The sequence below is a fragment of the Leopardus geoffroyi genome, chromosome C1, assembly GCF_018350155.1.
Source record: "Leopardus geoffroyi isolate Oge1 chromosome C1, O.geoffroyi_Oge1_pat1.0, whole genome shotgun sequence".
NCBI classification, from domain to species: domain Eukaryota; kingdom Metazoa; phylum Chordata; class Mammalia; order Carnivora; family Felidae; genus Leopardus; species Leopardus geoffroyi.
In genome coordinates this window covers 163,333,454-163,617,374 of record NC_059328.1, presented here as the reverse complement: position 1 = coordinate 163,617,374, position 283,921 = coordinate 163,333,454, and the positions used below count along the sequence as shown (strand labels likewise).

The following is a 283,921-nucleotide window of genomic DNA, read 5'->3' as shown; positions in this document are numbered from 1 at the left end:
CTAATACAAATGCTAAAAGTGGTCAGTGCTAAGTGAAGAAATTAAAGATGGAGAGCATGTGAATTGATATTTTGGTCTTGTTCAGATTGAGCCAATCTGAAGAGATGCAAAAAAAAATCACATGGCTATTTTTTAAGGTACACGTTCTAATGAAGGTACTTAATCTGGATTACATATTAGATAAAAGATTTCATGAAGACAAGCTGCTGATACCTAACAAAATTTGACGAAAATATTAAAAGGTCAAACTCATTGTTTGCATTGATTTGTTTCAGAGGACAGGAAAGATGATCTTGTCTCTGGCGTGTACTTACTGTTAAATGTAGTTTTATTCTACATCTCAGACTGTAGCGTTTAACACTTGACAGTAAGAATTCACTTGTGAGAATATAACTATAGGAGAAATGTGTTTACTTGTAGGCCTTCATTTGTATAAATATACACTTGCACAGACACAGGGGAAAAAATGCCTAGAGAACACAGTTATCCAAAAATTTAGTTCTAAAAGACATTTAGAAGAAAACATTTTCTAGGGGCACCTGGGGCGCTCAGCCGATCAAGCGTCCAACTTCGGCTCAGGTCATGATCTCACAGTTAATGAGTTCAAGTCCCACGTTGGGCTCTGGGCCGACAGCTCAGAGCCTGGAGCCTACCTGGGATTCTGTGTCTTCCTCTCTCTGCCCCTCCCCCACTTATGTGCTCTCTCTCAAAAATAAACATTTAAAAAGTTAAAAAAAATTTTTAATCTGACATTTTCTAGATCATCTTGACCACAGGATAATGGTTACTTTTTAAGGCAATTCATACCCTTTTGTATCTCATGTAGTTATGAGAAATTGTTTCTTTAAACTATTAATAAATACAAATTTGTTTCTGTAATTCTCTCCCACAGTTAAAAAAAATACAGGTCTTTCCAAGACTAACAACAGACTTCTACATGGGTGCTCATTGAAGCTAAGTATCATGATCCTAAAGAGCTAGCATCTTTCTGTGTAGAGAAAAACCCACACAAAATTTAGAATGAGGACCTTTCTGGAAAAAGCAATCTACCATTTAAGTAAGTGGTGAGTTGCCAATTCCATGTATTGCCATAGAAAAAGCACAGTCAGTGAAAATGTTTCAAAATTAAAGGATTTATTCTGAAATAACAAAGGCCACGTGACATTGAAACCTACAATAAAAAGTATATGCATAGTTTTATTCTATTGTAGCAGTCTAAAGTACAGAATCAAATGTTAATAGTAAAATAAATTATCAAATGTGTCACAGCACTCTAGAAGGGTTTTGTTATTCAATAATGGGACAGTGAGTTGCATCTTTTATCATCAAATGCACATGCAAATTTTTCCAGTGGCTTTCTGAGAAGAGGAAGTCATTAGTATATGGTCATGATCACAATGCCTTCCTTTGCCTCTTTATTTTGCATTAAATTTTAAATGTAAAGCAATTCCTTCAGCTAGAATGTGTTTAACAAAATGGTTGCCATGGTTTTATCATTACCTCAATTATTTGGGAAGCATTTTTAACTATGTCCGTTATGTCGAATAAAGGTTGGTTTGCTTTATTCACTTACATTAGGTTTTGCATCCCCCACCAAAAGAATGCTCTCCCAAGGAGGAGTTAAGGTGACGGAGCAGCATGGAGACCCTGAGCTTGTCTGGTCCCTGAAACACAGTTAGATTAGTGCCAAACAATTTTGAACCCTAGGAAATTGATCTGAGGATTCACACAACAATCTGCATAACTTAAGCCATAGAATTTGGTAGGTACAAGGTACAGAGAGGTGAACTGGGGGAGAGGAAAGCTGCAGAGGGAAGGGAGGTGTTTTTGGCGTCGAGAGGACAGAGCAAGGGGGAGAGTGTAGTGTATCGTGATTGTGTGACAAAAGCATTCCCCAAAGCTACCTGGAGAGAGACACAGAGAGAGTGAAAACACAGGCAAGACTGAACAAGAAATCTGTTCCCAAAACCATTGATGGGGAGAAAGGAGAGGGTTTCAACACCACCAGGATTCTATAAACAGGGGAGTGCAGAGCCTGAAGTTCCAGACCTCAGTGCTGGGCAGTGCTGTGGTGAGGAAGCAGGGTGGATGCCCAGGAGCAGGCAGAGCAACCTGAGGGGGTATGTGTGCCACACAGAAACAGTTCCTCTACTTGGAGTGCATTTGGTAGAGGCCATACAGCCTCCCCATAGGCAAAGGTCCCAGTGAACCCTGAAGAGCAGCCATGTTTGCTGGTATTGGGATAAAAACACCAGAGTGCAGTGAAACCCGGCAACAGCTGTGTGTTGTAATTTGCCATAATCTCTGAACCCCTGCCGTTGCACAATCACCCAAACGCTTCTGGGGCAAGCCAGCACCTGGCCATTGCTTTAGCAAGACCCTCCACCAGAGAGTCGGTGTAGATGGGTCTAAGCCACAGGGGTCTCCGAAGTGTAGGGTTTTGAAACACAACTCTGTCTGAGATAAAACACTGGAAGAAGGTGCTGCCTGGCAAGTGGACAGCTTGGACAGGGACAGGGTAGAGGCGGGGAGTGGACAGAGGCCTGAGACAAAGGAGGGGTGCTTGATCACAGGTCGGTGAGGGCAAAGAGTTCCTGTGCCAGAGACTAGGGACCTGGGTGGAGCCATTTCCACCTCTCTCGTGCTCGCACACGTGCATACCAGCATGCGCACCACACTGATCCACCCCAGTAAGCTAAGCGGTGCCACTTAGTTGAGAATGGAGCCATTACACCAAGCCCAGCTGCGCCCTCCAACCACATCCCCCAGAAGACCAGCACAAGATACTCCACCTGCTTAGTGTACAGACTATAGAGTGCTCCACAGTTTCAGTTGTAGGGGAAACTGGATATAACTTCATTTGGGTTTCATTCTGTTTGCTGGCTCATTTATTTGTTTGTTTTCTTTGCTTCTGTTTTTGCTTAAATTGTTTTTTTTTTTTTCTCTTTTCTTTCTCTTTCTTGGATACAGAAAGATAAAATACTTTTTTTAATTTTTTATTTTTTCTAAATTTTTATTCTATTTCATTTTCTTTATTTTATTTTATAATTCTATTATATAGTTTATTTTATTTTATTTTTTTTTTTATTATTTTTTTTTTATTTTTTTTTTCAACGTTTATTTATTTTTGGGACAGAGAGAGACAGAGCATGAACGGGGGAGGGGCAGAGAGAGAGGGAGACACAGAATCGGAAACAGGCTCCAGGCTCCGAGCCATCAGCCCAGAGCCTGATGCGGGGCTCAAACTCACGGACCGCGAGATCGTGACCTGGCTGAAGTCGGACGCTTAACCAACTGCGCCACCCAGGCGCCCCTATATAGTTTTTTTTAATTCTTAAATTATTTTCTCACTTTTTTCTTCCCTTTCCCTTTTTTCCTCTATTCTATCAAGCTACTTTCAAAAGCAGACCAAAACACACCTAGGATCTAGCTTCCTTTATTTGATTTTTGTTTTGTTTTTAATTTTTTAATTTTAACTTTATATCTTATTAATTTTTTTCTTCCTCCAAATGACAAAACAAAGGAATTCACCCCAGAAGAAAGAACAGGAAGAAATGACAGCCAGGGGCTTAATCAACACAGATATAAACAAAATGTCTGAACCAGAATTTAGAACCACGATAATAAGAATACTCACTGGGGTTTAAAAAAGCATAGAAGACACCAGAGAATCCCTCTCTGCAGAGATAAAATAAATAAAATCTAGTCAGGCTAGAATTAAAAATGCTATAGCTGAGATGCAATCTTGAATGGATGCCACAATGGCAAGGATGGACAAAGCAGAGCAGCGAATTGGGGGTATATATGATAAAATTATGGAGAATAATGAAACAGAGAAAAAAGAAGGAAACAAAGGCAAAAGATCATAATACAAGACTTAGAGAACTCAGTGACTTATTAAAAAGGAATAACATCTGAATCACAGGAGTCCCAGAAGATGAAGAGAGAAAACAAGGGGCAGAAGGTTTATGTGAGCAAATTATAGCAGAAAACTTTCCTAATCTGGGGAAGGACACAGACATCAAAATCCAAGAAGCACAGAGAACTCCCATTAGATTCAACAAAACCCGACCATCACCAAGGCATATCATAGTCAAGTTCACAAAATATACAGACAAGGATAGAATCATGAAAGCAGCCAGGGAATAAAAGTCCTTAACCTATAAGGGAAGAGAGATCAGGTTCACAGCATACCTATCCACAGAAACTTGGCAGGCCAGAAAGGAGTGGTAGGAAATATTCAACATGCTGAATTGAAAAATTATGCAGCCAAGAGTTCTTTATCCAGCAAGACTGTCGTTCAAAATAAAAGGAGAGAGAGAATTTCTCAGACAAAAACTAAAGGAGTTCATAACCACTAAACCAGCCCTGCAAGAAATGTTAAAGGGAACTCTTTGAGTGGAGAAAAGACAAAATAAAACAAAAAAGACCAAAAGCAATAAAGACTAGAAAGGACCAGAGAACATCACCAGAAACCCCAACTCTACAGGAAACACAGTGGCACTAAAATCATGTCTTTCAGGACTCCCTCTAAATGTCAATGGACTAAATGCTCCAATCAATATACATAGGTATCAGAATGGATAAGAAAACAAGACCCATCTATATGCTGCTTACAAGAGACGCATTTTAGACCTAAAGACATCTGCAAATTGAAAGTAAGGGGATGAAGAACCATCTATCATGTTAATGGTCATCAAAAAAAAAAAGCTGGAGTAGCCATTCTGATATCAGACAAACTAGGTTTTAAAATAAAGATATAACAAGAGGGGCGCCTGGGTGGCGCAGTCGGTTAAGCGTCCGACTTCAGCCAGGTCACGATCTCGCGGTCCGTGAGTTTGAGCCCCGCATCAGGCTCTGGGCTGATGGCTCGGAGCCTGGAGCCTGTTTCCGATTCTGTGTCTCCCTCTCTCTCTGCCCCTCCCCCGTTCATGCTCTGTCTCTCTCTGTCCCCCAAAAAATAAATAAACGTTGAAAAAAAAAATTAAAAAAAAAAAAAAAAGATATAACAAGAGATGAAAAAGGGCATTCTATCATTAAGGGGACTATCCACCAAGAAGATCTAACAATTGTAAATATTTATGCCCCCAACGTGGAGCACCCAAATATATAAATCAATTAATCATAAGCCTAAAGAAACACATTGATACTAATACTATAATAAAAGGGGACTTCAACACCCAACTTACAACAATGGACTAATCATCTAAGCAGAAAATCAACAAGGAAACAATGGCACACTGGACAAGATGGACTTAACAAATATATCCAGAACATTTCATCCTAAAGCAGCAGAATACACATTCTTCTCAAGTGCACATGGAACATTCTCCAGAATAGATCACATGCTAGGTCACAAATCAGACCTCAACAAATACAAAAAGATCAAGATCAGACCTTGCATATTTTCAGACCACAATGCTATGAAACTCAAAATCAACCACAAGAAAAAATTTGGAAAGAACATGAATACTTGGAGATTAAAGAACATCCTAATAAAGAATGAGTGGGTTATCCAAGAAATTAAAGAGGAAATTAAAAAGTACATGGAAGCCTATGAAAATGAGAATACAACAGTCCAAAACCTCTGGGATGCAGCAAAGACAGTCATAAGAGGGAAGTATATAGCAATCCAGGCCTTCCTAAAGAAGGAAGAAAGTTCTCAAATACACACCTAACCTTACACCTAAAAGACCCGGAACAAGAACAGCAAATAAAGCCCAAAACCAGGAGAAGAAGGGAAATAATATCAGAGCAGAAATCCATGATACTAAAAAATGAATCAATGAAATTTAAAGGACAACAACAACAACAACAACAAAAAACAACAACAGTAGAACAGATAATGAAACCAGGAGCTGGTTCTTTGAAAGAATTAACAAAATTGATAAATTCCTAGCCAGATGGATCAAAAAGAAAAAGGAAAGGACCCAAATAAATAAAATCACAATTGAAAGACGAGATATCATAACCAATACAGCAGAAATACAAACAATAATAAGAGAATATAATGTGAAGTTATAGGCCAACATATTTGTCAATCTGGAAGAAATGGACAAATTCCCAGAAACATATAAACTACCAAAACTGAAACAGGAAGAAATAGAAAATTTGAACAGACCCATAACCAGTAAAAAAAAAAATTGAATCAGTAATCAAACATCTCCCAACAAACAAGAGTCCAGGGCTGGATGGCTTTCCAGGGGAATTCTACCAAACATTTAAAGAAGCGTTAACGCCTATTCTTTTGAAGCTGTTCCAAAAAATAGAAATGGAAGGAAAACTTCCAAACTCATTCTACGAGGCCAGCATTACCTTGATTTCTAAACCGGACAAAGACCCCACTAAAAAGGAGAACTACTGGCACTTTCCCTAATGAATATGGATGCAAAAATTCTCAGCAAGATACTAGTAAACTGGATCCAACAATACATTAAAAGAATTATTCACCACAATCAAGCGGGATTTATTCCTGGGATGCAGGGCTGGTTCAATATTCACAAAATCAATGTGATAGGTCACATCAATAAAAGAAAGGATAAGAACCACATGATCCTCCCAATAGATGCAGTAAAAGCATTTGACAGAATACAGCATCCTTTCTTGATAAAAACCCTCAAGAAAGTAGGAGCGGAAGGGTCATACCTCAAGATCATAAAGACCCTATATGAAAGACCCAGCTGATATCATCCTCAATGGGGAACAATTAAGAGCTTTACCCCTGAGGTCAGGGACACAACATGGATGTCCATTCTCCCCACTGTTATTCAGCATAGCCTTGGGAGTCATAGCCTCAGCAATCAGGCAGCATAAAGAAATAAAAGGCATTCAAATCAGCAAGGAGGAGTTCAAACTTTCACTCTTCGCAGAGAACATGATAGTCTGTGGAAAACCCAAAAGACTCCACCAAAACACCGCTAGTACTGATACATGAATTCAGCAAAGTCGCAAGGATATAAAATCAATGTATAGAAATTGATTGCAATTGTATACATCAATAATGAAACAACAGAAACAGAAATCAAGGAATCAATCCCATTTACAACTACAGCAAAACCATAAAATACCTAGGAATAAACTCAACCAAAGAGATGAAAAATCTATACACTGAAAACTATAGAAAGCTTATGAAAGACATTGAAGATGACACCAAAAAAAATGGAAAACATTCCATGCTCATGGATTGGAAAAACAAATATTGTTAAAATGTCGATACTACCCAAAGCAATCTACATTTTCAATGCAATCCCTATCAAAATAATACCAGCATTCTTCACTGAGCTAGAACAAACAATTCTAAAATTTGTATGGAATCACAAAAGACCCCGAATAGAAAAGCAATCCTGAAAAAGAAAAGTAAACCTGGAGGCATCACAATTCCGGACTGCAAGCTGTGTTACAAAGCTGTAATCATCAAGACAATATGGTACTGACAACAAAAAGAGACACAGATTAATGGAACAGAATGGAGAACTCAAAAATGGACGCACAAACGTATGGCCAACTGATGTGACAAAGCTGGAAAGAATATCCAATGGAAAAAAGACAGTCCCTTCAGTAAATGGTGTTGGGAAAAACCAGACAGCAAAATGCAGAAGAATGAACCTGGACCACTTTCTTACACCATACACAAAAATAAACTCAGAATGGATGAAAGACCTAAATGTAAGACAGGAAGCCAGCAAAATCCTAGAGGAGAAAACAGGCAACAACCTCTTTGACCTTGGCCACAGTAATTCCTTACTTGACATGTGTCTAGAGGCAAGGAAAACAAAAGCAAAAATGAACTATTGGGACCTCATTAAGATAAAAGGCTTTTTGCACAGAGAAGGAAACAATCAGCAAAACTAAAAGGAATGAGAGAAGGTATTTGCAAATGACATATCTGATAAAGAGTTAGTATCCAAAATCTATAAAGAACTTATCAAACTTAATACCCAGAAAACAAATAATCCAGTGAAGAAATGGGCAAAAGACATGAATAGACACTTCTCCAAAGAAGACATCCAGATAGCTGAAAGACACATGAAAAAAATGCTCAACATCAGTTATCATCAGGGAAATACAAATCAAAACCACAGTGAGATACCACCTCATACCTGCCAAAATTGCTAAAATTAACAACTCAGGAAACAACAGATTTTGGTGAGGATGTGAAGAAAGAGGAACACTTTTGCACTCCTGGTGGGAATGAAAACTGGTGCGGCCACTCTGGAATACAGTATGGAGGTTCCTCAAAAAATTAAAAATAGAACTACCGTATGTATGACCCAGCAATTGTACTACTAGGTGTTTGTCCAAAAGACGTAGGAGTGCTGATTCGAAGGGCCATATGTACCCCAATGTTTATAGCAGCTCTATTGACAATAGCCAACGTATGGAAAGAGCCCAAACGTCCATCAACAGATGAACTGATAAAGATGTGGTATATATATACAGTGGAATATTGGTCAGCAATGACTAAATGGAATCTTGTCATTTGCAACAACATGGATGGAACTTGAATGTATTATGCTAAGCGAAATAAGTCAAAGAAAGACAAATATCACATGATTTCACTCTTATGTGGAATTTAAGAAAACAGATGAACATAGGGGAAGGGAAGGACAAAGAAGATAAAAACAGAGAGAGAGACAATGAGAGACTCTTAAATACAGGGAACAAACTGAGGGTTGCTGGAGGGGTGGTTGGGTGGGGGGATAGGCTAAAAGGGTGAGGGCCATTAAGAAGGACACTTGTTGAGATGAGCACTGGGTGTTGTTATATGTAAGTGACGAATCACTAAATTCTATTCCTGAAATCATTATTATACTGTAAGTTAACTTGGAATTAAATTTTAAATCAATTTTTAAAGAAAGGAAGGCTCTCTCAAAGGAGGACCTTTTAAAATTATTTTTGCTAATTTTCTAAAAGCATGTAAATTAGGAAGAAATTCTGTTTTCTATAGCTTGACAAAAAAAATTAAGCAATAATTATTTAATGGGGTTTACTTAGCAGAATGTGAGATGAGAGTGTTGTCTATTATAAGTTTCTCAGAATTGGGAACAAATGCATTAGGTTTAGGAGGAAATAAAATTTGTTAATACATTATCTTCAAAAGTAAACCTTTTTGCATTATCTATTATTACTGCATTATTTATCTTGTTTGATTTTTTTCTACCAATAATTTTTTAATTTAAACACGTAGCTAAGTTTCTCTGTCCAAAATTGTCCTAGGGTCTAGTTAAATAACATCAGTGAAAAATAAAATGAGGTAATACAACTATTCTAGCATTAATTAATTTGGACATTCAAAAAACCACTCAGATTATTATTGACCTTCCCCAACTGCTAAATTTTTAGGAAAGTACTTCTTTTGCATCTTAGTTTATTCAGCTCAGCTAATAGTTTCTGAAGTGACTTCTGGCACCATGAGGCCATCTGCAAAAGCATAAACAGTCTTGTCAATAAGCTCAACGTATTGAAAGCAAAACTCTTCAGACCTTTCCCATGATATTAGAGGCAAAATAAAGTTATTTTTTATGGACTAGGGTGTATTTGTGACACGGTAACATTAGGTGACAATTTTGAAAATAAGATATCTTTCCACTATCATTTTCATTAATAAGTGTCCTACTTACCTGCAGATGCCACAGGAGTACCTCAAAAGTAGTGAGCTATTGTTGAAGAGGACATTGCTCCATAAGTTGAGAACTTGCATGAGAGACATCTGTAGGCCTGCCATAACTAGTAGTGCAGAGGCATATATAAAATCATAGATAATTCTAAAATATATTTTTTTAATATTTATTTCATTTCTGGGAGAGCAGAAGCCGGGGGGGGGGGGACAGAAAGAGGAGGACAGGGGATCTGAAGCAGACCCTGCACTGACAGGCTGACAGCAGTGAGCCCGATGTGGAGCTCGAACTCACGAAACTGAGATCATGACCTGAGCGGAAGCCAGACGCTCAACCGACGGAGCCATCCACGGGCCCCAGTTTTAAAATATTGTAACCTCTTGCTTAAAATTCTCCCCCCGCCACAATCTCTTACCAAAATTTCGAATATAAATTTAACTTAGGCTTCTGTTATTTCTCTTGCTGGTGAAGGTACTTATCAGTATTGGCCCACTAAATGACAGGCCATGGAAGAGAAGAATTTGGCTAGTAAGTACCAGTGAACTGCCACTTTGTGCTGAGGTGTTGGACTATAGGGCCCACAGTAGAAATAAAGACCAGGATCCTACCTTCAAGTAGAATCCATTTGGAAAAAGAGCATACTTGTGACACCTATGACAGGAAATAATCCCAGTCTATAATTTAGGAAACAGGCTTTATAAGTTCAGAAAAGGAGACAGACTAACATTAAATTTGAGCTTCACCTTAAATTGTGAATGAGATTGGGGTAGAAAGAAAACAAAGGTGAAGACACAAGGTTAGATAAGTATGTTCATAGGACAATGGAGAAATAGGAAAAAGATTAGGAATAACAAATGATGTTGCATAGCTACAATTATAGAGGGCCTTCAAAGTTCATTAAGACTACAAAACCTAGGAAACCATTGACTTTCCAAAAAGGGACATGAGGAAAGTAGTTTAAGAAATAGACAATAGGAAGGCTGGCCCACATGGAAACCAGCTGCAAATTGCAGGAATTCAGCCATGAGTTGTGATAAGGACTAGGAAAGAAGGGCCAATAAGTAGCTAAGGGAATGGGTGTAAGGAATATTTTGCAAGAAATGCCTATAGAATTTATAGACTAAAAGAGAGATGATGGAAAAAAAAAGTCAGAAGACTCCATTTTTCAGGCTTGAAAGATGGGAATGGTGGTGTCACTTATAAAAATAAGTTGGGAAAGGGAGACAGTTTGGGAAGGACAGGTGAATAGTATTGTGGAGACTAAATGTAAATGTCTATACTCCATCAAAAAAAAAAAAAACTACTAGAAGCAATGACTGAATTCAATAAGGTCACAGGATACAAAATCCATATACAGAAGTCTGTTGCATTTCTATACACTAAGAATGAAGTAGCAGAAAGAGAAATTAAGAAAATATTCCATTTATAATTACACCAAAAAGAATGAAGTACCTAGGAATAAACTCAACCAAGGAGGTGAAAGACCTGTACTCTGGAAACTATAAAATATCAGTGAAAGTAACTGAAGATGACACAAACAAATGGAAAGATACCTCATGTTTATGGATTGGGAGAACAAATATTCTTAAAATGGCCATACTACCCAAAGCATTGTTGACACTGGAATAATACTAAAATTTGCATGGAACCACAAAAGACCCTGAATAGGAAAGCAATCTTGAAAAAGAACAAAACTGAAGGTATCACAATCCCAGATTTCAAGATATACTACAAAGCTATAGTAATCAAAACAGCATGGTATTGGCACAAATATAGACACATACATCAACAGAACAGAATAGAGAGCCCAGAAATGACCCCACAATTATATGGTCAGTTAATATACAATAAATGAGGTAAGACTATACAGTGGGGGACAAGACAGTCATTTCTCCATATGGTGTTCAAAAACTTAGGTAGCAACATGCAAAAGTATAAAACTGGACCACTTTCTTACACCATACACAAAAATAAATTCAAATTGCATTAAATACCTAAATGTGATACCTGAAACTGTAAATATTGTAGGAGAGAGCATAGGCAAATTTTCTCTGACATTGGCCATAACATTTTTCTCAATGTGTCTTCTAAGACAAGGGAAACTATTCTAAAGCAAAAGTAAACTATTGGAACTACATGAAAGTAAAATGCTTCTGTACAGCAAAGGAAACAATCAACAAAACAAAAAGACAACTGACTGAGTAGGAGAATATATTTGCAAATGATATTTTGAATTTTATCTCCTTATCAGATATATATGGAGAACTTGTAGAACTCAACACCCAAAAAACAAATAATCTATTTATCAAATGGACAGAAGACATGAACAGACATTTCTCCAAAGAAGACATCCAGATGGCCAACAGATACAGGAAAAGATGCTCACCATCACTGATCAGGGAAATGCAAATCAAAACCACAATGAGATACCACCTCACACCTGTCAGAATCAAAACTCAAAAACACAAGAATTAAAATAAATGTTGGCGAGGATGTAGAGAAAGGAATCCTCATGCACTGTTGATGGGAATGCAAACTGGTGCAGTCACTAAGGAAAACAGCATGGAAGTTCCTCAAAAAGTTAAAAATAGAAATACCATATGACCCAGTAATGCCACTACTGAGTACCCAGAGAAAGCAAAAATACTAATTTGAAAGGATATATGCACCACTATATTTATTGCAGCATTATTTACAATAGCCTTATTTACAAATTATTTAAAACAGCATTATTTACAAATCACACACACACACACACACACACACACACACGCACACGCACACACAATGGAATACTGCTAGGCCATAAAAAGAATGAAATCTTGCCACTTGCAACCATGGATGGATGGATCTAGAGGGTATAATGTTAAGTGAAATAAGTCAGTCAGAAAAAGACAAATACCTTATGATTTCACTCATGTGGAATTTAAGAAAACAAATGAATAAAAAAAAAAAGAGAGAAAAAAAACAGACTCTTAAATATAGAGAACTGGTGGTTACCAGAGGAGAAGGGGGTGTGAAATGGGTGAAGAGGATTAAAAGTACACTTGCCACGGTGCGCCTTGAGTGACTCAGTCAGTTAAGCATCCAACTCTTGATTTTGGCTCAGGTCATGATCTCATGGTTCATGCATTCAAGCCCCACATCGGGCTCTGCACTGACAGTACAGAGTCTGCTTGGGATTCTCTCTCTCTGCCCCTCCTCCACTCATACACACAAATGCTCCCTTCCCCCTCTCTCTCTTTAAATAAACTTTTTTTTTAAAAAAAGTGTACATGCTCATTCATGATGAGCATTGAATAATGGATAGAATTGTTGAATCACTGTATTGTACAACAGAAACTTATGTAACACTCTGTGTTAATTAACTAGAATTTTTAAAAATATAAATGTCCAGGGGGCACCTGGGTGCCTCAGTCGGTTATGTGTCCAAATTTTGATCTCAGCTCAGGTCTTGAGCTCAAGGTCATGAGTTCAAGCCCCAAGTTGGGCTATGTGCTGGCTGTGACACCTACTTCAAAAATCTATCTATCTACCTATCTACCTACCTATCTACCTACCTATCTACCTACCTACCTATCTACCTACCTATCTATCTATCTACCTATCTATCTACCTACCTATCTATCTACCTATCTATCTACCTATCTATCTATCTACCTATCTATCTATCTATCTATCTACCTATCTCCAGGAAGCACATAAAAATGTAATAATAGCCTCTATTGAGTATATTGTTTACTAGAGTACCTGCATTTATCTCATTCAATCATCATCACAGCCCTCTGATTGTTTTAGTAAGAAAAAAATTGAAAACAGATTTAGAAGTTGATTTTTAAAGTCCTGAGACTGAATTAATTATCTTGAATTATTTGAAAGACAAGTTGTAATGGGAGACAGGCAGAAGATCAAGTCTTGAATATCACCAAATGATTATAATAAGAGAAAAAAGGGAGAGTGGTCAGAAGAGAACCAAAATAGTGTAATAACATTTCTATCATGCTCTACAATATATTAAGTACTTTTATAGGTACTAACTTACTAGAACCTCTGAATCCTACGAAGATGGCATTATCCTCATTTTAAATAAGAAATCAACCTCAAAAGTTGAGTTATTTAACCAATGTTACACACCCAACAAGTGGCAGGATTAATACACACACCCATGTCCTAATCCCACATAAAAGTGTTCTTTCCACCACAGACAAGAAGAGCAAAATTTAAAGCAAGTGGTTTATATGCAACAAAAAAGTCAAGGGTTGTGTAGATTTAAATTTCCACTTAGTTTAGCAACAAGAACGTCTTTTCTGACCTGTGGGACCATAGTCAGTACAATGATTTGAACAAGTGACAATAAGCTCATTGGCACTTGGATTTTCTCTTCCATCAGGGGATGGCAGAGAAGTCTTGGGCTCTCTAATTTTTGAAACTACATCCTCACATTAAAGGGGTATCTTAGGATCACACCCACAAAGAAACACGAAAGAAACCTTGTTTGTTAGTACCTAAGTTCCAAGTTTAAAAAGTCTCTCCTGAAAAATGGAACACCCTTGCCCTGTGCAGTTGTGTTTCAATGTTTCAGCATGCTCCATCCACATGATCTAGAAAGCCACGCTAAGAAATTAACAGGATACATTTTGGGTACAAATGCAAAATCTCTCCAAGAGAACATTCCTGCAATCTGGATCATACTCAAGTGTCACAGGGAAAAAGAAAATGGCCCCGTTGAAAATGAATATATATTAAAAACAAAAAACCAAACAAAACCTGCCACAAAATGCAGGAAAAGCATTTGACAAAATTCGACATCCATTTATAATAAAATCTCTCAACAAAGTAAATCTCGAGGAAAAGTACCTTCACATGATAAAGGTCATATATAGCAAGCCCACAGCTAACATCATATTCAGTGGTGAAAAGGTAAAAGTTTTTCCTATAAAATAAGGAAGTCCCAGCCAGAGCAATTAAGCAGGACAAAGAAATAAAAGACATCCAAATTGCAAAAGAAGAAGTGAAATTGTCACTATTTGCAGACGACAGGTATTAGAATAGTTGAAATCAGTAAAGTTGCAGGATACAAAACGAATACACAAAGTTCTGTTGCATTTCTATACATTAGTAATAAAGAAAGAGAAATTAAGAAAACCGTCCCATTTATAGTTGCTCAAAAAGTATAAAATGCTTGGGGTGCTTGGGTGGCTCAGTGAGTTAAGCGACTGACTTTGGCTCATTATGATCTCACAGTTCATGAGTACAAGCCCCATGTTGGGCTCTGGGCTGGCAGTGTGGGGCTTACTTGGGATTCTCTCTCCCTCTCTTTGCTCTCTGCCCCTCCCCCACTTGTGTTTGCTTTCCCTCTCTTTCTCAAAATAAATAAACTGAAAAAAAAGAAAAGCATAAAATGCCTAGGAATACACTTAACTAAGGAAGCAAAGGACCTATGCACTGAAAATGATACAATGTTGATGAAAGAAATTGAAGAAGGCACAAATAAATGGAAAGATATTCCATGCTCACAGACTGGAAGAATGGAAAGCAATCAAGAGATTCAATGCAGTCCCTATCAAAATACCAATGGCATATTTCACAGAATAGAAAAAGCAATTCTAAAATTTGTATGGAACCACAAAAGACACCAAATAGCTAAGGCAATCTGGAGAAAGAAGAGCAAAACTGAGGCATCATTCTCCTTGATTTCAAACTATATTACAAAGCTATAGTAATCAAAACAGTAGGACATGGCATAAAAACAGACACAGATCCATGGAACAGAATTCAGAGCCCAGAAATACACTCACAGATATAAGGTCGATTAATTTACAACAAAGAAGCCAAGAACGTACAATGGGGAAAAGACAGTCTCTTCAAGAGACTGGGAAAACTGGAGAGTCACATGCAAAAGAATGAGACTGGACCACTATTTAAGCATACACTAAAATTAACTCATAAAACTCCTCTAAGAAAACAGACAGTAAGGTCTTTGACATCAGTCTTGGTGATGAGCTTTTGGGTGTCAAATCTTGGTGAGTTGACATAGAAAGCAAAATAAATAAGCAGGCTACGTCAAAGTGAAAGGCTTCTGCGTGGCAAAGGAAGTCAACAAAATGAAAAGGCAATCTGTGGGCTGGAAAAAAGATTTGCCAATCACATATCTGATAAAGAGAAACAACCAAAATGTATCAAGAGCTCATACAAAGCAAATATAAGCAAGAACGCATATTTAATAGCAAAAGCCCAAAATCTGTTCTAAAAATGGGCAGAGGAACCAAATAGACACTGTTTCAAAGAAGACATACAGATGGCCAACATCACAAATCATCAGGGAAATGCCAATTAAAACCACAATGAGATACCATTTTAGAATGGCTATCATCAAAAAAGATAAGAAATAACAAGTGTTGGTGAGAATGTGCAGAAAAGGGAACCCCTGTGCACTGTTGGGAATGTACATTGGTATGGCTGTGGTGGAGAACAGTACAGGGGTTCCTCAAAAAAAGTAAATTAAAAATAGAAATACCATGTGATCCACAATTCCACTTATGGTATTTATCCAAAGAAAATTAACACACTGACTTGAAAAAATATTTGCACCTTCATGTTCATTATAGCATTACTTATAGTAGCCAATATATGGAAACAAGTGTTCATAGATGGATGCCCGTGTCTATCCAGTGTGTATATATACAGCCCATGGAGTACCGTTCAGCCATACAAAAGAAGAAAACCTTACCATTTGTGACACAGTGGATAAACTTTGAGGGCATTATGCTAAATGGAATAAATCAGATAGACAAATACTGTATGATCTCACATCTATGTGGAACCTTAAAAAATAAAATAAAACCAAAGCGAAAACCCTGAGCTCAGAGATACAGAAAACACATTGATGGCTTACAGGGGTAGGGGTGTGGGGAGATGGGCAAAATGGGTGCAAGAGGTCAAAAGGTACAAACTTCCAATCCAGTGACGATATAATGTACAGCATGGTGACTATAGTTAATATTGTACTGTATATTTGAAAGTTGCTAAGAGAGTAAATCTTAAGAGTTCTTATAAGAAAAAAAATGTTATAACTATGTATGTTAACTAGACTTGCTGTGATCATTTTGCGATATGTACAAATATTCAAGCATTATGTTGTACACCTGAAACGAGTATCATGGTAAATGTCAATGATAACTCAACAAAACAAAAATCACTGGGTAAAAGTTGTATTCATTTTCTATTTGTACAACAAGCTACCACAAGCCTATCGGCTTACAACAATACCTATTTATTATCTGTTTTTTTTTTTAGGCCAGAATTCTGGGCATAACAAAACTGGTTTCTCTGCTTGAGTCTCACAGGCTGAAGTCAAGGCGTCGGCTGGGCCTGTAATCTCATTTGAGGCTTTATATCCTCTTCTGAACTCACTGCTTATTGACAGAACTCAGCTTCCTAGAGATGTAGGACTGAGGTCACTGCCCTCTTGCTGGCTGTCCACTAAAGACTGTCAACATGGTCCTCTCTACAATATGGCAGTTCGCTCCTTCAAGGCCAATTTGAGAATCTCACTTATTTTGAATCTGTCTGGCCTCATTTAAGGGGTCATCTAATTAGGTCAGGCTTACTCAGAATAATCTTAGTTTTGACTAATTTCAAGTCAAGTGATTAGGGGCCATAATTACATATATGAAATCCCTTCTCTCAGGTAGGTAACAGAACTACAGGAGTGATATCCCATTATATTCACATCTCCCACTCACATTCAAGAGGAGGGTATTATATAGGCTCTGTAAGGAAGTGAAAAAGAATGAGGAAAAAAATAGATACAAGCCTCCAAGAGCTGTGGGATAATATTACATGGAGAATTTGACAGAAGTATTATCTGAAGAGATAAGGACGAAGAATTTTTCCAAAAATAATCATTAAACCATGAAACCCAAGCAGATAAATACCAAGAACACCCCACAAAAATTACACCTAGACACATCACATGCAAACTGTTGAAAATTAAATATAAATCTTACAGGAACCAGAAAAAAATTACACACAGAGGAAAATGATAAGAATTATAGCAGATTCCTTAGTCCCAAACTAAGCAAGCCTCTTTAGTGGCTCCTTTTAATGTGCTAGGGAGAAAACTGAGAAACACATATTTCTATATCCAATAAAAATATCTTTCAAAGCTGAAGGAAAAAGATGTTTTTAGATAAGCCAGTACTGTAAGAATTTATTACTAGCAGAGTCTCACTTAAGAAATGGTAAAGAATGTCCTTCCAGAAGATGCAATAAAACAGATGGAAACTTGACTTAACAAAAAGAAATGAAATTTTCTAGAAATAGTTAAAATGAATGTCAATCTAAAAGACATTTTTTTCTTATGTCTAATCACTCTAAAAGATTTAGACTGTCTAAAGCAAAAATAATAGCAATGTTTAGTAGGTTTATAACACGTGCAAAAATAATATATGACCACAATAGCTCAAAAGATGAGAATTTGGGATAATACTATTTGCAAGGTTTTTTGTTTTTTTTTTAATTTTTTTTCAATGTTTATTTATTTTTGGGACAGAGAGAGACAGAGCATGAACAGGGGAGGGGCAGAGAGAGAGGGAGACACAGAATCGGAAACAGGCTCCAGGCTCTGAGCCATCAGCCCAGAGCCCGACGCGGGGCTCGAACTCACGGACCGCGAGATCGTGACCTGGCTGAAGTCGGACGCTTAACCGACTGCGCCACCCAGGCGCCCCTGCAAGGTTTTTATACTGCATGTGAAGTAGTAGGATATCATTTAAAGATAGGCTGATTAGAAAGGATGAATATTGTAAAACCTAGGGCAACCGTGGGGTGGGGGTGGGGGGGAGAAAGAGGTATAAATAATATCTTTTTTAATGAACTCCAATGGGTTGCAGTAGTCCCCTGTGCAGAACACCCCAGGACCCCCGACTTGCACCCATTTCAGCTATCCTGCCAAGGTGTCCTTTGCGTGGAGAGCCCTGGGACATCAGCTTGCACCCACTTCAGTTTCAGCTGTCCTCCCAGGGAGACCTCTGCACATAGAGCCCCAGGAACCCCTATTTTCACCCACTTCAGTTCAGCTGTCCTGACAGGGAACCCTCTGCATGGATAGTTCGGGAACAACCCCATCCCATATCCCCTTTAAGTGCCTCTGCACAGAGAACCCCAGGACCCCCTGGTTTGCACCCACTTCAACTTCAGCTGTCTTGTCAGGCCTCCTTCTGCACAGAGAGCCCTGGGACTGCACCACCTCATGCCCACTTCAGCTCCAGCCATCTCATCAGGGAGCCCCAGCATGAAGTATCGGGGGACCCCCTAGCCCACACTAGCCACAGCTCTAGCCAGCCACAGTTACCAGGCACACACACAGTCTACACAGGGATGGCTATACACGAGACCATTCCCTCAAGTTTAGGGGAAGTAGCTATTCCACTTAATTCATAGAAACAATTATAGAAAGTTAAGCAAAATGAGGAGACAGAGGAACATGCTCCAAATGAAAGAACAAGACAAAATATCAGAAAAAGCTAAAGGAAACAGAGATAAGTAATACACCTGATAAAGAGTTTAAGTAACTGGAGAGAAGAGTAAAAGAACTCAGTGAGAGCTCCAAAAAAAGATAGAAAATATTTAAAACAACCAGAGTTGAAGAATATAATAACTAAAATTAAAAATACACTACAGAGGATCACCAATAGGGCAGTAGAGGCAGAACAAATCAGCAATCTGAAAGCATAATAGAAAGCACCCAAGCTGAACAGTAGAAAAAAAAATAATAATTTTAAAAATGAGGATAGGTTAGGGGAACCTGGGTGGCTCAGTCAGTTAAGTGTCTGACTCTTTATTTTGGCTCAGGTCATGATGTCACAGTTGGGAGATGGAGCCGCACATCAGTTCCATGCTGACACTGCACAGCCTGCTTGATATTCTCTCTCTTTCCCTCTCTCTCTTCCCCTACCCCACTCTCCAAAAAAACCCTAAAAAATTAAAGATAGGTTAAGACATCTCTTGGACAATATCAAGCAAATACACATTGGCAGTACAGGGATTGTAGAAAGAGAAGAGAGAGAGAAAGGGGAAATTTGAAGAAATAATAGCTGAAAACTTCCTTAACCTAGATAATGAAACAGACATCCAGATTTTGGGAATCTTAGAGGGTTGCAAACAAGAGGAGCTCAAGGAGGTCCACACCATGACACATAATAATTAAAGTGTCAAAGATTAAAGGTAAAGAGAGAATTTTAAAAGCAACAAAAGAGAAGCAAAAAGTCACACACAAGGGAAACCCCATAAAGCTATTAGTTGATTTTTCAGAAGCTTTTCAGGCTAGAAGAGAGTGGAATTCAAAGAACCGAAAGAAAAAAAACCTACAACCAAGAATACTCTACCCAGCAAGGTTATCATTCAGAATGGAAGGAGACAGAAAGAATTCCCCAGACAAAAATTAAAAGAAGTTCATCACCACTAAACTGACTGTATAAGAAATTTTAAAAGGACTTCTTTAAGTGGGGGGGGGGGGGGAGCCATTTTAGAAGAAAATTATGAATAAGATGTAAAATAGGACAATATATACATAAAATCTGGAGGGGGCAGGGAGTAAAAACATAGTCCTTTTATAATGTGTTGAAATTTAAGTTACCATCAACTCAATATAGACTGCTATATACTTAGGATGTTATATAGGAACCTCATGGCAATCACAAACCCAAAACTTATGATACACACACACACACACACACACACACACACACACACACACGGGGGGAGGGGGGGGGGAGAGAGAGAGAGAGAGAAAGTCAAATGTAAAACTACAAAAAGTCAATCACAAATAAAGAGAGCAAGAAAAGAAAAAAACAGACCTACAAAAAGCAGCCAGAAAACAATCAACAAAATGACAGTAAGTACATATCTATTAATAATTAAATGCAAATGGCCTACATGCTCCAATCAAAAGGCATAGGATTTTTAAGACCCATTCAGGGGCACCTAGCTGGCTCAGTCAGAACATGCGACTCTTCATCGTGGGGTCGTGAGTTTGAGCCCCATGGTGAGTGTATAGATTAAAAAATCTTTAGGGGTGCCTGGGCGGTCGGTCAGCTGGGTGTCCAACTTTGGCTCAGGTCATGATCTCACAGTTTGTGGGTTTGAGCCCCACACCCAGCTCTGTGCTGACAGCTCAGAGCCTGGAGCCTGCTTCAAATTCTGTGTCTCCCCCTCTCTCTGCACTCCCATGCTCCTGATTTCTCTCTCTCTCTCTCTCTCTCTCAATAATAAACATTAAAAAATTTAAAAATCTTTAAATAAAAATGTAAACAATTAAAATTAAAAAAATTAAAAAGATCCATACATATACTGCCTTCAAGAGACTCATTTCAGACCTAAACACCCATACAGACTGAAAGTAAAAGGATGAAAAAAGATGATCCATGCCAATGGAAGTGGGGGTGGTGGTGGAAGGAAGCCAGGTAGCAAGACCTGTATCAGACAAAATAGACTTTAAAACGAAAGACTGGGAGTGGAACACGGAAGATGGTGGCATAGGAGGAGGCTGGGCTCACCTCGTCCTGCTGATTACTTAGATTCCACCCAGATCTGCCTAAATAACCCAGAAAACTGCCAGAAGACTAGCAGAACGGACTTTCCGGAGCCAAGCATAGACAAGAGGCCCATGGGAGAGGGTAGGAAGGGCGGAGAGGTGGTGCACACTACACGGACTGGTGGGAGGGAGCCGGGGTGGTAGAGGGGCATCCCGCCCGGCAAGGCAGAGCCCCTGAAGTCTGGCTTGCAAAAGCAGAGGGGCCGGACTCCATGAGTTCTGACAGCCAGCAGGACTTAACATCTGGAATGTTATAAGTCAACAGCTCTGCTTGGAGAGCGGAAGGGTGAGAGGACACTGGGAGAGAGAGGTGTTGAGCCCTGGAAGACAGAGCTCAGCTCAGCGGGGAACAAAGGCGCTGGCAAGTGCCATCTCCCTCTCCCATCCCCCAGCCGAAATCCTAAAGGGAACCAGTTCCCATCACTGAACTTGCTTGCACTGCACAAACACCCAACACTGTGCTTCTGTGGATCCCTCCCTCCAACAGGTCAGCCTCCCTCCTGGAGCTACAGGGCCCCTCCCGCAGGACACCACCTACGGCAAAGCAAGCTAAGCCTGTACCTTCTGCCCCTGTACACCTTGCGGATCCACCCTGGCTAATATGCCAGATCCCATCAAAGCAGCACCACAAGGCTGGCAGTGTGCAAGTAGCTCAGACAGGGGCCACACCACTCCACCGTGATTCCTGCCCCTGGGAGAGGGGAAGATAAGGTACACACCAGTCTGAGTGGGGCCCCAGTGGTGGGCTGGGGACAGACATTGGGTCTGAATGTGGCCCGCCCACCAACACAACTTACTCCAGACAGCACAGGGGAAGTGCCCTGCAGTTTGGAGCCACCCCAGGGACTACCCAAAATGACGAAACGGAAGAACTCTCCTCAAAAGAGACTCCAGGAAGTAGCGACAGCTAACGAATTGATCAAAAACGATTTAAGCAATATAATGGAACAAGAATTTAGAACAATAGTCATAAAATTAATCGCTGGGCTTGAAAAAAAACATAAAGGACAGCAGAGAATCTATTGCTACAGAGATCAAGGGACAAAGAAATAGTCATGAAGAGCTAAAAATGCTATAAATGAGGTGCAAAATAAAATGGAGGTGGCCATAGTGCAGATTGAAGAGGCAGAGGAGAGAATAGGTGAATTAGAAGATAAAATTATAGAAAAAGAGGAAACTGTGAAAAAGAGAGATAAAAAAATCCAGGAGTATGAGGGGAGAATTAGAGAACTAAGTGATGCAATCAAATGGAACAATATCTGTATAATAGGAATTCCAGAAGAGGAAGAGAGAGAGAAAGGGGCTGAAGATGTACTTGAACAAATCATAGCTGAGAACTTCCCTGATCTGGGGAAGGAAAAAGGCATGGAAATCCAAGAGGCACAGAGAACTCCCTTCAGACATAACTTGAATCCATCTTCTGCACGACATATCATAGTGAAACTGGCAAAATACTAGGATAAAGAGAAAATTCTGAAAGCAACCAGGGCTAAACAGACTCTAACTTATAAAGGAAGACCCATAAGACTAGTGGCAGACCTATCTACTGAAACTTAGCAGGCCAGAAAGGAATGGCAGGAAATCTTCAATGTGATGAACAGAAGAAATATGCAGCCGAGAATCCTTTATCCAGCAAGTCTGTCATTCAGAATAGAAGGAGAGATAAAGGTCTTCCCAAACAAACAAAAACTGAAGGAATTCATCACCACTAAACCAGCCCTACAAGAGATCCTAAGGGGGATTCTGTGAGTGAAATGTTGCAAGGACCACAAAGTACCAGAGACATCACTACAAACATGAAACCTACAGACATCACAATGACTCTAAACCCATATCTTTCTATAATAACACTGAATGTAAATGGACGAAATGCTCCAACCAAAAGACATAGGGTATCAAAATGGATTAAAAAAAACAAGACCGGGGCGCCTGGGTGGCGCAGTCGGTTGAGCGTCCGACTTCAACCAGGTCACGATCTCGCGGTCCGTGAGTTCGAGCCCCGCGTCGGGCTCTGGGCTGATGGCTCAGAGCCTGGAGCCTGTTTCCGATTCTGTGTCTCCCTCTCTCTCTGCCCCTCCCCCGTTCATGCTCTGTCTCTCTCTGTCCCAAAAATAAATAAACGTTGAAAAAAAAAATTTAAAAAAAAAAAAAAAAAAAAAAAAAACAAGACCGGTCTATTTGCTGTCTATAAGAGACTCATTTTAGACCTGAGGACACCGTCAGATTGAAAGTGAGGGGATGGAGATCTATCATTCTACTGGAAGTTAGAAGAAAGCTGGAGTAGCCATACTTATACCAGACAAACTAGACTTTAAATTAAAGGCTATAACAAGAGATGAAGAAGGGCATTATATAATAATTACAGGTTATATCCATCAGGAAGAGCTAACAATTATAAATGTCTATGCGCCGATTACGGGAGCCCCCAAATATATAAAACAATTAATCACAAACATAAGCAACCTTATTGATAAGAATGTGGTAATTGCAGGAAACTTTAATGCTCCACTTACAACAATGGATAGATCATCTAGACACAGGATCAATAAAGAAACAAGGGCCCTGAATGATACATTGGATCAGATGGACTTGACAGATATATTTAGAACTCTGCATCCCAAAGCAACAGAATATACTTTCTTCTCGAGTGCACATGGAACATTCTCCAAGACAGATTACATACTGGGTCACAAAACAGCCCTTCATAGGTATAAAAGAATTGAGATCATACCATGCACACTTTCAGACCACAATGCTATGAAACTTGAAATCAGCCACAGGAAAAAGTTCTGAAAACCTCCAAAAGCATGGAGGTTAAAGAACACTCTACTAAAGAATGAATGGGTCAACCAGGCAATTAGAGAAGAAATTAAAAAATATATGGAAACAAATGAAAATGAAAATACAACAATCCAAATGCTTTGGGGTGCAGCAAAGGCAGTCCTGAGAGGAAAATACATTGCAATCCAGGCCTATCTCAAGAAACAAGAAAAATCCCAAATACAAAATCTAACAGCACACCTAAAGGAAATAGAAGAAGAACAGCAAAGACACCCCAAACCCAGCAGAAGAAGAGAAATAATAAAGATCAGAGCAGAAATAAACAATATAGAATCTAAAAAAAAACTGTACAGCAGATCAGTGAAACCAAGAGTTGGTTTTTTGAAAAAATAAATAAAATTGATAAACCAGGCTTCTAGCCAGGCTTCTCAAAAAGAAACGGGAGATGACCCAAATAGATAAAATCATGAATGAAAGTGGAATTATTACAACCAATCCCTCAGAGATACAAGCAATTATCAGGGAATACTATGAAAAATTATATGCCAATAAACTGGACAACCTGGAAGAAATGGACAAATTCCTAAATACCCACACACTTCCAAAACTCAAACAGGAAGAAATAGAAAACTTGAACAGACCCATAACCAGTGAAGAAATTGAATCAGTTATCAAAAATCTCCCAACAAATAAGAGTCCAGGAACAGATGGCTTCCCTAGGGAATTCTACCAGACATTTAAAACAGAGATAAGGGGTGCCTTGGTGGCTCAGTCGGTTAAGCCTCCGACTTCAGCTCAGGTCACGATCTCACAGTCCGTGAGTTCGAGCCCCGCATCGGGCTCTGGGCTGATGGCTCAGAGCCTGGAGCCTGCTTCCGATTCTGTGTCTCCCTCTCTCTCTGCCCCTCCCCCGTTCATGCTCTGTCTCTCTCTGTCTCAAAAATAAATAAACGTTAAAAAATAAATAAATAAATAAATAAATAAATAAATAAATAAAGCAGAGATAATACTTATCCTTCTCAAGCTTTTCCAAAAAGTTGAAAGGGAAGGGAAACTTCCATACTCATTCTATGAAGCCAGCATTACTTTGATTCCTAAACCAGACAGAGACCCAGCAAAAAAAGAGAACTACAGGCGGATATCCATGATGAATATGGATGCAAAAATTCTCAATAAGATACTAGCAAATCGAATTCAACAGCATATAAAAAGAATTATTCACCATGATCAAGTGGGATTCATTCCTGGGCTGCAGGGCTGGTTCAACATTCACAAATCAATCAACGTGATCCATCACATTAATAAAAGAAAAAAAAAGAACCGTATGATCCTGTCAATCGATGCAGAAAAAGCATTTGACAAAATTCAGCATCCTTTCTTAATAAAAACCCTCAAGAAAGTCGGGATAGAAGGAACATACTTAAACATCATAAAAGCCATTTATGAAAAGCCCACAGCTAATATCATCCTCAATGGGGAAAAACTGAGCTTTCCCCCTGAGATCAGGAACATGACAGGGATGTCCACTCTCACTGCTGTTGTTTAACATAGTGTTGGAAGTGCTAGCATCAGCAATCAGACAACAAAAGGAAATCAAAGGCATCAAAATTGGCAAAGATGAAGTCAAGCTTTCACTTTTTGCAGATGACATGATACTATACATGGAAAACCCGATAGACTCCACCAAAAGTCTGCTAGAACTGATATATGAATTCAGCAAAGTGGCAGGATACAAAATCAATGTACAGAAATCAGTTGCATTCTTATACACTAATGATGAAGCAACAGAAAGACAAATAAAGAAACTGATCCCATTCACAATTGCACCAAGAATCATAAAATACCTAGGAATAAAACTAACCAAAGATGTAAAAGATATGTATGCTGAAAACTATAGAAAACTTATGAAGGAAATTGAAGAAGATATAAAGAAATGGAAAAACATTCTGTGCTCCTGGATTGGAAGAAGAAATATTGTTAAAATCTCAATACTACCCAAAGCTATCTACACATTCAATGCAATCCCAATCACAATTGCACCAGCATTCTTCTCGAAGCTAGAACAAGCAATCCTAAAATTTGTATGGAACAACAAAAGGCCCTGAATAGCCAAAGTAATTTTGAAGAAGACCAAAGCAGGAGGCATCACAATCCCAGACTTTAGCCTCTACTACAAAGCTGTAACCATCAAGACAGCATGGTATTTGCACAAAAACAGACACATAGACCAATGGTATAGAGTAGAAACCCCAGAACTAGACCCACAAACGTATGGCCAACTAATCTTTGACAAAGCAGGAAAGAATATCCAATGGAAAAAAGACAGTCTCTTTAACAAATGGTGCTGGGAGAACTGGACAGCAACATGCAGAAGGATGAAACTAGACCACTTTCTTACACCATTCACAAAAACAAACTCAAAATGGATGAAGGACCTGAATGTGAGACAGGAAACCATTAAAACCCTAGAGGAGAAAGCAGGAAAAAACCTCTCTGACCTCAGCCGCAACAATTTCTTACTTGACACATCCCCAAAGGCAAGGAAATTAAAAGCAAAAATGGCCTATTGGGACCTCATGAAGATAAAAAGCTTCTGCACTGCAAAGGAATCAATCAACAAAACTAAAAGGCAACCCATGGAATGGGAAAAGATATTTGCAAATGACCTATCAGACAGAGGGCTAGTATCCAAAATCTACAAAGAACTCACTAAACTCCACACCTGAAAAACAAATAATCCTGTGAAGAAATGGGCAGAAGACATGAATAGACACTTCTCCAAAGAAGACATCCAGATGGCCACCAGGCACATGAAAAGATGCTCAACGTCACTCCTCATCAGGGAAATACAAATCAAAACCACACTCAGATACCACCTCACGCTGGTCAGAGTGGCTAAAATGAACAAATCAGGAGACCATAGATGCTAGAGAGGATGTGGAGAAATGGGAACCTTCTTGCACTGTTGGCGGGAATGCAAACTGGTGCAGCCGCTCTGGAAAACAGTATGGACGTTCCTCAAAAAATTGAAAATAGGTCTACCTTACGACCCAGCAATAGCACTGCTAGGAATTTACCCAAGGGATACAGGAGTGCTGATGCATAGGGGCACTTGTACCCCAATGTTTATAGCAGTACTTTCAACAATAGCCAAATTATGGAAAGAGCCTAAATGTCCATCAACTGATGAATGGATAAAGAAATTGTGGTTTATATACACAATGGAATACTACTTGGCAATGAGAAGGAATGAAATATGGCCTTTTGTAGCAACATGGATGGAACTGGAGAGTGTTATGCTAAGCGAAATAAGTCATACAGAGAAAGAAAGATACTATATGTTTTCACTCCTATGTGCATCCTGAGAAAGTTAACAGAAGACCATGGGGGAGGGGAAGGAAAAAAAAAAGGTTAGAGAGGGAGGGAGCCAAAGCATAAGAGACTCTTAAAAACTGAGAACAAACTGAGGGTTGATGGGGGGGTGGGAGGGAGAGGGGGGTGGGTAATGGATACTGAGGAGGGCACCTGTTGGTATGAGCACTGTGTAATGTATGGAAACCAATTTGATAATAAATTTAAAAATAAATAAATAAATAAATAAATAAATTAGACAAAAGACTGTAATGAGAGTACCTGGGTGGCTCAGTCGATTAAGCATCCAACTCTTAATTTTGGCACAGGTCCTGATCTCACAGTTCGTGAGTTCGAGTCCCTTAACAGGCTCCATGCTGACATTGCAGAGCCTGCTTGGGGTTCTCTCTCTCCCTCCCTCTCTATATGTCCCTCCCCTGCTCATGCTCATGTGCATGCGCTGTCTCTCAGAAATAAAATAAATAAACTTGAAAAAATAAATAAAACCAAGACTGTAACAAGACAAGAAGGGCATCACATAATGGTAAAAGGATCAATCCAACAAGAGGATATAACAACTGTAAACATCCATGCACCCAACATTGAAGCATTATTATACAGTAATACCAGGGGACTTTAATATCCCACTTATACCAATGAATAGATCATTCAGGAAACAATAAGGAAACAGTATCTTTGCACAACACAAAAGATCAGATGGACTTACCAGATATATATAGAACATTACATCCCAAAACAATAGACTACACATTTTTTTTAAGATCATATTTTTTAAGTCACTTCTATACTCAACATGGAGCTTGAACTCACAACCCTAAGATCAAGAGTCACATGTTCTTCCAACTGAGCAAGCCAGGCACCCCTAGGATACACATTCTTTAAGTGCATACATGGAACACTCTCCAGGACAGATCATGTTACGCCACAAAACAAGTTTCAATAAATGTAAGAAGATTTAAATTATATCATGCATCTTTTCCAACCATGATGGTATGAAAGTAGAAATCAATCAAGAAGAAAATTGGAAAACACACAAATACATGGAGGCTACACAACTTGCTACTATGGGTAAATGGGTCAAAAAAGAGATAAAAAAAATACATAGAGACAAATTAAAGTGAAAGCACAATGGTCCAGAATCTGTGGAACAAAGTAAAAGCAGTTCTACGAAGGAAATTTATAGCAATACAAGTCTACCTCAAGAAGAAAAATAAAAAATAACTTAAGCTTACACCTAAAGGAACTAAAAAAGGAAGAACAAACAAAGCCCCAGGTTAGGCGAAGGAAGGAAATAATAAATATCAGAGCAGATATAAATGGAGACTAAAAAAACAGTAAAGCTGAAACCAAAAGTTAGTTCTTCGAAATGATAAACAAAATTGATAAGCCTTTAGCCAGACTCATCAAGAATAAAAGTGAGAAGCCCAAATAAAATCAGAAATGAAGAGCGGTGCCTGGGTGGCTCAGTTGGTTGAAAATCTGACTTTGGCTCAGGTCATGATCTCACGGTTTGTGAGTTTGAGCCCCACGATGGGCTCACTGCTGTTAGCGCAGAGCCTGCTTCAGATCCTCTGTCCCTCTCTCTCTCTCTCTCTCTCCTCCCTTTCCTCTGCACCTCCCCCGCTCATGCCTCTGTCTCAAAAATAAACATTACAAAAACTTTTTTAAAGAAATGAAGAAGCAACAACCAACACCATAGAAATACAAAGGATTATAAAAGAATTGCAAAAAAAATTATATGTCAAAAATTGGACAACTTGCAAGAAATAAATTCCTACAAACATACAATCTTCCCAAACTGAATCGAGAAGAAATAGAAAAATCTGAACAGACCAACTACTAGTAACAAAACTGAATCAGTAATCAAAAAACTCCCCACAAACTAATGTCCAGGATCAGATGGATTCACAGGTAAGTTCTACCAAACATTTAAAGAAAATTTGATACCTCTTCTTCTGAAACTATACCAAAAAATAGATGAAAAAAGCTTCCAAATACACTCTGCAAAGCCAGTATTACCATCACACCAAAACCAAAGATATTACAAAAATAAAAAAATAAATAAAACTACAGGCCCATATCCCTGATGATCATAGACAAAAGAATCCTCAACAAAATAGAAGCCAATGGCATTCAACAATACATTAAAAGGTCATTCACCACAATCAAGTCGGATTTATTCTGAGGATGCAAGGACGGTTCAGTATTTACAAATCAACCAATGTGACCTACCACATCAACAAAATGAAGGATAAAAATCATATGATCATCTGAATAGTTGCAGTAAAAGCACATGATAAATTTCAACATCCGTTTACGATAAAAACTCTTAAGGTGGACACAGAGGGAACATACCTGACCATAATAAAGGCTATATATGAAAAATCCATAGTTAACATCTCTCTCAATGGTGAAAAACTGACAGATTTTCCTCTAAGATCATGAACAAGCCACAGCCATCCACCCTCACCACTTTTATTCAGCATGGTACTGGAAGTCCTATCCACAGCAATCAGATAAGAAAAATATATAAAAGGCATACAAATTGGTAAGGAAGAAGTTCAACTGTCACTATTTGCAGAGGACATGATACTATACATAGAAAACCTTAAATACTAACAACAACGACAACAACAACAACAACAAAACATTAGAAGTAGTAAATGAATTCAGTAAAGTTGCAGGAGACAAAATTAATTTACAGAAATTGGTTGTCTCTATACACTTACAATAAAGTAGTAGAAAGAGAAAGTAAGGAAACAATTCCATTTGTAATTGCACCAAAAATAAAATACCTAGAAATAAACTTAACCAAGGAGGTGAAAGACCTATACTTTGAAAACTATGAAACATCAATAAAAGCAGTTGAAAGTGACACAAACAAATGGAAAGATAGTCTTTGCTCATGCATTGGAAGAACAAATATTGTTAAAATGGACATACTACCCAAAGCAATCTACAGATTTAATGCAATTCCTATCAAAATACCAACAGTATTGTTCACAGAACCAGAAAACATACTACTAAAATTTGTATGGAACCACAAATGATCTGCAATATCCAAAGCAATCTTGAGGGGAAAAAACAAGGCTGGAGGTATCACAATCTCAGATTTCAAGATATACTACAAAGCTAGATAGCAGTCAGTAGAGCATGTGATTCTTGATCTTGGGGTTGTAAGTTTGAGCCCCACCTTGGGTGTAGAAATCACTTAAAATCTTAGGGCGACTGGGTGGCTCAGTTGGTTAAGCATCCAACTCTTAATTTTGGTTCAGGTCATGAGTCAGGTCATGGTTCACGAGTTCAAGCCTCCCTTCGGCCTCTGCTGACAGTGTGGAACCTGCTTGGGATTCTCTCTCTCCCTCTCTCTCTGCCCCTCCCCTGTTTGCTCACTCACACTCCCTCTCTCTCTCTCTCTCTCTCTCAACATAAATAAGTAAAAGTAAACATTTTTGAAAAAGAAAATAAGATAAAATATTTTTTAAAAAGTTATACTACAAAGCTACAGTACCATACTGTTTTTGTTACTGGCACAAAAATAGACACATAGATCAATGAAAAAGAATAGAGCGCCCAGAAATAAACCCACAACTACGTGGTCAGTTAATCTACAACAAAGGAGCTAAGAATATACAGTGGAGAAAAGACAGTTCCTTCAATAAATGGTGTCGGGAAAACCAGACAGCTCTGTGCAAAAGGATGAAACTGGACCACTTTCCTACACCATACTCATAAGTAAACTCAAAATGTATTAAAGAACTAAATATGAGACCTGAAACCATAAACTCCTAGAAGAAGACATAGGCAGTAATTTCTCTGACACCAGCCTTAACATTTTTCTAGATATGTCTCTGTAGGCAAGGGAAACAAAAGCAAAAATTAACTATTGTGATGACACCAAAATAAAAAGCTTTTGCACAGCAAAGGAAACCAGAAACAAAACAAAAAGGCCTCCTGAACGGGAGAAGGTATTTTCATTTTGTTTTTGTTTTTGTTTTTCAATATCTGAAGTTTATTGTCAAATTGGTTTCCATACAACACCCAGTGCTCATCCCAAAAGGTGCCCTCCTCAATACCCATCACCCACCCTCCCCTCCCTCCCACCCCCCATCAACCCTCAGTTTGTTCTCAGTTTTTAAGAGTCTCTTATGCTTTGGCTCGGGAGAAGGTATTTTCAAATGATATATGTGGTAAGGGAATAATATTCAAAATATATCAAGAACTTATGCAACTCGCACACGCAAAACAAATAATCCAATTAAAAATATGGGCAGAAGACCCGAATAGACATCTTTTTAAAAAGGACAGAAAAGATGTTCAGAATCACTAATCGGAAAAGTGCAAATCAAAACCACAATGAGATATTACCTTCACCTTTCAGGTTGGTGGTAGCAAAAAGACAAGAAACAAGTGTTGGCAAGGATGTGGAGGAAAAAAGAATACCCACGCTCCGTTGGTGAAGATGTCAACCGGTGCAGCCACTGTGGAAAACAGTATGCATTTCCTCAAAGAATTAAAAATATAATTGCTACATGATCCAGTAATTCCACTGGTGGTATTTGCCCAAAGAAAATAAAAACACTAATTTGAACAGATACATGCACCCTTATGTTTACTTCAGCATTATTTACAATCACCAAGATATGGAAGCAGCCCGAGTGTCCATTCAATAACAGATGGATGGATAAAGGAGTGGCATAAATATTTACTCAGCCATAAAAAAGAATGAGATCTTGCCATTTTGGAACAACCCAGATAAACCTAGAGGTATTGTGCCAAATTAAATAAGTCAGAGAAAGAAAAAAAAGCCATATGATTTCACTTAAATGTGGAATCTAAAAAACATATGAACAAACAAGCAAAAAACAAAAAACAAAAAACACCAGACTCCTGGATACATAGAACATTCTGGTAGTTGCCAGGTGGGTGAAAAAAAAAAAAGAAAAGAAAAGAAAGAAAATGTTCTGCAACACTAGATAAAGTCGTGTTTTTACTAAAACTACAATGAATTCTTTTTAGTAGCTCATTGCCAGTTTTTCTCATAATAACCTAATTTTTGAAACACCATGACCAAATTCCTGTCTCTTTATGTTACTTCTCATGAGGCTATTTGCAATCTTAAATATTTGCAGATCTTTACAGCAAGAGCGGATTTAGTTGACTAGTTTTTGAAATAAGTGGCCAGCGATTTGGTCCTGCAAAATACCATTATGGACCAGTTTTTCTCATATTCAGCATGTGCTTCTAAGGTCCATTCTTTCATTTGAGCGAAATACAAATGCTCCTTTGGACAGAGGAAAGATATTGATCTAGGACCACATACTCCTTCAAGACAAACCAAAATAGACCCAATTTAAGCAACTCATCTCAAAATATAGAACTTCTTCCTAAAACTTGGAAGAATAAATGTTGTATCTACCCAAATGGAAAGTCTATTAGAAAAATTATATTTAGAAGGAATGCCATAGTTAGGAACTTTAAAAAATAATTTTAAGTCCTTAAGATCTATCTAACTATAAATTAGATTATATTTATGTTCTACTTGTTGAGTAACAAGCAGAAGCCACTAAGAAATTCACTACAAAGCATTGCATGGGAACCCAATGAATATTTTTTTAATTGTTTTAATTTTTTTTATTTTTTTAAATGTTTATTCTATTTTTGAGACAGAGAGAGACAGAGCATGAGCGGGGGAGTGGCAGAGAGAGAGGGAGACACAGAATCCGAAGCAGGCTCCAGGCTCCGAGCTGTCAGCACAGAGCCCAACGCGGGGCTCGAACTCACAAACTGTGAGATCATGACCTGAGCCGAAGTCAGACGCTCAACCGACTGAGCCACCCAGACGCCCCAAGGGAACCCAATGAATATTAAATAAGCATTAAAATCATGATTTAACCTCTAATTATAATCATGTAAAAAGATGCATAGGATAAGATGCAATAAGTATATTTTAATAAAACAAAAGCTTCCGTTTTCACAATAATTTAACTTTTGTAAGTAGTTTTTTGGAATTTTGGAATTCTCATTTTGGATGTTTGCTCTTGTTGGGGAGAACTTCAGGATGGCAGATAGGGCTAATGTGGAATGCTACCCTATCTCTTCCCCATACATAAAAATAGATTATATAATATTTGAAATATTTCAACACATAGCTGAGCTATAAAGCAAGAAGAGTGCCGTAAATAAAAACAATTCTCACAGCAGACAGCTGGATTCAGTTAGATGTCCTTTGGAGCTCACCTGAGCTCACTTATACAGCACAATTTTAATATACCTTACAGTCAGATGGGCAGAGGAGTCATGGCTGCAAGCGAAAGGCTGTTACTGGGCTCCCACCATTTTTAAAAAAATTTTTTTTTACATTTATTTATTTTTGAGAGACAGAGAGAGAGCATAAGCAGGGAAGGGGCAGAGAGAGAGGGAGACACAGAATCTGAAACAAGCTCCAGGCTCCGAGCTGTCAGCACAGAGCCTGATGCGGGGCTTGAACTCACAAACCGCAAGATCACGACCTGAGCTGAAGTCGGATTCTTAACCAACTGAGCCACCCAGGAGCCTACTGGGTTCCCATTATAAAGCCAGAGCCAGGAAAGTGTGATCCCAGTAAAACTCCACTCACTGGCAGGGGAACTGACTGTGCATCTTTCCAGCAGTATCTCTACACTATAGAGATAGAGCACAATTTTCAGTGGAAGGTGGCCATCTCTGCAACAGTCCACCCCTTTGGCCACCAACCATTGGACACACTCCTCTTCCCACACTGAACATCTCACTTCCTAAAAGAAGAAAACCCAAAGTCCCATCCAGTTATTGCATCCAGTACACAGTCCATGGCTGATGGGGGAAATCGAAGCACAGACCCCCCCTATCAGATAAGAATGTAGCTTTTTGTGACCTAGCAATACATGAACTAATGGACATGTTCTTTTCTTTCAAACCCCCAACACTTGCACTATTCCACTGCAAATCAAGGATGAAATAATTATAATAGAAACTTCTCACCAGAAAAAGGACTGGTGAAGGGCACACAGCAATCATTAGCCTATAGCAATTTTCAAATCTGATGGGAGAGGCATTCTGAGGGCCCCCTTTTCTGCCATTTGGGGAACTTCCTTTTTAGACCTGATCCCGCCCATTCGTGGAATTCTTCTATCCTTTGTGGCCCCTAGGTCACCTTTCTGGAGGTATCTTACCCCTTCATTATCCTCTTTGGCCACATCTTTGGTGGGTGTAGGAGATTATGTTCTCCTTGGGAGACTCAAGATTTCACAGCCTACCTCCTGCCTATATAAGTTTGGCAGCCAGGGACTGTTTCACCTCTTAAAGCCTTTTTAGTCTAGGCTCATGGATTCTTCTGCAATGTAACTTTCTCAAAATCTCAACTGACTTATGATCTATTTGCTTCAAGTCAGTCTCATGAGCCAGCGGACACACCCAACATTTGTTCCTAGACATCTTTCCAAACATCTCAATGTCTCTTTCCTGGGCCCCTTTGTCTCTCTAATCACTGACAAGTTGAAATCATCAGACTTAAGTGAGAAGACACATTTCTTTGTTGCTGGGTTCAGTCTTGACTGGCTTTTCACATTCCAACTTTTTTTTTTCCTTTGGAGTTTAAGAGTAGGTGGCTTCTTCAACTGTGCCACTCTAGTCCCCTCACACCTGGACGAAAGGGGGTCCAGGCAGCAGCCCACACTTTCGAGATCCAATACTCAGTCCTGGCACAGCTTGACCCATAACCTTAAAACAGCTGCTCTCATAACTTATACCATTCAGCCTCCAGAAACACACTTCTCTGCATCTCTTTCATATGTCATTAAAACAAAAGTAACTGTCATGAAGTTTTGTGGACTGTGTCACTGCTGGTGTCAGGGATGAACACTAGTTTGTAATTCAAGGGAGATTTGAGTATTAAAAGCATTTAGCTACGAAAAAGACACTAATTTGTCAAATCCTTTCTCTCCACATGAATGCAATAGATTCGTGTTGTGCAAAAGGTATTATTTCCCAGTGATGTCAAATGCCCATTTTCTTGTTCCAATCTGTAGTATTGTCAGAAGATGTACATGGTGTCTGAGAAACATTTTGCAATGTTAATAATGTATGTTACTTTTAAATTTACAAATATCAGGTCCAGCTGCATGCATGAGGTGATACCATTTCCCTTTATATTGGCAACTAGTGAACATTCGACACTGGAATTGCAATAAAAAATATAAAATACCCATAAAATTTAACTAAAATTTCAATTTTGATTAATTTTGCTTAATTTTGATTTATGTTTGGTATTTACTAATTATAACTTTATTTGACCTTTTCAAAGATAATTTTACTCTTTGGGGAGAAAATAATGTTTTTTGAAAACAATTTTTAAATTTTATTTATCGAAAATAATTAAATAATATCAAATGCATTTACATATTTTCCATTTTGATAAAATTATATTTAAATTGGGTACACTTCGAATTACCTTCTTTAAAAAAGATTTTTTTAATGTTTATTTATTTTTGACACAGAGCATGAGCAGGGGAGGGGCAGGGAGAGGGAGACACAGAATCTGACGCAGGCTCCAGGCTCTGAGCTGTCAGCACAGAGCCCCATGTGGGGCTCAAACCCACGATCCATGAGATCATGACCTGAGCCGAAGTCGGACGCTTAACTGCCTGAGGCCACCCAGGCACCGCTGAATTACTTTTCTTTTAACCCTACTGTCAAAAAGAATAGAAATTATATGAAAATCTTATAGCAACCTATTAGTGATTTTATTAAAATTAAGGCAAGAATAAATACAATAAATGTTATAGGGGCGCCTGAGTGGTTCAGTCGGTTAAGCATCCGACGTCGGCTTGGGTCATGATCTCCCGGCTGGTGAGTTCAAGCCCTGCAACCGGCTCTGCGCTGACAGCTCGGAGCCTGGAGCCTGCTTCAGATCCTGTCTCCCTCTCTCTCTGCCCCTCCCCCACTCACACTCTGTCTCTCTCAAAAATAAAATAAAAACGTTTAAAAAAATAAATAAATGTCATAAATTTTGTGTCTTAACTTTCTTACTCATGTAATTATAATTGGCCCAAAGAACACGCCAGATATGTGCAATCATTATTATATTCAGAGATCTTTCATATTTTGCTCTCAGTCATAAAAAGTAGCATTAGCTGCTTTTTTTCATTATGGAAATAGATTTATCAAGGTGGATAGACCAAGGAAGGTAGAAGAGCATATTTTATGATACGTAATAGTTTGTGATCTTGGCTTGTAACCTGCAAATATCTAAACAACGGGTCTATATACTTCCTTTTGTACTTGGGTCTTAGACCCGGCCAATTCTTATCATCTTGAATATCGCCTGTTGCCGTGCCAAAGTGGGAGGAAATAGGGAGAGAAATCTTGAGGGTCTCAAATCGGCAGTACTAATCAATCACAAACATCATTTCTATTCACAACCAACAACTAGTCTCATAGCTTGACCTAAATACAAGGGAACCAGTAGAGAACTGAAAAGATACGGCAACCCAGTTGGCATATTACTTTCCTAGTTTACAGACAAGCCAATAGAAGCTTAAGGAACCAAGTTCACACGGTTACACAAGCAACAGAGTCGGAATTAGAACACGAGCAGTCTGGCTCTTGAGCCCGCGCCCTTAACCACTATGCTACACAAATCCCCTGGGAATTTGAAGAGCTCTTGAAGCGCTCTGGACATACACAGGATGGGACACCAAAGTTCAAGTTGATCTCGTACGGTTCTCAAAGACACAAGAAATTCCGGCTAACATCTACGGGTAATCTTTACAGTGTTCTGACCCTAGAACCCTACGTCCAAATTATCTTTTATATGGTCGCACAAACGTTACTGAGGAGATAAACATCCTTCTCCTACCTTCCACTTTCCTTCTACTGTCTCTTCTTGGCAGAACTTATCACGAAGTCAGCTGAGAAACGTAGTTTGCAGAGTTTGAATCCCAGCATCAAAAACCAGAGTTTGAAAGGGTAGAGGATGGGTCTGAGAGACAAGTGAGTCACTACCACAACTGCTCTTCCCAGGCTCCCTTGCTACCGGTGATAAAGTTCCGGCCCGTTGAATGAATGGAAATCATGTGTGCAATTTCCTGAGTCACGCCCTTCCTCTTTTCCCTGTCCTCAGCTGCAGTGTCCACGTGGAGGTGAACTGTGGCCACCAGGTAGATGAGCTTAACATCTTACAGATGGTGAAGCAATGGAATTATCAGAAGGGCCTGGGCCCGTGAAATCACAGAGTCATTACACATTGACGAAGAAACAGAGACTTAAATCGGCTTGTTGGAACGCTTAGGCAATTTCGATGGTGTGGGAAAAGGAAAAAACATTTATACAGGGGAAATCATGAAATTGGGTGAAAGGGGAGGAAAGTAACAATAGAACATAATAAATACGTAGTCGGGTGAAAATCCAAACTTCCAATTCTATTATCTGTACAAGAGAAAAATACAAACAAAAAGAAAGGTTAAAAATAAAAAGATACAAAGGGATATGGCAGGGAAATGCAAACTAATAAAATGGGAGGTTGAGTGGCGCCTGGGTGGCTCAGTCGGTTGAGTGTCCGACTTTGGCTCAGGTCGTGATCTCCCGGTTCATGAGTTCGAGCCCCGCATCAGGCTCTCTGCTGTCAGCGAGGAACCCACTTCAGATCCTCTGTCCCCCTCTCTCTCTGCACCTCCTCCCCTCACGCTCTGTCTCTCAAAAATACATTTCAAAACATGAAAAAAATCAAATTGGAGGTTGAGAAATGTTAACATCAGGAAAACTAGCATTCGAAGTCTAAGGTACTACTTGAAATGAAAATATTCCATTAAAAGTGGTAAAGGGCTATCAAAAATGTTAACAAGCCCTCTCATTCTGAAGAACACATCACCAAAATATGTAGTAACAAAGCGAAGCCTGGATAAGCTAGATCACAAGAATGTTTAGTTTTTGAAGAGAAACTGAAAATAGATTGGACTTAGCTTTACACAACTCAGTTTCAGTTTGGTATTCTAAGCATACTCGTATACAGGAGACTAGCCCAGAATTTGAGAAATGCATTTGTGATCATTGGGTGATTATCCATTCCCATTTGAGTCTCTGAAGCGTTTGTGAGGAGACTGGGTTTTCCCTGAAAGGATGAATATCCCCCCTGTCCGTCATCCCGGGAACAGCTCAGCCCGGGGCAGAGACAAGGCTTTGGGCTAGAGGGTGAAGTGTCCCAGGAAACCAGAGGCTGGGATCCGGGCATGTAGTTGCCTGGGTGGGCTATTCCTGGCTCAGGTGAGCTGAGAGTGGGGAAGGGGACTCAGATCTGGGGCCCTGGGAAGGCCTGGGCCTGCGTAGAAGGAAGGTTTTTGCTGTTGCTACGGGGTCACTTTGTGCGTTTTGGGTTCTTCCGAATAGTGCTTTTTCTATTATCGCCGGACCTTCAAGAAAGTCTCCTTAAGTCTTTTAAAATGTTCCTGCCTGGTCTCAGCCTTCACTATGGGCGACTGGGGCAAAGCTGGTATAGGGGGAGGGCAGCAGCCGGACAGCACAGCCCGGCATTAGCAGGCTGAGGTGGCCAGTGACCATCAGAGAGTCCTTGTGGCTTCTTAGCTTTCCTGTCATCTTGAGTCCTCTTTGGACTCTGTTACCAGATTCCATTGCCATAGGCGGTTGGCTGGGCCTGGTGCTCTGGGTCTGTGGTCACCTGCCATCACCCTGGGCCAAAGAGGCTCCGGGCCCAGGACCTCGTCACCAGCCTGCGTCTTGCTCCAAGACGAAAAGGCCCCTGGGCAGAGTGCCCACAGCTCTGGGCCGAGGCTTCTCCTATAGCCAGATTTTGTTCTTTGCTCACTTGGGGAGGGGGCTGAAGAGGTATTTAATCGTGGATTTAGAAGAGCTCTTTAAACTGTGTAAAAGTGGCATTTGGGTACATAGGTGGTAAAGCCCCGAGTCCACCACACTGGCATTTGGGGTAAAGTCCTGGGGGTAAACGTATGGGTCTCAAAGCCCTTTGGTTTCTTGCCAACTGCTCCCAAACTGTGCACCCCTCCAGCGTCTGCTGTGGAATAGGATGGGCATCACTGTTAACGAGATTAGGTAAGAAGTTAGCATAAATGTGGAGTACGTTGTATGATTTCAGGACTTTGCTAAGCCTGTTTTCCCCAAGGGTAAAGAGATCAGATGATTTTGTTTCCTGGAATTCCAGACGGGACTGAGGAAAGCAGACTGAGCGGTCATGGGTATTCCAATCTGAGAAAGAGTGGGAGCTGGGGAGCGAGTGAGTTGGATGACATGAGATGATAGATAACGGGGGCTCCCTGGGGGAGGGAAACAGGCTTTGGGATGCAGTAAAGATGGCTGGAGTTGATGGGAAGCTATGGCGTCCCCGCCCATGTCACCCCCACTCCTCAGCAAAGTCACAGAGCATCACAGGATGTGGAAGGTGTTGGCAGTTCTTAGGACGATGGAGAAGGGAGGGAGCCTCGCCTGTGGGTCTGATCCCCACCTGAACCAAACAGAAGGGGGAACACAAACAAGGTATCCTACAAAGCTCCTGTATGTAATGTAATTTTCAAGCAGAACCCAATTAATGAAAAATTGATACTTAATATCTCCTATTTACCAAGCATTCTACTACATACCAAAAGCTTCACAATATTAAAAAAAAAAATCTGCCCACCATACTAATCCTGGGAGACAAATATTGGTATTACAGGCTGGAGAGCCTCGGTTTAGACAGGAAGAGGCTTGTCCAAGGTCATGGAGCGGGTAAGTAGCAGAATTAGGGTTCCATCCCAGGTGGGACACAGAGGGAAAGGAAGTCTTTGGGTTGATACATAAAATCCTATTTTACCACTTCTAATGAGAGAAAAAGGCATGTATTTTACTTAAATAGTTATTCTAGCCGGGAGCACTTTCATAAGAGCCATAATTTCAGTTTCTAACAAAGTTGTTTTTAATGAAGTAATGAATTTGCAGAAGACTTAGCTAAGTATGTCTAGCACTAGGGGTGGTCGACACTATTAAATAAGGGGATGAAAAAGCTAGTCAATATTTTTCATTTAAAAGGGACTTTGAGTTTTTAATACACAAGTTTTATTTTATTTTATTTTATTTTATTTTATTTTATTTTATTTTATTTTATTTTATTTTTAAGTTTATTTGAGAGAGAGAAAGTACCCGTGCGTGTGTATGCGCGAGCCGGGGAGAGGCAGAGAGAGAATCCCAAGTGGACTCTGCACCGACCGATGAGGTGCTCGACCTCACCAACCGTGAGATCGTGACCTGAGCCGAAACCCAGAGTACCCAGGTGCCCTACAAAACTTTTATTAAAAAATTTTTTTTCCAACGTTTATTTATTTTTGGGACAGAGAGAGACAGAGCATGAACGGGGGAGGGGCAGAGAGAGAGGGAGACGCAGAATCGGAAACAGGCTCCAGGCTCTGAGCCATCAGCCCAGAGCCTGACGCGGGGCTCGAACTCCCGGACCGCGAGATCGTGACCTGGCTGAAGTCGGACGCTTAACCGACTGCGCCACCCAGGCGCCCCCAAAACTTTTATTTTAAAAGAAAGCACAAGAACTATAAACACAAAGTGATCCCTCAGGCGCTATTCACATCGGGCTTCTCTTCCACACAGGGCTTGCCTCCTGCATCATCTCATTCCGGGGTCCTTTCAAGGGAATGGGATGAAATTTCCATTTCATCGAGAGACAAATACAACAGTGTGTGACACTTGAGGAAAGCACAGTTTGCATTTATACCACAGCTAGTCTAGAAAACTGGAGCTAGTTGGAAAGTAAATATTAGGACTGGAATCCAGCTGGTAGCATGTTTGCTTTTCAGTACACTTTCCTTCTGAAATAGGAATCCAATGAAAACTTTACTTTTCAACGAATTGAACAAAGCGCCACCTAGTGGTAAAGGAACAGATTTTGAAAGTGAAGAGAGCAGAAGTTTCTTGTAGAAAATTTGGAATCCATTCACTATCAGTTTATTTTACCAGGTAACCTTCGCTTAATATTAGAATATTAACGAGCTTATGGGGCACCTGGGTGGCTGAGTCAGTTCAGTGTCTGACTTCAGCTCAGGTCATGATCTCACGGTTTGTGGGTTTGAGTCCTGCATTGGGCTCCGTGCTGACAGTGTGGAGCCTGCTTGGGATTCTCTGTCCCCCCCTCTCTCTGCACCTCCCCCACTCGCACTCTGTCTCCCTCTCAAAGATGCATAAACGTTTAAAAAACTAAAATATTCATTTGCAGCAACGTGGATGGAACCGGAGGGCATTATGCTAAGTGAAACAAGTCAGTCAGAGAAAGATTTCCTGTGTATGTCCAGAGCGCTTCAAGAGCTCTTCAAATTCCCAGGGGATTTGTGTAGCATAGTGGTTAAGGGCGCGGGCTCAAGAGCCAGACTGCTCGTGTTCTAATTCCGACTCTGTTGCTTGTGTAACCGTGTGAACTTGGTTCCTTAAGCTTCTATTGGCTTGTCTGTAAACTAGGAAAGTAATATGCCAACTGGGTTGCCGTATCTTTTCAGTTCTCTACTGGTTCCCTTGTATTTAGGTCAAGCTATGACACTAGTTGTTGGTTGTGAATAGAAATGATGTTTGTGATTGATTAGTACTGCCGATTTGAGACCCTCAAGATTTCTCTCCCTATTTCCTCCCACTTTGGCACGGCAACAAGCCATTCCCTTGAAAGGACCCCGGAATGAGATGATGCAGGAGGCAAGCCCTGTGTGGAAGAGAAGCCCGATGTGAGGGAGTGATGATGACCGGCAAAGAGGTGCAGAGAAACTCAAAGCAGATGGGTTCGTTTCCTGCTTTCTAGGACATGGCAAAGTTGTAAGCCTCCTAGAGATGCCCGTGATTGGGATGGTGCCGGAACAACTCGATCGTAGGAAGTGGATTAGCAGTGGGTGAGAGGACTGTTTGCATGGATGTGCTGATGCCCCTCTACTTCCCCTGCCCCAGGAAAGCTTCACAGAGGCCCAGACCCTCCAGAACAGGACAAGGAATGCAGCTAGGGGGTCTGGGACTGCAAAGGAGGGACACAGAAGTGCTGAGAGGCTTGAAAGCCTAGAAAAGTGGTAGGGTCGGGACAATGGGAGGCAAGACTCACTAATGTCAGCAGCAGAAGTCCGTGTACAGTGGCCAAAGGCCAGGTGACCCCCGCCCAAAAGAGAGACAAGACCTCAGGGGACAGCAACAAAGACAGGATGACAGCTTAGGGACTGGGCCATCCTTCATCATCACCATTATGAAATTTAAGGTTCCTCCTGAGCCAAAAAGTCACTTGGGAATAGCAAGACGGAAGAGGGAAAATCCCCTGCAAGTTGGAACACTCCAGCTTTTGGAACATGCCAAGGAAAGCTAGAAACTTAGCAGAGACTGGTGCTCAGGAGAGAGGAATTTAGGCAAGAGTGAGATAAAAATTCTAGGCATGGACCTGTGGGATCAAGGAAAAGTCCCCCATATCACCTGTCCTCTGGAGCTGTCTTTGTTTTCCTGCTCTGTCCCTTGCAGTGACCACCACAGGAAGGCTCGTGGACACCTGACCTGGACATAGGCGGAGTGAGACTTTCACCACTGCGGTTCATATTAAATTTGGTTTTTACTCATTTTATGCTTTGTTTGGAAGATTGGGTGTCAAAACGCTTTTTGGGTATTACAAAATAAAGTTTAAAAGCTATTTTGAAACGTGGGTTGTGAAAGTTTGTTGACTATTTCTGGATGTAATCAAACAGCTCAGGTTAAAGTACAAGGAACTGGCTTCACCTCTCAGTGTCCATTGAGTTCTTCCCTAACACGCTGAGTCTCTCTCCTAGCTTATGTTCAGGAGTATCCTTACTCAAGGTTTCATCGGTGTAAAGAAGCTGTGTGTGTTTATTCCTCGAGACCCAAAGGTACACGGATGCTTCACACAATGCCAAAACCAGCATGCTGAGCAAGTCATAAGGCGTAGACCCTCAGGTAACGCAGCGGACACCATGGCTGTCTACCCACTAGCCTTCCCACCCCTCTTCTTTGTCCATTGAGTCCTGACTTTGTTCAGGAATCAGGCATATGTGTGCTTCAGGGAACTCTGCCCCCTAGCCAGAGCAATCACTGTAATCCCAGGCCCTTGGGCAGTGGTTACTTCAGTGATGGCCTAACTTCTGTTCGATAATACATAAAGCAATGGCCGTTGGGGAGGTCCTGAGAGAGTTTGGGGGTGGCATCGGTATTCGCCTGGTAGGGCTGCTGTAGCAAATGACCACAAACTGGATGACTTAACCAACAAAATTTGTTGCCCCATCGTTCTGGAGGCTAATGGTCCAAAGTCAAGATGTTGGGCAGGGCTAGTGCCTTCTGAAGGATATGAGGAAGGATCTGTTCCAGGCTTCTCTCCTTGGCCCATAGATGGCCATCTTCATGTCCATATGGCATTCTCCCCATGCCTTCACATTATCTTCCCTCTGTGTGTTTCTCCCTGTCCAATTTTCCCCCTTTCTATAAGGACACGAGTCATATTGAATTAGATCTCATCCTCATGACCTCATTGTAACCCAATTACTTCTGTTGAGACAAAACTTGCAAATAAGGTCATTTTCTGAGGTACTGGGAGTGACTTCTACATGTGAACTTGGGAGGGACACAATTCAACCCATAACGATATCTCTTCCAGTCTTTGGATATTATCAAGTCTCTCTACACCAAGCTGCCTTATCTTATTACTATGTTTCTTGGCAAGACATGAAGATTCTGTCTTTCTAACCCAAAAGTGTAGGCTGGTAACTGGGGGACTTACCTTCATCCTGAGATCTCAGCTTACCCTTCCATGGTCCCATTGTGGGCCATCCTCAACCCACATTGCCCCACTTTGGAACTCTTCTGCTCAAACACCCTTCTTTCTGGCTTTAACCTCCTATTCCCTCCACACTTCACTTTAATTGCTCCAACCACACTTGGTCCCCTTACGTATTTCTGATCAGCCCCTCCTCCTGTTCCTACACCGTCTCTTCTAAGATGCTGCGCCTGTCATTTCAACCACACTCTTTCCAAGATTCTAAACTCATGTTCTTAAATTCCATTGCCCGGCCTGGCAGAACTCCAAGCCTGCATTCCAATGGCCGCCCATCTCCACATGCTGACATCCGGCCTAGGGAGCACGACCAGAAGCTCCAACACACAGAGAAGGCTGGTTCCTGTGACTTCACGAACACAGCGTTAGCTGACCACCATTATTATTTAAATAATTCCACTTCTCTCTCTTTTTGTGAACAAAAGCCTTCTCTTAGTGTTCTGATCTACTAGCACCCTGTTACTTCTCCCCTTCTTAATCAGACAATTTTAACGTGATCTGCTTTTACTATCTTCCATTGTCCTTCCTTTATATCCATGAGCCCGCTCCAGTCTGGCCTTTACTGATGCCCTTCCACTGATCCTATTATTGCCAAGATTTCCAACTGCTTTCATGTTGCCAAATCTAATGAATAGTTCCCACTCTTAATACACTTGGCATATTGGAAGTGTGCCATATCACTGGCCATCCCTTCTTTTTAAGATCATTTCTTCTGACTTCTAGACCACTGTATTCTCCTCGTTTTTCCTCTACCTCTCTCAGTATCCTTGATAGACTTTTCTTCTTATATTCCCAAAGTCTCTTTGTTTTTCTTCTGCTCTCAACTTTTCTCCTACTCTCCCTGGAGGATCATTTCCACTTCTAATGGTTCCAATTGCTTCTATACACTGATGATTCCTCTGTCTGTATCTGTATCTCGATCTCTCTCCTAAGCTCTCGACCCAATTTGCAACCCCACTTGGGCATGACCCAGGCACCTTAAACTTACACGCTTATCAACTGAACCCACTGTCATCCTTCATAAAATCAGTTCTTCTCATTTCCCCTATCTCAATAAATGGCACCCATTTGTCACAATGGCTCTGAAAGCAGATTCATCAGGTTTGTAGCACATCTCTACTACCTTCTGGCTGATAACCTTGGGCAAGTTACTTAACTTCTTCGTGTCTTGGTTCTCTAATCTCTAAAATGTGAATGATTATACTTCCTATATGTGAAGATTGTGGTGAGTTTAAATGGTAGAATACACATAAAACACCAGGAATAGTTCCTGGCATATATTGCATTCTCAGGAAGTTTTAGCCATTGATATAATTGCCTGAGTAAGAGTCCTGGGACTCAACCTTGATTTGCACATCTAATGAGTCATAAAATTACTTTGATTTTATCTCCTTAATACCTCTTGAATGTATTCATGAGAAGTGACAGGAAAGGAGTGAGTTATCAATAAAAGTAAAAATGAATGCATTTCCACCTCCCCTGCCTTCATTCAAGCAGGAATCACCAGGCAATCTAGCCCCTACACAACCGGGCTCGGCAACCCACCAGGGTTGCACTACTGGGTTACAGAGCCTGCGATGGCAACGCTATTTGGTGTCCATGGGATCTGGGGATTCCAAGCCCAAGTCTCACAGAAGCAGGGAGTGAACAGCAAACACTAAAGTGGCCCAAAGAGACCAAGGACAGAAACTAACCTTGACTAGTTACCTGACAAGGTCACACGTCAGCACAATGCTCTGTTGTCCCAGTGAATAATTTCTCAGTGGTCCCTTCCTCTTCGCATTATTGCTCAAGAGTTAAAGTCGCCGGTGGCAGCATCTGATTGGCTGAGCTCAGGTCCCCAGCTGCCCAGGTTAAATCCCAGGGGATGGAGACAGGGGTGACCTGTCCACCTCTGTGGTTCTGTAGTGGGAGGGAAGCCTTTTCCCCACCAACACTTAAGACAACGAAAGAGTCACCCAACACAGAAGTAAAGTTTGGAAGCTGGGTGGCCAAAGGAACAAATGAGCATTCGCCATTTGTTTACTTGAAAGTAGTGCAATCGAAGTATCAGAAACAAAACTGAAAAGGAGCTGGAAAGTGACCTGCCTCGGCTACCTGCTTCCCAGCCTGAAATGGTCTGGGAAATGGAAACTTCGCTGATTTAGATAGGAATGGCTTTAAATTTGTTTCTATTTCAACTGGGTAAGGCTGGACTAAATATCTATATCATAGTACTTGAATGAAAAACGTCACATTTGACACAATTCAAGAGGCTCAGAGACAGATCAGGGATGTAGAAGCAACTGGGAGGACCCGGGCTAGCTGGGAGAGCCGCAGGTGCCCGCGCATGAGCACAACATAGTTTGGACTCTGGGTCCACCTGCTGGTGCAGTTTTCCTTCTGCTTTTCTTTTTAGTGAGCATTCGCTGCCGCCAGGCTTACTCGCATTTCCCAGCAGTGTGGGGATCAGCAGGAGTGGGTCCAGATGCAAAGTGTAGCAAGGATTCCCCAAATAAGAATGGGAGAGGGGTGGTTAATCAAGAAGGCAGTTCCTGATGGGTCAGGGAGACTGGAAGCTGTTTTTGTTTTTGTTTTTGTTTTTGTTTCCATTTCAGGACACAAAAGGAACCCAGGGCTGGGGCAGAGGATTTCTGTGGTTCTGAGATTCGGTGCAGAATTGACATCATGGCTCTCCAGGGTCCGTGCCTCACTTTTACAAGCAGAAAAGAGGACAGTCGCCTGCTAGAAGCTGTGGCCTTGCAGGACACTTCTTGGCCAGTGCTTCCCTCCGCCCCCTATCTCAGCTTCTTGAGGACTCTGCCAGCAGGAGAGGACTGAGGACTGTGCCTCAGCAGGTCTGTTCTTCTTGCTTATGTGACTCATGGCCATGGCTTCTCTGTTGCCCAAGACTTGTATGTACAGCCCCGATCAGCTGGGTTTTATCACTGCTTCCTGGATTCCTCTTATTTTTCTTGTGCTGCTTGAAGGACCAGTGCTTCCGCCTATCTGCTGCCAGGATCACATTAGGGCTTCCTGTGTCTGCGGCTCACGTCTTGTCTTGGGGACATACCTGTGATGATACTGAACAAGTTGAGGCCATCGCCTGGGGACTAACTCACTGCTAAATGACGTCAATAAACCCCTTTGAGGTTGCTGCAGACAGGCCTCCTTGGCTGTCAGCACCAGGGAATGGCTCACCATGGCAAGTTAGAGAACAGTGCTACTCTAGCCAAGGTCCCTGGGTCTGATGACCTTCATTTACAGGGACAAGCCCAGCCCCAACCAGCTTTCTAGAAGTACAGTTTGACTGTGATTTTTTTTTTTTTTTTTAAATCGAGGTTTGATTAAATCAAGGAAAATTTATAGATCTTAAGTGTAGAGCTTGGGGAGTTTTTATGGAGTTATGTGCCTGTGTAACCACCACCCGGATCCAGATACGCATGTGACTGGAGTTGAGTGTGTGAGTCAATTAGAGCAAATTCCTCATGATTTGGGGGGGGAGGGAGGTACCTAAGGCAGTGGTTCTCAAACGTTAGCTGTACGTCACAATCACCCGGAAGGTTTGTTAAAACACAGATCACTGGGCTTCACCCCAGAGTTTCTGACTCGGTAGGTCTGGGGTGGGTTGAGATTTTGCACTTCTTTTTTTTTTTTTTTAATTTTTTATTTATTTTTGAGAGAGAGAGAGAGAGAGAGCGCGCAAGCATGAGTGGAGAAGGGGCAGAGAGAGAGAGGGGGAGACAGAATATGAAACAGGGTCCAGGCTCTGAGCTATCAGCACAGAGCCCAACGCAGGGCTTGAACTCAGGAACAACGAGATCATGAACTAGGTTGAAATCAGAAACTCAACCAACTGAGCCACCCAGGTGCCACGAGAATTTGCATTGCTTTTTTTTTTTTAATAATTTTTTTAATGTTTATTTATTTTTGAGAGAGACGAGACAGAATGCGAGTAGGTTGGGGCAGAGAGAGGGAGGCACACAATCCGAAGCAGGCTCCAGGCTCCGAGCTGTCAGCACAGAGCCTGATGCGGGGCTCGAACTCACGAGCTGTGAGATCGTGACCAGAGCCAAGAGCCACCCAGGCATCCTGAGAATTTGCATTTCTAACAAGTTCTCAGGCAATGCTGATGCTGCCCTTCAGGGCCACACTTAGTGAACCCCTGGAGTCAGGAATTGCCAGTAAATGTTAGTTAAGCTGCCTGGTATTTATCACCATACAAAGGAGGAAAGCCCATTAACAGAACAATTTTAATTAAAATGTGTCAACCAGGTATTTGGCTGCTGGTCTTTAGATTCCGGCCTTGGTTGTCTGACCCAGAACTCTTTGATAATCCAGTCTGTTTCTAGCCAAGAGGCCAACAAAGTTATAAGCATAGATTAGATCAGTACAAACCCAAAGAGCTCAAAAGAATCAGTATGCTTTTAAAAACTAGCAGACCCATTTTACCTTTTTATAGTCAGAGAAGTGGTATTTGTACATTGTTTTGAAATCCTCAGAAGACGAACCAGTCAGCACCTATTGTTGGGGCATTTAAACATTTTTTATTTTTTTAAAGAAAGGTTTTTTAAAACATTTTATTTTTGGGGCGCCTGGGTGGCGCAGTCGGCTAAGCGTCCGACTTCAGCCAGGTCACGATCTTGCGGTCCGTGAGTTCGAGCCCCGCGTCGGGCTCTGGGCTGATGGCTCAGAGCCTGGAGCCTGTTTCTGATTCTGTGTCTCCCTCTCTCTCTGCCCCTCCCCCGTTCATGCTCTGTCTCTCTCTGTCCCCAAAATAAATAAACGTTGGGAAAAAAAAAAATTAAAAAAAAAAAAAAAACATTTTATTTTTGAGAGAGACAGAGAGACAGAGAGCAAGCAGGGGAGGGGCAAAGAGAGAGGGAGGCACAGAATCTGAAACAGGCTCCAGGTTTTGAGCTGTCAGCACAGAGCCTGAGCTGGGACTCCAACTAAGAGACCGTGAGATTCCTCGGGGTCCTGAGCCGAAGTTGGACGCTGGACGCTTAACCAACTGAGCCACCCGGGTACCCCTAAACATTTTTAAAAGAAGCACTGTGACTTAATTAAAAACATATATTTGGTTTTGTCTCCAGCTCCTGACACACAGCTCCTAAAACCATTGGAATCTCTGGAGTGTGCTAAGTGTCTTTTGTACGCTCATGAGATGACTGGTACCTAGGGAGGGGGGCACCTCGATAGCTTCAGGATGGGTGCTGGGTTGGCCAAGACATAATTAGAGGTTGGAATTTTTACCTCCACCAGTCCCACCCCCCACCTCTGACCTCTGAGAAGGGGGGGTGGCTGGAGATTGAGTTCAATCACCAATGGCCAATGATTTCAACAATCATGCCTACATAATGAAACCTCCATAAAAACCCTTAAACCATGGGGTTCAGAGGGCCTCCAGGTTGGTGGACACATCAAGACACTGGGAGGGTGGCCCTCCCAGGGAGGGCATGGAAACCCCTTCCCACATATCTTTCCCTATGCATCTCTTCTATTTAGCTACTCTTGAGTTGTATCCTTTATAATAAACCATGAACAGTAAGTGAAGTGATTTTCTGAGTTCTGTGAGCCACTCTATCAAATTATCGAACCTGAGGAAGGAATCATGGGACCCCCCAATTTGTAGCTGGTTGTTTGGTCAGAAGTACTGGTGACTATCTCAGACTTTTGACTGGGCAGTCCTATAAGTTCTGTGCTGACTCCTGGTAGTTAGCGTCAGAATTGAATTGTGGAACAAGCAAATGATGTCTAGAGAGTTGGAGGATCAATTGATGTGGAAAAAAACCCAACACATTTGGTGTCAGAAGTGTTATGAGTAAAAACAGCTCAAGCACATCCAATAAATGTAAAACTAACAGCCTAAAGTGTGCATTTTTAACTTTTATATGTAATTTCTGAATCTAGAAAGGTTTTCATAATTTTTTTCCAAATTTTCCAAAATCGTTTACAATCACTATATGTTACTTTAATCAGAAACATCAGAAAAAAAGCGAGCGCCAAAACAAAAACAAAATTTTCAGGAAAAGCAACAATAGAGGTCCAAGAAATTTAAATTGTTGCCTCGCTTTGGATACACAGCCATACTTAATTAAGAATTTCTGTACTGTGGGGCCTCTGGGCAACTCTTGATCTCAGGGTTGTGAGTTCAAGCCCCACATTGGGCATGGAGCCTCCTTAAAAAAAAAAAAAAATTGTACAAAGTAAGAAATCTGAAAACGTTTGAGGTGCCTGAGTGGCTCAGTCAGTTGAGTGTCTGGCTCTTGATTTCAGCTCAGGTCATGATCCCAGGGTTATGAGATCAAGGCCTGTGTCAGGCTCTGCATGGAGTGTGGAGTCTGCTTAAGATTCTCTCTCTCTCTCTCTCACCCCCCGCCCCCCGCACTGCCCTCTCCTCTGCTCAAGTACACACACTCTCTCTCTTCTCAAATAAATAAATAACAAAAACCTCAAAAAATAGACTCATGTCTATTTTTAGAGTGTGAAATGAAACAGAGCAGTCCTGTATGATCCATCCCTCCCACAATGCTTTGCAAATGTGTCCCCAAACTCACGTTCACCCAGCTTGCATGCAACTTTGCAAGGCAGCCCTCTCCATCAGCAGACAGGCACTCCCCAGGGAAAGAGCATGTCCTCCTGCTGAGCTGGAGTCTGCCCCCGCCCGGGGCGATCCACCCTGGGCTTCTGGAGCATGTCAGATGAAGTCCTGCACAGGACACTTCAAGTATCCGAAGACTGTTATGTCCTCTTCTCGGAGTCTCCTGGTATTCAGAGCAAGCCGTTTGAGGGCTCTCAACTATTCTTCAAATTGCACGTTTGCCACCTCGCTCCTTTTCCTCTCCCTCTCTATCAGAGGCTCTCCAGCCTGACCAAGTGCTAAGTACGCACTCTTCATTGGATGAGAGCTGAGCGAAGGACCCAAGGGTTATAATCTTCTTTAATGGACACTGCTGCTAGTAACTCAGTCTAATCTCGGGGAGTTAGTTTTATGATAGCCTTGCCATTCTCCTAGCTCCAAATGAACCTGTAGTCAGCTAACCCGTGCCACTCCCCAAATTCAAGGTCTTTACTACATGAACTGCTGCTAAACCACCTTACGGTCAGTTATTTGAGTCAGATTGTGGGTCTTTACATGTGCCTGGTTAAACAGAAAAACATGACTCTTAGGGAAAGTAGGCATTTCACCTAAGATCCCATCACTGGTAACTAATAGCACATCAAAGTCTTTTTCAATATTGACGCCTTCATCCAAAAGAGTATCAGCATCACAAAAAAAACAGACTTTAAAAAAAACCTTGTATGTATCAAGCATTATTTAAATGGTTTTTGTAAATCAACTAATTGAATCTTCATTACTTTACGAGGTAGGTCCTATTATCATCCACATCTCAGCGTTCAAGAAGCCGAGGCACAGAGAAATAATCAATTCCCAAGGTCACAGAGTTGCTAAATGGCAGAGCTAGGATTCACTCCCAGGTAGTCTGGCTGCAGCGGTCTACTTAACCATTCAGCCTCTCAAAGCAACCTTTCCCGTTTCTTATTACAGCTTTATAAAAACGTCTCTGATTTATTTTTTTTTTAATTTTTTTTTTAACGTTTATTTATTTTTGAGACAGAGAGAGACACAGCATGAATGGGGGAGGGGCAGAGAGAGAGGGAGACACAGAATCGGAAGCAGGCTCCAGGCTCTGAGCCATCAGCCCAGAGCCCCACGCGGGGCTCGAACTTACGGACCGCGAGATCGTGACCTGAGCTGAAGTCGGACGCTTAACCGACTGAGCCACCCAGGCGCCCCAAAACGTCTCTGATTTTTAAGAATGCGGTAGTTTACTGATTCGCTCAGCACTTGTTGACTTCCAGGCCGTATGCTTAGCTCCGCGTATACACGTACAGGACAGACAAGACGAAGGCTGGGCACGGGGTGATTTCCGTCAATTGTCAGTGACAGAAACCTGACTCAAACTAGATGAGGCTGAAAAAGGGAGATTTGTTGGCTCATAAATCCAGAAGTGTAAGAGGAATAGATCTTGGGTTAGAGGCAATAGGATCTAGAGATGAAGATGCCAGGGGCGTCTGGGTGGCTCAGTCAGTTGGCCATCTGACTTCGGCTCAGGTCATGATCTCACGGTTTGTGAGTTCAAGCCATGCGTCGGGCTCTGTGCTGACAGCTCAGAGCCTGGAGCCTGTTTCGGATTCTCTGTCTCCCTCTCTCTCTGCCCCTCCCCCACTCATGCACGTGCACGTGCTCTCTCTCTCTCTCTCTCAAAAATAAATAAACATTGGAGGTGAAGATGCTGTCGTTAGGGCATGGGTGGGGCTTGTTGCCAGAAAGTGGTGAGGGAAAGCCTGCCAGGGGGACGTAAACCAAAGCCACCGATGGCAGAGGGAGGTCTTTGGTTCCAAGCAACAGAGGCCTATTCTCGTACCTTGAAGATAAAAGAAATGTATTAGAAGGTATAGCGTGGCTTTTGGAATCATCAAATCAGCTGGAGAACCAGGATCAGCAGGAGCAATAACTGAGGCAGCTTGAGGGAATTCGAGGAGCATGGCATTAACCGGCAGGCATCTTTCCTGAAATGCGTCGGCACCAGTCTTTTTTTCTCCCCCCTCGTGTCTCTTCACTCGAGATTAGTAAGATACCTCTGCACACGTATGAGAATGGCTAAAATGAAAAAGACTGATCATGCCAAGCGTTGACGAGCATGTGGAGAAATATGAGCCCTCGTACATGCTGGGTGGTAACTTGTGCAAAACCACACAAACCCTGGCCAACAGGGGCGCCTGGGTGGCGCAGTGGGTTAAGCGTTCGACTTCAGCCAGGTCACGATCTCGCGGTCCGTGAGTTCGAGCCCCACGTCGGGCTCTGGGCTGATGGCTCAGAGCCTGGAGCCTGTTTCCGATTCTGTGTCTCCCTCTCTCTCTGCCCCTCCCCCGTTCATGCTCTGTCTCTCTCTGTCCCAAAAATAAATAAACGTTGAAAAAAAATTAAAAAAAAAAATCCTGGCCAACACAGTCTCGTTATTTCTCAAAAAGTTAAACATGCATTTATCATCTGACCCACGCATTCTACTTGTAGGTATTTCCCAAAGAGAAATGGAAGCATGAGTATGTACTAAGACGGGTACACGAATGTTCATGGCCCTTTGTTCACAATAGCCCCCAAGGGGAAACAACCCAAATATCCACCAAAAGGTGAACAGATAAGCAAACTGGTATCTGTCTGCCCAGCAATAAAAAGGAAGGAATTATTACTGCCCACAGCGACATGGATGAATCTAAAATAATTATGCTGAATGACAGAAGCCAGTCAAAAAGGTTGCATAGCATATGATTCCATGTATATACAATTCTTAAAAGAGGAAACTGATTGCTGGATAGTGACAGAAAAGAGATCAGTAGTTTTCTGGGGAGAGCACTTAGAAGAAGAAATTAGCAAGGAGAACAAGAAAACTTTTTGTGTTGATCGACATGTTTATTATCTTGACTGTGGTGATGGTTTCATGGGTATATACATATGTTTAATTGTATCAGGGCATATAAATATGTACAGTTTGTCATATGTCAATTATACTTCAAAAAAGCTGTTCAAAATGTTCTCGACAAAGTCTCCACTACAGATTTAAAGAAAGAGATGATCATTTTCCTTTCGCAATCATCACTATTGGAAAAAATTATTAAAAGCATACTAATTTCTTTTTTAAAAAACAGTGAATCTGATATTCAGTATCATCATTTTGTTTATTTATTTTTGAGGTAGAGCATGACTGGGGGAGGGGCAGAAAAAGAGGGAGGGAGAGAATCCCAAGCAGGCTCCATGCTGTCAGCACAGAGCCTGATGCGGGGCTTGAACTCACGAACCGTGAGATCATGACCTGAGCTGAAATCAAGAGTCAGATGTTTAACCAACTGAGTACCCAGACGCCCAAATGTATGCTGATTTTTTAATATCTTTGGTAAGTTGGTCTTTGGAGCGTTGGCACTAGTGAGTATGAAATGCCTTGGGGGAAGACATCATTTAGTTTAATGGTTTCCTACGGCCCACACATTTCTACATAAGAAACTAGTAAATCAGTCAATTAGAATGTTTATGTTTGTAGAAACATTAGAAAACATCCAGTTCAACTGTGACATTTTGTAAGTGAAAAAAACTGAGAATCAAAGCAATAATTCGCCTACAGTTATTTGGCTAGTGAAAAAATCATGGTATAATTACTTAATTAAAAAATTACCTTACTGGGCAAATGGCAAGCCCCTTCGAAATAATTGCTAACAGCAACCTTGACAGATTTCTATCTTGACAGGTTTTTGGTGTTGTTGTTTGCCTGATTTCTGCCCCTTCAACGATCTCTGGTATATATCCCGTCTAGAGACACTCCTTTCCCACAGGAGGAATGGCTGGGAAGGACGCGGAAGTCCCTCGACTGATACTGCCTTTCTGAATTCAGCTGTTTTTCCACAAAGGTGTGGTCAAGGATTCCTCAAACATGGTGGCCTAATGGTAGCTCCCATCTTCCTTGTGCCAATGAACCATTAGGTAGAGTAGTCATGTTTGTCTAATTCTATCCTTTGGCCTTAAAAAAAAATTTTTTTTTAATAAGATTATAGTTGGTACACAATGTTACATTAGTTTCAGGTGTGCAAACAGCGATTCAACTTCTCTGTATGTTATGCTATGCTCCCTAAAAGTGTAGCCACTCTCTGTCACCGTACAACGCTATTACAATATCACTATTACACTATTACACTATCACTATACTATTACAATATCATCTATTACACTATTACAATATTACACTATTACAATATCATCGGCTATAATCCCTATGCTCTCCCTTTTATTCCCATGATGTATTTATTCCCGAACTAGAAGCCTGTATCTCCCACTGCCCTTCACTCATTTTGCCCGTCCCCCGCCCCTTTCCCTTTGGCAATCATGAATTTGTTCTCTGTATTTCCAGGTCTGATTCTGCTTTTTGTTTGCTTATTCGTCTGTCCTTTAGATTCCACATTTAAGTGGAATCATATGGTGTTTGCCTTTCTGAGTCTGGCTTACGTCACTGAGCACAATACCCTCTAGGTCCATCCAGATTGTCACAAATGGCAAGATCCTACACTTTTTATGGCTGAGTAATATTCCATTGTGTGTATGAATATATACATATATATCTCACGTCTTCTTTATCTGTTCATCTGTTGATGGACGCTAGTTTGCTTCCACATCTGGACCTTTGTAAATAATGCTGCAATAAACACAAGGATGCCTGTATCTTTTCAAAATAGTGTTTTCATTTTCTTTGATGCCTAGGAGTTTACATTTTCTTTGATAACCTAGGGGTTTGATAACTCCTAGGAGTAAACACCTACAAGTAAAATTACTGGGTCATATGATAACTCTATTTTTAATTTTCTTAAGAACCTCCATGCCATTTTCCATAGTAGCTGCACCAGTTTGCATTCCCACCAATAGTGCACGAGAGTTCCTTTTTCTCCACCTCCTTGCCAACACCTATTTCTTATCTTGTTTTAATGTTAGCCATTCTGATGGGTGGAAGGTAATATCTCAAGGTGCTTTTGATTTGCATTTCCCTAACGATCAGTGATAGTGAACATCTTTTCCTATGTCTGTTTGCCATCTGCGTGTCTTCTTTAGAAAAATGTCTATTCAGGTCCTCTACCCATTTAAAAAAAATTTTTTAATGTTTATTTATATTTGAGAGAGAGAGAGAGAGAGCATGTGCACATGAGCAGGGGAGGGGCAGAGAGACAGAGAGGGAGACACAGAATCCGAAGCAGACTCCAGGCTCTGAGCTGTCAGCACAGAACCCAGCTTGGGGCTCAAATCCACCAAGCATGAGATCATGACCTGAGTGTGAGCTTATGACCTGAGCAGAAGTCAGAGGCTTAACCGACTGAGCGACCCAGGCGCCCCCCTGCCCATTTTTAAATCAGGTTGTGTGTTTTTTTCATATGCTTTTAGCATGCTTTTTAATTGGTAAAGAACAACAATAACAACAAAACATATAACCAAGAGTTTGCAACGATTAGATAAACATTATTTAAATAGCAATAGTCATCAAAATACTTTAAGCATTATAAGACATCTGGTTCATTTCAATAGCAAATTTTTTCTATTCAACTTTTTTTCTATTAAATTTTGGGGATACACTCATCCCCAAAATATAATAGAGAAAAATTAACCCTTTGCAAAATAAAATAAAAAGGATTCTTCTTTTAAAAAAAAAATTTTAATGTTTATTTATTTTTGAGACAGAGAGAGACAGAGCATGAATCGGGGAGGATCAGAGAGAGAGGGAGACACAGAATCCAAAGCAGGCTCCAGGCTCTGATCTGTCAGCACAGAGCCCGACATGGGGCTCGAACTCATGGACCTTGAGATCATGACCTGAGCCGAAGTCGGATGCTCAACCGACTGAGCCACCCAGGCGCCCCAATAAAAGGATTCTTCTAAAGCATATCTTATACAAAAATTGATTTCAGAAGTATGGAAAATTTAAAGCCATAAAGATAGTAGAATAAAATATAGATGAATATTGGTTACACTTCTTTTATGGTATGTGCACAACGCACGTTCGCTATTCCCTTTGAGAACTGCCCTTTTTCCACATGATGCCCCTCAAGACAAGCTCTTTATAGTGTGTGACTCCAACACTCGCTGGACATAGCTTGTATTTTTGGATCGGAAAGAGGGAAGCAAAGTAGGTCAATCTACTGGGTAGACTGTATGAATTAGCTTCTCTTTCCCATGAGTTAAAATTGAGGCACAGAGATGCTAGTGCATTTTTCCGTGGTGCCAAAACTAGGGTGTCCACAGCATGGATGAACAGCGTATCAGAGAAGAAGAGGGAAGAAGAAAGCAGCTGCTCACAGAGAAGCAGAGAAGGGAAGTGAGTGGAACAGGTAGCTCAGAGAAATGCGAAAGATGTTTTGGTTCCAGGTAAGGTGTTAATTCCTAGCTCCTGACTCTCATGTGGCCTGCTTCAATCTCCTACCCCCAGATTCCATTTTAGATCCCAAGTATTAAAATGAGTTTTCCTTTAATGAAACCAGCTTCTATGGCTTGCAGATAAAAACAGCCTAAACTGGGGCGCCTGGGTGGCGCAGTCGGTTAAGCGTCCGACTTCAGCCAGGTCACGATCTCGCGGTCCGGGAGTTCGAGCCCCGCATCGGGCTCTGGGCTGATGGCTCGGAGCCTGGAGCCTGTTTCCGATTCTGTGTCTCCCTCTCTCTCTGCCCCTCCCCCGTTCATGCTCTGTCTCTCTCTGTCCCAAAAATAAATAAACATTGAAAAAAAAAAAAAATTTAAAAAAAAAAAAAAAAAAAAAAAAAAAAACAGCCTAAACTAAAGCAATAGTCTTGTCAACATGCCTTCTAAGTAAGACACCATAATCAGAATCCCTAACAGAAACCTCCTCTTAAGGGGCGCCTGGGTGGCGCAGTCGGTTAAGCGTCCGACTTCAGCCAGGTCACGATCTCGCGGTCCGTGAGTTCGAGCCCCGCGTCGGGCTCTGGGCTGATGGCTCAGAGCCTGGAGCCTGTTTCCGATTCTGTGTCTCCCTCTCTCTCTGCCCCTCCCCCGTTCATGCTCTGTCTCTCTCTGTCCCAAAAATAAATAAACGTTGAAAAAAAAAATTTAAAAAAAAAAAAATTTTCCCTTGTGGGGCGCCTGGGTGGCTCAGTCGGTGGAGCGTCTGACTTCGGCTCAGGTCAAGATCTCACGGCTGGTGGGTTCGAGCCCCATGTCGGGCTCTGTGCTGACAGCTCGGGACCTAGAGCCTGCTTGGAATTCTGTGTCTCCCTCTCTCTCTCTGCCCCTCCCCTGCTTGCACTCTGCCTCTCTCTCTCTCTCACTCTCTCTTGCTCTCTCTCAAAAATAAATAAGCATAAAAAATGTTTTCTAATTTGCCCTCGTGAAAATGAAAAATTTTTTGTATCAAAAAAAAAATCAGAAACATGATTAAATTAGGAGAAAGCTGGGGTCAGAGAACTACATATATGACAGACTAAGAGTTACATTCTTAACATCGTTAGAAATCCATAACAGAAGGGAAATATGCTAATAGCAACATCAGCAAAGATCTCAAAATAGGTCCCTATTTCCTATAGAAGAAATACAAACTATCGACTTATATAAAAAATGTTCAAGTGCAAAAATCTACAGCAACAATGACACTATTTTTTCGTCCAGCAGGCCTCCTGCTTCCATTTCATCACTGTAGTTTTTCTAAACACGGCAGCCAGAGGGCGCCTCTTGAATCATGAGTCAGAACAAGTCACATTTCTATTCCAATCCCACGTCTGGTTCCTGTCTTTGTAAAATTATTATTCTAAAGTTTATTTCTTTCTTTTGAGAGGGGAGGGCAGACAGAGAGGGAGAACGAGAGTCCCAAGCAAGCTCCGCGCTGACGTGGGGCTCCGTCCCACCAACGGTGGGATCGTGACCTTGAGCCCAGTCAGATGCTCAACCGACTGAGCCACCCAGGCTCCCCTCGTTCCCCTTTTGTCTAGAGAAATCCATACCCCCCACGACCATGTAGCATCCCCCATTACCTCACTAACACATCTCCCACTCTCGCCCTCGCTCCCTCCACGTCAGCCTCCCGCCAGGTTGTTGTTTGAACACACGAGGTGTGATTCAGCCTCTAGAACCTGCTGTCCCCTCTGCCCAAAATGCTCTTCCCCCAGACATCCCCATGCCACAAAAAGTCTCTGGCTCCGTGAGGGCTCCCCTGACCCCCATACTTACGGTGGACCCCCTTCACCACTTGTAGCCCCTGCCTCCCTCCCGTGTTTCACATGTCCCTGTAACACCACCTTCTGGTACACAAGATTTTCATTAATTTCATTAATGAAATTAATTTCATTAATTGCCTTTCTCTTCACACCTAGACTACAAGCTCCAGGAGGGCAGGGATTTACCCCTAGCCGTTAGCACACAGCCATGCACGTAGCAAGCACTCAATCCATATTTGCTGAGTGAATCAACCAATTAAAAAGGATAATATCAGTGTTGTGCCAAGTCTGGGAAGTGGTTACTTTCACACCCTATCGATGAGAATGTAAATTGGTGCGATGTTTCGAAGGATGGTGTGGCAACAGGGGTCAAAAGCCTTACAGATGTGTATCTCTTGTATAACATTAATTTTACTTCTGGAAATTTATCATAAGGAAATAACGTATTAGTTAGAACCTATTTGGCGACAAAACACGAGAAGCCCTCAGGCTAGCTTGAGTAATAATGGTAGAGTGATTTATTACAAAAGTACATTATATGCCATGTTACAAAGGAAGAAAGGGAGAATGCATGATGTGGGTCATTTAGACATCTCTGTCACACCCACTGTCTTAAGGCTCTCCAGGAAACCGTTGGAGACAGAGCTTTTCACGCAGAAAGTGCTCTTTGTATCAATACCTGTGAGAGCATGAGGAACGAGGACTGGGCAGAGGGCAAAGTTGAACTGTGATACAGTTGCGATCGATGCCACCGTCAATGGCATGGGGAGCTCTGGAGTTGTCCCAGATTGAGGCAAGGAACCCAGGCTTTTATACCCACAAACAATCATTGGATGGAGGCTGCCCCTATGGGGGAGGGGGGTGTGACCTTCATCCAAGCAACTGCTTCAGTCCAAGGGCAAGGCCTGAGAAGTGACTCAGCTGTGAGCCATCAGCAACAGACATTCCTGGCATCAGGGAGAACCGATACCTCAGTCCTGGTGGGAGGATCTGGACAGGACACCACAGCATGGACTCTACCTATAGAACTTCAAGTTTACATTTCTTCTTCCAAGCCTTAGAATAACTGGAACCAGACACTGGGGTACCGTCCGGGCTCTCTCCCTCATCTTTACTGTTTTCAGTGCAGCTCTTCCACTCTGGGCTGTTTTCTGTTTCTTACTCTACATGGTCAAAGATCGTTTCCAGCAGCCCCTAATTTAAACTTCACAGCTTCATCCTCAGAAAGAGGGTAACTCAGAATGGCGCAGGTTGGGTCAGTGTCCATCCGCCGACCTGCCCAACGACGATGGTAGAGGGGAACAGCACGTGGCATAAAAAGGTCGTAACCGTACGGGTTCGAGGAGGCAGGAAAAGGGACCAATCCATGCTGGCATGTGTCACATCCATAAAGCCAGACAAAAATGTCAAAGAATATAAACTAAGATGTTAACGACGGCTTCTTCATCCTCTAGTGTGCGACCACACCATAAGCACAAACTGTAAACAAAACTTTCTATTTGCTTTTGGAAAAATATAGGCTGGAGCAGGGCAACGTGAACCTTTGATGGGAATATTATCAATATCCTGCATGCTGCCCCCTAGGAAGTCCAGCACCCAGAAAGCCTATTGGGGATCCCTATATCAGCTTTTTTTTTTTTTTTAATAATTTTTTTTTCAACGTTTATTTATTTTTGGGACAGAGAGAGACAGAGCATGAACGGGGGAGAGGCAGAGAGAGAGGGAGACACAGAATCGGAAACAGGCTCCAGGCTCTGAGCCATCAGCCCAGAGCCCGACGCGGGGCTCGAACTCACAGACCGCAAGACCGTGACCTGGCTGAAGTCGGACGCTTAACCGACTGCGCCACCCAGGCGCCCCAACAGAACCTTACTCTTAATGAGCTAAGGACCCGGTAGGTAGAAAGGTAGAATGCATGCATGTGTATGTATCATTCATGAATATATATTGACAAATATATGTTGTATATTTGGGTGTATATGTGTATTCAAATAATTAATACAAAAATGTAAAATGTATTTAGACCCATACCTGGACTTGAAACACAGTTCTCTCGGAATTAGAAGGATTGGTTACTTCTGGGTGGGTGGCTTCACGGAGAATTTCAATTTAAATGATTGTTTTGGGATCTCAGCTGAACAATATCATTATATATTTGTTTGTTTGGATGGTTTTGTTTGTTTTAACCAAGCATCCGTATTAGCATATCACTATACCGCCACGGTCTCTGCACAGGCTTGGAAACTAAAAGGAGAGCCCTAAAGAAGAAGTGACATTAAATATTTTCAGTTGAATAAAACTCTAACGCCAGCTTTGGGGGAGGGAAAAGTAGGGTGGGGTTTTAAGGCCCCGTGGGTCTGGGAGAGTGGACAGGACTGTAGAATATGGACGCTCTCCAGCTTGACTTTCTGACTCTGAGAGATGCCTGGATCTATCTGACCCTGATTACTGCAAGACAAGCAAACACCAGTTCTTCCCTGAAGGAGATCTTACTGGAAAAAAAAAAAAGAAAGAAAGCAAGAAAGAAAAAGCTGGAGAAATGAATTAGCTGTTTCATTCCATTAAGTAATGGGATAAAAATGCATGTTGAATGGTAGAAAGCTTAATGTTTCCCATCATAGTTGGGGAAGGGGGGCGGGGGGAGGCTTTTAGGATTAAAGGGAGACTTTGCTTCAATTTGCAGGGACAAACTAAATGAGCTAATGCCTGAGGATGAAAGGGGTGGAGAGCACAGAGCTGATGAAGAGCAGAGAGGAGAGCTGTTTTGCATTCTGGATGTTTTCTTCCTTTTGTTGGGACCAGTGCTTTATTTCACCCTGTCTCTAGAGGTTATCTTTCTCCAGTGTGCATTGTTCTTCACAAGAAACACAGGAAACACAGGAAGACATACCCTAAGACGGCTGGTTTCCCTTCCCAGCTCCAGAGGTAATAGGCACTTACATTTTTTAAGCCTGGGAATCAGACTAACCCAGAAAATGAGGAGCAATTAATGACGCCACTCATGAATGCAATAAACGCTCAACAGGAGATTGTTCGTTCCACCTCAGATTAAAATTGTAAAATCTTGTGAGCGAAATAAATTTCATCCTGACCCTCATCTGCTAAAGAATCTTAACTTTCCTTTTAAAAACTGTTACGTTTTTAAGTTTTTAAAAGTGACCCCTTGTAACCGGGCGAGCAATGTCTGGGTGTTCTGGTGGCATTGATAGTCCAACGCCAGGCAGGTTTTTTTTAATGTTTATTTATTTATTTTGAGAGAGAGAGAGAGAGAGAGAGAGAGAGAGAGAGAGAATCCCAAGCAGGCTCTGTGCCGTGAGCACAGAGTGCGATTCAGGGCTCAAACTCACGAACCAGGAGAGACCTGAGCCGGAAGCCAGAATCGGGCTTTTACCTTTTACAAGAGTCGGTTGCTTAACCCACTGAACCACCCAGGCACCCCACCAGGCAGGTTGTAAGGACCCCTTTTCCTTCTACCTCTTCTTTCTACTGCTTAGCCAGCTGCCCCCCTACCGGTCACCGTCCCCCAGAAAGATTTCAGGGCAGGCTAACCCTCTCCCGGCATTTAAAAAATGTAGCTCCCCATCAATTATATAATGTTTCTTTCATTTGATCTGCCCCAAACATATAAAACTTCCTGTCAAAGCATTTTGCAAAGTATTGAGTTCACAATAGGTGTTTGGGATATACACGTTGCTTGCTTTATTAATTGGACTCCGTCTCCTTGTGTATCTGAGCTCCTGGTACATTATCATCATGACTAAATGTTTTGCCAAATGAAAACATATTTAAATTCTAAACTGGATTAAAATTGGAGCACCAATTCTAAACTCAATTTTTTAAAGAGCAAAATATTTGTTTAGGGTATCAGGCTAACTTTTATCATAAAGGGTCCTCAGCATGCAAACTAAGCAAGTGTATGTGAGTATGCTAACGATAAAAATCTGTAGCTAGACCTTTCTATAGAGAATGGTGGTGTGCTTTAGTTAACCAAGCGTTGGAGCCCCGAGGAGGAATCCCGGACCCGAAGTTCCACCTTACCCCACAAGGTTGCTGGGAGTTTCGAATGAGAAAATGTTCGCGAAGCAGTTCACACAGTTGCCTGCCAGTTGCCTGCCATTGTAAGCCAGGGCAAAATTTATCAGAATTTTGTCTTGGCCAGTCTCACTTTCTAATGAGAAGTCTGGATTTCTCAGCCTTTTTGTGTGTGGTTTAGAATCAAGGTTAGTGGCTAGAGAAAGACTAGAATTGAGAGGCAGGAGGACAGGGAGGGAGATTCTTGCTTGCTGGGCCAGTTCCTGGGTCTTCTGAATAGTGAAGAATTTAGATACCAGGTGAAGGTTAAGGAGAGTAAACAGAAACAGAGGGACCAGTCTGCGCAGTGGGAAATAGCGACGGAGGCAAGTGCAGGAAGCCCACATAGTAAGGGGTGGGAGGGGATTTCAGAGGTTCAAGAGTGCTCTGCTCCACAACGGTTGTGGGAGATGACAAAAAAAGGGGAAAAGGGATTTCAAGAAGTGTTCCTGGGAGGAACATCCCTGGGAGGGATGTGGTGGCTACCCTATAAGATTTTTCATGAGATGCAAGTAAAGACTATCGTTCCTTTTTAATCACTTTGGCCGGACGGACTCTTGCTCAGAATGCCAGTCTATGCAGAGACTAGGTCATTGGGATCCTGGAAGAGATGCATCCTATGATTAGCCCTGCCATTTTAAGCCATTTATTAACATAAATGAACACTTACACACCCCTGAATAGTGTTTATATAAATGTAAAGCCTACTGGTTCACCGCATAGGACCAGACTTGGAATCCCATTTGAGGCTCAGCTGGAGATCCTAAAACATCCAGAAAAGACTTTCCCTAATGTTGAATCAATTGTATATATATATATATTTTTTTTTTTTCAACGTTTATTTATTTTTGGGACAGAGAGAGACAGAGCATGAACGGGGGAGGGGCAGAGAGAGAGGGAGACACAGAATCGGAAGCAGGCTCCAGGCTCTGAGCCATCAGCCCAGAGCCCGACGCGGGGCTCAAACTCGTGGACCGCAAGATCGTGACCTGGCTGAAGTCGGACGCTTAACCGACTGCGCCACCCAGGCGCCCCGAATCAATTGTATATTTTGCAAGAGATTTAAATTATTTTGAAACTGGAAACTATGATGACAAAACAAGGGTCCGATTTAATGAGAAAAAAAATCCGATAGTTTTGTTGGCATTGCATAATAGACAAGCACATTTTGCACAATAAGCAACTACAATTTTAGCTCCCTGCAGGTCGTGTCAGTGATGTAAATCATCTGGGAAGCAAATATATAGGAGGTTAAAGCATTGGACATTGTTTTTATATGTGGGAAGAGATGGCTTAGTGAGGAGAGGACTTGTTAGCACAAGACTTGGGTGCTTACTTTCAGAGAAAATTGGACTTTTACTGAATATTGAGTAATTCAATATTGGAGGATTGAGGATCCTCCTCAATATGGAGGATTGAGGAAGATAATCCTCAGAGAGAGCCAGAAAAGCCATTATTTGTTACATGTCCAACCTGTGCTTTATTTAATCCCCAGAGTGACCCTAAAAGGCAGACGTGTGAGTTGCTTGCCCAGCCCCTTCTCTGTCCTCCAAGCTATGTAGTGGGTTTTCTTTAAGGAATTCATCTCAGCCATGAAATTTGGAAGGGTTAATCCACTCGAGTAAGGGGTAACTTGTGATTGGCCTATACTCACCCCCTTCTCCCTGGCCACAGCAATGATTCATGGATGGGCATATATCCCAACTCACGCCAACGAGAGTGAGATGTTCCAGGACTCTCTCTTCCCTTAGATGGAGAGGTGGGACTATGTGATGTCTAGAACCTCGGAAGCCATTTTGCTACCACAAGGGGAGAGTCAGGGAGATGCTGTGAAAGGGGAAGGATTCTGTGTTAGATAAAGACAGCGACTGGAGAAATAGAGAAATGAGGTCCTTGGGGACATTTTTTGCACTGCTCGATCAGCCTTCCCAGAAACTCACCCTGACTCTGGGTTTGTCCATGAGTAAATCTCCTCTGTTCAAGCCAGGTTGAATTCCGTTTTCTGTCAATTGCAACCAAAAGGTTGCAAACCAAGTGATACAGAGAGTGCCTCAATTTTGCAGAAGAGGAAACTGAAATCCTACAAGATTTAAATCTGCCTCAAGTCACATAGATAGCGAGAGGTGAAGCCAACATTTGAAGCCAGATCTTTCTCACCAGTGTTTTTCAGGACGTAGTGTGGCGCTGGTGAAGTGCTATGGGGCAGATAACAACTCCCCACTCTCAACCGCAGAGTCGTTGACATTCAGTTTTAGAAGCTGTTTTATAGGCTATGCTTCCACTCAGTATTAAGAGGAAACAGAACATTCAGAGAACTTCTTTCATCATGCTTGGTTTCTAAGTTGTAGAATGGTCCACTCTGGTACTAGCCCTTTCTTCTCTCTATGGCGAGTAGTTTTTGTTCCTCACTCTCTAAACGTTAGCCTCATTTTCCAAGGATAGCAGAGGTGCTGGGTGACGTCCCCTGGAGCTCCTTAAAGGCTAGGCTCTCTCAAAGTTCACGCCAGAATTCTTAGAACTTGAGAACAATTGCAGTAATAGGTAGGTAGGGCTTGAAGCAGGAGCCCTGTAATTCAGTTCCTCTCCCTTCAACCTATTCTACGCACAGATAACAGGTTCATCTTGCTGAGAGTCAGCCTTGACCACACCACTTCACAAATATTTGCCCTGGTTTCCTAATGTCCATATCAGCAACCTCCAAAGTGGAGTGTGCTTACCCCAAGATTTCCATTGTCTTATGGAAAGAAAAAGAAGAACTTCCAGGTATAGTTATTAGCTATTGTCACAAGGGAGGAGAAAATTCAGCTTTATTAGTATTTTATATACAGGTCAACACAGACTCCCTTACTCAATTTGTATGTTGGAAAGTCCCACATCATGTGCAAGTTACCCTGGGGGCCGAAAGGGTGGCGCGGACAGCACAGGTGACCCATCTTTTCCCATTTAGCTCATTGCCAACTCACTGTCATTTACACGGCCAAGTTAATTGTTGGGGTTTTCTTTATTTACTTATTTTTGAGAAAGAGAGAGACAGAGACAGAGAGTGAGTGAGGAAGGGGGAGAGAGAGAGGGAGCCACGGAATCCAAAGCAGGCTCCAGGCTCCGGGCTGTCAGCACAGAGCCTGACGTGGGGCTCAAATTCACGAATCGTGAGATCATGACCTGAGCTGAAGTCGGATGCTTAACCGACTGAGCCACCCAGGCGCCCCTCAAATTAATTGGTTTTATGGGTTATATTATAGGCTTCTGATCAAAACTAAAACCTACCAAATGAACAGATGTCTTTAAAAGGTCCTTTCAAAGAAATCAGGCATTGACAGGCATACTAATAATATAAACACAAGTAAATGTAAGAGAAATGACAGAACTGACATGCCTCCTACCCTTGCCTACTTGGTGCAGGCTCTTCATTAGCCAGGTTGTGAAGCAAAATAATGATCATATAATAAGAACAGGCTAGGATTTGACTAAAAATTTAGAAAATATCAGGGAGACTTTGAAACGTGGATTTATATCATTAATGACAGATGGCACCTTAAGGGTATATTGTGCCTTGAGTTATTAGCTTATAACAATAGCACGTTTGTGTGTGTGTGCGTACGGATCATTCATGTATTGGTGGTCAGTCAAAAACTTGTTACTGGAAAATAGGGCATAAAAAACTTTGAGACCAGACTTTCGCATAATGAATACAAATTCCCAGTTGCCTCAAGAATGTGTAGAAAGCCCACAGGGTTCAGATAATGTAGTAAGTATCAAGGCACCGGGTTAGCCTTCTATATACGTCCCTGACCTACATGTCTAGCCTCTCCTCCCACAAGTCCTTGTTACAGCCAAGTTGTCCTGCCTGCAATTCTCCTCTCATGATTTTCCACCTCTTTCCCCAAGATGTTCGTCATGTTCTTTTCTCTTACCTAAACCCTGCTTTTCCCTTTTCTCTGTTCCCTTTGCCCAATTTCTGTCCATACCTCGAAGCACAGCTTCATTCTTTATGAAGCCTTCATTCATTTTATCAGCTGGAAGTAATTTTTCTCTGCTCTGAACGTCCACAATATTTAATCGGTACCCCCTTTATGGCTCTTGTCATTGTCCATTTATAAGGATTATCCCAAAGGACTGCACATTTTTAAAGATCTGAATACACGTTTGGTTCATCTTTGACTCCTTTGCTAGGATCTAGCACAATGCCTGATATAGCACAGGTCTTCAGTAAATATTTGTAGACTGAATGAAGGATGATTGGATGAATTCCAATTGGTGCATTGTCCTAAATGTCTGATATACGTTCTATCTTACAACAGTACACAAAGGAGCTTTATGAAAAATCCCTCACAGGAGTAGACACGATTTGAGCTCAAATTGTGATTTTAATCATGGAAATACACTTCTCTCTTTTTCAGCTCTGTTATTTAATTAGAGATTGTGTAATTCTCACCCAGAGTTCATAGCTATTTAGCTGATTTATAACTCACAATGTAATCAACTTGAATAAGTCATCTTATTTCGGACACCCACATTAACCAGAAGAACCATGGCCATATTAGGGAGATTTGATTTGCAGCCAAATCTCCTTCTACCCTCTTGAAAACAAAATCTGGCAGAACTCCAACTGCTCAAGTCAAATAGACATTTAGCTTACACTGTGCATTAGATATGCCCGGTGACCTCAGAAAAATACACACAAATGGAAATGCTGGCTTAAAGTACTATAATATGATTATAGTTCAGACAAAAACTTTTACTTGAGGGCAGTCATAATTGCTGTATTTCTAGCTAATGTGTGCTTGAAAATGTATTTGCTTTTAAGCCTATAAAAAATTCCAAAAGATCTGCTACAGTATTTACCAGGAAATAAGTATTCTCTTAAACAGGTATTAAAAACAGACTTCTTTTTACCCTTTCGTTTTCCTTGGCCACTCCAAACCAGTGGTCATTTTGACATTTCAAAATAAATTCTATAACAAAGTTAAAAAAAAAAAAAAAAGAAGGACCTGTGGCATTTAGAAGATTCTAACCCTGTAATACCTGTAGTCCTATCACCTACTACACTAAAATTTCTTTGAAAAAATTATTTTTAAATGTTTGTATTTATTTTTGAGACAGAGAGAGACAGAGCATAAGCAGGGGAGGGGCAGAGAGAGAGGGAGACACAGAATTTGAAGCAGGCTCCAGGCTCTGAGCTGTCAGCACAGAGCCTGACGCGGGGTTCGAACTCACGGACCGTGAGATCATGACCTGAGCCGAAGTCAGTCGCCCAACCGACTGAGCCACCCAGGTGCCCCTAAACTAAAATTTCTTCTTCAGACTCAGCAATTAACAAGAAATCCATTATCTTGGGTCAGGGATAGAAGAACTTTTGAATTCCAATTTCCCTTCCCTTCTTACATGTGCACGTGCGCGCACACACACACACACACACACACCTTCTACAAACACTTTCATCTCACTTTGGAAGTGATAAAATAAGGATTGAACAAACACTGCTCAGTAATATGCAATTTCAAATCTGTGCCTAACCTGTCACAAGGCACCTCCCCTTTTAGCATAATTTTGGTGGGATTATTTTCTGCTACTCCATAAGAAACGCTATGTAGGGGAGCTGAGAAAGTTTTCAATTCTTAAGGATTCTTATGTGTTTTTCAAATTTTACTTCATTTCTAAGATCCAAGATTGCTCCTATGGATATAATTCAGGCACCCTCTGGTGGTCAGTAAAACACAACTAACTCTCCAAAACATTAATTTGAATTATTTAAGCTTAACGGCCAAATTTACAGTTTATGCAAATAAGCCTGCATACCTTTTTTTCATCAACAGTCTAAATCTGTCTAAATTTTTGCACTCAAAGCAAATACTGCTTCCATTACTTGTATGAATATGCCTTTGCTGTATGAAAGTGTCATTTATAAGTCATGAAATTCCATGTAACTAGCAGGTATGTTATTAATTCAGAAAGATAAAGATTAATTTATCTTCAGAAATATAAAAGCAGGGGACCCATCTGGATTAGGGGAAACATTACTAAAACATTAAAAACCTTAAGGAAAACATTACTAGGAAAACATTAAAAGCAGACCAAACCCACTCTAAACAAATTCACTGTGGAAACAAATACTCTAACTGGTAACATAAATACTGGATGGAGAGAATGTCACACATGGCGATTATTTTAAATAAATAATTTAAACCCTAATTAGTATAACTGAGGCATAAAAAATGTTTCTATCACATTAGCAGAAATATGCTATGTAAGTTTTTCTTCAACAGTAAACTTCTGCACTATTTTGGGAACAGTGCTAACAGCACTGGTATTCCTAGTGTTTAAAGCTGTGTTGACATGATAAAGTGCTATAATTTCAACTTGTTATCGCGAGGCAGAAACCGCCTCATTAATTTCTGCTTCATTCAAAACTAAGGAACAAATCAATGTTTTCCAGTGGGAACAAAGCTAAATGAGCAACAAAAAGAAAACCCCAAACACTTGCAATATGTCATTAGTTTAAAATGTAGAAAAAAATTTAAGACCGTTTCCTAAACTCTGTTTAATCCACAAAATCTACATAAAAATGAGAAACTGTTTGGGGTGCCCGGGTGGCTCAGTCAGTTGAGCATCCAGCTTTGGCTCAGGTCATGAACTGATGGTTTGTGAGTTTGAGCCCGGCATGGGCTCACTGCTGTCAGTGCGGAGCCCGCTTGAGATCTCCTGCACCACCCGCCCTGCCCTTCCCCTGCTTGCACTCTCTCTCTCAAAAATAAATATTAAAAAAAATGAGAAACTGTTTTAGTAAATTTGGCCTGGATTGTTCAGTGCGTACTTTTAATTTTAATCCTATTAAACCTGAAAAGGGGTTTGCTCTGTGTACAATAAATACAATATTGGAGTAACATACTGAGGATGACATCACAGTATTGATATTTTAATAAAATATGACTTCTTTACTGTACTAGGTCTTTATGAAAATGTAACATATGACTCAGACTTACCAGATATATCAGGACTTTAAATGTATTGAATGCATACATAAATAAGTGACATACTGAATATTCAAATAAAAATATCTTCTGTTTTATTTTATCCATAATCCAGTTAATTTAAATATTTTAAAATATCACAGGATGACAGCTAACTAAAAAGGACATTAGAGATAATTTAGCCCCAGCCCTTCATTTTACAAATGAGGAAGAACCAGAAAGAATAAAACATTGGTTTGAAAATCTAACAACTAAGTAACAGCAAACAAATCTGGTCATTCTAGGTGCTTATGTGTTCAGCACAAAATTAAATCTTCCAATGAAAACATAAATGTTTTAAAAGTCATCTCATTCTTCACCCTTTTAAATAAACAATCCAAGGTACCGCCCATAATAATCACCCCCAAGGGGTCAACGCCCTTCCTTACATTGAATCTGTGGCCAAAAGGCTATTGCTTTATTTCTCACCAAAAGGTGAGAAAAGCAACACTCCATTCCTCATTAGATAATACAATAGTATAAAAATGAATATTATTTTTCAAGACCTAGCACTTTGATCAAATATAGGAAACATTTTGTTATTAGGAAGTCAATCAAAAGGAATCACTTGTGAAAAACTAGAAACATTAGTAACATTTAGCTGTATTCTTTCAAATAGTATCCTAAAAACCTCTCTTGGGAGGGTGTGTGTGTGTGTGTGTGTGTGTGTGTGTGTGTGTGTGTGTTTTGGATATGGGCCTAGACTTGTATAGATAGAGGAAGGGGAGGGTACAATGTCCCCACCTGAGCCTGAGCTCAGTCTATCACTAAGATTCAGCTGTGTTCAGCCGCAACTAGTGGGTGCAAAGCTGATCCAGCAGCTCAAGCTTGGCTGTATATTGGGAGTGTGAGTCTGAACACAGGATTGCTAATTTCCCTGGGATGCATCCCTCCCAGGATAAACCCCCAGGGGACAGAGGGACTTACCAGCGAACACTGATGCTCTGGTACCTCCCTAAGAGAGTTTAACAAATAGAAGAGAAAAGCACTTTTCCTCTCAACCTGATTGGACACATAGTTCTGAGTTGAAAAGCATGTGAATAAAGGCCGTTTGAGACAAAATTCAACTTCCCAAACTATAAGAGACCCAACAATCAAAATGAGGACAAAATACCCCCCTTGCCACTCTGCTTCTAATACTAAACAGATTTTTCTTTTTAAATTCAAACCATGTACCGTCTAAATTGGTGGGGGATGGAGAGTGGGGGAGGTGGTCAGGGAGAACACCAGATGCCTCATATTTTCCTATTAGTTCTGCCCCTAAAAGGTATATACACACTTGCGAAAATCTTTTGATTGCCCTCTCTCTAAGTCAGGGGAGTTGGGTATCTTCCTGTTTAAAATTCCATGCTTCTATGTGAGAAGTAAAACATTTTAGTTACAAAGTATAACTTTCTGAGATTACAAAGGGTATCTGGGGGTTAACCTAGAGTCCCGGAATAGGCCACAATCCCCCTGAAATTGTGTGAAACAATTTTGGTGAGTCTGTGTGCATACATAAGCATTTTCCAGGAAGAGGGATGTATTTTCATCAGAGCCTTAAAGGGAAATTAAGTCCCCCAGAAGGTTGAAGATCACTGGTTGAGGCAGCAAATGGTGTCTTTAGTTTCTGATTTATCTGATTGCAGAGCAGATCAGCAATCTTTACATGGTTATAAAATCTGTCCCACAAAGCCTTCTTGAGTAGCTCATTTATCTTCATGAGCTGTGTTTGTAATTTTTCATGAGCAGGAAGGCTGCTCAAAATCAAGTCCTTTTCATTAAAGATTTAAAATTGTGGGGATTTCAAGATTTATTTTGATATTCGTGGCTAGAGGAGAACGATTTTACTCCCTCAGAAAATTGCAAGCATACAGCATCTTACACATTTGCCTCTTCATGTTGAATTATTTTACTATTTCTTTTTTCTTGAGTTAACTGACATGAAACAAAGGCTTGGCTCCTCCTTCAACCGGCTTTTCTTTTTCTCCTGATGCTAGAATCTGCTGTGAAATGATGATGAATTAACTGTGGTTCTATTTGTAGTAGCAATTTTCATTTTTTGTAACGATTTGATCCTCAAGATACATTAAATAGAAGGTATTTATATAATGTTCTTAAAAGAATTAGTTGAGATTTGAGAGAAGCAGAAAATGACATTAGGGAATCTGAGGAACTGAAAGAGGAAAGATGCACGTAGGAAGAAATGAGAGCCAAAGAGAAAATCTACATGATTAGATACTGAAACAGTATCAGATCTGTAAGAGAAACAAGGAAAGGAGGGGCATTTTTCTACACAGGGAACAAACATAGCAAGTAGAGAACGCTGAATTTTTGAATACGTTAAATGAAAACGGCACCAAAACACCACTACCGAGCTTTTCAAGAACATCTTCTGGCTGGTAATCTCAAGGCGTTACACGGCTTTTTGTTAATTAAGGCAAAGACAGAGGCGAGCAGAGAACATCACAGAAAGATGTTGCCAGTGATTATCAGATAAATGCAAAAAGCTCAGGGGAACACTCTTTTGTGGTAAAGAAGAGGTGCCAATCGGTGACAAATGTTGATTTTTCCCGAGGCAATATCAAAGAGGTGTAAAGTAAAAGGAAGAAAATTAGGTTTAAGCATTGGCCTTGTAACAGATTATTTTAGGCAATTCCAGATGCTTTTGAAACGACCCCTGTTTCCTCAGTTACGACAACCTGAGCAGTAGCCCCAGTGGCTCTAAATCCAAGGGGAGAGGAAGGCAACAGCCAGGGTCTCCACTGGACTCCAGGCTCCCTTCCCGAATCCTATAGCTTCAGGTCACGGGCTCCAGACTCTCCGTTAACCCCGCGGGCGCCGGGCGGGAGATTTATCCTCAAACGAACCCGATCCCCGGATGCCCCTGGCTGGGGACGTGTATTCAGGGAGCATCCTCCTGCCACTCTTCCTCTTTCGAGTAACAGCTCAGGGTTTCTCCCCTCCGCGCCTCCGCAAATCCCATTCAAGAAAAATGCCTGGGATTTCGCCTAAAACGCCCCCGCCCCCGCCGGGCTCCGGGAGGCCGCCTCCCGCGCGACCCGGGGCGGCTCCTCCGGGCCCGGGCCAGGAGGGGCGCGCGCCCCCGGCCCCCGCGCGCGCCCGTTGCCATGGGAACGCAGCGGGTTCGGCCGCCCGAGGGGCAGACACGAGGAGGCGCAGGGGCAGATCCGGTGGGAGACGCTATCGCAAGATGGCGTCTGCGAGGCCGCGGGATGCGGAGTGAGCGCGCCCCGCCGGGGGCCCCGCGAGGCTGCTCGTCTCCCCGCCGCCGCCGCCGCCGCCACTGCGGCGCCGCCTCTCCGCCTGCCATTGCGCCGCGGCCGAGCCTCCCGCCTCGCAGGTATCGCCGTCCGCGCGCGCGCTCCGCGCAGTGCACAGATGGCAGCGACAAGTGCCGGCTCGCCTGGGGCTAGCGGGTCTGCCCCTGTGCGGGTGCGCCTGACAATAACGCGTAAATAACTTTTTCTTGCAGCGGCCCCCAGCGCCCCGGCCTGCAGCCTCCCCGCGCGCCCGCGCCCCACCACGCCCCTCCGACTCCCCGCTCCCTCCGAGGTGTGACCGCTTCGGGCCGATGCGGTGATCTCCGGCCGGCCTGGGCGGAGCGCGTGGACTGGCGGGCGGCGGCGAGCACTTGGCGAGCGCCTTTACAATGGCCCTGACCCTGTTTGGTAAGTGCAGCCCTCGGACCGCGCCCCTGCAGGTGGGCCGCGCCCGGGGTGGGGGGGCGGGGGCCCGGGGCGCCCGGGGAGGGGATGCCGCGCGCGGAGTCGGGCGCGGGCCGGGGCGGCGGAGTTGGGGCGCCTGGGGCGGCGGGCTTGCTCCCTCGCGCCTCTCCCATTGTTTCCTCTCCAGGCAGGGCCGATGGGCGTGTGCTCCCCTGGCCAATTCTGGGCTGGGAGTCTCTGAGGTCCTGGGTGTTTTGTCAACGGAGGATTCTTTAAGATGCCAACTTGGGAGAGAAGTTAGCTGGTTGTTTCCAAACCTACGTTTATCAAGTCAGTAAATAAACATCCTGCAAAGTTTATTTATTTTGAACAAGATGTCTGTGCATCCCAACCTCCCCGGAATTGCCAAATGCACGTATTGAGTCTTATTGGATTTGGGGGGTGATTTTTGGAGTCGGCATATTTCGTTGGAAAGAAGAATAAGTGATGAACTGAGTAGTTATTAAAATGGAAAATGTTTGTTCTAACAAATACGGAAGCAGACAGAAGAAAGTTGGTTTCTGGAAGATAAGTGATCTCGGGAGAATAACTTTGAGTATTTTAGGAAAGATGTTATTTCTATGATGTAATTACTGCAACACTATTGTTTCAGTGGTTAAGATTTCAAGGTTTTTTGTTGTCTTTTGTTTGTTTGTTTGTTTTGTTTTTTTACCCTGGAGTATGTAATGACAATGGGCTGGGAAGAAGGGCTGAAAAGATACATTGTTTCCTATTACAGAAACAGTCTGGTACACATGTACCTCCCCTTAAGAAAACTCAGTATGTGAAAATTTAGATGTTCAAAGTAGTATGATATGTACTGATATATAGTACTATGAAGCTGATAGCTACGAGGATGGTCTTAGTAAGTTACTCATAATATCAAGTTGCCAGTTACGTTTTAATTGCGTCATTTGATCAAGCACATTGTAGGCATAATATACCACAAATGCTTTTTCCTGTAGATAGACTGAACTAATCTGCTGGAATCAAAACGTTACATTTATTTAATCATCTTATTTTATAAATTAAATTAGATGCAGGGAGATTATTTTCGAAGGTCACATGGCCCTTTTTTGGGGCAAAACTGAGCCCAGAACACAGTTTGCCAGTCTACACTATGTTTACTTTGCCAAAATACCCACAGTACTAGAAATGACTTTTCTTATTTGGTGTTAGTTCTCTTTAGATGCTTTAAAAAATGTTTCTTCTTTTTCTGAAAGAAAAATCTCACTATTGTTTTCCAATACCTTGTGTCTAATCTGCATCGTTTAGAAGAAGCATTTTTTCTTAAGTAGGGACTCTTTGTACAAAATTTAAAAATGGTGGAAGGCTTAAGTCATAATTGATATTTTCTGTCGAAGAAGCATTTCTCTTACACTGTTGTAGCTAATACATAGCAGTAATATTTCCAGAAGTAAATATCCCCTTAAACTGTGTTTTTTTTTTTTTTTTTACTAAATTCATTTTCCTTCCTAAAGAGTCTGCATTTTCGTTGTTTTCAAAGGTAAGGTTTACAAATCAACCACTTTTGAATGCTTGACGTTCTCAGTGAATAAAACAGATAAATTGGGGATAAGCACAGTGAGTGATAAGGTTCTTTTAAAAGGCTTCCTAAGTTATTAAATCTTTACTGAAGTAGAGATGAGGAAAAGAAGGGCACGGATTTGAGTTCTAGAAGCAGATAAACCACTCTCACCCCTCAGAATCCATAAAGTGTCTTTAAAATTTTAAAGTCAACTTGTGCAAAAATAGAACTCAATTTACAAAATCTAATTTGGTGACAATTTTTAAGCATATTTTCCTGTTACAAAGCAAAGTGCACCTGTGTGCGGAGGCTGTTTTCCTGTAATGATAGAGTGGTAGATGTTCTCAAAGGTTCATTGCACACGACTCCTCAGTCATCTCCTCTCTTAAAAATGTAGATTCCTTCGGCCACAGAGCCACAGAATCTGCATTTCTAGAAGGGGATTTTAAAAGGATTCCCCTGCGGGGCACCTGGGTGGCTCAGGTCATGATCTCACAGTCCGTGAGTTCGAGTCCCGCATCGGGCTCTGTGCTGACATCTCAGAGCCTGGAGCCTGTTTTGGATTCTGTGTCTCCCTCTCTCTCTGCCCCTCCCCCGCTCATGCTCTGTCTCTCTCTCTCTCTCTGTCAAAAATAAATGTTAAAAAAAAAAAAAGGGATTCCCTTTTCTGCCGCTCTCAAGTTTGAGAGCTATTGTATTAAAGACAAATATGAGATTTTCTCAAATTTGCCCAATTCAAAATAGCCTTGGTATATATTAAAAGCAGTCCCCAGGGGCGCCTGGGTGGCGCAATCGGTTAAGCGTCCGACTTCAGCCAGGTCACGATCTCGCGGTCCGTGAGTTCGAGCCCCGCGTCAGGCTCTGGGCTGATGGCTCAGAGCCTGGAGCCTGTTTCCGATTCTGTGTCTCCCTCTCTCTCTGCCCCTCCCCCATTCATGCTCTGTCTCTCTCTGTCCCAAAAATAAATAAACATTGAAAAAAAATAAAAAAATAAAAATAAAAAAAATAAAAGCAGTCCCCAACAGTTAGAAGAAATGGGTTTTTATTAAAAAATTTTTTTTAAAAAATTTTTAATGTTCATTTATTTTTGAGTGAGAGAGAGAGCGAGAGAGAGCATGAGAGGCGGAGGGGCAGAGAGAGAAGGAGACACAGAATGCAAAGCAGGCTCCAGTCTCCGAGCTGTCAGCACAGAGCCTGATGCAGGGCTCAAACCCACAGAGTGCAAGATCGTGACCTGAGCTGACGTCAGAGGCCCAACTGACTGAGCCACCCAGGTGCCCCTAAAAAAATTTTTTTTAATGTTTATTTATTTTTGAGAGAGAGAGAGAGAGAGAGAGCAAGCCAGGGAGGGGCAGAGAGAGAGGGAGACACAGAATCTGAAACTGGCTCCAGGCTTTGAGCTGTCAGCATGGAGCTGACACGGGTCTCAAACCCACAAACCTCGAGATCATGACCTGAGCCAAAGTTGGACACTTAACCAATTGAGTCACCCAGGTGCCCCAAAATGGATTTTATTTCGGAAGTTACAGTTGACCCTTGAACAACATGACCCTTGAACAACAACATTAGGGGTGCTGATTCCCCACATAGTCCAAGATCCAAGTGTTAACCTTTCATTCCCCCAAAATGCAACTACTAATAGTCTGTTGTTGAACAGAAGCCTTACTGATAACAGAAGCAGTTGATTAACATGTATTTTCTATGTTACGTGTATTATATACACTACACTCTTACAATAAAGTAAGCAAACGTTATTAAGACAGTCATAAGGAAGAGAAAATACATTTATAAGTACAGTACTAGTTTTATTGAGAAAAATCCTTATATAAGTGAACCCATACAGTTCATATCTATTGTTCAAGAGTCACCTGTACTACTTTTTAACTAGGTTAGTCAGAAGTACCTCCTGTCCCTTTATATTTACTCTTAATAACCAACTTACAGCAGAGGAGCAATGAGGTATTAAAGTTCTGTGAGACGATAGTGAGGAGAAGATAGGAACAAGAAACTGCACGAACGTAACTAAACAGTCATCAAAGTCAGAGCTCAGTAGGTTTCTACGAAAGCCCTAACCACTGCCAGGATCCCATCTTGTGCATCTTGGGTGTGTTAGTTGGTAAGGTGAGTGTCTTATGTCAGCTTGGGCTCCTGGAGAGAAATACCATAAACTGTGTGGCTTACACCCCAGACATTTATTTCCTGAAGTTTTGGAGGCTGGGAATTCTAAGACCAGCATGTCTGTAGGAAAGGTCTCTGGTCTTTTCTGCGGGCACTAAACTCCTCTGGAGAACTGCATCCTCATGGCATCATCTAACGTAATAACTCCCCAGAGGCCTTGTTTCCACAAATACTGTCACCTCGGGGGTTAGGGCTTCAACGTAGGAATTTATTGGAAGACACAGTTCAGTGCTTAGCAGCCAGCAATAGAGTCTCGTTTTTTTTTTTTTTTTTTCTGTTTTGCTTTATGTTTTACATTTCCATTCAGGTTTTTTTTTTTAATCATTGTAAAGAATATTCTTTTTATGGGACATTAGTTAGCTTCATTTTAAAAAATGAGAGCCACTAAAATGACCCAATACAGTTTTCCATTTATATACGTTTAGCATATAGTATGTTGTAGCAACTCAGAATACCTGTCAAATTAGGCTGAAGTGTAAAAACTGTCGTATCTCTTATAGTCACTATTAATCACCTTTGCTGTTTGAAAGGATATTTTGGTGCAAATTTCTGTTTTATCTGTGACAAAAGAACCAGACCCCAATCCTTCCTGATTTTGTGGCTCATTTGGGAGTTGAAAATGTGCATTTTTGGGAGTTCAGGAATTTGTTAGCATTTTTCTCCCCTTGTAGATGACTAGACCTCTCAATCATCAGCACCAATACAAATAAGTTTTAAATCCTCAAATCCTAAAAATAATCCAAATATAATTCATGCTTTGCTCACTCACCTTGCTCATTTGTCCAACATACCTCTATAGCACGATCAAGAGACATGGCCCTGTCTCATTAGAGCTTACGTTCCAGAACTGTAGTGTAAGCTACGGACTACTTATCTCCAGTAGGATTCGTTAGAACGTCCCTGACTGGGAAGCACATGTTCTCCAATTATTGCTGGGCCAAGAGGAAATTCTCAGATCATCTAATTTAGGACTTTCTAGCTGGTCTACCTCACAGAACTCCCTGACTGGCCACACCAGTAAAACCCTATTTGACAGAGCTGGGTGAAAAAGCATCCTGCCAGGTTATCCTTTGGCGGGAATGTCTGTCATTTATAGCTAAATGGGGCTGTGGTTTACAGCTCAAATGCTAGGAACTCAGTGACAGTCCAGCTGGGCTGGCTAAACCCTGAATAACTCTCTTCCCTGTCTGTGTAGAATTAGCTTTGGCATTGCTCCCCTCCCCTTTCTTTTTTCTTTCTTCTTTCATTACCTGTCACTGTCATCACTGCTGTAGATCACTCCTAATACTTAGGATTTCACTGTAATTTCTGACCTTTCCACAGACTTTTATACCGTCATAGAAACCTTTTTATTATGCTGCCGGACACATCTGCCTTTGGGCCTCTTTGTAGAGATCCTTCGGAGCAGTTAAATGGTAATGGTGTATTCTTTGTGATGCAGTTAGGAAAATTTTGATTTTCTGTGACTGCCCTGACATTAAAATTGGTTGTTTTTTTTTTTTAATTTTTTTTTGATGTTTTAATTTATTTTTGAGACAGAGAGAGACAGAGCATGAGCAGGGGAGGGGCAGAGAGAGAGGGAGACACAGAATCTGAAGCAGGCTCCAGGCTCTGAGTTGTTGGCACAGAGCCCGACGTGGGGTTCGAACTCACGAGGTGTGAAATCATGACCTGAGCTGAAGTCTGACGCCCAACCGACTGAGCCACCCATGTGCCCCTAAAATTGGTTTTTAAAAAGACAAATCCAGGGGCGCCTGGGTGGCTCAGTCGGTTAAGCGTCTGACTTCAGCTCAGGTCACGATCTCGCGGTTCGTGAGTTCGAGCGCTGCGTCGGGCTCTGGGCTGATGGCTCAGAGCCTGGAGCCTACTTCCGATTCTGTGTCTCCCTCTCTGCCCCTCCCCCGTTCATGCTCTGTCTCTCTCTGTCTCAGAAATAAATAAACGTTAAAAAAAAAAAAAAAGGACAAATCCACTATGCATCTTCAGTATGATTTATTTGACCAAAAGCCAATTTTGTAGGCATCTCCACTTGAATACACTCTCTGCTAAACATTTTTATTTTTCGGACATTGCTCATCAAAGAATATGAGAGGGAGTTACCTAAGCAGCAGTGGTGAGATCAGGTCATGATCTCACGGTCATGAGATCGAGACCCCTCTCGGGCTCTGTGCTGATGGTGGAGACTGCTTAAGATTCTCTTTCTCTCACTCTCTCACTCCCATTCTCATTCTCCTTCCTCTTCTCCCTCTCCCTCTGCCACTCTCCCTGCTCATGCTCACTCTCTCTCTCTAAAGAAAAATCGCCATCCTTATTTAAATGCTTGTGCATATTCTCTTCCTGATATCAAAAACTTAATATTTCACCTTTAAAATTTTTCTCTTGATGTGTGGTGACTTGGTATAATGCAAGAGAGATAAAAGAATTATAGTTGCTATAACTCTGATAGTTACCATCTGTGTACAGTGTAAAAAGATTATTGGTAATGCTGTCTTTTGAGTGACATTTGTCCCTGCAAGTAACAGTCCTATAAGCAGCCTGATCTTTGAAGATAGAGTGATATGTATAATTATAAAACTTTGACGTATTTGTCAAGAAGAGTTGCAATTTCTTTTAGATCAGTATTTGTCCACTTTTTTAAAAAAAAATCACCCTTCATAAGAAGTTTTAGGCATTTTTTTCTTAATTGTTTTCTTCGTGAAACTTTAAAAGCAGAGGTACACTGTTTCTTTACACAGTGTATGTGTATCTGCCTTACGCACAAAAAGAGTGAGGTTTTTGATCCCCAAAAGCTAATTTTTTCTCCCTTGAAAACAAAGGTTACCTTCAATGAGAATACATGTTTTAGACTAATCTAAAGCAATCATAAGAGAAATAGGCAGACAAATACTGTTTGGTCATGCTTTGTGTGGCATATAATAATAGTTCTGAAGGAATGATGTTAGTAAAAGAAGTTATACATTTTTCATTGGATTGGGTTCACCCTAAGAATTAAGTAAACTTCATTTACTGTCATCTGGAGAGCAGCCATAAAAAAGGTTTAGGGAAATCTTTATTAGGGAAACCCCAGGCTGGGTTTTGTGTAGCTTTTGTCCAAGTCCCTCTAGTAATAATATCCTTTGATAGAGATATTTGGTGTTTTCTCAGTCTTATATAAAATATCAGTAACAGCACCTTTAAAAAACTTCATTTTTTGTCCACCATATATAAATGAAGTCACTGAACTTTCCTTGCAAACCCAACTCAAGACAGGTCCCTGAGCCTGGCCTTATGACCGAATTACCAGCCATAAGTCATTCTTACATAGAAAATGATTCTTAAAAGCTTTGATTTTTATTTATGAATATAGTCTTACTATCCTTAAAAAAACAAAATAGGGAGAAATTAAGAAACAATGGTGTGACTGTGTTTTACACTGAAAAGTCATATAGAATTAAAAAAAAAAAACCTGTCTAATAAAATAGAGTTATAAATATACTTTCTTAATTTGGCTCCTTATTTCTAAAAACCATAATGAATGCTTTGTGAATATACTAAAAACCACTGCCTTGGGTATGTTAAAGGGTGAATTTTATGGTATGTGAATTCTATCTCAGTGAAGCTGTTATTAATTTAAAAATTACCTGGAGTAAGGAGGCCAGATTGAATAGAAGAAAGGTTTACATACGCTAAAAAACAGAAATTACTATTTTTAAAATAATGGTTTTATATCCAGGAATGTTTTAGAAGTGTTCATGTTTTTAGACAGTTTTTTTTTTCTTTTATTCTCCAAGAATCAAAAAACAAAGTCAAAAATTGATAGCTTAAAAATGCCCGTGCCTGTTTTGAATAGTTGTTTTAAATTTAGAAAAGTAAGCACTTCTTGGAAAGGATGCCAGCAGTTGGGGGACCTGTGGGAGAAGGGAAGGTCAGTCAGGCCCCTGTGTGGCCAGCTGCCCTGGCAGGGGGCCACCTCTTTGTGTTTCCTCTGGCCACACTAAAGGTTGTCCTCTCCACTCTGATTTTTACCTTTGAATTTCTTTGGACCGTGTATACTTCATGGTGTAAAACAAGTAGGAGAGAAGATGTAGTCCGAGAAACATCTCCCTGCACGAATAGATTTTCGTGACCACAAACATTTCAAAAACTGAGCAACCGTTCCTCTTCTTTAAACTGCTAATCACATCTAATTTCCCATTTGTGCCGTTAGCACTTGTCTTCAGCCCTTACGGTATATTCTTTCTTTTAAATAGATCTCTGTATGTATATATGTATTTACGTATGTACGTATGTGAGTGTGTATGTAGGCAGATTCCATGCCCGATGTGAGGCTTGAACTCACGACCCTGAGATTAAGAGTTGTATGTTCTACTGACTGAGCCAGGCAGGTGCCCCTCTATCTTTACCTTTTATATAGAACTTTGTTATCATTTTTTAGCTCCTTAATGCCGTGAAATGACTTCATGAGAAGTGATTTCAGGATTTGAAGTAGCTTGTGCTAGGTAGGACAGACAGTGGGTAAGTGGTGTAGGCGTTCATTTAAGGGATATGTAAATATCTGCCTGACTGAAATGTTTCCCCTGCAGTCCTTCCTTGGTGAATGAATTTTACACCATTAGACTTCAATTGAAGCATGGATTCTTAGCTTGTTACTTATGAGGAAAAACATGCTGGATATAGATACGTGTCTTCATATAGCATGAGAAATGATTTTAATTTATGAACTAAAGATCTTGGGGCGCCTGGGTGGCGCAGTCGGTTAAGCGTCCGACTTCAGCCAGGTCACGATCTCGCGGTCCGTGAGTTCGAGCCCCGCGTCAGGCTCTGGGCTGATGGCTCAGAGCCTGGAGCCTGTTTCCGATTCTGTGTCTCCCTCTCTCTCTGCCCCTCCCCCGTTCATGCTGTGTCTCTCTCTGTCCCAAAAATAAATAAACGTTGGGAAAAAAAAAAATTTAAAAAATTAAAAAAAAAAAAAGATCTTAAAGTACTCAGGGCAAGCATTTTGACTGAGGGAGCTGTGCTGTCAGAGAAAGGAAAGTGGTGGCCTTTATGTAGAGGGTGAGGCATGACTAAGAAGGGGGAAGTGTAATAAACAGAACAGTGTAAAAGCCTAGGGCATTTGGGATTAGGGGCAAGAAAGGATAGGACCGTAGAGTGAGAGAAGGGAGTAGGAACAAGAGCTGTACTATTTCAGAATTTTTCTGAGGGTAGTTCTGAGGCTTGGGATGTGTTTTCTTATTTTGTGATTTGTTTACTCATCTGTTCAGTGAATTGAGGGCCTAAAATGTGCCAGGTATGTATTTAGTTCCTAGTCTCAGGAAGCTTCGGCTCGCAGTGGAGGCGGACGGATGATAAAAAAATGGATGGTGTGCCCGGTGCCTAGTGCTGTGGAGAAGTACAGAGCAGGGTGAGGAGATGGGGCTGGCTGTCCAGCAACATGTCCGGGAAAGCCTCACGACCAAGGTGGACTTTGAGCAGAGACTCGAGGACCGCAAGGGGATGAGTCGTGTGAAGTGGGGGCATCACCTCGTGAAACAGGCTTTGAGGCAGGGGTGTGCTCGCTTGACGATTTTGAGGAACAGAACGAAGGGCAACGTGGCTGGAGTGGAGTAAGCTAAGGGAAAGCAGTGGGAGATGAGACAGAGCTGTCCTTGGGGAGTGGAGGAGCTTTGGGCTCTCAGATTATGCAGGGCCTTACAAGCCGTGATAAAGATCAGGTTTTGCTCTATGAGATGGGTACTTCCATAGTGCGTGGAGTACAGGAAATGCTCAGATTTGGGTGGAAAAGAGTTGTGGTTAATACAGTGTCAGCTGTACGTTCTGGTCTCATTTTCCTTATATATAAGCAGGCGAGTAATTCCCTCCTTCCGTTTGTGCGGAAATAAATGAGATCGTGTGTGTGAGGTTCTTCACACGGTGGTGAAGATAGACAGTAGCTGATGCCAGTATCACTGTTATTGTTGATGTTAACAAAGATCCACAAGAGAAAGATCCACTTGAGAAAGTGGCCCTACAATATTTCCGTTTATGGGTGTTGCTAAATGTGCCATTTTGTACTTTGAGGATGCTCCGGTGGAGACCCAGTTCGGGGATATACGTTGAACAACCAGATGGACTTCTAATAGTGCTGGATGCTTGATACTTCCTCTTGTACTCTGAAACTGTGAAAAGTACACTCACCAGTGCTGCTGCTTCGGGGAGTAATCCAGACTATAGTCAGATCTAGCCCCTGCCCTTTTAGCGCTTAAAATATATCAGGGATTGTAAGCTCAATGTCTGCTATGTCATAGGTACTCAGTCCAGGTTTACTGAATGAATAAATGAACGAATGAAGAATTCCTAGTGGACCGTCACTCTCTATACTTATCCTGTGAGCAACCTTGAATCAGTTTAAACATTTGCTTTCATTTATCTTTTTTTTCTAACTTTATTATTTTGGGTTATTCTTATGTTAGAATCCAGAATTGGAAATTTAAACCTGTCTCTTAGAATTTGGTTAGTCTTGGGGCGCCTGGGTGGCGCAGTTGGTTAAGCGTCCAACTTCAGCCAGGTCACAATCTCGCGGTCCGTGAGTTCGAGCCCCGCGTCAGGCTCTGGGCTGATGGCTCAGAGCCTGGAGCCTGTTTCCGATTCTGTGTCTCCCTCTCACTCTGCCCCTCCCCCGTTCATGCTCTGTCTCTCTCTGTCCCCCAAAAATAAATAAACGTTGAAAAAAAAATTTAGAATTTGGTTAGTCTAGGGGTGCCTGGGTGGCTTTCGCTGGTTAAGTGTCTGACTTCGGCTCAGGTCATGATCTCACAGTTCATGAGTTCGAGTCCCATATCGGGCTCTGCGCTGTCAGCTTGGATGCCTCTGTCTCCCCCTCTCTTTGCCCCTCCCTTGCTTATGTGCATGCGTGCTCTCACTCTCTCAAAAATAAGTAAACATTAAACAAATTAAACAAATTTAACAATTAATTTAACAAACAATTTAAACAAATTAAAAACAAATTAAAAATTTGGTTAGTCTAACAATTTACTTCCCTACTTCTCCAGTGGGTCCCCATCACCATTAAGATTAAATCCAAATTCCCTAGTTTGCATATTAGGCTGTTAGGATAGGACCCTTGCTTACCTGTCTGGTCTCATCTCTTACTGTCTCCTCTGTAAGAGGATGTGCTTCAGCCATCTTGAACTTCTTGAAGTTTCCAGAAAGGATTATACTCGGTGTGCCTTTGGCACAGTCATTTCCGAGGCCCTTCTTTGCACTCACATATCTCTACACATCTTGCAAAACTCAGTTTGAATAGGCTTCTCTTCTAAGTAGTCTGCTGCTGTGAGTTAGTTTCACCTTTTCTGCATCCATTGTACCCTGTGCACATCTCTGTCCTACCACTTACTATGTGGTGACGTAGTGGTTGGTAGACATATTCTCTTGTCTTTCCTTTTAGATGAAGTTCCATAATGGGAAAGTTGGAGCTTTCTTCTTTGTATCTTCAACAGCCGCCACAGTGTCTGATGCATCCCAGCTACTCAATAAATACTCGAATGAATGTTGGATATTACAGTAGGCTACTGTGTTTCTTAAATTTGGGAATCAAGTTCGGGGCCCAAATCAATATGATGCACACCCTCTCTTTATTTTTTTGTTCATTTGTTAATTTTTTTTAATACAGTAAAGGTGCTATTATGTCATCTCTTGGTTCCATAGTCTAATATGGATTTCCCAACTGGAAGCTTACAAGGGCTTGAATAAAATGGAAATCTCCCTGGGAGCAGATTCTTTGAGGTTTAACTATAGTGTTACTAACCATCAGCAGATGTTTCTAAATTATTTGGCATAATTAGATAACAGATTCCACTTCATTAAACTATTGTTCCTTTTCATTTCAGTGGTACAAAGGAATTGCACATAAATTAGCTTGGTTTGTTCACGTTTTACCCTCACAGAAGGGAACATAATCAAATTGAATAGGAATTCAGTATGAAAATGGCTAACTTAACCTTTTAGAGGTCTGAAAATAAAAACAATATAGTCTTTCTCCCATAATAATAAATCTGCGTCCTACATGAGCTACAGATTTAAATGTGCTACAGATTTAAACATTCATATTTCCGAATGCATAAAAGAAAAATTTCATTTGTTATTTATTAATACCTCTCATTGTTCCAGAAAGAAATGAGGTGATTTACAATATATATATATATTATATATAATATATATATTATATATATAATATATATATATTATATATATATAATATATATATATATATTATATATATATAATATATATATATATATAATGCGAGAGGGCTGAAAATAATCACCATGGGAATTTGTTTTTCTCCGTCTTGTCTCATTAGTTTCCTCCTCTCCCCTGGCTCGTTCCCCTTACATTAGAGCCATGCTTTCCTGGTCAGGGTGAGAAAGCCTTTCCTCAGCTTTGGAACCCTGTTGGGTACCAGCCTGAGTTACTAGTGTTCCATCTCTTGGCAGAAGTTTATTGAAAGAGCATTCTGTATATCCCACCTCCTCTTCTTGGGTGGCTGTTTACTCATTAACCCTGTCTACACCATCTCTTCCTAGACAGCGTTTGATTGTACTTAGGTGTTTGGGAATGTCATCCAGCACTAGGGAAAAGGACAAGTCTGAAGAAAAAAAATTTCTGACACCTGTTTGGGGCGCCTGGGTGCAGTCGATTAAGGATCTGACTCTTGATTTCGTCTCAGGTCATCATCTCACAGTTATGAGATCGATTCCCATGTCGGGATCCATGCTGGGTGGCGGAGCCTGCCAGAGATTCTGTCCCTCTCTCTCTGCCCTTCCTACGCCTCTCAAAAAAACAAATAAATGAGGAAGACTTAATCAAGACTATTGTGGTAGGAACACAGTAGGAAAGAGGGAATATGAGAACTTAACTCCGAATATGGGAACGAGTGAGGATTTATAGCCAAGGAGCAGGTTGCAGGGTATGTCAGGGGATGAAAAGTACTAAGAGGAGACAAGGTAGGGGGAACTCTTGCTAACCTGACCTAACAGGATTCTTGATGAGGGCAGGTCAGGGTGATCAGATATCAAGGGTGGGAGTGAGGAATTTGATCAGATGTCAAAGGTGGGAGGGTTCTTTCCAAACTGACATAGGAGAATTCGTGCTCAAATGTCGTTGCAGGCCTGGTAAGACCTGGGGACAAGGCTGACGCTAGTCAAGAAGAGGGCCTGGCAGAGCCTGACTCAGGTTTGGTCAAGGGGAGCTTCCTGTCACGGCCACCACCTCATATTCGGCTTCTGTTGGGCCGGAAGTGCCTTATCACTTAGTAGCCAGTAATCAGTGGCTTCCCCTCAGTCCTCATATTTGATCGTTCTGCACTCTTTGCTATTTTTGACTGCCTCTTTCTGGAATCCTCTTTCTCTTGTCTCTCAGGGCATTGTGTTCTCCTGCTACTCCTTCTCTTCCCTTTCACTGTTCTTCAGTCTCCTCTGTTTGCTGCCCCAAATGTCTGCTTTTCAAGACCAGGCCTCCCTTTCTCCCTTGGGAGTATGTCGGCTTCAATACTGCGTACTCCGTGGGTGATTCCCGAGTCTCTAACACCAGCCCCGCCCTGGCCCCCTTCTAAATCTCTGTCAGGATTTCCTGCGGACTCCAGACAGCACACGGTCCCAGCGCCGGATCCTTAGCTTTCCTTCTTCAAGCAGCCTCCCTCCCCTTGCCTCTGCACCCAGTCAACTGCCAGCTCCTGCCAGTTCTTCCATATCTGTCCCCTGCTCTGTATTTCCTGCTGTTACTCTGCCCTTCTTTCCAGTACTTCATTCAGTCCATACCCCCGCCCCCTGCACCCGTTCCAAAGGAATCCCTTGTCTTCTGAATTCGTTATCATTTTATGTGCACATCTCCTGTGACATTGGCCAGTGTGTTCCTCTCACAGTAGTTATTTATCCTTATAATTTTCTAGGCTGATGGTGTCTGAAGGTAAGATTCATTCTCTTATTTTGTATTCACAGTGCTTAGCACAGTGCTTCGCTTGTCGTAGGTGCTCAAAAAATAATTAAGTGAATAAAGTAGTTCTTAAACCATGATACTTCTGTAGTTTATTTTTTTAAAAGATTTTATTTGTAAGTAATCTCTACACTCAGTGTGGGGCTCCAGATTACAACCCAGAGATCAGGAGTTGCACGCTCCACCGACTGAGCAAGCCAGGAGCCCCAGTGCTTCTGTAATTTAGCAATTTCCAGGGTAGAAACATAGAGCACTCATTAATTTTTCCTACAACTTTATAATGTGTTAATCAAGTTAGCAGTAGTAAACATATCTCATAATCTCTCATATTGTTTTTATTGTCTAATTATCTTGAGTCTTTAAAGGATGAAATATATATATTCCTGCCGTATTGTTGCATGTCAAGGGCAGACATACAATTTACTTAGAGATTGGTCACTTTTGTCGGCTTAACTTTTTTGAAAAGTTTCTGGTGAAATTCTGGTTGGCTTTATACCGCTTTATAGTGTGTAAAAAAAAAAAAAGCCTCGTCATCTTTCTTCCAACTTTGCAAAAGGACAAGGAACACTAAACAGGCTCTGCAAACACAGGGCTTGTGAATCCAGGTTCATTTGTTGGCCCTTTTAATGTTGCTGGGTGTCCAGTATTTAACTGGAGACAGAAACCATCTTCTGGACAGACAGCACTAAATGTAAGGGGAATGATGGGTACTTCTGGTTTGATATCTGTTCTCTGTTCTTTTAGACCTTTTCAGGCTATTAGCAAGGAAGTGTGAAGGAATGCCTTTCCTCGTTTGAGCCTCCCTTTTAGACCTTGGTGGGTTAGCCAAGTTCACAGGACTTTTGTATATTCGTCTTCCATTAAAAAAATGACTCATTGGGGCGCCTGGTTGGCTCAGTTGGTTAAGTGTCCTACTCTTGGTTTCAGCTCTGGTCACGATCTCACAGTTTCATGGAGTCAAGCCCCCATGTTGGGCTCTGAACTGACAGTGCGGAGCCTGCTTGGGATTCTCTTGTCTGCCTCTCTCTGCGCCCCTCCCCCACTCACGCTGTTTCTGTCTCTCTCAAAATAAATAATTTGAAAAATTAAAAAAAAAATGGCTCATTACGTGTCTTTAAAGTTGCTGAATAGAAAGCACAAAGCAGTGGACCAAAAAGCTCATGTTAGTGATTGTTTTTCAGAATGTGCTGAACCCCCCCGCCCCCCCCCCGCAAAAGATGAAATCATTGGTTTATGGGACATTTCACAGATTGCTAATAGTATTTTATTTAACTGTGAAAAAATTTTTGATGAGATTGCTTTCTATATCTACTACCATAAGTTGTTTTGGGTGATAGTGCCTGTTTAAGTCTTCGGATGGCATTTGTTGATATTCTCAGGTTTGAATGTTTTAAAGATGTTCATTATATATGTGTGCAAAATATATAGTTACACGTAAGAGGCACAAAAGCACAATTCATGTTTTTTTTTAATCCATCATAATATTTAGAAGTTGACCGAACACTTTCAGGTATTTTCCTTGAATGAGAAAGGATTTTCAACTTGTCTATTCACTCTCTTAGTTGAAATGAAAAAGATGTTATTTTAAAATAAGAAAAAGGAACAAGAAGGATTAATACAGTAATTAAAGAAAGGAAACAGACATTACTATACAGAAGGGAGACTTGCTGAATACTTAAGAGGCCTGTCATCCTGAATTTTTCAGACAGATGGCTCTGCAGTTTTCTGGAGAGACGCGAGCCTCTTTGTCGTGCTGCCCCCTCCCTTGCTGTTCTCGGTGTCTCCAGACAGAGGAGCTCTTGCTCTCTTTTAGTGTCCCTCAATCCACCTCCCACCCCCACTCCTCCTCCTCCTCTTCCTTCTTCTTCTTCTCCTTCTCTCTCTCTCTCTCTCTCTCTCTCTCTCTCAGGTACTGGAGGGAGGGAGCAGTGACTGCACACGGGTCTCAGGATGTAACTCCTTTGGGGTGAGACCTCATTCAGCTCAAGGTGCCTTCTGATTTCACTCTCCTAATCAAAACTTTTTCCTTTTATCTTGTTTTTGAAGTATAGTAATTGCCCTTAGGAAAACAGAGGCATTTGAAAATTTAGAAATAATTTTTGGAAATGATTTTCACTTAATCAAAAGCTGATGGAAAAAATAATTAGCAACATTAGCAAAATGATGTGTTCTGGGCTAATTTTATTAAAACAGATGTGGGAGGCTATAGAAATTAAGATGCTGTCAAATCTTAAATCAGCCTCGGCTCTACCAAAGTGATGTTCTCCCCTCTTTCGCCCAAGTAGTTGGACTTTGTCCCCCTCCCACAAAGAAAATGTCAAACCATTAACACAAATCTCTGTAGTCCTTCACACCAGCAGTAGGCTTGGGTTTCCCTTTGTGAAGCAGAAAGCTCTCTCAAACTTTTGCATCTCGGAACGTAGTTTAAAACAGATGAATATTCTGTAAACCTCTAGGCATTGCTGCTTCAGGAGCCATTAGCAGGACTGAGACGAAGCCCCTCCCGCGTAGAAAATTGGGGAAGAACCCTCAAGCAGACATAGCCCGAGCTTGAATGTCATTACGCACTCCCCCACCAAAAAGTACCAGGAAAAAGAACCCTGAAGGAAAAGTTAAGTTAGAAAGACAAAAATGTAAGCCAGGGCCCACAGCTCAGATGCCTTCAGTGGGCAGATGGGTAACAGACAATAGGGAATGCTGAGGAGGTTCCTGATTTTAAATGTTGGTGTTTAACTTGGGCCTTTAGAAAAAGCACTGTGTGGGGCAAAGAACACATATCCTTGGGCTGGTGGCAAGGCAACTCCAGGCCACTTGTAAATTTAGAATATTAATTAATGTTTCTTCCTTAATATGTAAGCTGAGAGAATCACACTATTTCTAAAGTCTAAAGAGAATCATATAAACGTGACTTTGGGGGCATTTTCTTTCCTATTAGTCTTTCATTTTTTTGTTTCTGTTTTTTCATCTTCATATACTATGTACCTTAACTCCTAACACAATTTGTAAACTTACTTACAGGACATAAGACACAAATACACACGCACATGTGCATGCACACACACACACACACACACACACAGTGGATTTATTAGTTCCACTAAATTTTAGAATTCTTGATAACTTTCTCGATTTAGTTTTTATAAACAAAAGGCTTCTATTTTGTGAGGCACTGTTGTATGACTTTGCCACACTACAAAATTATAAGACTTATTCTAAGTTCTCCACTGCCTAGATGCTTTTTTAATTCCTTTGGTATACAGATTCTCAAGCTTCATTATTGTGTAACATATCTCTCTCTCCAGCCTTAACTCCTGAGGATGTTGTAAAGATAAAATGTGATGGTTTGGCTATAAATATATCATCAAGTGCTTTAGAAGGAAGATCTTATCCCAAATCTACAAATGCCACTTTATTATAGTTATTGGCATTTGGACCTTGGAAAATTAACCATTAGGGAATACTTTGATTTAAATTCAAGTAACATTTTGAATGTTAAAAATACTGTATTGAATAATTACAATAATTTGCTTCTAGAACTGCACTGGTGAATAGAGTGAAAATATTTCCTAAGAAGCCCACAAGATGGCGCTTCCCAACCTGCTTCCTCAGTTTTTCCTTAGCATAAGGAAGGAAATTCAGCAACAAAATAAGAAGGAACATGTAAATCATTTATTCTCAAAGTTTAGGTTTCCAGAAGGCTTGACTCCTTAAAATTGATGAGTTTCAATTGAACATTTTGAAAAGTGTTCATTTCTATTATAGGAATTAAGAGTATTTATTGAAGATTTTAAGGTTATCTTGAAAATGCTAGCACCTGAGTAATACAAAGAGCTGCCTCCATTCCATTTGCCTTTGAACACTTATTTTAAAGAATATATATGACTTATGAGAGGTAGTTTACATGCATGGTTTCTAAACATTTAAAATATTGGTATTTATGAGGACCTGGCCATTAGTAATTGTTCTAAAATAATTGTTCTGTTGTCAGTTTAAAATCAGGAAGGTGGGGCGCCTGGGTGGCGCAGTCGGTTAAGCGTCCGACTTCAGCCAGGTCACGATCTCGCGGTCCGTGAGTTCGAGCCCCGCGTCGGGCTCTGGGCTGATGGCTCGGAGCCTGGAGCCTGTTTCCAATTCTGTGTCTCCCGCTCTCTCTGCCCCTCCCCCATTCATGCTCTGTCTCTCTCTGTCCCAAAAATAAATAAAAAACGTTGAAAAAAAAATTAAAAAAAAAAAAAATCAGGAAGGTACACTTGGAATATAATTTCTAATTTCTTTTTTTTTTTTTTTAATTTTTTTTTCAACGTTTATTCATTTTTGGGACAGAGAGAGACAGAGCATGAACGGGGGAGGGGCAGAGAGAGAGGGAGACACAGAATCGGAAACCGGCTCCAGGCTCTGAGCCATCAGCCCAGAGCCTGATGCGGGGCTCAAACTCACGGACCGCGAGATCGTGACCTGGCTGAAGTCGGACGCCTAACCGACTGCGCCACCCAGGCGCCCCATCTAATTTCTAATTAAGAATGAAATTTAATAACTGGAACAGTAATGAAGGGTAACAGGAATCCATCCTAACACGGTTTGCATTAGGCTCCTTTTTACCCCTGTATATTTAGCATGTAATTAGCACTATTTTACATGTTTACTGGTCACATTAACATCGTTGTCGGGGAAGGGAATTATACTGAAGTTGTGTTGAGGTTGCTAAGGGAAGTTTTATTTATTTTTGCCGAAGGAAGTTTTATATTTTTTTTATTGTTCCCTGAAATCCTGATCATAATTTCAACGAAAAGAGCTATATTCATAAAAGACTAAGACAGGAAAGTATATCCAGTAGAATTTAGAGCAAGTTAGGTTTAGGTCTGTAGCATTCCATTGGTCTGATTTTTCTCAGCCTCATCAGACAAGTGGTCAGGCAATAGAATCAAAGGCATATTATGGAATAAGAACAATAAAAGGAACTTTCTGTTGAAAAGGAAGTCAGACTTGAAAAATTAAATTAAGGCTTAAACCAAATACTCTAGATGGTTGTGAAAGTAGTCATTTCTTTCACCATTCTTGTGAGGGTTTGGGAAGAAGGAATCTATTATATGCGAAGAAAGAATCACTAAAGGGTTCTTTTTTAAAACAATTATTGTATGTGCTGGCTGCTAAGCTTGCATAATAAATATGTTCTGTGGGTAGGCTGCACAGTGAACCCATTCCTTTGTTAGCTTGCCCTTTTCTGTATCAAGGGTTTAGTGTTGAGTTTCATGTTGCCATCATTTACATCATACTGTTTTGCGCAAGATGTGCTTTACATGGGCTTATAAAACACAGTCTCTTTAAAGTCAATAATTTTCGCTGAATTTATGTAAACATTGAATTTAAGCTAACTTAGTTTCTGAGCTAAGGAACTTCTTGAGAAACATCGGTCAGAGAAATGGAATAGGGGAGCAGATGGAGCGGATGTACACATAGCACACAGTGCTGATTCATCCACTGGCATCTTTGAATACTGAGATCCTAAGATTTTATTTTTAAAGTGCTTTGATTTTCCATTGATAAAATGAAGATTGCACTTTCAAATGTGCCCGTTTCTAGTGTTAAAAACACAAAATTCAACTGAGTAAATCTGAAGATCTAATTGGCTTTATTCAAAGATTCATGAATCAGGCAGCATACCATTTAGCAAATACAAAGGCTCCAGAGGGCTGCAGAAGAGGAAAGGTTTTTAAAGGCAGAAAGGGGTAGGGCCAGGAAGTCACAAATGGGTTTAAAAAAAAAAAAGGATTATTTCCGGCAGGGTCACCTTTTTGGGAGGGGGGTGGGGGACATAGGGGCTATCAGATGGTTTATCTAACCAGTGCTGACCAGGAAAATTCCAGACTGATGGGTTAAGTTTTCATTCTTGGGGAAGGTTCAAACGGCAGTTAGTTTAGGTGTTAAGTCTGGGTTTGGTGGACTTAGCACATGTGACTCCATTTTAGGCCTGTTGGTTTTTTTTAAACAACAGTTACTTTGTTTTTTCTAGAATTAAATTCTAAAATATTTCTGAAAATGGAAAAAAAAAAAGGACTAGAATTCTTTCCTTCTGTCTTTAGGTTCATAGTACACATTTGAAAACAAGGGAAAATTAAATAGCTTAAACAGAAATGTGTTCGTGTTCTTTTTCATCCCATGTTTTGAAATTGTAGGTATGTATGTAATAGGCAAGGCAAGGATTTGCCTTTAAAGTTAGTTGACTGATTGACTTGTTTTTTCTGAATGCGTGAGTTTGGAAACTTGATTCTAGGCTTAGGTACATTTTTCTTATTTCTTCTTCTATTCTGTAACGGTGGAATGCTAAATTTACGTGTGGAGCCTCCCTGAGATTTTTTGGCCTGTGACAAGCACTATTCGAGGTAATTATGGCACCCTCCTCAGACTCGGTCAGTAGAACCACTGATGTTATACTAAGAACAGTGGAACTGTAAGGAGCCATATTGATTTATTCCTCAAGGATTTTTTTTCTTCATTTTTAAAGTGTATGTTACATGATACATTTTTAAAGTGTGTGATACATTAAAAATACATGATACATGAGCATATTTAAATAAGATGCACAAATAAGTAAACAAGTAAAATACAGAAGTCAGAAGCTTGATGCTTTATTACAAAATGAACACACCTATGTAACTTGTACTCTGGTCAAGAAATGAACGTTACCAGCCTCATAGACAGACCCCCTTGGAATTCCTTCCCGGCTATCCCAGCATGTCTCCCCAGAGTTTGTCACCATCCTAACATCTAACGGTAGAGACTAGCTTTGCCCATTTCTTTAGACAGCTGTTTTTCTCTTTTTGGTGATGTTGAAATGCTTTTTTTTATACTGGAGTCTTTAGTAGAATGCAGTTCAACCAAGTAAAATACTTGTGAATATCATGGGAGGGGATATGTACGTGTAAGAGAATATTGTGTTTTAAAATTTTTTAATGACGAATGAACGTAGAATTTCTTGGTATATAACTATTTTAAACTCCTGAAAGAGATTGGTACCAGGTGAAGGGATGTGCTGTTGCCTACGGGAAAAGTAACTTATAGCAAGCAACATACCCTTACATTTGTTTTCCCACTTGCCACCAGAGGTAGAGGAGAATGAATGCATGGAGTTAGGGATTGCTGAGGGACATTTCTGTGTCATAAAGTGATGTAACCATAAGCATGGTATTTCTTTGAACTAAATGTTATCTTAAAAGTTGGAGAATTAGAGGGGCGCCTGGGTGGCTCAGTCGGTTAAGCTTCCAACTCTTGATCTTGGCTCAGGTCATGATCTCGGCTCAGCTCATGATCTCGGCTCAGCTCATGATCTCACGGTTCATGGGATGGAGCCCTGTATCAGATTCTGCGCTGACAGCATGGAACCTGCTTGGGATTCTCTCTTCCTCTCTCTCTGCTCCTCTCCTGCTTGTAGGGGTGCGTGTGCATTCTCTCTCTCTCGAAATAAACATTTAAAAACATTAGGGAATTTTGATATTCTCCATAATTGTCTATTTTTAATATAATATTCTTCCCTGTTGGAAAAAAAGTATTTACTATTGCTTTCCTTAATTAATGGACAAAATGCTGATGAATTGTCACTTTTGGAAAACTGCATTGAATTAGAGTGTTCAGATTCATATACATCTGTTCAAATGGGATGAATTGTTTTATTGTTTTGTGAGATGTGTTCAGGCGGCCATCAGGAAGGATGCTGAGTAGCTTGGGTAGTGTTTTTGTGCTTCAATTAAGAGTTTCAATACTTGCGTTATCTGCTGAGAAGGTAAACTGCTTTGTTGTATGGAAAACTGAAAGTCACTTATTCATAAGTTAACGTTCTTTATTGTCTCAAAAATATTTGTTAAAGGAATCCTCAGTGACTAAAGATGATGATTCTGTGAATGATAAAGTGGCTTCTGGGGTGCTCAATGGCCCTGCTGCTGACAACCTTTCCACAATTTAGCCTGTCTTCTTTTTAGCCCAATTTCTGGATATATGCCCATGAATTTTTTAGTAGGTCTCAAAATTCGTGCTCTGTCATCAAGCACTTCACAAAATGACATATCCGTGTAGATATTATTATAAGAAGATGAACAAATACCGGATTATTAAAATTCTTATCCAACGTGAAGTTAAAGAGCCAGGTTAGCTTCTTCAACCAGCTGCTTAAATAGATCTTTGAGCACATTGAAGGATGTCATTTGATGATGGCACCTTGCTCTAACTTGGTTTCCTCCTTTTGCCAAATGTGGATTCAACTATACACAAAGCACAGAGTTTGGCCAAATTTTACGTTTCACAATGATTCTTAAACTGACCTTTATGGCAGTTTTTAGTGGTTTAGTTGGAAAATATCTTTGAGGTTTTTCCTGCCAAATTTATGTGATTATAAACTCATTACAAGAGTGATATTTTTAAAAACATTTTTAATGTTTTATTGATTAAAACAATTTTTTTTTAATGTTTAGTTTTGAGAGACAGGCAGCGAACGGGGGAGGGGCGGGGAGAGAGGGAGACACAGAATCCAAAGCAGGCTCCAGGCTCTGAGCTGTCAGCACAGAGCCTGATGCAGGGCTCAAACTCACGAACCATGAGATCATGACCTGAGCCGAAGTTGAACGCTTAACCAACTGAGCCACCCAGGTGCTCCAAGAGTGATAGTTTCATTTGCAGGTATTTCTTATCCAGATATTCCTCCACTTAAATAGGATTTTGTTCCCAATAAACCCGTTGTAAGTTGAAAATGCATTTAATTCACCTACCCTACTTAACGTCATAGCTTTGCCTCACCTACTTTAAAAGTGCTTGGAACACTTACATTAGCTTACAGTTGGGTGGAAATCTTTAACACACAACCTATTTTATAAGAAAGCACTGAGTATCTCATGTACGTTATTGAGTACTGTACTGAAAGTGGAAAACAGAATGGCCGTAAGCTTACCGGTTGTTTGCCCTTGGTGCTTGCTGGACAACTGGGAGCTGCGGCTGCCGCTGCCCAGCATCACGAGAGAGGATCCTCCTGTACATGACTGGCCCAGGAAAGATCCAAATTCAAAACTCAAAGTATGGTTCTACTGAATGCATGTTGCTTTCCCACCATCGTAAAGTTGAAAAATCGTAAGATGAACCATCTTAAGTCAAGGAGGGTGTGCATATAGAAAATATAAATAAATATTCAGGTTCATTTGTTCACAACGATTTGTCCATTTTAAAGTCAGTTTTTAAGTACATCTTATGCCTTTTGAGATGATGACTACAAATTATGACTGATTCATTAGTTGGGGTGATGAAAAACGTAGCATCCTAATCACCATTAGAAAACCAGGTGTAGGGGCTCCTGGGTGGCTCAGTCCATTAAGCATTTGACTTCAGTTCAGGTCATGATCTCACAGTTTGTGAGTTTGATCCCCGCGTCCGGCTCTGTGTGGACAGCTCAGAGCCTGGAGCCTGCTTTGGATTCTGTGTCTCTGTCTCTCTCTCTGTCCCTCCCCTGCTCGAGCTCTCTCTCTCTCTCTCTCTTGCTCTCTCTCTCTCAAAAACTAGCACTAAAAAAAAAAAAGAAAACCAGTTATTTTCTGAATTTCTTTCTCTCTTTTTAAAAAATGTTTATTTATTAAAAAAAAATTTTTTTTTAACGTTTATTTATTTTTGAGACAGAGAGAGACAGAGCATGAACGGGGGAGGGTCAGAGAGAGAGAGGGAGACACAGAATCTGAAGCAGGTTCCAGGCTCTGAGCTGTCAGCACAGAGCCCCATGCGGGGCTCGAACTCATGGACCGCGAGATCACGACCTGAGCCGAAGTCGCACGCTCAACCGAGCTCACCCAGGAGCCCCAAAAATGTTTGTTTATTTTTGAGAAAGACAGAGCGTGAGCCGAGGAGGGGCAGAGATAGAGAGAGGGAGACATAGAATCCGAAGCAGGCTCCAGGCTTTGAGCTGTCGGCACAGAGCCCAATGTGGGTCTTGAACTCACGAACTGTGAGATCATGACCTGAGCTGAAGTTGGATGCTTAACCGACTGAGCCACCCAGGCGCCCCTGAATTTTTTTTTTTTTTTTTTTTTGGTAATCATTTGTACCTCCACATGTGCTGTAAGCTTAATTTTGCACCCTTTTCCTTTTTAACCATGCTCTCGTTTGAAAACTGTTTTAAAATCATAATACTGTAAATTTTCACATGCAAAAACAGGACATCAGCTATTTTTATATCACAGGAACTCACAGTGTCAGAGAAGGAGTGTTTATAAACCTGATGAAATGTAGTTGCAGCAGAAAATTGAACTGATGTGTGGGACTTTGTGAGGGTTTTTGTTTCAAGTAAACAAGCAAACAAACAAAACATGGGTTCTAGGGGAAAACTTTTTTTTTTTCCCCTTCTAAATCTTGCTGTTGGGTCCTTCTACTTTCTTGGTGAACTGAAGATAGCAGAGGTGGTGTTGGTTAGTGTTACTAGTCTGTCTTTTTCTCAGAGCATTAGCTTTTATTGTTCACTTAGACTTGACAGCAAGAATAATACCCTAATAACATAAAAGTGCCAACGGTTCCAGTTATGTTTTTTGTTAGGAAGCATTTCTATTCTTAGGGCTTTTGTAACCTCCCCTTGCCCTAGGGAAGAGCAAGAGTCAGCTGGGAATACAAAAATTTAAGAATTATAAATCTTAGCGTCAAATTGCTTTAGAAAGATGTGCCATGTTAATCCTACCTACAGTCCAAATACTGCCTCGTACCCTGCGGGTTATGGGTGGCCAGAACCTGCCTATCTGGGTTGGCTGTAGAGAAAGAAGAACAGAGAGGACAGAGATTTTAGCTTGGGTGACATTATTAAGTTGATCTTGCTTTCTTTTATTTTTTTTTCAACGTTTATTTATTTATTTATTATTTTTTTGGGGGGACAGAGAGAGACAGAGCATGAACGGGGGAGGGGCAGAGAGAGAGGGAGACACAGAATCGGAAACAGGCTCCAGGCTCTGAGCCATCAGCCCAGAGCCTGACGCGGGCTCGAACTCACGGACCGCGAGATCGTGACCTGGATGAAGTCGGACGCTTAACCAACTGCGCCACCCAGGCGCCCCTCTTGCTTTCTTTTATTTTATTTTTTTTCAATGTTTATTTATTTTTGGGACAGAGAGAGACAGAGCATGAACGGGGGAGGGGCAGAGAGAGAGGGAGACACAGAATCGGAAACAGGTTCCAGGCTCTGAGCCATCAGCCCAGAGCCTGACGCGGGGCTCGAACTCCCGGACTGTGAGATCGTGACCTGGCTGAAGTCGGACGCTTAACCGACTGCGCCACCCAGGCGCCCCTCCTCTTGCTTTCTTTTAAAACCCATACCTAATGTATCATCTGGGAAACCACCCATGACTCATGAGTATGTTATCAAATGAAATAATCACTATGTGTATCAAGAACAAGTTATTATGCTTGATGATGATAATACCTGTCATTTTTCTATATCACTTAATAATTTTGTTTCCAGAGCTCTTCCTTTTTTATTGTGACTCCACTGAATCCTATGCCAAATGTGCTGGGTGTTCTTAAAATTTAGTAAATGGCCGAGTCTGGGCTTGAAATTGGCTCTCCTGGTATTAGTAACTCTATTGTAGCATTCCTCACACTGCATTGTGAATATTTCGTGTCTTTTGTCAGCCCTAAACTATGGAACTCTCCAGTATAGGACTGTGTTCTACTCATATTCCTTTCTGTATAACTTAGTCCAAGATCTCATCCATAGTTGGCACTTGGTATGTGTTTGATGGGTGAGATTTTATCTGATTGACGATGATGCACATTTTCTTTTCTTGAGTCACTAAAAGTTTGGGTATCATTTTTATTTCCAAGATATTTTGAAAACATTTTATTTTATGTTATGAATTTATTCCAGTCAGCATGGAAGGGTAAGGATAGTATGCTGGGAGCAATTTAAAATTACTGTGTATCATTAACTACATTTCACATTAGGTACAGTTTATTAAGATGTATTTTTTTAAATTTTTTTGTAATGTTTTTTTTATTTATTTTTGAGACAGAGAGAGACAGAGCATGAACAGGGGAGGGGCAGAGAGAGAGAGGGAGACACAGAATCTGAAACAGGCTCCAGGCTCTGAGCTGTCAGCACAGAGTCCGACGTGGGGCTCGAACTCACGGACCGTGAGATCATGACCTGAGCTGAAGTCGGACGCTTAACCGACTGAGCCACCCAGGCGCCCCTATTAAGATGTATTTTAAATCTAGAGTCTTTATTGCATTTTCACAAATGCTAGTTAAAATGAACCAGAAGTCCTGATAAACTAGAACTGATTAGAGATGTATTTGAAGTCTGGAATTAATATTTACAAAATGGCTATGTCTCCTATGTGATACAGTGGGGAGTCTAAATCATTATCTGTGTGGTAGGCTTGCAGAAATGCTAATTCAGAATCCTGACTGGCTTGGTGGGTATGTGGAGGTGAGCAGTCACACACGGCTCCACACTCCGAAGAACCTTGCTTTGGGTTTAATGCTGTGCCGTTGCCATCTTGCAATTCTTAATAATTTTTAAACAAGGGACTGGAAAAGTATGTAACAGGTCCTGATCTGAATCATGAGGAAGTAATCACAGAAATACAGAATGTGGACATCTACAAGACAAGTTACAGGTTTCTTACAAATGTCACTGTCATGAAAGATTTTTTAAAAAGGTAGAGAGCAAGATTGTTCTTGTTTAAAGAACACGAAGAAGACATAGCAACCAAATGTGATGCATGAACTTCGGATCCTGGATCAAAACACAAAAGGACATTTTCACGTAGTTGGGTATATTTGATGATGTGTTTGCATCTTGACATGCCGTCAGGGTCCTTTTTATTCAGTATTAATTATTGAGTTTCGGGGCGCCTGGGTGGCGCAGTCGGTTAAGCGTCCGACTTCAGCCAGGTCACGATCTCGCGGTCTGTGAGTTCGAGCCCCGCGTCAGGCTCTGGGCTGATGGCTCAGAGCCTGGAGCCTGTTTCCGATTCTGTGTCTCCCTCTCTCTCTGCCCCTCCCCCGTTCATGCTCTGTCTCTCTCTGTCCCAAAAATAAATAAACGTTGAAAAAAAAAATTTAAAAAAAAAAAAAAAAAAAAAAAATTATTGAGTTTCTTTTTGGGGACGTTCTAGCTATTTGTTAGGGATCTTCTAAAGAACAAAGGAAATTTTACCTTTTAAAAAATAGAACAATATTTTGCCATTACCATATGGGTTTCTTTATAAATCTAAGATACATTAAGGGATTTTTATGATCTTATCTTTCCTGTATCTTGAAACATTTTGCCACTTTCTCATCCTAGGAATTACTTCATCATTACTTATCAGTTTTATTCTCAATTATGCTAAAAAACCCTAAAATTAACAAGAAAACAGAGGAACACTGTGGTTGTGGAATACTTGCTTGCTGTTTTGTCATTGTCCAGTTTTCTTACTGTGCTGCCCAAAGTATTGCATCATCTTTTTTTTTTTTTTCAACGTTTATTTATTTTTGGGACAGAGAGAGACAGAGCATGAACGGGGGAGGGGCAGAGAGAGAGGGAGACACAGAATCGGAAACAGGCTCCAGGCTCTGAGCCATCAGCCCAGAGCCTGACGCGGGGCTCGAACTCCCGGACTGCGAGATCGTGACCTGGCTGAAGTCGGACGCTTAACCGACTGCGCCACCCAGGCGCCCCTTGCATCATCTTTTAAGAAGGTATAAGAGAAGCTTGGAGTCACTATCTTTGTAGTTGTGTTTTAAAATTTCACTGAACACACTTCACTGAACACAATTAGAAATTTAGAGTTTTTTATTTCCTGCGCGTAATGGCAAAGGAAAGTATTTTGACAGAGGAAGACATTTCACAACTCTTAGATAAATGAGAAGATGAACATATCATAGTCCTCTAGTCTTTATTGATGATGGTTAAATTTATCATACAGAAGAAATCCAAGAACGTAAATTATCAAGTGATGATATCCAAGGTCCAGGGTCAGAAAGCCAGCTTACCTGTTTCCCAAAGTAAGATTTTACTGGGAAAAGCCATGCGTATTTGTTTAATGTTGTCTGTGGCTACTTTCCAACTGTACAGGCAGAGTTACGTAGTCGAGACAAGGGTGGTTTGGTTTGCAAAGCTGAAGATATTTGGCTCCTTATCTGGCCGCTTATAGGAAAAAAAAAAAAGTGCCAACTAATTGTTAGGCGAATTTTCTCAAACTCAAGAATTGACAATGAACAGTATGTGTCTAAGGAAAAAAGGAAATCAGGTATTAATATCCAGTTAGTCATTCAACAGGAAACATTTCATTGCATCATATTTTGCATCAAGAATCGGGACCATCCCATTTTGCTATTAGGACAGAGGGTGTTAGTTTTTTCATCTTTCCCGATGCCTGCGCACTTGAATACACCTGATACAGTTCTTAACTGGACAGGTGCTTAAGATAGGTGTGTGTACAGAAGTGACAGGAAGGAAAGAGATGGTGTGGAAATGACAAACTTATTGGATTGGTCATTTTAATTAGTTTTTACAAACCTAAAAAGTTTTGCAATTATGGAGCAAAGAAGATGACTCTCCTCTCTCCGACAAAACTGTGAGCCATCTGAGTTTTCAGAAGTGTTATGTTTTGAAGATGTAAGTGTAAGAGGAAGAACCAGAAATAGTTATAAGCTAGAACATTAAGAAGATATTTTTAAAATATGAAATATTGCATTTTGACAATGTAAGTGCAAGAAAAAGTACTTCAATGAGAAGCTACATTCTATTACAGATGTAGTTGAGACCTGGAGTCAGTACTTACAAAATGAATATGTAGGTTCACGTAGGACTGTTGGTGAGCAACTAGTTGTATTCAGAAAATAATGTCAAGACATATTATTTTCAAAGCAGAAAAATATGGAATCAAATTTGGGCTTGCCATGTTTAAATACTTATTAAATTTATAATAGGTTGTTTTTCACTCTCCTTTTAGTCTTGAACTGGTAGGTTATTCAAAAATGACTTAAATACACAAAAAGTAAAATAAAAGTTTCATGGACCCAGATAGTAAATAGCGATGACTGTTTTCCCTGGCTTACAAGGGGGTTAAATTTCTTGGGTGTGAGAATGGTATTGTGTGCGTATAGGAGAATTTTTGTTTTCAGGATATACATGCTAAACTATGTATGAGTGAAGTTTTGTGATGCCTGCAACTTACTCTGAAATTGTTTTGGGGGGTTAGAGGAGGGAGGAGGTAACAAATGGGGCAGATGTTAGCAATTAGTGAATTTAGATGAAAGATGCACTAAACAATGTACTTATTCTTTCATTTTTTTGTAGGCTTGGATATTCTCAAAATAAAAAAAAATGGAGAAAAAAATTCACAGAAATAAGAATTCTCAAACATATGAAAAACAAACCATTCCCCCTGCTTCCCCACACTTTTCTTTTAGAGGCAAGACTTGTATTTATACAATAAACACAAATATATACCTTTTAATTATTAGTCTAGCTTGCTTCTGATTGTATCAGCCTTTTACTGCTGAGTAGTAGGGGGAATAAAATGGTGAGGTTAATAACATGCATTTGTTTGACACCAGGAGTTTTCTTAAAACTTCTTGTGTTTTCAGGGGCGCCTGGGTGGTTCAGCCTGTTGAGCATCTGACTTTAGCTCAGGTCATGATCTTGCGGTCTGTGAGTTCGAGCCCTGCATCGGGCTCTGTGCTGTCAGCTCAGAGCCTGGAGCCTGCTTTGGATTCTGTGTCTCCTTCTCTCTCTGTCCCTCCTCTACTCATGTTCTGTCTCTATCTCAAAAATAAACAAACATTAAAAAAAATATCAAAAAATAACTTCCTGTGCTTTCACAAAATATTACATGTACTAGTAAAATGCAGAAATTACCTTCCTTGTCTGTTAGGCAACTTTGTTAGGACAGTTAATGCCTAGTGGCCAGTGTAGCTTCTGTCAGTATGTCACCTGTTATTTTTATCATTTTTTTATGGCCTATTTACATAGAAAATCAAGAGGTTTTTTGTTTTTGTTTTTTGTTTGTTTTTGATTACAGGCACAGGGGTTGCCTGGGTGGCTCATGAATTAAGTGTCGGATTCTTGATTTCGACTCAGGTTATGATCTCACAGTTGGTGAGATCAGGGTCCACATCTGGCTCTGTGTTGACAGCATGAAAGCATGGAGCCTACTTGGGATTCTCTTTCTCTGTCGCTGCCCCGCTCACACGAGTGCACACACACACACACACACACGCACACTCTGTCTTTCTCTCTCTCTCAAAATAAATATACATTTAAAAAAATCGCAGGCACATATTTTATACTGAGGACTCAAATTTTCTGAAATTGTTTATTTCATATACACATATAGTATGTGTGAAATAATCTGGTCTCATGTATGGGTATATATTAATGATATAAATGAAATTACTTTACCTTTAAATTTGAGCATTTCATTGCTGTTGGGAAAACATTTACTACCAGCATATTTGCACTGACTTTCAAAGGTACACCAAATATTTTTAAATTTATGAGAAAACAGCATGTGATCTAATTGTCACTTGTGAACAATTAAATGAATTCATTTATTTTTGTTATGATATATTACAAGAATTGTAAGTCTTATTAGAGATAAATAACTCTCCTTTACAGACTGATAAAGGCACATGAAATGTTTTTCTATATTGTTGTCATTTCTCTGTGCTTGATGTTGGTTTGAATCAGATAAGTCTTTTTTCATTTTCCTGTGACAATGACCTTTTGTTTTCCAATCCGTAGTATTCAGCATCCTTGAGGGCATTCTAACAATGTTAGTGCAGTAAAGCATGCACAGTATTTCCAACAAAATGCTTGTTCACAGCTGCATGACATAAATCATTCAGTCTGCTTTTTGAGTAACAAATAATATTGCTTATTAGAAAGCTGTATCAAGTCTGGAGTTAAAAGAAGACTCTATTTAGATATTTAAAAATAAACTGATCATCTTGCTTTTCATTTTGGTAAAACTATTGGACTGTAACATTTCATGTGTGAAGTGTGTGGGGGCATTGACACAGTATTCTTTCTGATCCTGAAGTAGAAGTGAGGGAAAAAAGAAGTGACATTCTTTACATAAGGACATTGAAAGTGTGGTATCTGGAGAGACTTCCAGGTTCTCTGTTTACGTGGTAGTAGTCCTTACTTCCCATCAGAGCTGGTAGGAATTCACGGAGTCCTAGGTGTCTTTGTATAAAGGATCCCTGCCACTGGTTTAACTCAGACATTTCTGCATACAGTTTTAACCAGAACCTGTTTTTTTACTGTGCCCATGCTTGATATATATATATATATATATATATATTTATTTATTTATTTATTTATTTATTTATTTATATATTTATATTATATATATTATATATATTATATATATTACATATATAATATATATATATTTTATATGTATATTATATATATTTATATATTTATTTATATATTTATATATTTATTTTTATATATATATAAATACACACACGTATACACATACATGTATATATATATAAATGTTTGTAATATATATAACTATATATTTATGATACGTAATATTGGCATATATGTCATAGGTTGTCATATATATAATTGTCATGTTCATGGGGGGGGTGAAGTCTTAACAGATAAATGGTGGCTGGAATTGAATTAAACATCTTTGACTCCAAATCAGATGATCACTTTCTGTTAAACTCTTTGTCACGTATGCTACAGAAGATGTTCAGTAGCTTAGGAAATGCTCGTGGCAGAATGACAAAAAGGAATATTGTTAGGTAATGGCTTAGGTTAGGGCACCTTACATGTTCTGAAGACTGTCTATGAAAATCTTCCTAGTGACATCTACATTTCTTTCCCTGCGAATTTCCTTAATGTCTGTTACCTCAGGAATCAAGTTAATTTTTTTTCTAATAATAACAGCTAGTATTCATTTCCCAGGGTGAGACACACAATTAGTAAGCACTAGTCCAACAGACAGAGTCCATACTTGTAACCAGTTCTGACAAAGCTAGTACAGGGCAGGTCCTCTCCTCCTTTCTGAAACTTAACACTGGCCTAGCAGACAATGTATCATTCCTCTTCCTCCTGAGTACTCTTGGGTGAAGCACCCACCCATCCTGGTTCTTTTGAGTGTTTGATCTATTCATAGAAAAACATCCTGCAACTTTGTTTCAGTCATTAGTTTCCCAGACACTAGCGGATATAATGTTAGCTTCTGTTCCTGGTTTCTGCCCTTCCTAAGAAAATTGTGTTTTGGGAATGGGCTTTGAGCAGTCTAAGTTGGTCCATTGCTGTCGTGCAAAAAGACCACAGTATTCTGTGGAATCTTAAATACTAATAATTGTGTTTCATTTACATGTTTTCTGTCTTATGATCTAGCAAAATGTTGAATTGTTGCAGTCCTATATATCATATGTTGAAGCATAGGCAGTGATGGAAGGAGGCATGATCATTGGACACCAGCCCACTCAACTCTGGAAAATACCAGCGAGCATCGTCAGTTATCCAGCATTCTCTTTCTGATCTTAGACTTTTACTTTGATGGTCCCACGTAGAAGAATTGGTGTTTGAGGAACTGAAGGTTTCCAGTGTTAGGGTAATCCTAGATCACTGGTGAAGCTATGAAAGCCCTCTTCATTTTCTTTTTATAGTCACTAAACTAAAATGAAGATAGAAGACCAGAGAAAGAACAGTAGTTATTATTCTTACCTCCTTATATCCTAGGAGCTTTTTAGGATCTCCCCAAATTTTGAGAATATGCTTATAAATTCATTGTTTTTCATTGTTGCAGATACTGTACATATTAAGAGGTTATACTTTTCTATTTCAGGTCTTCCATATGTAGAGTTGAGTCAGACTTTTTCAAACCTCCTGATTAGCGCTGTCAAGCTTAACTCGTCACAGTCTCAACATCGGACATATTAACACAGCAGTGAACACTGTAACTGACTTTTGACCTCTGTCCCAATTGAATGGGGAAAACAGTTCCAGGACTTGACTTTGCTGTTTTCGCCCTGACATCCACTGTCGATCTGAATGCTACATCGCTACATCGTGGCTACTGATCTGCCACCCACTTCATCTTCTGTTTTTCCTTCCCAAACCTAGCTCACTCCTTTTTTAATCATCCTTAGCAAGAGTGATTCATGGTTTAAATATTACAGGAAGTAGAACTTTCAAGACTGTGGAAAAGTGTATCTGCATATTCTAGCAGCAATTTTTAGCTTAGGAAGATTTGAAGCTGGGAAGAAATTACTGTTCTTGGCCTTACAGGACTTTTTCATAAAATGCAGACATTAAATGCCCTTCTTGTCACTAATCCAATCAAGATGACAAAACTTTAGAGGCGACTGGGTGGCTCGGTTGAGCATCCGACTTCAGCCCAGGTCATGATCTCACAGTCTGTGGGTTCGAGCCCTGTGTTGGGCTCTGTGCTGACAGCTCAGAGCTTGGAGCCTGTTTTGGATTCTGTGTCTCCCTCTCTCTCTGCCCCTCCCCTGCTCATGCTCTGTCTCAAAAATAAATAAAAACATTAAAAAAATTTTTTTAAAAGATGACAAAACTTCAGGATATCACTTTACTGTAGGCTTGAGAGGAGGCACTTCTTGGAGTTCATAGATTTAGTCTCTTTATAGGTGGCAACCCAAATTGATAAGTGGAAACTCTGTTTGGATGTGGCAACCAAAGAGCATGCTGAACATTTCATTGAAGGTTATACTCAAGCTTGAGCTACAGGGAAACCAACAGCAGTAAGATGACTTTAATAGTGTCAGGAGTGAATCTGACCAGAAGGGATTTATTATCCTTGGAAGCCAGTCTGGAAACCAAGTAGACATCTTAGGGTTTTTATTGTCCTTCTTCAGCCTGTGATAGTAGTTGTGCCATGTGGTCTATGCTTGAAGTACTTCCTGAAACATTTGCATTCTGCCTCCAAGAAGTTGGCCTGGCCTTTCTTCTGCTCACATGAACCTCCTTAGATGTTCTCCTCCTAATGCATTTCACTTTTTATGTTGACTCCTTCTTAGTGCCTTCATATTTTTAAGTTTAGTCACCTGGCTTCGCACCGTTGATCTTGTTTCTAACATAGCATGCCTTTATCATAGTATCGGTAGCAGCCAGGAGCATGCGATCCAGAGTCACGTGACCTCAGCTCAAGTGCTGGCGCCACTGCTTGCGACTTTAAGCTAATGCCTTCGTCTCTCTCAAGTACCGGTTTTCTTATCTAGAAAATGGTGATGGTAACAGTACCTTATAAAGTTGTTCTTGAGGTATAAACGAAGTAAGTGTGAAAGCATTTAGTAAGAGCCAAGCACAATGCAAGTGTTCAGTGCCACAAAATTTATTGCTACCTACTAGGTATTGTCTTAGGCCAGTGGCTCTCAAACTTTTTCATCACAGGACCCATTTAATGCTCTTAAACATTACCACGGAACCTAAGGAGCATTTGTTTATGTGGGTCACATGTATTGCTGTTTGCTATTTTTGAAAATAGAATTGAGAAACTAAAAAAAAAATTATCAGTTGATTTTAAAATAATAATAAACCCATTACATGTTAACACAAAATTTTATGAAAATAACTATATGTTTAAAGTAGTGAGAAGAGTGGCATTCTTTTACAGTTTTACAAACTCTTTGAATGTCTAGCTTAAAAGAAAGCTCCTATCTGCAGTCATTTGTTGTGATGTGTTGTTTTGATTGGAGTATATGAAGAAAATCTGGCCTTATACAAGTATGTAGTTGGAAAAGGGGGAAGTATTTAATAATCTTTATTTTATTAAATTTTTTTAATGTTTATTTTTGAGAGAGAGAGAGAGAGAGAGACAGAGCACGAGCAGGCGAGGGGCAGAGAGAGAGAGGGAGACACAGAATCCGAAGCAGATTACAGGCTCCCAGCTGTCAGCACAGAGCCTGATGTGGGGCTTGAACTCACGGACTACGAGATCATGACCTGAGCCAAAGTCAGACGCTTAACTGACTGAGCCACCCAGGAGCCCCAATAATCTTTTAAAATAGTGATTATTCTTTGATACTACACTAAAACTTGACAAGTGGTAGTTTCTTCAAGGTCAGTTGAAATGTAGACTCTGAAACCGTATCAGTGAACGTTTCATGGTGTTACATTAAAATCCATTGGTCTAGGGGTGCTTGGCTGGCTCAGTTGGAGCATGCAGCTATTGGTCTCAGGGTTGTGAGTTTGAGCCCTGCATTGAGTGGAGAGATTACTTAATAAAATAAAAAGTCTTTAAAAAAAATACGTTGGTCTATCTTGTCTGACTAGATCTTTCACCCATGCACGGTTTTGTACTATAATGTATTTTGTCATTTCAGAAACATTAGTTCATTGAGTTACACAGATTTTACAAATGTTAGCACATTTCACTATACAGTGTATTAACAAATCACATTCTTTAATATCACTATCAATCTTATGAGATAAGTCTTTAAATATTAACAAACTGTCAGGCTCATAATGGTGGATACAATTTGCTCCAAATTCTAATGTTCATTTGAAAGCTTGGATTTTATGCCTGGCAATAAATATGGTCAGTTATTGTCATTGAAGTGAGAAAGTAACTTTGTTCATTTTCAGGAAGATATCTACCAGATATAGCCAGGTCTGAATAGACACAGTTTGTCAGTCCTTCTTTCCAGTGAAATGGTGTTGAAGAAAACTGCAGCTAGTCTACCTCACAGCTTGAATAATCTCACATATGCTTTTCCCCCAGATAATATCCTGCTGTAGGGATGCCTTGTGCACACCTCTCTTCTTCTCACACAGAATATTAAAAAGATACATACTCAGTGGTCAAGATTTAATAAAATTAATGCTTTTTAAACTCCTTCATCAAGAATATTAAGTGAAATTGAATTAGAAAAAATTTTAATGTTTGTTTATTTTTTTTTTTTAATTTTTTTTTTCAACGTTTATTTATTTTTTTGGGACAGAGAGAGACAGAGCATGAACGGGGGAGGGGCAGAGAGAGAGGGAGACACAGAATCGGAAACAGGCTCCAGGCTCTGAGCCATCAGCCCAGAGCCTGACGCGGGGCTCGAACTCACGGACTGCGAGATCGTGACCTGGCTGAAGTCGGACGCTTAACCGACTGCGCCACCCAGGCGCCCCAATGTTTGTTTATTTTTGAGAGAGAGAGAGACAGAGCATGAGTGTAGGGGTGCGGGGGAGCAGAGAGAGAGGCAGACACAGAATCCAAAGCAGGCTCCAGGTTCTGAGCTGTCAGCACAGAGCCCCACCCGGGGCTCGAAGCCACGAGCTGTGAGATCATGACCTGAGCCGAGCTGGACGCTTAACAGACTGAGCCACCCAGGCGCCCCTTGAATTTTTTTAAAGCCTGATTGCATGTGGTGGTGAAGGGTACAGTGACAGCTGATAGTTTGGTGCTACTGCATTGCTTTGCACTGAAGCCCAGCAGTTTTACCCACCACAGCTTTTGCACGGAGTGTGAGAAGAGCAAATAACCTCTTAGTATAATTACGAAAATTGATCTTGTGCATCCCCTTGAAAGAGTCTCAGTGATCCACGAGGTCCACAGACCACACTGAAAATTGCTGTTCCAGGCACTGTGAAAAACAGATTCTTTGCCCTCATGAAACTTACATTCTACTGGGAAGAGACAAAAAAACAACAGAATTTGGTAAAGTGTTGGTACTTTAGATAGTTACAGGTACTAAAGAGAAAAAATATGACAACTAATGAAATAGAAGAATATGAATTGTCAGGGGGTTTTGAACATTTTAGATAGGGTGACAGAGAAGGCCTCATTTAGAGGAAAGAACTGAAGCAGGTGAGGGAGAAGTCAGGAGAGATACCTGCGGGGAGGACATTCCAGTTCTAGGAAACAGCTACCTGGAAGTGTTTCTTGTTATGTTTCATAAATGGCAAGGAAACCAGAGACTGGGGAGGAGTAGGTGAGAGGAAAGAAGAGGTGAACCTAGCAAGGTACGAAGAACCCTCCAGAGTCTTGTGGGTCAGCACTTCCAAAAAATCACATGCATGCACATCAGCTGGGGGTCTTGTGAAAATGCAGTTTCTGACTCATAGATGGGAATTGGTCCTGCAATTCCGCATTTCCAACAAATTACCAGGTGAGGTCAATGTTGTGGTTCTCTTTGAGTAGCAATCTTGTAGGCATTTGTAAAGAGTTTGGCTTTTATTCTGCGTGACGTAGGAAGCCATTGGAGAGAATCTAGCAGAACAGTGGCCTGTTCTCGCATGTGTCTTAACATGGTCAGCTATAAATAATAGTAACAGTAGTGGATCTGTAATCACTTATCAAGAGATGTGTGTTAGAATTTTCCAGATTTTAGAATGGTAATACATTTCATATATATGTATTTTATGACACTCCAGCAATGTTTGAGAAAACACTCTGTAGTCATACATTGATATTTCTGCAGTGAAATGAACAGTCACACTCCAACAGAATAAGTCAAGACTGTAAATATTCTTTTTTTTTTTTAAGTTTATTTATTTTGAGAAAGAGAGAGAGCATGTGGGGGAGAGGCAGAGAGAGATGGAAAGGGAGAATCCCAAGCAGTTTCCACACTATCAGTGTGGAGCCTGACGTGGGGCTTGAACCCACGAACCATAAGATCGTGACCTGAGCCAAAATCAAGAGTTGGACACTCAACTGACTGAGCCACCCAGGTGCCCTAAGACTGTAAATATTCTTGTATCCATTCAGGTGAGGTTTTTGCCATCAAATGAATTATAAAGAATTACAAAAATACTTTTAGGTTTAGGACAGACCAGTGTTTGCTGCCAGATGAGTTATAAAAATACTTTTACTTTTCAAAGCACTTGGATTTTAGAGTTGAGAAAAGATGGACCTTTGTTTCTATTATACTTTCAGGTAGTTGCTCTTCCTGTCCCTGCACTGCAGGAACTTTTAAGACAAATAAGTCTATTACATGTTCATTTCAGGCCTTGTTGGATGCAGCTGTGGACAAGAGAGCGCTTTCATGCCCCAGGTCCTGCTCTCAAAGGAAGAAAAATAGGTACCTATCGATTTGGAACACAAGTTCTCATTTCCAAAGAGTTTTTTCATCTTGGCAGCCTGGACTGTCATGTGTGTAGTCAAAGCACATTTAATTAAAACATGCTGAGCATTTTATTATACCTTGGGACAGTTAGCATGTGCTTAGAATTATCCAGCTCTGCTCATTTGTGGTTAACACAATATTACTTCCATATCAGACTCTGCTTTCTTTCCTACAGCTCTGAGCTGCCTTCTTCCACATTTGGCCCCACGTCTTGTAATCTAAAGCAAACTTCTCTGTGTCCTTCACAATCCGCTTTTTTTTTTTTTTCTTTAGGTGACTGGTTTTCCCAGAGAAGTCCAGTTTAAAAGAAATGCAGTAGGAAATTATCATGATAAAATTTGTTGCTATCTTTTCCCATCTCCATTATCTGTGATGTCAAATTATTACTAATAGGAGCATTATCTCTCTTTTCCCAGTAGAGTTTCACTTAAGGTTATTATATCCCTGCTCTGAGTACCTGTCTTCTTGATAAAGCTTGAAAACACTGATATAAGGCAAGATTTTGAAAGGTTGCTGTTTTAATGCTTGCTGGCAAAATGATATGTTGACTCTCATCATTAAGGAATCCTAACTATTATATGAATCTGTGTCCAAAAAAATGCACATTCTAATAAACACATTTTAGTGCAACTGCTAAGCCTGAGAAAATGGCGATAGACTCCTTTTGCTACAAAACTATGTTGGTTTATGGGAAATGCGTGGGTTGGGAATAATTGTCTGAAGGATGAATAACAACTAAGAGAAAAACATTGCAGCTTTTCCTGTAAGAAAAGAACAAGGAAGATACACAGTGGACCCTTGGTCGTTGCAGGGATAGGGTTGCTGACCCACCCACCTCCACACAGTTGAAAATACAAGTGTAACTTTTGATTCCCCCAAAACTTAACTACTAAGCCTTACTAATAATAAATATTTTGTAGGTTGTATGTATTATATACCGTATCCTTACAATGAAGTAAGCTAGAGGAAGTAAAATGTTATTAAGAAAATCATAAAGAAGAGAAAGTACATTTACAGTACTGTACTGTAGTTATCAAAAAAAAAAAAATCCATGTATAAGCGGACCTGCACAGTTCACACCTGTGTTGTTCAAGGATCAACTTTGTACTGTTTCTACTGAAGGAAATGAGAGCATTTGAGACAACAGGGTTATGGTTCTTAGATAACTATCTGGGAAGATCTCCACTAAAAGTATAGTTTTACTTGGTTGTTTTCCAGAACTTGTATGTATAAAAAGTAAAAATTCTGCCAGGAGTTTTCACGTGATTACATTTTTATTGTCTGTAACTTCAAGTGCTGTGGATGGTTAAAAGTCTAAGTTATTGGATTTGGAAGAAGTGTTAATCAGGTGTATTTTTGTGTGTGTGGTGAAATGTCTATGCCATATGGTATATTCCTTTAAGGATGAATTACAAGGACTTCATAAAAAGTTAATTCATTGCTGTCTGATTTTAGGTGTGTGAGCTATAGAGAAATCAAGTAGAAGGGTATACTTTTTTTTTTTTTTTTTTTTTTTGCTATGATTGAGTTTCGTGTCATCTATTTTTTGTGGAAGAGGGTTTTAGGAAATATGTCCTGTTATTAAAGGTGAGTTTTTTTACTTCACGAAATCCAAACGAGAGCCATTTGAGAATGTTGAGAAGTTACCGGGAGGCTTGGCGGCAGTTAAGTCTCCTCTTGAAGTTCTCCGTCAGAAACCTGGTGTTAAGTAGGCCTATCTGAGGACTTTCTGTTAATGTGCCAGCAAGTTGGATAAACAGTATCAGAAATTATCATATTCTTTAAAGAGAAAACCTCAGAGAGATATGACTTGCTGTCTAGAAGAAGAAATAGTAGGTTGGAAAATGACAACCCTTACCTTTGAATTGAGCTGAATGACCCAGTTCCCGTGTATAGCTTTTTGTTTCCAAGCCTATAGTGAAAACTTTGAGTAAGCAGAAAGACTTTGTTTGTGTAGTCTGCTTGCGAGGTCTGCCAAGTTGGTTAGAGGAAACATTGCTTAGGTCTTTATTAAAAGCCAAACTTGAGTTTTAAAAAGGAGAGGTTTCCAAGTTTGGTTCACATCTCATTTAGGAGGCTTTGTTGGCCTCAAGCTGTGGGTCCATGGTGAAGAGATGAACACTGCATTTGTAAAATATTTGGTTTTAGAGATCTTTGATGAAACTGAATGTGAGCACTGTAGTTGCAGTCAGAAATTTTCTTCCATGTATTAGCAGTTCTGGGTCATTATTCTCTGAAGAATTAAAAACAATTATCTTTGGGTTTAAAAATAGTTTATTTCTGTCAGAATTGTATCATGACACATCAGTTCTCAACTTGGAACAGTTTTAAATGACTTTGTGTTTTCTAAGGGTGAATTTAACTGACCTGATTTGGCCATCACTTTCCAGAGTGAATTTTAATTATCTTAGGTGAAATGCTTCCTTCCCACATTTTGAAGCATTTTCTAGGAAAGAGGTTTAGTCAAGGTAGGAGATACCTAGAAACCTAGTGAAGCACTTTTTTATTTGTTCCTTGTTGAAATTGTTTATGTTATTATGAGCCTTTTTTTCCTCTGAATTTTCATTTTCTAAGAAATATATTTCTTTTAGAGTAAGAAGTTTGGTTGTTTTCTTTGTGACTCTCTCAAATATTAGCAGTAGTAATTATTTGGTATTTATTGTGGATTTTATGCCCTTGTTCTTTTAAAAAGATCACTTTATAGTAAAATAGACTTTTGTGATCACAAGCATCTCATTATTTTAGTATGCCAGAATTTGGTACAGAAACAGAATAGCAACATGTCATTAATGCCTTTCATTTTCTGATTAAAGCAGGACAGGGAATCTCTTGCCAGTTGGTTGAAAGGTGGGTCTTCATTTGAAGGGGAGAAAAACTCTTTTTCTTGTCAATAAATGTCATTCTTTTTACAGAAATAAAAATTGCTAATTTTCAAACCAAAGACAATCTGAAACAAATGTTCTTTAAAACATTAATCACAGTTTTTGAGTGTTCATGCCTCATTAGTCTAAACCTCATTTAAAATGCAACATAGTCCTTTTTGAGAAAAATCCATCATATTGTTAAAAACTTTTGGTTTGAGCCTAAAACAAACAGCTTAAATTTAACATTCGAGTCTGTTCTACGGTGAACTATTTATTTTTTAAATAAAAAGTTAAGCAGATTTAAACTTAACAGAAAAATATTGTTCTAAACCAAAGAATTCATTTAACGTAACTATATAATGATACACAAACTATTCATATAAACAGTGAAAAAATTTTGTTTTGTTTTCTAAAGTCAGTCATTTTCAACAATATGCATAGACATACTGGATATAAATAGGATCCAGTTGGAGAGAGCACAAAGATTTACTCAATCATACAATGTTTAAAAATTTCTTTTTAATGTTTATTTTTGAGAGAGAGAGAGACAGAGAGAGTGCGAGCAAGGGAGAGACAGAGAGAAAAGGAGACAGAGAATCTGAAGCAGGCTTAGGCTCTGGGCTGTCAGCACAGAGCCCGATGCAGGGTTCAAACCCATGAACCACGAGCCAAAGTCGGACCTGAGCCAAAAGTCGGACGTTTAACCGACTGAGCCACCCAGGCGTCCCAGTCATACAGTGTTTTATATTTATTCTAAAAATTCAGCATATTAAGATATTTTATAAATATATTTAATCATGTCAATAAATGAACATTTTGAGTACCTCCCAAATAGCCCTAATATTGTAAATTATATCCTATCAAAGATATTATCCTAGATATATTTTCTTAAGATTTTTTAATCATTGCTTAAAGAGACAGATGAGCATTTTGAAATTTTTAATATTAAAGGAAAATTGAATGTCCTGAAAATATTAATACTTAGAGAAAAAAGCACAGAAGAAAATTATAGCAAAGATAAGTTTAACATTAGGACTTGCTTAAAATCTGTATCTTCAAGTTTTGAAAAGCAAGAAAAAATTGGAATAATTTTTTATAGACATGACAAAATATGGAAAAGTAAGATTTCCTTGACTCACAATTCTAGCAGTTAACCAAAAAGAAAAGAAAATTTAATTATGCAACTTCTCTTTTTCTTAATGACAGCTTCCCATTCAGCAGATTCGATTAGAACAGGGAGAAGAGGGAAATGCGGACCTGCAGCGAGATTCTGAGGGGAATTCAAAGGCCATAGAGGAAGATGATGCCTCAAAATGTGTACATTTGCCACAAAGCTTATATTTGATTCCCAGGCCTCAGACTGGGATAGTGTGTTCATTTCAAGAGCCCACTCAAAAAATGAGTCTTGTGGAGTTTGTTAAATGGGACTTTTTTTTTTTTAATTTTTTTTTTTTTAACATTTATTCATTTTTTGCAAGACAGAGAGAGACAGAGCATGAACGGGGGAGAGGCAGAGAGAGAGGGAGACACAGAATCGGAAGCAGGGTCCAGGTTCCGAGCTGTCAGCACAGAGCCCGATGCGGGGCTCCAACTCACGGACCGCGAGATCGTGACCCGAGCCAAAGTCAGCCGCCCAACCGACTGAGCCACCCAGGCGCCCCGAATGGGACTTTTCTTTATCTGAATCAGTTTCCACGGTTTTCTCTTCTTACAGATAGTTAACTTACACTTTTAGTTTTTAACAGCTTTTTTTTTTTCCTCCTTAGCACAAATGTAATATATTCCTTGAATACTTTTTTTTTTTTTTTTTTTTTTTTAACCACATAGTCTTATAAGACAAGTAAAAAACACCATCTAGAGAAACTTCATTCTTCCGGGTTCTGGGAAAAAATAACGCCCCAACAGCCTAGGGCATCCATTGTATGTAATAAGTTAACTCCTCTCCTGTGCTTCTAGGGAGAAACTGGTTATCTACCATACGTGGGGGAACTGAGAAAATAGTCACTCAGAACGTTTTCTGTACTAGGTAGGTCAGATGAGGAACCTGAATGAGAAAGGCTGATGTAGAGCTCATGAATGTGACTTAAATGATGGTATGTTATTCTAGATCTTTCATATTCTGTCTCATTGGCTCTCTGCCCCCACATGTATGTACACACACACATCTTTTCTTTCATTTCTAAAAGTGCAATCAGACGGTACATACTAATCAACTTGGTCTTCATTTTCCATACAGTTTACTGATCTCTCTTTTTTTCTTTTGGCTTTCTGCATTTATTTGTTTAGATTTTGCTTACAGTCCCATAGGAGAATGTCTCGAACAGAACCTTTCTACTTTTCCACTTGCTTAGACGCACCTGTGACTTCTGAGCCCATTATTCCCCACCTCTGCATCTTCGCTCCGTCAGTATTATTTCTTTCTTTCTTTTCTTTTCTTTCTCTTTTTTTTTTTTACTGGCTATTTCTTCTACCTCATGAGAATTGAGAATTGGTCTGGGCCTGACTGTAGCACCCCTCTCTCGGCAGACATCTGAGCGTTTAGTGGGAAGTAAGTACCAAGCAGAAGAAAACACATTTCATACCTTGTGGATGCTTCCTGGACAACTCAGCCCAGGATCCCTCCAGCGCCCGCATCTCCCGCTTTCCTCAACATGTCTTTTATTTCAACCAGTCTGCATTATTTGTGATTCCTCAAACACTTCTGAACTCTCTTGTTTCTGTGTCCTTATCACTGTATTCCCTCTGTTCAGAATGGTGTTCTTCCTCTTACCTCCAGTCTCCTTTCCTTAGCTCTTTGACTTTAAAAATCATCTGTCTTTGAAAACTCTCATCGGAGGATACCATCTCTGTTTTTCTTTCTTGGCGCTCTGGCTAAAAGTGACGACTCCTTTCCTTCTTTTCTTTCGTCAGTTAGTTCAGCAGATACTTACTGGGGACCTGTTCTTGCCAGGAATTTTGACAAAATCATGGTTTTACCTCTATTATCTTGTTTGTGTAATAATGTCCACCTTATTTTCCTAAATAAATTACATCTGGACCCACCTTGTAACTGACATTCTTACCCAAAGGCGTTTAATACATATTTACTGAGTGAACGAAACTTTCTGATTATTTTAACATTGTCTGTGGCAGCATAACTTTTTTTTTCTTATAAAATTTCCTTTTGTGTAGATAGAAAAGTATTACTGACACTTAAATGTGATGGAGAAAATCTTTTAATGGATTTTGTAGGTATGTACTTAATTTAAAGACTCGTCCATACCATACGAAGGTTATTTTAAGCAGCTGTCCCTGAGTTTTTAAGATGGTTTTAAGGTGAGCTGTCCCTGAATCATATGTTGTCTGGCTGTCATTCTCAGTCATGCTCTAGTGATGGAAGTCTGTCACGTTTGTAAGCTTGGTGTGGGTGGTTTCCCTGACGGAATCAAAAAGGGGGGAGGGGAGCCCAAGAGACTGCCAGCTGAAGGCAGATCACAGACATTTGGGACTTATTGGCCTGTAACTTCCTTTCAACAGGCTGAAAGGACTTTAAATTTTTTTTTTTTTCAACGTTTATTTATTTTTGGGACAGAGAGAGACAGAGCATGAACGGGGGAGGGGCAGAGAGAGAGGGAGACACAGAATCGGAAACAGGCTCCAGGCTCTGAGCCATCAGCCCAGAGCCCGACGCCGGGCTCGAACTCACGGACCGCGAGATCGTGACCTGGCTGAAGTCGGACGCTCAACCGACTGCGCCACCCAGGCACCCCAAGGCTGAAAGGACTTTAAAGTGCTAAAAGACCACACAATTTCCTCTCTTTTCTTCATTACCTTCTGTATTTCTTTTCTTAGATGAAATGTATCTTAGCCCACCATACCCCATATCCTAGATATGCCAAAAAGATCACGATTTAAAACAGTTCTTCTCAAAGTATGGTTTGGGGACCTCTGGGGTTCCTCAAGTTTTTTTCAGTTTCCACAAAGTTAAATTAGAATAATAAGACAACATCATTTGCCTTTTTCACTCCTCTTCTCTCACAAGTGTCTACTTGAATCTTCCAGAAGGTACATGGCAAGTGATACTACAATAGGTTAAATATAGAGGCAGGTATGAGAATCTGTCTTCAATTAGACCAGACACGAAAAAAATTTGCAAAATGTAAAACAAATACTTGGTTTTGAAAAAATAGCTATTTTTCATAAAAGTGTTAAAATATAATGCCCTTATAATTTAACAAATTAGCAACTAAAAATTTTATTAAAACAAATGAAAACAAATTAAAATTTGTCAGTTTTATAATGTGGTTCGTATCAGTAGATATTAAAAGCTCTTTAGAATCTGGATTTTTGAAACCAAAAGTTTGAGAACCACTGGTTTAAGAGATGTAAAATATTTAAAGAAGAACAGACTTTTTCTTTTTTTGTGGATGTTTTTATTTATTTTTGAGACAGAGAGAAAGCAAGAGCCGGGGAGGGGCAGAGAGAGAGAGTTGGGGAGATAGGAACCTAAGCGGGCTCTGCCCTGACAGCAGAGAGCCCAATGCAGAGCTCAAGCTCATGAGCTACGACATCATGACCTGAGTCAAAGTCGGACACTTAGCCAACTAAGCCACCCAAGCAACCCCAGACTTTCTTTTTTATGTGTGTTTTATTTTTGAGAGAGAGGTAAGGGGGGGGGGAGGGGCAGGGACAGGGAGAGAGGGGGAAAGGATCCGAAGCAGGCTCTGTGCTGATGGCGGAGGGACCATTGCGGGCTTGAACTCAGGAACTGTGAAATCATGACCTGAGCTGAAGTCAGTCACTTAACCAACTGAACCACCTAGGGCCCCAAGAAAACAGACTTTTAACAGATTACAAGATAAAGTCCTTTTGGTATTGTCAAGGTGTCTTCAAACTGGAATATACAGTAATTGAACATACTGGTTTCTAGTTGCTGGGCATTTAGGTTGAGTCCAGTTTTTCAGTCTTAAAGGAATATTGCAGTGATATTCTTCTATATTGCTATTTTCCAGACATCCTTAATTGTTTTACAGTAAATTCCTAGAACGAGAACAGAACTGCTGGGTCAGAAGGTATGCAGAAGGAACTGACATGACCTGTTATATAACTTCAGGGGTCAAGTATGCCCCCCTGTTTGTTGTTGGGGTTGGTAATCAGTGCCCCAGTTATCAGGAAGTCCAAGGTCTTTCTCTTTAGGCAGCCTCTTCCTGTAGGTTTGAGCCCCTGAAGTCTTACTCAGTCCCACAGTGGTCCCATCCTCTTCCAAATGCAGAGGGAGAGGTGCAGTGTAACAGTACACTCTCTGTCTTCCTTATTTTTATCAGTTTCTGTCAGTGTTGAAGACCAGCCCCATATTGTTTGTGATAATTGCTTATCTAATGCCGCTGGGATCCTGTTTCTGGTCAGACTTGGCCCAGGTCAGGTGGTAGGGTCCCCTCCCTAAGGAAAGGAAAAAAAACCCTCAAGGCAACCTTGCTATTCACGTACTTGACAACTTCCTTCAAGACCTTGTAACATGAGGCCACTTAATCAGACTACATGTTTGTGTGTTACCATATATGGGAGACAAAGAAGTAAACAGTATATTAAAAAAACGACACCCCTGGCGTTCGGGGCTCAGTTCTTTGGGTATGAACCCGACTGAGCGATGCCGGCAGGAATAAAGTTGCTTCCTGGGAAGAAGAGCCTCTGTGTCACCACTCTCTGTGCGAGAATCCCGCTACGATCACAGTAGTGACCCCACTTGGAGGTCCGGATTGCAGTTTGCTAGTTCATGCTCTTATACTCAATGATTTCAGTGTACCAGGGAGGATGAGGACGCTTCGTGCATCAGTCTCATGCTGGGTCGGAATCTGTCCTCCCCAATAAACCCATAAGTCCTTTTGTGTGGCCCCAGATCACTGGTTCAGTTAATCCATTTTCAAGGTCATTTTACTTAAGGAGTGTCTCTGCCTTTTCTTGCCAGTGGAACTTGGTTTGGATTATGAGTTTCTTCTGGAGCAGAATTCCTTAACTTTGAATCTGAGGAATCAAAGATTGGAGTGATGTTTCTTCCCTTCCAGAAGGACTTAGGGTCCTAGAAAAATCCGTCTTCCCAACTCTAGCAACGAACTCTGCCCACCAAGAGGTTGGGGCTTGTTTCTCTAAGTCATCTAGCCATGCCCCCTCCATGGGCTGCTTTCCCCTGATTCTGAGGGCAGTGGTGCTTGCTCGTTGCCTAACTTGGTCAACAAAAAGACCAAGGTGACCTAAGGCTCCCTAAGCATTAGAAAGATTGTCATAATTTTTAAGGGTTTTCCTTCAAAGAGCATCTTATTTGAGCTCTGTCATGACAGGTGCCTGTTAAACACTTTAAAAGGCTTAGGATAAGTATTGCTAATTGCTCTCCAGAGAGGTTGTGCCAGTTTACGCTCCCATCAGCAGAAAAATACATGGCTAGGAAAAGACTTTTAAAACCCAAACTTCACTCAAGGGGTGCCTGGGCGGCTCAGTCGGTTAAGCGTCCGACTTTGGCTCAGGTCATGATCTCAACCTGTTCACGAGTTCAAGTCCCGCATTGGGCTCTGTGCTGACAACGCAGAACCTGCAGCCTGCTTCAGATTCTGTGACTCCCTTTCTCTCTGCCCCTCCCCCGCTGGCGCTTTGTCTAGCTCTCTCAAAAATGAATAGACCTTAAAAAAATTCAAACAGGGGCGCCTGGGTGGCGCAGTCGGTTAAGCGTCCGACTTCAGCCAGGTCACGATCTCGCGGTCCGTGAGTTCGAGCCCTGCGTCAGGCTCTGGGCTGATGGCTCAGAGCCTGGAGCCTGTTTCCGATTCTGTGTCTCCCTCTCTCTCTGCCCCTCCCCCGTTCATGCTCTGTCTCTCTCTGTCCCAAAAATAAAATAAACGTTGAAAAAAAAACAATTAAAAAAAAAAATTCAAACAACCCCAAACTTCACTCTTACAAGTCACTAATCATTAGAATTGTTTTAATACTAAAGGAAACTCAAACTTTTCTCCCACTATTTCTTGGTTATTTGCTAAATGCTCATTTTATTTGGCCACATAATTGTGATCTGTAGCATCTTGAATAATAATGCCTTCTGTAATATAGTAGGTATACAGGGAAGAACAAAATAAGAAGAGAACGCACAGCTGAAATCATTGGCAGTGGCCTGAGGCTAATATGGTAACATCATTTTGTTTTTAAATTCACTTTTGGTGAGGGCAGGAGAGGGTACTCATTTACTAAAGCTCTCCTAAGCGCAGGGTGCTTTATGTATGACACCTAATTTGATCCTCACAAGAAACCTGTATTGTCACTATTCCCATTTCAGATGATGATATTATTCCATTTTATAAATAAAGAATAAGATACAGAGAGGTAGTAAATTTCCTAAAGCCACACAGCTTTAGGTAAAAGTTGATGTTTCCCTAAGAAAGTCTTATCTAGGACTGGATACACAGTTCTCCAGAGGCAGGATTTTGAGAATTAGCCTCTTTCTCACCTTCTCCAAAGTCAAAGCAACCTGCAGAAGGCTATCACTGCTTGGGTACAGGCTTTGTACAGCGTTTGTGAGGAATTAGGGCTAACTACAAAGTTCGAGGGCACAGTCCCAAAGGCTTCCTTAATTCTGACACCTCCTCAGGTTTGATAATTCACTAGAAGGACTCCTAGAACTCACTCACAGTCAGGGTTTACTACAGGGAAAGGTACAAATTGTAATCAGCCAAGGGAAGAAGCATGTACAGCCAGGACCGGGAGAAGGACAAAATGTGGAGCTCCCCTTTGTCCTCTCTGTTTAAAGCCCCCACACATAGTGATGAAGTGCTTTCTGAGGTTCTGAAGCTCAAGAAGGCTGTGATGTATCTTACGGAGAAGATACATGTGTTGGATAAGTTTCACTGAGGCATGAGTTACAGTATACAGCTGTTGGCTGTGAGTTCAGTGCTAATGAATCACAATATTTATTAAGTAAGGTGTCTTTAAACAGAAACAAATAAACAAGGTTATGTATTCATAGGTTGATAAGAATGTTGTGACCAGAGGCATATAGGAACCTAACTTTGTGTTTTCCCCAAGGAACAGTGGTTCAGTATTCACTAATTGAGTGTTCAAGGTGACTCTGTAGAATAGAACTTGAAATAACGAGAACCAACTGTATTTGCTGCTTTACTTCGTTACTCATTTATTCATGTCATCTTTTATTTGTTCATTAAAAAATATATTTGAACACTTCTACTGGGTGCCAAGCAATTTCTACATGACTTAGAATTTCCTTTTTGTGTTCTTATGCCTATCGTCAATAGTCTTGCTGTAGCCCTCTGACTCCAAATATTTGTGTGGTTCATGATAACATAAGTGAAGTGTTGGCGTTTTAAAGGTTGAGGGGAATGTTTTGAGTCTATGATCATTTTTACTTGACCTACATATGCTAGATTCAGCCTTCTCCATAAACTTTTCGTAAATTTACTTACCTCCGTGGAGACCAGGATTTTTTGGAGCAGATTCCTTAATGGGTTCATGTCGGGTGGTAGCAGAACCAGGCGAGGTAGCCGGCCACGTATTCCCACGCCGAGACGCTATGTCAGCCGATTTAGCTACATGGTATTGCGGGCAGAGCTTTTGACCAGCAACATTATTACTGAGCTGTGCTTTACTGATGAGATGCCAGACCACACTGGTACCTCTCCTTTTTCTAACTCTCCCCATCTCCCGCACGTGTTTTTATTTCCATCTCTTTCCACATCCTCTTTTACACTGTCTCCTAAACCCTCATTCAAGCAGAGTGAGGGGAAATGGACTTGAAAAGCAGATGTTCACCTCATGGTCTTTGTGGCTCCCTGGATACTCTCCTCCACTGAAGTGTTTCTCCTTTCCTGGTTTTGATTGTTCATGATACATGAAGACACTAAGTACCTTGCTGCTCTTCTCTCCTGAAGTTAGTAAAACCAGTTACACTGGAATCCTCCAAATACGATGGGGAGATACACTTCTGAGGATTAAAACTGTTATCTGGTGAATTTGACTGAAAAAGAAAAAATTCCAGTAATTTCAGGGATCTGAGAATTCCTTAATTGTAGAATTAAGCCCAAAGATACAAAGACTTTATTGACTATCAGTGACTGTGAGAAATGAGTGCATGCTGTAAAAATTAACCTTGGTGTTTTTATGTGCTAAACAGTTGAATAAATACAGTCACTTTCTTTGAACATCTTTGTGAAACCGTGCTCCCAAGAAAATAAAGATCAAGACTAAAAAGCCTCTGAATGTCCTTTAGAGTCTTAACACGATGCCTAGGACACATAGACATCAACAAACATATATTAAGTATATATTAATATAACTTAATTTAATGTATATTAACCATATGTGATTAAGATATAAATATTCAGTAATGTTAACTTGGTGTTTATTCTTCCAGATACAGATGAATATAGACCTCCTGTTTGGAAATCTTACTGTAAGTATACAAATAATTTTAAATTGGGTGGGTTATAGTGCTTTATAAGTGATATAGAAATATTAAAATCATTAGGTATGAAGATTCATTTCGTTTTGTACACATTATTGAAAAATTAATTTATAGCAGGGTTTGGGAACAGCGTAGAAGTAGTAATTGTGGGAAAACAGGAGTGTTTCCATAAGGTCTGTCTATGGTTTGCATGTCTGGAATGCATCTCATCTCTCTGAGCTTGCATGAAATTCCATATTGAACTTGAGGCCACCTGTTGACATTGGCTGATAAAAACTAATGAAAAGAGAAGCTAACTGAGAATTCAAGCAATCTAATTATTCTCAGATCCTAATTCTTTATATGGAAAAGAACTATGGGCTATATAAATGATAAGTCAGGAGGCTGTCTTCATAGAATGAATGGATGAAAACAGGCAAAAGTGGTGTTTTGTTTTGTTTTGTTTTGTTTTAGGAATTGCTTTCCTGCATATGAGAGACCTTTGAATTCTATTTTGCTCTTTAAACTTTGCATTAGAATAAAAATCTTTTCAAAAGAGTCTAGGCTCTTTGCCCTTTATTTTCCCTTCCTTGTCCTTGAGAATATTGTCTCTTCAAGTAAAAGATATTTCAGATTTTTTTTTTTATTTTTTTTTTCAACATTTATTTATTTTTGGGACAGAGAGAGACAGAGCATGAACGGGGGAAGGGCAGAGAAAGAGGGAGACACAGAATCGGAAACAGGCTCCAGGCTCTGAGCCATCAGCCCAGAGCCTGACGCGGGGCTCGAACTCACGGACCGCGAGATCGTGACCTGGCTGAAGTCGGACGCCTAACCGACTGCGCCACCCAGGCGCCCCCAGATTTTTTAAAAGTGGAAATGGGATTAATATAATCAAAGTAGCCTTAAAAAGAAATCCATGAATACTGCTGACGCCATTACTGTAAGTTTTTGTTTATGTACGGAGTTGCATAAGCAACCTGAGAAACCTGTACTTTAGACATACATTATCAACACCTTTGTAAGTGTTGAGTTATCCTAAGTTTTGATATTTGTAAGTTGCCGAAATTTGCCGCCTGCAGGATCAGCTATTCAGATTCTTGGTTTTGTGTTCCCAGAACAACAGATAGGTTTATTTCAGCAGGTTGCTGCTTTGGGCTACTTATAGTAAGCAAAATATGAATAATCTCTAGAGATACTGCCATCGAGACTTTTTCCCCACCCCTGCCTGTGCCTTTTTTGTTTATGGGAAGTATAGTTCAAAGAATGTATAAAAATGACTAATGTTCTTCTTAAAAATTTGTCTCACAATATCATTGGCTAAAAACCTATTTAAAATTCTTGTCTGCATTTTCTGGTTTTCAGTTTACCTTTGTTCTCTTTGTTCTGACTTGTACCTTGCACATTTTTTATGTAAGAGCATCTATGAAGCCTCACACTGTTATGGAATCATGGTGATGATTTTTTTTCCTCTTAAGAATATTGATCACTAAATGTAGTATAGGCAGTTTGTATTTCTGTATCTCTAAATGTCTCCTAGTAGCCATCATTTTTAAAAAAATGGCATATTTCTCTTTTTATTTTTATTTTTGGAGACGATTCTGCTACTGAGTTTTAGTTTTTTGTTTTTTTTTTTTTTTTTAGTAACCTCAATGCCTGAGCTCCCCGCAGCATGATTCTAAAACTTTACAAATATGAACCAATAGGAAAATAGAACTAGCAAGAAGTCTAAGTTGAGGATTTTTATTATTTATTAAAAAAATTTTTTTTTAATGTTTATTTATTTTTGAGAGAGAAACAAAGAGTGTAAGTGGGGGAGGGGCAGAGAGAGAGAGAGGCAAAGAATCCGAAGCAGGCTCCAGGCTCTGAGCGGTCAGCACAGAACCTGACACGAGGCTCGAACTCAAAAGCTGTGAGATCATGACCTGAGCCCAAGTCGGACATGACCTGAGCCAAAGTCGGACGCTTAACCAACTGAGCCACCCAAGCATGCTTAAATTCAATAATATGCGATTATATACGTAGAAAGAGAAGGAAAATTCCCTCCCAGAGATAAACTTAGATATTCATAAACATACTTTCTCTGATGACCACCGTGTTCTATTCATTCTTTCTTCATTACAAATCAACCTGAAGTGAGGCTAGAATGTCGTGGTATTGGTGTAATTTTCACTGATTCATTTTCCGATACTCTAAAAATTATCCTTTCCTTGGCAAATTATTTCAGTATCTGAATTCCTTCTTTTGCTGCATTTACTCTATTTGAAGAAGCGGTGGTAACTTTGGCTCAGAAATTTTGTTTTTAGGGGAGATTATCTTTGAAGATAGATGTTTGCAATATAAATAGGGGAGAAAAACACATCCGTTACTTCTACCATAATCCTAATTTTAGTTTCAAGTTTGACATGTAATAATGTGCTTTAAAAATCGATAACCATTGGGGCACCTGGGTGGCTCAGTCAGTTAAGTGTCCAACTTCAGCTCGGGTCATGATCTCTTGGTCTGTGAGTTTGAGCCCCGCGTCGGGCTCTGTGCTGACAGTTCAGAGCCTGGAGCCTGCTTCGGATTCTGTGTCTCCTTTCTCTGCCCCTCCTCTGCTCTGCTCTGTCTCTCTCTGTCTCAAAAATAAATAAACATTAAAAAAATTAAAAAATATACACATATATAACCATTATTTGCTTGAATTAGAGACGTGCCTTATGCAATACAACCACCAAGAATTCAGGAAAATAAAGGGCCAGATTTTGGAGAACACAGCCAAATACCCAGTACTAATTTGTTACAAGGTAAAAAGACATTTGTGTGGATTATGATTTTCCTATTTATGCTTGCCTTTGGGCTTTCACTAAGTTTAGTTTGTTTTATTTTCTTCGTGTTGCTCTTAACAGATTTTAATTTAATAACAAATAGAACTGTACCACAGTTTTCTGTAAAAAGCAGCCAGTTTGTGATTCCTGATATATTTATGCTTTCTACATAAGGGCAATTAAGAATTGTTTGTAATAGCAGAATATTAGAAAAAACCTAAGTGTCTGCCATAGGAGAGACATAGGTTAACTGAATAACCTATAACACCAAAAAGAACGAGGAAGATATCTGTGAGCTGATGTGGAATGATTTACTTTCTGTCTTTACAGTATATCAGCTGCAGCAGGAAGCCCCTCATCCTCGAAGAATTACCTGTACTAATGAGGTGGGTGTGATGCGACTGTTATAAGAACGTGTCTCTCAAGTGATGAATCACTGTCTTCTACTCCTGAAACCAATATTCCACTCTACATTAACTAACTAGAATTTAAATTAAAATCTGAAAAAAACACAACCACCACAAACCAACAAAAAACCAAAATGTCTCTCGGTCACGTGTTTACCAAACTCTCACCTTCTTCCCGTGGCATGGTTATTTGTGGGATTGGCCAGTTATGTTAGTTAGCTTCATAAAGTTGTACTTGAATGCATCTTTCTTAACGTTCTCCTCAGTTGCGCTGTCACTTTTTAATGGACTATTTGGAATGGAGTATAGAATGTGACAGTGTAGTTTTAAGTGATGTTGGTATTCTTCTCGGTTAAGTCACACATTCTTCAATAAAGTTTGAAGGCATTATTGAAGTAACTTTTCCATTAAAAGAAAGATTTATATTGTGGTTTTGAAAATGAGCAGAGGACATGAACGGTACTTATCACCGTATTTTCAGTACTGAAAAGATGTTCAACTTCGCAAACAATAAGAGAAATGCAAATTAAAATTCACAGAGAGACCATTTCCACCTTTTTAGATTGGCAAAAGTTCAAAAGATTAGACTATGCTTAGTTGGTAAGTCTGTGAAGAAACAAACACTCTCATATATTGCTGATGGGAATGTGAAGTGTTACATTTTATGAGAATTTTGTGGTATCTGACAAATCGATACCTGCATTTACCTACCAGTCCAATTTCTAGTGACTTACCCTGATGAATTACCTGTACAAATATGGAATTATATACACCCAAAGTTTTTTATTAGAGGATTATTTGTAATAGCAGAATATTAGGAAAAAAACCTAAATATCAGTCCATAGGAGACTGATTGAATAAACTGTGATATTAAAAGGAATAAGGAAGTTTCTGTGAGCCGATACGGAATGATTCCAGGTAGAAAGTGTATACGCAGACATACCTTGGAGATACTGTAGATTTGGCTAGACCCACTGCAATAAAGCCAATATTGCAATAAAGAGAGTCAAATGAATTTTTTTGTTTTTTCGTACATATAAAAGTTATGTTTACACTATACTATAGTCTTTTAAGCATGCAATAGCATTATGTCTAAAAACACAATTTACACACATGAATTTAAAAATACTTCATTGCTGGGGCGCCTGGGTGGCGCAGTCGGTTAAGCATCCGACTTCAGCCAGGTCAATCTCGCGGTCCGTGAGTTCGAGTCCTGCATCAGGCTCTGGGCTGGTGGCTCAGAGCCTGGAGCCTGTTTCCGATTCTGTGTCTCCCTCTCTCTCTGCCCCTCCCCTGTTCATGCTCTGTCTCTCTCTGTCCCAAAAATAAATAAATGTTGAAAAAAAAATTAAAAAAAAAATACTTCATTGCTAAAAATGCTTTCATGTAAGCTTTCAGTGAGTTGTAATCTTTTTGCTGGTGGAGGTTCATGCCTCAATACTGATGGCTGCAGTTGATCATTTGTGGTTGGTGAAGGCTGGGGTGGCTGTGGCAGCTTCTTAAAATAAGACAACAATGAAATTTGCCACATTGATGAACTCTTCCTTTCACGTACGGTTTGTAGCATGTAATGCTGTTGAGTAGCATTTGAAAGAAGCAGAACTTCTTTGAAAATCAAGAGTCAGTCCTCTCAAACCCTGCTGCCACTTTGTCAACTAAGTTTAGGTCACATTCTAAATCCTTGTCGTTTCAACAGTCTTCATGCCATTTTTATCGGGAGTAGATTCCATCGCAGGAAACTGCTTTCTTTCCTCATGTACAAGAAGCAACTCCCCTGTTTTATCATGAGATTTCAGCAATTCGGTCATATCTTTAGGCTCTACTTCTAATTCTGGTTCTTCAGCTTTGTCCACCACATCTGTGGTTGCTTTCTCCACTGAAGTCTTGAACCCCTCAAAGTCACCCATGAAAGTTGGAATCAACTTCTTCCAAATTCCTGTTAATGTTGGTATTTTGACCTCCTCCCATGAATCATGAGTGTTCTTTGTGACATGTGGAATGGTGAATCCTTTCCTGACGGTTTTCAGTTTACTTTGCCCAGATCTATAGAGGAATCATTATCTATGGTAGCTATAGTCTTATGAAATGTATTTCTTAAGTAATAAGGCTTGAAAATCAAAATTACTCCTTGACCCATGGGTTACAGAATGGATATTGTGTTAGCAGGCATGAAAACATCATCATTCTTATTGTACATCTCAGAGCTCTTCGGTGACCAAGTACATGATCACTGAGCAGTAATATTTTGAAAGGAATCTTTTTTCTGGGCAGTAGGTCTCAGCAGTGGGCTTAAAATAATCAGTAAATCAGACGTGCTGTCATCCAGACTTTATTGTTCCATTTATAGAGCGTAGGCAGAGTAGAATGAGCAGAATTCTTAAGGGCCCTAGGATTTTCAGAATGGTCAGTGAGCATGGGCTTCAACGTAAAGTCCCCAGCTGCATTAGCCCCTTAACCAGAGTCAGCTTCATTTTTGAATCTTTGAAACCAGGCAATGACTTCTCCTCTCTCACAGTTCTAGATGACGTCTTCTTCTAATATGAGGCTGTTTCATCTTTACTGAAAATCTGTTGTTTAGTGTAGCCACCTTCATTCATTAGCTCTATCTTCTGGATAACTTGCTACAGCTTCCACATCAGCACTCACTGCTTCACCTTGTGCTTTTATCTTACAGAGACAGCTTCTTTCCTTAAAGCTCATGAACCCACCTCTGCCAGCTTCCAGCTTTTTTCCCGCAGCTTCCGCACCTCTCTCAGCGTTTATAGAATTGAAGAAAGTTAGGGCTTTCCTCTGAATTAGGCTTTGACTTAAGAGAATGTGGTAGCTCGTCCGATCTTCTATCCAGACCAGAACTTTCTCCATTATTGCTTTCTTATCATTCATGTGTTCACTGGAGTAGCTCTTTTAATTTCCTTCAAGAACTTTTCTTTTACATTCACAGCTTGGCTAACTGGGATAAGAGGCCTAGCTTTTGGCCTCTCTCAGTGACTTTCTCACTAAGCCTAATTGTTTCTAGCTTTTGATTTAAAGTGAGAGATGTGTGACTCTTTCCCTTGAACATTTAGAGGCCACCGTAGGGTTATTCATTGGCCTACTTTCTATCCTGTTGTGTCTCAGGGAATAGACCCAAGGAGTAGGAAAGAGATGGGGAATGCCCAGTTGGTGGAGAAGTCAGAACACACACAACATGTAGGGATGAAGTTTGCTGTCTTATGTGGGTGAGGTTTGTGGTGTCCCAAAACAATGATGATGCTAACATCGGAGATCCTTGATTACAGATCACCATGACAAACATGATAATAGTGAAAAAGTTGGAAATATTGTGGGAGTTACCAAATTGTGACACAGAGACACAAAGTGAGAAAATGCTGTTGGAAAAATGGCATGAACAGCCTTGTTGGATGCAGGGTTCCCACAAACCTTCAACTTGTGAAATCCCCAGTGTCTGTCAAGTGCACAATAAAATGAGGTGTGCCTGTATGGTAATTATGGTCCCTTTTTAGTAGTAAAAAAGGGAAAAATAGGAAAAAAGTTAAGCGTTTTGTGCAAAAGAGAAACACGGGAAGGATTAACCCAGAGACCGGTGAAATAGTTATCTGTAAGGAGTGGGGCAGGGGTGGGGCTGCGGGGGGCAGAGTGGGGAGGATAAGGATGGAAGTCAGACCTCTCTGATGATGTTTTTATATAGTTGCAACTTTTGAACTATGCAAATATTTCACATATGCAAACAACAGAATTAAGTAAAAAACGATTTAAAAAGCAAACCCTAAAATTGAATACAAATAGAAACAAATGAACCTAACAAATTCATAGCATCCTCACCCCAAAATTAATTTACATAGCTTATAAACATTATTCTGACCATACAAACTTAGGGGGAAATGTACTAAGAATCATAACCTGCAAAGAGATCTTTATACTTAGCAATTTGTTGTCAGTAGCACTTTGTGTGGTAATTCTGAAATTATTTTGTGTGTAATACAGGATAGAACAAATGAGTAACTATATTAGATTTTGGGGAGCCAGTGTTCGTGGGAGATATAAATAAATATGGAGCTTTGAATTCGAGTTGGAGGCATAAATGTGAATTCACAGATTTTTAAAAGTATATTTTCTATCGCAGTCCGTGGAAAGGGCTTAGAAGCAGTGATGCCCTCGTAAGAGTAAACATACTCGGTGCCCAAATTTGGTTTCCAAGTACTATCTCCTACTGAAAGGAGCCAGTGTTCCTTACAAGAATTCCTGATTCCAGAACATGGGGCAATGACTTCTTAGAACCTTTTATATCGGAAAGCAAGAAGAAGTCAAATGGATGGGGACATGTCAATAGACCCTAGGAGCCCACTTGAAGGGTTGTCACAGATAACACAGAAAAGATAATCTGTTGGTCCATAATGATGCTTACCAAAAAAACTACCCCAATACAAAGAAAAAAAACAACAACAGAGGGACGGAGTATAAAGTCCTTTCTTTACAGCAGAAACATAGCTAAACATGTAGAAGGAGTGATAATGATTGTGCTGATAATTGAGTCAAGCAAGGATCATCACTGGACATTAAAACCATTGAGTAAAAAGACTGTAGGTGAAGAGAATGTTTACATGGTTTTAAGGCGTCACCCTACTAATTATTTATGCATTGCAAGGAGAAAGATACATTTTTATAGTGGAGGGATCTGGCACGCTCACCCTTATCTACATGATCAACTTTAGCATTACCTGTATTGGGACAAACTGACGTGTCTTCTGGATGTGATGTAATGAGGCATACACAATACCATCTAGATAGTACTTACGCCAAAAATGTTTCACTTAAATCTGTTTGTGAAGTATGAATCAGACAGATCCAAAATGTGTACATTCTATAAGACATCGGTCCTGCAAATGTCCTTTTCATAAAAGAAATAACAGTGGTGGGAACATTCTAAAATGAAGGAGACTAAAGAGATATGACCACCGTATGCAGTATGCCTACCTTGAGAGGGTCGTAGAGACAGCTCTCTCTCTCTATTTAAGGCTGCACATTTTGGGTATAATTAGAGAAATTTGAATATGAACTATATATTAGGTAATAGGGAATCCTAACAACTTTCTTAGATGATATACTATTAAAAAGAATTGCTTCTCCATTGTTTAAAAACATGTGAAATGGATTCTGTTATTGTGAAAACTGGCTAAACATTGAACAGCCCTGAAAGCATGTAGTCATAAAATTAATTTATCAAATTAGTCAGGGATTTCATGGGATTATCTTTTAAGTGTCCTGCTGCAATTTAAGTATTTGTAGGTGTCCAGTCTGCACGTCTGTGTGTATGGGGTAGTGCTTGATGATTGCATTTTATTGCTACTGTGCCATGATCAAGCATGACGAAATAATTTTATATGTAGTGAACATTTTTTATAAATGCTATCTAGTAAAATGTTTCATTCTGTTATACTCTGGCGAGACACAACTTTTTAAACTTTTAAGAGAAAGTAAGATATTGGCAGTAGTTCTGTGAAAAGTCTGGAAGTGTTATTAACGCAGTTATCTTTATTGAGAAATATCTGTACTTTGCCTTTCTTAGAATTTGAGGCCACCTAAATGAAGACATAATAAAAGGAATTCAGAAAGAAAAGTTGAGGAAAATAAAAAACACATATATGCCGGTTGATTGCAGTGCTGATTAAGGATCAATAAAATTGTGTGAAAAGGGAATCACAGTAATAAAGTACGCAATTCTTAAGGATCAGAAAGGCTACTAAGATCCAGTTTTTACCTGAACTAAATTCTTTAAAAAAATTATGTAGCTTACTAAATGAAATACATTTATTGATGTTACTTACATTGAGCAGCTACAGTCTTACAGCAAAAGTAGGTTTATGATCGTTTCTTATAGCAGCTGGCATAACATTAAGGAGCAACAAATTAGTGAAGCTAATTGTTAAAGGGCTAAACTGTAGCCTTCTGACGATCCACCTTGGTACAAAGAGACCACATAGAATGCTAGGAGATTGGATGGCTCTTAGAGTCTCTGAAAATAATTTCTCTTGATTTAGTTTTGTGACGTAATTGACAAAATCCTGCCATGCCCTGAAAAACAAGAGAGTCATATTCTATACTGTTGGTTAAAGGAAGGCATAGAAGTACCGGAAAACAAGGGATACAATTGAGATTTTCTTACTTAAATTTTCCCGTTTTCTTTTAAAGATGAATTTCTTTCTTTTTTTTTTTTTAAATGTTTTATTTATTTATTTTGAGAGAGAGTGTGTGTGAGCAGGGGAGGGGCAGAGGGAGAGAGGGAGAAAGAGAATCCCGAGCGGGCTCCACACTGTTAGCCCACACAGAGCCTGATGTCGGGCCTGAACTCACAAACTGTGAGATCATGATCCGAGCTGAAATCAAGCGTCAGACGCTTAACCAACTGAGCCACTCAGGTGACCCTAAATTTTCTTTCTTAAATTGTTTTCAGTCTGCTTAGGTTTCTTTCACAGGAAGTTAGTAATCATGTTCTAAGGGCAAATTGGTGGGCAAGGGGGGCATCTGGGTCGCTCAGTCGGTCGGGTGTCCTACTTCGGCTCAGGTCATGATCTCACAGTTTGTGAGTTTGAGCCCCACTTCGGGCTCTGTGCTGACAGCTCAGAGCCTAGAGCTTGCTTCTGATCCTTTGTCTCCCTCTCTCTCTGACCCTCTCCCGCTCATGCTCTGTCTCTTTCGAAAACAAATACACTTTAAAAAAAAATTTTTTTTTTCAATGTTTATTTATTTTTGGGACAGAGAGAGACAGAGCATGAATGGGGGAGGGGCAGAGAGAGAGGGAGACACAGAATCGGAAACAGGATCCAGGCTCTGAGCCATCAGCCCAGAGCCCGACGCGGGGCTCGAACTCACGGACCGCGAGATCGTGACCTGGCTGAAGTCAGATGCTTAACCGACTGCGCCACCCAGGCGCCCCGAAAACAAATACACTTTAAAAAATTTTTTAAAAATTGGTGGGCAAGGAATGCTGCTTTGTGGGCAAAAGGATTTACTGTGGATTGGCCCTTCTATCAGACTGTAACCACCCTCACACATTGTTGTTCAAAACTGATAACCTATTAGCTACTCAACTTTGCTTAATAAAGGGTAGTTATGCATGCATAAAATATGCATATTTAATTAGCAAGTCAGTAGTGATATTCCTGTATGTGACCAATTTCTGTAATAACAACATCTTTCTGTTTTCACCAGGTGATAACAGACAACTATTAATAGATAACAGATAACTATTAATAGACAATAGATAATAGACAATAGATAACAGACAACTATTAATAGACAACAGATAACTATTAATAAATAGTGGGAAATGGTCTCGGTTTTTTTTTTGTTTTTTTTTTTTTAATTTTTTTTTTTCAACGTTTATTTATTTTTGGGACAGAGAGAGACAGAGCATGAACAGGGGAGGGGCAGAGAGAGAGGGAGACACAGAATCGGAAACAGGCTCCAGGCTCTGAGCCATCAGCCCAGAGCCTGACGCGGGGCTCGAACTCCCGGACCGCGAGATCGTGACCTGGCTGAGGTCGGACGCCTAACCGACTGCGCCACCCAGGCGCCCCAAATGGTCTCGTTTTAAAGACATGACATTCCCACTCAATATTGCTGTAATGTTAAATTTATAAATATAGATACCAAGAGTATGTCACTAACGCTAATAACCTACTTTGAGCAATAGTCAATCTCATTAAATTCCCGCAAAACAGTCAAATAACTTAGATATCTATTTGAAATGAAAGTAAAGCGTTCATCAGTGAGATGGAGCTAATGTAAAAATACTTCTTGGATAAAGAAAGTTTCAGTCTTAGTCTTGATTAAATGGTAAATAGTGTGGGAGAATTAAAGGTCCTTGGGAGTGATGAGCACTAAAGATAAAAATGTACTGAGTAACCAGTTGATGTTCAACCTCAAATATTTAACTGGGGAATTGGATTTGGGACATTAAGCACTAAGAGGCCACTGTGTTTTTAAGGGGGAAAAGGAAACAGGATTTAATTACCACCGAAATGTGGAGAGAAAAAGAGAAAAGTTAATGCGGTAGATAAACTGATGGTTCTTTTAAATAAAGGTTATTAAATTCTATGGGCACTAATTATAACTATAAAAATGGTCCAATGACATTGTTTTTAAGGAAATGTCTGCAGTCATAAGAGAGGGAGAACTGACCGTGTTCATGTGTACGTGAACATTTCCCTTCCCTTTTCCTCTAACCGTAGCATTGTATTGCAGATTATCAATTCAGAGGCTGGGGAATTAGGCACACCCAAAGGGAGTACGCATTTAGTTGCCAGCCATGTTCTGTGACTTTCTCTTGTGGTCTAAGCCCTTACCCGGTGAGGAGCTCCATATTCTGCACTGTCTCAGCTGAATTGCTATTAGCATTCATCAGATCAAGACACATAACACTGTATTTTAAAACCTGAATTCTACTGTTCAAACAAATCATAAATTATTGAAGACAACTCGTAAAACACGGTATATCTGGTAGTAAGAAATAACATAATTTAACAAAATAAAATTGTAATGCTTTTTTTCTAATTTCAGAAGATCTTTCCAATTGCCATTGTGAGTGTTAAAATATGTAACATTTTAAAAAATATTTATTTTTGAGAGAGAGAGAGAGAGAGAGAGAGAGAGAGAACATAAGTAGGAAGAGGCAGAGAGGGAGAGAGAATCCCTAGCAGTCTCCTTGCTGTCAGCACAGAGCCCGATGCAGTGCTCGAACTCACGAACAGTGAAATCATGACCTGAGCTGAAATCAAGAGTCAGGCTCTTGACCGACTGAGTCACCCCAGTGCCCTGAAATATAGAACGTTTTTTATTAAAGGCTATTTGTTAGGAGAAAAAATTTGAAATTTAAATATAAATAGTTCTTTTTTTTTTTAATTTTTTTTTTCAACGTTTATTTATTTTTGGGACAGAGAGAGACAGAGCATGAACGGGGGAGGGGCAGAGAGAGAGGGAGACACAGAATCGGAAACAGGCTCCAGGCCCTGAGCCATCAGCCCAGAGCCTGACGCGGGGCTCGAACTCCCGGACCGCGAGATCGTGACCTGGCTGAAGTCGGACGCTCAACCGACTGCGCCACCCAGGCGCCCCATAAATAGTTCTTTTTGAAGGAAAGATGTCCAGGTCCACAACTAAGTGTTTTAGGCATGTTTTAGAGACTAAGCAAATACTTAAAAGCCTGAAAATGATTCTTAATAATATTGTTAGAGTGCAGTTTTACCTTACAGTGGAGTGAATTCAGAATTTAGCACGTGAAGTGAAAGTCTTACATAATCAGAATTTCTCCTAGAAATCGCTTACCACCTGTAAAGTGTATATGTTTGTGTATGCAGCTCTGGGTGGATGTAGAAATGTATAAATATATAATGCAATGAAATACAGCTTATAATAAATATATCACATATATACTTATGAGATTTTCAGTTATGTAAAGTGATTTTGTTATTTTTTTTTAAATGTTTCTTTTTGAGGGAGAGAGAGAGAACGAGTGAACAGGGGAGGGGCAGAGAGAGAGAGGAGAGAGAGGATCTGAAGTAGGCGCTGAAGTCAGACACTTAACCGACCAAGTCACCCAGACACCCTGATTTTGTTATTTTATGTCAAGCACCTGGTTGAATTCAAGTAAATGTGTGGGGGGTTGGGGGGTGGGGAGAGAGTGAGAGACAGACAGAGAGACAGATACAGGTATAAATTATACAGGTACACAATATGTATATTTGAGTAGAGATATCAAAGAACTTCCATATCTTTAGTTGATTTGTACTAATATGATGTAAATCAAACTAGTTTGGCATTTGAGCATCCTTAAACACAAAGTCTTAAAATGGATACACTTTTTATTTTTTCTGGCAGCCAAAGAGTGGGAATGTAGTTACGACTTTTAAGTGCACAAAACCAAATCTCTGCTCTTTGTGACACATTTTGGAGCTGGTGTTGCAGGGAGCTGGATAGCATTTCTGAGGAAGCTGCTTCTTACTATAACAACCAGTTGTGTTTTCCAGGGTAATGGGTAAGGCAGGCTAAGGCTGGACGGAATGCATCAAACTCAAGTTCAGTGCTGTTAGTGTAATGAGAAATATAGAGAAAGTTACACATTTTGCATTGTATTCTAATTCTAGTCACAGCACTGGGTAGATGTATATTTGATACACATTTTGCCAGCACATGTTTTAAAAAGTCTCTCTTCAGATCTGGTTATAGAAGTATGAAATTGACGGTAATCATTTCTCTACTTACTGTCTCACCCCGGCAGATTATATTCAGCACCTGGCTATGATGACTTCTGCGTAATAAAGGCTCATAAATGTTTGTTGGATGAATGAATCTTGTTGCGTACTTTATTTTGCAACATAATGCTCTTGTTATATGGTTTGCAAAAATACGTCTATTAATGCCTATAGCTCTTAGAGAGGCTCCAGTCCTTTTTGTGGCCTGTGTGTATTTATTTATTGAATCAGTATTCTCTGAGGGGCTTCTGTCTGCGAAGTCTTCAAGATTCAAGTCAAATAAAGCAAGTCCCCTCTCCTCAAGGAGCTTCCTGTCTAGCTAGAGGATGGAGCAATGAATCCAGCATTACGGCAGATCTGGTGGCAGTTGCCTGGTTACGCGTGTGCAGTTCCTGTGGGCAAGTGCAGAGTTCTTGTGGGAGTGTGGCAGATGCGCCCGCAGAGCTAAGCAGGCATCGCTAATAAAAACTTCCGTGTTCTAAGCATAGACCTTGGGAGTTTATCCTGATAGCTGTGGAGAGTGAAAGTGTGTTCATGCGATTGGACTTAGACATAGAAAGCACCTTCTGTCTGCAGTGTGAAGGTGGACTGGAAAGGAAGATGGACATTTTAGAGACCAAAAGACTGGTTTAGGAGGGGTTACAATAATCCTAGGGGAAAGTGATGAAGGCACATAATACGACACTGTTCCTGAAAATAACCGAGAGGGGCGGGAATGGGAATAGGTGAAGCGGTAGAATTCACAGGACTCTGCTGAGTAGAGAGTCATGGAGCTGAATGAGAGAGAAGTCTAGGTAGATGATGGCGAGCCAGTCTGCTTCCCTCTCGCGATCTTCTCTAATGTCGTACTTGCTTGGCAAAACCACAACCCTGTTTAAAATCTACTTCTGCCTACTCCTCACGTACTTCCAAGAAACCGTATATGGCTGGAGGAAAACGAAGTGCTGAATAGGCTTCACAAGAAATTTATGAACCTCAAGTTGATTCTTCCTGCTCGCTGGTAGTCATACCACGCTTTTCCCTCAAACCTTCAATACCTTCTTCCTCCCCTAATTCCCAGCTCATAATTTTATATCCTACTTTATTCCTGATGGAAGCAATCAGAAGAGAATTTCCACAGACTTTCAGTGCACATCTACCCAGCCGTCAGGGTTTGGGTCCACGTGTTCTGCGTTCTTGCCTGTTATCCTAAATCACGGGAAGCCATCCGCTACACTCGATTCCGTTTCCTTTCATCTCCTTGAGGACCCAATCCTAGCAATCTCCCCTCTCTTATCATCAGCAGTGTTTTGCTTTTTACATCAGCCCACAAACATCCTGTTATTTCTCCCATCTTAAAGAATTGTCTTGACCCTACTTTTTCCGTCTGCCCTGCCCAATTTCTTTGTTCCCCTTTGTAGAAAACACTTGAAACTGTTACTTATACTTGCTGCTTCCAATCCTGCTCCTCCTATTTTCTCTTAAACCCACTTCAGTCAGGCTGTTAACCCACTACCGCTCCCGTAGAACTGCATAAGGCAAGGTCACCAATGAGTTCCAGTTTGCTCGATCTAATGGCCAGTTCTGCTTGTCCAGTCAGCAGCACGTGGTACAGATGATGACTCTCGATACCCTCTCCTCACTTCATTTCCAGGACAACAGCCTTTTGGTTTTTCTCCTGCCCTCACAGTCACCTTTGCTGTTTCGTCTTCTCCCTGGCTTCAGTGTTCAGGTGTTCTAGGGCTCAATCCTTGATCTTCATTTCTTCTCTGCCTCTATTTATTCCCTGGTGAGGTTGCTGTTTCAGGTTTTAATAAAACTTACATTTCCCAGTCCAGTCTTCTTTCCCCAAATTCTAGACCATGTAATCAATTGCTTCTTCTATATCCTACCTTGATGTCATCTCAAATATAACACATCCAAAACAGAACTGAACTTTACCCTCCTCCCCAAGCCTGCTTTACCAAACAAAGCTTTCCACGTGTCGGTTAATGGCTGTTCCTTCCAGTTGCTTAGATCAAAAACCATGCAGCATCCTTGAGGTTTTTTCTTCTTCTTTCTTTTTCTTTTCTTTTTTTTTTTTTTTTTCTTTCCTCTCACCAACCCATGATTAATCAGGAAACCATACTGGGTCTATTTTCAGAATATGTGCACGATACGTCAAGAATCCTACCACTTACTTCCATGGCTGCCATTTGGGTATGAACTGTGAGAACTGCTAGATACCCACCCAAATTCATTCTTCCTTTCTTTAGAAACCTGGTTGGGCTAAATCTCTCCGTCTTCATCTATAGGACAGTTCTCTTGTGGAATAGAAGTGAACTTGAATGCCGGACCCGTTAAACCTTCCCATCTAAGTTCCTCTGTGTTTGTTCCTTTCTGCTTGGATTCGGATAAAAACAGGGGATCTCGAAAAGATGGTGGCAAAGCTAAAAGATGGAAGCTGCTTGGATGTTGGTCTTCCTGACCTGAATACTAATCCATTAGAGATGTTATGCAAGCAAGAAATAAACTTCTGTTGTGTCTAGTTGGTATATATTTCAGCCAATTTGTCATCGTAAATTATTCTGCCCCAACATACAGTAATCTCTCAGTTGTGTAACTGAAATAGTCCTTAACTGATCTTTCCCCTCGTAGTCTGCTCTCATCACAGAAGTTTCCTTTTAGAACTTCAGTCAGATCTCGTCACTTTTCTACTCAGAACCGTGCAGTGGCTCCCCATTTCACCCAGAGTAAAAGCCAAGTCCTTACAAGGGCTTCTGAAGCCCTATATAATCTCCCCATCCACTTTATTTTTTTTGTGCTCATCTCCTACTGTTTCCCTGTCTCTTCTTCTCTAGCCCATCCTGCTTCAACCAGACCAGCCTTCTTGTTTTTCACATACTCCAACTGTGCTCCTCTCTCCAAGCCCTTGCACCAACTCCTTTTTCTGGAATGTTCTTCTCTCTGATATTTCTCCTCATAGTCTTTAAGTCTTCTCAAGTCTTCCCTTGTCAGTAAGGCCCATCCTGGCCACTGTATTTAAAATTCTACTTTGTCGGGGCGCCTGGGTGGCGCAGTCGGTTAAGCGTCCGACTTCAGCCAGGTCACGATCTCGCGGTCTGTGAGTTCGAGCCCCGTGTCGGGCTCTGGGCTGATGGCTCAGAGCCTGGAGCCTGTTTCCGATTCTGTGTCTCCCTCTCTCTCTGCCCCTCCCCTGTTCATGCTCTGTCTCTCTCTGTCCCAAAAATAAATAAACGTTGGAAAAAAAAAAAAAAGACTAAAATTCTACTTTGTCAACCCCCCAGCATTTACAGTTCTTACTTATTCTACGTTGTTTTTATAACACTTTTCATTTTGTAACATACTGTGTAGTTTACTTATTATCTTTATTGTTTATTGCGATATCCTTTTCCTTGAATATAAGCTCCGTGGGGGTAGGATCTTGGTCTGTGTTGTTCAACAGTATGTCCCAGGTGCCTTGAACAGTGCTTGACACATAAGTAGGTGCTTAATAAAGACATTGGTTATGTGAATGAATTGGGGGTATAAAGCATTTGTTTTACGTTTACTCTGTTTTAGAGGACTTATTTTGCTGGGTGGGAGCACAAGAGTTTGTTTCAGAAGTGGGAAGAAAGCACCTGAATTGCAGTTGTAGCTTCACAACTGATTGCTGCTATATGCTGACAGGCTATATATAGCTTTAGAACTTCGGGTTCTAAAAATATAGGTTATCATGCTCATAGATAGATCTCTTGGGTGTTGTGACCATTCGTTATTCAACACTTAAAGTATGCGGCTGGAAAGTATTGTTTTATGAATGCTGACTAGTCCTGTTTGTTGAATTAGCAAAACCAACTATTTATTTTAAAATCAGCCTGTCACTCAGAGCCTGTTTTCACCTTATTTTACTTTTGAAAGGGCCCCTTTTTGGTGTCATTTTTTGCTCTTGTTTAAAATTCAGTGTTCGTAAGCAATTGGGTAGTAAGATATGCTTTGATGTCACAATCTGTGATGCCCCAATGTAGAAGTATATTTATAAAATTGGAGATCACAACTACAATTCCAAAAAGAGCTCCTTTACCACGTTAACTGTTACATAAACAGATTGGTGGTTTCTACCTCTCTATTCCCCAAACCTACAAGTTGCTTTAATCTAAGGTGGGAAAGTAGTGAACAAAGAATCTTGTGTTTTTAAATTTATCTGTTATCCTTTTTTAGTTCAGTCTATTAATAAAAGAAGAAACTAATATCAGGAAGCTGAATAACTGGTGTTTAGCAAGTCACTGAGTAGTAATTACAGAGCTTTAAAAAAAAACCCTGTAAATATGTTTTCTTCATTGAATTTGTGAAATCTGACAGTAAATAGAGAAATAACCTATTTGGCATGCTGAAGGTTAGTGGTTTTCTTGGCTAAGTCTAAAATACAATGAAAAGGAAGCTGCGCTCTTAGCACTTTTCACTTTGATCTAAATATCATCAAGAATGCTACAGAACTGAGGAGGGCGGCAGGTACCTAGAAGTTTATCTTACTGTTAATGGAGGATAAAACATTAAACAGTCTTTGTAAGTTCTATAACATTTCTGATCTCTTTTTTTCTCACTTCTTCCCTAGAAGTCATTTCCAGCCATGTAGTTATTTGATGTGTACTTACTCCTCCACTATGCTGGCACTGTTTTGTTTTTTTTTTTAAGTTGTTGTAAGTTTAAATTATTATGGCTTGTTGAAGCTTAACTATTACCCATGTTGATATTTTCTGTGGTATGAAGTGCAGTCAAAAAAACCTAGTAATTTAGAAAATGTAGTGAAAAAAAATTGTACTTCAGTGGAAAACTGTGCATTGTTTACATGTAGCACATCCTTCCGGGTTATCCAGTTCCAGTCTTGTATGTATGTATGTATGTATGTGTGTATATATTTGTTTATTTATTTGGGGGCGGGGGGAGAGAGAGAGACAGAGAGAGAGAGAGAGAGAGAGAGAGAGAGAGAGAGAGAGAGAGAATAAGTGGGGGAGGGGCAGAGAAAGAAGGAGAATCAGAATCTGAAGCAGGCTCCAGGCTCTGAGCCATGAGCACAGAGCCTGATGTGGGACTCGAACCCATGAACTGCGAGATCATGACCTGAGACAAAGTTGGATGCTTAACTCACCGAGCCACCCAGGCGCCCCTCCATTTCTAGTCTTTGATTGTCCTTGAGCGGTTGTAAGATTCCTCCTCCAGTTCTTCCTCTCACTTCCTTCTCCCTTTCCTCCTGCCTGACTAATACAGGAAACTAAAATAGATCCAAAGTTAGAGTACTGAGTGACTTACTAATTCAGAATCTACCATTGTAGGAAGCAAATACCAAATGTGTATTTTTCTCCCTTTTCCCCTCTTCTATGTCTCTAAACAACTGAGCCACTTTGAAAAACAACGCAAAACAAAATCTTGACACTTGTAAACATTTGTACTTTGTGTGTAGACTTTATATATGTACTCTAGACTACTGCCTGAAAAAAATAGTAAATATTTGGCCAGGGTTCTGTTATTTCTTACAATTTCACATATGTATACCCTAACTTTTACAAACATCATATAGACTTCCAGACTAGGTTTAAAGTACCTGCCTCCAAGTACTATTTTTACAGTGGGAACAAGAAAGAGATAATGATTTTTTGTAACTTCTAACCAGGTCAATACCACTGTTAGAAAAGAGCAGCATTAAACATTTTGGAAATTTTCTGAATTTTCTGCTTCACTGTTCTCGTGACATTGCCTTCAGAATTACATGTTCTTTAAATTTGAATTTAAATTAGAAAAATTTGTGGGTGGGGGAACAACTGTTCTGATTTATAGTCATGGGATAAAGTTGCCTTAGTGAAAAAAAAACTAATCTGAAAGGTCAGTCTATAACGTTGTAGGGGAGGAGGGGGGGAATTAACATTTATATAATGCTTTTAGTGTTTATTTCTACAGTTTCCAGATTTCCTTTGGAGAGCAAGAAACATATATTAAACAAGCTCTTCTTGTTTTTGTGGAAAATAAGATAAAGAAATAAGACTTCTTCAATTTGAAAGAGTGTGATTGATGAATTTGATTAAAATGTTTTAGATATGAAGAAAATAGTTCTTGGTGGCTGGGTGGCTCAGTCAGTTGAGCATCCAAATCTTGATTTCAACTCAGGTCATGATCTCAGGGTCATGGGATCAAGACCTCCATGTGGCTCTGCACTGTGTGTGGAGCCTGCTTAAGATTTTCTCTCCCTCTCCCTCTCTCTCTCTCTCTCTCTCTCAAATTATATGTATATATACGTATACGTATATATCTATATGTATATATCTGTATGTATATACACGTATAGATATATACGTATACGTGTATATATATGTATACATATATATGTATATATATGTAAAGAAAATATATAATACTGTATATTAAAAAATAATCATTAAAAAAAGAAAAAATAGTTCATTAGTTACAAAACTACAGTAAATGTTAATGTAACAAATTCATTGATATTTCAAATATTGTAAAATGGCGTCTATTGAATTCTTGTACTTTGCACTTTATGTCATATTTAATAATGGTAGATTAACTTAAAACTTTCTTTCTCTGAGGTATGACAGCCAAGCTACAAAGCATTTTATGAACGTCTTTTATTTTTAGTTGGAATCTTTTTTGTTCCCCTTGTTTGCCATTTTTCCTACCCATGATATGGTATCATGAAAAAAATGTTAACTAAACAGAAAATTAGAGAAAGCAAAGCAAATAATTCAACATAAGTACTAATTTAAAATCAGGTCTTACTTAGTCATATTGATGTCAGACTGTTAAAAGTCCCTCAACTACTATTATGAACTTTATTTTTTTTAATTATTTTTTTAGAAACTTAGAAGCTTATGCTTATACAAATGTTTGTATAAGCATGTAAATACATTTCTGTTATTGCATATGGCATTTAGATTCCCAGTTTGATGTATTTGAAAGTAAATCAGTTGGGATCATTAATAATCATTACTTATATTACGAACCCTTTTTTATTTGATTATGTATCAGAGTAATGCTATCCTATGAGTTTGAAGAGACTATTCCAGCTCACCACCTAAGTATTGACATCTTAGACATCAGCAAAAATCTAAATGATGTTGTAGGGAATGAAAAACTTCTCCTTTATCCTCTTTGGTTCAATGCCTGGGGGCAACAAATCGAACTGACGAAAGAGAGATTAACAGTAGAAAAGTTCTGGGGAGGCTGGGTAGCTCAGTTAGTTAAACGTCCAGCTCTTGATTTTGGCTCAGTCAGGTCAGGATCTCAGAGTTCGTGGGATGGAGTTCTGCTTTGGGCACTGTGCTGACAGCCTAGAGTCTGCTTGGGATTCTCTCTCTCCCCCTCTCTCTCTGCCCCTCCCCTGCTCGCTCTCTCAAAATAAATAAACTTAAAAAAAAAAGCAAAACAATACAACAGGTCTATTTCATATGCACACAGGAGGAGGGGCTCACAGCAGGTAATTGAAAACCCCAAAGAGGCAGTTTCACCCAATGGCTTCTATACCACTTGAACAAAGGATGATAAAGTGTGCTGAAGAGACCAGACAGAAGTGTTTTGGGCTTTAGAGGGGTTAGGGTCAGTTGTGGGAAGGGGACTGGGAAATGTTTAGTAAATAAGGGTTGTTTGGTAAGGTTTATTATGCAGACTCAAGTCACCTCAGATGATAAGAGTTGTTCCCCGAGTCATTGTGTTTTTCTCTCCCTGTTATCTCTTCCTTGTTGTAAAGCTATCCTCTCCCTTTACAAAGGGAAATTTTTGCCCTGCCTTGAGTTGGAAAGGGGGCAGGCTCATTGTTTCTTCCATGCTCTCTGTTTCTTAATCGCCTTCAGTGCAAAATAATCCTTATCCTAAAATGGCATATTCTGAACCCCTTCACTATCTAGATAAGAGAGAAAGAGAATTAGTTTAAACTTGTTTTATTTGATATTTCCATTATAGAAATGCAGACAAGGTGCAATGGGTTTGTCAGTTTTATTTTGGGCTTGTTGATATTTTAACAGTAATATTAATCATCCTAAGGAAGTTACCTAATTTCCTTTAATTCAAAAAATCTTTGAGTAAAGCAAAATAATTATTCAGCAATGTAAAACCTAATCACTTTTGTTACAAAGATGACTATTTAGGCAATCAGTGGAAGCTTATTGTGCATTTAATGTAGGACATAATCACTATTTGTTTTGGGTTGTAACACCATTGTATTGCTACACCATTTATGGCCACCAGTTCCTCAGCCACGCCACTTTGTACTTGTTGAGAATTTTCATCCATGTGTAGGGTGTATTCAAGAACTTTCCTTTCATTTTACTTCATTCCCATAGGCTTGATAAAGCGCTTTTACCTTCAGCCAAAGATCTTACGATTTGAGGGACTCCATTGAGGGAATAGATCCTAATGTGTCCAAGACTCTAATATTAAATTACACAAAAGTTAATCTTGATTTCTGTTTTTTAAAGGTGATATTGGCTATATCAGCAATGCATGAATGCATTCTTTGTTTAAAAATTATATTACAGGGGTGCTAGGGTGGCTCAGTCGGTTGAGGATCTGACTCTTAATTTTGGGTCAGGTTTTGATCTCAGGGTCATGGGATCGAGCCTCATGTTGGGCTGTATGCGGAGCATGGAGCCTGGGTTAAGATTCTCTCTCTCTCTCCCCCTCTGCCCTTCTCCCCCACTTGTGCTCACTCTCTCTCCAATAGAAAAAATTTTAATGTATAAAAAAGAAATAAATAAAAAATTATATTACAGATAATACTAAAACCTCTCTTTTGCTTTTCTAATGGGCCTATCAGTTCATTTCCTCCCCAACCGTCCTGGAAGGAAACCACTGGAATTTGGTATATATTTTTCCACAACTCTATATATCTATGAACATATATTAAAGTGTTACATGTGAATGTGCTTTTCCTAAATGGTGTCATACTGTATAATTATTTCCTAACTTATGTTTGTATTTAATGGTTTGTCTTGGTGACTTCTTCATGTTAGTCCCTGTAGAGCTACACATTTACTGTGCATTTACTATAAATCCAAGCTGTGCATTTACTATAAATCAGCTTACTTATTCCTCTATTGGTGTATATTGGCATAAATATATTTATTTTCATTTTTAATTTTTTAGTAAAAATTTTAAAATGTTTGTAATTTAATTTTTTAATTTTTTCTTTTTGAGACAGAGAGAGAGGGCACAAGTGACCAAGGGGCAGAGAGAGAGAGAGAGAGGGATAGAATGAGAGAATCCCACAAGGGGCAGAGAGAGAGATTGAAGCGGGGCTCACCTGGGGCTCGTGCTCACCCGACATGGGGCTGGAGCTCATCCAAAGCACGGTACGAGTTCACCCGACGTGGGACTCAAGCTCATTCAAAGTCAGTTGCTTAACAACTGAGCTACCCAGGCTCCCTATTTTTATTTTTTTATTTTTTTATTTTTTTTAAATTATTGAAGTGTAATTGACATAGAATGTCATTAGTTTCAGGTATACAGCATATTGATTCAACAAATCTGTAGGTTACTCAGTGCTCACCACAATAAGTGTAGTCACCATCTGTCACCATACAACCTTACTACAATATTATTGACCACATTCCCTATTATCTCCATGACTTATTTTATAACCGGAAGTTTGCACCTCTTTATCCCCTTTATCTATTTCACCCATCCCCTCCCTTTTGTTCCCCTCTGGCAACCATGAATTTGATCTCTGTATTTAAGAGTCTGTTCACTTTGTTTTTTAGATTCTGTTTATAAGTGAAATCATATGGTATTTGTCTTTGACTTATTTCACTTTGCATAGTATCTCCATATTATTACAAATGGCAAGATCCCATCCTTTTTTATGGCTGAGTAATTATATATATGTGTGTGTAACTATATATATATATGAATATGCTTTAATTATATTTATATATATAAGTATTATACTATATAATTATTATACATAATTATATATATATATGCTTTAATTATATATATATGCTTTAATTTGCCACAAATACAAAATGCAAAATTTTGAGTTAGGTTGTGGACATTTGCATTTTCACAAATATCTTTTTTTTTTTTCTTCCCAAATAGGTTGAAAACAGACCAAAGTATTATGGAAGAGAGTGAGTATGGATTATGAGAAAACATTTTATAGATTGGAATATGTAAGAGAGGCAGGTAAATGGATGCTTTTAGTAAAAATAAAAGCAAGATGAAGGAGGTATTCAAGTTTGAGTGAGTTAAATTGTTTTTTTCATTAGAAATAGAATTCTTCTAATTAGTGAAAATATGGAAAATAAAGAAGTGTGGAGAAGAAAATAGCATGGAAAAATGCATGTATGGAATGATGTTAAAATACAGATGCAATTCATATAGATAAGTAATACTAGATGTGTATGAGGAAAATGTATATATTTGTGTGCGTATGTATATATTAAGTATCAATATATATTCACACATGTATGTACAGTGGGATGGGTGGCTTTTTGTAACACTTTTCTTTATTGTCCAAATTTTCTAAAAGTGAACTTATGCTGTGCAGAAATAACTAATGTTCACAATTTGAAATATTACCTTCTGAGGCTCTGTCTTCCTAATGGTTTTACAACAATTAGGTATTACAATTTTACAGCCTGATTTTTCCACTTAATATTAATGAGCATTTTTCTATTTTATGAAAAATGTAATAATTTTTAAAGTCCTACTAGTTTTTCTGAGTATATATATATAAAAAAGAGAAATATAGGCCTTTGGAAAGAAAAATAAAAATCACCTAAAAATGAAGAATCCCATCATTCTTCAAATAAAATCATTTGTTTTTCAAGACTTATGATCGTATCAGATAAACAGTGATGTATATAGCAAATGTTTTAAATGTTTTCAAAATTCTGCCTAAGTTTTCAAGACTTTTGTGACTAGAACACAGACACATAAGTTGGGGGGAGCCACTGCTGGTTTTTATAGTTGAACCATGATTTCGTCACTTTGCTGCTTCTGGCATTTAGTTTGCTTTTAAACTATATTATTAAAAATAACACCATCAGAAACATCTTAGCGCATAAAGCTTTTTCTGGGGTGGAAATTTTGGTTCAACTGATATGAACAGTTTTACAGTTCTTTAAATACCCTGTTGTCAAGTTCTTTTCCAAAATTTGTGTCCTTTAATGAGATTTTCTTTTAAATTAATTGAGTTTTTAAAAACAAATAAATACTAAATTTTACTAATTTGATTAATTAATGTCATTTCAACGTAAAACAAAATGCCAGTATGCTAATCTAATGGAATGTGCAACCACCAGGGATAGGTTACCATCTTCTTGCCTCCAGCAGAGTCTGATGGACCTGGTTCTGAAGGACTTAGGAATATATGGGAATAAGAAATTCCTGGAGTCTCCTTTCAGACCTAGCTGCCCTGATTGTTATGATTTGAACATTTGTATCATGAACTGTTTTAAGACTTGAATTGAGAAAGACAGAACTGTTCCCCCGAGAAAGACTTCGGAAGCTCAGCACTTACCCACTAGTATAGTTCCTAAATTATTAAGGTGCCGTTTCAGGGCCTTTTAAATGTATCATTCCATAATCAAATGACGTTTGTTTCTTTCATACCAGTAAAAACTGCGGTTTCACTTGAGCAGTCTCTCAGTTCACTTATCCTTGAATTACTGAAAAGATGTAATGTCCGTGTAAGTTCTCTGTAAATTGTAAGTCACCATACAGATACAAGGTGGTTTTTAGTTTTTAGTATTAATCAGCAGTCACCACTAACATTTTCTTTCTTTGTCAGTGTTTCCTGTCCGAATGCTATAAATGAATCCACTGCCTTTGTGTAAAGAATGTGTTATTTATGTTTTTTCCTTCGTGCTTTTTTTCCACGTTAATCAAAAATAGGGTTTTAGCAGGGAGCGAAAGCAAGTATTCCTGTTGTTTGCTTTTGGCTTGAGTATCCAGTGATGCAGATTATGCACATTATTGGGCAATCATGCCAATTAAGGGCAACCCAGGGTCCTGGCAGCTTGCCAACATAGACTGTGAGCCAAAATTCTGGAGCGGTGCCACTAGCGTGAAGGAAGGAAATGGGACACATTTCTGTATATTTTTTAGTACGTCCATATGGTCAGCTGGCTACATAAGAAGGAAATTGTCCTCTTGAGAGAGGTGGTTTGATCTTCCCTTAGATGGATGTGAATTTTGATTTCACAATTGTTAAATGGATTGGAGAACTACTTTGGTGCGGTTCTCGTTACCGCAGAGAAGCTGGCCAGGAGCCAGGCCCAGAGAAACACAAGCAGAGTTAAACCCAACTGCTCCCCTTCGATTATATGGCAGTACTTTGTCTAGGTGGAGGGTTTTGTTTTATCTTGCTTTATTGAGAAAGGTGGAAAGCATTCAGTTTCTGAAATGACTTTTTTCTTAGGTTTCACGGCATGATCTCCCGAGAAGAAGCAGACCAGCTCTTGAGTGTGGCTGAGGGGAGTTACCTCATTCGCGAGAGCCAGCGTCAGCCAGGAACCTACACTTTGGCTTTAAGGTTGGTCGTGGACCTGTAATTATAACTGTGCTTCATTTAAAACCCTCTTAATAGAGGGCTTTAAATTTTAAAAGCATCCAGCATGTAATTGAATTGGTTCTTGTTTTCTTGGGACCTAATTACCATTTTAATAGCTTTGAGACCCTTAAAAAATTCCTCATGAATGGTAGCACTCAGTAATTAAGAATTGAAAAACTTTTAAAGCATTTTTATTGTAGCTGCTTTCTTCTATTTCATCTTACCCATTCTCCCCCGTCTGTCCTGCTGTGTCAGCTCCCATCTATTTCTTGAATAAGGAAAGGAGCTAAGAAAAGATCTTTGTAACTCATAAAATTAAAGCCAATATCATTTCTCTTCGGATGGCTTTTGGCTGAAGCAGCTTTTCTTGAGAGCTCTTGGCTCTTCCCTGTCAACTAAACTTTGCCTAGTATTTTGGCTGTTCTTAGCTTATAGTACAGTGCCCAGAAACAAATATTTCCATTAACCCTGCAATAAAAACAGAACAGTAATACAGTAGCTTGCTTATCCATTGGGCTTACCTTATGTCACGCCTCGACCCTCATTTAATCTTCTCAGCAACTCTAGGATATATGTTCTGTCACTATCGCCACGTTGCAGATGAGGAAACTGAGGACCTAGTGATTGAATAACTTGGCCAAGGTCATACATTTAATAATTTGTGTAGCTGATACGTGAACCCAAATAACCTGGCTTCAGAGTCTGTGTTCTTACTCACTCTACATTGCTGCCTCTCCAAAGGCCTGGAATATTTACCCGTTGTCTTTGTTCATTCATTCATCTATTCTTTCGAAAAGACTTAAAAGTAGAAACTTCCTAAGAAAAAGGTCAAAGACATGACAATTTCCTTTGGTAGCCACTAGGAGAGAACAGAAAGATGATGTTATTGCTGTAACATGAGCGTGTCGAATGCTTTCTCCAATCACTTACGCCTGTTTGAGCGAGCAGGGACTGCTCTTAATTTCATCCACAAGACTTAATCTTTCTGACAAGGAGAACAATATAATTCAGTACTTTTTCGTACGGAATTCTGGATTAATTGTGTACTTGCAGAATAAAGCTCATTGCATGCGTGGAAATCGGCTTTTTATGGCAAATTATAAAGTGTAAATCCCCCTTCAATTATTTAATTATATTGTTCTTCAGGTTTACATTGTGACATACAGGGGGAAAAAATCTGGGCTGGGAATTCAGATAGTTATTTTATTACCACTAAATGAACTAAAGACTGATTCGGCATAAATCATACAGAACTTCCTAAAGTCAGTTTTTCCCTCTTTCCACTCATAACATTTTGTAATTCTAGGATTCTGCAGCACCTCATTTCCAAATAGTCTGGTCATCTGTGTGTCTAGGGTAGACGAGTGTACATGTAAAGATTTACAGACCAGAATAACAAAGAAGGAAGGGAGGGGGTGAGGGGGAGACAGGTGTCTGCACAACACTCTTCTTCCTTTCCCCTTTATTGCCATCTGCCCTAAATCCCTTTGAGATCACATAGTAAGTTACAGAACTGAATTTGAGCTCAGTCTTGCCTCATTGCCAGGTTCAGGTACTTTCCATTATGCCATCGTGCCACTCATCTTCTAGCGTGGCTGTCACTCAGCTTTCACTGAAGGACATCAGTAAACACCCTAGGGTCAAGGGTTTGCTGTAGAGAAAAGTAGCACCCAAAGCCCTCAAGCTCTACCCCTTTCCCACCCTCTCACCCTCTCTCATGCTACTCCTAACTGTCATTTTTGAATCACTTTCCATCCACTCCAGCCCAGGAAATCCTAGAATAGAGAATAGAGGAGATTAAATTGTTGGGAATGGTTTTAACTCCTATGTCTTGGGGAAACCTACAGCCTTCCTTTTGTTATTGAAAATGACCATAAAATTGTCACATGGAAAAGAAATAGTAGTGAGTAAAAGCGGTGGTAGTGGGAGTAGGGAATTTGTGAGTACACATTGTGAGTAATTTATATGCTAAAATATGATCTTCCTTGCTTTGAGCTAGATGTACAGCAGGGAAGTGTTAAGGAGAATATGAAAATAAGTCGTATTGATGTATCTGATAGTCCCCGTTTCAACTGGTGCTTCTCCCAATTCACATCAGTTTGTTTCGTTTTTAACGTAATGCACTATTTCTTCGGGAACCAGTTTTATAATTTACAGGCGTCAACGTTCATTATGCTTTTACTGCGTTAACCATGGGCCCTTAAGTTTGGAACACGTCCTTGAACGCAAGTTGCCCCATTGGCACCTCAACCTCATTGTGTCCAAAACTGAACTCACCAGTTTTACTCCCAAATATGCTGTAACATCTATATTCCCTTTGTTCGCTGATGACACTATGATTTAGTCAGTCCATAAGTCTGAAACCAAGACATCACTTTTCTTTTTTCTCTTAGCTCTATTTTAAGATGTTTGTAGGCCCCGGCACTACTCCCTTTAGAGGGCCTCCCCTCACATCACAGCAAACGCTGTATCCCATATCAGATATATATTTTTTGGTGTTAAGATTGTTTAGGTGTTTTTAAAAAATTAATGCTTTTAAAATTAACTCTAATTTCGAGTTTACCTTTTGTATTTGGGAGCGCACCTTTTTTTTTTTTTTTTTTTCCTTCATATTGCATAGCTTTTCATAGACCAGAAAGCCCAAGGTACCGTGCCTGTATTATCTCATGGTTAAGAGGACTTTGCCTTCTTGCTCATCTCACACGGCCAAACCCAACAGTCTTTTATTTTTTCAGGTGTCTCAAATTTTACCCTTCTTTTTGATTTCAAGATTAGTGCAGTAACTGCTTGGAAATCTCCCTCCCTCCAGCTTTGTTTCCTTGAATGTGTCTTACACAGTATCATTTATGACCAGTCTTAAAAACTGCTGCAGTAGTCAGCAAAGTTGTGGTGTCGAGTGGGGCACAAGCTTTCCAAGAACATACCTCCCTCCATCGCCGGCATCTCCCCACTACCGTGGAGCCTAATCCTTCACTGATGATCTTTGTGTAGAATGTGAGGTATTACATAGGGGGACTATATATTGTGTGTGTGCTGTCACAATGCCAGTTTTCCCGTAATCAGAAAAGAGATTCCCAGTACACAGCGTGGGAGGTCTTCTGTAGTTAACATTCTAACTTTCCTCTTGAGCAGCATCTTCTCCCACACCCCGTCCCAGCCTGAATTTCAGGCCAGGTTTGTCTGGCTTTTTGGCCTTTGCTCATGTTGACCCCTTGGTTCCATAAAAATGATCGTTGCTCAGTGAAAGTTTTTTTATACACTGAAGGCGTACAGACAGGCATCCACGTGAAGGTAGAATGCTGGCCCAAGCACTAGATTATGTATCATGGAGCATGAGGTATTTCAAAGTGACTTTGGAGTTTTCTGTGTATTGATGTTGACGACGTTCAGATTAGTTACAGTTTTTTTTTTTTAATTAAATTTTTTTTTAACGTTTATTTATTTTTGAGACAGAGAGAGACAGAGCATGAACGGGGGAGGGTCAGAGAGAGAGGGAGACACAGAATCCAAAACAGGCTCCAGGCTCTGAGCGGTCAGCACAGAGCCCGACGCGGGGCTCGAACTCACGGACCGCGAGATCGTGACCTGAGCTGAAGTTGGATGCTTAACCAACTGAGCCACCCAGGCGCCCCAGATTAGTTACAGTTTTAATGACATATGGCAAGTACCACTTATTAAAAAAAATCTAAGATAATTTAAGGAGTTTGATTTGGAAAACATTTGTACAATTTTCATAGTTTTAGAACCAATTCTTTTTTTTTTTTTTTTTAATATTTATTTATTTTTGAGACAGGAAGAGGCAGCATGAACGGGGGAGGGTCAGAATCCAAAGAGGGAGAGGGACACAGAATCCGAAACAGGCTCCAGGCTCTGAGCTGTCAGCACAGAGCCTGACGCGGGGCTCGAACTCAGGGACCGCGAGATCGTGACCTGAGCCGAAGTCAGACACGTAACCGACTGAGCCACCCAGGCGCCCCAGAACTAATTCTTTAATTTTTTTTTTTTTTCAACGTTTATTTATTTTTGGGACAGAGAGAGACAGAGCATGAACGGGGGAGGGGCAGAGAGAGAGGGAGACACAGAATCGGAAACAGGCTCCAGGCTCTGAGCCATCAGCCCAGAGCCTGACGCGGCTCGAACTCACGGACCGCGAGATCGTGACCTGGCTGAAGTCGGACGCCCAACCGACTGCGCCACCCAGGCGCCCCATAGAACTAATTCTTTAAAAACATACGTCATTATATAATTTTTTTTACTAGAAGAAAAAAATTAGGTTCAGTGTTGTACATACAGAGTGATAAATGAAAAGGGATAGGACTAGTGCATGTTTTATATTGTCCTTTTTATTAAATGTAAACATATACAAATGAATACTTACAAGAAATATAAAAGTTATTAAATAACATGTTACTATAACTGTTACATGCTCAGCCTATATTTTGAGAAAAGCCACTGCCTTTGGAGTCTCCTTTGTACTGTATATGCCTCCCCTATTCCTTCCTTTTGCTTCCTGTCCCTCACACTAGCTGACTTACCCTGATTATCATTCCCTACCTTTCTTTTAAAAAAAAATTTTTTTTTAATGTTTATTTTGAGAAAGAATGTGAGCAGGAGAGAGGTGGGGGGAGTGGGGGGCGGGGAGGGGAGACACAGAATTCAAAGCAGCTCCTGGCTCCGAGCTGACTGACACGGGGCTCCAACTCATGAACCATGAGATCAGGACCTGAGCTGAAGTCAGACATTTAATTGACTGAGCCACCCAGGCGCCTCCCGCCCCCCGCTTTTCTTTAAAGGCTTATAATTTATGTTTGTATCCTTACATAATACATTGTTTAGATTTGTTCATTTTTGAACTCCAAGTAAATAGAAAACATAGTATGTATTCTTCAGTTTTTTTTTCACTCCACATTGTATTCCTGATATTTCTTCTTACTGTAGAATATGGCTATAATTCATTTATTTTCACTGCTATATAGCCACTAAATAAATACAGTATAATTTGTTTATCCATCCTGTTATCAGTGGACAGGTGGGTGGTTTCTAGTTTGGTGCTGTTAAAAACAGTCCTGCCATGTGTAATAATCTTGTAAATGTCTCCTGGTATACATGAAGATTTTCTCTAGAATATTTACTTAGATGTAAAATTGCTACTTTTGCTTTATTAAATAATGACAGTTTTTTTCCAAAGTAGTTGTGCTGATGTTTATTCCACAACACTGTATGAGAATTCCTGTTGTTTTCCTTTTTGTTTTCACTTAATACCGTCAGACGTTATGTGAGTCTGATGGTATCTGCTGGTTAATTTGAATGTCTCTGATTCCAAATGAGATTGAGAATCTTTTCATGTTTATTTACTATTCACATTTTCTTTTCTGTGAAATGTGCACTCAAACCCCCTGCCCTTTCTTCTTTTGGGTTGCATGGCATTTTCCTGTTGACTCATGAAAGTCCATTTGTTCTGGATACTAATCATTGGGTTCTATATGAATTGAATTTGTCTCCTTCAAGTTTGTGACTTGTCCCTTATTTCTATTTATGGTGTTTTTAAGTTTTAATTTTAGAGAAAGTATATTATCCATTTACGTTTAACGTAATTACTGATATATTTTGGTTTAAATATTTATTTTCTATTTAACTTCTTTCATGTTTCTTTTTCTTTGTTGATTTATTAGATAAGTCAATTTTTTATTCCATTTTTTTTCTCCCTGTTAACTTGAGCTATACATTACTTTACTGTTATTTTAATGGTTAAAAGATTAATGATTAAGATTAATGGTTAAACATGTGCCCTTGACTCGTTTATATTTAATATAAATGATGGCTTCTATCACTTTCCCGATACTGCCAGAAAATTAAGTCCCTCTAAATTCCATTTCCCTCCCTCCTACCTTTTGTCTTGTTACTTTTAGATATTTTATTTCTACATGTATCTTAAACCCTACTGTACCTTATTATTGTTTCAACAGAAAACATTTAGTCAGTATTTTTCCATATATACTCATATTTACCCCCTCATTGTTTTTCATTCTTTCCTGTAATTTTGTGTTTTCTTAGAATTACCTTCCTTTTGCTTGAAAAACTCTTTTAGTATTTCTCTAACTGTATGTTTATTCAGGATAAATTATTTTCTGACTTTTCTAAAATTATTTTGCTTTCTGAACTAAATTTCTGACTTCTATTTCTCTGAACTTTAGTTTGGACATTTTCTATTGACCTTTCAGTTTACTAGTCCTGTATTCTACTGTTTTTATCAGCTATTAAATCCATCCATTGAGTTCCTTGTTTCATATACTGTGTTACTTAGGTGCAGAATTTTCTTTCTTTCATTCTTTTTTTAAGGTTCTAATTCTCAGATGAAATTTCCCATATTTTCCAGGATATTCTTGAGTAATGACTTATCAAAACAGTTGTTCGCTGCAAATAATGTAGAATTACATGAGTACTGCACCATGAATTCTTGGAAATAGTGAAATAAGAAGGTGAAAGATTAGTGCAGACTAATATAAGTGATCATATGAAATGATCTTTTAAATATTTGGTATCTGTTTTCTCATTGCTACTGCTGTACCTACTGATAAGGGTGCAAACAATTTCTGTATGTAGGTCTAATCCCAACACATTCAAAACTAGTTTTTTCAACAGGTTTATCTGAAAATTACATATTTTTTATGGCATTGATGTGAATGCAAAAAGGTCTTTACTATCTCAACAAATTTATAAATAATATTGTGATCCCCAGTAGCTGTTTATCTTGTCTGCATTAAGTGTACAAGAGGTGAGCCATTGCTCAACTCTAGGACCTTACTATTATTCTTCCTAAGCTATTCATTTAATGTGGGGCACACTCACTTGGATTCCAGCCAAGAATTTTCTTGGAAATATGAAAACACGTCTTTATATCAATGTTGTGCATTTAATATGGTGTCGGGATTAAAGTTATGCATTACATTGATTTATTGTGCTCTCTGATAACATTGGTTCCCTTTGATATGAAATATCCCTTTTTCTCAGTGGCCTGATGTACTAAATTTGTTCATTTTTACTGACAAGAAATATATCATCTTACGTTTATATTTTACTAAAACTAGAAAATAACGCTGGAAGAAGAAACATTTAAAATGCTAATTATAGGGGTGGTGGGATGGCTCAGTTCGTTAAGTGGCTGACTTCCGCTCAGGTCACGATCTCTTGGTTTGTGAGTTTGAGCCCTGGATTGGGCTCTGCACTGACAGTGAGGAGCCTGCTTGGGATTCCCTCTCTCTTTCTCTCTTCCCCCCGCCTTTCTCTCTGCCCTTCTCCCACTTGTGCTTTCTCTCTCAAAATAAATAAACAAACTTAAAAAAATAAATAAAACACTAATGATCTAATCAGGAAACTTTTCAGTTAAAGTATAGGTTGAAAGAGAAGATGGTTAGAGGGAATAAGGAATTGAGATTTTAAAACATCTGTCATAAAGTATGATTGCAATTCCCTATTCTCACTGTTGGAATTTTGGAAATAACTGTAGTAGCTTAGAGCTTGACACACATGAGTTCCAGTTGCCTGACCTTATTATATATATTTAACCTCTCTGAGCTTTAGTTTCCTATTTGTGAAGTGGGGATTATAATCCCGCACTGGGCTCTGTACTGACAGCTCAGAGTGTAGAGTTTACTTTGGATTCTGTGTCTCATTCTCCCTCTGTCCCTCCCCCACTTGTGCTGTGTCTCTGTCTCTCAAAAATAAGTAAATGTGGGGCATCTTGGTGGTTCAGTCAGTTGAGCATCCGACTTCGGCTCAGGTCATGATCTTGCAGTCTGTGAGTTTGAGCCCCGTATCGGGCTCTGTGCTGATGGCTCAGAGCCTGGAGCCTGCTTCGGATTCTGTGTCTCCCTCTCTCTCTGCCCCTCCCCTGCTCATGCTCTCTCTCTGTCTCAAAAAAAATAAATAAAAACATTAAAAAAAAATAAGTAAATGTAAAAAAAAAATTCAAAATAGGTAAACTCTACTGGCTCAAACAATAAATTACTTAAGGAAATACCTCATATGAGAAATTTAGAAATGCAATAACATGGATGATCAGTATCCCAGTGATGTTATCAAGGACTTATTATCTTTTTGTTTTTATTCATGGCCACTCACAACATCAGCTCCGATCTCAGGCTGGCTTTCCTTGTGGTCAAAAGGTGGTTGTCAGGGCATTTAGAGTTGTATGCCTCCTTGTTTATGCCTGGCAGGGGAGGACAGGGGAACTTCATTTTTCTCAGGTAGTATGCATCCTTCCTTTAAGGTTGACCAGGCCTCTCCAGGTCTCCCGTTTCCATCCCTGAGCCAATAATAGTATGCAGGGAAATGCTGTACCGATTGCTTGTCTAACCACATGGTTCTAGAGCTGGGAGATAGGGTCAGTCTCTTCTTCAAGATAAGGCTGGAGAGGAAGTCTGGATGACCAAACAAAATCTGGTTTTCTTTTCTTGTTTTATTTTATTTTATTAAAAAAAAATTTTTTTTAATGTTTATTCATTTTTGAGAGAGCGACTGAGCATGAGTGGGGGGGAAGGGCAGAGAGAGAAAGGGAGGCACAGGATCCGAAGCAGGCTCCAGGCTCTGAGCTGTCAGCAGAGAACCCGACGCGGGGTTTGAACTCCCAAACTGTGAGATCACAACTTGAGCCAAAGTTGGATGCCCAATGGACTGAGCCACCCAGGTGCCCCTCTTTTCTTGTATTAAAAGAAGGAAGAAGGGGGAGTGGGGAGAGAAAATGGATACCAGTTACATAATAGGTATTCATTAAAGTAGTTTCCTTGTTAGACAGTGAAGATCATTCTATGATATAATTCTTCAAATCTTTTCATCCTGATCAGTCTCTTATTAAAGTAGTATATCCAATTTTAGCTTTGGTAAATAGTAAGAAAATACGGTATTAGCTCCAAAGAAAGTTTTATATGAGGCCAGGCACCAGAGTTTTGTAAATTCTGTTTTAATGATGTTCTGTTGGCTATACTGTTTTCAAAATTAAAAAATATATATTTTCCAAACTGACATTAAAATCAGTATTTTAAAGGTGATTGGAAAACCTAATTATGTTAATATATAATTTTAGCACAGTGAAATCCATCATACTTTGACTAATATATACCTTAAAATATTTATCCCTGGTGTGTCACAGATGTATCAAGGCCTTTTGTTAGGGGCGTGGTCTTCATTGTTAAATGGGGGAATTAAAATAATCCTTCAGATAACTGGATATTCAAAAACAGTAGCATTTTTTGAGTTTCTGTATTCTGCCAGTGCTATTTACATGGGTCAAGAAGGAAGACATTTAAGTTGGCTCTTAAAGGTAGACTAGAAGTTTGCCAGGTAGAAGAATAGGATGTGACGAAAAACAAGCATTTGGGGAAGATCAGCCAAGGAAGTAATATATAGAACAGCGTGGAACATTTGGTGTATGGCAGGTTGCTAGGGCTTGGGGGTGCAGGAAGTCTGAACAAGAAGTGTGCCAGGGAAGCCTGGTATTCATGCTTGAGAATTTGGACTTTATCTGAAGGAAATGGGAGTCGCTGAAGACTTTTTTTTTTCTTTTAATTTTTTTTTTCAACGTTTATTTATTTTTGGGACAGAGAGAGACAGAGCATGAACGGGGGAGGGGCAGAGAGAGAGGGAGACACAGAATCGGAAACAGGCTCCAGGCTCTGAGCCATCAGCCCAGAGCCTGACGCGGGGCTTGAACTCCCGGACCACGAGATCGTGACCTGGCTGAAGTCGGACGCTTAACCGACTGCGCCACCCAGGCGCCCCTGAAGACTTTTAATAGAAGAGGGTGATGATTATATTTGTAATTTGGAAGGATCATTGTGAGAGCAATAAGAATAACGAGTGGAAAGTGTGGTGGGACCTAAGTTTTCCCAGAATCATTTCGGTAATTAATTTAGTAAGCATTTTTCCTTTGGCTACTGAAAACTGACCTTTGAAAGGGTTTCTAGAGGGGCGCCTGGCGGGCTCAGTCAGTGGAGAGTGCATCTTGTGATCTCAGGGTCGTGAGTTCAAGCCCCACATTGGGTGTGGAGCCTACTTAAAATAAAAACAAAAAACCAAAATAAAAGGGTTTCTAGATATCTTATAGATTTTTGAAAGGCTTGTTTTGAGGAGAAATGTTAACTACAGATTTGGCATCTCCAAAGACATTTCTTTTGAGTCTGACTCATTTTAGCTTCTCTAAATTGGGAGAAGAGCGAGATGACGTATGTGCAAGAGTCTTGATAATCCCCAAATTCTGTATCTGGATATTCCAGAGAACGCTTTATACCCACAGTTCTTGCACTTTCCTGTTAGTTCTGTGCTGACCATTAAGATAAGAATTATTTAGAAAAACTTTTGATAATGGGGAACAAATGAGAATTTAAAAGCTGAGAAAGCCATTATAACTATGTTTGAACATACGTATTATATTTTCTTTTAAAAACATTTTATCTGATAAATATTGAAATATGGATTCATCTATGTTAATCTGAAAAATGAAATTCATTTTTCGTATATGTATGATATTACACTGCTTAAGTAAAATTGTGTATCTGTTAGGTATAAATGTAAGCAGAGAGATGTGTGAACCTTTCTGGGGTGCCTGGGCGGCTCAGTCAGTTAAGCATCTGACTCTTGATTTTGGCTCAGGTCATGATCCATCCCAGAGACATTGGTCAAGCCTCTGTGTTGAGTATGGAGCCTGCTTAAGGTTCTCTCTCTTTCTCTCTTTCTCTCTCTCTCTCCCTCTCTCTCTCTCTCTCTCTCAAATTAAGTAAATAAATATAAAAAAATAAAACAACCTTTTTGAGTTGCCTGATTTTGTTTTTACAATGCATGTATATCCCTTTTACAGTAACACACACAAAATTCAGTAGTGTTACTTTCATTTTGGGAAAAATCGGAGATACTAGTTGCAACCTTGGGTCAAAATGGAAGGTAATGAGTCCCAAATCTCTGAAGGTTTCACTCTCAATGGAATGTATCAGCTTATTTAAATAATTGGTCAGGAGAGGAATTGGTCAGCTTTGGGGGTAAGAGGGAAATTCTAGAAGATGGTGTTCTAGAGTTCAGGGTCTGTGGAACAGGGGAATCTTGGCCAACATTGACAGCACTCTTCTCTACTATGGCTATCACTTTGAGGAACCATGTGAGTGTCTTGCCATTAAACATAATCAACTGGATTTCTTTCTTACAGTGCTTCTCAGAGCCTGTGAGTATTGCTTAACAACTAGATTGCATTTCCCGAATTCATTTGGTTATGAGACCCTCTTCATGAAATCTCTCTGTGGAACACACTTTGAGAAATATTCCAGTAAATATTTGATTTACTCAGTTTCTCTTATTTTGGACTCCACGCTCACCAAGCACTCTGATTAAATGGCTTTTCAAGTGATCTGTCTACAGGGAGAGAAAACTTTAAATACGTAGTTTCAGTATTAACAGCCTTTGATATATTTCTCATTTTCAGTTAACAAATTACAATTAAAAGCTGAGAGTAGAGGAGGTAAAAAGAAGGGGAAAAAATCTACCAGGTTTCTTCTGTTTGGTGAGTTCAGATTGACACCCACCCCATTTTTTTCTCTTTTTCATTACCCCTTTTGGATAAATGAACCTAAATGACTTCTTGCTAAAGTATTAAGCTGATAGAGAAAAAAAGTTCAGGGCTAATTGACTCACTGATTTGTTTTCTTCCTGTTTTCTGGTGGTTGTTGTCGTTGTTGTTGTTGTTTTCCTGGACCGAGAAAGATTTACCTCCTGTCCAAAGAGTGTTCTGAAACTTCTACCTATAGCAACCAAGGAGTTTCTATGTATTACAGATTGCAACTTCCCTCCCCCCCCAATTTTATTTACAGACTTGGCCTTTGCATGTTCTTACATCTTACTCTTTTTTTTAAAACCATTTAAACATTATATTAACACACCAGTTCACCCATTTAGGGTGTACAATCCAGTGTGTTTTGATGCATTCGCAAAGTTATGCAACGTGGTCAGTTTTAGAACCTTTAATCACCCTAAAAAGAAACTCCATACCCATTTGTAGTCACTTCTCCCTTATTCTGAACCTTTCTAGCCTCAGGGAACCATTGGCTTACTTTTGTCTCTATAGATATATACATCCCGGGTATTTCATAAATAATACTTCTTTTGTGTGAATGACTTCTTCCCTTAGCATGTTTTCAAGGTTATCTGTGTTGTCACATGTGTCACCACTTTATTCCTTTTTATTAACCTAATATTGGAAGAATATTCCAATGCATGGATATATACCACATTTTGTTCCTCTGCTTAACAGTTGATGGACATTGGAGTTGTTTCCACTTTTGGGCTATTAAGAATAACATTGTTGGGGCACCTGGGTGGCTCAGCCAGTTAAGTGTCTGACTTCGGCTCGGGTCATGATCTCACGGTTCGTGAGTTTGAGTCATGCGTGGGGCTCTGTGCTGACAGCTCGGAGCCTGGAGCCTGCTTTGGATTCTGTCCGTCTGTCTGTCTCTCTCAAAAATAAGTAAAGCATTAAAAAAAAAAAAAAAAGAATAACATTGTTGTAAATAATGCCAGTATGAATAATGCTGGGTATAGGTTTTTGTGTAGATACATATATTTTCATTTCTCTTGGGTACATACCTAGGAGTGAAATTGCTAGATCATATTGTGGCCCTGTGTTTAACATTTTACGAACCTGCCAAATTTTTTCCCAAAGTAGTTTTACCGTTTTACAATCCCACCCGTGGTGTATGAGGGTTCCAGTGTTCCACTCCTTGCCAACGCTGGTTATTATGTCTTTGATTTAAACAGGAGGTATGACATCCTAATGGGTGTAAAGGGGTACCACATTGTGGTTTTGATTTGTACCTTACTCTTGAATGGTACTTCATTTCTCATATCTTTCTGCTCGGTATGGTTTTTATTCACTAGTATATGGCCTATTCAAGCTTTAGTTCCCATCTCAAAAATATGCATACATTCCAGTGGATTTGAAACCGAAGGTAGAGAAATCAAAAAAGCTGATTTCAAGATATTTTTGGGTTTTGTATTCTTCAGGCACAACATAAGGCAAATTCCACTGAGCATTTCATTTAGGGTGGAGTTGAATTTCAAGTACAGTTTGGGGCTTATTGACAGGAACTTTGATATGAGAGAGAGAGAACTCTGACTCTGATTACTTGCTTTGTAAAAGGAAACTGGAATGTGATTTATGTATCTGCTTTAAGGTGCGGTAGAAAACCTACCAGGTCCTCTTAATTTAAGATCTGTTCCTTGGTAACCAGATACAGTCCCAGAATGTGTTGATAATGCGCCTTCTTTCCTGTGAATGATTTGGCATATATAAATATCTTTTTAATGGATTAACAGTGTTACAAATATATTAAGAGTTAACATTTACTAAGTATTTCCTATGTCAGGCAGGCACTATGGTAAATGCTTTATGTGCATTATCTTTTAATATTTTCTATTACTCTTTCATATTTTTTATGTTTATTTTTGAGAGAGAGAGAGAGAGAATGTGAGTGGGGGAGGGGCAGAGAGAGAGGGAGACACAGAATCTGAAGCAGGCTCCAGGCTCCGAGCTGTCAGCACAGAGCCCAATGCAGGGCTTGAGTCCACGAACCAGGAGATCATGACCTCAGCCGAGACACTTAACCGACTGAGCCACCCAGACACTCTTAATACTTTTTCATACCGTGGCACCCGATGAAAATTATGGTGTTCCATGGTATACTAAAGTAAATGTACCATATTTACCTTACTGTGGCCAGATGTGACCAACCCAGGGGCCTCAGCTGCATCATACCTTTCTGGCCTCTGAAAAGGCTGGACTTTTTTTTTTTTTTAATGTTTATCTGTTTTTGAGACAGAGAGGGACAGAGCGCAAGTGGGGAGGGGGCAGAGAGAGAGGGAGACAGAATCTGAAGCAGGCTCCAGGCTCCGAGCTGTCCTCACAGAGCCTGACTTGGGGTTTGAACTCACGAACCACGAGATCTTGACCTGAGCTGAAGTTAGACCTTAACCAACTGAGCCATCCAGGTGCGCCAGGGCTGGACATTTTTGATATCTTATAACCTGCAACCTCTATTAATGGCATACAGGTTGAAAAACTCAGTTTTATCTATGAAATAAGCCCATGTGGTAGATAGTATATTTTCTGAATTTTACAGATAAAGAAACCAAGGCTTATCTTGCTAAAGAACAAAAAGCTAAGAAATAGAGGATATAACTTGTTAAAAACAGCATCCAAAATAACCATCAACCATGCAGTAGTTTCTCTAAGCTGAGAAAGGGTGTGGCATAAAACTAAACTCTTAGCTTTTGAATTAATGAATTTTTAATAAAGATTTTTTTAAGGACATTTCTTTTTTTTAATGTTTATTATTTTGAGAGAGAGAGAGAGAGAGAGAGCGAGCAGGGGAGGGGCAGAGACAGAGGGAGACACAGAATGTGAAGCAGGCTCCAGGCTCTGAGCCGCCAGCACAGAACCCAGTGTGGGGCTTGAACTCACAAATCTCGAGATCATGACCTGAGCCAAAGTTGGATGCTTAACTGACTGAGCCATCCAGGTGCCTCTTTAATCAAGACTTTTAAGTGAACACATTTCCTTTTTTTATAAAGCCTACCAACCTTGTTTAAAGCCTTTTAGGATAAGACTTATTCTAATCCTCAAGGGTTAACTTTTCACCACGACACCCCCCTCAAAAAAAGAAAAAAGAAAAACCAAATTAAGTATATATAAAGTTTAATTACTTAGGCTAAAATTTTAATATAAAATCATTTGGTCATCATTTGTGCTTATAAAAATAATTTTGTAATGAGCTTGGATAAAGAAAAATGGTCAGTTATCTATTAAAATAATACCTATTTGCATTTATGTAATTTGTTACATCTATTATGATTATGAAACCAATACATGGATGTGGTTAAAAAAATTTTTTTAAGTAAGAGAAATTTATACCATGGTAAATTACATTACTTTCCCAGCACATTCTTCTGGTTCCACTCCTTAGAGATTATGTCATTCACAATTAGTTGTCTATCCTTCCAGAAATTCGTCATGCATAAAATATACATGTTTTTCTGATAGGTATACATATTTTATGATATTTTACATATGCATATATTTTTATGTAAAAAAAAAAATACTGTATTTTATTTTAAGTGATCATTATTAGGGAGTGGCTAACCATAGCCGTAAAGACCATATCGAGTCTTTGCAGAGGCCTACCCTCTTGTCTGTCTAGTTAAAAAGTTGTGGAATAAACAGTTAATGTCTCACAAAAGCCACCACTACCTTGTTTATTTAGTTTTAGCTGATGGTTGGTAATTTAAGAACATGTTGGGCTAGAGTTCATGAATTTAGCTTCAGTTCCTATGATGAGGGTTGATGATTGGTGATAAAATGGACAGATGACAAAATGGGGCTCTTCTGTATCATGTGCGATTGTGATTTATTTTGGCTTTGGGTTTGGAATGCTGCTAAGATTCTGTTGAGGAAGAAATTCCTGTGAGAATGTGTTTTTATCTTTACAAAGATGAAGATTTAGCATGAAGAAACTATTACTACTGTGTTAGAAAATGATAAAATTCGTTGAAGTAAAAAATGTAATTTGCTGGTGATTGAAAAAACCAGTAACTCTTAATTGAATCTCAGAGCATTAGGTTGACTCTTAAAAGTGAACTCAGCCAGAGTTTCTGATTAAAGTCAGAGAATTACAGTAGATACTGGTAAAGGGGCTTTCACATTTTTTAAATATGAAAATTGGTTGAAAGCTTTTTTTCATGTATAGGAAGAAAGATCAAAAGGAACCGGGGAAAGATTATGCTGCTGGTAGGCGTTGACGTGTAATGTACTGTGTGTTCTTTTGATCTGATAGCTCATGATAGGTTTAGTTGGTTACCATGGTTTCATTTCATTTCCCGCAAACCTTGTGCTATTTGGAATAAGTGGAAAATAATGTTCTGCAGAATAATTTTTCAAAAATGTTTTCCTGCTTCTCTTAGTTAAGATTATGATCACTTTTTGGAAATTTTCGGATATAAGAGTAGGTGATAAATCACATGACAACAATAGAATTTAGAAGTCTTACAAGATCAGAAAATTGATACTGATAAAGAGGATAGGATAATTTACTTAAACATGTAATACCATGTTATCAGGGCCATGAGCTTTTAAAAAAATATTCCAGTTTATATGAAGTAACTTCAGGTCAAATATGCTTTAATAAAACAAACTATAGAAAATAATTGATATGACCCAGTAAGGAGTGGTTAGTTGAAAGCATTCCTTACTTGAAAAAAGTAGATGGGATGCCTGGGTGGCTCTTGGTTTTGGTTCAGGTCATGGTCTCAGGGTTCATGAGATTCTTGGGATTCTCTCTCTTCCTTCTCTCACTGTCCCCCACCCCTCAACTCATGCATGCACTCACTTGCACACACACTCTCTCTCTCAAATAAATAAACTTAAAGAAAAAGGTAGATGTGTTCCTAAAAATGGGCTGCAAATTGAACCATATTGTAAATGCACAAGAGAACTAGCTGTTTAGACATTTGTTTTTTCCTAACACGTATACAATACAGAAAACATTAAAAATGTAGAAAAGCAAAAAATAACCTTTTAATTTCACTTCCCAAAGATAATCACTGTTAAAAGTTGTGGTGTATGAAATTCTGGTACTTTCCAGGGTTTCATAAATCATAAAATAATCATATGATGGTTATATGATTTATATAATGACTGAATGGTTTCATGTCAAGTACACTATTTTATGGTATATTTCTTCAGTTAGCGGTACATCAGGAACATTTTTCATGTCAATAAATATATGATAAGTTTGCTATTTGAATTAATTTTTCATAAGGTAAAGTTTCACCCCCTGGTTTTTTATTTTCACTTATTATATTTGCTTATTTAAATTTGGGTCCACCATAAACTTTTTTTTTATTAATGTGCACTATAGAAAATACGTAAAATGCATAAAAGTAGGAAAAGAAAAATACTACCTTTATAGTCTCGCTGCCCCCCAAATAAATAGTATTTTTATCCTTTTTCAGAAGTATTTTTTGTTGTTGCTTTGTTTTCGAAAAGTTGTTCTCATACTCTTCTGGGTGGTGGGGATACAAGGATGAACACAACAAATAAGATCCCTGGCCTGTGGAGCTTATCAGGTAGTGACAGGATTCAGTTTAACGCAGCTGGCTCTCAAATGTATAGTTAAAACCGGAGGTGAGTGCTGTGGAGGGCAAGTGCAGGGTGCTGTGACTGTATGAAGAATCTGATCCAAGTCCGTGGAATTGCAGTCATGGAAGGCCCTTCTGAGAAGGCAAGCCTGAAGTGAGAGCTGAAGGCTATGTTCAAATGAACTAAGGTAAAAGAGCAGGAGGGTGGGGAGAGAAAGACGGGGCAGGAGTCTCCTGTGGCTCTGTGGCAAGGAGGGCAGAGAGGGAGCTTTGAGAGTGAAGGCATGAGGCTGCCTGATCTGCTTCCTCTCCGCCATATGAAGGAGTTTGCTCTTTATCCCGAGAGTCATGGGGAACTGGACCAAGTTTTAAGCTGGGCTGTCATATGGCCCAAGTTTGAATTTCTTTTTGGATTCAGTAGGAAAAACAGCCAAAGGGGATCACTAGTTCAGGCAACACAAGCAAGTTACTTGTTATATTGTCTCTTTGTGACCTGTTCATTGCCCTATTAATTCTTTAATATATTATGCATGCAAACATTTATCGTATTTATTGTGTGTGCTTTCTCTATTTTTCTTGCTTTGTAAACATTTTTTTTAATATATGAAATTTATTGTCAAATTGGTTTCCATACAACACCCAGTGCTCATCCCAAAAGGTGCCCTCCTCAATACCCATCACCCACCCTCTCCTCCCTCCCACCCCCCATCAACCCTCAGTTTTGTAAACATTTTTTAAAGTTTATTTATTTATTTAGAGAGAGAGAGAGAGAAAGGGTCAAAGAGACGGGGAGAGAGAGAATCCCAAGCAAGCTCCACACTATCAGCGTGTAGCCTGACACGGGGCTCAGTTGCACGACCCATGAGATTATGACCTGAACTGAAATCAGAGTGAGATGCCTAACCGACCGAGCCACCCAGGCTCCCCTTTCTTGGTTCTGACACGAAATTATTTTAATTGTACATGGTCATATTTTCAGTGAATCTTTTTCTTAATGACTTACTCTACTTTTTTTTTAGTGGAAAGTACTAACTCTATAAGGTATTTGATAGTTAAACTGGTTCTCTTCTGGATTTTATGGTGTATTTTATACATTTAACTTTTTAATTGCCCACTAACTTATTTTGATATCAATGAGGCACATGTTTCCCAAACTGTATTCTAGCTAATACTTTCTTTAAGATATGAATAAGTCAGAGAAGTAAGGTAAAATAAATTCAGAAATTGGTGTATACTATATCCCTGCCTAGAAGATTTTAAGGTTCTGAGAAGTCTTAGAGTAAAGCAAAACATATGCATACAAAACAATAGTTTATTCAACTTTTTGTATTTTCCTAATTTTTAACCACAGATAGCACTTACTGACATCTCAGAATACCATAGATAATTCTAAGTAAATTTATTTGCTAATTGTGGTTCAAATTCTGAGTAGTACTTTCTTTCATGGTTGTTGGGGATTATTCTGAACATCATACTGACTATGGTACTATGGAGGTTCACAAGCTTCTCAAAATTGAATTTATTTTAATATCCTTTTTTTTAATGTTTATTTTATTTTTGAGAAAGAGAGAGACAGAGCATGAGCAGGAGAGGGGCAGAGAGAGAGGAAGACACAGAATCTGAAGCAGGCTCCAGGCTCTGAGCTCTCAGCACAGAGCTCAACACAGGGCTCGAACTCGTGAATCTTGAGATCATGATCTGAGTTAAAGCCAGACATATAACTGACCGAGCCACCCAGGTGCCCCTGAATTTATTTTAACTATCCTTAAACCTTAGTCAGAAAGACATGGTTAGTCATGTAAATCAGGTACTGGTTTTTTTTTGTAAAGGATCCAGTAGTAAATATTAAAGTCTTTACAGGCCAATTGAGAGTATTTTGTTATGTAGATACTTATTTAGGCATTTAAAATGTAACCATTTAAAAATATAAAAATATAAAATCCATTTTCAGCTTATTAGCCACGCAAAAACACGTAAGAGCCTAGAATTAGGCAGTGAGCTATATTGCTGGCCCCTGATGTAGACTGCTCTCTGTATTATCGTCACTACATTTGGCCAATTTTTGGCCTCCTTGTGCATTCTAGAGTTGACGCATACTGGGTCAGGGCCACAAAGAGAAGATGCTTACAGGATGTTAATATTTTTACTTTCACTTTGCTTTTGTTGTTCAAATGTAATTTCTATTATTTTTATCAGTGATTTTAACACGTTAAGTTTTTATCAGTGATTTTAAAACCAAGTAACGGTAATTTGAAAACTCATCCAAACCATGACTCTCTAATTTGTAATATACCATGTGTGTTCTCTCCTGTGGCCCTACCTTTTCAGCTGCCAAAATTTTTCCGCTGCTAGGCCTCCTGTAACACTTTTTCATGCAAAAAGATCCTACTGGCCTAAATGCACATTTGGAAAGAAATGAGAAAAATAGCAACAAGTGTGGGAGCCTAGGAGGCAAAGGACCCTGTCCCACTGACAAGCCAAGAAGTTTAAAGCTCTGACTCCCTGGAAATTTCTTGAGAATTTGATTCCAGCAAAATAAATTATGATTTTTACCATATTATGATAACAGACAAAACAAAAGCATATTTTGGGGTGGTGATATTCAGATAGTGAAAAATATTGTAGGGACTTCCTGTTTATATGTTACTTTGGCTCTTACTTTGTTACTGTTGTAGAATTCTTAGACAAGGCTCAGTAGTGGCAGCTGTTGGAAGAAAGTTTTTCATAGTATTACTTTTTAAAAATTTTATATTATACTCAGGAAAACATAACCTCGTATAAGAGAATCCCCCAAATACCAGAAACAAAAGTAGACTATCTGCGCGGCGAGGACTGAGAATTGGGCTTAGGTTTGACTGTAAGTTACTGAATAAGAAGTGTATTATACAGAATAGATGGTTATTTTTCTCCCGCATTCCAGAAATCTGGAGGTATTTCAAGGCTGGTGTGGCCCTTTTTAACAAGGTAAGGGATACAGACTAGTTCCATCCTGTTGCTTTCCCGTGTGTGGCTTCCAAGTTTATCTCACGTGACACCAGACTTCATATCCACGTTCCCGCTGAGAAGGCAGAAGGGGTGAAAATTCATACCACTTTCACTTCTCATTGGTTGCTCCTGAAAGCAAGGCAAGGGAAGCTGAGAGATGTGGTCTGCAGTGTAGGGAGCCAGGTTCACACCTGAAGAGTGAGGGTCTGTTATGGAGGAAGATAATGGAAGATCGTCAGTAGCCTTTGATGCAGAAGCAAAAGATGAGTTTTTGTCAGATTTTGTCTTAAAGGCACATTGTTCTTTTTGGGAAATATGAAAAACTGGGTTTTCTTTCCTTCCTCCTCCCCTACCCTTTTCACCACACACATCTCCTTTTGTTGATAGTCCTAGAAGAGAATACTTTGCGATCAGTTCAGAGAAGCCTGGTCTCTAGCTTGCCAGAGCTATCTCATCTAGTAAGCTTTCAGTTCTACTGTGATTATTTTTGTATTTTTATCAAGTTATGGGTTTTTTTCTTTCCAAAATAGAAGTCCATAACACTTCTAGATAGCCACTAGATAGGTCGATGAAACTTTTCATTGCTTTATGAACTACTATGGGAGATGAAGCTGAGCTTTGGAGTGTTTTATTTTTTTTTTAATTCTTGTGCCAATAGCACTAACATATTTTACAAATGTGTGGGGAAAAAATTCACATAGGTATATGTATATCATACACACACACACACACACACACACACATGCACACACACACACACACACACTTACCGCCCCACATATACCCAGATTTCTTTCTCTAAAGATAATTTTGCCATGATCCTTAGACAAATATCAATCTTTCTTCACTTATCCTGCCAGTTGTCCAAGGCTAGGCTTCTCCTCTGCCAATATACAAAAGAATGAATGCGTGTTCTCTCAGATTATAATGTATAAAGTAATAAAAATGCAGTAAGTGTACAGAGTGATTAAAATATTTTTTTCAGGAAAAACTGTCTATTCTCTAAATTTCAGTGGATTTCAGAAACTGGAACATCCATTTGGAATAAGAAAGATTCTTTGAATAAGTACAAAGTTCCAAATAATTCTCCAACTTTCTGTAGTCAGATTTTGCCAGAACACAGATTTTGGAATTTCATAACACACCAATTTTAGAATTTGCCAGAATATATTGATAGAAAATGGGAAAGGAAAATATCTTCTCTGCTTCCTTCTTCACTGCCCTATTCTTTCATATTTATTTATAAGCCATTTTACTAAAGTATATATGTGATTTGAATATTGACATGGTGCAGATTAAGTATGATTTATACCATTATGTGATACATGTATGTATGTGTGTATACATATATGTGTATGTATGTATGTGTATATATATATATATATGGTGGTGATATACTTTAAAATTTAGCTAGTTGAGTGCTTGCTTCAGCAGCACATACACTAAAATTTGACTAGTTGAGCCTGACATTTGATCAACAAATAATGAGTTTTGACGATTTACTGATGAGCAGAATTAAGTACAGTGATGTTAGAAGCAGGTACATATTAAATTCCTGCACCGATCTAATTAAACTGCCCTCCTTGCCCCAGCCAAATGTCACCTTCCAACAAAGGTTAGGAAGAGATGACAAGTAGGTGACATTATGTCTTGAAAACAGAAAGAAATCAAATTTGTACTTATGATTGGGAAGAAGGAAGAGAACATGGATGAAGACGTGAAGAAACGAGGTTTGTGGATTTTTCTCTTACAAACTTAATCTTTGTTATATTCAATAGATAGGGAAGTTAAGGAGTTATGTAGCAGGTCCAGTTCTATCTCAGGAATATAAACTAGGTTCTTTATACTCCATTGGGGTGAAATCTATCTATCTATCTATCTATCTATCTATCTATCTATCTATCTTATCTATCTCATATATCCTACATAAAGGAGCATGGTGTTTTTTTTTTTAATTTTAGATTTGGCTTTAATGACTTCTTAATTTTTAAATTTTCCAACTTCTATGAGTAAAAAAATATTGCAGTCAAAAATAGTTAAGGACTTCATAAATGTCCTTCATAAAGCATTTGTGGATGTAGCTTTAGAGTTGATTTAATTAATTGGTGAAGCCTTTTGTTTTCGCCTTGTGTCGGAAATGTTCCAGTGTCTAGATTTTGGTCACATTCATTTCTGTCTTCTACTGACTGAAGATAAAATACATATTCAGCCTTCCACAGTCAATAAAAATAAACGATTTCCATGAATTGCTTTGAGGGGAAAATGGAAACTCTGCATGTATACTCAATAATTATAGTAGAATCTTTCAGATTTCAGAAACTTTGTATTTTTCAAATAGCCACATGTACATTATATCGGTTAAGAATAATAACTTCTAGGGGTGCCTGGGTGGCTCAGTTGGTTAAGCGACCCACTTCGGCTCAGCTCATGATCTCACAGTTCGTGAGTTTGAGCCCCGCGTCGGGCTCTGTGCTGACAGCTCAGAGCCTGGAGCCTGCTTCGGATTCTGTGTCTCTCCCCCCCTCCCCCCCCACCGGCTCTCTCCCCCTCCCATGCTCATGCTCTGTCTTTTTCTGTCTCTCAATAATAAATAAACATTAAAAAAATTTTTTTAAGAATAATAACTTCTGTTGTCTTGTATGAAGAAATATTTTGGGATTTACTTAAGAAAGAGAGTTATTTGTCTCAGTGGAGTATCTTTTTAGCAATCATAATTTACACCCTCATTTTCCTGAACTACATGTATAGACACATACATGTATTTTTAAACTCTCTTAATTTTCAGATGTAGAGTACATTATTGCTTACTTTGTGCACATTGTTGTACATTGGTTCTCTAGAACTCTTTCATCTTGCAAAGCTAAAACTCTGTACCCACCTAACGATGACTCTCCCTTTCCTCCTTCCCCCAGACGCTGGCAACCGCCAATCTTCTTTCTGTTTTTATCAGTTTGATTACTTTAGATACTTCATGTAAGTAGAATTATGTAGTATTTGCTTTTTTTTTTCTTTTTTTTGGTATTTGGCTCAGATTTCTTTTGTATCCATTCATCTTTGATGGATATTGAGTTTGCTTTCGCATCTTGCTTACTGTGAATAATGCTGTAGTGTTCACGGATGTGCAAATATCTCTTGGAAGTCTGTTGTCAGTTCTTTTGAACATATACTCGAAAATAAGGTTGCTGGGTCATGTGGTAGTTCTCTTTTTAATTTCCCGGGCAACCTCCATACTGTTTTTCCATAGCGGCTGCCCCATTGCAATCCTGCCAACAGTGACACAAGGGTTCCACTTTGTCCACATCCTCACCAACCCTTGCCATTTTGTTTTATTGATAGCGGCCATCCTAACAGGTATAAGGTGGTTAATCAGAACCATCATTGTGGTTCTGATTTGTGTTTCTCTGATGTTTAGTGAAGTTGAGAATCTTTTCATATGCTTGTTGTCTGTGTCTTCTTTGGAGAACTGTTTATTCAAGTCCTTTGCCCACTGTTTAATCATGCTATTATCTCTTAAATCGCACTGTATGGGTTCTTTTTTTTTTTTTTAATTTTTTTTTTTTCGTTTATTTATTTTTGGGACAGAGAGAGACAGAGCATGAACGGGGGAGGGGCAGAGAGAGAGGGAGACACAGAATCGGAAACAGGCTCCAGGCTCTGAGCCATCAGCCCAGAGCCCGACGCGGGGCTCGAACTCACAGACAGCAAGATCGTGACCTGGCTGAAGTCGGACGCTTAACTGACTGTGCCACCCAGGCGCCCCATGGGTTCCTTTTTATATTCTGGATGTTAACCCCTTATGTGATATGCAGCTTGTGTGTATTTTCTCTCCTTCCATAGGTTACCTTTCACTCTGTTGATTGCTTCCTTTGCCGTGTAGAAGTTTTTAAGTTTGATGTAATCCCCTTTGTCTATTTTTGTTTTAGTTACTTGTGCTTTTGGTGTTCTAGCCAAGAAACCATTGCCTGTTCCACTGTCCTGAAGCTTTTTCTTTGTGTTTTCTTACAGGAGTTTTCTATTTTCAGGTATTACGTTTAGGTCTTCAATCCATTTTGAGTTAATTTGTGTAGATGGTATAAGATGAGGGCCCATCTTCATTCTTTTGCATGTGGATATCCAGTTTTCCCCAGCACTGTTTGTTGAAAAGACTATTCTTGCCCCATTGTATAGCCTTGGCACCCTTGTCAAAGATCATTTGACATACATGCCAATTTCTTTCTGGGTTCTTCGTTCTGTTCCATTTGTCTCGATGTCTGTCTTTAGTGTGGCTAAGTGCTTGTCAATTTTGATGGCATTTTCAAAAAAACCAGCTGTTTGTTTCATTGATTGGTTTTCGATTGTTTTTTTTTTTAATGTTTATTTTATTTCTTTTGAGGGTGGGAGGGGCAAAAAGAGAGATCGAGAGAGAATCCCAAGCAGTCTCCACGCTGTCAGTGTAGAGCCCTATGTGGGGCTCCGTCCCACAAACCACGAGATCGTGACCTGAACCAAAATCAAGAGTAGGATGCTCAACTCTTTTTACAGGTTTGAATTTTTCTACATATAAGTCATCTCCTATAGCATTTGTCTTTCCCTGATGTATCGTGTTTACTGCAGTGTGCCCAAGGTTTATTCATGTTGTCACAAATGGCAAGAAATCCTCCTTTCTCGTGGCTGAATAATATGCCGTTGTGTATATATACCACTTCTTTTTTTTTATCCATTTATCCATTTGATGGACATTTGACTTGTTTCCATATATTTGCTATCGTGAAAAATGCTTTGGTCAACATGAAAGTACATGCATCTCATTAAGATCCTGTTTTCATTTCTTTTGGGTATATATCGAGAATCAGAATTGCTAGATTGTATGGCAGATTTCTAATTTTTTTAAGGAACCTCCGTATTGTTTTCTGTAGTGGTTGGACCAATTTACATGCTCATCAGTAGTGCGTGAGAGTTCCCTTTTTACCACATTCTCGCCAGCACCTGTTGTCTCTTGTCTTCTTGATGGCTACCATTCCAAAAGGTGTGAAGTGACATCTCCTCGTGGTGTTTTGCATTTCCCTGATGGTAGTGATATTGAACATCTGTTCATCTGCCTGTTGGCCATTTTGATGTCCTCTTTAGAAAAATGTCTTTTTGGCTCTTCTGGCCATTTTTTAATTGGATTCTTTGGGTTTTTTAAAGTTTTATGAGTTCTTTATATATTTTGGATATTGACCCCTTATTTGACATATGGTTTGCAAAAATTTCCTCCTATTCTGTAGGTGTCTTTTTCTTTTGTTAATTGTTTCTTTTACTGTACAGAAGCTTTTGGATTTAATATAATCCCACTTGTTAATTTTGCTCTTGTTGTATGTACATTTGGTGTCTTGTCTAAAAGAATCATTGCCAAGGCCAGTATCATTGAGCTTCTTCCCTGTGTTTCTTTCTAGGAGGTTTTAGTGTCAGTTCTTATGTTTAAGTCTCTGATCCATTTTGAGCTAGTTTTTGTGAGTCGTGTGAGATAGAGGCCCAATTTCATTGGTCTGCATGTGTTTCTCCAGTTTTCCCAGCATCATTTGTTAAAGAGACTGTGCTTTCCCAATGGGTATTCTTAGATCCTTTGTTGAAGATTAGTTGACCAAACTTCTCTAATTATTCTTTAGCTCCAAAATTTCTGTGTGGTTCTTTGGAAGGGTTTCTATCTCTCTGTTGATATTCTCTTTTTTTTTTCACATAACATTTTCCTGATTTTGTTTCATTTAGTTTTATTTAAAAACCAATTTTTTTTTAATGTTTACTTATTTTTGGGAGAGAGAGTGTGAGCAGGGGAGGGGCAGAGAGAGAGGGAGACACAGAGTCCAAAGCAGGCTCCAGACTCTGAGCTGCCAGCACAGAGCCGAGGTGGGGCTCGAACCCATGAACCGTGAGATCATGACCTGAGCCAAAGTTGGACGCTGAACCGACGGAGCCACCCAGATGCCCCGTATTTCGTTTAGTTTTGTGTCTGTGCTCTCTTTAAATCATTCAGCTTCTTTAAGAAAATTACTTTTAATTTGTTGTTATATACTTAATAGATCTCTGTTTCCTTGGGGTTGGTTTCTAGGAATTTCTTTCGTTCTGTTAATTGGGACATGTTCTCCTGGTTCTTCATGTAGTTTGTATTTGTTTGTTTTCTGAATTTTATGAGCATTTGTAAATACGACCATTTCTTCCAGTCTTTACAGACTGGCCTCATACAGAGGAAGACCTTCTCCAATCAGCCCAGGTAGAGATTTGGAGGGCCTCTGACACTTTTTGGAGGGTATAACTTCTCAGGGCTCTGTGCATTTCTCAATTAAAGAGGCGGGGCGCCTGTGTGGCTCAGCTGGTTAAGCATCCGACTTCAGCTTCTCAGTTTGTGAGTCTGAGCCCCACGTCGGGCTCTGTGCTGACAGCTCAGAGCGTGGAGCCTGCTTTGGATTCTGTGTCTCCCTCTCTCTGCCCCCTCCACCTCACGCTCTGTCTGTCTGTCTGTCTCTCTCTCTCTCTCAAAAGTAAGTAAGCATTAAAAAAATTTTAAAAAGAGGCTTGCCAGTTTCTTTTTCAGGACCTTGTAATCTTTTGTACCATCTGGTATCTGTCTTTGGTACTGCAGGTTCTTGGGTGCTCTAGGAACAAGCTGCTTGTCTCTCCTTATTCTCACCAGCCTCCAAGCATCTAAAGTATACCAGCTCCCTGGAAGTTTCCCAAATCAGGCAAGACAGGGACCATTCCCTGGGGCAACTCTCAGAAAAGCCAGAGCACTGGATACATGCCCCACTCTTCTCCCTTCTCCTGAGGGAGAAGTAACAAATTGGACACTCTCCCTTGTTTTCAGAACCTCCCCGCCTCCACGGGCATCTAACCTGTGCCAGTTATCTTAGCACTCTGAATCAGGTGAGATAGTAACCAGTCCCTCAGGCAGCCCTCCAAAAGCCAGGATATTGGAAACATGTTCCACTCTTTTTCCTCCACACCCACCCTTAGGGGAGAAGCCATAAGCCAAGCTCAACTGTGCTGTCTTCGGGAAGGGGCACTCATAGATAAGATGAAGTAGCCCTTCTTACCTGTTTCAGTGAGACTTTCATGGTTTTGCCCTTGCCTGGGGTACTGCAATTTCTTAAATGGGTTCTGGAGTTGTCATAAGAGAATCTTAGTCCATATGTTGTTAATTCAGTGGTTCTGTGGAGTGCGGTCTGGGACTTCCTCTCCATCCATCTTGCTCTTATGTATCTTTTATATACATTATCCTTATCTTATTAAATATACTGCATGTTTCTTTTGGTTTGTCTTCCCACCCCTGCCCCCTTGAAGTGTCCTGTCTTCCTGGAGTCTAGTAGAACAGATCTCCTATGAATATCTTATGATGTCCTTAGGCTAAAATAGCTGCCCTCTGGCTCTTATCATTGTTCTGTGTGAATGTTTCTCCCTCCTGTTCCTCATCTGCTCATTTCAGACAGTTGTGTTAGCTTTTGGCCCTGCTTCTGTTCTCAATTGTGGCCATTCTCCAAGCTACAAATTGGCTCATCCTGCTAAGTCTTTCAAAATTTTTCTTAAGGGTTCCATTGATGTTTGCTGTCAGATTTTGAGGCTCACTTAGAAATCTATTCATGACTCAGGTGTTTTTATTTTTAGGGATGGTACCTAATGTTCAAGATTATATTTGAGTCTCTACTGAATATATTTATGCCAGGTACTGTTGATCACATGGTTATTAACTTATTTTCAGAAAAGATCTTCACGTGTTCCCAGAGCATACCTAAGAACAAGTTCCCACCTACAGTAATAATCTATTTACGTGTGTGTCTTTACAAATGAATTGTAAATTCCTTCAGGGCAGGAACTAAGCCTTATTTGTTTGGTTTCCTTGAACCTCATGCACTGCTTGGTGCATACTGGGTTTATTTAATAAAATTCCATTAGAGAACTGTCAGACCTAGAATGCCTCCCTGTGATACGCTTCCTTATATAAGTAGGAACTAAAGAAAGATATTTTTCATTCTATTTATTGCTCTTAACTAAGGATATCTTAAGTGGACAGATTCATGTTTCTTTTGCAGTTTTGCTCTAAAAGATACATAACCCAATCATTGGGCTTTATTTCTGGCTCTGTGGTTTTATTTTTTATTTTATTATTTTTTTTTTATTTTTAGAGAGAAACAGCAAGCGTTCATGCAAGTGGAGGAGAGGGGCAGAGGGGGAGAGAGACAGAGAATCTTTTTTTTTTTTTTAAGTTATTTGAGAGAGTGCACACGAATGGGGGAGGGGCAGATAGGGAGAGAGAGAGTCCCAAGCAGGCTAATGCGGGGCTCGAACCCATGAACCGTGAGATCATAACCTGAGCTGAAATCAAGAGTTGGATTCTTAACCAACTAAGCCACCCAGGCACCCCAAGAGAGAGAGGCTCCATGCTCAGTGCAGAGCCCAACGTGGGGCTCGATCCCACAACCCTGGGATCATGACCTGAGCTGAAAATCAAGAATTGGACACTCAACCAACTGAGCCACCCAGGCACCCCAGCCCTGTGGTTTTAAGTGGGTAGATATGGGGGGCACCTGGGTGGCTCAGTTGGTAGCACACCCAACTTCAGCTCAGGTCATGATCTCGTAGTTCATGGGTTCTAGCCCCAGGTTGGGCTCTGTGCTGATAGCTCGGAGCCTAGAGCCTGCTTTGGATTCTGTGTCTCCCTCTCTCTCTGCCCTTCACCCTGCTCATGCTTTCTCTCTCTCTCTCTCTCTCTCTCTCTCTCTCTCTCTCCCTCAAAGATAAATAAACATAAAAAAATTTTTTTTAATCAGTAGATACGGTCAGTGGTTCAGAATGTGGCTTTGCAGTCAGACAGTCCTAGATTAATAGTCTGGTTCCAGTATTTTCTGCATAACTTTGGGCAAATTACTTACCTCCCTTAAGTCTGTTTCCTTATCAATAAAATGAGGATGTAATAACAATACCTCATACTAGTTGAAGGATTATTTGGGATATGGCATGCATAGTACCTAGCACAGAACACTCAAACCTAGTAAATAGTATTATAAAAATGAACACGCACAGATACATTGTGTATTATGTTTTAAACCTTTTGCTTATTAGCATTAAAAGACAATGAGTGGCAACCAGGGCTATGTTGATAATTCTTTGTTTCCAACTAACAGGTTGATTATATCTGAAGCTTACATCTTAATTAGACATGAGAGGCTATTTCAGAACAACCCCAGAAACAAAAAAAGCAATTACAAATTTCATTTATTGCTTTGCCACAGCCTGAAATCCTAGTCTAGTTGCATTCAAAATCTGACAAGAACAGTATCCATCAGTTTAAAAGTGATGCTTTATAAAAACTGAGGCATCCAAACACAAAAGAATATATGCTGCATAATTCCATTTCCATGAAATAGAAAATTATAGTGACAGAAAGCAGATACGTGGTTGAATAGAATAAGGGACAAAGAAATAGGCCACAAGAGGACATGAGGGTACTTTGGGGATGTTGGGAAATGTTCTGAATCTTGACTGTGATAGTATCTGTCAAAACTCATTGAATTGTGCACTTCAGATGGAGGTAGTTTGTTGTGTATGAATTATACATTAAGAAATTGATTTTTTTAAAGTGAGGCATTTTTATGCTACACTTTATGTAGTAATTTGCTGATTGTTAATAACCACTAGGTGATAAACTTAAAGGTATAGACTTAATCAAATTTAGGCCTGTTTCTGCTTGTCTACAACAACATCCTACTTGTCTGGAAGTCAGATCGTTGGCAGCCTCATGTCTCTAAAATACAGCCAGGAGGCTGGGAATGAGGGGAAAGGCCTTTGAGTGGCTAAAGAGCTGCCACGGAGCCCACGTGTTAATGGCCAAGGAATGGTCAGTAATCCCCATTAGAGTCTACTTAATACAGCTTTCTATCAGATATTGGTAAAATTCCCTTTTTGTTTTTCAAGCTTACAGCAGATAAAAAGTAACAAATTAAAAGGTGAACACATGCGATAACATGCAAGGCGATTTAAAAATATAAACTAGGGGCACCTGGTTGACTCAGTCGGTGGAGCATCTGACTCGATTTCAGCTCAGGTCATGATCCCAGGGTTGTCAGATCGAGCCCTACATTGGGCTCTGTGCTGAGTGGAGCCTGTTTAAGATTTTCTTTCTCTCCCTCTGCCCCTCTCCCCAACTCACACTGGTGCTCTCTCTTTCAAAATAAAAATAAATGAATAAATAAATAGTTTTTAAAATATATATAAAACTCGATTCAAGAACTGAAAGTTCAGTAATGGGCAATGTAGGGGCACCTAGGTGGCTCAGTCGGTTAAGCATCCTTCTTCAGCTCAGGTCATGATCTCGTAGTTTGTGAGTTCAAGCCCCACATCGGGCTCTGTGCTGACAGCTCAGAGCCTGGAGCCTGCTTCTGCTTCTGTGTCTGCCTCTCTTTCTGCCCCTAACCCACTCGCATTCTGTCTCTGTCTCTCTCAAAAATAAATACACATTTTAAAAAATTTTTAAAAATTAAAAAAATAAAATAAAATAATAAAAAATAAAAAATTATAGGAGTGCCTGAGCCTGGGTGGGTCAGTTGGTTAAGCATCCGACTCTTGATTTCGGCTCAGGTCATGATTTCACTGTTCATGAGCTTGAGCCCTGTGTTGGACTCTGCAGTGACAGCGTGGAACCTGCTTGGAATTCTCTTTCTTCCTCTGTTTCTGCCGCTCCCCCTCTCATGCTCTCTCTCAAAGTAAAGAAAGAAAGAAACTTAAAAAAATGTTAAGTTAGGGGAGCTTGAGTGGCTTAGTCGGTTGAGCGTCTCACTTTGGCTCAGGTCATGATCTTGTGATTCATGAGTTTGAGCCCTACATTGGGCTGTCAGCACAGAGCCCGCTTTAGATCCTCTGTCCCCCTCTCTCTGCCCCTCCCCCACTTGTGCACATGCATGTGCATGCTCTCTCTCTCAAAAATAAACACTTAAAAAATATTAAATTATAGTCCCTGTGTGATACCTAGAATTGTTTATACAAAAATGGTTAAAGAAAACATTTTGTCGTTTAAGAGGACTAAGTAGTAGGAATCTGCAAAACACATAAATGAGTGTGTAAACACACACTTATGTATATGTATAGAATTCTGCAAGCACTCACATATATAACTCCATGCTCTTATAAACTTCTGTTGTAATGTGATTTTTTTTTTTTTTATCCTGAAGTAGTGGACTCATGGAAACAAGGTTTTATAAGCTTTTAGTGGCACTAAGTACCAGCTCTTGAATAAGCCGAATCTGTTGTTAATTATATGAATACACTCATCATTTCTGGACCCATCCTGTTTTAAAAAGATTAAAATGTGTGTATAATATGTTCTGTAAGTGCACATGCATTTACTTATTGGCTGGATAGAATACTTAATATTGTTTCTTTGATAGTAAAATGAAAATAGTGTAGCAGAAATTATTTTAATTGGTTCACTGTATTAGAAAAGTTGTTTTTCATTTATTTGCTCCCAGTTGTCAGTATGGAAACCATTACAGTTCTGTAAGTGACAAACACTATGCCTGATAATTACCACATCTTTCTTAGTTATGCCCGACAAAATTAATAACCTTCCCACATTTTGGCAATTCTGTGTTTACTCACATGTATTTTTTAGAATCTTTTTTATTGTTACATTCAGTTGGCCATCTTAGGGGTAAATTATGAAAGCATTAATCAAGCCCTTATTAATTCTATTCTAATAATTCTGTTCAGCAGCTGATTAGTTAGGGTCTAATATGTGCAACGCACTATGTCAGTCTCTAGTGCTTTCGAAGTAAAACTAATAGCTGATTCTCAAGGGTTCAGGATTTGCTAAAGTGTTTGGACGTTTTCTCATGGCAGTAGTGAACGATTAACAATTTTCAAAAGAGACAAAAGGGAAAATAGTATGATAGGATCTCTCTTGGAACAAACTCTCGTGGCTGTAGGCAGAATGGGCAGAGTTTGCGTGGACTCAGATCAGTCAATCAATAAAAGTTTAAATGTAGAGGGAGATTGAAGGATCTCAGATAATTATGAAAGTTTAGGCAGGAGTTGAGTGTGTGGGTGGTGGTTCTCTTAAGGGATGTTGGAGAAGGAACAGTTTTCTGAAGGGAGAAGAGATGAGAGGATGAATTTGGTTGAGGACCTTTTTGGTCTGAGAGTGCTTAGCAGTAGTGGGGAGCACAGTACATGCGGACTCATGTTGAGGCTTTCCAGAAAAAAGCTATAAAGCAGCCAGTACTAATGCAGATGAAGAACCATTTGACTTTAAACAGTGGGTTGGATTTTTTGGATTATTATTTTGTTTTGTTTGGGACTTTGGGGTTTTTATTAGCCTCTCTATTTCACTGTGGAGGAACTTGAACATCTTCCTTGCTACATCGATAATGTGAGGGGATTGGATTAGACGGGTGTTTCCCAGACTTTAAGCCATATAGGGATTACCTCGGGATCTTGTTAACAATGCAGATTCTGAATCTGATGGTATGGAGCCTGGGGGCCTGGATTTACAACAAAGAATTCGACAATCACAAAGATCTCTTCTGTCTTTTGAGTCTTCCCTTTTAGACCCAAGATTTTTGTAAAATAAGAGAAGACAGAATCCTTACACTTTAACTCATTCAACATAGTTTTATTTCATGATTGGTAGATAAGCCAGCAGCTGTAGGTAAAGTTTAACAAAGCACATAATTAATAGCTCTGCCAGGTATTATGGTTCCAGAAAATCAAGTCATCCTGTCTCCTTCCACGTACGTTTGATTGGGCCATATGCATTTTATTATCCTAACATGTTCTCATTTTAAAAATGTTTTATTATAACTTAGCTGTCAGATCGAATAGTACACTGAAATATGAGGTGTGTTTTTGAGATGGCACAAAACCTCTCTTTTGGAATGACATTGACATACTTGCTCAAAAATAAATGATCTTTCCTAACCTTACTGAATCACTAGTCAGATAAAACCGTATCAGTGACTGTGTTACAAGTACCGTATAGCAGTGAGTTTTTATTCATGTATTTGGCGGTGACATCCATTAACTTATCCTTGACATTCTGTTTCTGTATAATGATTGTGGTTTAAGAGATTATGATAGCAATGAAGAAGGCTGCAAGTTGGGGGTTGGCAAGACTGAGTAGGTATGGGAAGAAGACATGACTAGGAGACGTTTTATAAATTTAAAGATGCAAGGTAGTCTCACCAAATTCTTTACTCAACAGAGGTGTTAGCAGTGAATAAGCTTCTCCCTGAATTTAAGACACTTACAAGGCTTGATCCTCTGGATCCCTATGAAGACCATGCAGTGTAAAATGGCATAGGTCATCAAGACTGGTTCCACTCACAAGGCTTTCACTTGAATTGGGTTTCATTACAACAGTTCTGTTCATTGTATCCTAAAGACACAGCGAGCTCATTCACCAGTGCATGATCAAGAAAGAGTCACTGCATTTCGTGGAAGTGAAATTCTAGTAACTATAGTTCTGTTGTAAAGAATGGTCATTTATTAACTTAAGTAAAATTCGAAACATTTCTTAAAGCCATCAGTATGCTAAAATGTTAAATTGCTGCTGCTGAGTGCAGTACTATAAAGGAAAAAAAAGGCATTTCAAAAGACTTAACATTCTCTTCAATGACTTCTAAAGACTTAGAGAAGGTATAACTTTATAACAAGAAATGTCTCTTTGTTGCCTTTATCTTATTTTTTAAATTTTATTTACTTATTTTGAGAGAGAGCGCGCACAAGCAGGGAAGAGGCAGAGAGAGAGAGGGAGAGAGAAATCCCAAGCAGGCTCCACACTGTCAGTGCAGAGCCCAACAGGGAGCCCGAACTCACGAACTGTGAGTTCATGACCTGAGCCAAAATCAAGAGTCGGATGCTTAACTGACTGAGCCACCCAGGAACCCCTATTATCTTTAAACAACAGCTTGTTTGGACAGAATATCCTCAGTGTATTTTTTCCTATCCTTAGTACTTAATGGCAATCCATTGTTTCTTGACATTTATTGTTAATGTGAAGAAGTCTGAAAACAATCTTGCTTCCAACCCCTTATATGAAAGTGACACTGGTTCCTGCCTGGTTGTCTAAAAAATTCTTTGTTTACTCTTCAAATTTAGTAATTTAAACCAGGATTTGTTGTCTTTTTTAAATGTTTATTTTTAAGAGAGAGAGCACGTGCGTGCACACGTGGGGCAGAGAGAGAGGGGGACAGAGGATCCAAAGCAGGCTCCATGCTGACAGTGGAGAGCCCAGTGTGGGCTCGAACTCACAAACTGTGAGATCAGGCCTGAGCCGAAGTTGGGCGTTCAACCAACTGAGCCACCCAAGCACCCAACCAGGATTTGTTTTAATGTTGATAGTTTTTTTATAAGCTCATCCATGAAACAGTGTGTTCTTTCGGTCTCGAGATTCAGTTCCTTCTTCCTTGCCTGGAATATGTCCCCAAATTCTATTTCTGAATAGTATTTCTGTTCCATTTGTTGGCATCTGAACTTGAGGCACAGTTTTTATGGTGGATTGTCTTAGTCTTCAGTGTTTATCCTATATGCCTTAATTGATTTACTCTTGTACTTTTCCTTAGCCATCCAGTTGACTATTTAAGCCTTATCTCTATGCCATTGATTTGCTTTTCAGTCCTATCGATCCTGTTTCCTGTCATTTCTAGTTATTTATTAGATCTGTAGTAATTGTATTGGTATTTAATTTGTTTTTCTTAGCTCTATATTCTCACTTCGTTCTCTTTAAAAACTCACCATTGAATTCTCTTATAAAATTTATATCCTTAAAGTCTATAGTGTAAACCACTTAGAGGGAATCTGTTTCTGATTGCTTTTTCTTCCAGATTTAGGTCTTTGTCATTTGAATGCTATAATTTTATTTTTATTTTTAATTTTCTTTTTTATGTTTATTTATTTTTGAGAGAGAGAGAGAGAGAGAGAGAGAGACAGAGTCTGAGTAGGGGAGAGGCAGAGAGAGAGGGAGACGCAGAAAATGGGAAGCAGGCTCCACTCTGAGCTGTCAGCACAGAGCCCGATGTGGGGCTCAAACTCATGAACCATGAGATCGTGACCTGAGCTGAAGTCAAGACACTTAACCGACTGAGCCACCCAGGTGCCCCTTGAATGCTATAATTAAAAATATACATATTGTGAAATAACACATACAGGAAAGTATGTAAAACTGATATACCCAATTTAAAAATTGATTACATGTAAATATATGTAAATCTATGTAATCCCTACCACATCAATATACACAAATGGTAGTTCAGAAATTCCCCATATTTCTCTTGCTTGTCATTATCCCCCACTTCCACACAATAGTTAACTACTGTGCTCGGTTTATAGTTATCTTTTTCATGCTTTTCTTTATAGTCTTACCACCTGTATATATATTCCTGTATAACATATTTAGATTTTGCCTGCCTTTGGACTTTATATAATCAGACCACATTGTATGTATTCTTTTGTGACTTGTTCTTTTTGCCCACATTATACTTGTAAAATCCATCCATGTATTTGCATGTATATGTTTGCTTTCCTTGCTATATAGTATTTCATTATATATTTTTAAATTTTTTAATGTTTATTTATTTTTGAGAGAGAGAGACAGAGAGAGACAGAGAGAGACAGAGAGAGAGAGAGAGAGAGAGAGAGAGAGAGAGATAGTGGGGGAGGGGCAGAGAGAGAGGGAGACACGGAATCCAAAGCAGGCTCCAGCTCTGAGCTGTCAGCACAGATCCTGATATGGGGCTCAAACTCATGAACCGTGAGATCATGACCTGAGCTGAAGTCAGACACTTACCGACTGAGCCACCCAGGCACCCCTAGTATTTCATTATATTAATCAAGGTTCTCCAAAGAAGCAAAACGAATAGGGTGTGTGTGTGTGTGTGTAGGGGGGGCTCATGTGATTATGGGAGCTGGCAAGTCTAAATCTGCAGTGTGGGCTGGTAGGCTTGAGACTTAGGAGGGCCAATGTTGCAGGTACATCCAAAGGCAGTCTGCTGGAAAACCCCCTCTTGCTCAGTGAGGCCAGTCTTTTTGTTCTATTCGGGCCTTGAACTGGTTGGATGAGGCCCACCCAATTATGGGAGAGCAATCTGCTTTACCCACAGTGCACTGACTTAAATGCTAATCTTCTCTGAAAACACCCTCCAAAGTGACATAAAGTTAACTATCATATATATGTACTACAATTTTTCTATTTTACTGGAAATGTGTGGTTTTCAGGTTTAGGCATTAATGAGCGTTACTATTAGAGAGAGAGTGTGTGTGTGTCTCCTAGTGCATATAATCAATCGTATTGTCTAGAATATTACCTAGGAATAGGATTGCTAATCCTAGGGAATGCATACATCCAACTTTACTAGAAAATACAAAACCCTTTTGTTAAATGGTATGCCGGGTACTGGTTATGTTAGGTGCTCTGTATCCTTGCCGGTGCTTGGTATTGTCAGACTTGTTAGATTTTACCAATCTAAAGATTTAATTTGCATTTACTGGATCACTCACTGAACACCTTTTCATGTTTACCTTCTTGATGTGGGCTTATTTTTGTCCATTGTATAAGTTTGTATCCTTCAACTTTGATGAATTTTCTTGAATTGTCTTTTTTGATTTCTTCCCCTTCCAGTTTCTCTGTTCTCTGTTTTTGGAACTCTTTTAGATATTAGACTTCCTGAATTGATTCTCTATCTTACTTTTTCTCTCCTATTTTCTATCTTACTGATCTTGAAAATTTTTTCAACTTTATCTTCCATTTCTTCCTTTAAATATGCTATATTTTTTCTGCATACTCTATATTCATCCCTTTCTTACAGCATCCTAGTGTTTATCCTTCAGCTCTCTTTGATTCTCTTTGTTTATCCATCTTTGTCCTTCATCAGAGAGTCTTTCCTCAGATGTCAGGTGGTCCTTGGCTAACTGTTCATATTTATTTGGCACTAAAAAGCTGACTGGTAGTTCTGAAAGCTTGAAAGAAACCAGCCAAGTAGACGGTGATGTTTCTATTCTTAAGTCTTCAATTGGGCGGATCAGATTTCTCAGAGCAGAATTCTCCGGTCTCCTACCATGAAAAGGTACAACCCTTTTGAGAATCAGGTGACAAAGAAAGATGGAGGTTTCAATCTTCAGTATTAACAACTTTTCGCTTAATTTTCAGGATAGCACCTCTGCCTTCAACTCTGTCTGGTGTCCCTCTGTTCACTATCTCCTTGTTTTACCCTATCCAGAAAACCAGACTTCAGTCTTCCACCAGAGTCGGGAAGGGGTGGGACTGGAGACAGGATTGGAGAGGGCGGGGGGAATGTCTCACTGCTTCTTAAACAGACCTTCAACTAATTCATCTGTATTCATCCCACCTTCCAGAGCGTGCCAGGTTTAGTTAGGCACATTGACTTGCTTCTTTCACTGAAGGCAATTTACTGTGCCAAGGGAATGTCATCATGAGTTCGCGTATTTTAATACTTTTGCCCCATTTCACCATCCAGAATTCAATGACCAGATAGACAAAAGTAGTACCCTAACAAAGGTTTCAGATGGAAAAAAAATATTTTTAAATTGTACATAGCTATGTTTTCTCTTCCTCAGCCTTTCATTTTTTAGTATTTAACTGAATGCCTCGTCATATTCTTGTTTCTGTTTTAGCTTTTCAAGGGTGTGTTTATGATTAGATAAATTTATGAGATGCTCGTATTTCATCATTAGATTACCATCTTTGATTTGGGTAAACAATACACAAATATATATTTATGACAAATAAAATTGTTCTTGTATGTTGGTTTCTGGAAATAGTTCTAACATCTTATTGTTAACTTAGACAAGTGTGTTGTATATGTTTCTTTGTTTGTTTAACAGAAAACATCTGTTAACTTGGAACTTTCCTTTGAAGAGATATTTCCCAATACTTTGACCTCAAATCAAAAGTAATCTTGGTTTTAGAAAAAGTAAAGTAAAATCCCAAAGGCTATTCTTTACACATATTTTCATCACTTTGTACCTCTAGACTGAATGTTTTGAGTACGATTTACTTTTAAAAAATAGAAAGGATGGTATTAAAGGTTTTGTTCATTTTTTGAAAGCTAGATGTTACAATTATATATTTTGAAATTCATCTGAATGCAATTGGGCACAGCATTAAACAGCTTTTTTAAACATGAAAACCAAAACCTGAAATCACAGGAGAAAAAGACACTTCTCGAAAGTGGTAATTATGTACAACAGTAGCAGTTCAAAGCAGATGATCCCAGTCTCTCTTTTCTATTCGTTAACTACAGTACCACTTTGGAGAAAATGAATTTTGTTGAACTCTAACTAAGAGAGAGTTGGTCCTGTACAGCTTCAGACATGTTCACCAAAGAATGAACAGCTATTAAAAAGCGAGGGCAGATGCAGGTAATAAATACAAGAAAAGATGAAAAGAAGATTTTCCTGTAAAAATGGAGGAAAATGGTTTAGCTTCGACAGTTTTGACATATCAGTGCTCTCTAGTGTAGAGTTCAGCAGTTGTCCCCAGATCCATGGAACACGTCCTGCCGTCAGTATGGTTACATTGACTGACCTTTTGCCTTTGAATTCAGAGACCTGACTCACAAGTCACAGTGGAAAGACTCATTGCTCTTCCCTCCCCCACCAGCCCCCACTCTGCATTCTGCTGTAGTTCCTGTCTGTCCACCCAGGCAGTATAAACTTTTCAGGGACATCTGAAGACAATTCTCAAAGAGCTCCTCCTTGCCTTGTGTCGACTGTGAAATCAGCCAGGGCAGAGATATTCCGGCACAAGTTATTTGTGTTTCCGGTTGTTTGTTGAGCCCCCTTCAGTGCATGTTTATTGATTCTCTTTTCTGTTCTACTTTATTGTTTCATGACATGTTCTGTCATTCTCTGCAGAGGCCTAACTAACAGAAAAGGAGAAACAGAACTACCGTTCATTGAACCTAGTATGTACTTAGCTTTGACTTAAATACGCTTACGTAATCCTCCCAGCCATGTGGAGAAAGATAATGTTATTCCTGTTCTCTAGATGCAGAATCTGAAGAATGATTTTCTCAAATCAGCCAGCTAAAGAGTGGCAGATCCAGGATTTAAACCTATTCTTATACCAAAGTCTGAGGTTTTCTGTTAAACACTCAGGACCCACACTTGCCTTTCCTGGTCAAACCCTGTTTCAAGACTGCAAAGGTGCTTTTGCACCGGACACAAGCAGTAGCTCTGAGACCTTAGTAAGCAGTGAGTTCCTTGGTTTTCATAGTGTGAGGGGAGTTGTTGGTTTCCCTTGGTTTCATGAATCACTGCACAGAAATGTAATGTTTCTATATAAGGTTATGTACCTTTTTACAATGATGTTTTAGAAATGCAAACTAGGGGTTCCTGGGTGGTGCAGTTGAGAATCCAACTCTTGGTTTTGGTTCGGGTCATGATCTCACAGTTTATGAGTTTGAGTCCTGTGTCTGGCTCCACACTGCTGGTGTAGAGCCTGTTTGGGATTCTCTCTCTCCCTTGCTCTCCCTCCACCCTTCCCCCACTCGCATGTGCTTGCACGTACTCTGTCTCTCAAAATAAATAAACTTTAAAAAAACTTAAAAAACAAAAAAGATTTAAAAAACAAACTAAAGATGAATTCTTAGGGACCCCTGAGTGACTCAGTCAGTTAAGCGTCTGACTTCAGCTCAGGTCATGATCTCATGGTTCGTGAGTTTGAACCCCACATGGGGCTGTGTGCTGACAGCTTGGAGCCTGGAGCCTGTTTTGGATTCTGTATCTCCTTCTTTCTCTCTCTGTGCCCCTTCCTGGCTCTCACTGTCTCTCTCTCAAAAATAAATAAACATTCAAAAAGTTTTTTCAAATAAATAAATAAATAAATAAATAAAGATGAAATCTTTAAATTCCAGGGCGCTTGATAGAGCATGCAACTCTTGAGATATATATATATATATATATATATATATATATATATATATATAATGTTATCATGTTATATATTTGTTATATTATGTTTTTATATATATATATATATATATATATATATATATATATATATATATATATTCCATCATTTCATCTTATCTTTGTGTTTGTCTATATCCTGTAGAGGTAATCAAGGGAACAGGAACTTTATTATGAACCACCTAATATTTAACAGAATTCCTGGGTGTGTGGTTGAATGATGGTTTGTAAGTGGTAAACTTTTCCAAGAAAGGATCCTTTCTTTGCCTTTAGATTCAGCATCTCTGCTTTTCTGGCTCTTTTGTAGAATAGACACATCCATTCCCCACCTTGCTCAAAGATTTTCTATCATGCCTTTCAAATCACAGAAGGGAAGGAGACTCCGTTGATGTAAACTGTGATGCTATTCTTTATGTCACTGCCCAAGGGAAAGAGAGGGCTGTACAGGCTAGGCAATGAGAGGGTATGGCTCCTTTAGTAAAAATAATGCAGCTCTCCTAAAAAGTCAATCATAATTCCAAAATGGAAATTCATTTTCTTGTCCTCTGAGGTTACATTTTAATCAGCCCATATTATGAGTTACTTTCGTTATTGGATCAGGTTCCTTAAGACTGGAAGTTCGACTGGACCGGAAGTCCAGAGCTGACGTGCAGGTTGAGGAGGAATTGGGAGTTGCGCGCTGGGTCTCTTCACATTGCTGTGATAAACAGAAAAGCACAAACTTACTTAGTCTTTTTTGCCCAATGCCTAGAGGTAGCCAGGAAATCCTCACCTTAGCTGGGGTAGGTAGCAATAGGCCCATTGTGAAGCGTCCTAGACCAGCTCTTTCAGTCTCCCCACACTCACCCAAGTGAGGCCAAGAACGCCATCATCCCTTCTGCCCTACACTCCCATACTGTTCGGATTTTAGAATAAATGTGAGTGACAAGTGCCTACCACCATTGCTTGGATAGTCTTTAGTTTAAGTGCACACGCACTGTAAAATCATAAACCCCTGAAGGAGTAAAATGGTCTAATCCCTCATTGAAATGCCTCTGAATACACCTGAGCTATAAAAGGACTTAATGTTAAACAGTGCTGAGTGATTATTGTTGTAAGACTCTTACAAAAATTATACAGTGGCCTTCCATGTTTATTACTCAAAAAACAGATAATATGTCTTAACAGAAAGGAAATAATAAAAGCAGTATATTAAACTGAAAGAAACTTTTATATTTAACTTTGGTGTAGAAATTTTACCTTCTACTTTTTTAGACTTACATTATAATGAAAATTTACTTAGGAGAAGTATGTCTATAATATTACAGGAAAATGACCAGTGGGAAATTGGAATTATATGGATCATTCACTTGAGTATAAATCAAAATATAATTGCTTTTAAAGGACCAAAGGTGGATAAATTTTATTATAGTAGAAGGACCATCATGGATAGAATGCCAGGTTCTAGATTCAATAATTACTAAAGTTCAATTTGAACTACAGAAACAGAGATACCTTTATATAAAAAAGTATTATAAAAAAGTATTTTGTTTCCTTTTTTAAGGATAAATTAAAAGTAGAATCTTAAGTTGCTAAGTCCTGTCTTTCTGGAATATAACCAATACCAGAATAATATTGTTGTGAAAGTTTGGAGTCCTAATTAAACATTTTACTTTGGTATTAAACACGGTATTATTTTGGTATTTAAGTTCACCTCTGTTCTGTGTATTTGGGGGTCTTTTTTGTTGTTGTTCTGTGTATTTTTAACAGTGAAATTAAATACATCCTCTCTGACTTGTTTTGTTTTTAATTAGGCTCACTTGGGATTGCCTTTGGGAGACCATGATACTGGCTCTTGGTGCCTTTTGGCATCCCCTTTCATAAAATCAGGAGGCAAAATACTGAAATTATCAGAAGAGTAAACCATTATTCTCCGGTTTTTAAAGTATGTCACCAAAACATGACCCAAAAGTGAGAACAGATCTAGAGTCCATTCGTTTATGACTTCTGTGCCCTGTATATATTGCTGACGTTTCTTGCCTCGACTCAACATGCAGACACAGAAAAATGACTATATAAAAGGAAAGAGCAAGTCATTGACTCATGGCTAGAAATCGCAAAAGTATGTTTCTGTTGCCATCCTGCCTTACTGTGTGGTTCAGGTTCTGGACTCAGCTGTGCTTTAAATGATTGCTGGCATTGTACTTACGTGAGCCCATTAAATGGGGCTTTCTCATTAAAAGACATGAATGCTGGGGTCTAAAGTATGTTGAATATTTTTATTGATCGACTTGAAGAGAACGTGTTAATAAAGAAATTTCATCTCTTATGGAGTTGACTAATTGAATATAGAATGTGCTCTAATAGGATATAAGCTTTATTTTCCTTCACTTTTCCTGCAGGTTAATGAAGTGGTTTAAAAAGATAAACAAGAGCATTGTTTCCCTTCTAGAGTAGGCATGCTTTTAGCTAGTAGTTGTTGCAAGTTTATTCTTTGTGTTCACAAGTTTTATTTTCTGTATTCCAGACGATTCATAGAGATTAGCCACAGTTTATTTAACAAAGAAGACACACACAAAGCAATAGTTTTTTTTTTGCTCTTTCTCTTTTTTTTTTTTTTCAGAAAGAATTCACTTGCTTACTTTTCTTAAAAACATCTTTCCCATTTCATTGAGGCAGATTTGGAAGTCAAACCAGAAACTTCAGGCTCTACTACGATGGAAAGCACTTCGTTGGGGAGAAGCGCTTTGAGTCCATCCACGATCTGGTGACTGATGGATTGATTACTCTCTATATTGAAACCAAGGCAGCAGAATACATTGCCAAGATGACGATAAACCCAATTTATGAGCACATAGGATACACAACCTTAAACAGAGAGCCAGCATACCAAAAACATATGCCAGTCCTGAAAGAGACACATGATGAGAGAGATTCTACAGGCCAGGATGGGGTGTCAGAGAAAAGGGTAAGCTACCATGAAACCACACTTTATCTTCTTCTGTTTGGGGTCCGTATAAAAAAGCCATTATTGCCAGAAGAGATTGACTTCTCCACAGAGCTTTGAAAAAGATGTGCGTTTCCCTAATGTCACTGGTTTCTGTGGTGCTGAACTTTGCATATATCTAATTCTTGTTCAGTTATGTCAGGTATATATTTGTGCTCCATATTATTTCATCAGTTTCATGGTTTTAAAACTATGTTGAAAAAAAAATGTCCCCTGATTTAAAAAAAAAAAAAAAAGCTCAGGGCTTTGGGTCAGAAGCATGACTACGGTCAAGAAAAGAGAGCTGTATTACATGAGAAATTGAGGGGGTCGCATAATCTATCAAAACTACTTTTTTATTCCCTTTATAAATAGTTCCATTCTTTAGCAAAATGATATATAGCCATGCTTTAAAGTACATAGGATTAAATTCAGTCTATCGATAACTTTTACTATTTTGGGAATCAGTCAGTCTTGAGTAACAGGAGTGTTTATCTCCTTCGGGACCCTTAAGAATTAATTGAATCAGAAAGATGTATTTTAATTACAAGAGACAATTTAAGTTTTTCCTTTGTCACATTTTAGTTGTAATATGTTTAAAGTTAACATCAGAAGTTTCAATTCCTTGGCATTACTATTTGCTTTGGAAAATGATCCCTAGCTGCCTCTTTATCCCTCAGAAAAAGAGTGAGAGAATTTCTTGATGTTTTACATTGTATGGGATTTAGTTGGGAGAATTTTATGTATTCTAATTGGAATTGTGTTATTCACTCTAATATTCTTGAGGCTCTCCCGCGGCCATATTAAAGAAATGCAGTATTATATAGTGATTTGAGCTTGGATTGTGTCACCAAATAGATCTGTGCACAAATTCTACCATTTTACCAGTTGTGTGAACTTACTTCGTGTCACTGAATTTCTCTGTGCTTTGATGTTCTCATTTGTAAAATTATAATCAAGCTGTTGTGAGGATTGATTGAAGGAGATGGTAGGTGCAAAATGGCCAAACAGCGACAGGCACACAGTAAGCACTCATGAGTTTGGTGGTAACGTTACTGTGACAGCTTTATTACCTCAAGGCGGTATCCTAAAATACTTGCAGTTATCTTGAAGTATGTAGGCACAGAATGGAAATTTAAAATGTTCATTGTCTAGCCTAAATTTTAGTTTCTGGCAAAGCTAACTCAAAGTAGCATTTTGCGGCTACAGCGAACCCAGCATTTTAAATTACAGACTGTAGAAAATCTGTAGAAAAAGGTTTTCCATATATTCGTGTTTGTTAGGAACCCTAATCTTTTTTGGAAGTAACCAGAATGTAGAATCCTAATTGCTTGCCGTATTTAATATTGTTCTTTTCACTCTCTAATTCCCATTTTCTCACTTTTGGTTATTTTCTATTCATGGTATTTTTCAGTCATGCTCGTATTTAAGTATCTCTAATACTGACAATGCATTTTATGCAGGTGTGATAGAATATTCTAAGTCAGCATTTGTGAATGTGTTTAAAATGTGTCCATGTGAGGTTTTTAGAGTTGATCGGCCAAATGATGACCTTTGCTAATGTGTTCTGGATATACTTTTCAAAATCAAGAGACTCGAACTAAAGACACAAGCTGTTTCCCACTGGGCTAGTCGTTTCACCTCCTAGAGTCTTGGTTGTCCCTCCTACAAAGTGAAAGTAGCATTCACAGAGGAAAGAGACTGAGGTAGACGATGTCTGGAGGACCCTTTTAGCTCTAGGATCCATGATTCCCCCTGTATTCTGGCAGCGGCACCTGTAATGGTACATGGTCTGGATTGCCTGCTGCTGATGGCCACTGATGGCCACATAGAGTGAGGTAGCTAGCACCGGAAAGTATTTCTCTCCAGCGGTACATAGTTAAGGATCATTAAAAACAAAAAAAAAATTTCTCTTTGCTTTAAACTGCATGCATCTTAAATCTAGTTGGCTTAAAATCTACTCACTCAAAAATAGATTTATTTTATTTATAGGTGTCATCCAACAGGACAGGGATGATGACCTGTTCAGGAGCTTGAAACATTGATTCCCTGTCACAGTTGATGACATTTGTAAGTAAAGACAATCGTGTTTCATTGATTTCAAATATCGCTTGACACAAGTATGATTTAATAAGTATTTTACTGGATCCTGAATAGCTAAAGTCCCTCTTGTCCGTGAGGGGCTTACCTTTTCCTCAGAGGCAAAAGTGGTGATTTCGCAGGAGTTAGGATGCTAGTGTGGAAAGGTTGCTGGTATTGGAGTTAAGAGCTAGGTTCCAGTTCTGCTACAGGAATTGATTTCCTGTGTCACTTTGGGCAGACTGCTTCACTTCTCTGAGACTGTGTTTCCCCGCCTTTAATAAGAGGGCTTTGGGCCAGATGATCTCCAAGATGTGGTTCTTGTTATAGTCTGTGATCCTTCAAGGAGTGTAGATGTTGTAAGAGGCAGAGAACACAGGACAGAAATAGCACCGAAGTCTGGTCTTGAAAGGTGAGATCTATTTTTAGCTTATCTACCAACTAATTGTGTGACTTTGGGACAATCCCCTAGCCTGTCTGGACTTCAGATTCTTCACAGATAAGGGTTTTTCGCTAAAACAGTAATTTTACAATTGTTACAATTTTGCTTACTGCAAAAAGGGCTCTGTGCTCAAATAGGCTTGATGAAAAAAAATTTTTTTTTAACTTACCTATTTCTTTTCTGTAGGCTTCTCAGTTTCGCTAATGACCTAATAATATGTGTCATGACTCTCCAAGAGTGTTCCCAGACTTACCTGAAGCGCCTCGCCACTCTTCAGAAAATTATTCAGGAAAATAATATTTCACGAAATCCACTTGGGGAAATTCTGAATCAGATATCTCTTAAGGTCTTTCCTCCTTCTAAAATTAAAGGAGGAGAGGGGCGCCTGGGTGGCGCAGTCGATTAAGCGTCCGACTTCAGCCAGGTCACGATCTCGCAGTCCGTGAGTTCGAGCCCTGCGTCAGGCTCTGGGCTGATGGCTCAGAGCCTGGAGCCTGTTTCTGATTCTGTGTCTCCCTCTCTCTGCCCCTCCCCCGTTCATGCTCTGTCTCTCTCTCTGTCCCAAAAATAAATAAACGTTGAAAAAAAAAAATAAAAATAAAAAAATAAAATTAAAGGAGGAGAACGCCATGCGTATTTTATTTTTCAGTCCTTAAGTGTAAGTTGAGCATCTGAGCTTTGTGGAAGGTTATCAGGATGGTTTGATGGTCTTAAAGTTTTTTGTCACGGGAAGTGAATCCTGAAGGTCCCTAGCTGTCTCTAGGAAAGCTCGTGGCATATTCTGAGGGCGGAGATTTTTTTTCCAAGTGACATCTGTGTCATTTTTTCATTAACTCTCCAATTCCTTCTCCAGCTTGAAATATCAATCAGAAACTTAAATTTCTTTTCAAAAAGTGTTAAGCGAAATTTAATCATGAAGTGGTAGCCTGTTGAAAAGCCAGAGTTCCTTCTCTTCTAAAATGGCTTAACTGTAGTATCCACACTGGCCATGAACCCAGCTTTTATTAGTTACTTTTTCAAAATTTATCTTGGAACTGTATTTGAATAGTTGCTTTCTCCAAGTAGTAAATGTAATATGTTTGCTTCAACAGATACTGGACCAATGGCTGAATGCAACAATTTTTATGATAATTTTATACTTATTAATAATGTAATTTCTAATTCTCCAAAGCCCTGCTTTAGAACATGTCTCATAACTGTTAATAATATAAACTGCCAAATAAAATATATTAATTTGCATTTCAGAAACTGTGCTATGAGTCAGAACCCAGAATCTAGCCAGGACCTCATTTCTTTAGAATCTGGTCTTCTAAGTCCCAAACCTGCCTCACATGTAAGAGTGACCTGTGATGGCAAGGGGGTGCAAAATCCATTTGTTGGTTTTATGGAACTTCACCAAGCCAGATAACCTATATGTGTCTGTGTGTGTATATATGTGTTTTTTTCTTCCCCTGGAAGTTTGGAATGATTGCAGTGCTTGGCATACTGTCATATTATTTTATTCTTCAGGAATTTCTTTTACATTTAAATTCCACTTTTTAAAGACTTCTTTGGGAATCACCAGACTGCATATGTACTGAAAAACCTTGTGAAGTTTGAAGTTTAAATGTAATCAGGGCCCTGCCAAAAAACTGCTCTAACTACTGGACTTCTTTTGGCATCTCCATAAAATGATAGGAGTCTTTGTCCCTGGGAATGGCAAAAGGGGCCCAGGCAGTCTGGTCTGTTAATTGTCTTATTCTCCCACAAAACAGCTCTCCTAAATGTTTTTACTTTGCTTAAAAAATATGTAGCTAGCACATTATTTGTATCCCTATAATCTCAATGTAGAAATCAGCGGGGAAAGCCATACTTAATCATTGCAAAAGTGACCATGTCAGAGGAGGGAGTACCATGAAGCAATCTACAGAAAACTGTTCTTTGACTTTCTACTTTACCACTTTTTAAAGCCTATCTTTTCCGGGGCACCTGGGTGGCGCAGTTGGTTGAGAGACCGACCTCGGCTCAGGTCATGATCTCACGGTTCGTGGGTTTGAGCCCCGCGTCAGGCTCCGTGCCGACAGCTCAGAGCCTGGATCCTGCTTCCGATTCTGTATTTCCGTCTCTCTCTCTCTCTCAAAAATAAGTAAACATTAAAAAAAATAAAGCCTGTCTTTTGCTTCTTCTTCCTTATTCTTCCCCAACTTGTGCTCCTGTTGTTCATCTGCTTCCTAACCCTGCCTTTATCCATATCCATTCCTCTCTCCCCTGGTCAGATTTAGATGCTCACACTTCCATTGTGGCTTAAGGTTACGATGAGTTGTTCCAGGGGAGAACAGGCACTCGGAGAACTGCCAGATTTGCTCAGGGTCACCTATTTGTATAAAGAAGCCAATTTAGTCATTTGTGAGAAAGACTATAGTTGCCCTACAGAACGTCTAATAGTGGGTTTGTCTTCTCTAAGTATCCTTCTTAAGAATCAAGTAGAGTTAAAAAAAAAAAAAAAATCCTACATAGTCAGTATATAAATATATATTTGTCTGTGTGGTTTTGAGCAAGCCCTAAGTCTCCCTGGGTCTCAATTTGCCTCGGTCTCTAAAATGAGGATTATGGATTCCGTTATACTGGTGGTTATGAATATTCATGAAATTTTATAAAGTAGCCTTCCTCGTATGTAATGCATTATTGACTTTGGGATCAGAGCGATCACCAACCAGATGCCCATTCGTGGGTCTGAATACTGTTCCCCCAGCTTTTGCTGGAAACAGCACGTTCAGTTTTCTCTTCAGGATCCATCTTTTCATTGCTTGAAGTGCCCTCCTCGTTCACAACATAACATCAAACAGCTCCAAATTGCTTCATCCAACAGTGGAGTTTCTCTTTTAGAAATACTAGGATGCCTCTAATTGTGTCTAAACAGGAAGCATGTCTTTGCCCAATAATATGCTAAGGATTTTCAAGGCTAGAATATGTTATTTTTTATGGTATTTGCATTTTAGTATTGACCAGTATTTTAACTCTACTTTCCATGAATGTAAGACAATTAGTCTTCTGCTTCTCTGCCTGTCAGTGAACTTTTATTGAAGGTGCATCCCATGTTGAGTCCATTAGCAAACATCTCTCAAATTTCTCTGAACTTCTGATTATTCTGCTAACTCCAGCTAGGCAAACCCTCTCCTTCCTTGGCCTTAACATCTTCACGTTTCACTTTCTAGATAGTCTTCTATGAGCTATCTAAATAGATTTGTGGTTTTACTCAAGAGTAATCTTGGAACATAAATAAGTAAAGAGCATTACAAAAATATCATCCCCATGTCTTCTTCAGTATCCATGAACACTAACTCATCTCCTATGAAAATTAATTGCATTTAATTCAACATCTATTGCATGCTTCCTGTTTGTAAGGAAACAGGCTAGACTCTGGAAGGGATAAAAGATGTACAAGATAGAAGCCCTGCCTCAAAGAAACCCCGCCTTATGTGTTAATGTTTTCATTGTTTCCACCCTAATTAATTAGCAATTAGGCATCTTGATAGCAAGAGGCTACCTGCCTATATCATCTGAAGAGTATTGCAGTTCAGTAAGTATTAAGTTGGACTTGCTCTGATGTGAGTTTGCTTCTCTAATAGCCCAGCAGATCACAGAAAACACTTTTGTAGACAAGAACACTACTTTTTCAGAATCATAGATCAGAAATTAATAGGACATTCTGGCATTCCACTCCAGTTTCAAGGCTTTAAACCCCCCGTGTTGTTACACTTCTCGTTCAGCACTTTGGATTTTATATTAATGGTGTTGACTGACTACATGAACAAATGAGTGTATTTTATGAATTCAGCCAAATCCGAGAAAGAAAAATATAGTCACTCAAGTTGATTTGATACTTTATATTATTTTTCCTTTAAGAACTCAGAACCCTTAGGATGTCTCTGTGAGGTAGGGATGGCCATTCCTTATTCCATAGATAGAGCATCTGAGGAACAGAAAAATTGTCTTTGTGATATGAAATAGTTTGTGAAATGTGGTGGCTAGATGCACGTCTTCGGGGATATGTGCCAAGAAGCCAAGATGGTAGAGAAGTGGCATCTCCCCAAACTCATGGTTGTATCAGTCATGTGTTGGGACAGTGTGGACCCCACCAGAGAATCTCATACTTACAATGATTAAAGAAAACTCAAAGGGGGCCCTGGACATCTGTTGCATGAATCTCCTCTGTTCCTCCATCTTATCACCCACAGAAAGGATTAGTAATTAAAAGCCATTAGGGAAAACCAGATGGAAAGATGAAAACGGAAGTAAACATCAAATCCTCAGCTCCAAAAACCAGGCCAACGGAAGACCAAATTGTAATTTACCAAGCCAGCTGCAGTTTTGGAAGATCTCTGTATATGAGCCAATTTAACAAATAAAATAAGTCTTAAATTACTGGCTCGAGGGTTGGAAAAGGAAGCTGTTAGAGATTGTTTCACAATTGCTATTTCAGAGTCTCCAGCATTTTGGTGAGGAAATAATCATTGGTGGCCTCTCCATTTAACTCTGAAACAGAAATCAGCTCTGGTGGCTTTAGGAGTGATAGCATTTGGGTACAGAGTGAGTGCGACTATCGAGCAATCATCTGGCTTTCCCATGTTGCCCACAAACCAATTCTCTGGGCAATTCTAAAATAAAACTTTCCAGTTTCAATAAATGCTTTTTTTTTTAATTTTTAATGTTTATTTGTTTTTGAGAGAGACAGAGAGACAGAGAGACAGAGAGAGCACGAGCGGGGAAGGTACAGAAAGCGAGGGAGGCACAGGATCCAAAGCAGGCTCCAGTCTCCAAGCTGTCAGCACAGATCCTGATGGGGGCTCAAACTCACAAACCGTGAATTCATCACCTGAGCTGAAGTCCGGCACTCAACTGACTGAGCCACCCAGGTGCCCCTAATTTCAATAAATCCTTACATTAGATCTCATCCTAAATGATTTGGATCTGAATTTTTTCTTGGGCCTTTTGCTCTATCCTATTTCCCTTTATCCTTGGAGTACTTTCTCTTTCCCTAATATTTAGACCTCTCAGAGACTCACAGATCATGCCCTGAGCCTTTCCTTACCCAAGTTGTGAGACCTTAATTGTTTTAAATGGCCTCATAAGTTAGTCCTTAACTCTTCTTGGGTCTCCTTTGAGTTACTGCACCCGGTCAAAAGTGCTCAAACCTGAGCGTTATATTGCAAAAATAGATTCTTTCAGTAAGACATTCTAGACCTCTGTAATCAACTGATCGTGCCCTTGTTTATGTGATTCCTATTAAGTGTGCTGCTACGTTATTTCATTGTTTTGCTCAGTAACTTGAATGAATCAGCTCTATTATCCTCTATTTCCTCAGGTTCTAAAGACATCCAGTGAAAATTCACTAAATGCTGTAGGTCTGCTGATGAACTAAAATTTTACAACTTAAACATTATTTCTGGCAATTTCTTTTTTTTTCCTGTTTTAGGAAGCTCTTTTATTTTTGGTTTTATTTTTCAAATTTTAATTCCAGTATAGTTACATAGAGTGTCATGTTAGTTTCAGGTGTACAATATAGTGATTCAATAATTCCATACATCACTCAGTGCTCATCATGATAAGTGTACTCTTAATCCCCATCACCTGTTTCACCCGTTTCCCCCCTCACCCCCCCCCCCCGTAAACATCTGTTTGTTGTATACAGTTAAAAGATAGTTTCTCTATAGGTTTTTGGTTTGTCTTTTTTTTTTTCTTTGATCATTTGTTTTTTTAAATTCCACATATCAGTGAAATCATATGGTATTTATCTTTCTCTAATTTCACTTAGCATTATGCCCTCTAGCTTCATCCACATCACTGCAATTAGCAAGGTTTCATTCTTTTTTATGGCTGAATCATATTCCAGTGTGTGTGTGTGTGTGTGTGTGTGTGTGTGTGTGTGTGTGTACACACTCCATCTTCTTTATGCATTCATCTATCAATGGACACTTGGGCTGCTTCCATAATTTGGCTATTGTAAATAACACTGCAGTGAACGTAGGGGTGCGTATATCTTTTCGAATTAGTGTTTTTGTATTCTTTGGGTAAATATCCGGTAGTGTGGTTACTGGGTCATAGAGTAGTTCTATGTTTAACTGTTTGAGGCACCTCCACACCATTTTCCACAGTGGCTGTAGCAGTGTGCATTCCCACCAACAGTGCATGAGGGTCATCTTTGATAATTTCTAAATTACTCCAGTTTGTACTTATTGACCAGCATTGTTTGATTAAAAACAAACAAACCACCTTTAGTATAAAATTCCTCTCCAAAAGCAGAAGCTTTTATATGAATTGCAGATTATGTAGCACCATCTAAGAGATTTACACCTTTCTTTCTTTCACCCACTCAGCAGAAGGAGATCCTCGTCATGGGTATAGTTTGCTTAATAACTTTAGAATGACTTGGGGTTGCTGCTCAAGTTCATAGTGAGGAAAAAAAAACTATATAGTTCCCCTATCCCTGGAGAAAGTCCTGTTTTTCCTCGCAATGGGGAAACTGCAAATGAACAAGCCCATATCTCTTTATAGGCTTATTTTCTAAGAATTTTTTGTAAGTCAGCTTTATTGCAGTATAATTTATATACAATAAAATGCACACAGTTATGTGTCTAGTTTGATGAGCTTTGACAAATACACATACCTATGTAACCACCACTGCAATCAAATATAGAACATGCCATTACTCCATGAAGTTCCCCTAGTGTCTCTTTGTAGAAAATCGCACCTCCACCCCCGGTCCTAGTGCAACCACTGATTATATCTCTATCAGGACAAGAACTTATTTTTATAAGTATTGATATGAAGGTGGCATTCTTTTTAATGTTTTAGTTTTCCACATGTATAGCACTTTTTACCTTCATTTTCTATTTATTATAAGTACATCATCTTATTTACCTTTTTTTAAGTTTATTTATTTATTTGTTTATTTATTTTGGAGAGAGAGAAAGAATCCCAAGCAGGCTCTGCCCTATCACTGTGGAGCTCATTGTGGGGCTCGATCCCATGAACCGCGTGATCATGACCTGAGCCGAAATCAGGAGTTGGACACTTAACTGACTAAGCCACCCAGGTGCCCGTAAATACCTACCTTCTTATCTTGATTTTAGATGTAAAATTTCTCAAGTCATATTATTTTAGAGAAATATGGGCAACAAAAGAATGACTGATGTTTAGTACCGATTGCAAGGCACTGTGACTTGTTGATGGTTTCACTCCTATCATTATGGGCTTTTCGCTTTTTCATCTATGATAAGAACTTCAAAAATGTGGGAACACAATGAGAGAGGATTCTTAGGGAGGAAGATCTTCTCTGCTCTGTTGGGATCTTGGACCTGAGCCAGAAGCACTCAGCCAGCTCTCCTTTAATCACTGCCATCTCTTGGCCCTTCCTCTCGGGAATAGGTCCCATGGCAGATGCTAGTCACAGTCACAGTTGATAGGAAGTACAGTGTCCCCGACTCTCTGAGTGGGAAGCGTACCACATGGTACCAAGTATCACAATGAGAAAAACTACCATTTCTGCTTCCTCTTTGCAGTTTGCTCAGATGGGAAAAGGCGTTCTTTGTGGCCAGTGGTATGATTTCAGAATTCCCTATGGAATACCGCTGAAGCTTTTTTTCCCCAGCTTTATTGAGACCACTAGAGCATTTAGACATGTCTCCCTATGATCCTTGAAAGGTACAACCCACTCAAGAATCCTGAAGACTGGAGTTCTGCTCTTCTCATTCCCAGGCGAAGAGTGATAATCTCTTGTCTGACAAGCTCCTATGTGTGGACTGTGGGTTGTATAAAATCCTGGAGAAATGATTTTAAGTTTTCTCCTGGTGCCCTCAGACAAAACTATTGGAATATGAGTGAATGGGGGGAATATTAATAGATGCAGAACCTTGACTCCACCCTAATTCCTTAAAAGTAGATATAAGAATTTACATATGAATTTTAGTTATCTCTTGCAATGCAGTTTGACTAGAGTAGGCTCTCCAGTGAACCAGAACTGTTCTCGAAGCCTCAGGAACTCAAAAACCTTGTGACCCTCTTTTAGAATTCGGCATGGTTTGTTGGCCACCTTTTTGAGGTCTACTGCTTCTTAAGGCTGGGAGGACTGGGTATAGTGGTGGAGGGGGAAGAGCACTGGAGTTCTGCTTCTGCTTCTACTTCTGAATAGAAGCAGAGTAGAGAAGAATTGTAGAAATGTGTTATGTACACTGACTAGTATACCATGTTATGCCTGTATATGTATATGTGGTATTTGTGAACCAGTCCAATCATGTGACCTAAAACTGTCCTTAAATTTAAAAAAAAAGGAATCGTGTGTTGATGTATCTAATTAATGAATTTAAGAGCGTTTTCTCCCCTACTCTTTTTTTTTTTTTTCAACGTTTATTTATTTTTGGGACAGAGAGAGACAGAGTATGAACGGGGGAGGGGCAGAGAGAGAGGGAGACACAGAATCGGAAACAGGCTCCAGGCTCTGAGCCATCAGCCCAGAGCCTGACGCGGGGCTCGAACTCACGGACTGCAAGATCGTGACCTGGCTGAAGTCGGACGCTTAACCGACTGCGCCACCCAGGCGCCCCAATCCCCTACTCTTAAGGAAATACACGTTCTTTGTAAAAAATCTGAAAAATAGGAACTAAAAAAAAAAGAGGATTATTCATAGCCTCACCATCCACAGTGTATGTCAACATTTTGATAGATTTCCTTCAAGCCTTCCTGTGCACAGATTATTTTAAATTTTTATATTTTTACTGTACAAGTAATCCTTGTTCATTTCCTACAAAAATTAAAAAAAAAACATTTAAAAACTAGCATTAAATTCACACCAAATCCCATTATTGATGGATAACATAACCAACAATATTCTGTTTATTCTTCTAGAGTGTGTGTGTGTGTGTGTGTGTGTGTGTGTGTGTCTGTATGAGAGAGAGAAAAGCAGAGAGAAGAGAGAGAAAACATGTTTCTTCTATATAAACTCCTTTGTAATTTGCTTTACTATTAGGTTATGAAAAATCTTTCCATGCGAATAATGCTCAATTGTTTTAAATGTCTACATAACATTCCTTTATTTTAATGTTTATTTTTTTAGAGAGCCAGTGGGGAGGGGCAAAAAAAGAGGGAGACAGAATCCCAAGTAGGCTCCACGCTGCCAGAGCAGAGTCTGATGTGGGACTTAAACTCACGAAGCACAAGATCATGACCTGAGCCAAAATCAAGAGTCGGACACTTGACTGACTGAGCCACCCAGGCGCCCCTGTGTAACATTACATTGTGTTTATATGCAGTAATTATTCAACCAATCTCTTAATATATTTTTCATTCACTCATTTTATGAATATTTATTGAATACAGCTCATTTGGGCTACCGTGCCCAATACCAATCAAGACAACTTTGGATCTTCTCATGAAGCTAATTTTTTGTCTTATACACCGAGAATATTAAAAAGAAACTTGAAGATTATCCTCATGTTTTAAATGATGATATGTTGGTTCAGAGAGGAAAATTCTTCTGGCCAGGAAATTTTGTTGTTAAGTGATTGGTAACCAGTGGTTTTTTTTCCTGCATGCTGTTTCTATAATAATGAATCTTCCTTAAGTATTTTTTAAAAATATTAAATAAAAATGGTTCCTTTGCTTATTCAGATTAGCATAATTTAGATTATACTAGTCATTTTAATAGATTTTCTAATTTAGATTTTTGTTTATTCTTGTAAATGGCTTTTCCCCTTCAAATATGAGATTTTTTTTTCAGAATATTTAATGCTCTAAAAATCAGTATTTCTTCAGGAATAATGATAACTAACCAAAAAATTTAAATTTATAAGTTATTTGGGGGGTAACTTAAAAAAACATACACAGTTGGAATAGTCTTTATCTTTAAAATGGAGAAGACCTGAAATCATTGTTTCACTATATGCTAATTTGGATGTAAATTCAAAAAAAATAAAAAATAAAAAATAAAATAAAAAAAATCTACGTGCAAAAAATAAGTAAATAAATAAAATGGAGAAGACTTTCATGTGAAAAGCATATTTCTGCACTTGTTGAATATGGAGAGTTGCACCTTAGCTTCGTATGTAGTCACAGCCACACTTGTCTGTTCTTTGAAGTTACTTGGTTCTAAATTAATGAAGCAATTTGAGAGGAAAGGATTTCCATAACTTATATCTGCAGTGTGCACCAGAGGATGAGGAGGTGGGATTAGCTAAAACTATTATTTAAGTCAGAAAGAACTATTTTGATATCTTGTGGACGTAACATTCTAATTAGCGTATATTTCAAATGTGAATAGTGAATTCCCTTCATCTCCTTATAAACAAAGCCCCCCAAAATGCCCCTGCCTACTTAGTGAATGTGACAAGTACTTTTATTTGGAAACTGTTTATTGTTCCTGAGGAGAGGGTAAGTTTTTCATATATAGTTTTAATTCATAGTGATATTAGATTATAAACAAGTGTTTGGAATATTTCACTTTTGGTTTCATACAAAAAATATTCTAAACTTTAAAAAAAAAATTTTTTTTAACGTTTATTTATTTTTGAGACAGAGACAGAGCACGAACGGGGGAGGGTCAGAGAGAGAGGGAGACACAGAACCTGAAACAGACTCCAGGCTCCAAGCTGTCAGCAGAGAGCCCGACGCAGGGCTCGAACTCACGGACCACGAGATCATGACCTGAGCCGAAGTCGGACACGTAACCGACTGAGCCACCCAGGCGCCCCTAAACTTTTAAGCTAAATTTATTTATTTTTTCAAGACAGAACTTAAATGGTAATGGATCTTTAGCATCTGATCTGGTGTTAAGACTCATCAAAGAATTTCTGTAGCCATGTATGCTAGTGTTTGATCATAGCTTTGGAGAAGTCCACAGCATCTGGTTCAAATGTTCTTCTTATTTAGAATCTGTTCTATTTCTTTCTTTAATTTCTTATTTTTTGAGATTTGTTTTCCAGGAAGATGTACCTTTGCTCCTCAAACAAAAGCATTTCAAAGGGAGCTTTAATTATCATATTATCTTCTACTTATCCAGACATTCTGACACACTCAAAACAATTTTTTTATTAGACATCCCCTTGGGACAGGATATCTGTTCATCTTATGACTTTAATGATGTCACTTTAAGCACATCATTAACCTCTTCAGGACTGAGTTGAAGAACTCAGCTTCCGCTTCATTAGATGCCATTCAGGTCCCTTCTAGCAGTCATGATTCACAATTAATAAGTTCTCTTTGTAACCGTGAAGAGAATTTTCAGACTTAAGATTCTGTACTTCTGAGAACTTACTATGTTAAGAAGACCGGCTGAAAACATGCACATTTCAATACAGGCTTGACTCATACTAACTAGGATTGTAAGTTGTCAAGCCAGTGACATAATTTCCTCTGGCCTCAGGAAATTGAAGGTCTTTTGTAGCTCCCCAATAAACATGTCTAAGGGTTGTAAGACTACAAATAATAATAAACATAACTAACATTTATTGAGCCGTTGTATGTCAGAAAGTGTGCTGAGTGTTTCACCAGAGGATCTGCTTTGATTTTCACAGCAATCCTTTTGAAGGTAGGGATTATAATAACATGGGTATCTTTACGGATGATAGGTTTATGGGGAGTTATCAAAGGGATTCTGGGGGCATGTTTTAATAGTGCATGCTTTATTTTTAAGAATGAAATCACAAAGGACAACCAGATCCACCAAATGTCCTTTGGTGTCATCATAGTGATGGAACCATAGACTGTGTTTGTATTTAAAGTAAGTAGATCACTTTATTGTGAGTAATTGGATTACTCAAAAAGGAAGAAATTACGGGCGCCTGGGTGGCTCAGTAGGTTAAGCGTCCCACGACTTCGGCTCAGGTCACGTGATCACACGCTGTTCATGAGTTCGAGTCCCATGTCAGGCTCTGTGCTGACGCTCGGAGCCTAGAGCCTGGTTCAGATTCTGTATCTCCCTCTCTCTCTCTGCCCCTCCCCTGCTTACTCTCTCTCTCTCAAAAATAAATAAAAACATTAAAAAAATGTTTTTTAAAATGAAGAAATCAAAACACCTTGGAACCTGCCCAGAGATAGTTGAAGCTCGGTCTAGATGGGCCCTGCACCCACTGAGGCATGTTATGCTAGAACTGTAGTGCTTAGGTTTAGGTTTTGTTTTGTTTGTTTGTTTGTTTGTTCTGTTTTTAAAGAAACTCTTATCAATGTTAAAAGACTAAAAAGCTTCCAATTTACAGAATAAGAGACCTGTAACTATTGAGTTTTTAAGTATAAAAAACATGAAACAAAATAGTCTTCCCTGTATTGTAGCTTACTTCTCTGAGGGCTGCTTGTGTCAAATGCTACCTCCTTTCTTTACATCACAAAAAATGTACAAATCCAAATAGTCTTGTTCCTTTCATAGAAACAACAACAAAAATAAGTAAGAAAGGATTTTATACTTAGGTGATAGTGTAAATCATACATAAATGTGCAAAGCTGTCAACAATTCAACATGTGAATTTTAAATCACAGTGTACTTAATAGAATGAGCTCTGCATAAATTTCTTTAAAGTTTTTATTATCGAACTATATTAAATGATTAACATAGCTTATTTGTATATTAATGAAATATACTTGCAACTAAGATTTATGAAAAGCATTTGTATTTATTATATTCAAGAAAAGTCTGTACACTTTTCCATTTTCAACAGTTGACTAAGACTCACGTTTACATCTTGAGGTTTTCATCATTTCCGTGTTCAAAGTGCTTATTAGCATTTCCTTGTCAAAGTTGAAGCTTACTTAGCTCTTTGTAACTGACAAAAGACCTTTGAGTTGACAGTCACCTCCTAAATAAATAAGATTGTGAAGGCAGTTGAAGTGTTTTTCAAATCAATACTCTAGAGACCATATGTAAAACTTACTATAGAGAGTTTATTATAATTTAGAAGCAAAAAAAGAAAAACAAAAACCAAAACCCTCTCGTCTTCTTAACACAGTGTGACAATTTGTCATTTTCTGTCTTATCTCTCAGAAGCAGGGAAATCAGTAACAATGAATAAGGTTTAGCATTCGTGACTATAAAAGATAAAAGGATATTATTGCTAATGATCATACTTCTGAGAAAGTAATAAAGAAAGTGAAAAAATCTTTAATATAAAATAAACTTTGGGAAAAAAAAGAGGTTAGAGTGGAAGAGAGCCAAAGCATAAGAGACTCTTAAAAACTGAGAACAAACTGAGGGTTGATGGGGGGTGGGAGGGAGGGGAGGGTGGGTGATGGGTATTGAGGAGGGCACCTTTTGGGATGAGCCCTGGGTGTTGTATGGAAACCAATTTGACAATAAACTTCATATGTTGAAAAAATATAATAAAATAAAACTTTGGGGAAGTTCTAAAATATGCAGTCATAAGTAGTTTTGTTTTTAAGTATTTATTTGAGAGAGAGGACAAGCTGGGGAGGGACAGAGAGAGAGAAGGGAACAGAGGATCTAAAGCAGGCTCTGTGCTAACAGCAGAGAGCCCGATGTGGGACTCAAACCCACAAACTGTGAGATCATGACCTGAGCAAAGTCGGACGCTCAACTGACCAGGCCACCCAGGCGCCCCAAAGTCATAAAGAGTTTTTGATTAAAAAGTCAAATCCGCCACGGGAATTTACCCCAGAAACCAAGAGCACGCTTTACACACTGTATGTTAGCCAATTTGACAATAAATTATATTAAAAAATAATAAGTTAAATAGTCAAATTAGATCAAAGTTCTCATCAGTGAAACTTTATATGCAATAGAGATGGCTACAGAAATTTTGATTTAGTAGATTCAGTGTGGGGCCCAGACACCCATTAATATATGAGAGTGAGCAAGTGAGAAAGAGAGAAACTGCATGCATGGAGTGCACAGATCCTTTTGCACAGTAAAGATTACAGCTAATGGATTCAATTAGTGGTTCTCAAACATTTTGGACTGAGGAGCTCTTTACACTTTGAACATTGTTGAAACGCTAAAGAGTTTTTATTTATATGAATCATGTCTATTGATATTTACTATACTGGAAATTAAAACAGATTTTTTCAATGCTGCTAATTCACTTAAAAAACAATAAGCCCAATACATATTAATGTAATAGCATTATTAAGATCATACTTTGTTGAACAACTTTAGTTAGAAGAGTGGCATTTTTTGCATTTCTCTTATTCTCCTTAATGTCTTACTTAATATTGGAGTGCCTGGGTGGCTCAGTCAGTTAAGTGTCTGACTTTGGCTCAGGTCATGATCTCCCAGTTCATGAGTTCAAGCCCCACGTTGGGCTGTGTGCTGACAGCTCAGAGCCTGGAGCTTGCTTTGAATTCTATGTCTCCCTCTCTTTCTCTGCCCCTCCCCCACTCATGCTCTGGCTGTCTCTCTCAAATACAAATGAACACTAAAAAAAAATTTTTTTTTAATGTCTTAATGTTTAGGAAACAGCCGGATTCCCATAAATGTTTCTGTGTTCAATCTGTGGTGATATGTTATTTTAGTTGAAGCATATGAAGAGAATCTGACCTCATAGAAATAATGTGCATTTGGAAAAGAAAGGAGTATTCGGATAGCCTTTTTAGATAGTTGTGGATATATGTCTTTGGTACCTCACCAAAACTAGATAAATGGAAAATTTTTTTAATTGAAGTATAGTTAGCATATAATAATATTCATTTCAAGTATACAACATAGTGATTCAACATTTATGTACATTACACAATGATCTCCATGAGAAGTCTAGTCACCATCTGTCACTATACAAAGTTAATGCAATATTATTGACTATATTCCCTATGTTTACTTTGACTTATTTATTTTATAACTGGAAGTTTATACCACTTAATTCCCCTCACCTGTTTTGTCCATCTCTCCACCCCCACCCCTGTGACAACCACCAGTTTGTTCTCTGTATTTATGAATCTGTTTCTGTTTTGTTTTGTTTGCTCATTTATTTTCTTTTTTTAGATTCCAGTATAACTGAAATCATGGTATTTGTCTCTCTGACTTCTTTCACTTAGCATAATACCCTCTAGGTCCATCCATGTTGTCACAAATGGCAGGATTTCATTCTTTTCTTATGACTAATATTCCATATATATATATTATATATGTACATATAATATATATATTAAAGTGCTTGTGTATGTGTATATACAGATATGTGTGTGTGTGTGTGTGTCCGTCCACCTAGATAAGTAGTAGTTTCTTAACGGTTAACGTGCAGTGGTATTATCTGAAACCTTCACAATAAGCATTTATATTCTATTACACTAAAATCCCTTGATCTGTTTTGAACTCCAAATGGATCTTTCAACTGTGCCTAATTCTATAGTATCATGCATTGGCCATTTGGAAAATACTGGTTCACAGAGTTATACAGGTTTTCTAAACATTGACACATTTCTTTATACAATATCAAAAAATCGCATTTGTTAATACCATCATTGACCTATCAGAAGAGTCATTTAAGTGGTGGGAAGCTGGTAATATGTTCAGGATGGCAGATATAAAATTTCCAAAATTCTTATTTTCACTTGACAGTTTGAATTTTATCATTGACAGTCAGTTGTTTTCCTTGAGGTGGCTGGCTCGTTTTTTTCATTTTTTGAGAAAATGCCAAGTCTGAATAACTAATATTTATGTTAATCATTCTTCCAAGTGAAAAATGCTATTCTGTGGAAAAAGCAGCTAGCTCAGCTTGCAACTCAAACAATACTTTTCCTCAAGAAAACCATCCCTAAAAGGGACCCACATATCTTTTACATCGTTTTGTGTGAAGCAGACTCTCTTTTGGAGAGTTTTTTAAAAATACTGAGGTGTAAAACTCTAAATGTAATCTACCGCAGAAACAACAGAAGAGACAGAGTTGGTGGGGGGAGAAAAAATCTAAATGTATGACCCACAATAACTAATTTAACACGCTATTGTTCATTAAAACCAGTACCTTTGCTATAATAGACTGCATTAAATGCTGTACTTAGTATCTCAGAGAGTTGGTTCTTTTAAAAATGGAAACAAGGAAACATTATTCAACTGATGACATGGTTTGATATTTCTAACAGTGAAAAATGTAACAAAAGCATCCAAAGGCAAAAAATCTACAGCTGATCCCGCAGGAGGAGATATTTTTAGGCAAGTTATTTTTTTTAACATCATACTTCTTATTTTAATGTCTTCCTTATTAAGACATGCATTTGAAAATAGTTTCATCTTACAGTTTTATAGCAAATTGTGGGTTTGAGTTCTTGGGAAGAAAATAATCAAACTTTAAACCAGGTTTACTAGTGGTAGATGCTGTCCAAATTCCCTTTTCTTTCTAACATCATTACGGAAGGGTTTTATTAATCCAGAAACATTCACTGCACTTTGTTCCTCAATACTAGTTGTTTTGTTCCTGCATATCATTTAGACCACAGCGCTTCAGCCATCTTTAGAGTTGAAAACTGCAGTCCATGAATCCCGAGCATCCTTTCTGTTTCAGCTGGCACCTCTTCGCCTCACACAACCTGTGGTTTTCATGCAGTCTCATCCTTTAGTCAGCTATGGTTGCTAAGATACCTATGTTGTCACAAATTTCCCAACATGTTTTCAGTTCACATTTGCATACAGTTTGGCTGTCACATGAGGAAACAGCATTTAAACTGCCCTTCTTTGCACTCCTGGCTGACGGTTCCTTTTTTAAAACACATGATATAAGATATTTTAAGGAATGGTCATTAGAAGAAAACAGTTGTTTTTTGTTTTTTGGGTTTTTTTTTGTTTTTGTGTCAAATATATTCTGACAGTATCATAAGGACAGGAGGCTAGAATCCTTCAGACAGGCATTCATTTAGGAGTCTGAAGAATTCACTGAGGCTTGCAAATGTGCCATGAACTTTGTGTGCGCCTTCTTTCAACATTTATCTCCTTATTTATGGTCATGCTTTCAACATTTAGCACCTGCTGGGTTCCAAACACTCTTAGGTGACAAGACTGATGGCCAGTGATGATAGTAGTTATCGCATAACCACCGACACCTAGTCTCGGGGAGCTCTCTGCATGCTAGGTGCTGAGAATGCGTGCTGTGTCCTCATTCCATGCATTCTGCTACGTGATCTCACCTCATCTTGTCCTCCCAACAATGCTAAGATACTGTCATCATTTCAATTTTACACTGAAGAAACTGAAATTTCCCCTGAGATCGCCTAACGATAGTAAGTGGACCTGAGGTCTTTTACAGATAGTCTTTATTCAAGAGCCAAGCTTTTAACTCTTTAACTGTAGATAACACTGAATTTCAGTTAAAATTTGTTTTGCTAGCTCTTTATTTTTTTAATGTTTATTTTTTTATTATTTATTTTGAAGAGGGGGGCTAGCAGGGGAGGGGCAGAGAGAGAGAGGGAGAAACAGAGAATCCCAAGCAGGCTCCACACTGTCAGCAAGGAGCCCGATGTGGGGCTCAAACTCATCAAACTATGAGTTCATGACCTGAGGCGAAACCAAGAGTCAGATGCTTAACCAACTGAGCCACTCAGGAATCCCTGTTTAACTCTTTTAGGCAGATTGAGGAGGAAGGTTTATAAGCGACAGCTCCCTGCCTGTTATTGACAATCAGAGGACTGTTACGAGGTGGTCAGCAAACTGCCTTGTGGTTTGGTTGTTAGAGGCTGCCGAAGGTACCTCCAGGTTGGGAGAAGAAAGAGATCTGGGATGGAAAGACGTGTAGAAGTCACCCTCTCGTGAAAGGAGGAAGAAGCTTGGAAGGAGGACATGGACGTAGATTTCATGAGTAAACACAACTTTTGTTAGAAAATACGATTTTTGGGATTCACACAGGATGGAATAAAGCCATTACCCATCCAGTACTTACCCCAGTTATAATTGGTTCATTAAATATATATTTATTTGTTTAATATCAGGTCCTTATGAAAATAGCTAGGGCTCTGTTCTCTGGTACTCACCAGTTTCACTAATGCCTAGAACATAGTAGATATTCAATAAAATACTTCTTATTCATTTATTTCTATTTATTTGTATATATATTTTTAAGTAGGCTTCATGCCCAGCATGGAGCCCAACACAGAGCTTGAACTCATGACCCTGAGGTAGAGAGCTGAGCTGAGATCAAAAGTCGGAGGCTTAACCGACTGAGCCACCCAGGCGTCTGTCAATAAAATATCTTTTGAATGAAAACTATTTAGAACTGTGTATTGTACATATATACTTTGACCATTTCTGTATTTTCTTTTAATGAATTAGTGGGCTGTATGAAGTATTTATACACTCTTGGGCCACATGTCCAAAACTCCAAATTCTTAGTCATTTATACTATATTCTTTTAAAGATAAAATGCATCTAATTAGGAAATTCCTGCATTAGCCAGTTTGTGGAATCTCTGTTATAAATATAAGACTTAGTTAATTGTTTACCCATGAGATTGGAATGGCTTGCCACCTTATAAATTATGTATGTCTGTTTGGTGAATTTTAATGGAAAGTTTAATTACCTCTTTCTAAAGACAGCTTAATTAGTTGCTCAGGAGACTGACTACTCTCTCAATCCATTGGTTTGGAGGGTGCTTTTGTTGATTTGTTTTTATTTAAGGAACACGAAAAGCCAATGCCAAAACAAAAATAAAAAGGCAAGCTGCTCCATAACTCTCATGGCAGGCTTGGTAGACATTGGACAGAGGTTCTGCATACACCTAATTAAAAGCAACACATCACTGTACTCACCGCCATCAAAATAATCAAGAAAGCTTTTAAATTGCCAGAAATTAATCACCAAAGCTGACCTTCTCGGTAAACCATTTGTCAGGTTTAGAACTGAACTGGGGGTGGCCATGTTCACCTGTCCACATTTCTGCTTGCTGTTGGTTCTGGGTCTTCGTAACCCTGGGCTTTCCTAAGGTCAGAGTCAGTCTCATCACATGTTAAGCGATCCTATGCCTGGTCCGAGGGAAGCAGAGCGGAGTAGAGAGAAAGGGAGTGTGAAGTTAGGAGTCTTGGGTCTCCATTATGGCTGCTTTGCTTACCGATTATCTGCAAATACTTGAACATCACAGAATTTTCTTTCTGAAAAACAGGATTGTCGGGATGCCATGCAGTAGTGTGTGTGACAGAACGCTTTGTAGAATCCAAAGCTCTGTGTAAGTGCTAAAGTGCATAAGAGCCAGACTTGGATTTTTTTTTTAACCAAAATATGCAGAAGAATACAGTAATGAAAGTTCTTGTAAAGTAAGGCTAGAATAGGATCATTAAGCCAGTTACCTCACAGATTACTTTGTGCTGTGTCACATGGCTATAGAACCAGGCCTGCCGCTGGAAGGGATCTCCCTCGGTCACCCAGGCCCGCTCTCCTGAAACAAGACAGGAATATGCTAAACATCTTCCTAGAACATCACCTTTACCCAGTAGTAATGGACTGAAAACATTTTTATATTAAACATTTTTATGTGGGGGCATTATGGGGGAGCTTAGCCACCCCTGGGTGGCTTCCACCCCTGCTTACTGTTGGTTGCTCTTGGGGACATTTTAGTGGCAAAGGTAGTAAAGCTCTAGCCTAAGCTCACTGGAGAGCCTTAAATAACATTTGACCTTACCAACTGAAGATCTTCACTTAAATTATCCCCCATTATCCTCTCCTTTGTAGACGAGGAAAGCGGCAGGGTGGATCCTTGCCAGTACATTAAAATGTCACTGAAAGATAGATGTTAAGTTATCCTAAAAATCTTTTCTTCTTCCTGCTCACAGGAAGTTGATTGTAGTCTGACTTTCTGTGTCTTACTGACTAATGTACTGATAATTTCTGGGCCTCGTCCAGATGCTTCAAATCACTCTTAAGATGTCAAACTTCATATATATATATACATGTATGTGCATATATATATACACACACATATATATATGTATATATATATACACACATATGTATATATATACGTGTATATACACACGTGCACGCACACACACACACACACATATATATTTTTTTTTATATATCTTTTATAAGTTAGGGGTTGTTAAAGTTCTCTCGTAATTTCCTTAGGATCTTGTGAACTAACAGGAATTTCAGAAAATGAAATACTATGGACATGATATAAAAAGTTGATTTTAGAAAGTGCCCAGATACAGGCTATTTTTACTTTTTTAACATCATTGTCTTGATGTAAAACCTGCCACATGGCAGTGTCGTTACAAGAAAACACAAGTTAGTGTCTAACAGTGAGGTTATAAATTATGCTCATGTTTATACTTCTTCTCAAGGGAATTGCTATGAAAGTTCAATTTTTTGCCTTCAGGCCACTATTACCATTTTCAAATAATAAAAACAGGTTTTCAAAATAGGTACGCTTGAACTTCACAAGTATACTTTATACCATGAATCAACATTTATCTTTGTTGAGGCTTAAAAAGACATTTTTCTTTTTAGAGAGACCACACAAGTTGGAAAGAGGGACAGAGGAGAGAGAGAGAGAGAGAGAGAGAGAGGGAAAGAGAAAGAGAAAGAGAAAGAGAAAGAGAAAGTTAAGCAGGTTCCATGCTCATCACCAAGCCCAATGTGGGGCTCGATCCCACAACCTTGGGATCATGACCTGAGCCAATATCAAGAGTTGGGTGCTCAACCAACTGAGCCATCCAGATGCCCCGAGGCTTAAAAACAATATTAAAATAAATCACAATTTGAATATTTTCATCCAATTACACATATAGGAAATAAGCGTTTATAACTTAAGTTTAAGTAAGTTGGTAACAGGCCCTTGTTAAAAGAACCAAAACACACAGACTTCATCCCAGCCTAATCCATAGAAGTCACTGGAATAATGAGGAAGCTAAAAATATGCTTAGCTTTTATTGTGATACACTGGCTTGCCTCTATTAAATTGGTGATTGCAAAATGTTTGCTGGACTGTAATAGCTTGAAATAACCTCATGTGGCAGTTTAAAATCTGAAAATACTATTAATATCATTGTGAGTTGGCATTTTAGTTGTATTTTCCAAATATACATTCTAACTAAAAGCTTTCTGAAAAAGTCAAATGTCTGTGATTCCAGAGTTTTGCAGTAGATTTAAAAATCCCTAATTGTTCATAAGGTGTTAGAGTTCCTCTAATTTCATCTCCTCTGTTACAGAACAATAATAGTGTTTCTTTAAGTCTTGCAGGTAATAAATACCAAAAATATGGGTTAAAAAAATCAAAATGTCAATGATACATTTCCTATTAGCCCCTCAGGTTTATTGAGGGAGGACATTTTGAGAATTTCCCATGGGGGCCGATTACAGCTTTTGATTAGGAAGAATCAAGAAAGACTGTTGTTACAATCATTACCATCTAACCAATCATTGCCAATGGCTGAATATTGGAGAGTGTCAGACTAGAATCCTTTATTGTGTAATTTTATGTATATTACATGTATATATTACTTTGTAGTTCCATAACTCAGGACAGGAAACATCTTCCCATTTATTTTATCTTCCCAAAGCACCTATTATATAAATTGTTATCAGTATACTGGGGCTGTAATCTAGTATCCTTTAAGAACTTGTAAATGAAAAAATAAGACTGTGTCTTAGGAAGTGACTTTAAAATCACCATGTATATCTGAACAGAAATATGCAAAACCTTCAAAAAGAGACACCTGGCTCAGTTGGCTGAGCATCTGACTCTTGATTTCACCTCAGGTCATGATCCCAGGGTTGTGAGATTGAGCCCTACGTCTGGCTCAGCACTGAGCATACAGCCTGCTTGAGATTCTGTCTCTCCCTCTGCTCACTAGCTCACTCGCTTTTCTTCCCTCTGAGAGAGAGAGATAGACAGACAGACAGACACCTGGAAAAAGACTCAAAGAGGTGGAAGTTGCTCAGGTCCATCTAAGCACTGGTTTGAAATGAGGGGGCCCCCACTAACTAGACATTTAATGTTCTTGTCAATTAGCAGGGCCATCTTAATTGTAGAGGATTCAACAAATGGCTTAACTCTGCATTCAGTACTCCGTTCACCTAACCCACTCCACTTGTTCTGGTTTCTTTCTCATCAGCATCCTAATTATGTTTCGTTTCCAGTATAGGTATGTTACCAGAAAAGAGAATGTTGATCACCTACTCTATGATCATTATATCTCATACTTACTATAGACTGTTGTCAGTCTGCTTTTATCCATCAGTTTTATGAACTTGGTATTATAATGTCACTCTTGAGAAATATATATGATCACCTTGAGTTTCTGAGCCTACAAGACTAGGTACAGGACAAAAGCCTGTACCATATTAGCCAGGGCTGCCTTGTGGGGACTCACTGGAGATGGCCGACCTGGTCTTTCCCAATCGACACAACCAAGTCTTCATATCCCTGTGTTCTGAAGGAGTATGAACCTTCTTTTTTCCTTGGCTTTCCATTACAAATATAGAGAACGCCATGGAGTTCGTTTAGTCGAAGGCTTAGAAAAGTTCAGTGAGTTGGCTGGTATCAGTCAGAGCCAGGCTTGGAAACCAGGCTGTGCAGCATTCCACCCCCTCTCGGGGCCTGGTGCTCTTCGTGCGGAGTGCAAAACACTCCCTCAGAACTGATGCCTGGAAAATTTGATCATTTCTGTTGTTTCTAAGGAATGCAAGGCTGTCCTTTTTTTGTTTGCATTATGTTTTCAAATGCCTTACATTTAAAATTACTGCATACGAGTCAGTCAGGGAACCTGTGAGAGTGTACAGAGTTTGGTGGTGTCGGTGTTAGTATAGTGTGATTTAAATTTATTAGACACTGAGATGAATGCATTGATGTGCTTCATTATCGGTTTAGCTGGATATTATGTTAACGCTAGAAAAGCTATGTAATGAAGACCGAGTTAGGAATTATGACGTGACTGATGCATAAAAATGTACAGCCTTAGAAGAACGTAAGAGTTTCCCGTGCAACATAAAACGTTATTTATCCCAATGTAACTTAAGGAATTTATAGAATTCCGTATAGATGTCGTTACTGCCTGACCTAAAATGCATTTGAAAATTTTGATTAAGTGATGAATATGGTAGCTACTATAAATTCAAATATAAGCAGTACTAAAATGGCTAGTGATCTGAAGGGTACTAGAATTTAAATGATGTAGAAATTTATTCCAATGATAGCCTTTCAGAATTGCATGTTAACAATAGATGATATGGGAAGCAAGACATTCTAGAGGGAAGACACAGAATTTGAAGTCATATAGACCTGGTTCAAATCCTGTTCCCGCCACATTTTGAGTGACCTTGGGCAAGGTACTTAACCTCTCAAAGCTTTTGTTCCATCATCTGCAAAGTAAGAATTATAATATATAGCTTGTTGATTGTTTTTTTAATGTTTGTTTATTTTGGGAGAGAGAGCATGTGTGTGCAGGGGAGGGGCAGAGAGAGATGAAGAGAGAGAGAATTTTTTTTTTAATTTTTTTTAATGTTTATTTATTTTTATTTTTTTTTCAACGTTTATTTATTTTTGGGACAGAGAGAGACAGAGCATGAACGGGGGAGGGGCAGAGAGAGAGGGAGACACAGAATCGGAAACAGGCTCCAGGCTCCGAGCCATCAGCCCAGAGCCCGACGCGGGGCTCGAACTCACGGACCGCGAGATCGTGACCTAGCTGAAGTCGGACGCTTAACCGACTGCGCCACCCAGGCGCCCCTATGTTTATTTATTTTTGAGACAGAGAGAGACAGAGCATGAATGGGGGAGGGTCAGAGAGAGGGAGACACAGAATCTGAAACAGGCTCCAGGCTCTGAGCTCTCAGCACAGAGCCCGACGCGGGGCTCAAACCCACGGAACGCGAGATCATGACCTGAGCTGAGGTCGGCCACTTAACCGACTGAGCCACCCAGGCGCCCCAAGAGAGAGAGAATCTTAAAAAGGTTCCACACCCAGCGTGGAGCCCGACATGGGGCTCTATCTCATGACTCCGAGATCATGACCTGAGCAGAAATCAAGAGTCAGACGCTCTACTGACTGAGCCACCCAGGTGCCCCTACCTTATTGAATGTTTTAACAACTACATCATCCATGTAAACCATTTCCTACTGTAGAACCATGCAGTTGTCAGTTAGTAAATGTAAGGTGACATATTATTGCCAAGCACCTCAGAATATATTCCATTCTTGTCTCTAATGGAGAGAAATTAGATTATAAATTATAATTCAGGGGAAAGGTATGAATAATCTGTTTATCTAGGGTGAGCTTTGCTTGGATCCACAAATCTTCTTCCAATATAACTTGATATTGGAAGTTTTAGGAAAGCTGCTTTTGTTCTGCTTTTTACTGAAGTATAGTTACAGTGTGACGGTAGTTTCACGTATACAACATAGTGATTCTACAGCGCTATACGTCATGCTGTACTCGACACAAGTGTAGCTACCATCTGTCACCATACAACTGTATTACAACACCATTGACATGCTGTCCTGTGACTTAGTCATTCCATAACTGGATGCCTGTGTCTCCCGCTCCCCTTCACACACTTTGCCCATCCCCTCCCTTTCTAGCATCTATCAGTTCTCTGTATTTATGGTCTGTTTCTGCTTTTGTTTGTTTTGTTTTGTTTTGTTTTGTTTTTTTAGATTCTACATGTCATTGAAATCATTTTACCTGACTCATTTTACCTAATACCTTGTAGGTCCATCCATGTTGTTGCAAATGGCAAGGTCTCATTCTTTTTTATGGCTGAGTAGTATTTCAGAGTGTGTGTGTGTGTGTGTGTGTGTGTGTGTGTGTGTGTGTGTGTGAGACATCTTCTTTGTCCATTCATCTATGTATGACATTTGGGTTGCTTCCACAGCTTGGGTATTGTAAATAATGCTACAGTAAACATAGGGGTGCATGTATCTTTTCAAATTAGATGTTTTCATCTTTGGGGATAAATACCCAGTAGTGGAATTTCTGGATCATATGGTATTTATATTTTTAATTTTTTGAGGAACTTCCATACTGTTTTTCAGGGTAGCTGCACCAATTTACATTCCCACCAAGAGAGCATGAAGATTCCTTTTCCTCCACATTCTCACCAACATTTGTTATTTCTTGTCTTTTTGATTCTAGTCATTCTGACAGGTGCAAGGTGATATCTCATTGTGGTTTTGATTTGCATTTCCCTAATGATTTAGTGATATTGAACATCTTTTCATGTGTCTGTTGGCCATCTGTCTATCTTCTTTGCAAAAATGTCTAGGTACTCTGCCCATTTTTAATCAGATTATTTGGCTTTTGGCTGTTGAGTTGTATCCGTTCTTTATATATTTTAGATACTAACCCATCAGAAATGTCAATTGCAAATATCTTCTCCCATTCAGCAGGTTGCCTTTTTATTTTGTTAATGGTTTCCTTTGCTTTGCAAAAGGTTTTTATTTTGGTACAGTCCCAGTAGTTTGTTTTTGCTTTTGTTTACCTTGTCTGTGGAGACATTTCTAGAAGAATGTTGCTAAGGCGGATGTCACAGAGATTAATTGCCTGTTTTCTTTTAGGAGTTTTGTGGTTTCAGACTTCACATTTAAATGTTTATTTATTTATTTTGAGAGAGAGAGAGCACGCGTGTGCACGCATGTGAACTGGGGAGAAGCAGAGAGAGAGAGAGAGAGAGAGAGAGAATCCCAAGCAGGCTCCGTGCTGCTAGTGTAGCGTTGGACATGGGGCTCAAACTCATGAACCATGAGATCATGACCAGAGCCAAAAGCAAGAGTCAGGCACTTAACTGACTGAGCCACTGAGATGCCCCCCAGACCTCATATTTAGATCTTTAATCCATTTTGAGTTTATTTTTGTGTGTGATGTGAGAAAGGGGTCCAGTTTCATTCTTTTACATGTAGCTGTCCGGTTTTCCCAGCACCATTTGTTGAAGAGACTGTCTTTGCCCCAGTGTATATTCTTGCCTCCTTTGTCATAGATTAATGGACAATTTAAGCATGGGTTTATTTCTGGGCTTTCCATTCTGTTCCATTGATTTGTGTGTCTGTTTTTGTGCCAGTCCTGTACTCTTTTGATTACTACAGATTTGTAGTATACCTTGAAATCTAGGACTGTGATACCTCCAGTGTTTTTCCTTCACAAGATTGCTCTGGCTATTTGGGGTCATTTATGGTTCCATACAAATTTTAGGATTATTTGTTCTAGTCCTGTGAAAAATGCTGTTGTTATTTTGATAGGTATTGAAGTGAATCTGTAGATTGCTTTGGGAATATGGATATTTTAACAATATTAATTCTTCCAATTCAGGAGCATGGAATATTGTTCCATTTGTTTGTATCGTCCTCAGTTTCTTTCATCAGTGTTTTATAGTTTTCAGAGTGTAGATCTTTCACCTCCTTGGTTTATTCCTAATTATTTTTTTTTGGTACGACTGTAAGTGGAATTGTTTTCTTAATTTCTCTTTCTGATATTTTGTTGTTAGTATGTGGAAACACAACTGATTTCTGTATATTGATTTTGTATCATGTGACTTTACTGAATTCGTTTATTACTCCTGATAGCTTTTCTGTGAAGTCTTTAGGGTTTCCTATGTATAGTATCATATCATCTGCAAATAGTGACCGTTTAACTTCGTCCTTATCAATTTAGACGCCTTTTATTTCTTTTCTTTGTCTGCTGTGGCTAAGACGTCCACTACAGTGTTGAATAAAAGGGGTGAGAGTGGATATCCGTGTCTTGTTCTTGATCTTAGGAGACCTCAGTTTTTCACCACTGAGTATGATGTTAGCTGTGAGTTTTTTATATCCTTCATTGTGTTTAGAGGTATGTTCCTTCTAAACCGATTTTGTTCAGGGTTTTTATCATGAATAGATATTATACTCTATCAAATGCTTTTTCTGCATCTGTTGAGATGATCATATTTTTATCCTTCATTTTGTTAACATGGTGTATCATGCTGATTGATTTGTGAATATATAACCATCCTTGCATCCCTAGAATAAATCCCAATTGATTGTGGTGACTGATCCTTTTAATATATTGTATAATGTGGTTTGCTAATGCTTTGTTGAGGACTTTTGCTTTCACGTTCAGGGATATTGTATGTCGGGAATATTGGCCTATAATCTGTGTGTGTATGTGTGTGGTGCTTTTGTCTGGCTTTGAAATCAGAGTAATGCTGGCCTCATAGAACGTATTTGGAAACTTTCCTCTCTCTTCTATTTTTTGGAATAGTTTATGGAGAATAGATATTAATTCTTCTTTAAATATTTGGTAGAATTTACCTGTGAACCCATCTGATCTTGGACTTTTGTTTGTTGGGAGTTTTTTAACTACCAGTTCTCTTTCATTACTAGTAATTGGTATGTTCAGATTTTCTATTTCTTCATGATCACTTTTGTTTGTATGTTTCTAGGAATTTATCCATTTCTTGTAGGTTGTCCAATTGGTTGGCATATAATTTTTCATAGTATCCTCTTAGAATCCTTTGTATTTCTGTGATGTTCCTTGTTACTTTTCCTCTTTGATTTCTGATTTTACTTATTTGGGTCTTCTCCTTCTTATTCTTGATGCCTAAAGGTTTATCATCTTTGTTTCTTTTCAAAGAACTAGCTCTTTTTTTTTTTTATCTTTTCTATTGCATTTTGGGCTCTATTTATTTCTGCTCTGATCCTCATTATTGCCTTCCTTCTACTAACTGTGGACTTTGTTCTTTCTTTTTCTACTTCCTTTAGGTATAAGATTAGATTTTTTTTATTGGAGCTTTTTCTTGTTTCTTAAGGTAGGCCTGTAATAGTATAAATTTCCCTCTTTGAACTGCTTTCCCTGTGTCCCAAAGATTTTGGACCATTGTGTTTTATTTTCATTTGTTTCCATGTATTTTGTATTTCTTCATTGACCTGTTGGTCTTTGAGTAACATGTTGTTTAGCTTCTACATGTTTGTGAGTTTTTTCTAGTTTTTTTACTTGTGATTTCTAGTTTCACAGCTTTATAGTCAGAAAAGATGCATGATATGACTTCAGTCTTCTTAAATTTATTGAGACTTGTTTTTCAGCCTGACATATGATCTATCTTGGAGAATGTTCCATGTGCACTTGAAAAGAATGTTATTCTATTGTTTTGGGATGGAATGGTCTTTCTATATCTGTTAAGTCTATCTGGTCTAATGTGTTATTCAAAGATGCTGTTTCCTTATTGATTTTATGCCTGGATGATCTGTCCATTGAGGTAACTGGGATGTTAAAGTCCTGTACTATTATTGTACTACTCTCAATTTCTCCCTTTATGTCTGTTACTATTTGCTTTATGTATTTAGGTGCTTCAATGTTGGGTGCATAGATGTTTACAATTGTTATATCCTCTTGTTGGACTGACCTCTTTATCATTATTTCATGCCCTTCTTTGTCTTGTTACAGTCTTTATTTTATAAAGTCTCCTTTGTCTGAGTTTTGCTACCTCAGCTTTATTTTTTCACTTTCATTTGCACGATATATCTTTTTCCTTCCTTTCATTTTTCAGTCTGTATGTGTGTTTGGGACTGAAGTGAGTCTCTTATAGGCAGCCTATAGATGAGTCTTGTTTTTTATCCATTTCGCCACCCTGTGTCTTTTTTTTTTTTTTTTAATTTTTTAAATGTTCATTTTTGAGAGAGACAGAGTGTAAGTGAGGAGGGGCAGAGAGCGAGGGAGACACAGAATCTGAAGCAGGTTCTAGGCTCTGAGCTGTCAGCACAGAATCCGACACGGGGCTCGAATTCACGAACCGCAAGATCATGACCTGAGCCGAAGTCAGACGTTTAACTGGCTGAGCCACCCAGGCATCCCCTCCCTGTGTCTTTTAATTGCAACATTTAGACCATTTACATTTAAAGTAATTATTAATAGCTAAATATATATTGCCCTCTTACTCATTGCTTTCTGGTTGTTTTTGTAGCTCTTCTTGCTCCTTTCTTCTTGCTCTCTTTCCTTTTGATTGATGCCTGTCTTTACTGTTATTCTTACCTTTCTTTCTATTTTTTGTGTAGCTATTATAGGTTTTGGGTTTGTGGTTACCGTAAGGTTCGTAGTTAACATCCTCAGGATGTATTAGTTTACATTTAGTTGATAGTCACTTTAAGTTTAAACTAAACACATAAAAACTTCTATTATATTCTCTCTGCCACATTTTATGTATATATATCCCTGTTTTACATCTTCTCATTTATAAGTTTTTTCTAATTATTTCCTTTTCTTTTCCACTTTAAGAAGTTCCCTGAACATTTCTTACAAGGCCAGTTTAGTGGTGATGAACTCCTTTCACTTTTGTTTGTGTTGGGAAACTCAGTCTCTCTCCTTCTGTTGTGAATGATAACCTTGCTGGGTAGAATATTCTTGGTTGTAGGCTTTTTCTTTCGGTTCTTTGTATGTATCATGCCACTCCCTTCTGGCCTGCACAGTCTCTCCTGAAAAACCATCTGATAGCTTTATGGGGTTCTCCTATATGTAACTGTTTCCTTCTCTCTTACTGCTTTTAAAATTCTCTCTTTATCTTTAATCTTTAACATTTAAATTATTATTTGTCATGGTGTGGACATCCTTGGGTTCATCTTGTTTGGAATTCTCTTTGTTTCTTGAACCTGGATGTCTGTTTCCTTCCCCAGGTTAGGGAAGTTTCCAGTTATCATTTCTTCAGGTAAGTTTTCTCCTCCTTTCTCTCTCTCTTTTCCTTCTGGGACCTCTGTAATGTGAATGTTTGTTCAGTTGATGTTGTCTAAGAGATCCCCTTAACGTATCCTCGTTTTTTTTTTAATTCTTTTTTTCTTTTTACTATTCAGCTTGCGTGCTTTCCATTATCCAGTATTCCACATTGCTGATCTGTTCTTCATCTGCTAACCTACTGGTGATTCCCTCTAGTGTATTTTTCATTTTAGTTGTTGTATTCTTCAACTCTGATTGGCTCTTTTTAATATTTTCTTTCTCTTGTTGAAGTTCTCACTGAGTTCTTCTACCCTTCTCTCTGATCCATGGGCATCTTTATGATCATTACTTAAACTTTTTATCAGGCATATTTGCTTATCTCTGTTTCATTTAGTTCTTTTTCTAATATTTTATCTTGTTCTTTCATTCCGAGCGCCTTCCTCTGTCTTCTTATTTTGCTGGACTTCTTTTGTTTCCATGAATTAGGCAGCACAACTATTTCTAAACTCACAGGAATGGTCTTGTGTGTGGTCACCCCCTGTGTATACTGTGTGTGCCTGGTGACTGGCTGGCTGGCTAGAGCTGTGATTGCCATGGGTTGGAGGTCCTGGGATACTTCATGCTGGGGCTTCCCCGGTGGGATGGCTGGAACCGAAGAGGGCGTGGGCTGCGGCAGCCCCAGAGCTGTCAGCACAGAGGGCTCCCGATAGGACAGCTGAAGCTGAGGTAGGTGTAAGCCAGGAGGTCCTGGGGCTCTCTGCACAGAGGATGCCGTGGCAAGACACCTAACACCAAAGTGAGCGTAGGCCAGGACTGTCCTGGGGCCCACTGTGTGAAGGGCATTCTGGCAGGACAGCTAAGCTGAAGTAGGTGCAGCCTGGGGTGTCCTGGGGTGCCCAGTACAGAGGGCACCCTGGCAGGGCAGTTGAAGCCAATGGAGGCGGGAGCCAGGAGGTGCCCGAGCACTCTCCACTGGCGTTGCTCTAACAGGTCATCTGGAGCTGAAGTGGTGGTGCAGGCCTGGTGTGCTCCAGGGCGCTCTCTGCTTGTGTCACCTTGGTAAGACAGCTACAGCTGTAGTGAACGCTGACCAGGGGTACACCCTGCTGGACCTTGACGGCACAGCTTGGGCTGGTGTGAGACGGGCCTGGTCCCATCGCTGAGATGGCAGGTCAGCTACTCTCCTGACTGTGCTACGAGTTGGAGGAGGAATGTAAACTGTGGGCGCTCTCACCAGCCCCTTCCACTCAGAGGGTTCTGTCTGCTCCCCGGCCATTTAGTTGAGTCCTGGGGCTATTTTAGTTGTGTGTTTTTAAACCCCAGCCTGCTCACAGTCCCTGGTGCTGTCCCTTCCCACTGCAGTACACAGTTTCAGAGGTAGCAGTTTCCATCGTCACTGTCTGTCTGTCTTTCTTGCTATTCTCCATGCGGTCTTTTGTTGTGCTGAAGCTGTTCGGTCAGTCCGCAGTCCTTCAGGAGGAATTACTCTATAAATAAGTGTAGATGTGGCGTGTCCATGGATGAGGTGCATTCAGGGCCTTCCTATGTTACCATTCTGGACCCCAAGATCCAAAGCTGTGCTTTTAGTATCTGAATGTTACCATTGTATAGAACTTGCAGAATCTTGCTAAACCTGAACCAGGATTACCAAATAGTTAATCCAGTTCCTCCTCACCTTTCCAAGATTCTGGGCCATACCAGCTAGAACATTTCTTTATGGTGCTTTTCTGATGGAACGCTGACTTAGTTAACTAGAACGTTGTGTTCGTGGGTCTGTGGTATCATGGTGATGTTACAGAGGAGGTGGCTGTCTGTGTGAGGTCCTTCCGGTTTGCTAGAGAACACTCTTAGTGAGTTCTGACGTTCAGTAATTACAGATTTATTCCTTTGGCATAAGTGTGGGTCCCATATTAAAAACCAGGTATTTGTGGAAAAAGAAGTATAATCTGTCATTTGTACCTTAGTGTGAATAAGTTGATAAGTCTCTTCCCTGTAAGCAGGTTTTGAGGTGGGAAGGCGGAGAGAACAGGGATTACTCAGAGTTTGAGCCCGGGGGTTGAGATTGCCAAGACAGGATAAGGTGTAAGGATTGCAGAACGGTGATGCCTATGATGTGTCCTTAAAGCATCTCGTTACAATTTGACCTGAAGTTCACATTGCTTCGGCCAGTGGCCTTGGCCCTTTTGTGTGTCTCAGAGTCCCAGTAGACTAACCCCAATCTTGGAGATAAAAGTCCCTAGATACAAAGAAAGGAGGGAAACTTCTATTTATTGATCACTGTCTGTGCCAGGAATAATGCAAAATGCTTCCCATATATTATTTCACATAATTCCGGAAGTATTTTTAGTCAGTTTTACACGTAAGGAAACAAAGACTGAAAGAAATCAGTGATGTGACCAAGATAGGCCACAGCCAGTAAATGACAGGGTTAAGATCAGCACGTTTGTCTGGCTCTGATCCCCTGATCCTGTTGTACTACACTTGGTGGAAATGAGAGACTAGTTTAGCATAAATTCAGTATTACTACTAGACAAACAACAGTGTGATGGGTGAGTGGTGGAAATTTCTCTGAAAAACAGCAAATGTGTTCCCTTCCAAGGTCACCTGTTTCCCACTTCTGTTTCTTATTCCTCACACAACTGTCTCCCACTACACACACGCCATTTTTGTAGTCCACTTCTCCATATTACAGATGGTATGGACAGAGGTAGAAACAGAGAGGGTTGTGGAATCTGCCTGTTCTCGGTTTCTTTTTCCAGGTTAGTCTCCCTCATTCAGGTGAATGTACAAAAGTGGTATCAGTATCAAGGATGGCCAGAGTTAGGTCTAAGGCAGGCCAAAGAGTCGCAGTCAAAATGAAAAGCTAAGTACTGCTGATGTTTCCAGCAAGAATGACCTTGTGGGAGATGTGCCCTGCCAGTTTAGATCCCCACCCAGCTAAGCCACTTTACCGAACCAGAATGTGAGGGGGCTGTATCCCTAACACCTAGGATTTATCTCCCACTCTCATTATAAGCTAGCAGAAAGAGCTTCCAGACTTTGGAGACTGAACATAGGGATTCACATAACAAAGTTTTGACTTCTTGACTATGACCGTGAGCATTTCCTTATCTATAAAATATTCATTATACAACATACTCCTGGGATTGTTGTGAATAAATAGGACAATATGAAATATGAAACAGTGCTCCTCACTTCTTCACCAAATGCTCATAATCTTTTACACTTTCCACCCTGCTTCCCCCCATTCCCGCTCCCTCAGCTAATATGCATGTTATCAGATCCCTTTTAAAAGATAGGATTGGGGGTGCCTGGGTGGCTCAGCTGGTTAAGTGTCCAACTCTTGATTTCAGCCATTATCCCAGGGTCATGGGATTGAGCCTTGCGTCAGGCTTCATGCTAGGGGTGGAGCCTGCTTGAGATTCTCTCATATTCTCTCTCTCTCTCTCTCTCTCTCTCTCTCTCTCTCCAGGGTCATGGGATTGAGCCCTGCGTCAGGCTTCATGCTAGGGGTGGAGCCTGCTTGAGATTCTCTCATATTCTCTCTCTCTCTCTCTCTCTCTCTCTCTCTCTCCAGGGTCATAGGATTGAGCCCTGCGTCAGGCTTCATGCTAGGGGTGGAGCCTGCTTGAGATTCTCTCATATTCATTCTCTCTCTCTCTCTCTCTCTCTTTTTCAAAAAAAAAAAAAAAAGGATTAGGACTAGAATTTGGGAGATTTGGTAAAGACCATAATCCATAGGGAAGGTCAGGAGTTTCCAAGCATGTCTATAAGGTATAAACCAAAAGCAGATTAATCTACCAACTCATCAAGGACGAGAACCTATGTCTTATACTCCACAGCATAACCTGCAGCTCATATTTGGCCCGGCACCCCTGTAATACCGTCACTTAGTGAGTTCTAACTATCTGCAGACAGTCTTTTCCTCTTTTATGTCATCTCTTGTAAACTGCCCACTGTATGTATGTAAATGAGGTAACCAAGGCACTAAGCAAATCTCCCGAGGTCAGGATTTAAACTATAGTGTTTCTGATTTCAAATCCTGTCTTTTTTTTCCCCCTAATGTACCGGCTGCCAATAAGAATGGCTCCCTTCATTTGGTTTTGCTTTTTTAACCAAGTACTTAATGGACCTTTATTTGTGCACGCTACTATGCTAAATTCACGGTTTATACAAAGATGTAGAAGACCGAATCTATGTGAGTAGCTTCACAGGAACTGTGATAGGAGGTAGAATGTGGTACATCTCATAATTAATGAACAAGTGAAGGCCCCTGAGGCGCACGGAGGGGTAAAATCACATCTAATTGGTGATCATCACAGGTTCAGTGAAGGAGGGTGTGTGTGGACGGAGCCTTGCAGCTTGCGTTGCCTGTTGTATGCGTTGCGCACTGAACTTGAGATCTAGGGATCTTAGCTTTTACTTTTTCTTACCATCCGTTGTTACTCATTGCTTACTCTGTCTTACCATCTATTGCCGCTCTTTAAAGTCGAAAGGAGAAAATAACTGGAGGAACCACCTTGAAGAGAATCTGCGAGGAAAACAACTACCCAGACTTTAAAATTTCCTCTCATTTTCTCATTTGCTTGGATGGATATACATAATGCTTAAGAGCCCGACTCTTTTCCACCCACTGCTGGAGGCCTCAGTTCTTTCAGCTGTAAAGTGAGGATAATATGTGCCTCATAGGAATCTTCCGGTGGATTTAATGGGCTTCTGTATGTAAAGTGCTTAGCTTAGATAGGTGCCTGGAACATGGATATTTAATAAAAGACAACCATAATTAACAGATGCTCTAGTATCTAAATGTGACCAGATAAATATAAGAATGACTGGTGTATATTTGGGACATCAGAGCATTGATATTAGTTCTAAATTTTAGAATTAGCAGTTCTTAATGACTTGAGAGCTCGTGCAGCAAAATTAATGCAGAAATTGCATTATGGCAAGTAGTGACCAAACCCCTAGCCCTTTGAGGGTAGCTAAGAACTTCTTCCTGAGCTGTTGTTTTCTATCTCCTTATTGCCCTAGGTAGCTGCACAAATTGCAGTTAACCCAGTGTGTCCCAATGAGGCACAAAAATTATTCGGGAAGAACAGTGTGACTGTGCAAAGTCAAATGTTCACTCAGTAAACAATGACAAATGTTCACTCTTGCCCAGCCAAGAATTTTCTCTACCATTAGTCTTTTTATGCTTTGATTGAACTCTGGTTACCACAGCTGAAGGACTGGGGATGGTCTACAATAAAGAACCTTGATCAGAAATACTCAGGAAAATTAAAAAAAAAAAAAAAAAAAAAACTACTTTGGGTACATGGGTGATTGTTTTCTTTAACTTAGTAATGTAAACATGAAGTGTTAAACACTGTAGAGAAAAAAAAATTAGTGTTCAATTTGCCCTTGAAATCTGTTTTTCTGGGGTCTACTGAGAACCAGATAAACTTCACCTTGCATTGTACATGATTAAAGAGTTGGCTGGCATTTATATTTTTAGTCATCACATGACAAACTAGGTCTAAGCTGAAAAGTAATTTAGGTTAGGCAAGGAAAGTTCTTTACATTGTATTTTCTCTTGGAATGGCATTTTTTTTGTACTATTAATCACATAAAGATATAAATTTATGGAAATGAAACATCTATAGGCATAAATATTAACTTCTGCCTTTTATTCACTTAGAAAAAATTTTAACTTTTTTTTTTCTTAAGTATATATTTTTTTAGTAATCTCTGCACCTAGCATGGGGCTCAAATTCACAACCCGGAGAACAAGAATTGCATGCTCTTCCAACTGAGCCGGGCAGGTGCCCTAGAAATTTTTTTTAAGATTAAGACATTTTAAAAATATGTATGTATGTATGTATGTATGTATGTATATATGTATGTATGTATTTAAGAGCACAAGCAAGGGAGAGGCAGAGAGAGAGAATCCCAAGCAGGCTCCATGCTGTTAGCGCATGGAGACTGTCATGGGGCTCAATCTCACAAACTGTGTGATCATAACCTGAGCCAAAATCAAGAGTCGGATGTTTGACCCACCCAGGTGCCCCAAGAGTAAGACATTTTTAAAGAAGGCACTATAGACTCAAGTAAATAAAAAAATATTTGGGGATGTTCAGAAAATCATTCAGTATTTCTAATCTTCAGCATGGTTTAAGGACAACTTCGTGCCCTAATTAAACTAGAATCCACATCGGGCATCTACCCTCTATCTCGCTTACGAAATCTGAGATAAACAGTCTGTGCTAAGCAAACGGACTGAATTCATTTAAATATGGGTTTTGATTCTTTAAATGCAGTGTAACAATTAGAATCATAATGGGTCAGCTTAATTACTGTAACCTGAGGAAACAGATGGGAGATGTTTAGGGAACCAATATGGGAAAATGTGAGCTTCTTATATCAGTTTTGCAAAAAAAAGTATAGGTACTTCTCTTAAATGGAGCTGGGTTTGAGTCTCTTACCCAGCACCCCTCCCACCGTTTTATATCAGCAAACAAGTATCCATGGGTCCTATAAGCACAGTTACATCTGGGACCTGTGTACATGAGAAATTATTCCCAGCTGTCTCCCACGATGACCTGGCCTCAAGCTCTTTGAATTAAGAACGTTGAGACTAATAATTAAAGATTGGATCCATTTAAGTACAGATTCACAACAAAACTCCTCCTTGCAGGGAGACTAAACTGACCACTCCAGGGTGTGTTAGCAGTGTTATATGCACGCTCCTTGTTCTGCATGAAAATAATATGCTACCTAGTTAAACTCCTTTTCTTTTTCATCAAAATACCAGCTTTTGCTCATCTTAAATAAAGTTGGGTTTTTGTTAACTAACTTCAGTCCATAAGCACAAAGGAGGATATAGATTAGCCTTTCAAAATTTACCAGGCAGTGATGGTAAATTCTTCTGGTGCTGTATGTTAATCATCCTTTGCTTTTAATAGGTAAACGAAATATTCCATATTTTAATAATGCATGACTCATTCATTGCTCATTGTCTTCCCACTGATTTTTTTTTTTTCCTGCCTTGAGCCAGCAAGAAATCTTACATGAGAGGAGGGAGGAAAAGAGACAGAGTTGAGGAATACAACACTTAAATACTGTTGCTTGATTTTCATTGGTTATCTCCTTTCTTACGGTGACCAGTCTAATCCAGCCTTCCTTGTCAAATCCCTTCCCTCCCCACCCTCCCTGCTAGGGGCTTCACAGGGTGTCTGTTGCTAGAAGCTGACTACAGGCAGTATGTAGGCATCTTTCATTCAGAATGGACAGTAATATAGTGAATAGAGAAGAAAGCTTTTAGAAATGTATCATTTGTCAAAATTGCATGGCTTTTAAAAAGGGACAGAGAGATGCTGAATGCTTTGTATGCTAGCATCGACTCTTTATTTCTGTTCAGACTCTTAAGTTTTCAGAAGCTTAAATATAGAGCCCTTTAAAAAAAAAAAAAGGAAGAAAGAAGAATTTTTCTGGTTAGTCGACCTCTTTTTAAGAAGTGCTTCATCATCCTCCTCCACCTCTCCGCGATGTTTCTCTGCAGCTCTCTGTAGATTAGGGTTCTGTGCTGGCTGGCAGAATGCTCATTTGTTAGCTGAATAGAGTTCATCGACAGACATAGATCAATATAGGTTTTATTGCTTTCCTGCGAATTCCAAAATGCCATCCAAAGAGTCTTGGTCGGGTAGGAAAACTAATAGAGCTGCAGTTCACAAATCAAAACAAGAGGGCCGTCAGCAAGATTTATTGATAGCAGCCTTGGGAATGAAACTGGGTTCTCAAAAGTCGTCTGTGACAATCTGGCAACCTCTGAAACTCTTTGCTTATTCGCAGTTGACATCACTTGTTAGAAGAGCAACTCTGAAAGAAAACGAGCAAATTCCAAAATATGAAAAGGTTCACAATTTCAAGGTAAGAATATTTGTTTTTAACCTTTTCTTAGAAGAAAGGAAATGCACATTACTTGAATATTAAAGGAATAGCTTTTGATGTCTTTTTCAAACTAGGATGACTGGACTAAAATATTCTTACTATTTAAGGAATGAAGATGTTTTAAGCATGATTTTATTTAAGGAATAGCTGACTAAAGCTAATAGAATCCAACTCCATTTTCTCTAATGCTGATTTAGTATTCTGTTAATGGTAAAGTCTTGACTGACATTTAAAAGGTCTCATTCAGTAATGATTTTGGCACTATTTTTATGATGCAAATCTGTCTAACTACCTTTGTCGGATATTTCATGAGAGGATTAGATCTGATCTCCGTCCGGTTCTGGTGAAAAGCTTTGGCTGTAAGAGGCGTGTGTTTTTGCATCTGGATGGAGCAGATGGTCTGCATTTCCCACGGTTTCTGTCTTTTCTCCTCTGTTAATGCACTGACCACGAGCAGAGGAGGGTGGCCACCATCGGGCTGTCACTGCTTGTACAAGCAGCTTCTCTTTACTGTTTGAGTACTGCTTTCCCCTTGTATGTGTTTTCAATTATTGTGTTAATGTGTTTTACTAACTATAGTCATCTTTCGTCAAGCCGGTATGTGTGTTGCCTGCGTGTGTAGCATGATGGAAGGCCTTGAACTTCAGTCGTTTGCAGCCTGGCTGGGAAAACCTAGTGTGAGGCTGTGCACGAGAACAGCCAGTGACACTCCATGGGTGGACGCACCAGCAATGCTAGAGTAACTTCACAGTAGTTACACAACTTTACGATGAAGTTTTCTGTTTTCAGTGTAGACAGAATGTCACTCGTTTTAATACAAGAGGGTATACGGTTTCGAAAGGTGATAGGCTGAGAAACCCTAATCTTCCATTTACTCATTTATTCAGCAGAGGTATTCATTCAGAAGGTACCAGGCTCTATAGTAGAAAATTTCATTTCAGATTTGCGATTCATCCTGATTTTTAACGCTAGCATTTATTTTACTGAGATGCTACATACCAAGCCCCCAATATGCTCTACTTTTTTAGTGAGGAATAGATTGTTTTGATCTTCAGACCATTTGAGGATAAAGGGTAAATTCTAAAATGTTTGGGTTGTATAAAGACTGCTACTATATCAGGGTAAACCAAATAGCATTTTCTTCTCCCTCTTTACACAGATTCTTAGGGAACTTACCTTTCAACTAGTATCTTTGATTTTAAATGAAATTGAGACCATTCAGTATGTGTATCTAGTCTCAGCCATATCTTCCATTTATGAACCTGAACAGTACATGCAAGTTAGTAGGCCTCGGCTGCTTCTTGCACAACAGACAAACTGGTCTTACGGGGTTTCTATGAAGAGCATGACCCCAAGTAAATTCTTTTGCAGATATCAAGTTGTGTGCATGTTAGGTAAAAAATAGCCATTGAAGTTCCTAAGCAAGAAACTATGCATACTGTTCAGAAATGGCTGAGATTTTAAAATGTATCTCCAAAGATGCCACCTCTGGTGTGTTCAGCAGGAACAGATTGACCTATTAAGCCATTTTAGTGCTAAGTCAAGTTCATTGATTAAAAGCAAATAGTAAGTCTGTTCAGGGATTTGCATAAACAAGCACATTCTCTCTCTGTTTGGTTTTTATCTTCCAGTAATTTCTCAATTTTAATTTAATACATGGCTTTAATGAGCAAATTTTGAGCAGCCAGAAAGTGCTGGCTCTGGGACCAGTTGTGACCCTTAGCTTGTTACCCAAACTGTGTTGGGGTGGCGGGGGGGGGGGGGGGGGGAGAAGGCACATTAAAAAAGAAGTCTGCTTCCTTCACCAGAGCTGAAAAATTAAAATCAAGTGGGCTTTTTTTTTTTTTTTTTTAAGTTATGCTCAGGAAAGAGTTCACACTGGTGAAGTTGTGTTACATATTTTTTATAGTTGCTAATAAGGTCAGAAGTCTCACAATTTGATTCTTTCCATTGAAATTACTCTTTAAAAAATTACTTCTTTAAAAAAATGTTTCTGTGGGGTGGCATTATAAAAAAGAGAAAAGAAAGGTGGGAGGGGTAGTCATACTTGACTTCCAAGAACATCCCCGAAAGAATTCAGACTCTGTGGCAGGAGCACTTCTCTCCCACACAGATGTTCACTTAGAAGGTCACCGCTTGTGATATGTAAGTCTGTGCAGTTCAGACATTTATAATGGGAAGAACTCTGAGCATTTATATGGCGATAGTCGTTCACACGGCCTTGCCATTGACTATTTTCTGTGTTGGTAAAAGTGGATTCTGCTGACCACAAGCCCACTCTCCAAAGCCTCATTTCAATGTGCTTTTCTTTTTTGCTTCTTGAACTGCCTGGTTATATAACATTGCTCTGTGGCGTTGACCAGCTGCCAAATCTCATTTCAGAAGGTGAAGCCAAGAATGCCTTATACCTTTGGTGAAACTCACTGAGGTGAGATACCAAAAAAAAAAAAAAAAAATCAACCGGGCCCAACTCCAGACAGGTGTTTTGTTTTTTTGAGTTTTTTTAATAGAAAAAAGTGAAACAAAGCAGGAAGACTTCCCATTTACTGTTATGTAACATGGCCTTTTAAATTTTTTCTATTGTTATTTGTAAGGATTTGATGAAGAATCAATCACAAGTAACATAGTTGTCTCTCTTAGAGAGGTCATCATTTAAAAAAATAAATGTACCACATCCTTTAAAACTGAATACTTTATAACTTGTCAACATAGGACGAAAATAATTTTAACCCTTTCCTGGATAAACCTCTCATTTTAAGAACTGCCCCTGTCCTCACACGAGAAAGAGAGACAGAGAGACGAAACAAACAAGTGTTAATTTCTTGAGCAAACTCAAAACTCAAAACTAAACAAAACATTCTCTGACATTAAAAGTAAAACACAGGCACTCCACCAGCAGTGACTACATCCTTACATCCTCCATCTGAGGCTCTCTGGACACAGTGATAACTGAGACCCAGCCCTGACCCTCAGGAGCTGATCATTTGTATGACCTTGGGCACACCGCTTTCTCTTCAAACCACTGCTGCTTCTACTTCGGAAAAATCGAATTTCTGGTACGCGTGAGGTACACGGTAGCTCCTGTTTTTGTTATTACAACTGACCCCTAAGTGGGCATTTTTTCTGAATGCATACCAGGACTTTTTCTTGCCCAGGTACGGAGGTCATGATACAATTGAGAACCCTGGCATGACTGTGGGGCTAAAGAAAGCTCTTGCTTCTCTCTTCGCTCCCAGGCAGAGTTAGATGTTATGTAAGAGCAGTTGCATGTTCATGCACCAACGAGTACAGTGAAATCCTCTGTATGCCTCTTCCTCCCTCCAAATTTAACTATTTGGTGTTTCGTTTGGTATAATCCAAATAGCTCTCTAAAATAAAGCTTCCGTAGGATGCAAACAACCACAGACACCTGGCTACTTAGGCAAATGAAATAATTAAAAGAACATTAAGGATTATAGTGAGAGGACACTTTAAAATAGGAGTTTAGTCCTTTTTTTCAAGGTAGTCTTGAAGTGGCGACTGGTTCACTTTAGAGTCTCAGATAACTTGCATTCTGCATATAAATGAAAGATGTGACATATCAATGGATTGAATGTTGCCGGGATAGTATGCAGGCAATGAATCCCGAAATGTGAACTGATACTATAATTAAATAAGACTATAGCATGCACCTTATAATATTTAATAAAATTACTGATCGAAGACCTCCAGTCCTGGCACACAGACCAGACATTCTGCTGTTTGACAAACTGAAGGATCGAAATGGCCAGCTCTCCTGCTGGAAGTGGTCTCTCCTTCCCTCTGAAGGACACAGGTCCAAGCCCTGTGGTCTTCATTTGATACCCGTTGAGAGTAGATGCAAAATGAACCAGCAAATAAAAACAGAGTTAGTGTGAAACATGGGGTTAAACTACATGATCTAGAAGGTCTTTTACAGCTCTGAAATTCTCTTTGGGCACCTGGCTGGCTCAGTCAGTGGAGCACGTGACCCTTGATCTCGGAGTTGTGAGTTCGAGCCCCATGGTGGATATAGAAATTACTTAAAAATAAAAGCAAAAATCTTTAAAATTCTCCTGATTAAATATATCGAGGCCATTAGATTTATTAATACAATTACCTTGTTTTCCACTGTTAAAGCTTTACTAAGGCCCATATGAGGACAGAATTTTAATATGTTGATTTCTAAAAAGAATTAAAATAACCTATATATGAAGGAATCTATTTTTTAAAGGTTTATTTATTTATTTTGAGAGGGAGAGAGAGAATCCCAAGCAGACCCCACGCTGTCAGGGCAGAGCCTGTCGTGGGGCTCGACCCCTGGAACTGCGAGATCGCAACCTGAACTGAGATCAAGAGTCAGATGCTCCACCAGAGCCACCCTGGCACCGATGGAGGGATCGTTTTTTAAACCAGTTATATTAACAGTCTGCTGTACAGTCAGGGACTGTGGCCACCGTTGTATTATCCCCACCAGCAGTCGCACCACCACCAGCCCCATTTCTTTAGCAGAAACATCTGCTGAAGGACTAAATGGGCACACAGTATGACAGGAAGGGACTGTTGTGGTGGGTGGTGGTGGTGATTGCTGTTACTTTGAAATCACTTCTTAGGCAGCAGGACATTTCAACGTAAAAATGCGTCTTCCACGATTTTAAGACCTGTATTGTTACGATCTTTCAGTCAGATTCGTGTGAGTTGTTTAAATGCAGGAAAACTCCTGATATCATCATGCGGTCTTATATTTGGAGGATCTGTGTTCACGTTTTAAGTGGTCAGAAATTTGAATATCGTTTTGAGTCATAAAAGCCTTATAAAAGAAATTAAATGCAGTGTGACTGATGTAAAAGGCAGCCTGGAATGTCTCACTGTTAAACATCGTAGACACTCCATGTCATACCTACAAGAGGAGCAAACAGACATTTTAAAGGAATAAGTGTTTTCCTCCAAATAGAATACCGAATTGAATTTTATATACATATATACACACGTACATATATATACGTATTTCTAGGTTATACAAATACATGTATCTGTAAATCCACACAAATTCCCAGTTCTTAATGTGGGTCACTTGCAAGAGAAGATAAAAATAACAAAGCTCAGTGCAGAGCAAGGGCTCTGTCTCCTTAGGGCAGTCGTGGAGGGAAAGTGGGAGGTTGGACAAGACCATCGATAAGATCCCTGTAGGCACTATTTCAGTTGTTATTTGGTATAGTACTTATCAGATGCTACAGAAGCCAAAAATAACACATACTACTCTGCTTTTTATTTCTGTCCCTAACGGTGGTGAGGAGGACCGCAAAGACTCATGCATTTCCAGGCTTCTACGTTGCCCCCAGCATTGTAACCTCCTCAGCCTCGGCCCCGTGGATCTTTCTCACAGTTTGTAATGCTGGCTGAGGAGCTGGTTATGACGCCTCAAGTACAAGGCCAGAGCAAAAGGTCATGGGGAAGGTTACTTAACGCCACAAAATAATCCAAAAAGAAACGTTTCGCAAGTTTTGCACATTGTTGCTTATACTTCTCCGTAGCCATTTTATGAGGCTAGGGAATTTAAAATGTTAATCTTTTATACTACTGGAAGAATTAATATTGCTAAAATGTCCACACTACCCAAAATGATCTTCAGAGCCAATGCAATTCCTGTCATAATCCCAGTGGCATTCTTTCCAGAAATAGAAAAAATCCTAAGATTCGCATGGAACCACAAAAGACCAAAGCAATCTTGAGCAAGAAGAAAGCTTGAGGCATCAGTATTTTCTGATTTCAAAATATATTACAAAGCTACAGTAATCAAAACAGTATGGTACTGGCATAAAAACAGACATACAGACCAATGAAATAGAGCAGAAAGCCCAGAAATAAATCTATGTGTCTTCAGGCAACTTATCTTCCACAAGGGTGCCAAGCACACTAAATAAGGATAGGATAGTCTCTTCAATAAATGATGCTGGAAAAACTGGATGTCTATATGCAAAAATAAATAATTGGTCCCTTATTTCACACCATATACAACAGTCAACTCAAAATGGATTAAAGACTTAAATATAAGACCTGAAACCATAAAACTACTACTAGTAGAAAATGTAGGAAAGAAGCTTCTTGACATTGGTGTGGGCAGTGATTTTTCAGATAGGACACTGAAAGCACAGGCAACAAAAATAAAAATACACAAGTGGGATTGTATTAAACTAAAAAGCTTCTGCAGTAGTACATCCAGGACTCTGGAAGTTCATCCTCCTGCCCTGGCCGCCACTTCTCCCTTCCCTCAAAAGTACCCCTTCTAATACCACGTATCAGTTTTGCCCGTTTTTGACTTTTGTGTAAACAGAAACATACAATGTATATGTCCTTGTGTCTTTTGTTGGACATATTTATGAGATTTCACCCATATTGTTCTGTCAATTGTTTATTCATGTTCGTTGCTAAATAGTATGTCATTGAATGAATAAAACACAATGTGTCTACCCAAAAAAAAAAAAAAAAAAAGCTTCTGCACAGCAAAGGAAATAATTAACGTGGTGAAAATGCACATATGGAATGGGAGAAAATATTTGCAAACCATACACCTGATAAGAGGTTAGTATCCAAAATATATAAGGAACTCCTACAACTCAATAGCAAAGAGCAGCCCTAGTTACAAACAGGCAAAGGACCTGAATAGTTACTTCTCAAAAGGTACACAGATGGCCAACAGGTATGTGGAAGATGCTCAACATCATGAACCATCAGGGAAATGCAAATCAAAACCACAGTGAGATGTCAGCTCACACCTGTTAGAGTGGCTATTCTCAAAAAGACAAAACATGGCCAGTGTTGGTGAGGCTGTGGAGAAAGAACCCTTGTACATGGTTTATGAATGTAAATTGGTGTAGCCATTATGAAAAACAGTATGGAGGTTCCCCCCAAAAATAAAACCACCTTATGATCCAGCAATAGGTTGCCTTTTCACTTTGTTGATTGTTTCCTTTGTAGTGCATTAGATTTATCATTAGATGTGGTCCCAATTGTCTGTTTTTGATTATGCTGCTTTAAACTTTGGAGAGAGATTTGAAGTTTGTCTTTCTCACAAGGAGACTGTTGGTGGAACTAAGTGCACTGGTTTTTTTTAATGTAATTAAAAAGCAATTAAAAAAAAAGGAACTTCAAGCCAGCCTTGAAATTAAAATGTAGGGTTGTCACTTTTGAACATCTTAAGAGAGAACCTGGCTGCCTCCCAAAACCAGTTCTGATTCATATTCCCAACTAATATCCTAATGTGAGATCCTCCAACAAACTACATCTGACATTGTACTATTTCCAGTGTTTTTGTCCATCCTACTGATTTAATGTTTTAGAAATTTGCTATCTCCATGCAAATCAGAACCACAGTGAGATGAGGTATCACCTCACACCTGTCAGAATGGCTAGAATCAGTAAGAAAAAATAACAAGTGTTGGTGAGCATGTGGAGAAAAACGAACCCTCATGCACTGTTGGTGGCAATGTACATTGTTGCGACCACTTTGGGGAAAAAGTAAGGGGTTTCCTCAAAAGATGAAAAACGGAACTACCTTCCGATAAAGTATTTCTGCTTCTAGGTGTTTATCCAAAGAAAATTAAAACACGAATTCAGAAAGACATATTCCCCCCTAAGTTCATTGCAGCATTATCTACAATAGCAAAGATATAGAGGCAGCCTAAATGTGTTATGTGTTATCAGTAGACGAATGGCTAAAGAAGATGTGGGGCGGTGTGTGTGTGTGTGTGTGTGTAAAATAAAACATTAGCCATAAAAAAAATGAAATCTTGCCATTGGCAACAACATGGATAGATCTAGAGGTTAATTAATGAATTAATTATTATGCTACATCAGTCACAGAAAGGAAGTCCGTCAAGGCAGAGAAACATATACGATTTCGTTATATGTGGAAGCTCAAATCAAAATAGCTCTTTTTCATGGCACTTCGGCAGCAGTAGCCTGCTTTAGGGTGAAGTTGAACAGCTCTTTCCCAGTTATGGGCTGCCAGAAACTCATTGAAGTAGACGATGAACGCAAACTTCAAACATTTTATGAGAAGCGACCAGCCACGGAAGTTGCTTCTGATGCTCTGAGTGAACAATGGAAGGGTTACATGGTCCGATCAGTGGTGGCAATGAGAAGGCTTCCCCATGAAGCAGGGTGTCTTGATCCATGGCCATGTCTGCCTGTTGCTGGCTAAGGGATGTGCCTGCTACAAACCAAGGAGGACTGGGGAAAGAAGGTGCCGATCTGTTGGGGGTTGCCTTGTGGATGCCAACCTCAGTGTTTTCAACTTGATCATTGTTAAAAAAAAAAAAAAAAAAAAAAAAAAAGAGAGAGAGAGAGAGAAAGAAAGATATTCCTGGATTCACGGATGCTACTGTGCCTCATCGCCTGGGGCCCAAAAGAGCTAGCAGAATCGACAGACTTGTCAGTCTCCCTAAAAAAGATGATGTCCGCCAGTATGTTGTGAGAAATCCCCTAAACAAAGAAGGTAAGAAACCTAGGACCAAAGCACCCAAGATTCGGCGCTTTGTTACTCCATGTGTCCTCCAATGCAAAAGTCAACATATTGCTCTGAAGTCTGAAGAAACAGCACCCTAAAAAAAATAAGGAAGGGGCTGCAGAATATGCTAAACCTTTGGTCAAGAGAATGAAGGAAGCCAGAAAGAAAAATGCCAGGAACGGATTTCCCAGAGATGGGGGCTGTCCTCAGAGCTTCTTCCTCTAAGTCTGAGACCCGTCAAAAATGAGATTTTCTAAAAGTAACACATAAGATCAGACATCAAAAAAAAATAAGTCAAAACGAATGAACAAACAGAACGGAAACTCGTAGATACAGAGAATAAACTGATGACTGCTACAGGGTAGAGGGGTGGGGAGATGAACAAAATAAAGGTAGTTAAGAGGTATGGCTTTCCAGTTATAAAATAAGTAAGACAAGGAAACGAAGGGTGCAGCATAAGAAATCTAGAAAGTAATATTGTCACAATTTTATATAGTGGCAGATGGCACCTAGACATATTGTGGTGGCCATTTTGTAATATATACCCATACTGAATCACTAGGTTGTATACCTAAAACTAAAGAACGCTGTATGTCAGTTATTTTTCAATTAAAAAAAAAATTGGCATCTCTAAAATTTATCTCAAAGCAGAGAATCAGCCCAGCATGTGACTCTCATTGCAAAAACAATAAAAGGATATAAACCCATAGGAAGAACACACAATAATAATAATGACGACAATGATGACGTCACCTCTGCCAAAATTCTGTTCTTAATGCTTTTTGTGTCCACATAATAATCTTACTTTCAAGGATCAGTTTTTCGCACGTCAGAGTCACATTGGTATGTTCAAGGCAACTTTTTGCAGTAACTTGTATCATACTTCCCTTCTCCCCTTCCATTTAATTGAGGATTGAGTCTTACTTGTATTTTGCTTATTTTATTTTTAAATTTTTTAATGTTTATTTATATCTGAAAGAGAGAGACAGAGCATGAGTGGGTAGGGGCAGGGAGAGAGGGAGACACAGAATCCAAAGCAGGCTCCAGGCTGTCAGCACGGAGCCCGACACGGGGCTCAAACTCTTAAACCACGAGATCATGACCTGAGCCAAAGTCGGACACCCAACCGACTGAGCCACCCCGGCGCCCCTATTCTGTTTATTTTATAATCCAGTAGGACACAGATGTAATATTTTATGTCTCTAATTTTTAAACCTTGTTTAATTAGCAAATTATACAGTCGTACTTCATCTTCTTTGTGACCCCCTATGTCAACATTCCTCAGAGGAATGTCTTCCTTGGGAGTGAAGGCTACCATGGCTTTAATAAGATGGTCAAAGCAGATGTCTGAAGAATATGCACATGTCATAACATCTTACTCAGTAACTATCTGTACTCAGCACACTTACTGTCATGATTAGGCAGCATTCAGTATTCTTATGTAATAGTACATAACACAAAAATATCATTGCCTTCATCAAAGAGACCAAAGGACAGAGAGAAGAGATGCATGCATAAGTGGAAGAGAAGTCTAGGAAAGATTATTTTAAGTGAATACATGAAAATATTGATTTTTCTTTCATAAATATTTTATTAGTACTACTGGTATCTGAGAAACCACTACAAATCATTTTTCCAACAAACATCATGCTGGTAGTGTTTTGTTTTTTTTTAGGCTTCTTAACCCCTCTTCTTAAATTATCTTAAGATTCTTCTGGGTGCAAAATAGGAAAGCTAGAAAGGAAAGGAAAAATAGCCCAGTGGTATTACACTGAAACATCATCAAGTGCTCATTTAAAAAATATTTTTATGTTGGGGGATGAACATAAAGGGATGAAAAATAGAGTTGGTGAATTTTTTTAAGTGTTATGCAGACATAAAAATTAACACCAAAAAATGTATTTATTTTAAGGTCATGGGTGTCCAGGGATTCTTGTCATATTAGGTGATATCCTACAGTCTGTTGTATTAGAAATGACCTGTTTCGGCTAGCTGTGCAAATGGATTTGCCCAAATCAGGCCTAAAATGTTACGTTCACTCCTTTCTCTTATAGAACTCCCTCTGTTTAGAGCCCCAGCCCTTATATGTGCCACACCCAGACCACTGCTTATGACTCTGCCTGACATGCATGCATAGTGCCCTTGTTCCTAAAAAAAAAGATCCATCTCTAGGAAGCATGAGATTTTGTTTTGATGGTTGCCAGTATAGCTCATTACTCCGCAATTAGTGTCTTTTTAAAAACCTATTTGGAACCCATGATTGATATTTACCATTTGATGGAACAGTTGGAGACTTTCTGTGGCAAGTGTCAGAAAGCCCAACTCTTATGCTTGTTAAGGCCCAGTGAAAGGGGATTAATCGGCTTTATTTCCTTTATAGTAGGAAAAGTCTGGTGGTGGTTGGTATCCTTTGACTTAGGGGCTTAAAATGGCACCAGAACCCTGCCTCCCAGCTCTGTATTCATTTGCAATCTCCCACTTGTGACACGATGGCCTGCGGAAGCTCCAGCTCTAAATATTCTCAGACTCTAGTCAGCTCACAATGAGACTGAACAAAAAAGTCCGGGCCTGGCAGACATTGGCCCAATTATCTTATATGCTTATCTCTGAACCAGTAACTCTGGGCAGGAGAATAGAATGTGTTGACTGGCTTAGATCCAGGTCACATACTCTCTCCTGGAACTGGGGTCAGTTCCATACTATTCATATGGGTTGAGAACTGGTATCCAAAGAGAAGACATTTATTCTGTGTAGCTAAAAAAATAAGAAATGCCAACATCAACATTAAGTTACAGAATGAGGTCACTAATTCCACAATCCTAGTACACAACCTACTGAATACCACGGTGTCCGTGTGACACATTGCTGGGAGAGGCCTATTCTTAGAGCATGATGACAAAAGAATCCTGAAGAAGTTGAGCTTCTATGAGGGACATTGAGAATTACTGATAAAGTTAATTTTGCACGTGCAGAAACTGAAGCCCAGAGAAGTCCCAGGTTCAAGCTCACATGAAAGATCAGTTTTAGAAATAAGTATATAATCTGAACTTCCACTTTTGGCCACCATGGAGAAGTTAGATTTGCCTTCCCATCTTAAACAACTAACAAACCAGAAAAAAACATCTAAGACAACAGTCAGATATTGAACAGGTAGTGCAGTACTGTGATACCTGAAAAAAGGAACTCAGCAAGAGGGGTCGTAAGGTTGTTTTCATTTATTGTTCGGAGGCAGTTTCTTGGCCAAACACCTGGGGAGAGAATCTAAAGAGAGCCCAGTGGCCTAGCTAAGTGGAAGACACAGAGATTGGAGTTTGGTGAGGCAAAAAAGCAGCTGAAATTTGGGGGGCACTGTACCTGGAGTTACACAGCTATCCATAAGGGCTCTAGGGATCTGCATTGGGATATTCTCAACTCTTTTTCAACGTTTATTTATTTTTGGGACAGAGAGAGACAGAGCAAGAACGGGGGAGGGGCAGAGAGAGAGGGAGACACAGAACCAGAAACAGGCTCCAGGCTCTGAGCCATCAGCCCAGAGCCCGACGCGGGGCTCGAACTCACGGACCGCGAGATCGTGACCTGGCTGAAGTCGGACGCCCAACCGACTGCGCCACCCAGGCGCCCCGGGATCTTCTCAACTCTTAGCGCAAGTACTTATCTACATATGTGTGAAAGGAGGAGAATATTTAAAAACAAAACCAGAAATCAATAGGCTGAAAAATTTCTGAAATGCACTCAGGGCTGAGAAGAGTTTTGTCCTGCAGTAGGAGTAGAAAAACATGATAATGCATGAGACGTTGTTTAAAAGTCCTTAAAGCATTATCATCTTAGTAGCATGACTGAATTAGCAATAGACTAGAGGCAGCAGTGAGGAAAGAAATTGAAGCTAGAGATTAAAAATGTATCTGAAATGGGAGCACCTGGCTGGTTCAGTCCATGAAGCATGGTACTCTTGATCTCAGGGTTGTGAGTTCAAGCCCCACATTGGGTGTAGAAATTACTTAAAAAAAAAAAAAAAAAAAAAAAAAAATATATATATATATATATATATATACACACACACACACACACACATTTATACATACACACACACACACACACACACACATATATATATATATATATATATATATATAATGTCTGAAATGAAAAACACATTGGATGGTATTAATGCATATTAGGCATCAAAGAAGAAAAAAATAGTGAACCAAAAGAAAATACCCACAATAAAGGGCAGAAAGAATATTTTTATATAAGGAAGAATACTTTCTTAAACAATTTTTTAATGTTTATTTATTTTTGAGAGAAAAAGAGAGTGCGAGCTGGGGAGGGGCAGAGAGAGAGGGAGTCACAGAATCTGAAGCAGGCTCCAGGTTCTGAGCTGTCAGCACAGAGCCCAATATGGGGCTTGAACCCATGAATTGTGAGATCATGACCTGAGCCAAAGTCGGATGCTTAACCGACTGAGCCACTTAGGTGCCCCAGGAAGAATACTTTCTTTTTAACTTTATTTATTTTGAGAGAAAGAGAGAGAGAATCCCAAGCAGGCTCTGCACTGTCAGTGCAAAGTCCCATGCAGGGCTCGAACTCATGAACCACAAGACTGTGACCTGAGCAGAAGTTGGACGCATAACCACTGAGCCACCTAGGTGCTCCCAGAAAGAAAAAAAAAAAAAAAAAAAAAATTAACATAGCATCAGTGATAATATCAAGCCTTCTAACTTCAAAGTGTAATTGGAATCAGAAGGAACAGTGGTGAGGGCCCAGGGGACAGTACAATTATTTGAAGATATAATAATTTTGAAGATATAGTAATTTTGATGAAAACGCAAGGACTACAAGTGAACTACAAATAGGAAAAAATATATGAAGAAAACACCATGGCGCATCATAATCAAATTGCTGAAAACCAATGCTAAAGAGACAAGAGCAGCAGAGAGGAGAAAACACAGGTTATGGGAAAGAAAAGTTTTATTCCTAAAGTGACACTCTACCTCAGCCTGTTCATCCCTCCTATATGATATCAAAATGTGTAGGGGAAGGAAGTCTCTGGGGTTTAGAAATTAAACATGTATTCAGTTTCTCTTGAATTGTATTTTCACATTCCAGCTTCATAATGTGTTTATAATTTTATGGCTTTATAGGATCTTACATGTGCACACTCATACACAGAAATCCAGTGCACATTTTTTTAAAAAGAAGAGAAATGATTTTTACACTGCTGTTTATTAACATCTTTAAAGGTCATTTCAATGTAAGGAAATATGTCACCAGAAGAAACAAATTATTTTCCTTTGTCACTGGTACTCTTACGTATTTTACAAAGTTTTATAAAAGGCAGGAGGGGAGATGGGGAGGAAAATACATTTTACATATAGATGACAAAATAGTGACAACAGAGTTCTCATCAGAAACTATGCAAAACAATAGAGTGACATCTTCAATGTCCTCAACAGCTAAAAAAAAAAAAATACAGATCTCTATATCCAACACAAAATACCTTTTAAAAATGAAGACAAAATAAAAATATTTGTTTTTTAAACAAAGAAAAGCTGAGTAAATTCATCACCAGGAAAACTATACTGCAGTAATATTAAAGGAAGTTTTTCAGGGGCGCCTGGGTGGCTCAGTCGGTTGAGCTTCCGACTTCGGCTCAGGTCATGATCTCACGGTCTGTGAGTTCAAGCCCCGCATCGGGCTCTGTGCTGACAGCTCGGAGCCTGGAGCCTATTTCAGATTCTGTGTCTCCCTCTCTCTCTGACCCTCCCCTGTTCATGCTCTGTCTCTCTCTATCTCAAAAATAAATAAACATTAAAAATTAAAAAAAAAAAAGTTCTTCAGGACAAAAGGAAAATAATACCAGGTGGAAAATTAGATCAATACAAAAGAATGCCAGAAGTGGTAAACATGTGGGTAAATGTAAAAGATGTTTTTTTTTTCCTTTCAGTGTCTTTAAGATAATTGACTAAAACAAACAAAAAAATATATATATATATTAATATTACGTAGTTTATACAAATTAATGACAACAATAGCATAACATATAGGGTGAGGAAAGTGGAATTAATGTTGTAAGATTCTTACGCTATACATGAAGTGGTTTAATATTGTTTGAAGGTAGACTGAGAAGTTAAAGATGTATTATAGACCTTAGAGCAAACTCTAAAAAATAAAATCATTGTAAGCTAATAGTGGAGATAAAAGGGATTCATAAAAATATGCAATTTATTCAAAAGTGTGGAAGAAGAAAGAAAAAGGAACAAAAGAACAAATGGAATATATAGAAAACACAAGCAAGATGGCAGATTTTAAACCAGATCACATTGATAGTTCCCTTAAATGGAAATAGCCCAAACACTCCACTAAAAGGCAGAGGTTGTCAGGTTGGATAAAAAGGCAAAATCCAACTCTATGCTATCCACAGAAACCCACTTTAAGTATAAAGACCCAGAAGGGTCAAAAGAAAAAGAGATACCATGTAGACAGTAATTCAAGGAAAATTAGAGTGGCTATATTTATATTAAATAAATATAGTTGTTTTCAGAACAAGGAATATTGGGAGTAGAGAGGATAAAATTCATCAAGAAGACATAATTTAAAATGTATATTCACCTAATAACAGAAGGTCAGAATACATAAAGCAACAACTAAAAAGTGAGATAGACAAATCCGCAATTGTAGACTGTGGATTTCTCAATGGTAGAAACTTCTTTCTTAATGATAGAATATAGAATAGAAAATTAATGAGATAGAAGGCTTGAACAACAGTATCAGTTTGGCCTAAATGATATTTACAGACGTATTCTATCTACTCAGCAACAGAATGCATATACTATTCAAGTGAACGTGAAAGATTCACCAAAATAGACAATATTCTGGCCCATAAAACAGGTGTCAGCAAATGTAAATGGATTGAAATCATACAAAGTATATCCTTTTGCCACAACAGAATTAAATTGAAACTAACAGATACCTGAAAATTTTCCCACATGTTTAGAAATTAAATAGCTTACTGCTAAATAAGTCATGAATTAAAGAAATCAGAAGAGACGTTAGAAAAATGCAGCAAATCAAAATTTGTGGAATATAGCTAAAATAGTGCTTACAGTGAAATCTGTACCACTAAATGCTTATTTTAGGAAAGAAAGGCCTTAAATCAATGAATTAATAAGCTTTTGCCTAAAACTAGAAAAAGACCCAATTAAACCAATAGAAGGAAAGAAATATTAAAGAGCAGTAACCCATGAAATAGAAGAAAAACAATGAAGAACATTTGACTCTCTTTCACTAGAGTTTTAAAAAAGGTTTTAACTACAGTTTAATAATTTCTTGTGCATTTTATTCTAACCTTTTTCCTGATAGATGATAGGAATACCTCCATTCATAGTATAATGTATGTTAACAGTAAACTTCAGATGACATTCTTAACAACTAAGCCAAGGAGAAGTTGAAACCTGGTTGTATGTGGGACAGTCTTGGCTTCAAGGAATTGTGGGTCATAAGATAATGTGGATTGGGCTGAGGCTACTTTGTCTCTTGGTGTTCAGTTTACCTATCTAAAATGTGTGTGTAGAGATTATCTGTCACTCGGCCCTGGATTGTAAGTGATTTTTATTGCATAACCAATGTCTTTATTTTCCTATCAAACCTTCATCATATAACTTTAGGAGACTGATGTTTTGAAGTATTGATTCACGGTGTTGATTTTTTACTACTGATATTTGAATGCAGACTTATTCATCCAAGGAATGAAACTCAGCTTCGAAAGTGAAGTGTTTTAGGTTATGACATTTGACAGTTTTAAACTTTAACCATGATTCAGTTTAGAGGTAGAGTTCTCATTAAAGCTCCTATGGAAAGAGGGAAAAAAAGAAATTAAAAAGAGATTGCTTCTAAAACTTAAAAAAAAAAGTCTACGTTAAAATCACGGGTTTTCTAATATTCTAAACACTCATATTTTGAAACAAAGTGTTTTAAAATTACTGGTTGTATTAATCTTTATGTTATTTATTACATACTCTGTACCTTGTAACCTAAAGTAAACCTTGTAACTTGTAAAGTACCTTGTAACTAAAAGTAAATAAATAAATGGAATGCCTTGACAGCTTTGATAATTTCTACTGCCTGATTCCTAGGTTTCAAATTGTTGGCTCTGTGTTAAGTAGCCTCTCTGGCAGCTGAGAACAGAACACGGACAGAAGAAACTGTGTGTATGTTCGAGCATTAATATGGTTGTGTGTGATTCTAAGTAAGTTCACTTGTCTACACCACAATTAACTCACCTATGGTTTTAGAGATATTTCTCCCTCACTGAGATAGTGTTGACTTGGGAGGTGGGGTGAGGACTGGTGGATCATTAAGGAAGCCATAAGGAAATCTAAACCCTCGGAAGAAGGCCTGCGTAGAATTGGGGGGAAATGGATTATATGAGTGGAATTGATAAGAATTTGTTCTTGTTCTGTACACTTAAGGTGCCATTTTAGACACCAATCGATAAAAACCATTTTTATTGTATAATATTTTGTATGATGAGGAACCCATTATATTATTATCGCATTATCATATTGCCCTACTAGTAAAGTAAGACTAGATTACTGTAGTCTGACAGTATAGTACTGTTTTTCCTACTCTTATTTCTCATGTTCAAGGGGACATCACTGACTCGTGGTCTGGCCAACGTAGGTCTAGCAGACTTTGTATCTCCCTCAATTTTGAACAGTGACTTTTCACTCTTGAAACATTAGGTCACTGATGTTCTGTCATGGGTCATCTGCTCCAAAATGATGCTTCGGACTGTGTTAAGTCTTGTGAGATTATGCGTGTGCCGCTCAGTCAGCGAGTTACAGAAGCCGTTAGCATGTGCGCCCCTTCACAGGTCGTCCAGCGCCTCTGCGCATCTGCCTGCCGTGGCCAGTGGGTCCCCAAACCTTACTGCTCCAGACTTTTCCAAAAGAATTTGAGGCCACTAGTAGTTCTGACTAGATTTAACGAGGTGATAAGAAGGTGTTGCCTTGATACTAAAGATACTCCTGTTTTGAGTACCCACCCCCCACTGTTTTTTGTTCCGTTTTGTTTTGTTTTGCAGGGAGCCCCTACACAGTTTTATAGATTTGTTGCTAATGCTCATGGCCAATGCCACACACGCTCTGCTCATGACTTAATGGTGTAAATCACAATACTTTAACTGAAGTGGCAAAATGAGGACCAAAATTCTAAGTTTCAAATATTTGGATCAAAATTAAGGCATCTTGGTGCGGCTAAAAGTGGTTACTTCAAAGACTATGTTCTGGTTGCCCGAAAGATAAAAATGGGGGTGGGGGGGTGGAGAAAAAGCCTTTCCTGCTCAGCTGCCTATCTACCTACATTGCTTTTTGTTTTGATTTTGATCATCTGTTCTCTCCCTTCATCACCCAGTACAGGCTGCACAGCTGACTCACCAGAGCCTCCCCAAATGTCAGTCCCCTTCCCCCAAAGCAAAATTTCATTTCCCCAAATGTTTTTATCGCCTCCAACATAGTTTACATTTGCAGCAGGCTTTGCAGGCATACTCGGTGACTGTTTGCATTCAGGCTTATTTCTAGAGGGAGTGTTATGACTTGGAAGGGGTGATGAAGATAGGCTGAAATTTTCTGTCTCTTCCCATAGCATAGATTTCTTTGCCTCTCTTTCTGTGACTGACATTCAAATTGGATGCAAATATCGGAAACCTGAGGAGAACATGCACTGGGTTTCTTACAGAAGCCCGGGTGTGGGCAGTGTAACAGCAGGCCCAATTGAGAAGAACTTCACTTTTTACCTAGGCCCGTGTCCAGGAGGCACGCGACCCTTAGCCTATGCCACGTGGGCCCCTCAGTAACCCACCTCCCTCCCTTCCTGTCTGCCCTTCTCAGCCTGGTCCTGATCATGCCTTCTCTGTGACAGACTTTTGGGATCCACTAATTAACTCGGTCCTTCATCTCTGTTTCTAAATGATGTCAGTGGTGTTAACATGAAGGGAGTTGTTCACAGGTGAAAAGCAATTTCAAATGTCATGGCCACAAAGTTGCATTTTCTTCCAGTTGCAGAAGAGAAAAGGACCTTAAAACTAGTTGCAGTGCCCTTTGTTCATGAAGATATGATTCGTGCCATGTACTGTGTCACTTTCATTTGTCAAGATGTACCAGAGGTTTGGAGGTGGCCTAGAAAAAAACCTGTGGCCAATTTACAAGGTTGCTTTTCTCCGGACCATCCTTGACCTCCCTGATCATGTTACACACCAATGCTGACTGCTCTCTTGGATTATTTTACCAAAACACTCGCCCCAAAGGAATCCTTTTTTTTTTTTTTTTTTTCTTTTTGGAAAATAATAAGTGATTTGTTCAAATAACTCAAAGAAATAGTCTGGTCAGTTTCCCACCTTATAAAGCCAGTGTTTGTCATTAAGGTCACAGGGTAAACAGCAGAAACAGTAACTAAAGATTAGTGGATGTCATAGAATAAAGTAAGACGCTATTAATCCCTCATGCATCTCAAGACCACTGTCCCTCAACCTACAAGAAACACAGACAAGAAACCAGAAGTTTGTGTTTTTCTTTTAAAAGGCTTCAGGGGTGCCTGGGCGACTCAGTCACTCAAGCGTCCGACTCTTGAGTTCAGCTCAGGTCATGTTCTCACAGTTTGTGAGATTGAGCCCCACATGGGGGCTTGGGTGTCTCCCTCTTTCTCTCTCTCTCTCGCGTGCTCTCTCTCAAAAGAAATAAGCTTAAAAAAAATAAAAGGCCTTCAAAAGGAATACAGATGACATATGTTCTTGATTTACATCCAGTGCTAGCACAGTTCTCATCAGGTTACCCCATTCGCAGCTAAGAATCAGCGAATAGGAAAAGGGATGAGGGGGGCAAGGAGGAGGAGAAAGAGCTGACACGACAGCCTTGGAGAATGAGAAGAAACTCAAACTCATTTCTCATTCGGAAATACAAGAATCTGGAGCCATTTAGAATAAAAATCCTATGAAAACGTCACTTAATGATCGTCTGCTAGTGGTTTCTGCCGTAAAGACATCAATAATTCTGATTCCCCAAATGCCAACCAGCTGCTGATCCCTAAGCGGTATCTTCTATATTATAGGGCATTCCAGACAAAAGTTGCCATCTCGTATAATGTGGGCCTTCGGGCCGAGCCCCTGGACCCCTTGAGAACTGGTCCAGCCCTCCCTTCTCCCAGATTCCGTCCTACTTCTTTCTTAGTGTCCTCCTAAGCAGAAAAAATCCCCAAAGTGCAACCTTTGACCTTTTAATGATTATATTTTGAATACATCCTGATTCAGTCATTTTAAGGCAGGTAATCATAACACAACCATATCTATTGAACACAGTCATCTGCAGGTGTCAGAGCCCTAGGGCCTTGTCTGCAGGAACAGCCCGCTTCCATCGTGCTGGATAGAATAGCTCTTCGTCGTACCGCTCTAAGTTGCGTAACTTGTGCAGTTAGTTTTTTTAAGGTACCTTTTTCTTAAGGATTGGTAAAAAATTAGGATATAAATTAAACGTCACTGATTATGTAAAACTTCATGTAAAAGCAAAACATGTAGACCACATTCACCCTTGTAAAAATATTTCTCACTTTTTCTTCAATGTGCTTGACATTTACTCTGGGACTTTAGTGTCATCCAGGAAAGGAACTTGCTTCTTGGAACTTCTGGCTAATTCCAGTTCTGTCCCCCCTTCCACCAAACTCCTCATTTGCTCAGTAACTAGACTTCTGTTCTAATGCAGAGACTATAGGCTGTGAACTCCCTTAGCCTTCTGGCCTCCAGGCCCCATCACTCCTGCACAGCCTTTCACTGCCCTCCTTCCCTTTTCCCAACTCGGCGAATGGGAAAAATAATTTTCCTCTTATTCAAAGCTAATCCCTCTGCCCTGGATCCTACGCCCATTTGATACCTTTGGGAACTTTACTCTGTCAGCTACCTCCTCTTTTCCAGAAGTCTTCAATCTGCCATTGCCCTCCCCCCTCATCTCCAAACCTGTTCTGCTTTTGTTTCCCTCTGTTAATGCCCTCTTCCCCTCTCCTGTGCCTCTGATTCAGTTGGTTACCAAGGCCTGTTGATTCTGCCTCCCACATGAGTCCTTCACCCCTTTCTCTTACCGCTGCCTGAGTTCCATCCCACACCATCTGTCACCTGGACTACTGCCACATGTAGCCTCCTACCTGATTTCTGCCAGCCTTGCCCATCTCACTGTGTCACTCACCTTCGAAATCTTCAGTGGCCCTGCATGGCTCACTGGGCAAAGTATGAATCTGTAGGCATGGAAAAGGCCCTGACTGCCTCTCTCGACCCTGCCATGCAGTCATCCCCACCTGTGCCCATGCTGAACTTCCTTTTAATTCTCTAAACATCCCATTGTTTGGTTCAAGCCAGGTGGCGTTGATTTCCTTGGAACACCCTTTTTTTTTTTTTTAATGTCTATTTTTGAGAGAGAGAGCACAAGCGAGGGAGGACAGAGAGAGAGGGAGACATAGAATCTGAAGCAGGCTCCAAGCTCCAAGTGGTCAGCTCAGAGCCCGACGTGGGGCTTGAACCCACGAACCATGAGATCATGACCTGTGCCGAAGTCAGACATTTAACCAACTGAGCCACCCAGGTGCCCCCGGAATACCTTTCCTAATGCAATCCCTCCAACACGCACACCCCGGTCCTGCCCCACAGGTCACCCAACAGGTTAAGCCTGAGCAGTGCCCCTCCCCCAGCTTCCCTCGCACTTTCTCTGGAGCATTTTCACGCTGTATTTAATGGGAGAAACCTATGGTGAATTCCTTGAGCCAGTATCCTTTTTATCTTTGTATGTGTCATCACTTTAAAAATGTTCATGAATGAATAAAAATGACCGTTTTGATGACCTCTAAGGGGAATGAAAAAGACAAAAAGGATGTAATATTTCAATTTTTACAGATACAGCCCCTTGTCGTGGAGTCCTAGAGGTCATAAAACAGAATTTAAGATGTACGAATTTTAGATATAAATATTCAAAAGGAAGTCCAGTTCAACCCTGTTACACAAATAGAAGTTTAGTTAGCTTCTGGTGCTTCCATGCTCTTTCTAGAACCTGGAGAGCTGTATAAGCTACCTTCCAAGTGGTTTAAACAAAAAGAAAACAACACCAGCCCCACGCGGCTCAGGATGCCTTTGTGAAACACCATCCAAGAAGGAAATGTGTAAATAATAATTTCCTAAAGATTGCTTTCTGAGATATATGTGTGGTCCTTTAGTTAGAGAGCCAGCCTGCTCAGACACTTTGAACCCTTCCTTCAGTATATATCGTGAAGAATATATATCCTTCAATATATAATGTGAAGAAATGTCCCAAGATTTTCCAGATGCCACTTTCACTGCTGCTTTTGTGACGGCGAGGAAGAGAATTGGTTGTGCCATAACCCGTCATTATTCCGTGCTGTTTGCCATGAGCCCGATTTTAAGTTATTTCCCACCATCTGCTCTGTTTTTGCTCTCCCAAATGTAACTTCGAGATCCTGTATCATGAGGTAACTGGCAGTACAGGACTGGAACTTACTTCCTCTGCACTTCTAGTCCATGTTTATTAACCTCACCAAGTCAAGTGATACTGGAGTCTCCGAGATCCAGGAACATTTAAGCCAGTTGGTATCCCAAAGACTTTCCCCAAAACCAGCATCGTGATTCTGTAGCTATTTCATGATTATGCAACTTTTTAAATACAAATCAGTGCTGTTTCGCTCCTTCCCCTCAAAGCAAAGCAAGATTGTATCCTTTATCCGGTTTTATTCACTCGGAGGAACACAGACGAACACAAAGACCTCACAGACTATCTGAATGTTGATCTTGGGCTCTGCTTCAGAAACCGTAGGAAATGCTTTCAGTTTACAGGCACTGAGCATCATTAGCAATCCGGAAGCAACCGTGTCTGCATTCCTGATGCTTTTCCTTAAAAGACATAGGCGAGATTATGGCCTGCTTTTAAAATCAACATGTTCTGTGCTCAAGCTCATGTGGCAGTGACCGGACTCACAGGCACATACCTACTTGGAAGGAACCAAAACCAAGTTTCCATGACAGCTTTATGGCTATTTTGGCCAGTGTTACAGTATTCTGAATTCTGATATACCTTTTCTCTCCAATTCTAATATATGCTTTTTTTTTTTTTTTCCATTTTAACATCTCTGGAATTGGGATTTATCTTCTAATCAATGGTTTGTCCTAATTTACTTGCCTTGGTTTTTCTAAATGGAATATGTGCCTTATGTTCATTGTAAGTCTTGTATTCAATAGCATCTTAAATTTGAAGAAATGTTCTATATATTATCTTAAAAATCATTTACCTGGTTTCTAAGACCTATTTGATACATTAAGAGAACAGTAGCAAAAATGACAATCTTAGTGGTGAATTTTGTTATTTGCAATAGGTATTTATGTTGGAGCCAAATCATCACCCTTAGTGATTTTCACCCTCTTACATTCCTGTCTTCTGCAGGAGGAACTCATACATGTAAGACATGATCTCAAGTCAGTGTACTTTTTTTTTTTTAATTTTTTTTTCAAGGTTTATTTATTTTTTGGGGGCGGGACAGAGAGAGACAGAGCATGAACGGGGGAGGGGCAGAGAGAGAGGGAGACACAGAATCAGAAACAGACTCCAGGCTCTGAGCCATCAGCCCAAAGCCTGACGCGGGGCTCGAACTCACGGACCGCGAGATCGTGACCTGGCTGAAGTCGGACGCTTAACCGACTGCACCACCCAGGCGCCCCGTCAAGTCAGTGTACTTTGAAATACAGATCAGTGACTTGCTTGTGCCCTCTCCCTCTTTTTTATTTCTTGGGAGCATTTTCAGCCAATATGTGCTCAGAAACCTGAGTGTTCTTGATAATATTCCAGATTTGTTTTCTCTTATTCTGGGGTTTGGAGTCCTTGTTTCTCTTTTCTACCAGTACTTTTTCATCTGATTTAACTAGAATGGCTTCTCTTATACATAAAAGTCTAGAAGTATCTTAGCATTTAAACCCTTTCTTTGGAGATTCCTTTCTTAAGGATAAAGGAATCAAATGCAGCAAAACATTTTTGCGGCTGGAATGACATGTGCCTAATTACTATACTCAGGGTTTCTGATTAACTGTAGCTTCTGCAATTTCTAAAATACGTTTTTTTCCCTTAACTAACACAGTAAATATCAAATCATTTTGAACAGAAATTGGCCCTTTTTGATGATTCGGTATCACCTTCACCATCTGTGGCCCTAACTGTGGTCACAGATAACAGAAGGCGGGTCATCTGACAAAATCCTTATGGGACCCAAACACACTCTACATTGTTCCTTATCCTCCTTCATGCATTAGCACTTGGAAAGCGCCAGGATTTGTATAACACATAGATGAGGCTGCTTACAGCTGAAGGGGACCATTTGGAAAACCGTACTTTTCCAAAGTAAATCACAGAATATTGGTCTGATTGTCACCATTTCTTAAACAAAGAGGAAATCAAGCTCTGAAAGAAATCTTAACTGTTTGTAGGTTCCACTCAAGGGTTTTCTAAATGTAACCGTAACGTGCCTCTCCAGTACTAACCGTGGCTTGTATTTGAGTGCTTTGACAGAAAACAGTCTCCTCGTCCATGTGTTTCCCCTCTGGCCACTTTGTCACACACTACTCTTTTTCAGGTCCATACATTCAGAGGGCCACACTGGTGTGAATACTGTGCCAATTTCATGTGGGGTCTTATCGCTCAGGGAGTGAAATGTGCAGGTAAGAGCTCTTCCCTTTTTGCTTTATTGCATAAGTTACAAAGTTAGAAGGAATAAGTTGTAAGGAGATTTGCTGTTACGCGGGCTGGATCCTGGTTTGCTTTTAACACACATGCGGTAGGCTAGATTCTCAGGCAGCCGCTTCGGAAATTGGAAGTTTGTCTGCCTTTAACCTTCTTGTGCTTAATGGACAGCAGACTGGGGATCCAGTATTAGTCCATTAAAAAAAAAAAAAAAAAAAAAAGACCTGTTCAAAAGGTCTGATAAAAGGAGATAAAAGTAAGGCAGTTATATTTAACTCTTGCCTTTGATGATACAGTAACTAAATTTATAAAATGATTTTTTTTTAAGCAGTGTACAGGGACCTATGATTGTTGCCTTGGGAACTGAATTTTAAGGATAACTTGTTAAGCTGGATTGTCCTTACTGCATTTTTGCGAAATCAAATTGAAGCTTTAAAAAATCTGTGAATTTATCTTCAAAGATGGTTTCCAAATTCTGAAAAACCACTTAGTCAGTAATATTTTGTTTGTGACATTTTGAAATTGTGAATATGCGAAATCCTTTTCATAAAATATGACCATAGTATTTTTAGATATAAATTTAGAAACTTTGAAGATTGACACATGAAGAACCAACTCTGGAATTTATTGAAATGCTTTATGAAAGTAAGTTATTCACATCATGTGAAATTCATTTGTATAGAACAACTATACCAAGAATTGGCCATTTATTCAGACTACTTTAAATTCTGACATAGACTTAAAAATAAACATTTAAAAGACATTTCTGCCATTTAAATTGTAAAACTAAAAACTACATTCTTAACATGTCTTTTAGCATGAAGCTTAACACTTAAAAAATGTATACTAAGAGTAATGTATTTCAAAATGGTAACTGTAGTAATTCTGTCAAGTTTATCACTGTAAAAACCCACATTTCTTTTGTGGCATGATTTTTAAAAATTGTAATTCCAGGGGCGCCTGGGTGGCGCAGTCGGTTAAGCATCCGACTTCAGCCAGGTCACGATCTCGCGGTCCGTGAGTTCGAGCCCCGCGTCGGGCTCTGGGCTGATGGCTCAGAGCCTGGAGCCTGTTTCCGATTCTGTGTCTCCCTCTCTCTCTGCCCCTCCCCCGTTCATGCTCTGTCTCTCTCTGTCCCAAAAATAAATAAACGTTGAAAAATAAATAAATAAAAAATAAATTGTAATTCCAGGATAATTAACATACACGTGTTATATTAATTTCAGGTGTGCAATACAGTGATTCAGCAATTCTGTACATTACTTAATGCTCATCACAATAAGTATACTAGGATCCTCCTACTCTGACATCTTCCCCAGAAGTCCCCTGCGGCATGATGTTTCATGGAATATTTTTGTTGCCCCCATTATGTGCATAAATTTCTAGGGTCTGATTTTTCTTCTAAATTGCATTTTTTAATAGCAAGGTACAAATATGCATTGCACATTAATGTCCCAAGCCCTTCTCCTGTCAGTTACTATTCTGTCGGCATTACTAAGGCATGATCAGGTTTCAGGCATACATCACTAGCCAGATCCGTTCAAGGACCTCCCTGCCACGCAGGGGTATAGGAATTCCCCATGTGTTGACTCTGAACTGTGCACAGGTGTCCATCAAGGAGAGTCTCAGCTCAGATCCAGTCTGACTCCCATTATCCTAGAGGGATGACAACCCCATTTGCAAGTCTCTGCCCAGAGAATGAATGAGGACAACCCTGTCATCCTTCCAATTGGTGGTTATGGAGTCAGGATGAAAAACCATCATTAGGAAGGCTGTGGCTAAGCCTCTGAACTGGAGGGGAGCACCTAAAGTGTTGACAAAGTAGTGTCGTTAAGACCATCTACACTGTGGGTTTTCAAAGGTAAATGGAGGAGTTTCCAGAGCATAAATCCCCGGCTCAAGGAATGTTGGTCTCAGTAATAGCATGTTTTGCCTTTATGACCCAGATGGACCAGCCGAGACTTTGCAGCAGTTTCATAAAACGCTTTGTGACTGTCCCTGACTTAAAAGCTTTTCTTTTACTTAGAGAAGTGATGTGTATCACTTATGTTCTGAAATAGTGAAGCCCATCTACATAAGAATTCTGAGTTTGCTATATAAGCAGAAAATCGGTACACATATGGAGATAATCTTTGATGATACGCTACAGTCCTAAATCATGTTTGAAAGAAATGTTTTGGAACCTTTATGACAGTAATAATATGAAGGAAAAGGAAAGAGAAAATCATTTGTCCCCTCCCCTACCTACCCGCATTAGTAGCCTCCACATCTTGTTGTACATAAAGGGCAGGAATTGAAAGAAAAGCCTTGAGGAGATTTTTCATTTTTATGTTATGTCTTGTCCTTAAAAGCATTATATTCTGTGTGATTTGAGCCATATTAACGTATAAGAACAACTCATTTTTTTTTTAATGTGGAGGTTAGCATTTGAATTAGTTCTGTTTTCTGTGACAATTCTTAGGTCCAAAGTGGCTCATCCAGATCTTCGAGCCATCCACTTTAAAACAGAATACAAAGAATTAAGAATTTAAAGAGAAAGAGAATGAACTCTCATAGGTTAAAATAATGGCTCCCTAAAGAAGTCCTTCCTGATTCCTGGAACCTGTGACTATGTCATTTTTTAATGGCAAAAGGGACTGTGATTAAAGTTAAGGGTTTTGAGACGGGGAGATGAGCTGGATTTTTGGGGTGGACCTAGTTTAGTCACAGTCATAGGGTCCTTATAAGAGGGAGGCAGAGTCAGAAAAAGGGGCAGAGCCGTGGTCAGAAAAGAGAGAAGATGCTGTGCCACTCACTTCGTGGATAGAAGGTGGCAGCCACAAGCCAAGGAATGCAGACAGTCTAGAAGCTGGAAAAGGCAAGGAAAGAAAACATTCTCCTCTGGAGCCTCCAGAAGGAGTACAGGCGTGGCTAACACCTTGGTATCAGCCTAGGGAAACTGATTTTGGACTTCTGACCCCCAGAACTATAAGGTAAACTCCTACTGTTGTAAGCCACTGAGTTAATTTGTTACAGCAGCAATTGGACACAAATACGCCAGCCACTAAACATTTAAGATATGACTCCCAAAGAAAAAGGGCAGGCGAACTGCCCGTCCGAAAAGAGATTTACTTATCTGCTTTTGATTCTTGCAAGAGCTCATTTTGTCCCGGTTTCTTTTTACAAAATCCACCAAGACAGAAGAGCTTGTCAGGAATTTTTAAGGGAGCGTTTGCCAAAAGCATCAGTTTTGTATCCCGCACCCCACCCCCCCCAACGCTTTTTTGAAACATCATGCCTTTAAAGCGTTGGGTGGTGTTCCAGTCACCAGGCTGGCAAAGTTAGTGTAGGAATCGGACTGGATCCGGCTAATAACAGGCAAGTTGGCCCTTCAGAACTGAAAGCTCTGGGCTTCACTGCTAAGCTCGCTGCAGCCAAAGAGGACAAGCAAGGGCCAGTCAGGGCGGACATGGTCTTTCTAAAACCTGGCACCGAGATTCAGTGGCAGGCATTAAACGTCCTCTTCATCTACAATGTCTCCCTCCCTCCAACATTCTTTATAGAGAGTAAAGTAATGTTGCAGGGGAGAATGGAACTGCAGCTTGGGAGTGGTACTCCTTTCACTAAAATATTTATGAACACACTAGTTTTTAAAAGCAAAGTTCAAAGGATTGTCATTCAGACAATAGCTTCCCTAAGCCATTTTTCCTTTCTTTATGAAATGTAAGCTTTACAGGTTAAAATAATCTATTGTTACATAATCACTGAGATTGCCAAACACCCCTCCCACCAAAAAGATCATGATTATTCCACCAGCATTCCTGAATTGTTTTCACTTTAGCCTTGCCAGAATATTCTAAGAATTAAGCCAGATAATAATTGTTGTAAATCACACATCAACTTGGCGTTGGTTCTTTATTCAAGAGACTCTGTTTTTCCAGTGTGTCACAGCCATTGCTGTCACCCCCAACAGAGAACGGCAGTTGCTCTTTCCTAGTAATAAAGTGTATCCGTTGCTTAAAGTATATAAGCCCTTAGCTTTTAGGTTGAAGAAAAGCAGTGGAAGTAATTTATTTTAATTACTCCTATGATTGGCTGCACCTAAAAAGTTCTGTCTGTCCTTACAAGCTAGTGAGAAATTGATTAGACTTGCCTAGAAGTTTCACGTAGTGATATTTTCACAATATCCCAAAGAGCAAAGTATTCCTTAATTTTGCTTATGAAAATAATGACTTCTGTTAGTCAGAGAAAGACAAATATCATATGACTTCACTCAAAGGAGAAATTTAAGATACAAAACAGATGAACATAAGGGAAGGGAAGCAAAAATAATATAGAAACAGGGAGGGGGACAAAACATAAGAGACTCTTAAATATAGAGAACAGGTTGCTGATGGGGCTATGGGAAGGGGGATGGGCTAAATGGGTAAGGGGCATTAAGGAATCTACTCCTGAAATCACTGTTGCACTATATGCTAACTTGGATGTAAATTAAAAATTAATTATAAAAAATTTTTTTTTAAATAATGACTTCTGATGCATATTAGAATCAGACTATTCCCACTTTTCCTAGATGGGGAGTCAGGGAGGGAGGACATCTAAGAGATAGGTTTTAGAATAAAACTTTTATTTGCAATTATTAAAAATACGAACACTCAGTCAGTAGAACATATGACTCCTGATCTTGGGGTCGTGAGTTTGAGCCCCATGTTGGGTGTAGAAATTACTTAAAAAAAGATTTTTAAAATAAATAATATACAAACACTCGTAGAAAAGAATGAGAAGTTATCTTTCCTTTCAAAACACACATTAACATTTCCCCTTAATCCTATCAATATAAATAATATCAGCTATTTATTTCAAAAGATAGATTTTTGTGCCTTCTAGATATAAATCATGTTATATCTTTTGGAGAAATCAAGCCCCAGGAAATCTGAAATCTGAGAGTAGCTTAAAGTTAGTAGTCTAAGTAATTTATAGAGCATTTATAAAATGTGATTTGAATCTTTTCTTTTTTTCTTTCATATGGTTTAGTGTATGCTTATTAACTGGAAGGACTGGGAGGGGGAAATGTGGTTTAATTGTAGCATAAAAATTACCTACTCAACCAAGAGATGCGACAAATGAAACGATCTTTTATGGACTTTTGTTGTTGTTGTTTATAGTGTGGAGCTTCCTTGGGAGAAATGGAACTATATAGGAGTTATATGACTTTAATAAATAAGTATGATAACCAAATAAAGTCTTAATGGCAAACTGAAATACTGACATACTGCCAGTGCCTGCAGCAGGGATTTTCAGAGCAAGCTCAGAGCTGGTATATTGCACCACGACTTACTTAAGGGTATAAAGAGGCTTTATTTGCATGACTTTGCCCTGTCCTTTGGTCATCTGACGGACTTCATAACCAATCCTGCCAAAAATGTGGCCTTTGAAATTTATTTCTAAAATTGGGCAGAATATGTTGTCCCATAGTTTAATCTTATTCAAATGGAAGAAAGAATATCAATTTACAAAACATTTCCCTCTTCCTGAATTCCTAAATCTGAGCTCAGTCATCACTTGATGCACTTTCCAATGAGTCACAAATCATCTTAGGAACCTGATGTTTAAAAGTGGTAGAAAGCTCCAGATATTCAAAGGAAAAAAGTTGGTGTTAATATCAGACCACTAGTTCCATTCATGTTTTGATGTTGTATAGCTGCATCAGAATTTTACTGTTTTGCTTTCTAATGGTTTTCCATGTAGAGTGTATACATAGGGGGAGAATATGACAAAAACAAAGTATAGTGGGTAGGTTTTATCTCTGCTTTAAAAAAAAATTTTTTTTAATGTTTTGTTTATTTTTAAGACAGAGACAGAGCATGAATGGGGATGGGGCAGAGAGAGAGAGGGAGACACAGAATCTGAAGCAGGCTCCAGGCTCTGAATCCCTATACAGTATACCTGAAACTATGTCACCTTGTATGTTAGGTAACTAGAATTTAAATAAAAACTTAAATAAAAGTACACTGATATTTAAAAAGTCCTTGCCATATATGTACATATATCTACATATATAACAGTAAAATACAACAATGTCTTTTAAAAAGTATATACAACAAGCAATGGATAAAATAAACATTATTGAATAAGAGATTGAAAATAGCAAATTCATCTTCAGTGCTGAAACCGTCTCTCAGAACCCATGATATACTGCTGGTGGAAAGGGGCATGCACCAGTCAGTGGGAGCAGCGCGGGCTGGGAATCGGGAAGCCAAGGTTGCATCTCAGTTCTACCACTTTCTGGCTGAGTAATCTGAACAAGTCATTTAGCCTCTTGGACCTTTGTTGCCTTTGTCTGTCCAGTAAAGACATTGGGATAGGTTGTTACCAACAGCCCTTTCCAACTGGATCTGTCACTTCTTTGTACACTTAGAGTATGAGGCACATCAACATGAATATTAAATTATGAAGCTTTGCTGACTTTTATACATTTAAAATACTATGTAGGAGTTCTTCCAGAACTTGCTTCTGGACAAGATGAACAAATATGTTTTGTTTTATTCCTCGCAATAATTACAAAAGACCCTGTACGCAATACATACACTTCAACTATCAGAAGACTCTGGAAGTGGAGAAAAGCAGGCAGGCCAACTCAAGGAACCCAGCAGCAAGTTTCCTGGTGGTCTTTGTTTTTCTTTAACCTCCCATGTATCTAGAGAAGCTCACAACCCATAAATGCCAACAAGCACAGACACAAAATAATCCCAAGTAAAGCCTGCTTTTCCTAGCCAAAGCCCTGGGAAAAGGGTCGGCCAGCCAGGGCAGACGTCGTGTAGCCATTCCTGCCCTTCTCGAGGTGAACGTCATGAAAAAGCCACAGCGCTGCTGCTGCAGCCGTTGCCTATGGGCAGAACCCTGTTTTCACCCCCGCCCCCACAATAACAGGGTACACCTCTCTCCTGGCAGTCTGTGAGTGGAGCCCTGTGTTTCAGCACCACCTTGCAGGAAGAGAAGGTACCCCTCCTGGCTCAGCCTGTGAGTAGGACCTGGACTTTCATCCCCACCCTGTAGTAAGAGCAGCACCCTGTCAGCCCAAGCCTGTGGGTAGAGCCCTGTCTTCATCCTGACCTGCAGTAATGAGGCAGCTGAGACCATGATCAGAGCTCCTGTCTCCCATGCCTACGGCATTCCTTCTCAACCAGGTTTCTGGGCACACCCTGGCTTCCGTCTCCACCCCGCAATAACTAGGAGGTTGCCCTCTCCCTCCCCAGAATGTGGGGTAAAGTCCTGCCATTAGGGTGACGTACAAGTAGGGTAGGCAAAATAGCATTGCAGTCGCATCACAGAGGCTTTGTAAACTAGTTTGATATTTGAACCCTGGCCTACAAAAATGAGCCAGGACTTGCATTCTAAATCTAAAGAGGTTAACTATCAGCTACAATGGAAGGAACCAGAGTCCTGGAGGACTCGAAATATCCAGGATTCAGTTCAAAATTACACTTTATACCAAGAACCAGGCAAATCGCAACTTGGATGAGAAAAGACAGCAGATGTACCAATATTGAGATGACATAGATGTTGGATTTATTAGACAAGGAAATTAGCTATCATAATAATGCTCCAACAAGCAATTATAAACACTCTTGAAACAAGTGATAAATAGGAAATAGAAAATAAAGATAAAAAAGTAACTACTGTAAATGGAAATTTTAGAACTGAAAACCTTATTACCAGTAAACTCACCAGATGGGCTCAATACCAGAGACAGAGGAAAGAATTGGTGAACCTGAAGATAGATCAATAGAAATTATCCAACGCAAACAAGAGAAAGAAAATAGACTTTAAAAAGGGAACTGAACCCCAGAGACCTGTAGCCAAATAGCAAAAGATTTAATGTTTGTGTTGTTGAAGTCCCAGAAGAGGGTAAAGAGAGACTGAAAACATACTGGAAAAAATTAGTGGCTGAAAACTCCTCAAATTTGGTAAAAGCAGAGAAAAATTCAGTACTTCTTTGGAGACATTTTTATGTAATGAAATGTATTCGAACAGTATAGATGAGGAAGCAGCTATAACTCCAGTCACCCAGGTCCTTTTCAGGACCTGGCATTCACATGTGACAAACAGAACCGGCCCAGAATTCAACTTAGCTTCTGACCTTAAGCTGATCGTGACAATACCGTGTAGCAAACCCTGGGGCGCTAGGTAGGAAGGACCTCTCAAAAACTTCCGTTCTTCTAAATAATGACAACGACAACATAGTCCTGGTAAACACTTCTAATCTACTCCATGTCAGAAAGTACATATACTAATATGAGAGCCTTACGTGAACCTAATAATGGATAATAGAGCTAATAATAAATATTATTCCTATTTTACATAACTGACACACAGGAAAGGTAACTCACTTGAAATCACATAGCTAGTAGATCATAGATCTAATTCTAAGTTTTAGAGGTTATATAAAACATTACAGCATTCAGGGGAAAGAAAGTCTTTTCAGTGGCCATTTTGCCATTGATTTGCCTTATGATTGAGTCAGAAATCTTATCTGGGGCTAACAGATATAAAGAGGAATTGGGGTTTGGGGTCGTGCAGTCATTTGGACATTGTCTAACTATTGCAGAATGTTGTTCGGTCATTTCCTCAGATAATACAGATCAAACTCTTTGCTCTGGCAGCCTTTCTGTATTCAGAGAAGCAGCTGTTATTCTTTAGTGATGATCATGTTCACGCACCTGTTGGCACTGGCCATGCCACCTCTAGTTCTGCTCCCTTACACACAGTTGTGCAGAAACTTAGTTTCCTTCTGCACCTAGCCTGCTGTTGCACATAGGAGGTGGAGATGCACTCCCTTAGTGACTCAGCGTCACCACCGGCCTCGAGTTCTCATTGCACTTTGGCAGTGTCTGCATAGTTAACGAAAGAACGATTCGGGGCATGACTTTTCAGCTAACGTTCCTTACCTCTCTTTTTATTGTTCCTGCCATTACATAACAAGGTTGCAGCTTTACCGAGTCATTATGATGATGAGAGTCACCAACGTTTGTCTCATGGTTTATACCATGCAGAGCATCTTGAATGCATTGGCCCATTAACAGTTTTGCGAGGTAAATGCGGTGCTCCCCTCTCTGCCAAGAGAGCAAGCAAAACTAAGCTCACCCGGTGACTGCAGGCAGCAGTCACGTCACTCTAAGATTTTCAAATTGGTGTCATTAAAAGACCTGAATATAATTGCATCAGATTTATAAGAGGTCAGCATCAAGTTCTTATGAAAAACATCAATGAGTTATGTTTTTAAAAACTTAAAGATGGCATTTCTTTTAGTTAATTACTCAAGTGTGATTTACCCCTCTTCGTTCTAATTTGGCAAGATATTTGTATTCCTCTGTCCCTTCTCAAATTCCACTGCGCTCTTCTTGTTGACAATCAAAGGTCTCAAAACATTCACTAGAAGATGTTTGAGTTCTGGCATCTTCGACGCTATAACCCAGTAAAATTACAAAGCAGAGGACAAACTTCAATAGAGGCAACATGGTATGGGTGCTAAACCCGTGGACCCTGAATCCTTCGTAGGCTTAAATCTCAGCTCCGCTGCATGCCAAATGCACGGCCGTAGGTAAATTACATAACACCTCTGTGCTTGGTTTCATCACATTTATACAATGAGAAGAATGACGATCCCTATTTCGTAGAGTTTTGTGAACTCGATGGAAACAATGTAAAGCACTTGGAATAGTGCTTGGCATCAGTGAGCTGGTGCTAATAATAAAACAATAACTGTGGCTATTTCTAGCCACTAAATTTATTGTTTACAGGGTTATGAACAGATACGAATATGAGTAGCACAATTTTAAGAGGGCCCTGGGATGCTCTTACTTTTGGAGGTCTGATTTCTCTTCATATCAAATATATTAAAATGGAATTCTGTATCCCACATTAAATATAATTTTGTGTAAGTTTAAAGAAACGGATAACTTTTAGTCGCCTGCATTTTGTAGATATCTAGACACTTACTAATTTCACTCTGTCTGGGGGCACCTGGGTGGCTCAGTCGGTTAAGTGTCCGACTTCGGCTCAGGTCATGATCTGGTGGTTCACGAGTTCGAGCCCCGCGTCGGGCTCCGTGCTGACAGCTCGGAGCCTGGAGCCTGCTTCCGATTCTGTGTCTGCCTCTCTCTCTGACCCTCCCCCCATTTGTGTTCTCTCTCTGTCTCAAAAATAAATAAATGTTAATTTCACTTTGTCTGAATGGGTTCTCTCCTGGGATCACACAGCAAATAAATGATGAAGCACGAGCTAGAATTCTCGTCTTCTGACTTAAAACCAAAATTTTCCAAGAGAAAAGATGGGAAGAATGTTTTTCCACTCTTCAGAAACTGTTGGAAGCTAGTCCCCTTCAAAGCCTAATTCAAGCTGGATGGTGGGAGTGTCTTTTGCTAAAATAAACACTCCAGAATGCTCAAAAGTCTGAAAACATTGATGAATTTTTCCTTTCTATATTCTTTATTTAGATTGTGGTTTGAATGTTCATAAGCAGTGTTCCAAGATGGTCCCAAACGACTGTAAGCCAGACTTGAAACATGTCAAGAAGGTATACAGTTGTGACCTTACCACACTCGTGAAAGCCCATATCACCAAGCGGCCAATGGTGGTGGACATGTGCATCAGGGAAATTGAATCCAGAGGTGAGGCGTTGGCCGTGTGGTTCAGCACTCATAATTCACCACGAATGCAAGTTCTGATGCCCTTCTGGGTACCTCATGGCATAACCCAGTTGTCTTCTTCAGTAAGTTTAGAGGGAGAGGATTTCAGACGTCAAATGATCTGAAAGTCTGAAATGAATTAAGTTAAATAATTCGCCAGCTTGATTTTAAGGTACATTGAGCTAGTTCTAGGAAATATGCTTAAATATTTTTTTTTATGAATGATGATGCTTCTTGTCTATAAAAGTTGACATGTAGATACCAATTCATTTTTCACTTTTTACATTTTTCTTAGGTCCAAGAAGCAAAGGTGTAAATGCTCTGTTAAAACCGTCCCAAACCAAAAAACAGAACTGCACCCTAATTATTCTTTCCCATTTGGGAAAGACTGGTACAGGCCTATTAATATGGTTTATCTTAGTCTTCTGTTATGTAAAAGAATTTATGGTATAATTGAGGTGATGAATGATTTCCCTGAAGACTCAACGTATTTGATCTAATTAGACACAGCGATGAGCCAGATTACAGATATTCAGGCAACAGTAAGCCAGAGTTTAAAGTCTGTGAGTGAAATGGTTTTATTTTAGGAGAAAATGTGAAGAGGTTTCTAGACAAGTACATTTAATCGTTCTTTCTGAAACATTACTTGCCTAGCCTGAAGTATGGGACGAAGTTAAAACTTGAAGAAGGAAAGACATAATTTCCAAAGAAACTAATTAGCTCTCTTGCCCTGTTTTTACAGGTCTTAATTCTGAAGGTCTGTATCGAGTATCAGGATTCAGTGACTTAATTGAAGATGTCAAGATGGCTTTTGACAGAGGTACGTTCTTTAGCATGTCCGTTAACTTAGGACAACAATGCTCTCTGCCAAGGAGGCACAGTTCCTTATGTTATTCTGTTCATTATTTGTCTAAGTCATTGGTTATTATACCAAATAAAAAGCGTGTAATTTTACTTTATTACTATATTAAACTGTTACACTTCAAGGTGAGAAAGAAACATAAAATTTAACTATATTACCAGTATCTCAGCATCCAGGGCTGGTCCATGTTCCTCAAAATATATACAGAGCAATTAAATTTACCGGATACCATGGAGAAAATAGGGCAGGGTGGTTGGGGGAATCTAAGTGATTGCAGATCTCAGATTTCCCAGTTTGGAGTTGGCCCACCTAACTGCCTGTCGTCCAATGCATTTCATCACCATATTTGATGGAGTGGAGACCCAGTCTAATGACTTAGATTCCCCCACCACAGAATCATTATTGATTTTATTTTAATAAATGCCATAAAGGAAAGTATTAATAACTATGGAACTTAACCTAGTCTGTGGGGTTGGGGGGATGCTGGAGATCAGAAGAGGCTTTCCAGAGAAGGACAGAAGTTGGCCGTATAATGGTTGAATAGTCAAAGAAACAGGATATGTAAAGACCCTGGCAACAGAAGAGTCTGTGCAAAGGTCCTGAGGCCTGTCCTTGTCAAGTCCCTGAAAAGTGCTAGGACTTAGAGAGCAGGAACTGAAAGGAGAGTGGACTAATATACAATGAATACACTATCTTACTATAGAAAAAATTAGTTGAATGGTAGAAGGTTCTCAGATCAACCTCCAAATTCAGTTTAACACATCATGTAGCTGAACTATAAGATTGGTGACTTTATTTTCCAAACCCAAAATTGGACATGTACCCTATAATGAGACAGGACATCTGAAATTTGGATTTTCATAAAAAAATAATAGATAGTGGAAATAGGAACCATGTGGCAGGAGAGAATACCAGCATTCTTTCTTTTTTCCTGAGTAAAAGTTTTGATAGAGATGATAACTTGTCTTTATAATTCTTCTACCTTCATGTTCTCCTCTCCCTTTCCCCAGGTCTTTACGCACCTGTACACTTCCCCAAGATCCCCCAGTGGAGCGATCTAATTGCTTTTTCCTCCCAGAATGCATTCTACCCCAATTTGTACTGCCATTGTATGTGATCTCAACACAAGTGTGAAAAACAGATACTGGTGATCTAATTCACACTAGAGTGTGAATGTCTGATAGGCCTTGGTATTTCCCATTTAAAAGAGGCTTCTTTAAAGAAAAATACACTTTGCTAAAGTAGTTTTAGGGTTCCGGTTTTAGGTTAACATTAGTTCTAGGTTACAAAATTTCACAGTAAGTGCAGAGATTTCCCATATAACCTCTCCTCTCGTTCCCCTCCCCCCCATAGTTTCCCCTATTAACATCTTGCATTAATATGGTACATTTGTTACAATTGATGAACCAACACTGATACATTAACTAAAGTCAGTAGTTTAAAGTTCAGTCTTCATGTTGTACAGTTTTGTGGGTTTTGGCAAATGCATGATGTCATATAGCCACCCTTATGGTGTCACACTATGAGGTATCACTTTCACTACCCTAAGAATCGTCTGTGCTTTACCTGTTCTCCCTTTCTCCCGCTGAACCCCTGACAACCGCTGTTCTTTTTACAGACTCCATAGTTTTGCCTTTTCCAGAATGTCAGAGTTGGAATCATAAGATATGTAGCCTTTTTTGGCTGATTTCCTTTACTTAGCAATCTGCATCTAAAGTTCTCCCATGCCTTTTCCTGGCTTGATAGCTCATTTCTTGTTGTTGCTCAATAATATTCCTTTGTCTGGGCATATCACAGTTTATTCACCTATTGAAGGATATCTTGATTACTTCCAAGTTTTTAGCAATCATGAATGAAAGTGGCTTAAATATTTGTGTGCACGTATTTGTGTGGACGCAAGTAGTTTCCATCTCCTCTGGATAAATACCTAGGAGTGTGATGGCTGGATTACATGTAAGACACTGCCTTTCCTCCCAGGTGGCCGTCCCATTTTGCATTCCCACCAGCAACAACGTCGAGTTCCTGTGGCCCCTGCATCGTCTCCAGCATTTGTCACCAGTTGTCATTTTAGCCATCCTAATATCTGTGTAGGGGAGAGGCTGCTTTTTAATGGATAGCGTTCGTTCATAAGCCAAATGGAATAAAAGAAGCCTAGTATAAGATGTAGCTCAGAGTCGGCACTAATTAAATCTTCAGTAGATGAACGTTCAGATATTTTAACCAGTTACTAAATGCAGGAGAGTAAAAGAAGTCTTAAGGCCCAGCAACCCTAAAATACTCCTCTGTGTTATAACTTCTTCTCTTGTTATTTCAAGACTCTCAAGTTTTGTTTCGTTTTACTCCCATACTTCTTTCTCACTGTGTGCCTACACGTAGGGCTCAGACAACATCCAGACGTCATGTGTCAGGAGCCTGGGGTGAGTCAAAGGTGGCCTTTTGTAAATTAGGAGTGCCTCTGTTGTTATTTTTCACATTCCCTAGGTTTATTTTAAAAAGAAAGAGAAAGCAATCCTACATTACTTCCCTAGGAGGTCTCAAGTACTCAGTGGAATTTACGAATACTGCTGTTGATCTCAGCCCTCTCCTACTCCCCCCCCCCCCCCGCCTTTTAATTAGACCTGGAAAGCTAAGTAACTTCAGAAAAGAAAATTCAGAAAAACAGATTTGGCTTTTCACAGAAAATTGATCACTTGTATATATCGGCACACTGAATTTGATATTAAAAAAACCGACGCATTGATGATCTCGAAAGACCATAACACAAAACGTGTTATTAAAACAGTGCTGTGCGTCCAGATAGTTACTCGTATTTTTCTTTTTAACATCCTTCAAAGACGGCGAGAAAGCGGATATTTCTGTGAACATGTATGAAGATATCAACATCATCACTGGTGCGCTGAAACTGTACTTCAGGGATCTGCCAATTCCGCTCATCACATACGACGCCTACCCCAAGTTTATAGAGTCCGCGAGTAAGTATGAAGGCACGCATTCCAATAACCTGACAGACTCCCTCCTCATGGTAATCACTTCTCCTGCTTTTCCTGCTGAGTTTCTTGAATGCATATTATGTATTTCCCCCTCGCCTCTCCCCTCGGTTAATATACTCACAGAAATCTCGAACTCCTCTCCAATGTAGGTTATTTATGACTTCTGCCATCAGGAGCTTCTTTGTAATGTGCTAACCCTCATTTACCAAAGTAAGGCTTATGCCAGTGCCCCTTAGATATGCACCAATGCTTCTGCAGAATAAAAATGAATAACTAGGAAAATAAAATTGAAGAACAGGACCAAACTATTTTGTTATTAGATTCAGCTCAGCCTAAAAGTTACTCTGTCAGATCTCATAAAAGTTTCTAAATTCTTACTTTCAATGTCTATACATATCCTCTGACAGACCATTAACAAACAGTTTGTAAACTGGCACCGGTCCGTAGATCATACTTTAAGGAGCACTGTTTTAGATCAAGAAGTGATTTTTTAAGTTCTAGTTGGGATGCAAATGAGAAAAAGCAAAGGTTCATTTGCCAAATTTATGGTGCAAAAATCATACCTGTAATTCACACTTCCTTTTTTTAAAGAAAGGAATTTTTAACAGATTTTAAGTGTTGGCATTGCCATTTTTTAAGAAAAGATAGGCTATTTCTGTCCTTTTTCTTCTCTCTTAAAAACCATATGTTGTCTTGATCTTTAAATAATAACATCACTTTCTTAGAACGCTGATTTACTTTTTGACTTTGAAATTTCGTGAAGTACAGACTTGCTTTGTTCTAATTTTTACTTTCCCCTTCAGTGCTTTTGTTGAGAATTTTTGTGGTTGGCTCCATGGAGACCTGATTTCTTGCGGGGAACAGCCATGAGAGTTACACTGATTTTTACAAATTTCCATGTTAGGAGCCTGAAAGACTAGATCCTCTCCGTAGGAATTTAGCTCTTCTCATTTGGGGATGTATTCGGTGCTGATCACGGAAACCGTCTGAGGGAGCTTACGGGTTCTTGTTTCGTGGGGCAGACGCTTCCTCCCGAGAGAGAGAAGTCTGATTGGCCCTCCCGTCGAAAGCACTTGACACACACTTGCATCACCGAGGGCTGCTCGGTCCCCAGTTTGCTCTGATCCTCAGGACAGTGGGGGCTCAAGCGGACAGAATTCCTGTCCCCGTGTCGCTTTGGAGTAAAATTAAAACTTGGTTTCTGTGCCCAAGCCCAAGGCACCCCATTAGCAGAGGACAAAGCGGTAACTGAGACCCGCATTGTGAACTCTACACAGCCGCTTTATCTACCTAGAAGAAACATCCAAGCCTTCCTTACTGGGTTTCGAGGCCTTTTGCCCTCCAGACTCCCAAATTATTTCACCTTCTTTCCCCACACCCATGTCAGTTGCCTCTATTATTCTTCCAAAACATTTGTTAGCGTTCTGAGGTCTGTGTCCGAAACAGCCCCCGTCGGACATCAGCAACCCCCCCGTTGTACTTTAGAGAGCTCTTCAAAGCGCAAGGTAGAAACTTTCCTAAATCAAGGTAGAAATTCCTTCTTACAGGGTCACCTATTTTGATGCGTGACTTCCATGACACCAAAACCGTGGCATAATACTCCTACACGATATAAATGTTTATTGTGCGTGTTTGCTGTTGATCTGATTGTTTATGGAACATTGTGCCCTTGTCCATGTCCCTTCCAGCAGTAGAGTCTGTTCCATTCTTTAGGCACAGAGATACAGCCATTCTCTTATCTTCATAGGTAGATAAGGGAGATGAGAGAAACTAAGATTTATAGAACATATACCGGGTGCCAGGAATCACGGTGCACACTTTATAGCCACGATATTTTATTTTAATTTTTATCTCTACACCCAGTGGGGTTCCAACTCATTCGTGACCCTAAGATCAAGAGTCGCATGCTCTACACAGAGCCAGCCGGGTGCCCCACCACGATGTCATTTTAGAAAGGAGATGTCGTGGGGCACCTGGGTGGCTCCGTCGGTTAAGCATCCGGCCCTTGATTGTGGCTCAGGTCACGATCTCCCTGTTCACGAGTTCAAGCCCTGTATAGGGCTCCTCGCTGATAGCATAGAGCCTGCTTGGGATTCTCTCTTCTCTGCCCATCCCCCACTCACATGTGCGGTCTCTTTTGCTCTCTCTCAAAATAGATAAACTTCAAAAAAAAAAAACAAAAACAAAACAGAAAGGAGATGTTATAGGGTATAAGTGAATCGTCCAAGGTCTTGTCACTAGCGGAGGCGGCACTAGCATTCAAAGCTACATCTGTCTGACGCCACAGCCCTTGCTCTCTGCATGCAGCCCACTGCCTGGCTCCACTGGTGGAACAGGAACAGAAGACCTGCCCAGAGAGGGAAGGCAGGAGGGCAGGAACCCCTCCCAAATGATGCACGGTGTTCGCTGACCCTTCCCGGTGCACCTGCTCTTGAGTCTTTTTATCACTGGGTCCCTTAGAAAACCTGGGGCCTGTTCCATAGGTCTCAGGATTCCCCGGCACTTATTAGCATCTCTTGCCAACAGAAACTCAGAGTGCATATTAAAGCTTTCTCCCGCAAAAGCTGTCTGAGCTCCACTCTTTCAGCCTCCCTCACACAACCTGCACCCCGGAAGCTGGAGGTGCGTGGCTACAGGAAATGAACAAAGGACACAATGGTGGTAGAGGCTGGGGCCTCTCATTTAAGGGCTTAAAGATCTTCATAATATCCTGGCAACTCCCCCTTGAACTACGTGGAAGTCTGGGACCGCCTAGCCCTTTTTCCTCACTGCCTCTTCCCACCAGTGAAGGGATCGCTGCCCTACAGACAGTACAAGGTGTACGTAGAAGGTGCCTCTCCCAGGCTGCACGGTAAGCCAGCATATGCATGGACACCTCCTGACCCCGAGGAAAACAGCACTGCCAGGACCCAACTCCTGGTAGGACTCCGTGTGGAAATCTTTCTCTGGCCGAGAACTCTCTGAGCTCTGTTCCCAGAAGATCTCAGAAAAGATGACTCAGTCAGCATGCAGTCTTCAGTGAGTCAGATGAACTCGGCCATAAAACCCAGGGCTCTTTGTCCCAAGCAACTTCAAGTGTCCTGAAGGGAGGTCTGGGATGAGAACTCGCCGAGTGTTCCCCTCTGCTCTGCCTCTGATTCACCCCTTACGCTTGGCTGAGTCTTCTTCTTCTTGCACTTGAACGTCTCTACGAGGAACTGGCAGTAACGTACCTTAAAAGAGCTTTTAACTAAATGTCGACACAGGTTCAGGTGCTTATTAGTTCCTGCCCTCACCACATCCACATTTCCAAACCCTCCTCAGAGGCCATTTCTTCCTCTTCTCGGTTCCGCTCAGCCCCCAGGCCAACTTTCTCTTCTGTGTTCCCGTCACACTTTGCCTGGACCTTTGTCACAGACTCTTTGCTTCATGATGGAAGGCTGTATTCATGTCTTGTCTGCCCCATTAGACTAACCCCATTACAAGGGAGAGTTCTGTCGCTTTATTTTCCTGTAGCACCTGTGACAGTCCTTTCATTTACATCACAGGTGCTCAATAAACTCTTGTTAAATGGGTAAACGTGATTTTATATTGAGAACCATGGAATCTTAGACTTTTTAGATATTCTAAAGGGTCACGTTAACTAGATTTCCTTCTACGACACACTCTTTTTTTGAAATACCCAGTAACTGCAAGATCACTGCCTCTCTCGGTAGGCAGCCGCCAGTGGACAGATGTAACCGTCGTAAAGGCCTCCTTGTGCACAACAGAAATCAGCCGGCCCTCGACTCCCGCTGCCGATGGTCCTGATGTGACCCTCTTCCACATGGAAGCCTTTCACATATTTGAAACAGCTGATGCTGTTCGTCTCTAAATACGTTCCATTTTGTCTGTCTCTCTCTTAAATTATGCTGTGGTCTTCGTAGGGCAGAAGATTTGTGTTCTCTGAAAAAATTATGAGTAATACTCTTTTAAGTAGAAAAAAAAAGAAACGAACTCCAGGGAAGAGCCTGTGTCGATTTGATGTCAGTATATTCAAATGCAGTTTGTCATACGTCCCCAGATTTATATCTCCAGTGTGGACCTCTCCCTGAGCAGCGGCTTAATCCACAGTCAGGATGATCACGTAGATGTCTGAAAGACACCTCAGGTAGAGCCCTTGACCTTTGCCACAAAACCCCTCCCATCCATAATCTTAATGGAGGTGCCATCTTCCCAGTTGCCTAAGCCCAAAGCTTGGCTCATTCTTGATTCTTTTCCTTCTCACACCTCCCTCATCAGGAAATCCTATGGACTCTACCGTTAAAATAGACCCAGATTCCAGCAACTTCTCATTACCTTCGCTGCCACCACTGGTCTAAGCTAGAGTCATTCATCACCTGGGTTTTTGTAATAGTTACCAGAATGGTCTGTTTTTACTCTTGCCTTTCCATCGTCTGTTTCCCACGTGGCAGACAGAGGAGAGCTACTGTGAGCACTGTCAGGTCACGTCTCTGCCTCATTCAGAACCTTCCCGTTTCTGCCAGTAAATGCTGCGTCCCTGGAATAGCCTGCAGCACCTGACACAATGCGGTGCCCCGTTACCTCTCTGCCCTCACTCCCTTCCATCGCCCTCTGGCTCACTCCACTACAGCCACGGTTGGCTTCTCACTTTACTCAGACATCGCAAGCATTCTCGCCCCTGCGGACCCTTGCACGGCTGCATCTCTGCCTGGCACCCCTTCCCCTAGATCTCCGTGTGGTCATTCCCCCACGCCCTGAGAGTCTTCACTCAAGACCATCTTTCTCATGAGGTCTGTCATGACCACCCCATTTAAAATCACATCCCCCAGGGGCGCCTGGGTGGCTCAGTCGGTTAAGCGGCCGACTTCAGCTCAGGTCACGATCTCGCGGTCCGTGAGTTCGAGCCCCGCGTCAGGCTCTGGGCTGATGGCTCAGAGCCTGGAGCCTGCTTCCGATTCTGTGTCTCCCTCTCTCTCTGCCCCTCCCCCGTTCATGCTCTGTCTCTCTCTGTCTCAAAAAAAATAAACATTAAAAAAAAAATTTTTTTTAAATAAAATAAAATCACATCCCCCAGCACCTGCAGTGCTCCTTACTCTGTTTTTTTCCCCACAGCACTGGCTTTGTTCTAATCTAGTATAAACCAGAAGATACATGTTCATTGTTTACTGTCAGCCACGCTCCGAGAGAGAAAGTAAGCTCTCCACGAATGGGGAGTCTTGTTTGTTGCTAGCCCACCAACACAGTCCTTAATTTCATGCCGTCTCAAGATTCTCCCTACAAGGATTAATTACGAAAATTAAAAGGAAACTATGTTAGTCTTTTTTCAACTTCCAGAACAGTATAGTTTCAAATTAATTAGTCCTATGATAAAAAGAAAAAAAAAACTGTAAGTAAATACTAATAGTTTTTGATAGTAAATGGAATTTTAATTCTAGAAATTAAATGATTGAATTTCAGTATCTGATACAGTATTGCTGTTATCAGTTGCTCTTTAAACAGTATTGCTCTTTAAAGATCCAAAGTTTCAAAGACCATGCATCAATTATCATGGCAAATAATACATTGTTTATTACTGAGAAAAGAATCAGGAACCCTGGATAAGCTTGGGGCAGAAATTCTAAAATGGCCGAAGTTTCTTTGAGTTAAAAAGCTTCAGTCACTCTTCATGTTCTGAAGCTTATCGATCTGTGCTACCAATGCTAGGAACTTTTCACATTCATTTTATATCACTCTTTTTAATGTTTATTTACTTTTGAGAGAGGGAGAGGGAGGGAGAGAAAGAGAGAGGCAGCGCACGCATGCGTGTGAGTAGGTGAGGGGCAGAGAGGGACAATCCCAAGCAGGCTCCACACCAGGAGTGTGGAGCCCACCGCAGGGCTCAAACCCACAAACCGTGAGATCACGACCTGGGCCAAAGTTGGACACTCAACCAAATGCACCGCCCAGGTGCCCCATACAAGTTTTAACCTGACTCCAGTGCATTGCCATTGAGTTGGATTTGTCTTTTGAGTTAGAAAACTGGAAATCCTAGTTTTGTGTCTTGAATGATACTGGTGGTCAGATGCGGCCTTCCAGAATTTCAAGGCTGCTATCCTGATTAAGACGCAACAGTTTGGGGTCCCCTTCCGGTTGCCCTGCAACCCAGCACTTAAGGGCACCCTGTCTTCCTGACATTTGAGAAGCAGGAATGTGCTAGGGTGCTCTTTTTGAGAGCTCAGAATTACAAACATGTCTGTTGTTTCTGATTATGGAAATGATGAACTCAACGCAATCTGCGACCTCAAAAGGAGTGTGCTGGTTTTTTGACCAACACAGCGGAACTAAAATGCCCAAATGAAGATTGTTCCCTTTAAAGTTTACACCTTTGGAAGAGCCACATTTACTTCAGGGACCCTGTTGTCACTCCAAACATTTGGAATTGCCTTCAAATTCTGCATTTCATTCTCCTGAATGTCCGAAGTAGAATATTTTTGTGCTCTGAGGGTAGATTTGACTTTTTTATAGAAAAGTAAATTAAAACCAAGGAAATAAATACTGGATGATACATTTCTCATTTAAAAAGAAAACAGAATATCAATTAAGACTTTGGCAAAGGCCGCAAGGGGCAATGGGGTGGCATAGCTTATGTACTGTTGCTGAACAGGGTTTTTCAAAATATTTTGAGTAAATTAGCATCCATTAAAACGTCTGTAATGCTGTAAGATGACTTCATTTGAATGTCTAAGTTCTTTTTTTTTTAAACATCTATTCATTTTTGAGAGACAGAGACAGCGTGCAAGCAGGGGAGGGGCAGAGAGAGAGGGAGACACGGAATCCAAAGCAGGCTCCAGGCTCCGAGCTGTTATCACAGAGCCCGATGCGGGGCTCAAACTCACGAACCACAAGATCATGCCCTGAGCCAGAGGCAGACGCTCCACCGACTGAGCCACCTGGGCGCCCCAAAATGTCTGAGTTTTTAATCTGTGTGTCGCTGTGTCTGAGTTCCTTATAGTCACATCCTATCTATCCAGTGTCCAAATTCCACGGTTACCAGACTCTTAAGACAATCGAGTGGGTGCTGCCCCCAAAAGTCCCAGTAAATAGTGTTGCCACAATGGTACTAAGCCTTTTGGAAATCCAAGACGTGAACCTTAAAAATATTTTCCAAAGCTGTGGGCAAGGATCTGTGAGAAAGCCTTTCTTACCAGTTTTAGAAGATCACCACAAGAATAGAATTCAGTGAACCATTTATACCAGTTGTCCGTTAAAGTTCTTCTCCTTGGTATTCAACTTGCTATTTTAGAAATTATGGATCCCGATGAGCAATTAGAAACCCTTCACGAGGCACTGAAGCTCCTGCCGCCCGCTCACTGCGAAACCCTGCGGTACCTCATGGCGCATCTAAAGAGGCAAGTTACAGACTTTGAAGCTTATACTTGCACTGTATCCAAATGTTAAGAATCAAGCGAAACCAAAGGTGAAAGAAAGGACAAATTGTTGCATGAATAAAGAAATGCACAGGTTGGGAAGGAATGCTAAAAATGTTCTGCGCTACAGCGCTGAATGCAGACTTGATTCTGACGTAAACGGATTTGCAGTTCCCGTGTAGGTTTGCAAATAGGTTAGAAATACTAGTGTTCTGCCAAGGACAGGCAGTGATTTTTGTGTGGAAAGAGAAAAGGTTGTAGCTGTAAGGACATTAGCATTAGCATAATAAAGAGCAAAGCAACTCGCCAGAAGGCTCACTTTCCTTCTTGCTCTAAAATAGGCACTTCGCTCTTGGTGACAGGATTTTAGACTATTGCATCCAGGTCTCCAACACTGAAAACTGCTATAAAAAAAATGATGGAGTACAATAAGGGGTAAAGGGAGGAATAGAAAATAAAATATTTTGGTTACGTCTGGTTTAATGTTTTAAATACATTGATGGTGATAGAACTTCATTTCCCTGCTCTGTCGCTCTCCCATCTCTACCAGTTGAAGCCAACGGTTTTAAATTATATGACCAAGTTTTAGTGGTTTTGGAGTTTCAAAATATAAAACTAATTAGAAACAAAAAAAGAACTTGACGTCTATTTTGTATGCCTCTCAGCATGAGTTACTCAGAAATGAATATGTAACTGATGGTGCTTTTAACATTTACATGTTTTCCCTCTTTGAAAGCACCATGAGCTAAAACTTTTAATATGCTTACAACTTCACTTGCAAATTGAAGTTTGCTTCATATATGGATGCAATTAAGGCCTTCACGCTAAGGCAAAGGAATAGCTCCCAAATTATAGTCTGTGCCTTTGCTGCAGCAGTAAAGAGAAGGCGAATGCTAATTCTCGCCCACCAGATCATCTTTATACTATGCCCTCGGCCATCTCTTCATACCGTGGCCACCACTCTCCCCAGATACTCAATAAACTGTTCAACTTACACAAATTCAGCAGACTAGGCAGCCAGTGTGGAAGGAGGGCTGATAGAATAATCAAGACAACCCAGCCCCTTCTCCACTACTCGCCAACACAGCCCTTGCGGCCAGCCGTTGCAATAGAATCTGCAGATAGAACTGACCCCACACAGCCTGACACACGAACTCAGACTTGAGCTTCGGTCATCACCGGAAGTTTAACTTATTAATATAACCGGCTTTGAGGAAAGTCCGTACTTGGAAGTTGAGAAGTACAGAGAGAGGAGCTAGCGGACGAGTTGATAAGTGGACCTGGGTTTTGTCGTAGCGCTCGAGCACAGCGCGGAACGCCGTGGCTTACGTGAAGGCACGCGCCTTTGCTTGTATTTTTCAGAGTGACCCTCCACGAAAAGGAGAATCTTATGAATGCAGAGAACCTCGGCATTGTTTTCGGCCCGACCCTTATGAGATCTCCAGAACTAGACGCGATGGCCGCGTTGAACGATATACGATACCAGAGACTGGTGGTGGAGCTGCTTATCAAAAACGAAGACATTTTATTTTAAATTTTAGTTTGCGGGGGGGGAAAAAAAGAAATGTTTTACAGATGAAGGAATGTTTTATAGTAATTTAATTGGCTCTTATAGCTGACTTATTTCTCGGTTAGACGTTATGGCAGATAGCCAGCTTAAAATGAAGGAACTTTCCGTTGTTTTAGTAGCACCGCTCAGCTGTCCTTGTAAAACAGTGAACACACGCTCTCCAGTTCTAGTAATCCCGGGTGTTTATCATGTTAAGAGAAACTCAAGCTATTGCATGATTAGCCCCCTCTTTGGCAAGGGAACCCCATACAAAGGAGACAACAAGCCTGCACCCGCCTCTTCGTCCCGGGTAGTCTGTGGTTGTAATTCAGCATGTTTCGCAGAGTAAATCTGTCGTGACTTCGCTTTTGGGTTCTGTGTCATTGGTTTACTGACGCTTCTATAAACATGCACACAAATGGATGAAACAGCACCTCTGACTGCTACATTGCCATAGACTATAACATAAGCCTCCTTTCCGCCGATGCTTTATTTGTGGTTTCTCTTTGTTCTTCTCTGACATAGTCCTTTCTTTCCAGCAAAAGCAAAATGTGTTTTCAGATTTGTTACTTTAGTAAATTATCCACCAATAAAAAAAAAAAAGTACAATGCAGAGCATATTCTGTTATTATTGGGTTTCAGTTGCAATTTTGTGTTACCTGGCATGCATTTATTAATTTATTAAATTTGGCTTTTAGAAATAAAAAACTAGTGATAGTTTGCTTTTTCCCCATGGTTGAGAATATTTGGGAAAACGTATTTGGCCATTTATTTAATACTGAGTAAGGTTTTGTGTTGAGTTCCTAAAATAATAACTTAAAACTGCTTAGAATTAAGGAGTGCCTTGGTGACTCAGTCGATTAACTGTCCGACTCTTAACTTCGGCTCAGGTCATGATCTCACGGTTCGTAAGTTCCAGCCCCAGGTCAGGCTTTGCACTGATGGGGCAGAGCCTGCTTGGGATTCTGTCTCCTCCCCTCTCTCTGTCCCTCCCCCACTTGCTCTCTATCTCTCTCTCAAAATAAATAAAAATAAACTTAAAAACTGCTTAGAATTAAAATACCCATTCATTGGATTTTTCTTCTCGCATACTTCGGCAGAAAGCTAGAATATTTTCTCACTTGTTTGTGGGGACGGGGGGAGGGCAGACAGCCATTCCTTCCAGAGCCATCAGAAGCAGGAAAGAAGACTGAAAAGAGTGACTTCCTAAACGTTTGGTTTGTCAGAAATGCCGTTAGCACGCAGTTGAGCTGACCAGGCTTCCTGAGAGGAGTCAGCAGCCAGACGCTTGGCCACGGGTGGTCTGTGTACATCTAGATGCCAGGAAACCTGGATGGGGTCTGATACTGTGCCTAGCCACCCGCCTGCCTTTGAACTAATGACCCTCCCTCCAGGCTGTTTCCTTGTCTGTTCTGTCCTGCTTTAAAATGTGTAGAAAAGAAAAAAAAAAAAAAAAAAGGCGGGGGGTTGACGGGGGAGCGCCATTTTTTAGGCAAAAAAAAAAAAAAAAAAAAGGCAGGCTCAATTGGTTGAGCATCTGACTCTTAATTTCAGCTCAGGTCATGATCTCACAGTTCGTGAGTTCAAGCCCCACATAGGCTCTGCAGTGGCCGTGCAGATCCTGCTTGGGCGTGCGCTCTCTCTCTCTCTCTCTCAAAATAAAGATTTAAAAGTTATAATAAAAAGTAGTAAAAAATGTAAGATACATTTTTGGTTTTGCCACTTCAATCCTTGATACTTTTAAGACTATCTCAAAGAAAATGGTAACTGACAGAGATGAGTTTTTCCATATTTGTGCCCCTGGACTATAGTAGGAAGTTGGTAGTTTGCTTTAATGTATATGTTCAGAAAAGTGTGGTTGTTCAAGAGTTAGTCCCTCATGGGGGCGCCTGGGTGGCTCCGTTGGTTGAGCGACCGACTTCGGCTCAGCTCATGATCCCATGATCCCATGGTCTGTGAGTTCGAGCCCCACCTCGGGCTCTGTGCTGACAGCCTGGAGCCTGCTTCAGATTCTGGGTCTCCCTCTCTCTCTCTGCCCCTCCCCAACTCATGCTCTGTTTCAGAAATCAACAAACATTAAAAAAAATTTTTTTTTAAATAGAGTTAGCCCCTCACAGCTGCCTTCTCAACCACAGGGAAAATATCACACTGAACATCAGATACGTACGACAGTACAGAGATTTGTGTAACATAGAAGCTTTCTTAAAATGGAGGCCCCTAAAAGGCACTATACACTTAAGTTGGTGCCCTTGACTCACGAAGTACATTTGTCAGAGAAATCTGATCACGAAAATCTGTCCCTGGATTGGGTAAGGCTACTGAACGGCTATGTGTCCGTGGCTCATGTTCACTTTGGACAAAGCCCTCTTAAAGGAGCCGTTCAGCTGTAAAGAAATACGCTCTATCGGGATATAGTCACCCTGTGCTTTTCCTCAAAGGAACAGATACGGTTGACTTTCAAGGAAGCGCGTTGTTTTCTTTCTGAGAGAAAATTTGTTTATTCTGATTTATTAAAACAAAATATTCCTCCGGGTTACCCAGGGAGAGCCAGGTAGCAGAAATACTTAACACTGAGCATGCCTTCAAGAGGTCTCAAACGAGTGTTAGAAGGCCACAGAAGGATCTATATATATTATGCTGTGTAACTCACCTCCACCCTTTGTAAGTGTAGAAGTGAGCTCTGAGGTGCTGCGGTAACCCTGCAGCCTTCTCCCAACATGACTGCGTGGGCGTTCAGGGTTAAGTGTGAATAGCACTGTGAGGTTCTAAGGCACCCGATGAATCAATCCCATTTCAATTTTAGACCAAAAGCAGCATATTCTCCATGCGGCTGAAGGGCAGACCTTCAGTGTGTGGGTGCAGGGGACGGGCATGCGCCAGGGTAACTGACAGGCACGTGTTAGAATCCAAGGTCTACCGGGAGCACAAGCAACACCCCATCAGAGCAAGTATTAAGCAGGTGTTTGGATAAACCACCGAGTCTTCGGACAAGGTCATCGTTTACCAGCTCTGTGAACAAGCACAGTAGGTTTCTGAAGACACGGATGTGTGGTTCATCCCCTCGGGACACGCAGATTCAAATGGCAGCTACATCATCTGTGAGCATTCCTGGACTGCTGGGTGACACTCCTTGAAATAAAGAGACAATTCCTCACTGGTTTAGGAGGAGCTCAGACTCCATGATTACCAGAATCTGTTATACACATCTCTCTGTGACTAATGGGAGATTTCTTATCATGACCTTTTATGATGCAAAGTTACTATTTATTTCCACCCCTGGAGTGAAGGAGGAACCAATAAACCTCTCTGATCACCCACAGATTTGGCAGCTCCGTACTCTGCCCTGTAAGATCCATTTCTTCTCAATTTTCTATATATAGTTTTAAAGAAATTATTGAGAAATCAATTTCCCTTCTCTACATTTTCTGTTAGTTTTTAAT

General features: G+C 39.8%; 1 protein-coding gene, 1 long non-coding RNA gene and 1 pseudogene across 5 annotated transcripts; all 3 read left to right on the top strand.

The window, feature by feature from the left end:
* The first annotated feature begins 46,490 nt into the window (after window positions 1-46,490).
* LOC123596773 lies at window positions 46,491-47,552 on the top strand. Its single transcript, XR_006711863.1, has 2 exons — window positions 46,491-47,034; window positions 47,167-47,552. It is a non-coding gene; the product is annotated as an uncharacterized LOC123596773 (long non-coding RNA).
* Window positions 47,553-73,189: 25,637 nt separating this feature from the next.
* On the top strand, window positions 73,190-281,094 carry CHN1 (chimerin 1). 4 transcript variants are annotated; one of them, XM_045480260.1, is made up of 14 exons: window positions 73,190-73,357; window positions 73,490-73,685; window positions 123,679-123,717; window positions 126,846-126,901; window positions 147,232-147,263; window positions 149,558-149,671; window positions 192,431-192,719; window positions 232,651-232,728; window positions 256,919-257,003; window positions 267,501-267,674; window positions 268,435-268,512; window positions 271,389-271,526; window positions 278,809-278,914; window positions 280,295-281,094. In XM_045480260.1, the coding sequence occupies exons 2-14, from the start codon at window positions 73,667-73,669 to the stop codon at window positions 280,464-280,466; spliced, it is 1,380 nt and encodes a 459-aa protein (XP_045336216.1). In that variant the 5' UTR covers window positions 73,190-73,357; window positions 73,490-73,666; the 3' UTR covers window positions 280,467-281,094. The 4 variants fall into 4 exon arrangements, with proteins under 4 accessions (XP_045336216.1, XP_045336217.1, XP_045336218.1 ...); XM_045480261.1 differs by lacking the exons at window positions 73,190-73,357; window positions 73,490-73,685 and adding an exon at window positions 87,324-87,351; XM_045480262.1 differs by lacking the exons at window positions 73,190-73,357; window positions 73,490-73,685; window positions 123,679-123,717; window positions 126,846-126,901; window positions 147,232-147,263 and adding an exon at window positions 149,336-149,481.
* Window positions 240,593-244,658, top strand: LOC123599768 (annotated as a pseudogene).
* Window positions 281,095-283,921: the final 2,827 nt, after the last annotated feature.

Excerpts from the sequence above, each read along its gene's own strand:
- CHN1 (XM_045480260.1), top strand. Across the intron at positions 126,902-147,231 it reads GAATTACCTGTACTAATGAG|GTTGAAAACAGACCAAAGTA; the intron begins GTGGGTGTGATG and ends CTTCCCAAATAG. Across the intron at positions 232,729-256,918 it reads AAAAGGTTCACAATTTCAAG|GTCCATACATTCAGAGGGCC; the intron begins GTAAGAATATTT and ends ACTCTTTTTCAG.